Genomic DNA, 288,358 nt, shown 5'->3' with positions numbered 1-288,358 from the left:
CTGATGGCGTAGTGTGTTACTGATGGTAGCCTTTGTTACTTTGGTCCCAGCTCTCTGCAGGTCATTCACTAGGTCCCCCCGTGTGGTTCTGGGATTTTTGCTCACCGTTCTTGTGATCATTTTGACCCCACGGGGTGAGATCTTGCGTGGAGCCCCAGATCGAAGGAGATTATCAGTGGTCTTGTATGTCTTCCATTTTCTAATAATTGCTCCCACAGTTGATTTCTTCACACCAAGCTGCTTACCTATTGCAGATTCAGTCTTCCCAGCCTGGTGCAGGTCTACAATTTTGTTTCTGGTGTCCTTTGACAGCTCTTTGGTCTTGGCCATAGTGGAGTTTGGAGTGTGACTGTTTGAGGTTGTGGCAGGTGCCTTTTATACTGATAACAAGTTCAAACAGGTGCCATTAATACAGGTAACTAGTGGAGCACAGAGGAACCTCTTAACGAAGAAGTTACAGGTCTGTGAGTGCCAGAAATCTTGCTTGTTTGTACGTGACCAAATACTTATTTTACCGAGGAATTTACAACTGAATTAATAAAAAAATCCTACAATGTGATTTTCTGGATTTTGTTCTTCTCATTTTGTTGAAGTGTACCTATGATGGAAATTACAGGCCTCTCATATTTTTATGTGGGAGAACTTGCACAATTGGTGGTTGACTAAATACTTTTGCCCAACTGTAGAGGCAGACCCCTCCACTTGTTCGATTTGGTCTGTTCTTAATGTGTAGATTGTACCCATCGAGGTTAAGTAAATCGGCATATGAAAAATCATTGAGCCAGATTTCACTAACCCAATAACATCAAAATGACAACTTGAGTTAGACAGTAAGGAAGCTAAATCAGAATGATGTTTGTTTAGGCTTCTGATGTTTAGATGTAACAATGAATAATTATCTATATAATTTAATGGTTTTAAGTTATCAGGGTCAAAAACATTACAAGTAATATTGCCACCCATATCAATGCAGTGCTGAGAATCTCCAATGATGTTGAAATAATTAAAACCCATAATATAAACAGTACAGATTGTCAAGTCCTACTCTTGATCACTATTCAAAGGACACAGGGACAACTCAGATTTCCAACTCAATCACTTTTATTTTGCTTTTGGTCAGTTGATTGGTCTGTTCAGTGAATTAGATTGTAAACCTTTAAAGAGAGAGAACAAAAGTTACCATTTTAGTTAAACATTTTAATTAAACATTTTTAATGTAACATTTTTAATCAGTTTAAACATTTAACTAAACATTTCTAATGAACTTAAATTAGTTTAAACATTTAAACATTCTAAATAATCTTTAAATGAATTAACCACTTAAGACTGTACATGAAATAAAGAAAAGATAATTTCATGGACTTCCAAATTCATTAGCAAAGTTTTAACATTTAACAGAATTTTAACTTTGTACTATACTTTTGTATCTTATACTTTTACTTTCTCAAACTGAAACATTATTCTAGCACAAACCCATTTACCACAAAATCAATTAAGTCATTGCTGCAATGTGTTCATTTACCAAATTACATAGCATTAAACATAACTCGAACATATTAAGCAGCATTTTAAACGCGTAAAAGTAAATAATATATTTCATTGACCATTGGCATCTTTGGACTGAACATACGAGTGAACTTGGAACATCTTCTCTTTGAAGTTTGTTTGTCTGAATGACTGAGAAACTCCATGTTTTAACAGGTGCTCCAAATCAGTGATAATTACTGATCAGGTGGCAAGCAGCAGGTTTGCTGCTGCTGGTGCACTCTGGGAAGGGTAGTTCTTTGAGGCTCATTCCTGGGATTCAGCTCAACAACATGTCTGCCGTAACATAAACATCAAACATATATACAAAACACAATAAATACATCAAAAAACAAAATATATGCACACAAAGTAACTGTTTATTAGAATTTTAACCAAATACAAAAATATCTTAAGTAACATTAAGATTGGGGACAATTGTAACACTCTGACTTTTTGCATTCAATGTATTATAGTCCTTATTACTCTAAATGTATTAATTGAATCATTAATTAGAGCGCGTATATATGTTTCTTGTACCAAAAGATGACAAGAGTATTTCAAGTCGTCTGTGAGTTATGAAGGAAAATGTAAAATATGTCACGATTGCTTCGGTCTCCTCTAACAGTTTGACGAGATATCCCAATAAAATAATGAGAACATTGTTTTCCTCCATAATTGTTTTTGTATATCAGTTCTGGAATTAGACTTTTATATTTGATTTCATGTGTGTGAAACATCAACATCGCTATGGTTACCTGCTGTTATATTACCTGCCAATGAGAAACTAGTATTTTCTTTGTGACTGTGATATAAACAGTTAATTCTAACAGTTTTGCCTCAGTTGTTAATGATTAAACTCTGATCCATCATCTGCTGATCTTATATTCTGATCCATCATCTGCTGATCTTATATTCGCCTAACGGCTGTTGGTTGTGGTGGACTTGTTGTGTTTGGTGTCTCAGGTTCATGCTGATCCCTCGCTGCTGTAAAGAGACCAAACACATCTGTTTCATTCATGTGAAGGAAAACATTTCACTAAAAGAGAAGGAAGGGTAAGGATCGTGGATTTCCATAGTACTTCTCAGGTTCTTATTAATCTAAATCATTAGTATTGCGCCCCTAAGGCCTGCTAGGTTCTTCAGCTTTTTATGTGGCTCAGGTTTCAGGATGATCTGTCTTCAATGAATCAAGTGTGTTAAACTGTTGTTGAATTGTCTCTTTACTGAGAGAACCGACCACATTATTATCTGTTAACTTCTGGTCTAATCCACCAACCCTCACACACTAAATCTGTACAACAGGATTCATATCACGACAACACCAACATCAACACATTCACACATTACCTTGTGTGTCTTCAGTCATTTAAGATCCAAACCAGGAGACCAGAGGACAGATGTCCATCTTGTGTCTGTCTTCTCTGCAACAGACAGCCGGTATAGAGTTATTATTGAGGATCAAAACTGGAGTGTGTAGAGTGAGGCTGACTCCGCCTCCCCGCCAATCCGTGGCCAGGAGTGAAGCAGTCCAAGAGGGCTCAGTCCCATGTTCTCAAATTCCACATTGTCACAACAAATCTCTGAGTCAGCTACCGTTTCCTGCTTCTCTCTACCGACCACTATGGGGTTCCGTTCGTGCCAAAATGACTTGAGTTCTGGCTCAAATTGTGCCACTATACAGTTTGACTTTATCCACCCATATTAATACATACTGCCCTTCTGTGAGCTGTCCCTTTTATGGTCTTTTTTATGGACATAAATAGGTTAAACAATGAATGGTCAAAGTGTTTCCACATCATGCTATTTCACTCTTGTACTGTAACTAGTCAGCAGACTCAGAAGCTTCAACAACTGCTGTGTGCTTCAAATGTCCGCCCCCCGCCCAACACCAGGCGTCCTCTGACATTGCTTCCTTCTCAGGAATTTGACACCTAGCCTATCTAATTACATTGAGTTGGCGCAATGCAGCACACAAAATGTTAGGAGAGGTATTAAAAGAACTCGTAAAACCAAACAAACAAACGTCAAGATTATTACAAAACTGATTGATTCATGGGCTTGCTCTCAACGCTGGCCGAGCGTGGTACAAGATGAGTAGATAATATATCTCTTTTGGTTTTTGTTGCCCCTTAGAGGGAAACAACTAGGAGCCACCACATATTTTAATTAATTAGCTAATTTTGTCAGTTAAGACTGGATTATTAAAAGGTCACTTGTTTGAATGCAGTAATTATTTCCATAATCTTAATTTTTGGTGAGCATAAATTATAACGAAAACAAAATAGTAGCTTTGATCATTTTTCTTTCAAAGTAGCATAAGCAACAAACAAAGTCCGGAAAATAATCGTCAAAGAAGCCTCCGAAATGTCAAAAACACACCATCTATTAAAATGTCCCACATGAACCACTTAATGTGATGAAATTAATGCAGCAACAAAGTTTTTTCAGAAGCGTCAACAACTGCCTTGTGCTTCAAATGTCCACCCCCCAAACACCAGGCGTCCTCTGACATCTCTTTCTTCTCAGGACTTTGACACCTAGCCTATCTAATTACATTGAGTTGGCGAAAAGCAGCACACAAAATGTTAGGAGAGGTATTAAAAGAAATTGTAAAAACAAACAAACAAAGCTGATTGATTCATGGGCTTGCTCTCAACGCTGGAGCGTTGTGCAAGATGAGCAGATAATACATCTCCTTTGTTTAGGGAAACAACTAGGAGCCACCACATATTTTAATTAATTAGCAAATTATGTCAGTTAAGACTGGATTATTAAAAGGTCACTTGTTTGAATGCAGTAATTATTTCCATAATCATCATGTTCGGTGATCATTTTTTTTCTTTCAAAGTAGCCTAAATAGCATGGCTCTGACATTTGACCATGTGAGGTAAACTCTGGAAGGGGGAGTGCTCTGCTGTGAGACATCAATCAGCTGTGTGCTCACTGCAACCGCCTTGGAGGGCAAACATCAAATAATCTTAAACATTTGATGAAAAACAGGACTAAGAAGCATTGTAGGAGCCCATACCTGAAACATTTTAATCATTGTTTTGAAAAAGTGTGTGTGTGTGTGTGTGTGTGTGTGTGTGTGTGTGTGTGTGTGTGTGTGTGTGTGTGTGTGTGTGTGTGTATGTGTGTGTGTGTGAGATTTTCTTACACAAAACATTCAGTGAAGATCCTATTCAATGAACTCGTAGAAGATATCCATGATGTATTTTCACTGTACAGTACCTTACACTTGATTTGCCCTAACTATTTCACTACTTTGTTTCTCTCTCGTCTAACATGCAGTACAATGTATATCAATAGTCCACTAAAAGACAATTTGTGACATCCAGGGCAAATCTCAAAGCATGGCCAGATTTTCTGGTAACACTTACTGTACAGTATGTACAGTATGTTTACTAATGTTTAAAGCCATATTACGTTTTGGTCAAAGCATTCTTTTGCTTAATAATATACAATCAACCACTCCAGAGCAGGCTTTGCAACCTCTCACTTTAATGACATGCAAACTTCTCTCATCTTCACACAGCAACTTTTGAAACCACTCAAATTACAAGATGGATCTTGACAGAGGGGCCCCTAAAAAATGTGCCTCACAGAAGATAGCATATGCTCTACATTGCACCCCAAGTTAGCTGACAACTGGCTCACTCTGACTGCTTAATCTGAATCATTCTATAATGTAGACTGAATCTCCTTTAAAAAGACATCTCAGAGCCTGAATGAATTGAAATTACATTTCAGGAGAGATTGACATTTCTGTAAAATCATGTTAAGTTAGTTTAGAAAAGGCAATAATAAATGTACAATCGTAAAAATATAATTAAATTTAATAAAAATGTTCTTTACTTAGTGATTAAAAATATTACAGAGTAAGTCATATCTGGTTATGTTTACATTATGCACACTAAAGATTGCCATAATAATCCCCATAATAATCCAATTCACATGACAAAAAGAGGCAAGTGTAAAAAGTCAGTTTTTGCTCTTTTGTCTTGCATTTTCAATAAAGGTTGCTAATAGCTTGAAAACTAAGCCCGACATCACATCATGTCAGAACAAGTACCAAAACCACTGTTGCTCTAATCTGTATGAAGTCAAGAAATTACCAAACAAGCGCAAGCACGAAATAATTTAAAACCATAATGTCAATGTTCATCTACCTTTGATGGATTTGCTGTCTGTCAGATAACAAACTTTAAATTGCTCGTATAAATTTAAAATCTCACAACATAGTCTCAAATTAAAGAATGTCAATCAATCAATTTAAAAACATTTTAAAGGTAATCTTCATCTTAAAATGTGACAACACCACCAATTCCTATTATAATCTTTAATTCAAAAAACTAATTACTTAAGGTAGGGATTCTCCCAAATATAGAACCAGCTAAAAATGTGGCAAGTCTCAACTGTCACCCTTACCATAATTGGCATGTAAGTCTGTTTCAACCTCTGCTTAGTAAGCACATCAGACTGAATATAAGGGGTCCATGTGGCTGCCTTAGACAGAGTGGTGTGTGAGGTGGTCTACTACTATGCATCGTACCATTTAAATGTATTTCTCATTTTGGAAATTATATGACAATATATTTAGTCAGAATCAGAATCAGCTTTATTGGCCAGGTTTGCGTAAACAAACAAGGAATTTGACACTGGTTAATATTTGCTCTTAAAGTACAACACTCACTTATATAAAAAATAAAAACAGAAAGGACAGTAAGAAATATAAAAAAAATGTAAGTATGCAGTATAACAATATATATATATATATATATATATATATATATATATATATATATATATATATATATATATATATATGTTTTTATTGTTTTAACGCAGTGCCTGCCCTGGCCAAGTCGATCTATGAGAAGAATTTCTTGTGGATGGTCGTCCGTATCAACCAGAGTTTGGACACTAATCAAGCTAGACAGTTCTACATTGGTGTCCTGGATATTGGATATTGCTGGCTTTGAAATCTTTGATGTAAGCGTCATTTCAAACAATTCAGAGGCTGATGCATTTCATGACAGAATCATTCTTATTGCCCTGCAAGAGATTTTACTAATCATTTGTCCCATCACAGTTCAACACCTTGGAACAGCTGTGCATCAACTTCACCAATGAGAAACTGCAACAGTTCTTCAACCACACTATGTTTGTCCTGGAGCAAGAGGAGTACAAGAAGTAGGGTATTATCTGGAAGTTCATTGACTTTGGCATGGACTTGGCTGCTTGCATTGAGCTCATTGAAAAGGTAATCACTTCATTTGGTAATCATATATAATTGTGCTTAATTTGACTTAATGTATCACTTAATGACATACTTCTTCACACTTTTTTCAAGCCCATGGGAATCTTCTCCATCTTCGAAGAGGAGTGCATGTTCCCCAAGGCCACAGACACATTCTTCAAGAACAAGCTGTATGACCAGCATCTTGGCAAAAACAAAGCATTTGAGAAGGGCAAGATTGAGGCCCACTTCTCCCTGGTGCACTACGCCGGTACCGTGGACTACAATATCGCTGGCTGGCTGGACAAGAACAAGGATCCACTGAATGATTCTGTCATTCAGCTGTACCAGAAATCCCCAGTGAAACTGCTGGCTGTTCTGTATCCTCCAGTCGTTGAGGGTATGACAGTAACTACAGTAAACTAAAACATATTTTAAGGTTATACTGTATACTTTTTAACTAACTGTAGCATGTGCTCATGTAAACGATATGTCACATTCTAACATAACATGTATATTTAAAAACATTTACAGAAACTGGTGGTTTAAAGAAGGGTGGCAAGAAGAAGGTTGGTTCTATACAGACTGTGTCTTCACAGTTTAGGGTAAGGTTGCAAACTTATCTCATATACATTATCTCAATTTATACTCAAACTCACAGTTGTTATATGCATGATATAACTTACCATTCTGGATCTACAGGAAAACTTGGGCAAGCTGATGACTAACTTGAGGAGCACCCATCCTCACTTTGTGCGCTGCCTGATTCCCATTGAGTCAAAGACTCCAGGTACATAGAAAACTTAATCTCAAGAGATTCTTTGAAGAGTGATTTGTTTTGTTGGTATGGTTTACTTAATTTTAGAGCCTAACTATTTCCTCAAGGAAGTAATTAAGAAATGTATTTTTTACAGGTCTGATGGAGAACTTCCTGGTCATCCACCAGCTCAGGTGTAATGGTGTGCTGGAGGGTATCAGAATCTGCAGAAAAGGTTTCCCCAGCAGAATTCTCTATGCTGACTTCAAGCAGAGGTATCAATGGATATTTAAAGAATTTTGATAGATTATTAAAAGAAAATCCTCACACTAACCATTAACTCTCATAAAAGATACAAGGTGCTGAATGCCAGTGTCATCCCCAAAGAAGGCTTCAGAGAAGCTGCTTGGATCAATTGATGTTAATCATGATGAGTACAAATTCGGACACAGCAAGGTAAGCCCCTTGATTGCATTTATATACTTTATTGGTACTTTCCAATGATGGTCAGTGCATTTTGTCTGTTAAAAAAAAAGTATATTATAAAAGTCTTACACAATTTTAGTCATTGTAATGGGAAATTCGGCCACTGAACGAGTAAAGGATAGAAATAGAGAATTTGCGCCACCATGTGGCCATTGATGAAGCAGGTTGCACTTTGTCTTGTGCACCAAGTAATAGTAAAAGACTAGTAAGAGTGCCCATACAGGATGGAAGTTTCCTAGAACAAAGCACAGCTGCCATCAGCCATTTAGAATAATTGTGTTTCACTGTCTACGATATTTTGCTACATATCCTGATCCTGATGAAGATAAAAAAAGCTTTCATAATAATATAAGACATTCATATGATTGTGTGGGGTACATGCTATCTGAGTCATTTCTGGTATAATGTTTAGAATAGTGCACAGTGCAGACATGAAGTCAATTTCTATTTTCTCTTTGATCAGGTGTTCTTCAAGGCCGGTCTGCTGGGTGTCCTAGAGGAGATGAGAGATGAAAAACTGGCATCTCTGGTCACCATGACTCAGGCTTTGTGCCGTGGTTACCTCATGAGAAAAGAGTTTGTGAAGATGACAGCGACGAGGCATGTAGAAAACAACAATTTTGAGTACACAGCTATGGAATGAATAATGAGGAATAACTTTGTCCCTAACAGCAACTTCTTTCAAACAGGGATGCTGTATATACCATCCAGAGCAATGTCCGCTCATTCATGAATGTCAAACACTGGCCATGGATGAAGGTGTACTACAAGATCAAGCCTCTGCTGAAGAGTGCTGAAACTGAGAAGGAGCTGGCAGCTATGAAGGAGAACTATGAAAAGATGACCACTGACTTGGCTGCTGCCCTGGCCAAGAAGAAGGAACTGGAGCAGAAGATGGTGTCCCTTCTGCAGGAGAAGAATGATCTGCAGCTCCAAGTAGCATCTGTAAGTACACACCAACGGACAGTTCTGCTTTTTCATGTTTTTTAATGTTAATGTGCTAACATCTATTTTTGGAAAATTAACTAGGAATCAGAGAATCTGAATGATGCTGAAGAGAGATGTGAGGGACTTATCAAGATTAAGATTCAGCTCGAGGCCAAACTCAAAGAGACAACCGAGAGACTGGAGGATGAAGAGGAAATCAATGCTGAGCTCACCGCCAAGAAGAGAAAGCTGGAGGATGAATGCTCTGAGCTCAAGAAGGATATTGATGACCTGGAGCTTACCCTGGCCAAAGTGGAAAAAGAGAAACATGCCACAGAGAACAAGGTTCAGCAGATCAAGTAAGATTATAATGATGACCGTTTAAAGACAAGATTTTACACAAAACATTTCTGCATTGTGTTCCCAATTTTGTGTATTAAAAGTGAAAGTTTACTGAAAGACATCGCATCTATATTCAACAGGCTCGTATTGAGGAACTGGAGGAGGAGATTGAGGCTGAGCGTGCTGCTCGTGCCAAGGTTGAGAAGCAGAGAGCTGACCTCTCCAGGGAACTTGAGGAGATCAGTGAGAGGCTGGAGGAGGCCGGCGGTGCCACTGCTGCTCAGATTGAGATGAACAAGAAGCGTGAAGCCGAGTTCCAGAAGCTCCGTCGTGATCTTGAGGAGTCCACTCTGCAGCATGAAGCCACCGCTGCTGCTCTTCGCAAGAAGCAGGCTGACAGCGTAGCTGAGCTGGGAGAGCAGATCGACAACCTCCAGCGTGTAAAGCAGAAGCTTGAGAAGGAAAAGAGTGAATACAAGATGGAGATTGATGACCTCTCCAGCAACATGGAGGCTGTTGCTAAAGCAAAGGTACACAATGCATTACATGCTATTTTATTAACTAAATCAGCATAGTAAATAATGTAATTAATATTATAAATAAAATCTGATTACTGATCTCATCTCTATTTACTCATTAGGGTAATCTTGAAAAGATGTGCCGTACTCTAGAGGATCAACTCAGCGAACTGAAGACCAAGAATGATGAAAATGTCCGTCAAATCAATGACTCAAATGCACAGAAAGCACGTCTCCTGACAGAAAATGGTATCTAAAACTTTTAAACTGAATGATGTTATGTATATTATTAAGAAATATGTCAAAAACTAATGTATCATGACATCTTTCACACAAGGTGAGTTCAGCCGTCAAATTGAAAAGAAAGAAGCTCTTGTCTCTCAGCTGACCAGAGGCAAACAGGCATTCACACAGCAGATTGAGGAGCTGAAGAGACAGATTGAAGAGGAGGTTAAGGTAAGACACCATTAAGTTAGTGTGTATTGGTATTATTAGCTTGGGATTAAGGAATTTTGTAAATCCAATCATATGTTTTACACCAGGCCAAGAATGCTCTTGCCCATGGACTGCAATCAGCCTGCCATGACTGTGATCTGCTGAGGGAGCAGTTTGAGGAGGAGCAGGAGGCCAAGGCTGAGCTGCAGCGTGGAATGTCCAAGGCCAACGGTGAGGTGGCTCAGTGGAGAACTAAGTATGAAACTGATGCTATCCAGCGCACTGAGGAGCTTGAGGAATCCAAGTGAGTAACATTCAAACTATTCAATGGGCAGTTCAGAAGTGTAGCATTTTAGCATAACTCAAATACAGTACTTGCATTTAAACAAATGTTCTAAAAAGGTTTTTCAATTTTTTGTATTTAGTATCTTATTACGAAAATTACATTTTAGATTAAAGCAGTGCTTTCTTAGCCTAGAAATCTAGATGCACGCTAGTGGCAGCAAATTTATTTTGCAGCCAGGGTCAGTCTAGGCACTCTCCGTTGGCTTGCGAGCTGGAAAAAACAAATTTTGGTCAGGCCAATCACATTGTGTATAGAGTCGGTGGGCGGGCTTATGGCTGCTGCTACTGTTGGGAACAGCGGTCTTCTGGAAGACTTGGAGTTAAGCTTTTCTTTGAGAAAAGAACAAAGAATGGTACAGAAATCATTCATAAAAAAGGAAGATGTGTTCGGAGTTTTGCCGAACGGGTACGGCAAAAGTTTAATCTATCAACTAGCTTCGCTACCTTCTTTGTTGCTCTACCTGGTTGTAGTGCTATCCTATTACATGCAGAGGGAATTTGAAAGGCAGACGTTTATCCGGCCCCTTGGATTGAGCCCTGTCAATGGTGAGTTCCCAGACCCAACATCTTGATGTGGGTCTGGCTTGTCAGGCTAGTGCTTTCTAAGATTCATCTAGGTTCTGAGACTACTGTAATGATTTGTATTTCATTCATGAAAAAATATCTGGAAAATGTTTCAGTGGAAAACTAATTTTACCCTTTTCAAACAGAAAAAAGCTGGCTCAGTGTCTTCAGGAGGCTGAGGAGCAGATTGAGGCAGTGAACTCTAAGTGTGGTTCTCTTGATAAAACCAAACAGAGGCTCCAGAGTGAGGTGGAGGACCTCATGATTGATGTGGAGAGGGCCAATGGGCTGGCTGCCAACCTGGACAAGAAGCAGAGGAACTTTGACAAGGTAACATTGTTTACTTTGTGGGGCCAAGCCATACAAACAATTATAGACACACTGTGCAAGATTTGTACCTCAAAGGTCCCATGACATGGCGCTCTTTGGATGCTTTTATATAGACCTATGTCCCTATTGTATCAGAGTTCTTATAGGCCTTAGTGCCTATATGTATCTGAAGTCACTTTATATAAAGTGCTAATACTGTATCTGAAGCTTTTATATAGACCTTAGTGGTCCCCTAATACTGTATCTGAAGTCTCTTTTATATAGACCTTAGTGATCCCCTAATACTGTATCTGAAGTCACTTTTATATAGACCTTAGTAAAGTCCCAAAATTCAGCTTGTGAGAATTACGCCACTGACCCAGTCCCACAATGACTTTCTTAGGATGTGCCATTTCTGTGTCTGTAGGTATTGAGGAGGAAAGGGGAGGCAAGGTGGAGGGTGGGGGTGTGGCCTTACCATGCGATTTGCTCGCTTGAAGTGATGTCTCTTTCTCATGGGGTGGGCCAAATTCTCTGTGCGGGCAAAACAGAGAAAGGGGAGGTAACCTTGCTCCTTATGACCTCATAAGGAGCAAGTACACTAGCCACTGGGGGACCATAGGCAGGCTAGGGTAACTCATATTATTGTTTAAAAACCTCATAAAGTGAAATTTTCATGCCATGGGACCTTTAATATAACATTTCGATGGTAAACAAACTTGTAGTGGGCAAATCATCCCAATAAAAAAGCAGGGGGTGGGACGCCACTTGCAAAACGAGCAATGCAAGTTTGGGCCCCGCCAAATCTTGCAAGAACGGAGGGAGGGGATCAGGCCGTGAGTACAGAGAAGGCTCTGCATACGACAGTAATGTTAAATACAAGTACTCCACAGCGACTCTAGGGGTCGCTGTTTGACAAAAACAATGGAAAAGGGGGGGGTCACGTGATGCTTGCAACTAGATAGATGCACTTTTTTCGCCTCCCCACTGGATCGACGCAAAATGAGAGCTAAACTGGCACACCCGAACACACATGAACGTTGTGGTTTTGGCGACTGTGACCGAGTAGTAGCTAGCCTCTTGAGCTTGCAAGTCGGAGCAGTGGCGCGTGTAAACGGTCGTTGAAATAGAGCCTAGTTTGTTGATTGTAAAAGACATATATGGTGTTTTAGTGGTTGGATATTGGTAGGCCTATAGGACTGAGTGTTGTGGGGAACAGCTAGTGGGAAGATCGGCCGACGGCCTGTATAGGTCAAGTATTGGTGTTTCTGCTTTGTTCTCTGCAAACTCTGTCAGGATGGCAGGGACGGAGACTGATGGTGGCGAAAGTCGTTTGATGTTGATTGAGGATGAAGAGAGAAGGGAGGGTGATTGGAAAGAGGTAGTGAGTAGAGCAAAGAAGGATTATCGGATAATTTGTCTGTAGATGAGAGAAGAGGCAGAGAAAATACGAAAGCGGACAATATGGAGGCTCCATCAGGAAAGTTAAGTTTGATGGTGATGGTCTGAGTATCCCTTTCAGTATGGGGGAATTGAGGAAGGCACTGGATAAGTCGGGTATGACTGCACCTAGTAAAGATAAGGTTTGTTATAGCATGATAAAGCATTTAAATTCTGATGGCCTGGAGAAATTATTGTTGCTATATAACAAAGTTTGGGAGGAGGGTAAAAATGCCAGAGAGTTGGAAAGAGGCTCTAATTGTCCCAATAAGGAAACCAGGTAAAGATTCAAGCAGGCCTGGGAATTATAGACCAATTGCATTGACATCACACATTTGTAAATTAATGGAGCGTATGATAAATGAGAGGTTAGTACATTGCATAGAAAGTAGAGGCATGATGGCAGCTCATCAAAGTGGTTTTCGGAAAGGTAGGAACACTATGGATCCAGTGGTGTGCTTAGAGGATGAGATAAGGAAAGCCCAAGTAAATAAAGAGACAGTGGTTGCAGTGTTTTTTGATATTGAGAAAGCCTATGATATGTTATGGATTGAGGGGCTTCTAATAAAGTTACATATGATCGGAGTTGGAGGGAATATGTTCAACTGGATAATGGATTTTCTGGATAGAAGGGCCATACAAGTGAAGATAGGTTCTGAGTTATCAAGCATGTTTGTTGTTAAAAATGGGACCCTTCAAGGGAGTGTAGTGAGTCAGACGTTTTTCTCTATTATGATAAATTATGTTTATGTGAATATTCCGATGGACATAGGCAGATCACTGTTCGCTGATGACGGAGCTGTGTGGAAAATAGGGAGAAATATTGACTATTTGATTAAGAAAATGCAGGATGCAGTTACACGAGTTGCAGAATGGGGATTTAAATTTTCAGTGGACAAAACTAAATCTATGTTCTTTACAAGGAAGAAACTCCATGGTTTTAATTTGACACTATATGGAAATAACTTGGAGAGAGTTGATACTTTTCGTTTTTTGGGTGTGTATTTTGATATGAGACTGACGTGGAAAGAACATGTTAGGCATGTTGTTAGTAAATGTAAAAAGGTGATCAATGTTATGAGATAAGTATATCTATCAAGTCTTAATACGATGGAGGTTGGACTATGGCAGTATTGTATATGGCTCAGCAGCTAAATCTGTATTCTCAGAGACCTGGATGTTATTCAGGCCCGTGCTCTGAGGATTTGTTTGGGGTCGATGAAAACTGCACCGGTTTGTGCTCTGCAAGTTGAGACAGGTGAAATGCCGTTGTGGCTCCGTAGAAAACAGCTTATGGCCAATTACTGGATAAATTTAAAAGGCCATGATGAAAGGCATCCTACTAAGAGGGTATTGGAAAATTGTTGGGAAAGGGGTAAAGCGCGAAAGGCAAGTTTTGGATGGATAGGCGAGGAAATAGCAGAGCAGATGAAAGTCCAAGGAATTGAATTCTGTTCAACTGTTCTGTGGCCTGTGAGGCCAGCCTGGATGCTGAATATTGCTTATGTAGATCTGGAGCTGCTGACTATCAAGCGGAGGAATAAGACAGTAAACATAGTTCAAGAATACTACAACTATAGAGATGGACAGTATGGTGATTATGTACAGCTTTTTACTGATGGCTCAAAAGATTTACTGACAGGAGCAACAGGGACAGCAGTGGTGATTCCCAGTTATCAGACTGGAGTCAGTAGGAGAACTTCAGATTATTTAAGTGTGTATGCAGTTGAAATGCTTGGACTTCTATTAGCCGTGCAATGGGTGGAAGAGGTGAGGGTGCGTACCGTACTCATTTGTAGTGACTCAGTGTCAGCGCTATTAAGTCTCAAAGCAGGATCAGCCAGGAATCACCAAGAACTAGTGTATGAAATTTTGTTTATAAATTCAAGGCTCGTTGATCAGGGTGTAACTGTGGTGTTCATGTGGGTCCCTGCACATGCAGGAATACCAGGTAATGAGCGGGTGGATAAATTGGCAAAGGAGGCGGTCAAGAAGGGAAGTGTGGAACTGAATAGTAAACTATCAAAATCAGAGGGGAAAAGCATTGTGTAGGAAGAAATTTCAAACAGTGGCAACGCTATTGGGATGGTGGAAGTAAAGGGAGACACTTGTATACAATACAAAAGAAAGTAGGAGGGGTGAGGTACAGTGGGTCTAACCGGCAAGAACAAGTAATTATCAGCAAATTGAGAATTGGTCACAGTAGGTGGAACAGTACACTTTTTATGTTGGGAAAACATCCGACTGGACATTGCAGTTTGTGTGAGGAAATGGAGACAGTCGAGCGTGTCCTGATGTCATGCAGGAAATATATTCGGGAGAGAGAGGTCATGTTTGCTGGATTACGTAAATTAGGACCAGTGGAACTCAGGTTTACAGATGTTCTTGAAAGTGGAGTTACCATGAATGGAAGGCAGTATTTATTAGCATTTTTGAGAGGCACTGGACTACTTAGGAAGTTATAGTATAATGTATTGACGTGAATAAATAGGTAATGGGTAATTACCAATAGGAGGCAGTAATGCAACGACTTGGATGCCAACTGCCGTTAAAATCTAAAGAAGAAGAAGAAGAAGAAGCAAAATAACTACTTCAAGTAATAATTTAGCCGTGTGACTCACCGCAACAGCTGTAATAAGTGTCAACATGTCCCTGGATAACTTTTTTGCACCGCCCGTATCGAGTAAGAAGAGAGACGGACAAAAGAAAACGACTAGCAAGGCTAATGCTAATAGCATTGCTAACGTCGCGTCTGCTGCTAGCCAAGCCGACACTGAACACAAAGAGGCTGAGCATGATACGGAGCAGGCGGCTACGGAATGTGAAGCGGAGCCGGAGGATGTCAACCCCCAAAGAGACAACATATTAGTTGAGAGAGTGACCACCAACATCGCTGAGATGCTAGACACCAAACTTGCTGCTGTTGTTAAACCAGTTACGGAACTGTCTCAGAAGTTAGACGGCATTTTGGAAAGAGTGACGGCTATGGAAAAGCGCGTATGTGATCTTGAGGACGTGTCAACGGTGACTGAGCCGAGAATCTTTGGAAAATGCTCTCAAAAAAGCACTGGAACGCCTTGATAATTATGAGAATCAAAGTCGTCGCCAAAATATTAAGATCACAGGGCTTAAGGCTGGCTTTGAGGGTAAAGATCCAGTTACGTTCTTTGAGAAATGGATTCCTGAAGTTCTGGATATGCAGCAGGACAGGGTCAAGATTAAGAGAGCCCATCACACGGGACCCGCGCTTGGAGGAGGAGAGAAGTGGTCCTCGGGCGGTCCTAGTGAGATTACACAATTACACGATAAACAGAAGATCCTTAATGCAGCGAGGAACAAAGGCAGGCTGACAGTGGAAGGTCGGGAGGTGTCCTTCTACCAAGATTTCTCGGCTGAAGCGATCAAGAAGAGGCAAGAGTCGGGAAATGCTCGGCGGAGGTTATGGGAAGCGGGCATCAGATACGCTTTAGTATACCCAGTGTTTCGGTTTAACTGGTTTTTGAATTAACTGGTGATAGAGGCAGATGTGGTGTAGGCGTGGCCTTTCAGGACCCATTCCCGACTAACCAGGAAATAAACATTCTTATAGCTTCGCCTCTATTTTACATTCATTTGTCGGAGTCTTGTGAAACTTGACGATAGAAACAAGTTGCTGAGCATTAATTCTGGTCCCGACAGACATTCATCCAAACACTAGCCGTTGTCGTTGCGAAATATCATCCGTTGTCTAGCGACTGTGTCTCTTACTGCAAGCCACGGAGACACCCAGATCGACTTGTGAATTTACATTAGTAAACACTTCACCATTAAAACAACACTGTATCAAAATGTAAGCAAACTGGGATATGATATATTGTAGGAAAAATAAATGTCTTAATGTAAGTAATTAGCTGGGGAAGTTTCATGTTAATCTGTTATTTATTTTTACCCTATCACATAATGCAAGTTGTATGGGAATTTGTAATATTTAAAGGCTGTTTTCTCATACTACTAGAGTCAGAAAACTCAACTGCAGTAGCACTTACACATACATGTCTGTTTAAGCATTATCCACACAAATACGACACATACTGTATGAAAGGAAAAAAAAATAAAATGAAAAAATGCTGGGATTCGAACCTTGGATGTCATGGACAAAAAAATTGACAGACTGACTTACACATCATCTATACCACTACACTATACACCACTGAAATGGTTTTGTGATTTATATCTATATATTGGACTCCAATATTAACACAGGTTAACATATGAGAGAAATATACGCCCATGTTAACTGGTGATATCACAATTTAACATGGGCAAATGCAAACCTAGAAACTGTAAAGTAGGTTCATCTTTGCCTCACATACCGAAAACTAACTGATGTACAACAAACTGGCATGACCCTACTTAAGATTTTATTCCGTTTTGTAAAATGAAACACGTCAGTCATGCGTCAACTGATTATAGTTGTGTTTAATTTATGTCTGTGTCGACCCAGAATCGCGCTTTTTGTGTTATGGTAGCCTATACACTATTGTTATGACCACATGGCCATTGGATGTTTTGAAGCAAAGTGCTGATCCTCGTTTTCTCTCGGGCGACTTAGTGTTATCTTAGTCTCGGTTAAGTTATGAAGTGAGTTGCAGCAAAAGTCTAGTGATCTGAAGTGAAGAACATATGAAGCTTATTTTCTCACAGTTTGACTTTTATTCATCCCACACACAATTTTGCCTACTTTGACGACAAAAAATGGTCATTATGGTATATGATTACAAAACTTTGATGTATGCTACTCGAGAGAGTTTGATAACATTCAGATGTTGCTGTTTCAGATTCCTAATATGGGTCATATGAAATTAAACACAACTATAATCAGTTGACTTGCGGCCCAGGTTGAAGAGACTGTTTGTGCTGAGATGGGCCTACACATTAAAGGGAAATTTCACCGCTGGAAAGCTGAATATATCTTTAAATTGGGTCACTAATGTAGTAGAAATGTGAAAAGAAAATTGAAAATGGTGCCTTCTAGGCCGAGATAAGCCAGAAAATGTGTTTTTGGCTCATATGGATGAAAGACACCAAATCCCAGAATGCACTTGCTTTGCTGCTGTATGAGGCCACTCCCAAGCCATGCCTACCCTTTACAGACAGACAGTGAGACGATCAACTCAACAAGTGTTTTTTATTGTCATTTCAACATATACACGAAAAAACGTTTCACCGTGGCTCAAGTGGTGTTACACATTTAAAACATGCTTTTTTGCCACAGCTGATACATTATCTGGACTTCTTTCAGCGGATTGATTGATAGCTCCAGAGTGAACAGAACTGTGTCCATGGCAACGCTCTGTTATGCATGGCAACGGTGTGTTATCCTTAGCAGTGGTCTGTTATCAAGAAATAACAGACCGCATTCTACATTAGAATTCAACCAAGCCATGTAATAAAAGAAGGCTAACACATAGCTACTAGCATTAGCTCTTGGTGGGCTGTGGTATAAACATCGAGTATAAACACAGCCGTACATTTGCGTGGGATGTAGCTAGAATTGTCGGCATTTTACAGTCACAAACTCCACCAGCAGTTAGCAGTTAGTTGGATACAAATCACCCCATTTCTGCAACAGGCAGTCCGGGGTAACACGGCCCACCTCCACTAGTAGTCTTACCCGGTGACAGCAGGCTGGATTGTCCACAGCAATATTTCCACAACAACAAAAACACAGCACAGCAGTCTCTGAACTCACGTTGGGAGTTTCGTTGAAGTTGGATGTAGTCCAGTTTGTTTAATGAGCAGACACATGCAAGCAGGATTGGTGGAACAGGTGGCCGGCTAGCGTTAGTTTTCCACCGGCACACTCGTTCAACGCTCCCCGCTGATGAGTTCCGTTTACCGGCCACAGGAATCGAGCACCACCGCTGGTCTCCATGCAGGCGAAGCTCGCGTAGTGTGTGGAGTATTGCGTCTGTAATAAAGTGTCCTGCATATTCTCCGATGTGTTCCAATGTATCCCAGTGGTACACGTGTGTGGTAGTTTGAATGCACATAATTGTTGTTCTAAAATTTCCGTCGGGATGAACAGTTTCTGCTCCTGCTGAGAAGCTAAGCGAGGATTCAAGATGGCTGACACTCGTTTTTTCCTCGTCAATCTCCGGAAAAAGCCGACAGTCCAACCCCTTTGGGCTATGCGGAAGTGGCTCCTAATACAGGCTGTAGTCTTTTGCCTCTGGGCAAAAAAGCCTCAGATGACGCAAAAATCGTCATTTTGCGTCATCTGAGGCTTTTTTCCAGACCCACAATACAGAGATCTCCCCTCTCAGGGGGACATGAGGGAGGGAAGCATGGTCATTCAAAAATACTACCGGGTTTCTACTGATACAAAGCTTAATGCTAATCGGTGAAGTTTCCCTTTAATAACAATGATAAATGATCACGTTTGCGCATGACTGACGTGTTTAATTTTTACGCCCAAAATGGAATAAAGTGTTAATGAGTACAGGCATAATGAATATTAAAAAATGTGGTTGTGAAGAGGCTGTAGCTTAACATAACACATCTACGTAGCCTACAGAAATATAATTCAATTCCTATTTTAAATGCCTATGTATCACAAGTTAATCTGAGCGGATCACATTTTGCCACAACTGACAGCTGTCTCCACGCTGCGTTCAGCTGCGTGTAAAAACCTCAAATGTAGTTTATGTTTTACTTACAGGCTGTATTTAAATATTAACAGATCTCAAAACACTTAATCCATGTTGTACTCTTATTGAATTAAGTTGTGATGTCGTTGCAAGAACGAAGACTGACAACGTAGGTGGCTGTGTCGATGCCTGTTCACAATTGGCTACTGCAAACGTTAGTGTGTTTTCCAAAACTTTTCCGTTATCAGTGTTATATTTGTAGCCTATCATTCCGTTAATAATCTGACTTCAAGTTGATTTGAGATGCTTTCATACAGGGATAAGTGAAACATACTTTCTGAGGTGTTTGCACGTAATGTTTGTGGCGATAGCAACGCCAGATTAACTTGTGACACAACTTCTATCCCGTTGATTGTGTTTTATATTGAATTCTACGGACGTGCATCATTCTCATCACTATGGTAGTCTACGCTATTACTCATTCATCACATTTGGACAGGACTGTCAAACTCCCATTTTATAGCGATTTGGATATTAGGCGCAGGTGTGGAAAGGTGAAATATCAGGTTTATGCTGGTGTCTTTGTTGTTAGCTTGTTTGTTATCTATAATAGGCCTAGGCCTACCTATAGTTTGGACACCGTTTTATAACTAACTAAAGCGTGAATGTCACTAGATAATCTAAAAAATCGGTGTGTCCGTGCATGGTTTACAGTCAGAGACCGTGGTAGAGACACACAACGTTACACTCGCCAGACAACGAGTGATATTTTAGTAACAAAAATGGCTCATTTATTCATGTATATTTGTGGGATCCAAAACTACTGTCCCAGCAACCCGTTCCTACTGTAATGTTTTCAAATGAATGTGAAAAAGAGGCGAATTGATCAGAATTGTTTACTGCAGCGGTGCAGCCCCGCCAGCAACACATATCACCAGTTAATTCAAAAACCAGTTAAACCGAAACACCGGCCGTAATACGAATCTTTCAGCAGGACGGGACTACGAAAACACTTTCCAACATGAAAGACGTCAACAATTACATTAAAGGACCGACTGAGAGATTAGACACAGGTAAATAAATTAGACTGTCTTCCGGTAATAGCAACATTTGGCTATTAATAAGCTTCGATGACAAATGACAGAATTTAAAAAGCGTTTAAACGAGTGCTTTGACAAATAATACTGGGCTTCATTCTCTGTTATTTTATGTTATGGGTTAAGACACTCAATCCGTAGCTGTTTAAATGTATGCTTTAATTAGTGTTATCACATGGCTTATTACATTGACCAACGACCCAGCTGGGAAGGTTTTTTTGTTTTCTTTTTTTTTTATTCGCAATCCTTTTTCTGGCTTGCTAAGACCCCAGTCGGATACTCCTTGATAAGAGTATGACGAAGTTTGTTTTTGTTTTTTGTAGCTTCCACCTTTTAATAGGTTTGTGGATAGTTAGGTTATTGTTTGTTACCTCAAGAAGTGTGTTTTGTTTTTGCTTGGAATTGTTTACGTTTTCTTTATCAGCACAGGCAGAGTTAAATGTTGGGATTGGACTAAACGTACTTATTTCTACCTTTTTGAATACAGCATTAAGTACATAATGTATATTATATTTCGTAATGAGTATTATAATTTGTACTTGGAATGTTAAGGGATCCAATAATCCAGTGAAAAGGAAAGCTATCCAAAACAGTCTAAAAAAGGACAAAATCCAAATAGCCTTTTTACAGGAAACACACCTCAGCGACAATGAATATAATAAATATCTCCGGGAGAGGGTTGGTCAGGTTTATTACTCATCTTATTCAACAAGTAAGAGGGGGGTAATAATATTGATACACAAAAACTTGCCGTTTGTTGTTACAGACACATATAAGGATACAGAGGGGAGAATCGTTTTGACCAAAGGAATGCTATATGGGGAAATTATTTTGCTGGGTAGCATCTATAGTCCTAATGTAAACGATGATGATTTTTCTACCTTACTTTTTGACCGGCTTGTTGAAATGGACTCCTCAAACATTTTGATAGGAGGCGATTTTAATTGCTCTCTTTGTCCTTTTTTGGACAGGAGCCCAGCTCAGAACAGTCAGTCTAAAAGTGCAAGATCGCTTAATAACGCATTAGAAGAAATCGGCCTGTTAGATATTTGGAGGCATTTGAACGCTCAACACAAAGCTTTACATTTCACTCCTTACCTCATTCATCAATGTCCCGCATTGACTATATATTTATCTCAAGGCATTTGGCCTGTCTAGTGGAGAAGTCAGATATAGGAGTTATTGCCATTTCTGATCACGCTCCTGTCAGTTTAGAGAAGCAACCGGCCAGACAACTAAAGCAAACTATTTATTGGACGTTAAGCAGGCTATTACTTTTTGATGACAATTTTATTAAACTATTAGAAGAACAGACAGATTTGTATTTAAACATCAATGATAAAGAGGACACTGACCCTAGAATTGTATGGGATGCTTATAAAGCCTACATGAGAGGGGTTATAATCTCATATAAAATCTGTAAAAAGAAGGAACGAATAATACTACAAAATGGCCTTGAAAAAAAAATTAAAAGACTGGAAGAAGAATATTATGCATCAAAATCAGACGAAGTCCGTAAGGAATTAAAGACATCCAGGGAAATGTTAAGTGACTTAATGACAAGGAAAGTTGAGAAGGATATGTTATTTGCACAACAAAGACTATTTGAATTTGGCAATAAGCCAAACAAATTCTTGGCGAGGCTGGCAAACAATGCTTTTCGGCATCCATTGTTTCAATGGACGCCAAAAAAGCTTTCGACCGCGTTGAATTGGACTACATGTTCGAAGTGCTAAGAAGATTTGGTTTTAAATCCACTGTTATAGATTGGGTGAAGATCTTGTACAATATGCCTGTAGCCTCTGTCTTGACAAATGGTCTTTTATCCGCACAATTTAAACTTACACGCGGTACTGCTCAGGTCAGTCCTTTATCACCTTTGCTTTTCTCCCTGGCTATAGAGCCGCTTGCGATAGCTGTCAGACAGAATATAAATATATGGGGGAACTTTAATAGGAACAAAACAGCACAACATTTTATTATATGCCGATATTCTTTTAACTCTGACAGATCCCGATAAATCAATTCCAGCATTGATTGATTGTATTAAAGAATTTGGACAAATATTGGGGTATAAGGTAAATTTTGAAAAGTCAGAAATAATGCCTTTAACAAACAGTGGTCAGGCCGAGCCTGCTTATGTTAAACCTTTCCACTGGGCACCTAAATGATTTAAGTATCTAGGAATAAAAATCACACCCAGAGTTGGTCAGCTGTATGCGGAGAATATCAATCCTTTAATTAGTCACATAAAAGAAAAATTTACAAGTTGGAAAAAGCTTCCTTTATCAATGCTTGGTAGGATTAACCTTACTAAAATGGTACTACTTCCAAAAATGTCTTATCCAGTGTCAATGCTTTTTGTGTTTTTGAATCCAAATGATCTTAAGGACATTAATAAATTGATATCAGACTTTATCTGGGCAGGCGGAAAACCTAAGCTTAAAATGGATACTCTACAACTTCCAAAGCAACAGGGTAGATGGGGCTTACCAAAGATTGATTCATGCTAGAATTGTTTCAGAGTGGGCAATTGAACATGATGTGACACCTTGGCTTGAGATTGAAAAAGTAATTAGCCAACCCTTCTGTCTTATAAACGTATTAGATAAACGTGCAAGAGAACTGCCACCTGCTGTTAAAGACAATTACCTAATTAATAATGTTATCAAGACATGGAGTATTTTGAAGAAATTATTTGGGAAGTCTCAGGCTCTCAATCCTGGTAGATACCCCAGATTTAACAGCAGAGGGCGCTGGTCTCAATCTCAAGTCATGGCAAGAAGCTGGTATCAGGAGAATGTATGATCTGTGGGACAAAGGTAAATTTAAGACATTTGAAGATATAAGATCTCAATATAATATACCTGCCAAAGACTTCTACAAGTATCTCCAGATCAGGCATTATGTAAAATCAAAGACCGGATCCCTGGAGCTACCAACGAACATTTACCTGCTTGAAAAAACTCTACTGGACTGTCGGAAACGTGGACGTTTTGTGTCTAGATTCTACTCTGAGTTACAAACTCTAACGGTAGAAAAACTGAAACACTTACGAACAACTTGGAATATGCTGCTTAAAATGTCAATTGACTTTGAGTCGTGGGAGGAAGTAGTAAGACTGCCTTCTAGAATATCAATCTGTAATAGATACAAAGAAATGCAGTTCAATATTCTACATAATGTTTACATATCACCTTATATATACAGTAAGTACACTCCAGGTGTTTCTCCGAACTGTCCTAAATGTAACTCAGCTAAGGGCACTAGATATCACTGTCTTTGGGAGTGCAAAGTCATCAAGGTATTCTGGCAGGCAATATGCAGTGAAATCATTTTGGTGATAGGACAGGCAGCCCCACTCAGCCCACTCATGTGCCTACTGGGGTTTATACCTGACCCTATGAGAGCTCACAAAGAGACTGTTCAGTTTCTCCTAATGCTGGCTCGAAAGGCTATAATGGTCAAATGGGTTGGTAGCGATGCCCCCTCTATTCAGATGTGGAAATCTCTGATATCTGAAGTTGTAACTCTAGAAAGGTTGAGGTATTGTCTCAATGGTAAATCGCACCTGTTTAAAAAATGGGAGAATATTTTAAAGTGTCTGAAGATTAAAAGGCCATAAACACAAACTTGATAAAATGTAGGTACAACCATATGATGAGATGCTGTATGTAAATTGTCCACATGCCCATAGATATGGTTATTAATATTATTTTCTGTGCTTTTCTCTAGCTTCTGTGTTTCTGCTTTTGTTTTAATATGTTTCTGTTTGAAATAACCAAAATGTTTAATAAAAAGAATATATATATAAAACAACGGAAACTGCATAGTATGCCTCTAAATATATATTTATTTTTCCTCATATTGCGACATAACCAACTGAGCTGTATTAATTATGTTATTCAGGTGCTGGCAGAGTGGAAACAGTGTTGGACTTCTGCAATCTCAGGTGAACAAACCCAATAATGTCTTCAACAATTAAAAAATCTAATGATAATGAAATAATGTGAAAATCAGACATGTAATGACTAAAGTGCCTTTTTTTGCCTTTTAGAACACAAGCCTTCTGAACTCCAAGAAGAAGCTTGAGTCTGACCTGGTCAAGGTCCATAGTGAAGTGGATGACACTGTTCAGGAAGCAAGAAATGCAGAGGAGAAGGCCAAGAAGGCCATCACTGATGTAGGCTTATACTTCATTTGTTCTTATTTTCACTCCAATATGTTCAAGATATTTCTCACTAACATTTTATGCTGTCTCTTGGCTCTAGGCTGCTATGATGGCTGAGGAGCTGAAGAAGGAGCAGGATACCAGCGCTCACCTGGAGAGGATGAAGAAGAACCTGGAGGTCGCTGTGAAGGACCTGCAGCACCGCCTGGATGAGGCTGAGAACCTGGCCATGAAAGGTGGCAAGAAGCAGCTCCAGAAACTCGAGTCCAGGGTATGAAAGTCACGTTAAGAATTTGCACAACTGAAGCAAGACTTTTGGAAAAGAAAGACAGATACTTATTGTCTTGTTATTTGAAGGTGCGTGAACTGGAGGCAGAGGTTGAGGCTGAGCAGAGACGCGGAGCAGATGCCATTAAGGGTGTCCGCAAATATGAGAGGAGGGTGAAGGAGCTCACCTATCAGGTACAGTCACTTTGATAGTTACCATGTACAGTACAAAAATGATCTAATATATTTCCATTAAAAATACACATGCAAATCTATATTGCTTATTACAGACTGAGGAGGACAAGAAAAACGTTGCCAGGCTGCAGGATCTGGTTGACAAACTGCAGCTGAAGGTCAAGGCCTACAAGAGGCAGGCTGAGGAGGCGGTAAGGACAAAATATACATTTTCAACACTGAAAGTTTGACAAGATATCATAGTTATTTTAATGTACAGTAGTACTGTGGAACTTTTTGAAAAGAAATTTCTATGTCTTGTATTTCAGGAGGAGCAGGCCAACACTCATCTGTCCAAGTGCAGGAAGGTTCAGAATGAGCTGGAGGAGGCAGAGGAGCGCGCTGACATCGCAGAGTCCCAGGTCAACAAGCTGAGGGCAAAGAGCCGGGACTCTGGCAAGGTAAATACATCCATCAGTTTAGTGAAAAATAACCAACAAAGCAATTATTCTTTGATGTATATCTGTCAATATGTTAGAGCAGATTCTTTACAGTATTATATTCATCTTATAAAGCATTATATTTAAATACTATAAAATTAACAGATCACAATTATTGTCCCCTATCGCTTATTCAAACACACAAACCATTTCTGTGTTTTTTAACAGGGAAAAGAAGCAGCAGAATAAAACACACAAGAGTTTGGCTGTGTTGAATCACATAATATGAAATAATTCATGCCGAAACAATAAAGATTAAACTGTTGCTATTAAATTCTGTCTGTAATACTTCCATATCTTTGCTTCTCTCAAAGGTAGTTGTGAGATTTGAATAACACTTTTTTGGGGACTTGGGAAAATTAAAAAGATTAAAATCAAAGAGCACTGTTTTGTGTCAGGGTGGTTACTGACACTGAGTGAATATGGCCCAGCCACACCTCGGATATTCCCCCAGCCGTCACTGTAATGAAAACCCAGCCAGTGTCTTAGTGAGCGCTGATATCAGAACATGAACCAAATGGGTGTGATTTCTATAAAAACTAAACGGCCAAGTAATGTAATCGGTGTATGTCCGACCATGGAAAACACGCAGCTTTACGCTTTATACATGTAGCAAATATTCAATAAGAAGATCACACTTACCTGAAAGTCATCCAATCGACTTTTGAAAAGGGCTCAGTAGTAGCATATTCATCTTGCTGTTAAAATCGACGAAAATATTGGCTAAAATTTTTTGTTTTTAGCATGGGAAGGGAGAGAAGCAGAAACTTCTAAAAAAAACACATTTTAGTGAAGTCCCAGTATTACCAGTAGGAACCCTGAAAGGTCTCAGCAGGGGCGTAGAACAAAATGCTGGGCCTTGTAGAAAGACATTTTCTATGGGCCCCTTCCCGTATCCACAGCTATTCATTCTACCATCTTTTTGGGCTCTCCTCTCATGAGGGCCCTGGGTACTCAGTCCCCTTTTTCACACCCAGTCCGACACCCCTGGGTCCCAGACAGTAATAATGGATTCAGACCAGTTCACCATTCAAACCAGTGTTTGGTTAAAGCTCCCAGTCCTCCCAGTAGCCGACCCACACGCTGCAACGCATTATCATCAACGGGTTAGTATGATACTGTCATACACACACACTAAAAAATGTCAAATGTCAAAAAACAACAAAAACACTGGGGGAAAAGAGACAAAAACATCAAAATAATCGTCAAAAAAGCCTCCAAAATGTCAAATTTCTCAATTTGATGAAAAACAGGATTAAGAAGCATTGTAGGAGCCCATACCTGAAACATTTTAATCATTGTTTGAAACTGTGTGTGTGTGTGTGTTTGATTTTATAATACAAAACATTCAGTGAACATCCTATTCAATGAAATCTTAGAAGAGATGCATGATGTATTTTCACTGTACAGTACCTTACACTTGATGTGCCCTAACTATTTCACTACTTTGTTTTTCTCTCGTCTAACATGCAGTACAGTAGCTTGTGTAAATTGTACATTTGCATGAAAATTACATTTTGAAAATTCTTTTTGGACATTTTTATCATTCCCAGAACAGACAAACATATTTTCAATCAATCATATCTGCATATCAATAGTCCACTAAAAGACAATTTGTGACATCCAGGGCAAATCTGAAATCATGGCAAGATTTTCTGGTAACACTTACAGTACAGTATGTACAGTATGTTTCCTAATGTTTAAAGCCATTGGTCTAGGGAGGAACTGGAATCCGCTCCCCGGCTGCTGAAGGCAGGACTAGAGTCTGAGAAACCAGAGTTCCCCCAGTTCCGTTATGGGAAGTGTAGGTGTCAATAATGAGAAGAATAGCGACTAAAACGTGAAAAAAAGCCACAGAGTAATAGAAAAAGCAACTGATATATGTTTAAAAAGCAACAAAAATGTCAAAAAAGACAAGATGAACAAAGTGATGATGAAGAGCTGCAGTTTGGTGAAGTGTCCAGCAGGTGAAGCCAAAGTCTAACAACAAACGTTCCTCTTTATCTGTAAAATAACTGAAGATCAGCAGAGGAGAAGGAGCATAACAACAGGGTTCGAAATGAGGGGGGTCTGGGGGGGTCCCGGACCCCCCATAAGTCATTAGGGACCCCCTATAAGAATTTATTTTTAGATTTTGGGGGGTCCCCGACAGATATTTTTAACATTAAAAATGATTGTGAAAATTATAGGTCTTTAGTGACGTTTTATATTTATAACAATAATTTATTTATTTCCTAGCGCGATTGGGCAGCAATCAGGGCAGCTAATAGCATCACAGATTGTTGTTGTGGTCCTCCGGCGCATACAGTACAGTCTATGGCGCAGACACGTATGTTATTGTTGAACGCGGCAAAAACGAAGCCTCACAAAGAGTGAAATCCCTAATGAAAATCCTGTAAGTGCTTCGATTATGTTTATATCTCCATAATAATTGCTTATTATAGTAAAATATTTGGAGTTGGTGTTCCTATATCAAAAGTTGCATTATCTAACTTAGATACCCAGTGTAACGTAATGATTAGAAGAGTGCGTTTGTCAACGTTTCTTGCTAGCTGTATGTGTATGAAGCATAGGTATGAAGCCAAATAATCTGTCAGCTAACAGCAGACATATAGCAGTTAGACTAGTTATTCAAAGCTAGCATAACAACCTAATTGTCCAGTAGGGTTGGGTACCGAAACTCGGTGCCAATAGGGAACCGGTACCGACGTAAACGGTAGTAACGAGACCGAATAAGAACGAAAGTTTTGGTGCCTCATTTCGGTGCTTGACTTTACACTACACCTGACAGCATGTAACGTTAGCCTACCTTTAGCTAGCAGCTGGATTAAACACCGGTAAAATGCTGACAGCTAACGTTAAACAGTGTAAAGTGTGACTGGATTTCACTGTGGAGGACTTCAACAGCAGGATGTAACAGTCTGCTCTGCAGCGCAGCAGCAGCCGTTGTCGCAATTCATAGATATACAGTATGTTTATATGGTCGGAATTAAACAACACAGATGGTGCGTTCACTTGCAGCTGCCGTTGTCGGAATTAAACAACACAGACGGTGCGTTCACTCGCAGCTGCCGTTGTCGGAATTAAACAACAAAGACGGTGCATTCACTTAAAACAGGTAGCCTCGTGGTGCATTCACAGTATTTGTAAAATACCCTTTTCCCATCTGGGGTTCAACAGCAATTTACTGGTGAAATAAGTTATTGTTATTGTTATAGTTATTACATTATTATTAAATCTTTAATTTTGACCATGGCCTTAGCAATAAACAAGTCACTGACTGTTGTTTACTACCCTTATTTTTTTTCTTCTTCTTTTTATTTTTAACTTTATTGAAAAGTACCGGTTCAGGCACCGTTTAGGCACCGGCACCGTTTTAAAAGTATCGATTTAGCACCGGAATCGAAAAAAAACCAAACGATACCCAACCCTATTGTCCAGTCAGTGATTTTTAATAATGTGGTTACTATTGGATTATTGTCATTTTAATGGCTTTCAGTCATGTTATAATATCTTACTTCTTTTTTTTTTTTAAACGTGTCCCTAAAGATTTTAGTTCAGGTTATAGATTGACTACTTTAAAACAAAGTAAACCATCTAATGTAGGTACAGTCTTTATAGACATAATTATTATTCAATCCAGCGGCTAGTTGTTTTACAAATTCCATTAACATAAGGGATGAGAAATGCCATTTGTATTTGATCAAACCCTTTGAAGGTGCATGGTGCTGCCATAATGAGTACACCTGGTGGATTTAGGTAACTTAGTTAACTTCCTTGCTCAAGGAAAGAATGACCTGTTATCCACTTTGTCATGTCAGGGATTTATATAAGGTGCTGTAACTTTGTTGCTCCAGAATTAGAGGGTTACCTGTTAGATTATAGCCAATCCACTTCTCCAGACACCACTACAATACTGGGACTAGCCCAAACCATGAAAAACATCCCAAGACCATTATCCCACCTTCAAAATATGTCAATATAATTTTGCCTGCAGTATATAGTGTAGCAAGGTAGTCTTCAGTATCTTTTATAATTACATTTTAGGGGACCCCCCAAGAGTCCTAAGTCATTTCGAACCCTGCATAACAATATGTCCAAAAACAACAACAAATAGGCTACGTGTGAAAAAATAAAAAAAATAAATGACAAAACATTGGGGAAAAATTTTCAAATGTCAAAAAGCAACAAAAACATTGGCAGAAGGAACAATGTCCCATTTTTGAGTTTACATGCTAGGGTGGATTCAATTAGAATGAATATCCTCCCTCGTTTCTTGTACCTCTTCCAATGTCTTCCTATCTGGATAACTCAAAAACATTTTGATGAGTGGGATAACATATTGGCAAAATATATTTGGCAAAATAAAAGGGGTGGGATAAAATATCAAACAATGCAATTGATGAAGGAGAGAGGGGGGCTGGGCCTTCCCTGACTCAGGGACTATTATTATGCTGTTCAAGTTAGACCTTTAATCTGTTTATGTTCACCCATTTACTCGGATGGATGATGTTGAAGGGACTACTACGAAAGATATACCCATTATGGCCCTTTTAAATGACAAAAAACTACAAATGAATATCAATATAATTGAAGATGTTATGTATGAGTGTCTTCTGAACTCCTGGAATATCTATCCATCCATCCATCTTCGTCCGCTTATCCAGTGTCGGGTCGCGGGGGGAGCAGCTCCAGCAGGGGACCCCAAACTTCCCTTTCCCGAGCCACATTAACCAGCTCCAACTGGGGGATCCCGAGGCGTTCCCAGGCCAGGTTGGAGATATAATCCCACCACCTAGTCTTGGGTCTTCCCCGAGGCCTCCTCCCAGCTGGACGTGCCTGGAACCCCTCCCTAGGGAGGCGCCCCGGGGGCATCCTTACCAGATGCCCGAACCACCTCAACTGGCTCCTTTCGACGCGAAGGAGCAGCGGCTCTACTCCGAGCTCCTCACGGATGACTGAGCTTCTCACCCTATCTCTAAGGGAGATGCCAGCCACCCTCCTGAGGAAACCCATTTCGGCCGCGTGTACCCTGGATCTCGTTCTTTTGGTCATGACCTCCAGCCTTCATGACCATAGGTGAGGGTAGGAACAAAAACTGACCGGTAGATCGAGAGCTTTGCCTTCTGGTTCAGCTCTCTTTTCGTCACAACGGTGCAATAAATTGAATGTAATATCGCACCCGCTGCGCCGATTATCCAACCAATCTCCCGTTCCATTGTCCCCTCACTCGCGAAAAAACCCCAAGGTACTTGAACTCCTTCACTTGGGGTAAGGACTCATTCCCTACCTGGAGTAGGCACTCCATCGGTTTCCTGCTGAGAACCATGGCCTCAGATTTAGAGGTGCTGATCCTCATCCCAGCCGCTTCACACTTGGCTGCGAACCGATCCAGTGAGTGCTGAAGGTCACAGGCCGATGATGTCATCAGGACCACATCATCTGCAAAGAGCAGTGATGAGATCCCCAGCCCACCGAACTGCAACCCCTCCCCACCCCGACTACGCCTTGATATCCTGTCCATAAATATTACAAACAGGATTGGTGACAGAGCGCAGCCCTGGCGGAGGCCAACCCTCACCTGAAACTAGTCTGATTTACTGCCTAGAACCCGGACACAGCTCTCACTTTGGTCGTACAGAGATTGGATGGCCCTGAGAAGAGACCCCCTCACCCCATACTCCCGCAGCACCTCCCACAGTATCTCCCGGGGGACCCACAAAACACATGTAGACCGGTTGGGCATACTCCCAGGATCCTTGCGAGAGTGAAGAGCTGGTCCGTTGTTCCACGACCAGGACGGAATCCGCATTGTTCCTCTTCAACCCGAGGTTTGACTATCGGCCGAATCCTCCTTTCCAGCACCTTGGAGTAGACTTTACCAGGGAGGCTGAGAAGTGTGATGTAATTGGCACACACCCTCTGGTCCCCCTTTTTAAAAAGGGGAACCACCACCCCAGTCTGCCACTCCTTTGGCACTGTCCCAGACTTCCACGCAATGTTGAAGAGGCGTGTCAACCAGGACAGCCCCTCCACACCCAGAGCCTTAAGCATTTCTGGACGGATCTCATCAATACCAGGGGCTTTGACACTGTGGAGTTGTTTGACTACATCAGTGACGTCCGCCCGGGAAATTGACAATGATCCCCCATCATCCTCCAGCTCTGCCTTTAACATAGATTGCGTATTAGCCGGATTCAGGAGTTCCTCAAAGTGCTCCTTCCACCGCCCTATTACCTCCTCAGTTGAGGTCCCATTCTTACTGTACACAGCTTGGATGGTTCCCCGCTTCCCCCTCCTGAGGTGGCGAACAGTTTTCCAGAAGCACCTTGGTGCCGACCGAAAGTCTTTCTACATGTCTTCTCCAAACTTCTCCCACACCTGCTGCTTTGCCTCTTTCATGGCAGAGGCTGCAGCCCTTCGGGCCCTTCGGTACCCTGCAACTGCCTCCGGAGTCCTCTGGGATAACATATCCTGGAAAGACTCCTTCTTCAGTCGGACGGCTTCCCTGACCACCAGTGTCCACAACAGTGTTCGTGGGTTACCGCCCCTTGAGGCACCTAAGGCCCTCAGACCACAGCTCCTCGCTGCAGCTTCAGCAATGGAAACTTTGAACATTGTACACTCGGGTTCAATGCCCCCAGCCTCCACAGGGATGCACGAAAATCTCCGCCGGAGGTGTGAGTTGAAAGTCTGTCAGACAGGGGCCTCCTCCAGACGTTCCCAATTTACCCACACTACCCGTTTGGGCTTACCAGGTCTGTCCAGAGTCTTCTCCCACCCCCTGACCCAACTCGGTTGACAGCTCCGCCCCTCTCTTCACCTGAGTGTCCAAAACATACGGCCTCAGATCAGATGAAACGATTATAAAATCAATCATTGACCTTTGGCCTAGGGTGCTCTGGTACCAAGTACACTTATGAGCATCCCTATGTTCGAACATGGTGTTTGTTATAGACAATCCATGACTAGCACAGAAGTCCAACAACAAACAACCACTCTGGTTTAGATCAGGGAGGCCATTCCTCCCAATCACACCTCTCCATGTGTCTCCATCATTGCCCATGTGCGTTGAAGTCCCCCAGCAGAACAATGGAGTCCCCCACTGGAGCCCCATGCAGGACTCCACTCAAGGTCTCCAAGAAGGCTGAATACTCTGAACTCCTGTTTGGTGCATATGCACAAACAACAGTCAGAGTTTTCCCCCCCACAACCCTCAGGCGTAGGGAGGCGACCCTCTCGTCCACCGGGGTAAACTCCAACATAGCGGCGCTCAGCTGGGGGCTTGTGAGTATCCCCACAGCTGCCCGGCGCCTCACACCATGGGCAACTCCAGAGAAGAAAAGAGTCCAACCCCTATCCAGGAGTATGGTTCCAGAACCGAGACTGTGCGTAGAGGTAAGCCCCAACAGATCTAACCGGTAGCGCTCCACCTCCCACACCAGTTCCGGCTCCTTCCCCCACAGAGAGGTGACGTTCCACGTCCCCAGAGCCAGCGTCTGCTGCCTGGGTCTGGTCCATCGAGGCCCCTGACCTTCACTGCCACCCATGTGGCAGCGCACCCAACCCCAGCGCTTCCTCCCACAGGTGGTGGGCCTATGGGCGGGAGAGATGGGAGCCACGTAGCTTTTTCGGGCTGTCCCCGGCCGGGCTCCGTGGCAAACCCGGCCACCAGACGCTCGCTGACGAGCCCGCCATCTGAGCCTGGCTCCAGACGGGGGCCTCGGGCTTCCTCCGGGCAGGGTCACTCCATCTCTACTTCGTTCACTCATAGGGTTTTTGAAACATTGAGATCAGTTTGCCTTGGGAGACCCTACCAGGAGCACAAAGCTCCAGACAACACAGCCCTCAGGTTCATAGAGACACACAAACCTCCCCACCACGATAAGGCGATGGTATCCTGGAATAGAATAATGCAAATATGCAACTTAGAAAAATTGTCTAGAATTTTAAGGTGGTGCGCGTACGATTCTGACTTCAGACCAAATGCCCTTTATGGAAGATTTAAAGGTTGGGTCTCAAAAAGTATTACAACCTATCACTCTTTTGTGCACAAGGGAACATTTATGAGTTTCGAATTCTTCTTGTCAGGACGATTTCTACAGATACTTACAGGTTAGGCATTATTTTGATCGAAATATAAAAATAACATTGGAAAAGTGCAACTTGGGGTTCCTACAGACTTTCTTAGCATTAATTACATCATTTTCTCTAAATAAATTAGTTTCTAAGTTATACAAAGCCATTCAGCAAGGCAAAAAAACTAAAACAGAGTACATTAAGAGGAGATGAGAAATGGAAGGTAATTTACAAATATCAAATGAAAGTTGGGTGAATATATGTAGAGTACAATGGAGTACTACTGGCTCGTACACCTGGCCAGAGTTTTGTTGGAAGAATATAATCAGGTTTCTTATCACACCTATTCAAAAGAGACACCAGGGTAGTGGAGACTCATGCTGGAGGCTCTGTGGGTTCTCAGGAGCCAATCATTTCCACATTTTCTGGGACTGACTATTGTTAAGCCAGTCACAAATATGTGAACATATTAATCATACATTTGGTAGTAAAATACCTTGCAATTTTTGTGTATTTGGGCAACGTGGATGTTAATAATTGGAGAAATAAGGACAAGAGGTTGTTTTGGACATTACTGGCAGCGAGTAAGAAAACCATAACCAGGAAATGGTTGAAGCCGTACCTTCCGACCATTGAAGGATGGATCAACATAATCCAAGAAATCTACATTAGTTTACTCTCAGCTCTCAAAGAGACATGTTTTACAAAACTTGGACAAAGTGGTCTGAGTATGTCAAGCCCATAAGGTCAGACTTTGTATGAGTGTTATAGTTTCAAGTGACAGAAAACCATTTCTATACGGTTGCTCTTCCCATGACTGTTCATATTAAAAGATGTTAAAAATAAAAATTAAAATTGGGGGAAAAGTGACAAAAACATCAAAATAAGCGACAAAAACGTCTGGAAAATAATCGTCAAAAATGCCTCCAAAATGTAATAAAAAACAGTAGCTGTTAAAATGTCTGACATGAACCACTTAATGTGATAATATTAATGCAGCAACATGTCAGCAGACTGTTTTTTCAGAAGCTTCAACAACTGCCGTGTGCTTCAAATGTCCACCCCCCCCAAACAGCAGCCGTCCTCTGACCTTTCTTCCTTCTCAGGACTTTGACCCCTATCTAATTACACTGAGTTGGCGCAATGCAGCACACAAAATGTTGGGTGAGGTATTGCTGGCCGATCGTTGTACAAGATGAGCAGATAATAAATCTCCTTTGTTTTTTAGCCCCTTAGAGGGAAACAACTTGGAGCCACCACATATTTTAATTAGCTAATTTTGTTAGTTAAGACTGGGTTATTAAAAGGTCAAAATAGTAGCTTTGATCATTTCTTTTCTTTCAAAGAAGCCTAAATAGCATGGCTCTGACATCTGACCATGTGAGGTAAACTCTGGAAGGGGGAGTGCTTTGCTGTGAGACATCAATCAGCTGTGTGCTCACTGCAACCGCCTTGGTGGGCAAACAGTCATCTGAACATCAAATAATCTTAAACATTTAATGAAAAACAGGACTAAGAAGCATTGCAGGAGCCCATACCTGAAACATTTTAATCATTGTTTGAAACTGTGTGTGTGTGTGTGTGTGTGTGTGTGTGTGTGTGTGTGTGTGTGTGTGTGTGTGTGTGTGTGTGTGTGTGATTTTATAATACAAAACATTCAGTGAAAATCCTATTCAATGAAATCTTAGAAGAGATGCATGATGTATTTTCACTGTACAGTACCTTACACTTGATGTGACCTAACTATTTCACTTCTTTGTTTCTCTCTCGTCTAACATGCAGTACAGTAGCTTGTGTAAATTGTACATTTGCATGAAAATTACATTTTTTAAATTCTTTTTGGACATTTTTATCATTCCCAGAACAGACAAACATATTTTCAATCAATTATACCTGCATATCAATCCACTAAAAGACAATTTGTGACATTCAGGGAAAATCTGAAAGCATGGCAAGATTTTCTGGTAACACTTACAGTACAGTATGTGCTGCAACTTTTGAAACCACTCAAATTACAAGATGGACAAGATGGATCTTGACAGAGGGGCCCCTAACACATATGGCTCACAGAAGATAGCATATGCTCTATATAGCACCCCAAGTTAGCTGACAACTGGCTCACTCTGACTGCTTAATCCTAATCATTCTATAATGTAGACTGAATCTCCTTTAACCCATAGATGCATGACCTACCTATAGACCTTTTTCACAGCAGACATGTTGACATGTCATAGTAGGAAAAGCACAGGTTTATTCAAAACCATTAACTATGGCTGCATTCCACTTAGGAGAGGCCCTGGTATTGTGCATGCTGACTCACTGAAATAGCTTACTGGGATACTTAAGGTGGTAAGGTTATCAATTTCAGCTGTGCTTTTCCTACTATGACAAGTCAAAATGTCTGCTGTGAAAAAGGTCCATACCTACACTCTTCCATGAGTGGGGTCAAAAATGACCTCAATTAGAATGAATGTGTTTTATGCAGTAAAATTAAGAAATTTCTTTCTTAAGTCAAAAAACTACTTACTACTTAACAATATCACACACACACACACACACACACACACACACACACACACACACCTCATGAATGTGCTCAAGAGTATATTTACATAGTGTGCATGTCTAAGGGCAACACAGTCTCACAGCCGTTCGTGAAATGTTCACGTTATTTTTAATTTATTGATTCGTGTACACGGACACAATTATCTTGTTTATTTCGTGTTGCTGAGAACTTCATTTATTTGTGTGGTCAAACGGGACGGTTGGGGTTAGGAAAAGAAGCACGGTGAAAGGACATGCCACACGCCGAGACACGATCCCCGGTCTTTGGGATGCCAATGCACCACAACAACGGGATGGTTGGGGTTTTTACGCTGGGACGCAAAGTCCGGGGCGAAAGTCCTGTGTTGTTTGACCCATCCACCTACCCAACCAACCTCCCTACGTGGATTTTCGTCATTTCATACTACTCGCTACTGTAATCGTGCTGTGATCACGAAATATTCTTCCCATTGAAATTCATTAGTTTAAAAATCGTCCTCATCAACACGAAAAAAATTAGAAAAACATGTCCTTGTACACAAATCCATAGATTAAATAATGTGACCATTTCATGAACTACTGAGAAGTGCCGTAAATGCTAGCAGGTTTAGAGCCACTACTAAAAATAATAAATTATATTGAAATAATTTTTGCTCTACTGAAAACGCATGAAATCTTACAAAACATGCTTGTCTTGATAGCTTGTAACTATTGTTACATTCCATAAACTAAACATTTAATTGATTAAAAATAACCATAATGTTGTGTGTGTAGGGCGGAAGAAAGAGGACCCAAATGCAGAGGGAGGTAGGCAGGCAGGAGATGGTCAAAATCAGGGATTTAATATAACGAGCAGTACAAAGACTGGAAAACTCACGAAATAACAAACTGACGGGCAAAACACAGGCAGGAGCAAACTGATACACGCAGGAACAGACACAAGGCACAGGGAAGCAACAAAAGACGATCGAACAAGAGACAAGGGGAACACAGAGGCTAAATACATGAGGTGATGAGTAAATCAGGAACAGGTGAGACAACAAGTGAAACACATCAGGACGGGGCAGGAAAATCAACAAAGGAGGGAAAAAACAGGAAGTAAATTGGACAAGACAAGACAGAAAGCAGACTATCAAAATAAAACAGGAAGCAGAACATAAACAGGGAAATGCACGATGGAAAAATACACCACTAAAGAAACACAGACCACAATACACAACACAGGATACATTTACAAGACAGGAACAGAAAACTAAAGAAAAAATGTACAACACAGGAAACCAATAATACAGGCAACAGAAATTAACAAACAGGTAACAGAAATGTCCGTAGCCATCACACATAATCACAGCCATAATATTTACAGTCTACGGTTGCACCCCAGCTACTGACAGGAAATGTAAACATGCCAACATTTAGTTTTATCAAAACTGACATTGTGACACATTGTAATTTACTGACAAAATGTTGAGCACTGAAATTAATTTTCAACTGGAAATGTCAAAGTGCCAACAGACCTTTCTGACATGGTGGTTACCAGTTAGAAATTATATAACTAACCACATCACTGCCTCTTGAAAAAACTACTTACTACTTAACAATACTTCCAACTTAAAATAAGTATTTGTATAACTTAACTCATGGTAAGGGAATTAAGGTAAAGTAAAGTAAACATGAAGGGATTTTGCTAAGCACTGTTTCGAATAAGAATACACTAATGCACTAGCAGTGATCAGATCAATGATTGGTAGAGTATTAAAATAATATTAACATTTAGTAAATATAACCTTCAGAGTGGTGAGACTGCTGGCATTAGATGTGTGGATCAACAGTAAATGTATACCTGACAGTCACAGTTGATAAAAATCAAAGGTCTCCTAGGGTTAACCTTTGAATTTCCATAGAAAATGCTTGGGGTCATTTTTGACCCCACGTATGGAAAAGTGTGGTACTGATACAAAACAAAACATTACTTAAAAAATATAACAATTAGATACAAATCCAAATGGCCTCATGTCAAAGAAAACCTATTTGAGGAATACATGGAAGATTAAATGAGAAAAATTTAAAATTACAAAGATATTGCAAAAAAAACAACTGCTTGCATCTAAATGCATCTAAGGGTTAAAAAGACATCTCAGAGCCTGAATGAATGAAATTACATTTCAGGAGATATTGACATTTCTGTAAAATCATGTTAAGTTAGTTTAGAAACGGCAATAATAAATGTGCAATTGTAAAAATATAATTACATGTAATAAAAATGTTCTTTACTTAGTGATTAAAAATATTACATAGTAAGACATATCTGGGTATGTTTACATATGCACACTAAATATTGCCATAATAATCCCCATAATAATGCAATTCAAGAAAAAAAATTCATTGTTTGCTCTTTTGTCTTGCATTTTCTGTAAAGGTTGCCAATAGCTTGGAAAACTAAGCCCAACATCACGTCATGTCAAAACAAGTACCAAAACCACAGTTGCTCTAATCTGTATGGAAACTAATCTCATTTTGTCATCTCTATTCCCCTCAGCACAAGCAGGTTTATTAGGAGTCAAGAAATTACGAAACAAGCGCAAGCATGAAAAAATTTAAGACCATAATGTCAATGTTCATCTACCTTTGATGCATTTGCTGTCTATCAGATAACAAACTTCAAATTCCTCATATTAATTTAAAATCCCACAACATAGTCTGAAATTAAAAAATGTAAATCAAACAATTATCAATTATCAAACACTGTCATCTTAAAATGTGTCAACACCACCATTTCCTATTATAATCTTAAAAAATGTGTGTATATGTGAATGTTTTAACAGAACTCAAAAGCTGCTTACTCAGGGTAAGGATTCTTCCACATATAGAACCAATAAAAAATGCGTCAAGTCTCAACTGTCACCCTTACCATAATTGGCATGTAAGTCTGCTTCAACCTCTGCTTAGTTAGCACATCAGACTGAATATAAGGGGTCCATGTGGGTGCTTTGGACAGCGTGGTGGAAAGCGATTGAAGTTCCAGCTTGTGGTGAGGTGGTCTACTACTATGCATCGTACCATTTAGATGTCTTTCTCATTTTGGAAATTATATGAAGTTATATTTTGTAAACTCAATATAATGTCATCAGAATCAGAATCAGCTTTATTGGCCAGGTTTGCGTAAACAAACAAGGAATTTGACTCTGGTTAATCTTTGCTCTTAAAGTACAACACTCACTTATATAACAAATAAAAACAGAAAGGACAGTAAGAAATATAAAAAACAATACGGTTAAATAACAATACAATAGAATTTACAATTAAAAAAAAATGCAATAACAATTGAAGAGAGGAAAAGAATAGTGCAATATCAGTACAAACGAGATTTAGGATTTAAATATAAATATAGTGCAAGGCAGTTCAGTGCAAGAATGATTGTATGTATTCAATGCACTCTGTGCATCTTTGAAGTTGTTTTCTGCACTGACTAACCCATGATGTTTTCAATAGGATTGTGGAGTGCAACATTCTTTTTACAAGGGGAAAGGATAAGGTATGTACAACTTTTATTTTAAGTATTTGTGTGTTTAATCCGTGACGTTAGGTGTTTTGCATCCAATTAGGACAAAACTCAAATTGACAACTAATGTTAATTGTAACAACAATCAGCCAAGTAAAGTCAAGTCAGTTTTTTTATTTAACCTAATATCACAAATTTGTCTCAAGGGACTTTACAATCTGTACAGCATACAACACTCTCTGTCCTCAGACCTTCAATTTGGACCCCTTTAATGGGGGACGGAAGAAACCTCAGGAAGAGAAACTGAACATGAATCTCTCTCCCTAGATGGAGAGACATGCAACAGATGTGTGTAAATTATAGAGCAACGTAATGAAATTACAGCATAGACAATAAGTCTAATGGTCTGAAAGGCTTTAACTAAAATAACGGTATCTTTTAATGATGTAAAAAATATTTTGGTATTGGCTATATTGTTTAGTACAACACCAGGCATTTAGAAACTGTTCAATGACATGAACAGAAACCATCATTCTAAGATTTCTATTGTTTGACTTACTGACTTGTGATGATGCCCAGAACTCAATTTGATAGGTATATGTTAATTATTTCATTGGTATCTATGATTCTGTGATTTCCAGTCATATGGCTAGAAGACATTAGTTTTAATGTCTAAATATAAAATTATATATATATATAGGTTTACTCTTATTTGTAATTACTTCACAGAAGTAAACCGCCACCATGAGTACGGACGCGGAGATGGCCATTTATGGCAAAGCTGCCATTTACCTACGTAAGCCAGAAAAGGAGAGAATTGAGGCTCAAAGTACACCATTTGATGCCAAGAGTGCCTGCTACGTGTCCGATACCAAGGAGCTGTACTTGAAAGCAAAAATCCTCAAGAAAGATGGTGACAAAGTCACCGTTGAACTCCTGGACACTAAGGAGGTTAGTATCATGAAGTCAGAGTCAACTGGGAATTCAATATGATTAGTTCTCATTGTGTCTAATGTCCTGTTGCAGGAGAGGACAGTAAAAGAAGATCAAGTCTTCCCAATGAACCCTCCCAAGTATGACAAGATTGAGGACATGGCCATGATGACCCATCTCAATGAAGCCTCTGTGCTGTATAACCTCAAAGAGCGTTTTGCAGCATGGATGATCTACGTAAGACAATCTGCCTAATGAGAAAAGAACTATTGCGAATTATATTGCTAAACTTGTAGAAAACTTGTAGAAAACTTAGAGTTAACTGTTGAATCTCTATGATCACTTTCAGACCTACTCTGGGTTGTTCTGTGCCACTGTGAACCCCTACAAGTGGCTCCCAGTGTACGATGCTGAATGTGTAAGTGCCTATAGAGGCAAGAAGCGTATGGAGGCTCCACCCCACATCTTCTCTGTCTCTGACAACGCTTTTCAGTTCATGCTTACTGGTAAGTCATTACCAAAACAATGTAGAATTTATCAGCATAAAAGGGTTTCTGTTGCAGTAAAACTCAATTATTATTACATTATTTTTGTTTTTTATTTACAGATAGGGAGAACCAGTCTGTCTTGATCACGTAAGTTTGTTACATTTACATTTGTTGACTTTGTTTAACATAGTCACATATCTTGATCAAATTCTTAAAAGTCTATGTCTATACCTAGTGGAGAATCTGGTGCTGGAAAGACTGTGAACACCAAACGTGTCATCCAGTACTTTGCAACAATTGCAGTTGGTGGAGCGAAGAGGGACACATCAAAGGTATGTTACTGTATGATTACAATTCAGGCTTCTTCCTCTATAGAATATTTTTCAAGGGGGGAAAAATAAAGTCATTTTCTGACTGTAATTTTAAACCTGGATTATAGGGTTCACTGGAGGATCAGATTATTGCAGCCAATCCCCTGCTGGAGGCCTATGGTAACGCCAAAACTATTAGGAATGACAACTCTTCTCGTTTTGTAAGTATGGAACAATTACTACACATGAAAGAGTTCTTGTTACAGATTGCCAATGTGGAGGGACATTAAAATTCCTTTGTTCCAAACAGGGTAAATTCATCAGAATCCATTTCGGCACAACTGGCAAACTGGCTAGTGCTGATATTGAGACATGTAAGTAATAATACTCATAGTACATACATACAACTGGAATTGAGAATTGGTCAGACTGTAATTTATGAACAATGTTTGCAGATCTGCTGGAGAAGTCAAGAGTGACATACCAGCTTTCTGATGAAAGAGGCTACCACATCTTCTTCCAAATGATGACTGGCCACATCCCTGAGATACTTGGTAAGAAGATTGAGAGGATGCACATTGTGTTTTCATATGAAACAAATGTTCTCATGTGTTCACCCTTTTTTGATCTCCAGATCAGGCACTCATCACAACCAACCCCTACGACTTCCCCATGTGTAGCATGGGTCAGATCACTGTGGCCAGCATTGATGACAAAGTTGAGCTGGAAGCCACTGATGTGAGTGATTTTAACTTTCAAATATTTAAATATATCCACATCAAAACTGCCCTTTTAATTGATTATGTTTGTGTGGACCTCTTTTGAACTCAGAATGCCATCGATATCCTGGGCTTCACTGGTGAAGAGAAGGTGAGCATCTACAGGATGACTGGTGCTGTGCTCCACCATGGTAACATGAAGTTCAAGCAGAAGCAGCGTGAGGAGCAGGCTGAGCCTGATGGCACAGAGGGTGAGTATTTAATGCCAGCTCAGAGTGAATAGCTTGGGGGAAAACAGTAATACAGTCCTTAATCACACTGGTTTCTGTTGATTCTATTCTATTTTCAGAGGCTGACAAGGTTGCTTACTTGCTGGGTCTGAACTCCGCTGACATGCTCAAGGCTCTGTGCTATCCCAGAGTGAAGGTCGGAAATGAGTATGTCACCAAGGGACAGACTGTACCTCAGGTAATTGAGATAAACTGGTATAACTTCTATTTATCTTTTGTGTCATTTATTTCATTAGAAAAATTTAAAATACCAGTATTTCATCATTTTACAAGATGGATGACAGTTGATTTTAAACAATTCACATCCTTGTTTTTATTCAGGTGATGAACGCAGTGCCTGCCCTGGCCAAGTCTATCTATGAGAGGATGTTCTTGTGGATGGTCATCCGTATCAACCAGAGTTTGGACACTAAACAAGCTAGACAGTTCTACATTGGTGTCCTGGATATTGCTGGCTTTGAAATCTTTGACGTAAGCGTCATTTCAAACAATTCAGAGGCTGATGCTTTTCATAACAGAATCATTCTTATTGCCCTGTGAGAGATTATACTAATTATTTGTCCCATCACAGTTCAACACCTTGGAACAGCTGTGCATCAACTTCACCAATGAGAAACTGCAACAGTTCTTCAACCACACTATGTTTGTTTTGGAGCAAGAGGAGTACAAGAAGGAGGGTATTATCTGGGATTTCATTGACTTTGGCATGGACTTGGCTGCTTGCATTGAGCTCATTGAAAAGGTAATCACTACATTTGGTAATTATATATAATTGTTCTTAATTTGACTTAATGTATCACTTAATGACATACTTCTTCACACTTTTTTCAAGCCCATGGGAATCTTCTCCATCCTCGAAGAGGAGTGCATGTTCCCCAAGGCCACAGACACATCCTTCAAGAACAAGCTGTATGACCAGCATCTTGGCAAAAACAAAGCATTTGAGAAGCCTAAGCCCGCTAAGGGCAAGATTGAGGCCCACTTCTCCCTGGTGCACTATGCCGGTACCGTGGACTACAATATCGCTGGCTGGCTGGACAAGAACAAGGATCCACTGAATGACTCTGTCATTCAGCTGTACCAGAAATCCCCAGTGAAACTGCTGGCTGTTCTGTATCCTCCCGTTGTTGAAGGTACGATAGTATCTACAGAAAAACTAAAACACATTCTAAGGTTATACTGTAGCATGTGCTCATGTAAACGATATGTCACATTCTAACATAACACGTCTATTTAAAAACATTTACAGAAACTGGTGGTGCAAAGAAGGGTGGCAAGAAGAAGGGTGGTTCTATGCAGACTGTGTCTTCACAGTTTAGGGTAAGGTTGCAAACTTATCTCATATACAGTATCTCAATGTATGCTCAAACTCACAGTTGTTATATGCATGATATAACTCACCATTTTGGATCTACAGGAGAACTTGGGCAAGCTGATGACTAACTTGAGGAGCACCCATCCTCACTTTGTGCGCTGCCTGATTCCCAATGAGTCAAAGACTCCAGGTACATAGAAAACTTAATCTCAAGAGATTCTTTGAGGAGTGATTTGTTTTGTTGCTATGGTTTACTTAATTTTAGAGCCTAACTATTTATTCAAGGAAGTAAATTAGAAATGCATTTTTTACAGGTCTGATGGAGAACTTCCTGGTCATCCACCAGCTCAGGTGTAACGGTGTGCTGGAGGGTATCAGAATCTGCAGAAAAGGTTTCCCCAGCAGAATTCTCTATGCTGACTTCAAGCAGAGGTATCAATGGATATTTAAAGAATTTTGATAGATTTTCAAAAGAAAATGCTCACACTGACCATTAACTCTCACAAAAAGGTACAAGGTGCTGAATGCCAGTGTCATCCCCGAGGGCCAGTTCATTGACAACAAGAAGGCTTCAGAGAAGCTGCTTGGGTCAATTGATGTTAATCATGATGAGTACAAATTCGGACACACCAAGGTAAGCCCCTTGATTGCACTTATATACTTTAGTGGTACTTTCCAATGATGGTCAGTGCATTTTGTCTGTTAAAAAAAGGCTATCTTAAAAAGTCTTACACAATTGTATGTATTGTAATGGGAAATTAGGCCACTGAACGGGTAAAGGATAGAAACAGAGAATTTGCACCACCATGTGGCCATTAATGGAGCTGGTTACATTTAGTCTTGTGTGGGGTACATGCTCTCTGAGTCATTTCTGGTTTAATGTTTAGTGATGTTTAATACTGCATATTGCAGACATGAAGTCAATTTCTATTTTCTCTTTAATCAGGTGTTCTTCAAGGCCGGTCTGCTGGGTGTCTTAGAGGAGATGAGAGATGAAAAACTGGCATCTCTGGTCACCATGACTCAGGCTTTGTGCCGTGGTTTCCTCATGAGAACAGAGTTTGTGAAGATGACAGCGAGGAGGCATGTTGTAAACAACATTTTTTGAGTGCACAGCCATGGAATGAATTATGAGGAATAACTTTGTCCCTAACAGCAACTTCTTTTCAACAGGGAAGCTGTATATACCATCCAGTACAATGTCCGCTCATTCATGAATGTCAAACACTGGCCATGGATGAAGGTGTACTACAAGATCAAGCCTCTGCTGAAGAGTGCTGAAACTGAGAAGGAGCTGGCATCTATGAAGGAGAACTATGAAAAGATGACCACTGACTTGGCTGCTGCCCTGGCCAAGAAGAAGGAACTGGAGCAGAAGATGGTGTCCCTTCTGCAGGAGAAGAATGATCTGCAGCTCCAAGTAGCATCTGTAAGTAACGCCCAAACGGACGGTTCTGCTTTTTCATGTTTTTTTAATGTTAATGTGCTAACATCTATTTTTGGAAAATTAACTAGGAATCAGAGAATCTGAATGATGCTGAAGAGAGATGTGAGGGACTTATCAAAAGTAAGATTCAGCTCGAGGCCAAACTCAAAGAGACAACCGAGAGACTGGAGGATGAAGAGGAAATCAATGCTGAGCTCACTGCCAAGAAGAGAAAGCTGGAGGATGAATGCTCTGAGCTCAAGAAGGATATTGATGACCTGGAGCTTACCTTGGCCAAAGTGGAAAAAGAGAAACATGCCACAGAGAACAAGGTTTGTAAATCTGTCCAGCAGATCAAATAAGATTATAATGATGACCGTTTAAAGACAAGATTTGTCTTGCACACTTAGGTTAAGAACCTGACTGAGGAGATGGCCTCTCAAGATGAGAGCATTGCTAAGCTGACCAAGGAAAAGAAAGCCCTTCAGGAGGCTCATCAGCAGACTCTTGATGACCTGCAGGCAGAGGAAGACAAAGTCAACACTCTGACCAAGGCCAAAACCAAGCTTGAGCAGCAAGTGGATGATGTAAGTTTACAAAGTCTCTTGGACTGGCAAAGCAAGAGCATTCTTCTTGAATGTGATGCTTAAATTCTCATCTTATTTCTTAGCTTGAGGGTTCTCTGGAGCAAGAGAAGAAGCTCCGTATGGACCTTGAGAGAGCCAAGAGAAAGCTGGAGGGGGATCTGAAACTGGCCCAGGAATCCATCATGGATCTTGAGAATGACAAGCAGCAGTCTGATGAGAAGATCAAAAAGTAATGTCATTTTTTAATTTGTACAACCATTCTTTTAAAATTTGTGGTCAACTGCATGAACTCTATGTACTTTATTTATAATTTTCACAGGAAGGACTTTGAAATCAGTCAGCTCCTTAGCAAGATTGAAGATGAGCAGTCACTGGGTGCTCAGCTTCAGAAGAAGATCAAGGAGCTCCAGGTGATATATCGCATTACACGAAACATTTCTGCATGTGTTCCCAAATTTGTGTATTAAAAGTTAAAGTTTACTGACAGACATCACATTTATATTCAACAGGCTCGTATTGAGGAACTGGAGGAGGAGATTGAGGCTGAGCGTGCTGCTCGTGCCAAGGTTGAGAAGCAGAGAGCTGACCTCGCCAGGGAACTTGAGGAGATCAGTGAGAGGCTGGAGGAGGCCGGCGGTGCCACTGCTGCGCAGATTGAGATGAACAAGAAGCGTGAAGCCGAGTTCCAGAAGCTCCGTCGTGATCTTGAGGAGTCTACTCTGCAGCATGAAGCCACTGCTGCTGCTCTTCGCAAGAAGCAGGCTGACAGCGTTGCTGAGCTGGGAGAGCAGATCGACAACCTCCAGCGTGTAAAGCAGAAGCTTGAGAAGGAAAAGAGTGAATACAAAATGGAGATTGATGACCTCTCCAGCAACATGGAGGCTGTTGCTAAAGCCAAGGTACACAATGCATTACATGCTATTTTATTAACTAAATAAGTATAGTAAATAATGTAATTAATATTATAAATCAAATCTGATCACTGATCTCATCTCTATTTACTCATTAGGGAAATCTTGAAAAGATGTGCCGTACTCTAGAGGACCAACTCAGCGAACTGAAGACCAAGAATGATGAAAATGTCCGTCAAGTCAATGACTCAAATGCACAGAAAGCACGTCTCCTGACAGAAAATGGTATCTAAAAATTTAAACTGAATGATCTGTTCTGTATATTATTGTATATTATATTTACAAAAACTAATGTATCATGACATCTTTCACACAAGGTGAGTTCAGCCGTCAAGTTGAAGAGAAAGAAGCTCTTGTCTCTCAGCTGACCAGAGGCAAACAGGCATTCACACAGCAGATTGAGGAGCTGAAGAGACAGATTGAAGAGGAGGTTAAGGTAAGAAACCGTTTAGTGTGTATTGGTATTTATATTTTGGGATTAAGGAATTTTGTAAATTCAATCATATGTCTTACACCAGGCCAAGAATGCTCTTGCCCATGGACTGCAATCAGCCCGCCATGACTGTGATCTGCTGAGGGAGCAGTTTGAGGAGGAGCAGGAGGCCAAGGCTGAGCTGCAGCGTGGAATGTCCAAGGCCAACGGTGAGGTGGCTCAGTGGAGAACTAAGTATGAAACTGATGCTATCCAGCGCACTGAGGAGCTTGAGGAATCCAAGTGAGTAAGGTTCAAACAATTCAATGGCCAGTTCAGAAGTGTAGCATTTTAGCATAACTCAAATACAGTATTTGCATTTAAACACATGTTCTAAACATGTTTTTCAATTGTTTGTATTTAGTATATTATCATTTTGAAAATAACATTTTAGATTAAAGCAGTGCTTTCTTATATTCATCTAGGTTCTGAGACTATGTAATGATTTGTATTTCATTCATGAATAAAATATCTCGAAAAAATTAGTTTCAGTGGAAAACAAATCGTATCCCTTTCAAACAGGAAAAAGCTGGCTCAGCGTCTTCAGGAGGCTGAGGAGCAGATTGAGGCAGTGAACTCCAAGTGTGCTTCTCTTGAGAAAACCAAACAGAGGCTCCAGAGTGAGGTGGAGGACCTAATGATTGATGTGGAGAGGGCCAATGGGCTGGCTGCCAACCTGGACAAGAAGCAGAGGAACTTTGACAAGGTAGCATTGTTTACTTTGTGTGGCCAAGCCATACAAACAATTAAATATATATATTTATTTTTCCTCATATTGCTACATAACCAAGTGAACTGTATTAATTATGTTATTCAGGTGTTGGCAGAGTGGAAACAGAAGTTCGAGGAGGGTCAGGCAGAGCTCGAGGGAGCACAGAAGGAGGCTCGTTCTCTCAGCACTGAGCTGTTCAAGATGAAGAACTCTTATGAGGAATCTCTGGATCAGCTGGAGACCATGAAGCGGGAAAACAAGAACCTGCAACGTAAGTTCTACATTATGTAACAGTTACATTGTATTCAACACTTGAATTTCTTACATTGTATTCAATTGTGTTAAAATAAAGTGTTTTTTATGTTACATTGTAAGGCTTAACAATATAAAACACATGTATCTCTCTGCAGAGGAGATCTCAGATCTGACTGAACAGATTGGTGAGACTGGCAAGAGCATCCATGAGCTGGAGAAGTCCAAGAAGCAGGTGGAGACCGAGAAGGCTGAGATCCAGACTGCTCTTGAAGAGGCTGAGGTACATTTTTGTCAAGGAAATCTTCTGAAAAAAAAATCGTAATCATAGACAAATTTACAAAAATAGTTTTAAAGGCAAAGATTAATATTTCATTCTTTGATATAATTAGGGAACTCTGGAACACGAAGAGTCTAAGATCCTGCGTGTCCAGCTGGAGCTCAACCAGATTAAGGGTGAAGTGGACAGGAAGCTGGCAGAGAAAGATGAGGAGACGGAGCAGATCAAGAGGAACAGCCAGAGGGTGATTGACTCCATGCAGAGCACTCTGGATTCTGAGGTCAGGAGCAGAAACGATGCCCTGAGAATCAAGAAGAAGATGGAGGGAGACCTGAATGAGATGGAAATTCAGCTGAGCCACGCCAATCGCCAGGCTGCTGAGTCCCAGAAGCAGCTGAGGAATGTGCAGGCGCAGCTGAAGGTATTGTTAGACACAGAGTTGTTGCATGGACTGTGGTCAGTGCAGGTACATTTTGGCATTCATGTGATTATTTTCCTGATGTTTTTTCACTAGGATGCACAACTGCACCTTGATGATGCTGTCAGAGCACAGGAAGACTTCAAGGAACAAGCAGCTATGGTGGATCGCAGGAACGGTCTGATGGTAGCTGAAATCGAGGAACTCAGAGCTGCTCTGGAACAGACAGAGAGAGGTCGCAAAGTTGCTGAGCAGGAGCTGGTGGATGCCAGTGAGCGTGTTGGACTTCTGCACTCTCAGGTGAACAAGCCCAATCAATTTCTTCGATAATTCAAAAATCTAATGACAATCAAAAATGTGAAAATCAGGCATGTAATGACTAAATTGCCTTTTTTTTGCCTTTCAGAACACAAGCCTTCTGAACTCCAAGAAGAAGCTTGAGTCTGACCTTGTCCAGGTCCAGAGTGAAGTGGATGACACTGTTCAGGAAGCAAGAAATGCAGAGGAGAAGGCCAAGAAGGCCATCACTGATGTAGGTTTATATTTCATTTGTTCTTCCTTTCACTCCAATATGTTCAAGATATTTCTCACTAACATGTTATGCTGTCTCTTGGCTCTAGGCTGCTATGATGGCTGAGGAGCTGAAGAAGGAGCAGGATACCAGCGCTCACCTGGAGAGGATGAAGAAGAACCTGGAGGTCGCTGTGAAGGACCTGCAGCACCGCCTGGATGAGGCTGAGAACCTGGCCATGAAGGGTGGCAAGAAGCAGCTCCAGAAACTCGAGTCCAGGGTATGAAAGTCACGTTAAGAATTTGCACAACTGAAGCAAGACTTTTGGAAAAGAAAGACGGATACTTATTGTCTTGTTCTTTGAAGGTGCGTGAACTGGAGGCAGAGGTTGAGGCTGAGCAGAGACGCGGAGCAGATGCCATTAAGGGTGTCCGCAAATATGAGAGGAGGGTGAAGGAGCTCACCTATCAGGTACAGTCACTTTGGTAGCTACCATGTACAGTATAAAAATGTTTAAAAAACAAAAATATTAAAAAACAGATTTAATATATTTACCATTAAAAATACACATGCAAATCTATATTGCCTATTACAGACTGAGGAGGACAAGAAAAACGTTGCCAGGCTGCAGGATCTGGTTGACAAACTGCAGCTGAAGGTCAAGGCCTACAAGAGGCAGGCTGAGGAGGCGGTAAGGACAAAATATACATTTTCAACACTGAAAGTTTGACAATATATCATAGTTATTTTAATGTACGGTAGTACTATGGATCTTTTTGAACATTTGCATTTTTTTTCTGTCTTGTATTTCAGGAGGAGCAGGCCAACACTCATCTGTCCAAGTGCAGGAAGGTTCAGAATGAGCTGGAGGAGGCTGAGGAGCGCGCTGACATCGCAGAGTCCCAGGTCAACAAGCTGAGGGCAAAGAGCCGTGACTCTGGCAAGGTAAATGCAATTATTCTTTGATGTATATCTTCCGATATGTTAAAGCAGATTCTTGACAGTATTATATTCACCTTATAAAGCATTAGGTTTAAATACTATAAAATTAACAGATCACAATTATTGTCCCCTATCGCTTATTCAAACTCACACAAACCATTTCTTTGTTTTTTTTTACAGGGAAAAGAAACAGCAGAGTAAAGCACACAAGAGTTTGGCTGTGTTGAAACATATAATATGAAATCATTCATGCCGAAACAATAAAGGTTAAACTGTTGCTATTAAATTCTGTCTGTAAATTTTCATCTCTTTGCTTCTCTCAAAGGTAGTTGTGAGATTTGAATAACAATTTTTTTGAGACATGGAAAACATTAAAAACATCCTTAACATTTGAGGTGAAGGTGAGCAATATGGGCAGTTAAGAAAACAAGGAGAAAATGTGTTTTCCTAATCTGGAAAATTAATTACCTAATCCAAGATGAGCTCTCACTTGTGCACAATCTTTGGAGGCCACAATTTAGACAGCAGAATAAACTCTGGACTCCTAGAACCACAACTTTGGCGCTGATAGAAAGCAGTCATTAGCTCGCAAAACCAACAAGTGTTACTATACAGGGTTTATGCAGGTTTTACCAATTCAAAAAGACCTTTTTATGACCATTATGAATGAAATTTAAGATCTACGTATATCACAACATTAAAAACAAAAAATGGCAGATGTCAGAGTCGGGAAACAATTCACTGATTTCCTCATTCGCATTATAGGACTGGTGTCTAGTCACCCTGTGGAGGACCCAGAGTAGGGTTGGGTATTATTTGGGTTCGTTTTTGATACAGGTCCTAAAACAATTAAACGTATAAAATGGTGTGAATTGGCGTGGAATGTAGCTAGAATGGTCGGCATTTAAAAGTCACAAACTCCACCAGTGGTTAGCAGTTAGTTTGATACAAGCAACCCATTTCTGCAACAGTCCATGTTAACAAAGCCCACCTCAATGAGTCTTACTGGCCTGGTAGCTGGATAGCAGAGTCCGGTACACTGTTCAGCCATGTTTCCACAAAAACAAAAACACAGCAGTCTCTGAACTCGCGTTGGGAGTTTTGTTGAAGTTGGATATAGTCCAGTTTGTTGTCTAATGAGCAGACACTTGCAAGCAGGATTGATGGAACAGGTGCCCGGCTAGCGTTAGCTTTCCACCGGCACTCATTCAATGTTCCCCGTTGATGATGTCCCTTTACCGGCCAGAGGCATCGAGCAACACTGCTGGTCTCCATAGCATGCGGGCGAAGCTCGCATAGTGTGTCGACTACTCCGTCTGTAATAAAGTGTCCTGCATATTCTCCGATTGGTACCAATGTATCCCGGTGGTACACTTGTGCGGTAATTTGAATGCACATACTTGTTATAAAAGTTTTCTGCTGAGAAGCTTATATATTGTCTATGCTGAGAAGCCAGTAGCGAAGATTCAAGATGGCTGACACTCGTTTTGCTTCGGAAATCTTTGTGTAAAGACGACAACTATGGGCGGGTTGAAAACATGCGGAAGTAGCTCCTACTACTGGCTGTAGTCCATTGCCTCTGGGCAAAAAATCTTCAGATCATGCAAAAATCTTTGTTTTACGTCATCGTAAGATTTTTTCCAGACCCACAATACAGAGATCTCTCATCTCAGGGAGACATGAGGGAGGGAAGCACGGTCATTCAAAAATACTACCATGTTTCTACTGATACAAAGGTTAATGCTAAATCTGTGAAGTATCCCTTTAATGACAGATTATGCCTTTAAGAAAATAATTTTTGTATTACAGACCAGTATTACACTACAGATATATGATCTGTAGTGGGTTCTCATTTTTAATTGTCCTTTATAGTGTTTTTATAGTGAATGTTGTAGTAAAACTCTGGCTTTCATTTGTCACCCTACCACTCCAAATGTGAAACTGACATTTACAAATATGCAATAATGCAATGACAGTCAAACAAGTACTTGGGTGATATTTGGGAAATATCTGGAAATGAGATGGAGACTGAACATCCAACCTATCATTGGGTATGTGTTTTCATTTACTCTATAGTTACCATTCAATATTCTAATCGCTGCTGTCAGTCCCATAAAAGAACATGACAGCGCGGCATGTTTTGGAACTATACAGGCTTACGTGAACCACGTGACCACCCTGCTAGCAAGATCAACGAGTGTCTCAACTCTTCTCTCTCTATGGCTCTGGCTAAGGCCATATGGTCAAATATTTTTTTCTTTTATTAAGAATATAATAAAAATTACTTAAAACAAAACTTATTTTGCTAGTCAATTACAGTTATACAACAAAAAGAAGAACCACTAGATGATAAAAGGGCATTTTACAATAACATTGAATGCACCACTAATTTACCAACTGTAATTGAACATACCATTAAATTATGTTTGTTGAGTCTTTAACTGCAGACTGTTGGGTGTTCCAGAGTTGGAATCAATTCCAGTGAAATACTGCCACATTTTAACGTTACACCGTTTAGTTTCAGCATTTAACTGTATTTAAGTAAGTACTGGCTAACATTACCTGCTGCGAATGGTAATGTTAACTAGCATTACATGCAGCGATGCTTCTGATGCCTCTGATGCCTCTGATGCCTCTGATGTCTGTTTTCAAGCACCAGAGAGCAGCTCCAAACTTATTTTTTAAAAGGTAAGTGCTGTAGTACAACTAGCAGGAGACAAGTTATTATTGAGGTAAGTTTGTAGACACTACCTTATTTAATCATTAAATTAATATATATTTTTGTGCCGGTGTTGTAGTTTATAGACGGTCCCTAAGCACTCGTTTTACTGCCGTCTCACCGCTGGCTGCTCGTAGAGACCAATGTTATTTCTCCAGGTTGGAGGACGGCTCGTTTTGATGAAAATTATTGTTTACCTTACTACGTTAGGAAAGATGCGTAGCTCTTGTTGTTTCCGGCCGCAGCCATTTTATCAGTCAAACGTAACAGGGAGGAGAGTAAAGACGGAAAGCTCCTAAAGCTTAATTCCATATAAATGCACGGATAAGTCGTTGTTTTGTCATTATTAAAAAACAATATTGACCTTGTAGTTGAAAAAAGAGCCTCATATGGAGTTTGTTCATTTGCATTCAGATATCGATTCGTTTTGACTGCCGAGGTGGTAGTGGCTGAAAACAACAAGAGCTACGGTGAGTTGTTCAAAACCTTTTTTAGTAAACTCTGGGTACACAAACAAAGTTGTCAATGCTTTCGTTAAGGTGTAGAGCCCCTGGTGATACTTCGAGCATAGTTTCATGTTGTGTCGAGCCTTCTTAGTGTTTTAAAAATAGCTATTTTGAAGCTAGTATAAAAGTGCCCCTATCACTCCCATTCAAAAGGCCATGTGACCGAAAAACGAAAATACGGTGAATCTTAAAAGTGGCGCTTCCGTCCTAAATATGCTTTTAAACGAGAGTTTGACTCGGGTACATTCAAACACACAAAAAGACCCTATGTTGCATTTTGGCGAGAGTTACGCATTAAGAACAATAAAAAGAGAAAGTATAATCTTCACAGCTTTGCTGACTTTGTAAACATTTATGTAGAATTGCGAACACACACTACACATTTGAAAGTGCAAACTGAGTCTAAAGACCTGCTGGCTGGCTGCGGTTGATGTGTGCCTGAACTGCTTGTAGATGGTTGCTCATTGTCTGTATCTTCCTCTTGGCCACGTGCTCCTCCTTGTACGTATCTCAGCATTGACCCTGAATTAATTTAGAAATCCGAAGAAAAAGGATCAGTATAGAAAGAGACAAAATATTCAAACAAAGAATCTTATACTGAAATTTTTTTTAAACATTTAAAACTGAAAGCATGTCGCCAAGGAGCTCTTCCCCTTTATGACTTATTTATTAACTATTTGATAAATCTAATCAAATCTAATATAAAAGCATGAAAGACAGAATGAGTTGCAATATTGCACACAATAACATTTTATATTTATATCTCACCTACAGGCATAAAAGCAAAATGATACATCTTACACAAGACTACATTTCTGAATCTTAAACATTATCTTACCATTTAATTGAATACAACTTAAATATGGTTACGAGATAATTTTGTCTACTACAAAACGTTTTTCTATGTTGCCGGGAGATGTCGTCCATGCCTTTGCATCCTGACATAAATGCAATCAAAATGCCTGTTCATTTTGTCATGAAGCTTCTGTCACATTCAGATGTAGCTTCAGTTCACATTATCAAGAGCCATTTTCTGTCCCACTGTACATCCGACACCTCACCTAATTTGTGTGAGAGACTGTAGCCTGGTCGTGGGTTTATTATGCATTGCAAATGCCCAAATATGCATTCTCAAATGACACTATGCTAGGTGAACTTTATTTACTAGTTTACTTTATTTTAAATGCCTGGCTAACTGCTAACTGAGAAAGTATTGACCACCGTCACGTCAAAATAAACCATAAACTACTGCTCAATATCTAAAATAAAGTAAGAGCTAGCTGGCATCAGTTACTTGTAAAATGCATAGATAATGTTTAACAGTAAAGTCTCAATTAATCCTGCACCTAAGTTATAACGTATGAGTTTGCTAACATTAGCAATAACGTCAGCTAGTTTGAGGTGTATGCATAGTGTAACCATTACATTAGCAGCACATTTCCCGTATTTAAGAATGATTAAACATGGACTTACCTGCAAGTGATGCACGGGCATCATCTCGCAGTTTCTTCTTCTTTCTTTTCTCTGCTCCTGGCTCCTGCTGTCTTTTCGAGGCCATTTCCAAAAAAGTTGACTACTGTCAAACTTTGTCAGGCGCAATCCAACAGACCACTGAGATAGGGAAGGGCACCCACGGGAGGCATGGGAAGTTCAGTGTGTGTGTTTGGGGGACTGTAGCCTACATTCTGCTGAATTCTACTGAATGACAATCCTGAAGATGGTCATGGTTTATTATGCATTGCAAACGCCAAAATATGCGTTCTCAAATGACATTATGCTAGGTAAACTTTGTTAAATGCCTGGCTAAAGGCTATTAATTGCACGCTACACAGCAGTGATGGCCTGAAGCAAGGGGAATTGTTAGACTACCTTGTGCACTGACTGCTAACTTTTACTGAGAAAGTATCGACCACCGTCACGTCAAAATAAACCATAAACTACTACTCAATATCTAAAATAAAGTAAGAGCTAGCTGGCATCAGTTACTTGTAAAATGCATAGATAATGTTTAAACGTAAAATCTCAATTAAGCTTGCACCTAAGTAATAACGTATGAGTTTGCTAACATTAGCAATAACGTCAGCTAGTTTGAGGTGTATGCATAGGAAAATCATTATATTAGCAGCACATTTCCCATATTTAAGAATGATTAAATATGAACTTACCTGCAAGCAGGCCCGGATTGGATAATCGGGAGCACCGGGAGAATTCCCGGTGGGCCGGTCTGGTTGTTTGGTTGTGAGGGCCGGTGTTCAGGTGTGGCACTGGGTTGAAATCATAGTTGAATATTATGGACAGTGTTTGGAATAACGGTGTTAGGTAACAACGTTATTTTTTCAGTAACGGGGTAATCTAACTAATTACTTTTCCCGTCGTTACAACGCTGTTAATGTTACTGGACGTTAAATGCGGTGCGTTACTATGCATTGATTGAATCAACTGAACGCACCCCTGGCTCGCAGCTAGTGAGGAGGTGGGTTAATAACGAGGTAAGCGATTATGATTGGCTAAGGCAGAGTCATGTTTCATGGTAGCCAATGAGAGCCAGTGTTTTTACTCACAATGCCAGCACACGCGCCACGCACACAACAGCTGAACAGAGATTCGATGAAGCAGCAGAGATGACGAGTCAGGAGCAATCCGATGAAAAGTTGGAGATATAAGCACTACTTCAAATTCATTGTGGTCAAAGGCAAGAACGTGCATGTAATGTGTACATTATGTCCAGGAGGGAAGACTTTGTCGACATCCGTTGTAAGCAACTCTCACAACGGCACACGCATCTTCAAAGCTAGTGACCAAAAACACTGATTCCTTCGCCACAGATGATAGCTCGCCATCCACTAGCAAAGAAGGACTCGGAGCAAAGTCCTCCAAGCAGCAAAAGCTAGATCTTTCTGCCTCACAACAAAAACCTATGACACAGGCTGAAGTCAGCCGTATGATAGGCAGGTATGTTGTTAAAAGTATGTGTCATATAAGTTTATATGGTGTAACTGTTTACTTTTCTTACAAAGATAATACTTGAAGTGCAGGATAAACCTCTTGCTGTCTGTCGACGTGCAATAAATATCGAAAGTTATGTACAAACACCTGCTGTTCTACTCCTTTCAAATGACTTGTGAAAACTGCTCAAAAAAATCCAAATTCTTTGACATATAGCAACTTTTTTTTTAACAATAACGCAAATAGTTACTTTCCCTGGTAAGGAGTTACTTTTATTATAGAGTAATTCAGTTACTAACTCAGTTACTTTTTGGAACAAGTAGTGAGTAACTATAACTAATTACTTTTTTAAAGTAACGTTCCCCACACTGATTATGGATGCTCCCTATGCTGCCTGCACTCGCAGCCCACTTTTTGTATATACAGTATTTATTTTTTCTTGCAGCCCACCGTTCTCTTCATTCATGCAGCCCACTCGCAGAGTGCAGCCTGGTTAATGATGACCTATTTATGTTCAGAGTCCTCCGATGGCAGCAAAAAAAAAAAAGCGTAGTCTACAAAAGTCACTGGTGCTTGTTGGAGGATGCCACCGAGAGCAAAAAGAAGCTGTTTTAAACGGGTAATAGAAAGCGCAAAACGGCACTGAAAAAGCGTCAATTTAAAAAGGAGAGCTCTACAAAGTGACACGGCCAGATAAACTTTTTCTATTTTTAGCAAAACGCCAAATGAAGATGTTGAGACAGGTAAGCTAAGTTAGTTAGAAGTGCCTGCAAACCAGCGTTTATGTTTATGAATCAAACTTGTTCTTGTAGCTCCGCAGCAGCCGCTACTAGTCCAGTTTGCTGCTAACAGTGACAATGAAGAGCCAGTAAGGTTACCAAGCAGCAGCTATATGAGCCCAGAACTCCAGTTTTGGCAGGTAGGGTTGCTCATTGACTGAATATTATAAGAATTAATAAGAGTGTGGTGTTGACCTGCTCTATATGAAAAATGCACTGGGATAATTAATGATGCCAGATGATTCGGCACTACCATAATGACACTGACTTGACTTGATCAGAAAGCTTTGTAAAAAGGAGAGATTTGTGCTGAGAAATATGGCAATTTATAAAATGTGATTTAGTGTCAGAAGCAGAGCCAGTAGTGTGCATTAGGGATAGCTGCTGTCAGTGTGTATGGCACATCTACTGTAAGCTGTTTTATCACAGTGTGTGAACAAGCAAACATGATCAGATTACAATATAATCACTTTTTATGCCCAAATATTACTTGTGACCCATTATGAAAGTTGTATGAAATATTCAAAGGAAAAATAGATTATGTAATCTAATATCTAATGTAGTTTAATCTCTGAAATGATGGTATATCTGGTTAGTACTGTAGTTCTGGTAAAGTCAAATGTGCCACTGTACTGTGAAGGGAATTCTTGGAAAAGTACTGGCCCGAAGGCCAGAGGAAATTCTGAATCCGATTATCTATACACTCTAATTCCCGCGAATTGGTTAATGAGACTAATGGTGCCAGAACTCAGAGATCAAAACTGAGACGATAGATTAAAGTCAAGAAAGTTTACTGAAGTCCAGCAGTTAAGTTATAACACACATGTGGGTACACAAAAGATCCTAAGTTTCCTTGGGCGCAGATAAAAGTACACAGGGTTCAGGTCCACTCAGGCTCTCTCAAATTGTGAACCCCATCTAACCATATCCCTAATCTTTAATCTTCTTCCTTGACGGTGTCATCCTCCTGTCTCGGGACAGATTTCTTCAGTTCTCACACACACACTGACCCAAGAGCCACCCCCGCTGTTCCACCTCTCCGCCTGTTGATAGATGGATATGATTTAATAATAGTTTATTACCTACCCATTTCAAAGTCTGTGTAGGTCTTCTTCTTTGGCTTCCTCTTCTGGAATCATTAGTGCCTCTTCCCCTGAGCAGGCCAATTCAGCAGTGGTCGTCAAATCAGTTTTCAAACTCTTTCCTCTTATCTGAAAGAGATTAATATATAGAGGTAATTAATAATTCAAGTACAATGTAATAGATAGAGAAAGTCTAGGACCCCTTGAACACACAGGGGGTTAAAAAAATAGAGCAACACATAAGAATCATGAGTGGCACTGCGCCTGCCCCAAATACTAGATAGATTCAGATTACAGGTGTGTAATTTGCATCTTGCAACAAACTAATATGACAATAACATACGTGACTCTTTTCACTTGTTGATCAGGCTTATACACACACAACTATTATTATGGTATGATGTCCTTCATCTCTGCATTGCCTTCTCTCCCACCTCCTGCCGACGTTTTCTGATCTTCCACTATACATCATACCAACATAAAAACAGACACACTATGTGAAAGCTACTATCAAAAAATACTGCTCTTTTGTGAGGATGCAGTATTTTTAGTATTGTAACTACTGTTTCGCAATGAACACAGTGTATTCCTGACATTTTGTAGAAGATGGTGATATTCTTAGCAAGAACCCCCTTTTTAATGAGGGATAGCTAGTGAAACAAATAAGCAAACAAACATCAACTAACAGTTTACCAAAGTTACCCTTGCTATGAACATTATAGCACACATACGTAGCCACGATGTATTGGCGATGTAATCCAAATTCATCGGGGATACGTAGTAGATTGCTCATTTGCTCACTGGCACGACGTCCCCGGGACGTCGCTGCTGTACGTTTCAACGACATGTAGCCGCTCTCTCCGCGACGTATACATATATACATCGTTCCAACGTATTTCATACATCTTACAGATGCACACATATAGCTACATCGTTCTAACGGAAAAACGGGAAAAAAAGCAACATACCAATTAAATTATTGTGATTCAATATGTCCATCGAACGTGTTTAGTCCCTGTTAAAGCCGATTATAAACCGCTAATGTCAGTTAGGCTTATGGTCAATTTAGCTTCAACAAAAAGTAAAACTTAAAGTTAAGTGACTGGACAGTAACTACATTAAGCTAACGCTAGCTTGCCAGGTAAATTGTTTTTATTTTAATTAATCAACGTTAGTGATATATCAGCAAGAAAATCATGGTAACAGGTGACCATGCTCATTAGCGTTTTGAAGGCTAACGTTAGCCCACGAAAACGGGCACCATCTAGCTAATAACTGATGTTTTATGACCGTTGGCACTCCCAACCCCATTTTCAAAATCAGTTGTTAAACAGATTTAATGCCGAGTGTACAGAAACGAACCACAGTCTTCGTAGCTAAACTGTCCTAAACTAATTTTACATAGTGTCATTTAGTTAATAAGCAGGGTAAAAATAAAATATTGCAATCACAATGTAATAAGTACGAACGTTAGCCTGCCATTAGACGGCCCCTGAACCTCTTCACCTTTTTTAAATATGATTTAACGTTAGTTGGCAGATTAGCTAGCTAGCTAGCTAACGCTACATGCCGAATTTACCTTTAGCTAGCTAGCTACATTTTGATTATATAACAAGTCTTCAGCTTTAAATGTTCCCTGTTGAGATTTCAGTTCCATTAAAGCCAAAACAAAAATCAAATTAACCGATATGAGCAAAGTATGACTGAGGTGCGGCACTCAGTTACTGTTAGCTAGCTAGCTAAAATTAACGTTAAGGGATATCGGGTAACGTTCAATTAGCTATAGCTAGCAGCCTCACGTTAGCTAACGTTACTGGCATGTACTGCAACTGACATAGCAGCTAACGTTAACTTTACATTTAGATTCAGTCAGATTAGTACATATAGCAAGCTAACTAGCTAGCTAGAGCACAGATATTTTAATTTTAAATGAATGTGAAAAGGGGCGGCTAGTGCAATGTTAGCCTGATCTAACGGCTCTAAAGTTACTTTAAACCATGACATGGCGTAACTTACTAACATATCTTGTTATTAGTCTGATGAACACCAACTTTCACATATGAAAACGTCGAAATATTTGTATTAACGTTGCGTTAAGATGAAATAGTGCTTACCATGGGGTTTGACAGCAGCAAAGAAGCAGTCTCCATCCTAACCCTTCGTAGACTGGCAACTTTTTTTCCCCTTCCTTTATCGACTGTGGTGCGAATATGTTGCTGGGCAGAATTCAGATTCACTGTCCATCACATCAACAGTGTGTGTGTACAGTAAAGACATCCAGACGCTCAATAAACGATGCTTCCAAATGACCCGCGAACAACCGAGGAACCGTTAATACATCTCACCGACATAGTTAATACGTTGCTGCGATGTATAGATTGTGATCATACTAAGACGTCCAGACGCTCAATAAACGATGCTTCATTATGACCCGCGAACAACTGAGGAACTGTTAATACATCTCACTGACATAGTTAATACTTCGCTGCGATGTATAGATTGCGATCATAATAAGACGTCCAGACGCTCAATAAACGATCCTTCATTATGACCCGCGAACAACTGTTAATGCATCTCACCACCATAGTTAATACGTCGCTGCGACGTATAGATTGCGATCATAATAAGACGTCCAGACGCTCAATAAATGATGCTTCATTATTCTTCTTTATGACCCGCGATCAATTGCAGACGAAGCGATCAATTGCATACATCGTACCGACGTATGTGTGCTTACTGGGTTGATACTTATTTTAAGAATAGATTCCCATTGTTTTTTTTAAAGCAATGACATACTTGAGTAAACCTCTGCATTCTCATCTGATGCATCCCACTCCTTTGTTATGGTGTGGTGGTCATTTCAGTAGATTTACTCACTAACGTTGTTGTGGAAACACAATAAGCATGGAAACTAAATGCACACTTCCTGCATTACTGCATTACTTCAAATACGAAGTTACTCCTCTAGTAAACTAGTATTCACATGAAATAAAACAATAAAATATTGAGACCATTCAGCAAGGCACTCTGGGTAACATTTAACACACAAACTGCTATGCTATGGTTGCTATGGACTCATCACTAGGCTTCCTCCACTTTGCTGTTTTATACAAAGTGGAATAAACGTAAGTCCAAATCTACACAAAACCCGCAATCAATTAGTAAGCTGACATCAAATGTGGCATTACTCGCAAACCTTTATTGCAACCTTGGCACGGTAAAATGTCCAGATAGTGCAACAGTCATTTTCGTTTTTGCGTCCTGCTGCTCCCATCGTCAGCCAGGAAATACTTATTTTTACTAAAGCAGTATATGAAATCAGATGTATTACGTACCACCATTTAGTTGTTTTGTGTTATTTAAGATATTTATAAGATATCTGATCATGCCAGATGTAATTATTCCACTCATTTTTTTTTTTTTAAGATTATTTTTTTAGGGGTTTTCCCTTTAATCTACAGTGACAGTGGATAGACAGGGGAGAGAAAGAGGGGATGACACGCAGCAAAGGGCCGCAGGTCGGATTTGAACCCGGGCCACTGCAAAGGACTCAGCCTACATGGGGCGCACGCTCTACTGGGTGTGCTAGAGGTCACCCCATTCCACTCATTTAAAAAAAAATACAATTATCCGTTTCAGCCACCAGGGGGGCTGCTCCCCTTACCCCACAGCAAACTCATGGGTCAAACCCATCTAATAGCGGGGGCCGAGACTAATAGCTACATGGAAAAATATGCACCAAACAAGCCACTTTGAAATTTTGCTGTTTCATGAAAACAAAAGTTGGCTGACCCCCCCGCCCCCTCTGGACTGAAAAATGTTGGATGACCCTCCCCTCAATAAAGAATAAAAAGACATGACCCTCCCCTATTTTCCTCCAGTGGTCCATTCCATAAATACCAAACGGTCCCGAAGGGGAGTTCAAATGTATCTTCCCTGGAAATTGTAACCAGTGTCATGACTACACACAACATATATTATAAACTTTTATACTGAGAATAACCCATCTAGATTATAGAAATATTTCTACAACTGCCATTACGCAGATCTGATTGTGTTTAGACTTTATGGCTGGAGTGAAAGTAGGTCAAGTTGTTATTTACTGTCTCTACCAGCAGGCAGCAGTATATAGCCATGGTAACACTGTCTGTTTACAGAGGGCATTTAATAGTGTGTCTAATTCATTTCTATGTTAACTGTTAGCCCTATCCTATATGCCAATAATTAGCAGGGATATAGATACAGATATAGTGCTGTCCATTTAATTTGGAAATTAATGTTTATGGTTTATTTGTAACTTAGTTAAACAGCATATCTTTACATTATACTTGTATCATTTCAGGGCTGATAGTATTTACCAGATACACAGAGAGACGCCATTGTTGTTTGTTGTAATGTTTGTTCCTACCAAAACTTGGACAAAACGCCAAATCTTTTGCCTGGACAATGAACATTTCTGACCTGCGTAAAATTCACTCCTTCGGTGCCTCAGTGGCGTTTGGATTTATTATTTTTCATTCAATCTGAAGACAAATTGCCATTACACGAATTGTTGCGCATAATGTTTCTTAGAATATCATGCAAACCCGTTCAGAGAATATATTGCTTATTTTAACCCAAACCCCTTTTCTTTTCCTCAACCTAAATAAAAGTAGTTTGGTTTCAATTCCGAACCATTTTACAATGTGCATCTGTTGCTGGTACAAGGAAGTTTGGAAACAAATGCAATTCGTGAGAAAACATGTTTCCCTTGGAACGGAATTGAGACTGCAGTTTAATTGTATGGGAACCTATTTTTTTTTAAGTAGATAGAGCTGGTTCAATATACAAAAAGGAACAACATCGAAACCCAATTTAAACTGCCAACGGTCAGTCTAACAATGAACTCTAAAATGCACACCTTATTTAACAGAGAGCGAGAAATAGTGTAAATTACTGTTTTATGTTTTGCGTGGCATCCAAAAAGATGCTTAAATAAAACCATTCAAACCACATTACATAGTTCTTTAATCATGATTAAGCAGTGAGGCAAAAGTTACATAACAGATTGTATGTGTTGTTTTACAGGAAACCCAAGACATACAGCAACTTCAGTTAATTAAAGAGACAACAACATGTTCAGTTAACAGAGGTAAATCAATGTATTTCTATAGCACATTTAAAACAGCATGATCTGACCAAAGTGCTTTACAAACATAGGCCGAATAAAACGGGTCAACAGCAGTCAACAAAATCATTCATATACTAGGCAAAGATTAAGATAAAATCTATGACTAATAAAAAAAACTAATGAACAACCATCATAATAAAGGGCAATAGTGGCCAGAGGTTGGGCATTGAGCCGTGCTTTGAACGACAGGGGCAGATCTGATGTGTGTGTGTGTGTGTGTGTGTGTGTGTGGGGGGGGGCAGTGCAGTGCAGTTTGAGAAACAATTACACAATCACAATTAGAAACTGCATAAAAAGAAAAAAAAGGCAAAATAAATCCGTTTATAGGTACAGATATATACATATGAATGTAGCAGTGAGTTGGACGAACCAACCCTAACCCCATCAGACCGGCAGTTAGAGACGAGCAGGTGAAGAACGTGGCGCAGCTAAAGAGCCAGATATGTTTCTCAGCAGCAGGTGGAAATCAAACCAGTTTAAATAGGCATTAGATTGCTGGAATCTGGAGTGATTTAATGCAAATCTAATCCTGATCCTCGTTAGGTGTTGTTCTTACGACACGCTAATGTTCCTGCTCTGTGTAGAAACAGCAGAGGTAACACCAGACTGCTGGGGAGATTAAACCAGATTTCAGTTATCATCATACAGTCAACACGTGACACATCAAGAACAGCCCAAACTATACTTGCAAAGCATCTCAACAACAGCACTACGAGTATGGCCATAATGGTGTAGAAAGCCCTCTTCTTTGATTGATCAACTCTTTCCCTGTCCCCGCCCTGTTCCCCTGGCCCTGGACGAATCAGAACGCAGAGAACAAAAAGGCTGCAGAAGGAAATGACGAACAAGGAGACAATCAAGAGGCTGAAATCCACAATCTTTGACACATCATCCAAACTAACCAGAACTGTTGCTCCAAAGCAAAGCAGCCAAACACAGCCAATGCTGATATTTCTGATTCTGATCCCTCTCTCTCGTCTCAGACTCAGGTAGGTGACGGGATGAACGACAGCCAGGTAGGGCTCCACACAGGTCAGCATGTGAAAGAACGTCTCTCCGTACCAATTGACGCTCCAAAGATAGTACCCCACAATAAATACATAAACATGATCCCTGTAGATACCACAGCAGCAGAGGGTGTGTCCAAATACACCAATCAGCTCCATGGCAACCATGTGGTAGGTGAAGCTGTCTGAGTGACTCGTCGTCGTTGCTGCTGCGGAGGTGGTGGAGCGATGTCCCCGCCATCGTTGGAGACCCAGGTAGACGATGAGGATGCAGAGAGGGAGGAGGAGGAGGATCTTCGTTATGCTGAATGCGAAGAAGATGAAGGAGCTTGGTCTGGTCATAAAGCAACGTATGCTGATAGGAAGGTCAGGATAATGGACGGAATCATTGGAAGAGTTTACTGCCATTTCTGGAAGAGAAAAAGACAATCAAATACACACAAAGGAAAAAAAAACACACACAAAACTACAATATCAGTATTTACAGTTATATATATATGTAGTGCCCCTTTGAAGTTTCTGTAGTGAGTCTTTGGGAAAACCATTGAGTTTATAAAAATACAGAATCAACTTTGCAAGTGTCACTAAGATAAAGTTTGTCTTCTATCGGTTTCACAATAATGTGTATATAAGATGATGATATTAAAAAGTAATAAGAACACTGACCTTATCAGTATTTGTTGCTGGTCTTCCTCCCTATGTGGACTCCTGTGTTTGAGTATCCAAATTGTACTGGCTCTATATCACAGCCCCACTTTACCTTTCTGTCTCTCTCTCTATGTCTCTCTCTCTCTCTCTCTATGTCTCTCTCTCTCTCTCTCTCTCTCTCTCTCTCTCTCTCTCTCTCTCTCTCTCTCTCTCTCTAAGTTCAATCCAAATTCAAATGTTCTATTTGAATAAAAAGCAAAGTGGCATTGACAAATGAACCCATTGATAAATGAATAATCACAGTGAGGGATCAAATTGAGTTCAAAGAGGGTGTGTTGGAGGAAGAGGAGGAGGAAGAGGACAAGTTGTAAGTTGTTGGTTTTCTTGTATGTTAGTTGTATTAGTGTTTACAATGTACTTTTCAACCCCTCTCAGCAGTCATTCTACAACATTGTATGGACATGTAGATATAAGCCTATGGAAGAAAAAAGAGCTTTAGATTTAGAGATAACAGTTTGTAAATAGTATATCCCAAAATGTACTATTGTGAAAAAAAGTCTTTGCCGTTTGATGCAAATGCTTAATTGAGATGCGGTTTAAGGCATTTTGAATGCAGCGTTTCATTTTGAAGGAGATACGAGGCATTTAGCATTTTGTGTGTGTAGTTTTGGGAATTGTGTGTACAATTTAAATAATAGGAGATATAGTTTTGAAAACGTGGGAAAACAGTTGTAAAAAAACCCAGTAATAGAACAAATGCGGTGAGCCTCAGTTTACCTCACTTGAAAATATGTTTTATTACAACACAAATCAGAGAAGCTCTTGGTACAACCTGTATGAATGGACACTGTAGGATTCTCGTAGGGTACAGATTTGATCATTGGCAAATTATCAAAGATGTTTTATCAATATTAATAAAGTTATGAATATGGTTATTAATAACTTTATCAAATCGACAAACAATCAAAACGGGGCACCACCCTGCTAGTCAGGGACCAATAATCAAACTGTGGAACAGTCTCATTTCTGTGGTAATCCTTTAAAAAGGAAATAAAGGAAGGGGTGAATCCAAGCATGGACCTGATCGACCAGCGATTATTACAACAAGTACACAAATAATCACAAGCAACTGCTAATTAAGTATAATAAGATTTATTAACGTCACAATTATCAGTAGCTAATCAATAATCCTTCAATAATAAACTTATATATCTTTTACCATATCACAGCCAAAACAAAGCCAAAACAAAGCAGCATGTGTCATGGACACGTCTGTGTGTGTGTGTGTGTGTGTGTGTGTGTGTGTGTGTGTGTGTGTGTGTGTGTGTGTGTGTGTGTGTGTGTGTGTGTGTGTGTGTGAGCAAAGGAGGAGGGGCGGTGTCAAAATGTAGGCCTAACACAAAAACCAAACTGGCTACTCCTGTGAGCTGCACAAAACTATTTAGCCTCAAGAGGGCGGTAGTGGTGCTGGGTGCACGGGCCGGGGCTGAAGAAGCCGGGGGGTTTGCTAGGCAACGCGCACGCTTAGCCTAGTATGCTAGGTCATGTGTTAGCTCTGTACAAGGTGATGCCGACTCCACGTGTGAAGCTAGCCTACCGCGTTAGCTTGGGAGATACGCGGCTAGCCTGTGTGTGTGTGTGTGTGTTAGTAAGAGGAGAAAGGGAAGAAGAGTAAAGAAAAGAGGCACTTTGATCTTAATTATCGATAATGACCTAGTTCCCCTCAGCCACTCTGTCCTACAGACTGAGACTTTTGGTTTTGCTGAGGGAAACGTCACTATAACCACTCCAGTAGCTAACAGCTGATTTTCGCGATTCTATCGCAGACAGTAACTAAATTCCATGAAAGGAATGAATTAGCAGGTAGCGATTACAGTTATACCCAGCTACTTAACACAACCTAAATCAACGGTATAATTGATAATTTATACATTCACAGAACAGATTAATAATCACATATGGACCAGTACATGATTAAATCAGATCACATTAATGGCAACAATGGTAGCGAACCCTTTGCTCATTAGTAAACACACTACTTATCTCTGCCCAGACGTCAGCCTTTTTACGGTGTGTTCAGTTCGTTTGTTTCTGTCCATAGGTTTCCACAGAAATGAAACAGAACAAATCCCGGGCGCTCGTCAGGGCCACGGAGAAACTCCCCTCCAAAAAGGCAGTGAGGGGAAGAGTTTGGTCGACTTTGAGAAGAAAACGTTGTTTCCTTCTCACTGCAGTTATGAAAAACACTGGTGCGTTTTTCATAGGATCCTCCGAAATTAAATCCACTTTCTCCAGAAATACGCTTGCGCGCCTCCTGTCAGCAACGGGAGTTGCAGGTGAAGACGAGGGAGTTTCCTAGGGTCAGGTTATTTATAGGTTCAGACACCCTGCTGTGTTTATGGTCCCGCTGAACAAATAGGAAGACTCAAAACTCTTGAAAGGGTTTAAACTACAATCTTGGAGTCCTTTGACTTCCTGCCAGTTGTGAGGCGTTTCCCTTCTGGCTGGCATTTTCACATAGAGGTGTGAATTAACCAGGCTTTGGGGTTTACATACAGGCCAAGATTCCTTTGTCTTGGCCACATGTCCCCTTGTCTCTGAGCACATGTGTGTCTTGTATCCAGAGGTCAGTTTAATCTGAGGCCTTTTGGTTAAAATCAGGTTTAATCAGACTCTTGGTCCCCAACAACACAGTCATACCAAATCTCTTTACATTTCACTCAGCTTTATATAGTAACTAGGTTATTGTATAATCACACCATCGGACAACTTAATATTAAAATTATAATCATTAAAGTAAAAATCAAACAGTCCTTCATGCCTCATACATTTCTACCACAACATCGATCCAACTGGAGTTTATTTGATCGCTCCATTAGATGGACAGTTGACAGGATTCAAAGTAAGTCAACGCCTGCCGTGTATTCAAATCAAATAGAGTCATTAACTGTTTTGCATGTTCATGTTATTTTAAAAGGAGCTGTACTCGATGTTCAGCACATTAATATAGCAGCAACAAATATTTGCAATGTAAAGATAGTGAAGTAATGGTGTCCTGAAGAGAGAATGTCCCTCTCCCTCTGTGTGTGTCTGTTCTTTGTTTTGATAGCCGGTCTCGCTGTGTGTGCATCTTTTTGCATGTGGCCGTGCAAAAACGTCGGTATTTCACGTAGTGGGGAATGGTGTGTGAGAGCCATATGGAGGCAATCCCAGCCCGCTGTTTTTTCCGAGTAAACAGACCCATTAATCACATCTTTGTGGTTCCTGTATGTAGAGTATGTGTGCTGTAAGTCCAGCCTCTCCACAAGAAGCATCACACTCAACTAAATCTAAAGAAATCTTATCTAAAACAAAATCCTGTAACCCTGAAATACCAAATATTTTACTATACTTATATACCATATACAGTGTAATATACCAATGGATTCTCAAGAATAGACAGAGGTGGGTAGTAACGAGTTACATTTACTCCGTTACATTTACTTGAGTAAGTTTTTGAAAAAATTATACTTCTAGGAGTAGTTTTAAATCTCTATACTTTTTACTTTTACTTGAGTAGATTTGTGAAGAAGAAACTGTACTCTTACTCCGCTACATTAGGCTACAATGAGCTCGTTACTTTTCTTTTTACCTCTTTGGTATTCAACGCGTCATTTTTTTTATCCCCACGCGTACGCCTCATTTTAATGTTTTATTTTGACAAAAATAGACGCTGTAGATGCGCACAACTCTTACTATCAATATCACTTCCCCATCAGTCAGGCACAAGATCTGACCATAATTACACTTGTCCTTTCCATAAACTGCCGTTGCTTTAGCCTTTTATTTCAGTTGCAACCCTGGCAGTGTAAGCGATCGTGAGAGCAAATAAAAAATATAAAAACATAATTCAAACCGCTGTGCGCATTACACACGGCAAATACACCCATCAGGGAATGTTAACGGGGCTGTCGGCCACTAAATGTTTTTTGTATGAGCACACCCCTCTCTTTTTGTCTCTCCCCCTCTCTCTCTCCGCGCACCGAGCTCAACCTGATCTTCTAAGAACGGTGAAGCCGTTATCAGTGGAGTATTGATTGGTCAGTAGGCGTGCTTTTACAGCCTCTGATCTCCAACTTAACCTGCTCCCGACCAGGTTAGGCGTCCAGCATAAGTTACCACGGCGATTGAACCCGATAACAAGTGATCCACCTTTGTGATTGAAAGCATGTTTACCTTAGTAAAAGTGCCAAACAGTAGCTCCATTACCTTGTTCTAGTTCTGCCTGCAGAGCCTGGTAAAAAAAAGTGTAAAAGTTTGGAAATTTGTGTTACTTGTGCTTATTTATTTTTTTATGTATTATTATTTTATTGATTTTACTTTTTAAGTACTTGAATTTACCTGGATTATTTTAATTTAAGCTATTTTGTAATTAATTAATTAATTTAAATTTATTTAATTGATTGGATGAACTATAATTTGCCTAAAGATGATTATTTTGTATTTTTGTCCGTCTGATTGAATGCTTGTGTTAAAAAATAAATCAGACGTTACTCAACAGTTACTCAGTACTTGAGTAGTTTTTTCACCAAGTAGTTTTTTACTCTTACTCAAGTAATTATTTTGATGAGTACTTTTTACTTTTACTTGAGTCATATTATTCTGAAGTAAAAATGATGATGGGATGATGAAGCACATTTTGTTATGAGTCTTGAGTTGTCCTACGCTTGAAGAATGTTATTTAAAAATGGACCAAGTTACACAGTCAAAGCTGTCTCCGTGCTCTTACTCTATCCACGTCCCGAAAGTACTTGTATGTAATAACGACGAGTTAATAGTTAACGCTAACAATAACTAGCATTGCATTTGCGCCGGTTACAGAGCACTGCAGGCTGCCAGTTGTTTAAGCAGGCATTACAGTTAATTTTAGCTGACAAAATGTGAGCATCATGTGGCGCCGACAGTTAAGTTAGGCACAAAACGACTAGGTAAGATTAGAAAAAAGTTAGTGATTTGAATTAAAACACTCCTGGGACACAAACATACGTTTCTTGGGTGAACCCTTGTGTTTGCCCGGGGACGCTAAGTCTGCTCCTCAGGTTGGAAGCGCTGTGTTTTATGACGTAAGCAACCTCCATTCCCCAGTCCAGAGCCCTCTTATACAGCAGCAGTCACTGTTTTGTACGCTGCCAAAACAAAACATGGATGACATACGTATTACAGTGCATGTCTTTTAGTAGATATGTGTACGAATAAGAAAAGTCTGAATATACATGCATGCAGCGTCCGAAATGAACAATCTCCAGTTGCCAAATGCGGGTACATTTTCTGTTTGGCAAGTAAATTCCAGATAGCTACCTGCCACATGACGAGTAAATGTTTGTACCTGTCTTCATTTTGGTGAAGGTGCAGCTACTTTGTGCTCTGCTTTCTGCATGTCGGAGATTTGCTGGGGCGGGCCAACACACACCAGACGCCAGCCACCACGTCACTTCTGTTTACTGATAGCTAGTGTAGCAGTATGAGTTTAACTCCTAACTACCTGGCACTCTTTTGGCCAATCACTGCCGCAGGGCTCCCGTATAAAAACAGCTAGTTGTCCTCCTTCCGCCCTCTCTTTCTCGTTGGTGACGGAAGTACTCTACACTTCTGGGTCGCTCACTCTGTGAGTTGTATTGCTGTGCTACAGGTAGGGTAGCGGCTTGGCTGCCTCCTCACTCACTTTGACTGTTATTTCGTTGCCGTTATTTTATTATGTACTGAACGCTTGTAGATCTTCGGTTGGCGGGTTATCCTCCACCTTGCCAGTTGAACGCCGTGAATGAGAAGTGAGTAACACTGGTAGCTGCTGCGGTTTGCATGATCGGAGATCCTTCTGGGTCTACTAAAACTCTGCTTGAACGGTATGTGGGCTAAATGGGGTCAGATTTATTCTTTAGATTTATTTGGTGTTAATTATTGTTTTCTGTAAACACTAGGAACCGGGCTGGTGCCACCGAAGAAAACCTTATTAGCTGTCTAGCGTTTCACCCACTGGCTGCTGTTTTGCATGGACGGCTTTTTGCCCAAAGTGCTATTGCTGCTCACAGACTGGTTTGCCTATTCGGCGTGTTACAAGTGTTGTACGGAGCAACTATGCCTCGACCACGTGGTCATATGTGTGGACCATGGTCTTAACTGTGTGAATGTAGTAAAAAGAGCATAGCACCCCACATTATAATTTGGTTTGTTTCTTTTCCTTTTTTTTGCTATTTTGTTTTCAATTTAGTTAAAAGTTGCAATAATATTTTGCTTAGTTTTCTTTTCATTAGTGAGTTTTCTACTTAAAAATTTAGTTTCTTTGGTTATGTTATTGTTCTAATTATAATTAGTGTTTTGTTTTGTTTCTTTTGGGTTAATTGCTAAGTCTTTTCTTTTGAATTCATATTCCTTTTTTGTACTGCCTCCTGGAACTACTAGTGGTTCTGGCAGTATATGTTGTGTCTATTTTGTGTTAAATTTCTTTCAGTTTGTTCTTTTCTTTATAACCTCTTATATTGATTTTGATGTTCTTTTTGTGGAGTGAACCCTGCTAATTGTGTGTGTGTGTGTGTGTGTGTGTGTGTGTGTGTGTGTGTCCCATTTTTGTTCCCATTTTAGTTGCTGAGAGCTGAAGGCGGTGGTGCTTGTGTTCGGGTGGTGTTATTCCCTTCCTGTGTGCTGTGTCTCCCCGTTTTCATTTGCTGTGTTCACTGTTGTGTGTTTTTGTGTTCACGGGTGACTTTCCCTGGGATCCCTCGCTGCCCTCGTACCCCCGTCTCCTCCATTGGTAAGCCTCAGCACAATTATCCCCCCACCCCCTTTTTTTTGGTAAGAATGTGTTTTAAACTGTTTTGTTTTTAAATTTATTGAAATAATAATGTGCTTCTTTTAAAAATTGAACCTTGTCTCTGGCTGCGTTGTATACTGACCTGTGTGACCTTAAATATATCAATAATCTTGCAATTGGAAGTAAAATCATTCATTAGTAATTGATATCATTCTCTGGGTGAAATTCTGGGTGGCGTTGTCGGTATTTTTGAGGTAGCCTTCCTCTAGAATACCACCTCCTCTGTTCTGTCAGCTCTCGTGCCGCCACATTAGCGTTTACCTCAGGCTAATTAATTAGCTAGTAAGTGGTGATTTTAGGCAGCCAGCCTTCCAAAAGAAAGAAAGCACAATGAAATTAAATGTTAACCGATCATTAACCGTTGACCGACAAGCAGGAAAAGGAGTCTCAGTTCACGCGTCCGGGAGGCTCTGACACACTTTCCACACTCCGTGTCCACGGACAGCTGTAGGCTTGTACCGGTGTTGATGTTTTGTGCTTGTCGGACACATGCAGCCACTTTCCTGAAACCGCTTGCCATACCTGGGGCGCATTTTCTATAATGTGAAATATACCTTAGTATTTATTATTTACTGTGAATGTATTGTGAAACTGTTTTCATATATATAACCTCTGAACATTTAAATTATAAATTGAACCACTCAGTGGATCAAGTCAACTTTATTGTCAATTCTCCAAAATGTGCCAGACATTCAGGGCTATTAAAAATACACTTCTCTCCGACCCACGGTGCAATAAGGACACGTACAACAAGTACAATATAAAAGATAAGAAATATAAAGATGTTTCTCCCATTCGTGGTTCCAATTCAAAAAATCATCAGAAGTTCAATATGATGTTAGAGCTTCAACATTTTCAGATATCAAAGTCAACAAAGAACACTTAAATTAACTTTATTTAGTTAAAATTATCAAAGGATTCCTTAAGTTGAACGTCTTCATTTGTTAAAGTGATGAATTGAAATACATGAGAAACATTTCAGTGTGTAAAAAATGAATGAATCAGATCATACATCAGATGAAACCAACATTTAGTTCTTTAGCATTTAGATCTTTCTCTTTATCAACACCAGAGTTAACTCCTCACAGCTTTACAATGACAGAGAGACAGGAAGTAACAGACCATAATAATACAGAAGCAGTACATTAAAGAGAACATTACAAAAGAAAAGGTTAAAGCTCTATGTGCTCTAAGTTAAAACTGTATATAAAGTCTGAGCAGAAGGTCAAAGTTTTCATGAAGAAGATGCCTTCACTTCCTGAGTTCCTTCATTACATCCTGCAGTAGTCAACTACATGATAGACAGGATATAAAAACTACTGGATATGATCACATAGAGCTTTACATTGAAAAAGGTTTCAACAATTGCACATATAAGCTACAGCCTGCTTCGTATCGTGGAGGGTATTCAATAAAGGGATTGATTATTGAACTTAAAAGCTGAACTGCTCAACATGCTCTACAAAGTTTTAAGGATGTCCTGCCTCTTAGACTGTAAACCTAGTCTACCTACGGGTACCAATAAAATAACCTGAACCTGATGCTGTCAGTATGAACCTGTTGGTTTATTCTGTGAGCCCAGAGTTAATTTGCTGTCAGCAGCTGATCTTTGTGTCCTTCAGACTTCTAACAAACACTTTTGTAATTTCTGTGTCTCTGTCTTATGAAATCAAATTCTAACTGTCTTTTTGAAGTGTCCACTGATCCACCTGCTGAACTGTAACTTTTTCTCAATCCACCTTTAAACTTTGAGAAGAAATCTTGTTCTCTCAGCAGACAACGACAGAAACAAAAACCCAGCAGAGCTGCTGTCAGTCCACAGTAGAGACCGATCCTTCCCCAAATCTCTGGTTGTGGTGGACTTGTTGTGTTGGGTGTCTCAGGTTCCGGCTGATCCCTTGCTGCTGTAAAGAGACCAAACACATCTGTTTCATTTATGTGAATAAAAAACATTTCAGTAAAACACTTGGAAGTGTAGGGATTGTGGAAGTCCTTCCTTCTTATTTATCTAAAAAGCTGCTGAATTGAACCCGTTAAGAAAGTTCTCCTGAATCAACTTACCAGTGACATTGAGCCGACATTTACCAGAGTTACTCTTATAATTTAAGATCACGTCACACACGTACTGTCCCGAGTCTTCAGTCCTGAGTCTGGACACATGAAGTCTGAGTCGTCCTTCTCTGAGGACGTCTTTGTCCCACTGGACTCGTCCTGCAAACTGTTCATCCTGAGACTCTGGGACCTCAACTCCTTCATGGAGACGAAACAGGACTGAGGATCTGAGATCAGTTATCAGTTCACAGAAGATAAAAAGATAGTTGGAGGAACTGTGAGGGTTGGTTGTGAAGGTCCACTCCAGTGTGATGTGGTGGTTCTCCTCTGCCTGATAGGAGGTCTGGGTCACATTCACTACAAATGTTCCTGTTGAGGAGACAGAGAGGGAAAGTGAGGAGCAGACACACTGACAACTTTAAACTCCATCTCCACATGTTTCTGGGGACACTTTAGTGATTCTTTGTTTAGTGTTAGTGGATAATAAAGTGAAGCTGTAAACTAACCAGAGACACAGGAGGTCAGGATGATGAGCAGCAGGATGCTGCAGATCATCTTCTCCCTGTGAGAGGAGACAGAGGTGAAGAGTCACAAACACATGAGCTCAGAGTTCACTTATTACAGGACAGAGAGAGGACTTATACAGTCTGTTTATACTTCTTCTTCTGTGTTACTTATGTAGCTCAGCGCGATTTCTTTCAGGAAGACTTCTAAACTACTTCAATCACCACTATCTCTCCCTAAACTTTCAGCTGGTTGAAATAACACAGATAGCCAGAGGAATAAAACCCAGATTCAGTAATGTATGTCAGTCACAAGACGGCGGCATTTGTCACTGTTTGTCAGAAGAACGAGGAAGATACTAGTAAGGTTTTTATTCATCAACCTACACCACTTAACACCGGGGCCATGCATTTGTCCGTCGTGTTTAAAGAAAGGAAAATGTAACTGAAAAAAATCGCCAACTATCTGAGTCAAGTAGTAACACATAAAGTGTGGTATTCCTTATAAACAACAGCCTATACAACAGACAATATAGAAACAGTAAACACTCAAACAACCTCATGCTGTCATATTGACTCTTTACTAAATGTTCCAGCTGCTGTTTAAAGTGTCATAGAGCAGCTTTTTATGTGGATCAGGTTTCAGGATGATCTGTCTTCAATGAATCAAATGTGTGTTAAACTGTTGTTGTTGAATTGTCTCTTTACTGAGAGAACCGACCACATTATTATCTGTTAACTTCTGGTCTAATCCACCAACCCTCACACACTAAACCTCTACAACAGGATTCATATCATGACAACACCAACATCAACACATTCACACATTACCTTGTGTGTCTTCAGTCAGTTAAGATCCAAACCAGGAGACCAGAGGACAGAGTTCCAGTTTGTGTTTGAATTCTTCTCTGAATGAAGGCAGCCAGTAAAGAATCCACGAGAAAATCCAGATACCAACCACACCTTGGAGCTTGTCTATGAATTGTCAAGCGGTGGAAAAAAGGGCAAATATATAGGCAGGCCAAAGAGACCGTCTCCTGACGCACCCTGGGTTGGAAGCACAAAGAGTTGCTGGTCCGGTCTGCCCAGACTGCCTTCACAACGCCCAGCCTGAAACAACACACACACACACACACACACACACACACACACACACACACACACACACACACACACACACACACACACACACACACACACAAAACAAAACACACACACATGCATGCACAAGCACACGCACGCCTATACATATAACCTACAGATAAAAAGATAACTTACGATAAAATGATCTGATGCTCAGACTAGTCTAGCTAGTCTTAGACTGCTCATTCCAAATCAAATTACCATGTTTTCAGAACAAATCTCTGAGTCAGAAGTGAAGCAACCCTCAGTGGCAGAGACTGAATGGGTTAGTTAGTTAGTTACTATGAAGCAGGGGTGTTTCATACAGAGAACAGTAAGTATGTCAAAAAGAAAAGAAAAACAGGAATATGTATGTGTATATGTGAATGTGCTGAAACTTGAGTGGGACCATCATGTCTCTTCATGTCCTGCAGCGGTCCCAGTTGTGTCTCCTGCAGTTCAAAGTTCAGACTGAGCTGCAGCCTGCAGGACGAGACAAACACTTTCAATCTAGAAAGGTACAACTTTGTTTTAACGCGACGTTTTACAGTAACGTGTTGAGATCCACAGTTATATTTTAGATGTACAAACCTGCAGGACTCCCAGAGCACTTAAAGTCACCCTTTTTAAGCTTTTATATTGTTATCTCTCTCTCTCTCTCTCTCTCTCTCTCTCTCTCTCTCTCTCTCTCTCTTTCCATCACAGTTTGTCTTCAGTTCTTTTCTCTTTCAGTTCTATAAAATAAACATGTTTTCAGTAACAACTCATGTGTGGTCTCCCTTCCTTTGTTCAGCCTTTTGCCAAATTCTGACAGCCCAGTATGTATTCTGTATTTAAATATGTAAAATAGGGTTAAAGCATAAACCCTTTCATCATTATAATGTTAACAATTTGTTACAAATAACACAATTCAACCAACATTAATTAAAAATAAAATACATATAGGCCTATAAATAAATAATATTTATTTGGATTTGGATCTGATAAATGTTCATGAGTCTTCCTGTATGTCACTATGAGACAAGTCAGTTGTATTCAGCTCAATATCACAGATCACACATTTGCCTCATGAGACACCCTCTCTCTATATTTGACCCTAGATTGAATTAAGGAAAAACTCCCCCAAAAACTTTAACAACAGAGAGCAAAAGAGGAGGATCCCTCTCTCTGGACAAATAGATATGCAATAGATGTGTGTACAGAATAACCTACAAAATCAAATGACACTATGACAGTATAGACAGATGACTTCTTAATCAAGTCTGGATGTTAAAGAGTAACCAGCAGAGGGAGCTTTTTACTGGGAGTCAGGTGGTCTTGTTGAAGGAGTTGATCATCAAGTCTCCACAGTTAACCTGCATGCTATCAGCTCAGCATAATAACACACATGAATGGAAGAGTTGGTGCTCCGGTTGCATTGCAGTTTAAATGTCTCTAGTAAAACACCAAATCATATCTCAGATGCAAGTTTCATTCGTTGATTATTTAAAAGCTGCAAAACCCTCAACGAAAGCATTATTATCACTGACATTAGTCATTTCTGCTGTAATAACTTAATTTAAATTCATAGTAACTAAACATGTACAGAGCTCGTTAATGAACATCAACCTGCTGGAGTTAGTATTAATGATAATTTACTTTTTTTTTGCCTAAATCATCTCCTCATAGTGCTGGCCACCTCTGGTAAAATTGCCTACATCCTCAGTTGAACAGGTCATGTGATTCTACACCTTTAGGATAATGGCCTATGTCAAGCGTGTGATTTAGGCCGTTAAGTTTTTTTTGTGTTTTCTGCAAAACCTGAAAAAATGACTTAGACCATCATTTTAGGAAGGTGATGATATTATGAAATAATATACTGATGCAAGTAATTACACAACTAGAAGAAGACAAAACATGATGTAACATGTCAACTTCATTTAAACTCAAACCGTTAGTAACATGAACATCGCTTAAAATATAAAGATATAACACATTTTATATCACACATAGTTTTCTGACACTATATTAATGTTAGAGAAGAATGAATTTGTTTGGTTGTCATTGCAAGATACTGATGATGTATATAGTTTCTTGTAATATTGTTGAAATGTCTCATTTATATCATTAATTGAGTTTACTAATTTATCTGATGGCTAAAATTATATTTGAGGGACTTGTCTAGCTAATATTTTCCCAGATTTTCCCACCTTCATAAAAAATTGTTTTTAATCTGTATAAGAAGTATTCTACTTTTTTGTTAAAGATTTCATGCAGCTGAAACTTAAGTTGCCTGTGTGTAGTGATTTCTAAAAAAAAAAAAGAGTGTAAATTGTAATTTCCCCACTGGGGATCAATAAACAGTATAAATTATTATTATTATAAAATTAATCATAAATTATATTATTCATTAATTAATTATAAATTATTATCATTATAGTCCTCTTACCCATGTCCAATTCTGTGTTTATACTTAATTCCACCGCTGCATGATCTGTGATAGCAATACACTGTAAAAAAGTACAGACCCATTTAGTTATGTCCACTTATTTCTTATTTTTAACTGAACACGCTTATACAAGTTTTGGATTTTGAACTCAACTTTATGAGTTTTTGAAAGTTAAACTTGCATTTATTCATTGGGTCCACTATTTAAATTTTTTATCAGATATGTATGTGTTGATTGAACTTGGGTATGTAAGTTATCAGTTGAAAAAAAAAGTGTGTGTGTTGCAACAAAAAATGGTTGCCTTTCGATTTTAAAATAACCTGTCTTCACAGCATAGTTAAAGCATGGACAGAATAAATTGATTAACTACATCGAGATAAGTGATGTAGCCTATGCAAATTTCTACTAAAATATAACAAGTGTTGTGGCAAACAACAAAGCACTAGTGGGAGGAGGGAGTACCTGTCAAAGGCTTGTGAATTGTGAATTTGGCATTTCACTCTTCTCATATTGAAATGTACTTGAAAAGTACTTTTCAAAAGTCAAACAGCTCCGCCCACATTTAGCCCAACCCCAATCTACATACTGCAGTCAGGTGCAATTGGTTCATTGGCTGGTCAATTCCCATGATGCAAGGCGGTAAATAGAGTTGTGTTAAAATTTGCTGAAAAGTTTGCAGTTTGTTCGGAATTGTTTGTTTGAATTCCGTTTATTAAACGTGTGCTTGAATGTAGTGTTTTGTTGCCTGGTAATTGTCATTGTTGTGCTGGTTTACATTTGTAACCATGAGTTAAGTGACTGTTATGTTTGATAAGAAGAGCTGGAGTATTGCAGCATTAGACTTTGAGCAGTAATAGGCTTCCTTCAGCTATTAATCTGCAGTGTGTCACTTCATTAGCCCAAGTGACGCAACATCAGAGGCTTTAGAGGGACCCTTATTTTGCATGGGTCCCTGGGACGGCTGCACCCAAGCATCCACACTATCTCCACTATAAATGTGGTTATGTTATTGTAACTTTAAATTGTGCGTTGTAATAAAGCAGAAAAGTATGTCTGTTATACTAGGCAAGGAAGGTTTCTTGCATTATTAAAGAAAGTCATTTATTTGTTTTAACTTAAAGTATGAAGTTAAACTAAGTAATTAAAAGTTAAATCAACTAAAATAACAACTTTAACAAAACTAGAACACTGTAGTTACATCACCCTCATTAACTTTAATTTCTAAGTTGAAACAAAAGCAGTCTTCAAGTTGAGTGAACTTCGATTTTCAAGGCTGAAGGTGAACTTTCATTTCCAAGTTAAACTACCATGAAATTTATTACAGTGTGTGATCTTTTAGTAAAAACATTAGTCTGCTTAAGTTGAAAGTATAAGTTCAATTGCTGCCTTAAAAACATGAGTACACCTAACTTGAAAAGACAATTGGTATGAATACAGTTAGTTGAAATTAAATGTAAAATTCTATGTTTGTTTAACAAAAGGAAGCAAGTTTCCTTGAATATACAATGTAAGATAGATGGTTGTTTTAACTCACAGTATCAAGTTCTAACAATAAATTATTATTAATTAAACATCTTCTCTAACTTACCTTCGTGAGTTGAAATAGCATACAATTGTATTTTTGCTTGACAAGAGGAAGCAAGTTTCCTTGAGTGGACAATGTAGTATTGATAGTTGTTTTAAATCATAGTATCAAGTTCAAACAATAAATGATCATTAATTAAACATATTCTATAATCTAACTTTGTGGGTTGAAACAACACTATTCTTAATGTTGGCTTTACTCACATTTTTAAGGCAGCAATTGAACTTAAATTTTTAAGTAGAACCACCCTGATAATTTTTACAGTGTAGTTCTTATACTGCAACTAACTACACTGTTTACTAAAGGGCTTGCAATTAAGAAAAAGTCAATTATGGAGTGTGACTTTTGACAATGGGAAAAAAACATGTACTCCATCTCCCTAGGGTTGAGGTTTTTCAACATTGATACGAGTTCCCCCAGCCTGCCTATGGTCCCCCAGTGGCTAGAAATGGTGATAAATGTAAACCAAGCTCTGGGTATCCTGTTCTGCCTTTGAGAAAATGAAAGCTCAGATGGGCCAATCTGGAATCTTCCCTTCATGAAATCATAAGGAGCAAGGTTACCTCTCCTTTCTCTGCTTTGCCCGCCCAGAGAATTTGGCTACACCCCCACTCTCCACCTTGCCCCACTCCTCCTCAATAGCTAAAGAGACAGAAATGGGACATACTAAGGAAAGCTCATTGTGTGACTGGCTCTAGTGGCTGTAATTCTGCACCAAGGCTGAATTTCGGGAAAGAGACTTCAGATACAGTATTAGGGGACCACTAAGGTTTATATAAAAGAGACTTCAGATACAGTATTAGGGGACCACTAAGGTCTATATAAAAGAGACTTCAGATACAGTATTAGGGGACCACTAAGGTCTATATAAAAGAGACTTCAGATACAGTATTAGGGGACCACTAAGGTCTATATAAAAGAGACTTTAGATACAGTATTAGGGGACCACTAAGGTATAAAAGAGACTTCAGATACAGTATTAGGGGACCACTAAGGTCTATATAAAAGAGACTTTAGATACAGTATTAGGGGACCACTAAGGTCTATATAAAAGAGACTTCAGATACAGTATTAGGGGACCACTAAGGTCTATATAAAAGAGACTTCAGATACAGTATTACGGGACCACTAAGACCTATATAAAAGCATCCAAAAAGCAGCATGTCATAGGACCTTCAACATTCCTTTATATTGTGGTAGAAATTCTAACACCTAGGTGTCCATCTGACCTCTGACCTCCAAATCTGGGACCAAAATGGGAGGTATAGAAAAGTCAGTCTAAAGTGCAGACTGTAGATAAACAGCAGAATAAAGTTAGGCTATGAAGTCAGGTCCATTCATCAAATAGGGGTAAATAGTTCACACAGCTTAAATCAAAACAAAATAGTCAATAGTAAGATATGTTAAAAGATAAATATGTGATTTTCCATTACAATATATGTATTTATGATCATAACATTCCTCCACATGCTACTGTATATAAAAAAATTGAAAAGTCTCAGAGCTTAACATGCAAAAGGTAAAGGTATGTAACAGTTGAACAGGTTGAAACATCAGGCTGAATTTTGATCATCAAAGCTAGACTGCTCGACATGCTGTCAGCTGTCAGCTCAAAGTTAATTTGCTGTCAGCATCTGATCTTTGTGTCCTTCAGACTTCTAACAAACACTTTCTGTCTCAAGAGATTGTAGACAATTCAGAATTTAATTCTTAAACACAAAATCATCAAGTAGAGGAACACTTAGTTCACTGAAGAAAACATCCTGTAGATAAACTGCCAATAACTCATTAATAAGTAATAAATCTAATGCGTAAGCGTTATATATCTATAGGTTACACATATAAAGGTAGATGTGCACAATTGTGATCTGTCTGATAAGTGGCCGGGTGGCCTAAAGGTTGTAGAAGCGAGCTTGTGATCGGGAGGTCGTCGGTTCAATATAAAAAATCAGGGTGTAGCAGCATAATGCCCTTTTGCCCCCATAGCTCCAAACGCTCCAGTAGTCAGTAGATGGGACTGTGGTTGTACTGGGCAGCTTCCAGGGCTGAATGTGTAACTGTGCCAATGAAATCAGGGCAGTCATAGGAGTGCGCTGCTCCTAAAAATTAACCTGAATACTTGAGTAACAAATGAAGTATGTATAATAATAACTGAAATAAAATGAGAACAACAAAAATGTTATCGGGTCCACCCGGAATAAATACCATGGAATAAGTCAAATAAAAAAATAAACAGCGAACAGTCTTAAAAATATTCCACCAAAAGCCCCATCCAGCTCCATCCTCGACTCTCTGGTTGTGGTGGACTTGCTGTTGGAGAATTTTCTTTCCGACTTCCTGTGTTTGGTGTCTCAGGTACAGGCCGATCCCTCGCTGCTGTAAAGAGACCAAACACATCTGAAGAAAAAACATTTCACTAATTCAAAATGAACCTTTAAGAAAGTTCAATTAAGAAAGTGAGGAGCGACACACTGACAACTTTAAACTCCATCTCCACATGTTTCTGTGGACACTTTAGTGATTCTTTGTTTAGTGTTAGTGGATAATAAAGTGAAGCTGTAAACTAACCAGAGACACAGGAGGTCAGGATGATGAGCAGCAGGATGCTGCACATCATCTTCTCCCTGTGAGAGGAGACAGAGGTGAAGAGTCACAATAAGACCACATGTGACATTTAACTACGTGAATGAACTGTGCAATCATTATCAAAATTAAGTGCAATACGAGGGGGAGGATGTATTCTGTTCTGTGATTGTGAGGAAAGGTACGGGGAATTGGGTGTGGTTATTAGATGTTCATTGAAGCACTGGATGAGATCATGTATGATTATATTTTATGTAGGCTAACTGTATGTTTATTGTGTGTTCATGCGCAATGTGTCGACATTCGTTTATCTCGAATGCCCAAGATGAATTTCTCCTATAGGTGTCAATAAAGGCTTATTCTATTTTATCATTGTTTTTTTTAATCAGGGCGGCAGTTTTCAGATTACATTATGTGCTTACATACTTTTAAAAGGGTTCTCCACTGTTGTAGAAAGAAGTGGCTGATCTTTAATGCAATATCTACTGTACATTGCCCATTATCAGCAACCATTCATCCAATGTTCCAAAGGCACATTCTGTTCACTAATCTGATATCATTTTTAAAAGGCTAACTGAGAAAACATTAGAGAACCCTTTTGCAATTATGTAAGCACATAATGTAATCTGAAAACTGCTGCCCTGGTTAAAAAAAACAATGCAACTGATCTCAGCTGGTATTCTGTCTATAATGGAGTGGAATGGAAATGTCTAAGTGACCCCAAACTTTTGAGCCGTAGTGTGTGTATATATATACAGTAGCACATGGAGGAATGTTATGATCATATATACATATATTTTAATGGAAAATCACATATTTGTCTTTTAACATACTTTACTATTGACATTTTTTTTTCGTTTTAAGCTGTGTGAAATTTTTACCCCTATTAGATGTATGTACCTAAATTTATAGCCTATTTATAATGTACTATTATGAAAAAGTGTTTGGCATTTGCTGCAAGCATCAAGCATCATAGCAAAGAGTCTGAATACTTTTTCTCTTGTTGATTTATGTGCAATGTCATCATCATTATGAGGCATCGTGTGTCGAGTGATGAGAGAAATTTGAATTGAAATGATTTTCAGCATGAGGCTACAACATCACACAATGTAAAAACAGTGAAGGGGTATGAATGCACTGTAAGTTTTATTCAGTTATAAAAACTAAGCTTAGTTCTTCTTTTTCTCTGGTTGAAAATGCCCTAATCAACCAAACTGATACAGAGAAGAAGCTTAAAACAAAGACACTTTGTCCTGTCATTTATCAACTGAAGATCACAACATCAAAATCATGGAGAAAATATTTTAAAAAATAGTTCAGTAAAGAAGCAAAAATAAAACTTTGAGCCGATTTCTTTGCATCAATTTTCTGATCTGTGAGTGATTTCATATGTTCATTAGTCTAAATGTCAACAGTAAACGTCCCACAGTTAATGTACACAATACAAACTGTAAATCATAAAATATGTTTTAGTTACTTACATGTATGAAGAAGATGCAGCAGTGGACTGTTTTGTGTCTCCTGAATTTTTGAGTTATGACCTGGACGGACAAACTGTTTCTATTCTCTCTAACATCAGAATATGTAGTCCTACCTGTCCTGCAGCTCAAGACAATAAGGTGGGGTTGCAGTTGTTTTTGTTATTTTGTTCAAAGTGAAAGTAAAGGTGAAGCAGGTTGTTGTTATGAAGCAGGTTGTTATGAAGCAGGTTGTCCTGCTACGCCCTGCAGTGCTCTGCTACGTCATGTGATGCCCTGCAGTGCCCTGCAGTGCCCTGCTATGCCATGAACTACTACAACTACTATTTCTAGTCACTGATCCATTATCTTTAATGTGACTATTATTGGCAATGTTCATCACACCCCCAACCGGCACAACAAAGAACTGTAGTCATAGAGTTAAGGTAGTTTAAAGCGTAACTCTCGCCAAAATGCAACCTAGGGTCTTTTTGTGAATGTACCCGAGTCAAACTTTAGTTTATAAGCATAATTAGGACGGAAGCGTCACTTTTAAGATTTACCGTATTTTTGTTTTTCGGTCAAATGGCCTTTTGAGTGGGAGTGCTAGGGCCACACAGGAAGTGATGCGTTCCTTCATAAAGACCATAAATGATGTAACAGTGTTGATGTGGATCCATAATGATCTGCTGCTTTATTGTCCAACATCATGACAACATAATGACCTTCTGGCCAGAATTTTACAGCTTTAACTTTTAGCTTTAATGTTTTTAATATGATCCTGTAACTGACCCTGAGTGTGTTTAAAGCTGTCTTTTATTTCCTGTCATCATTTCACTGAATGTGTTTTAAAGGTTAAAGAAAAGCTGTGAAGGTAAAGAGTAACCAGCAGAGGGAGCTTTTTACTGGGAGTCAGGTGGTCTTGTTGAAGGAGTTGATCATCAAGTCTCCACAGTTAACCTGCATGCTATCAGCTCAGCATCATAACACACATGAATGGAAGAGTTGGTGCTCCGGTTGCATTGCGGTTTAAATGTCTCTGGAACTGAATTGCAGGAAGAAGAAGAAGCAGGAAGATGTCTCCTCCTTATTTTATTTTACTTTGAAGGTAAAAAAAAAGTCTGTCTTTGCATTTCGTCTCAATCGACATAGAATTGAAACACTACCTGAATTTATTTTATTGTAAGAAAAGGTCGCCAAGTTTATTTCCTTGATTCCTTAAAAGCTACAACACTTTACTCAATGAAAGCATTATTTACAGACATTAGTCAGTTCTGCCGTCATAACTTATTCATTTAGATTAATGAACATCAAGATGTAACATATCAGAGTTAGCATTAATGCTAATTTACATCTGTAGTAGTAAGACAAGAGGGAACATTACAAGTAACATATGACACAATATATTGATGTAAGTTAATACACAAATAGAAGAGATTATTTTCTCTTTTGAATGACAAATATTTTATATTGAAGCTAAAAAAGAAAAAATCAATCTTTTGCATTTTGTCTGAGAGAAAACACACAAGCTGTGGTAATTTTTCATATTTGTTTAAAGGTCCCATGGCATGAAAATTTCACTTTATGAGGTTTTTTAACATTAATATGAGTTCCCCCCAGACTGCCTATGGTCCCCAAGTGGCTAGAAATGGTGATAGGTGTAAACCGAGCCCTGGATATCTTGCTCTGCCTTTGAGAAAATGAAAGCTCAGATGGGCTGATCTGGAATCTTCTCCTTATGAGGTCATAAGGAGCAAGGTTACCCCCCCTTTCTCTGCTTTGCCCGCCCACCCATGAGAGAGAGACATCATGGCTTTCAAACGAGCAAAGTGGCAGTCGGTCAAAGCCACACCCCCACCCTCCACCTTGCCCCCCCCTCTCCTCCTCAATAGCTACAGACACAGAAATGGCACTGTTACATGTGCCTGTTGTGTGTGTTTCTTGTTTTCTTTCTCTCTCTCTCTCTGTTTCTCATTCTGCTGACTTCAGATACAGTATTAAGGGGACCACTAAGGCCTATATAAAAGAGACTTCAGATACAGTATTAAGGGGACCACTAAGGTCTATATAAAAGAGACTTCAGATACAGTATTAAGGGGACCACTAAGGCCTATATAAAAGAGACTTCAGATACAGTATTAAGGGGACCACTAAGGCCTATATAAAAGAGACTTCAGATACAGTATTAGGGGACCACTAAGGTCTATATAAAAGAGACTTCAGATACAGTATTAGGGGACCACTAAGGCCTATATAAAAGAGACTTCAGATACAGTATTAGAGGACCACTAAGGTCTATATAAAAGAGACTTCAGATACAGTATTAGAGGACCACTAAGGTCTATATAAAAGAGACTTCAGATACAGTATTAGGGGACCACTAAGGCCTATATAAAAGAGACTTCAGATACAGTATTAGAGGACCACTAAGGTCTATATAAAAGAGACTTCAGATACAGTATTAAGGGGACCACTAAGGCCTATATAAAAGAGACTTCAGATACAGTATTAAGGGACCACTAAGGCCTATATAAAAGAGACTTCAGATACAGTATTAGGGGACCACTAAGGCCTATATAAAAGAGACTTCAGATACAGTATTAGGGGACCACTAAGGTCTATATAAAAGAGACTTTAGATACAGTATTAGGGGACCACTAAGGTATATATAAAAGAGACTTCAGATACAGTATTAGGGGACCACTAAGGTCTATATAAAAGAGACTTTAGATACAGTATTAGGGGACCACTAAGGTCTATATAAAAGAGACTTCAGATACAGTATTAGGGGACCACTAAGGTCTATATAAAAGAGACTTCAGATACAGTATTACGGGACCACTAAGACCTATATAAAAGCATCCAAAAAGCAGCATGTCATAGGACCTTCAACATTCCTTTATATTGTGGTAGAAATTCTAACACCTAGGTGTCCATCTGACCTCTGACCTCCAAATCTGGGACCAAAATGGGAGGTATAGAAAAGTCAGTCTAAAGTGCAGACTGTAGATAAACAGCAGAATAAAGTTAGGCTATGAAGTCAGGTCCATTCATCAAATAGGGTAATAGTATTCAGCACAGCTTAAATCAAAACAAAATAGTCAATAGTAAGATATGTTAAAAGATAAATATGTGATTTTCCATTACAATATATGTATTTATGATCATAACATTCCTCCACATGCTACTGTATATAAAAAAATTGAAAAGTCTCAGAGCTTAACATGCAAAAGGTAAAGGTATGTAACAGTTGAACAGGTTGAAACATCAGGCTGAATTTTGATCATCAAAGCTAGACTGCTCGACATGCTGTCAGCTGTCAGCTCAAAGTTAATTTGCTGTCAGCATCTGATCTTTGTGTCCTTCAGACTTCTAACAAACACTTTCTGTCTCAAGAGATTGTAGACAATTCAGAATTTAATTCTTAAACACAAAATCATCAAGTAGAGGAACACTTAGTTCACTGAAGAAAACATCCTGTAGATAAACTGCCAATAACTCATTAATAAGTAATAAATCTAATGCAAGCGTATATTATCTATAGGTTACACATATAAAGGTAGATGTGCACAATTGTGATCTGTCTGATAAGTGGCAGGGGTGGCCTAAAGGTTAGAGAAGCGAGCTTGTGATCGGGAGGTCGTCGGTTCAATATAAAAAATCAGGGTGTAGCAGCATAATGCCTCTTTGCCCCCATAGCTCCAACCGCTCCAGTAGTCAGTAGATGGGACTGTGGTTGTACTGGGCAGCTTCCAGGGCTGAATGTGTAACTGTGCCAATGAAATCAGGGCAGTCATAGGAGTGGCTGCTCCTAAAAATTAACCTGAATACTTGAGTAACAAATGAAGTATGTATAATAATAACTGAAATAAAATGAGAACAACAAAAATGTTATCGGGTCCACCCCGAATAAATACCATGGAATAAGTCAAATAAAAAAAATAAACAGCGAACAGTCTTAAAAATATTCCACCAAAAAGCCCCATCCAGCTCCATCCTCGACTCTCTGGTTGTGGTGGACTTGCTGTTGGAGAATTTCTTTCCCGACTTCCTGTGTTTGGTGTCTCAGGTACAGGCCGATCCCTCGCTGCTGTAAAGAGACCAAACACATCTGAAGAAAAACATTTCACTAATTCAAAATGAACCTTTAAGAAAGTTCAATTAAGAAAGTGAGGAGCAGACACACTGACAACTTTAAACTCCATCTCCACATGTTTCTGTGGACACTTTAGTGATTCTTTGTTTAGTGTTAGTGGATAATAAAGTGAAGCTGTAAACTAACCAGAGACACAGGAGGTCAGGATGATGAGCAGCAGGATGCTGCACATCATCTTCTCCCTGTGAGAGGAGACAGAGGTGAAGAGTCACAATAAGACCACATGTGACATTTAACTACGTGAATGAACTGTGCAATCATTATCAAAATTAAGTGCAATACGAGGGGGAGGATGTATTCTGTTCTGTGATTGTGAGGAAAGGTACAGGGGAATTGGGTGTGGTTATTAGATGTTCATTGAAGCACTGGATGAGATCATGTATGATTATATTTTATGTAGGCTAACTGTATGTTTATTGTGTGTTCATGCGCAATGTGTCGCCATTCGTTTATCTCGAATGCCCAAGATGAATTTCTCCTATAGGTGTCAATAAAGGCTTATTCTATTTTATCATTGTTTTTTTTAATCAGGGCGGCAGTTTTCAGATTACATTATGTGCTTACATACTTTTAAAAGGGTTCTCCACTGTTGTAGAAAGAAGTGGCTGATCTTTAATGCAATATCTACTGTACATTGCCCATTATCAGCAACCATTCATCCAATGTTCCAAAGGCACATTCTGTTCACTAATCTGATATCATTTTTAAAAGGCTAACTGAGAAAACATTAGAGAACCCTTTTGCAATTATGTAAGCACATAATGTAATCTGAAAACTGCTGCCCTGGTTAAAAAAAACAATGCAACTGATCTCAGCTGGTATTCTGTCTATAATGGAGTGGAATGGAAATGTCTAAGTGACCCCAAACTTTTGAGCCGTAGTGTGTGTATATATATACAGTAGCACATGGAGGAATGTTATGATCATATATACATATATTTTAATGGAAAATCACATATTTGTCTTTTAACATACTTTACTATTGACATTTTTTTTTCGTTTTAAGCTGTGTGAAATTTTTACCCCTATTAGATGTATGTACCTAAATTTATAGCCTATTTATAATGTACTATTATGAAAAAGTGTTTGGCATTTGCTGCAAGCATCAAGCATCATAGCAAAGAGTCTGAATACTTTTTCTCTTGTTGATTTATGTGCAATGTCATCATCATTATGAGGCATCGTGTGTCGAGTGATGAGAGAAATTTGAATTGAAATGATTTTCAGCATGAGGCTACAACATCACACAATGTAAAAACAGTGAAGGGGTATGAATGCACTGTAAGTTTTATTCAGTTTTAAAAACTAAGCTTAGTTCTTCTTTTTCTCTGGTTGAAAATTCCCTAATCAACCAAACTGATACAGAGAAGAAGCTTAAAAACAAAGACACTTTGTCCTGTCATTTATCAACTGAAGATCACAACATCAAAATCATGGAGAAAATATTTTAAAAAATAGTTCAGTAAAGAAGCAAAAATAAAACTTTGAGCCGATTTCTTTGCATCAATTTTCTGATCTGTGAGTGATTTCATATGTTCATTAGTCTAAATGTCAACAGTAAACGTCCCACAGTTAATGTACACAATACAAACTGTAAATCATAAAATATGTTTTAGTTACTTACATGTATGAAGAAGATGCAGCAGTGGACTGTTTTGTGTCTCCTGAATTTTTGAGTTATGACCTGGACGGACAAACTGTTTCTATTCTCTCTAACATCAGAATATGTAGTCCTACCTGTCCTGCAGCTGGCACAATAAGGTGGGTTGCAGTTGTTTTTGTTATTTTGTTCAAAGTGAAAGTAAAGGTGAAGCAGGTTGTTGTTATGAAGCAGGTTGTTATGAAGCAGGTTGTCCTGCTACGCCCTGCAGTGCTCTGCTACGTCATGTGATGCCCTGCAGTGCCCTGCAGTGCCCTGCTATGCCATGAACTACTACAACTACTATTTCTAGTCACTGATCCATTATCTTTAATGTGACTATTATTGGCAATGTTCATCACACCCCCAACCGGCACAACAAAGAACTGTAGTCATAGAGTTAAGGTAGTTTAAAGCGTAACTCGCCAAAATGCAACCTAGGGGCTTCTTTGTGAATGTACCCGAGTCAAACTTTAGTTTATAAGCATAATTAGGACGGAAGCGTCACTTTTAAGATTTACCGTATTTTTGTTTTTCGGTCAAATGGCCTTTTGAGTGGGAGTGCCGGGCACACAGGAAGTGATGCGTTCCTTCATAAAGACCATAAATGATGTAACAGTGTTGATGTGGATCCATAATGATCTGCTGCTTTATTATCCAACATCATGACAACATAATGACCTTCTGGCCAGAATTTTACAGCTTTAACTTTTAGCTTTAATGTTTTTAATATGATCCTGTAACTGACCCTGAGTGTGTTTAAAGCTGTCTTTTATTTCCTGTCATCATTTCACTGAATGTGTTTTAAAGGTTAAAGAAAAGCTGTGGAGGTAAAGAGTAACCAGCAGAGGGAGCTTTTTACTGGGAGTCAGGTGGTCTTGTTGAAGGAGTTGATCATCAAGTCTCCACAGTTAACCTGCATGCTATCAGCTCAGCATCATAACACACATGAATGGAAGAGTTGGTGCTCCGGTTGCATTGCGGTTTAAATGTCTCTGGAACTGAATTGCAGGAAGAAGAAGAAGCAGGAAGATGTCTCCTCCTTATTTTATTTTACTTTGAAGGTAAAAAAAAAGTCTGTCTTTGCATTTCGTCTCAATCGACATAGAATTGAAACACTACCTGAATTTATTTTATTGTAAGAAAAGGTCGCCAAGTTTATTTCCTTGATTCCTTAAAAGCTACAACACTTTACTCAATGAAAGCATTATTTACAGACATTAGTCAGTTCTGCCGTCATAACTTATTCATTTAGATTAATGAACATCAAGATGTAACATATCAGAGTTAGCATTAATGCTAATTTACATCTGTAGTAGTAAGACAAGAGGGAACATTACAAGTAACATATGACACAATATATTGATGTAAGTTAATACACAAATAGAAGAGATTATTTTCTCTTTTGAATGACAAATATTTTATATTGAAGCTAAAAAAGAAAAAATCAATCTTTTGCATTTTGTCTGAGAGAAAACACACAAGCTGTGGTAATTTTTCATATTTGTTTAAAGGTCCCATGGCATGAAAATTTCACTTTATGAGGTTTTTTAACATTAATATGAGTTCCCCCCAGACTGCCTATGGTCCCCAAGTGGCTAGAAATGGTGATAGGTGTAAACCGAGCCCTGGATATCTTGCTCTGCCTTTGAGAAAATGAAAGCTCAGATGGGCTGATCTTGGAATCTTCTCCTTATGAGGTCATAAGGAGCAAGGTTACCCCCCTTTTCTGCTTTGCCCGCCCACCCATGAGAGAGAGACATCATGGCTTTAAAACGAGCAAAGTGGCAGTCGGTCAAAGCCACACCCCCACCCTCCACCTTGCCCCCCTTCTCCTCCTCAATAGCTACAGACACAGAAATGGCACTGTTACATGTGCCTGTTGTGTGTGTTTTTTTTTCTTTTTCTTCTTCTCTCTCTGTTTCTCATTCTGCTGACTTCAGATACAGTATTAAGGGGACCACTAAGGCCTATATAAAAGAGACTTCAGATACAGTATTAAGGGGACCACTAAGGTCTAGTAAAAAGAGACTTCAGATACAGTATTAAGGGGACCACTAAGGCCTATATAAAAGAGACTTCAGATACAGTATTAAGGGGACCACTAAGGCCTATATAAAAGAGACTTCAGATACAGTATTAGGGGACCACTACGAAGGTCTATATAAAAGAGACTTCAGATACAGTATTAGGGGACCACTAAGGCCTATATAAAAGAGACTTCAGATACAGTATTAGAGGACCACTAAGGTCTATATAAAAGAGACTTCAGATACAGTATTAAGGGGACCACTAAGGCCTATATAAAAGAGACTTCAGATACAGTATTAAGGGGACCACTAAGGCCTATATAAAAGAGACTTCAGATACAGTATTAAGGGACCACTAAGGTCTATATAAAAGAGACTTCAGATACAGTATTAGGGGACCACTAAGGTCTATATAAAGGAGACTTCAGATACAGTATTAAGGGCCACTAAGGTCTATATAAAGGAGACTTCAGATACAGTATTAAGGGACCACTAAGGTCTATATAAAAGAGACTTCAGATACAGTATTAGGGGACCACTAAGGTCTATATAAAAGAGACTTCGATACAGTATTAGGGGACCACTAAGGCTTTATATAAAAGAGACTTCAGATACAGTATTAGAGGACCACTAAGGTCTATATAAAAGAGACTTCAGATACAGTATTAGGGGACCACTAAGGCCTATATAAAAGAGACTTCAGATACAGTATTAGAGGACCACTAAGGTCTATATAAAAGAGACTTCAGATACAGTATTAAGGGGACCACTAAGGCCTATATAAAAGAGACTTCAGATACAGTATTAAGGGGACCACTAAGGCCTATATAAAAGAGACTTCAGATACAGTATTAAGGGACCACTAAGGCCTATATAAAAGAGACTTCAGATACAGTATTAAGGGGACCACTAAGGTCTATATAAAAGAGACTTCAGATACAGTATTAAGGGGACCACTAAGGCCTATATAAAAGAGACTTCAGATACAGTATTAAGGGACCACTAAGGCCTATATAAAAGAGACTTCAGATACAGTATTAGGGGACCACTAAGGCCTATATAAAAGAGACTTCAGATACAGTATTAGGGGACCACTAAGGTCTATATAAAAGAGACTTCAGATACAGTATTAAGGGACCACTAAGGTCTATATAAAAGCATCCAACGAGCACCATGTCATGGGACCTTAAAGAAATGTCAACAAGTTGTTTCCTTGTTTCTTTAAAAGCTGGCAAACATTTCACTAAATGACAGCATTTTTTACAGACAGTAATTTCTACTGTCACAATTTACAACATGATGTAACATATCAGAGCATTAATGCTACATCCGTAGTCCTTAGAAAGGTAACAAAAGAAGGAACATTACAAAATTGCACATACAGTATTAGTTACAGCCTGCATTGTATAACAGGCAGATAAAGTGAACACAGTGCACATTTCAGATCTGTCTTATAAGTGACAGTTTGACAAAATAATAAAGAGGAACATCTTTTCCTCCATTATTAATCAGTTGTGTAATATAACTCAGGGTCACTTTTTGTGAGTAGCATTTCTTTTAAACAACTTTCAGTTTGTTTGTTAGAAACTAGTATTTTCTGTCTGTGTGGTATAACAGATTTGTCTGATTAAAGTTTCTACTGATGCACTTGGTGAACTGTAACTTTTACAGAGAAGAAATCTTGATTTCTAGACAGAAAAGTGTCTGAAAAAACAGAAACAAAAACCCAGCAGAGCTGCTGTCAGTCCACAGTAGAGACCGATCCTTCCCCGACTATCTGGTCGTGGTGGACTTGCTCTTGGAGAAGAATCTCTTCCCCGACTTGTTGTGTTTGGTGTCTCAGGTTCAGGCCGATCCCTCGTTGCTGTAAAGAGACCAAACACATCTGTTTCATTCATGTGAAGGAAAAACATGTAATTTAAACAGGAGGAAGTGTAAGGATTGTGGAAGTTCAAAGTTTTCTTTTTATTTATCTAAAAGCTGATCAACTGAAACTGAAAGAAAGTTCTGAATCATCGGACCAGTGACGTGATTTAAAACAGCTATTGTGAAGCCTACTATGACTCAGCAGTTTCATTGATGAGAATGAGTATTTTCTGTGTTTCTGCAGGTTGAAATAAAATTTTAACAGTTTTTTCCTTATTAAAGTTGTGGATTACCCTGAATACACAGAAACAAAAACCCAGCAGAGCTGCTGCTGCTGCTGCTGAGGTCAGTCCACAGTAGAAGCCGATGCTTCCCCAACTCCGTGGTTGTGGTGGACTTGTTGTGTTTGGTGTCTCAGGTTCAGGCCGATCCCTCGCTGCTGTAAAGAGACCAAACAAATCTGTTTCATTCATGTGATGAAAAAAAACAAGGATTTTGGATTGGATTCAGGTTCTTATTTATCTAAAAATAAGCTGCTGAATTGAAACTGAAAGAACGTTCTTGTGAATAGACTTACCAGTGATATTGAGCCAACATCTACCAGAGTTACTCCCATAACTTGTGATCACTTGACACTTGTACAGGCCCGTGTCTTCAGTCCTGAGTCTGGACACATGAAGTCTGAGTCGTCCTTCTCTGAGGAGGTCTTTGTCCCACTGGACTCGTCCTGCAAACTGTTTATCCTGAGACTCTGGTACCTCAATTCCTTCATGGATATGAAACAGATGTAAAGGTCTGAGGACAGTTAACAGTTCACAGAAGATATAAAGAGAGTTGGAGGAAGTTTGAGGGTTGGTTGTGAAGGTCCACTCCAGTGTGATGTGGTGGTTCTCCTCTGCCTGATAGGAGGTCTGGGTCACATTCACTACAAATGTTCCTGTTGAGGAGACAGAGAGGGAAAGTGAGGAGCAGACACACTGACAACTTTAAACTCCATCTCCACATGTTTCTGTGGACACTTTAGTGATTCTTTGTTTAGTGTTAGTGGATAATAAAGTGAAGCTGTAAACTAACCAGAGACACAGGAGGCCAGGATGATGAGCAGCAGGATGCTGCAGATCATCTTTTCCTCATGAGAGGAGACAGAGGTGAAGAGTCACAAACACATGAGCTCATCGTTCACTTATTACAGGACAGAGAGAGGACATATACAGTCTGGTTATACTCAGTTGTTACAAAACCTGACTGTTCTGTTGTTTCATTGATGAGAGAAACATGAATTTAAAAGATTTCATCATAACGCTGCAACATCACAAAATGTGAAAAAGTCTGAAAATAGAAACATCCTACCTGTTCATGTGTGTTTGTAGATGTTTACCAGGTGTATAACTACAAACTCCTCTACAAGTGCATGAACGAGGATGAGCAAGTTAGGACGAAGATTTCTGGAAACTTTCTGCTGAACAAGTTTCCCAACATGTTGACACAGACTGAGCTGGGAAATTAAACACAGTTGTTTATATTTATGTCTTTATTAAGCAAAAAAATTGTAACATTGAAAATAATATGTATTTATATGAAGTCTAATGTCCTGGGCCCAGCTGTTCAGAAAAGTTGAATCTGGAAATCCCATGTTTTGCTATCCAGGAACAGATAATAAATGTTACTTTTGTTTCAATTTTTCAAAGAAATTGGATTGAATCACACTTATCCAGATCCAAATGTTTCAATATTACCAAATCCAGATTACCAGGTTCTACAGTAGCCCACATATCACAATGTAAACTATGAACTATGTAAAGAACCAGAGGTAGAATAACCAGCATGAGGTCGCCTTAAGTGTTTTTATTACGAGCTCAGAGTTCACTTAGTACAAGACAGAGAGAGGACATATACAGTCTGTATATAGTTCTTCCTCTGTGTTACTCTTCTTCATTTGCTTTTCAAACACCTTGAGGGAAGTGGGTCCCATGCACAATTTCTTTTTGTTGATTTTTCATACGCTTTTAATACAATTCAACCTCATATTTTAGCCATTCGCATTGTTGAACAATTTTATTGTAGTCCTAATCTTGTTGGTTGGATTTTTTAACAAATAGAACACAGAGAGTAAGGGTAAACAGAGTTCTGTCTGGTCAGCTCTGCTCTTCCACAGGCTCACCACAGGGGTGCGTATTTTCACCCCTCTTGTTCATCCTATATAGGAACATGTGTCAGAGGAAATATGTAAATTGCACCATCATTAAGTATGCGGATGACGCCGTCATAGTGAGCCTGCTCCATAAAATGACAGAGGCCATTGGCCAATAATTGAAGACTTTGTCCAGTGGTGTGAAGAGTTACACCTTCAATTGAACATATCCAAAACAAAGGATATGTACATTGATTTTGGTAAAACTCCAGGATATGAGGCCATAACTATAAATGGTCAATTAGTGGATCAAGTAGAATCCTAAAGATATCTATGGACAATTATTGACTCTAAATAAAATTTCCAGAATTGTGAAGCTGTCTGTAAAAATGGACAACAGTGTCTATACTGCTTGAGAGAATTGTACCATTTTCATATAGACAAAACCACGATGACATTATTTTATCATGTTTTTATGGAATCCATCATATCTTCCTCCTTAGTGTTTATTGTTCGGGTGTGTTTCAGTTAAGCACAAGAATTAAGTTAGCTGGCTGGTGAGTCCCAGCTACACCCCACATCCCTGTATGCTAAACAACTACAGTGGATAGCTATGGCCATCTTAGAAGATAGCCTACACCCCAGAGATGGGGACTCGAGTCTGAGACTCGGGCATGAGTCGCACTTAAGTTGCATAAACAGCTGACTTCAGACTTGACTCGGATTCGACCCAAAAGACTTCAGAGTTGACTCGGACTCGAGCTTCGAGACTCGTCAACAACCTGTTTTCATGCAATTAATGCTTTTTAAATCTAAATGTATTCATGTATTTCTATTTTCTTTTATTGGCGCATATACGTTGGGGAAAAGTATGACAAGCTGTATGTCCCCTGCCCTTTGCTATAATGTGCAACGTAATGTGCTATGCCTTATGGGCGCACACTCACATATAAACAAATGCATTGACAACTCCCGGAGTTGTGCCTTTTGTCATTAGTTTTGCTTTCAATAACTTGGTAAACAGTGGCAGTAAGCCAACAGCTACATGCGAGGTGTGTGGCACCAAGATAAATTATGCTGAATCAACAACATCAAACTTCATCAGGCATCTCAAAATGCACCCAGGCAGATCAATCACTTGCTAATGTGAAAGAGACGTTACATTTAGCATATATCGTCAAAGGTAGCAAGCTAATCATTGCAAAGTGTGCTAATGCTGGGAACAGGCAAATTGTATCTTTATTGTTAGTTGCTCACTGAGGCACAGACATCCATGGCGCACAGGAGGCAAGACGCACGGATCCATCTCCCCAGGATCAAACGCTGTGTCGATTGGGCAAACTCATGTGATGCATAATTGATCCCGTGGATGATTTGTAGGCTATTAAGGGAACAAGGTGTATTCGGTCCAGCAAACACTGGGCCGTCTTGACTGTCTTAATTCTGCACATATTTCTGTTACTGTAGTCCTATTTACTATTTCATTATTTCATCCATGCGTGGCGCAGCGGATCTGTGCGCACTGTCGCCTGCCGTGGAGACGCTGGCCTCACTAACCTCTCCTCCTCTGAGTCTGATCTCCCTTGCGCTGGACTCAGTTTCACTGAGACTACTAACGTGCAACTCACTTAGTAAGTCAATAAGAAGCAAGCCTTTGATAATGTTATTGTTATGACTGTAGTCATATTGTGTGTGTGTTCTGCTGTGTGTGCCCTGTTCTTTGATTTTTTGTTCCAATTGTTTATGCAAATAGAGGTGTGCCATAGCTGTCTGAGGATTGGTGGAGAGGTTCAGGCCCGACCCTGTGATTGGCTGCAGCTGGGGAAGCCACCCAGTTATAAGGAGCCAAGATGGCGGCTGTCTGTGGGCTGCAGACATTTCTCATCTTCCTCAGCTCCCAACTGGCCACACTTTTGCTTTGCCCAATTTTGGTTTAGATCAGTTCGCTGATCATGAGTTCTGTTTGTAAAGTACAATACACTTTAAATGGTAGCAGCACAGTTGTAGCCTATTTTGCCGTCAATACTGCCGACGTTGTCTTTTATCAATGGGAAATGCTAGCAAGGCTTGCAGCAGCAGCGCGCCGTCAAACCTTTCTGGTGTGCAAAGACAAGACACGCACGCCCGCCGCCACACAATTGACACGCAACAGAAATGCCACGGCAAGTCGTGCAGGAGGCCTAATGTCTTTATTCATCAACCTACACCACTTATCACCGGGGCCATGCATTAGTCCGTCTTGTTTAAAGAAAGGAATTGAACTGAAAGAAATCGCCAACTATCTGAGTCAAGTAGTAACACATAAAGTGTGGTATTCCTTATAAACAACAGCCTATACAACAGACAATATAGAAACAGTAAACACTCAAACAACCTCATGCTGTCATATTGAAACGACTCTTTACTAAATGTTCCAGCTGCTGTTTAAAGTGTCATAGAGCAGCTTTTTATGTGGATCAGATTTCAGGATCAATGAATCAAATGTGTGTTAAACTGTTGTTGTTGTTGAATTGTCTCTTTACTGAGAGAACCGACCACATTATTATCTGTTAACTTCTGGTCTAATCCACCAACCCTCACACACTAAATCTGTACAACAGGATTCATATCATGACAACACCAACATCAACACATTCACACATTACCTTGTGTGTCTTCAGTCAGTTAAGATCCAAACCAGGAGACCAGAGGACAGAGGTCCTGTTTGTGAGTCTGATCCCTTTTCTCTAACACCAAGCGAGTATAAAGTCATGAGCAAAACCACAAACCACCCAACTGTGCAGCATGTGTTAGTATAAAGAGATGACAGGAAACACAGCGTAGAACACCGAGCAGGGGTGTTTCTAGGACTTGAGGACATTCGGGGCGCCACCAACCGAGACTCCGCCTCCTCACGAACACCCAGAGCAGCAACTTACTTCTGAGGTCACAGTCACAAGTGAAGCAACAAGTCACTTCTATCTTCTGTAAAAAGTGTCAGAAACAGGAACTGAACATGGCTGCAGCAGTTTAGCAACAGTTTCTCTCCACCAACCACACTGCATGATAAAAAACTCTGGACTCTACTGATCTAAAGTTAAAAGAAACTTTTCACTTATGTTAATTAAAAGGAAAATATTGTTTTGTACATTTTGGAGACACACCATAAAAAACTAAGGCAGCAGAGACTTAATTTAACATTACATGAAGTCCTAAATGGATCATTTTATATTAAATGTCACTTGATCTGAGTAATCTATGGAAGTTTGTTTCTTAGTAAAACTTCAGCAGCTTTTGGAAAATAAGTTTTTCTACAGCGCCACCATCTGGCCAAGCTGTGTAACTTCAGTTATTTGACCGCTGTTAAAACCATCTGATGTGAGACAGATATTTACCATTTTATTTAGTCTGTGTGTACCTCGTACCATTTCATGTGACAAATAACATTGATTGATTGTTAATGTGTTTATTTGCATGACACTCCAACAACACAACACAAAGCAAAGTTATCTTTTATCTGCAGGCTCATATTTGTATGAAGTAATACAGACAGATACTTTTTTGTTTGATTTGAATACACACCAGACACCTTTTTGCTTACATAAAAGTGATTTGAATTCTGTCATTGTCCATCTTAATGGACAAATACAATAAGTTACATTTGCATTGGTGTTATGAAACTGGACACTGGCACGAATATGAGCTCAGATAATAAATAAATCATTACTGGATTTGTTTGATTTTAGGTCTGTAGTATGACTTTAGCAAATGATGAACCATTTTCTAAACAGTGAAGCTCTAGTAATGTCAAAACCAAGTGGATGAAGGAATGTATTTATGTTTCAGTTGTCAGGTTTAAGCAGATGTTAATACTCCCTGGAAAGGGAGGACGAGAACATTTACCTGAGAAATGAACCGTGTAAAAAAGTGTCACAAAGTCTGGATTGGTTTTGCAACATGCAAAAAAACTTAGAAAATAAATAAATTGCATTAGATCAGTGAGTTCAAACTGCTTATTGTGCGTAATTTGGACTGACATTGAGATGCATGTTGTTCTGTAACTGGTGTGGCGCTGCCACTATTCTCTTGATTTTCCACTTTGACATTAGACATTTTTTTGAGTGAAAGAGACATTACATTTAGCATATATCGCCACAGGTAACAAGCTAACCATCGCAAAGCGTTGTGCTAATGCTGGGAACAGGCACATTGTATCTTTATAGTTGTATCCATAAGATGTGACAGACTTAGGTTAATATTTCACCAGGTCCGAGGGCTAGAGGGATGTGTTAAGTAGACTCCATAAAGTTATCCCACAACTGATTTTAATACTCTACTGTCTGGATGGTAGCTACAGGACATGCTTTGAATTCAAAAGATTTATGGGACAATTATTTATGGCCAGAGACTTGAAACTTGACTTGGACTCATGGCAAAAGACTTGAGACTTGACTTGAACTTGCCCATCAAAGACTTGAGACTTGGACTCAAGCTCAAAGACTTGACACTCAACTTTGACTTCCAAAAAATTACTTGGGCATAAGGGGCTTTAGGCTGCCTACACCCAATCAGAAGTTAGAAACGAACACAATTCTAAGATGCATGAGACATAAAGGCTTCTGGGATCAGTTGATAACTCAAACTTGTCGAGAATGTATATACCCGTTTGACTCCTCGTGACAGCTTATCATGCAGCCTGCAACATTCACTTCTCTAACATTTAACTTAACATAACTATCAAGATAACATGACGTATATTTGTATGTGATGTACTTCCCCATCAACAATGTGTGAATTGCGATGAACACAATCATCTGAGATGCAGTAGAAACAAGTTTTGGTTAATAACTCAAACTTGCCGAGAACCAAGACACTGCTTGATTACATTAGACTTGAGTGATTGAATGGTTACATTCAGTCTCGTTCAGTAGCCTGATGCGTGGTCTCCAACCTACAACTCTTCAACAACTCTTTCGGTCCAAACGTGCTGCTTGAGGTAGCCCATTTCCTGATTGATTTTACCACCACTCCAGTAGAGGCGCTAATGAGGTAAAAAACAGGAATGAGTCGGTTCATTTAAGTATGGCACTCAATTTTCCCGGTTCAGTGACAAGACTTGGGTTAATTAACCGGCTCTTCGGTCAATTTGTCAACACTAGGAGAAACATGGTTCCTCAGTCACAGACGGCCGGCTGCACACCGGCTGCGTGGGGTCATCGTGTCAGCTGCGTGGCGTGTCCGTTTTTATTTCGGCTCCCATGTTGACAGGTTAGAGCTTGCACACTGCCTGCGTGACACGCAGGTCTCACACTGAAAACGCGTGCATGCTAGAAATAGGACCGACGCCTATTGTTCACGCGACACGCAAGCGTGTTGGAAGCGTTTCCAGGAAAAATAGAATACGAAAAGATGTTTATATTTCATTTTGACACGAATACATTTAATAAATGACATTTTGATGTTTGAAAGTCTGTACTTTTTGACATAAATGCAGATATAAATGTAATTTTAAAAAACTATACTAAATAATTCTCAATTATTGCACCTATACCTCAATACAGAACGAAATATTATGAGGCTGTTTTGTTAGAAATCACTACACACAGGCCTGAAATACACACAGACATGCTCAGGACCTACTCATGTACAAATGGAGAGATGTCAGAGTGAGTGGGCTGCTGGTGCTGGACCAGCACCCTGAGCAGTTGGGGGGTATGGTGCCCTGCTCAAGAGGTGAACTGGCATCTCTCCAGCTACCAATCCACACTCGGTACTTTGTCTCATGTTTTTGTTGGACTTTGACCATGATCTATGCATGCATGTGTGTGTGCACTCACCACGAGTGAACCTGTTTATCAGTGTTGGGGTTCAAAGGGAATGATAAGGAAAAGAAGGGGTGAGAGGGTAAGGCAAAAAACAGATATTGTTTAACTAGTGGTTAAACATTATATGTGGAGGTTACAATTTTAGCTCACACTAAAGGGACACTTCAGAATTCATGAGGGGGTGCATTTAAAAGTCTCCAAAGTTTTATGATCTTGAATGTTTGTGTATAATGATTAATTAAATTGGAATATTATTTTTGTATATCTGGTAAAAACATAAAATACTCACTTTTGGTCCAAAAGTGACAGAACGAAAACCAGCACCAAAGTAGAGCTATATCTGTCTGAGCATTGCATTAGTTGATCAAGATCAACCTGAAAAATTGACCTGGCTAATCAAAACATGGCATTGGCCATTCCGCTGCCCAACGTGCAACTCACTTAGTAAGTCAATAAGAAGCAAGCCTTTGATAATGTTATTGTTATGACTGTAGTCATATTGTGTGTGTGTTCTGCTGTGTGTGCCCTGTTCTTTGATTTTTTGTTCCAATTGTTTATGCAAATAGAGGTGTGCCATAGCTGTCTGAGGATTGGTGGAGAGGTTCAGGCCCGACCCTGTGATTGGCTGCAGCTGGGGAAGCCACCCAGTTATAAGGAGCCAAGATGGCGGCTGTCTGTGGGCTGCAGACATTTCTCATCTTCCTCAGCTCCCAACTGGCCACACTTTTGCTTTGCCCAATTTTGGTTTAGATCAGTTCGCTGATCATGAGTTCTGTTTGTAAAGTACAATACACTTTAAATGGTAGCAGCACAGTTGTAGCCTATTTTGCCGTCAATACTGCCGACGTTGTCTTTTATCAATGGGAAATGCTAGCAAGGCTTGCAGCAGCAGCGCCGCGTCAGACACGTTTCTGGTGTGCAAAGACATAGAAAACGCCACGCAGCCGCCACACAATTGACACGCAACAGAAATGCCACGCTCGTGCCACGCAGCCAGTGTGCAGGAGGCCTAATGTCTTTATTCATCAACCTACACCACTTATCACCGGGGCCATGCATTAGTCCGTCTTGTTTAAAGAAAGGAATTGAACTGAAAGAAATCGCCAACTATCTGAGTCAAGTAGTAACACATAAAGTGTGGTATTCCTTATAAACAACAGCCTATACAACAGACAATATAGAAACAGTAAACACTCAAACAACCTCATGCTGTCATATTGAAACGACTCTTTACTAAATGTTCCAGCTGCTGTTTAAAGTGTCATAGAGCAGCTTTTTATGTGGATCAGATTTCAGGATCAATGAATCAAATGTGTGTTAAACTGTTGTTGTTGTTGAATTGTCTCTTTACTGAGAGAACCGACCACATTATTATCTGTTAACTTCTGGTCTAATCCACCAACCCTCACACACTAAATCTGTACAACAGGATTCATATCATGACAACACCAACATCAACACATTCACACATTACCTTGTGTGTCTTCAGTCAGTTAAGATCCAAACCAGGAGACCAGAGGACAGAGGTCCTGTTTGTGAGTCTGATCCCTTTTCTCTAACACCAAGCGAGTATAAAGTCATGAAGCAAACAAAACAACCCAACTGCTGCGGCATGTGTTAGTATAAAGAGATGACGACACAGCGTAGAACACCGAGCAGGGTGTTTCTAGGAGTTGAGGACATTCGGGCCACCAGCCGAGGACTCCGCCTCCTCACGAACACCCAGAGCAGCAACTTACTTCTGAGGTCACAGTCACAAGTGAAGCAACAAGTCACTTCTATCTTCTGTAAAAGTGTCAGAAACAGGAACTGAACATGGCTGCAGCAGTTTAGCAACAGTTTCTCTCCACCAACCACACTGCATGATAAAAAACTCTGGACTCTACTGATCTAAAGTTAAAAGAAACTTTTCACTTATGTTAATTAAAAGGAAAATATTGTTTTGTACATTTTGGAGACACACCATAAAAACTAAGGCAGCAGAGACTTAATTTAACATTACATGAAGTCCTAAATGGATCATTTTATATTAAATGTCACTTGATCTGAGTAATCTATGGAAGTTTGTTTCTTAGTAAAACTAGCCGCTGCGCTTTCGGAAAATAAGTTTTCTACAGCGCCACCATCTGGCCAAGCTGTGTAACTTCAGTTATTTGACCGCTGTTAAAACCATCTGATGTGAGACAGATATTTACCATTTTATTTAGTCTGTGTGTACCTCGTACCATTTCATGTGACAAATAACATTGATTGATTGTTAATGTGTTTATTTGCATGACACTCCAACAACACAACACAAAGCAAAGTTATCTTTTATCTGCAGGCTCATATTTGTATGAAGTAATACAGACAGATACTTTTTTGTTTGATTTGAATACACACCAGACACCTTTTTGCTTACATAAAAGTGATTTGAATTCTGTCATTGTCCATCTTAATGGACAAATACAATAAGTTACATTTGCATTGGTGTTATGAAACTGGACACTGGCACGAATATGAGCTCAGATAATAAATAAATCATTACTGGATTTGTTTGATTTTAGGTCTGTAGTAAGACGTTAGCGAATGATGAACCATTTTCTAAACAGTGAAGCTCTAGTAATGTCAAAACTAAGTGGATGAAGGAATGTATTTATGTTTCAGTTGTCAGGTTTAAGCAGATGTTAATACTCCCTGGAAAGGGAGGACGAGAACATTTACCTGAGAAATGAACCGTGTAAAAAAGTGTCACAAAGTCTGGATTGGTTTTGCAACATGCAAAAAAACCATACACCTGCTACACACACACACACACACACAAACACACACACACACAGTTTTAATGCACTGTATATTTGGATCAGATGTCAGTTTTGAGCCGTCTCTGCAGGACGAAGGTCAGAAATAAACAACAAGGTGGGTGTCCTGTAAAAATATCATGTTTTAGTTATTAATGTTTCGCTGTCAACTAATGATTACTTTCATAATCGATTAATATGCCTATCATTGCCTCGAATAATCGATACATTTTTTTATAAAGTACCAAAACTTGTTCAAGCCTGAGTGTTTTGTTGGGTCCAAATAGCAAAACTTGAAGATTTACAAAGTTTACGAAGATATAACACAGAAGAAAGCAGCAACATTCTTTCATTTGTAAGCTGGAACCAGAGGAAGTTTTCACCCAATGTATACTTAAATTTACTTCACGTCTGTTCAAGGTGGAGCTTTCAACTCTAATATAATGCTGGATGGTTATTTTTTTAAGATTTTGTTGTTGGGCTTTTATGGCCTTTAATCGACAGGATAGCTTGAACACGGGAAATCAAGAGAGATAGGGGACGACATGCAGCAAAGGGCATCTGCCGCTGTCATGCACTCAGCCCACATGGGGCACATGCTCCACTGGGTGAGCCAAAGGTCGCCCTGATGCTGAATAGTTTAATGAATTATAATGCATCATATTGTAACCGTTATATTTTGTGAGTAAAATCTGAATCTGCAAAGTAGCCAGTGACATTTCTCTGTCAGGTAAATGTAGTAGGACACTGTTTTCCGGAGAAGTGATCCGCTGAGTGGTTGCTGAGGGTTAGGGTTAACAATTGAATGAGAATCAACTAAACGGCTAACTGCTTCGAATTGGCACAGCCAATAATAATGTAATTTTAAAGCAAATAATCTCTAAATAATAAAGTCTTTCTGTCTGTCTGTCGGTCTGTCTGTGTGTGTGTGTGTGTGTGTGTGTGTGTGTGTGTGTGTGTGTCTGTCTGTCTGTTTGTCTGTCCTTCACATATCTCGAGAACCGTGCATCCGATCTACTTCACATTTGATGGGTGTATTGATGGGGACCAAAGGAAGTGCAGTGTTGAATTTGGTGCAATTTTGATGGTAGCGCTATAACAACGTTTTGGCTTATAACATTTAAACAAAAAGACTCAGAAAGAAAATGTATTTGTAAATGGACTGTTTTTATATAGTGCTTTTCTAGTCTTAACGACTACTCAAAGCACTTTTACATATTACAGGAACCATTCAGCATGCACACACATTCACACACTGTGGCCAAGGCTGCCGTACAAAGTGCCACCTGCTCATCAGATAAACACTTGCACACATTTACACTCCGATGGCGCAGCATCACGCCGATTTGAATTGCGTCCGAATCTTTTTTCTTCCCCTACTCCCACTACAAACTTTGAGTAATCATCATCAAATTTGGAGCAAAATATCTCCGGACGAAACAGAAAAAATAATATAGACTTTCAGAGTTTTGATGTTCTATACAGTTTGGCTATAGCTGGCTATCAAATGCTGTGCGCATGGCACACACACACACACACACACACACACACACACACACACACACACACACACACACACACATATATATACATATATATATATATATATATATATATATATATATATATGTAATGTGATCGCATAACAAAGTGTTCAGGATATATATATATATATATATCCTGAACACTTTGTTATGCGATCACATTTGTTGGACATGTGCAGATGATGTGATGAGTGGCACTGCCAAAAAAATAGATAGATAGAGATGCAATAGATGTATTTATACATTTTCCATTGTATTTTTGTGTATTTTTTTTTTGTGTTTTTTCTCTTTTTTCCTCCAGTTCTCCAATATGGGCAGTGAACTACTCTTCCATCAACAACGTTCGGTCCTTCATTCCAACCTCACTGTCACCAAATCTTGCTTCTTCATCAAACCAAGGTCCTTCATCCTTTTTGCATACTACATCACCAACATCCTCCTCCTCCTCCCTGTCTGCGTCCTCGTCCTCTATCTGGCTCTCCAACGATGGCGGTGACATCGCTCCACCTCCGCAGCAGCAACAACGAGTCACTCAGACAGCTTCACCTACCACATGGTCGCCATGGAGCTGATGGGTGTCTTCGGGTGTGCCCTTGGGTGCTGTAGTATCTACGGGGATCATATTTTATTATCTGTGGGGTTCTTTTCTTTAAAGCGCCCATATTATGCTCATTTTCAGGTTCATAACTGTATTTTAAGGTTGTACCAGAATAGGTTTACATGGTTTAATTTTCAAAAAACACCATATTTTTGTTGTACTGCACAGCTCTCTCTCACTGCTGCAGATCCTCTTTTCACCTGGTTTCTGTTTTAGCTACAGAGTGAGACCTCTTTTCATCTTCTTCTTCTGTACTATCTTTGATTGCACTCGCACATGCTCAGTAGCTCAGATGTAGAGCATGTCAGCTAGCTAACTCTAGAGACAGTAAAAGAAAGCCTGTTTCTCCAACTTTGGTCAGTTACAAGGCAGGATTAGCTGGGAGACTTCTAAATGAGGGAACACATGTAAGTAGTTCTTTTGTAGATTATGGTGAACTTGTGTGTGTTGTAGCAGTGCTTTGCTATTGAGAACGACGTAGCATGCTAGCGCGCATTAGCGTTAGCATGCTAATGCTAACGGTTAGCATGCTAACGAGCTAACGGTTGTGGTTAGCCTAGCTCATTTCGGACTGTGACGTCACAGTCCGAGCCGATTTTGAACAGCTCACTAGGAGACTGAAGGCAGGACACATTCAGAAACTGTATCTCACTCAAAACAGCATGGATGGATTTTTTTCAAAGTTTGTATGTGTGTGGAAGCACCAGAGACACAAAAGAACACCCCAAATCCCAGAAAAAGTGATTTTTTCATAATATGGGCACTTTAAACCTTACCTGGTATGGAGAGACGTTCTTTCACATGCTGACTTGCGTGGAGCCCTTCCTGGGTCTCGTTCATCCCGTCACCTACCTGAGTCTGAGAGGAGAGAGAGGGATCAGAATCAGAAATATCAGCATTGGCTGTGTTTGGCTGCTTTCCTCTGGAGCAAGTCTGATGAATGTTTACATCACAATGTTATACATAGATGTCAGTCTCTTGATTTTGTCTTTGTTCGTCATTTCCTTCTGCAGCCTTTCTGTTCTCTGCGTCCTGATTCGTCCAGGGCCAGGGGAACAGGGCGGGGACAGGGAAAGAGTTGACCAATCAAAGCAGAGGGCTTTCTACACCATCATGGTCATACTGGTAGTGCTGTTGTTGAGATGCTCTGGGAATCTGGCTGTGGTTTTTGTTAATAGGTTGAGCAAAGATGTTGATTGTGTGCTAGCGATGTCTTTATTCTGGTTTAATCTCCCCAGCAGTCTGGTGTTACCTCTGCTGTTTCTACACAGAGCAGGAAAATTAGTTTGTCGTAAGAACAACACCTAAAGAGCATCAGGATTAGATTTGCATTAAGTCACTCCAGATTCAGGCAATCTAATGCCTATTTAAACATCTTCTGGTTTGATCTCCACCTGCTGCTGAGAAACATATCTGGCTCTTTAGCTGATCGATGCTCGAAATTTTTGGAGCCCAGGAAGCAGAAGGACTCCACCATGTTGACTGTGGAGTCACCCAGGGTGATGGGGGTGGGTGGGGCTGCTTCCTTCCACCCACCTGTCAGTATAATCCATCAGTACAACACCAGAGCAAGTGATGCTTTTCTTCATAATGACCATAAATAATGAAACGGTGTTGTTAATGTGTCAGTGGATCCATAATGATCTGCTGCTTTATGGTCCAACATCATGAAAACTTTTTGAACTTCTATCCAAAATTGTACAGCTTTAGCTTTGAGATTTAACGTTTTTTTGTTTTTTTTTAGGTGACCCTCACTGTGTTTAAAGCTGTCTGTTATTTCCTGTCATCGTCTCACTGAATGTGTTTTAAAGGTTAAAGAAAAGCTGTGGAGTTAAAGAGTAACCAGCAGAGGGAGCTTTTTACTGGGAGTCAGGTGGTCTTGGAGTTGATCATCAAGTCTCCACAGTTAACCTGCATGCTATCAGCTCAGCATCATAACACACATGAATGGAAGAGTTGGTGCTCCGGTTGCATTGTGGTTTAAATGTCTCTGGAACTGAAATGCAAGAAGAAGAAGAAGAAGAAGAAGAAGAAGAAGAAGAAGAAGAAGAAGAAGAAAAAGCAGGACGATGTCTCCATATTGTTCTGTGTGCTTATTTATTTGCTGTAATTTACCAAATTGGATTCACTTCATTTCCTTTTTCTGTTGTAGTAAAACATCAAATCATATCTCAGATGCAAGTTTCATTCCTTGATTACTGAAAAGCTGCAAAACCCTTCACTCAATGAAAGCATTATTAACACTGACATTAGTCATTCCTGCTGTAATAACTTAATTTAAATTCATTCAGTAACTGAACATGGACAGAGCTCGTTAATGAACATCAAGATGTAAACATGCTGGAGTTAGCATTAATGATAATTTACATCAGTAGTGTCTAGACAGGTAACAATAGAGAGAACATTAGAAATAACATATCACATAATATATTGATGCAAGTAATTACACAACTAGAAGAAGACAAAACATTATGTAACATGTCAACTTCATACAAACTCAAACCTGTAGTAACATGAACATCAGTTAAACTATTAAGATACAACACAACATTGTATATCACAGACAGAGGAGAGACTCTAGGAGTCTGATTTAGTTTTTATGACTGTGACTTTATGCTCTGATGGTTCATTTAAAGAGGGTCCTCCAGACTGAGTTAGACTGTTAGTCCTGATGGCTCGTTTCTCTGATAAACTCGACATCTGATTATATGTTTCTTTTCTTATTATTACATTTAAAACAAAGACAGATAATCAATAGAACTGCTGCTGTCAGTACTGCCAGTCCAGCGTAGAGGATCCTGATGTTTTCCAGACTCTTGGGTTCTGGTCTCTGAGGTTTTGGCTCATCAGCATCTGCTGTAAAGAACACAAAATATAATGTGGCTGATTGACAGGAAGGAAACCTGTTTTAGTGAAAATGACTATATAATCTGCATCTTTCATTTTTGAAGTACAAACAGAAAAACTCCAGTTCTCCTGAATCAACTTACCAGTGACATTGAGCAGACATCTACCAGAGTTCCTCCCATAACTTGTTAACACATCACACAGGTACAGTCCCGAGTCTTCAGTCCTGAGTCTGGACACATGAAGTCTGAGTCGTCCTTCTCTGAGGACGTCTTTGTCCCACTGGACTCGTCCTGTAAACTGTTTATCCTGCGACTCAACTCCTTCATTGAGACAAAACAGGGTTTGATTCTTGAGATCAGTTATCAGTTCACAGAATATATATGGAGAGTTGGAGGAAGTGTGAGGGTTGGTTGTGAAGGTCCACTCCAGTGTGATGTCGTGGTTCTCCTCTGCCTGATAGGAGGTCTGGGTCACATTCACTACAAATGTTCCTGTTGAGGAGACAGAGAGGGAAAGTGAGGAGCAGACACACTGACAACTTTAAACTCCATCTCCACATGTTTCTGTGGACACTTTAGTGATTCTTTGTTTAGTGTTAGTGGATAATAAATTGAAGCTGTAAACTAACCAGAGACACAGGAGGTCAGGATGATGAGCAGCAGGATGCTGCAGATCATCTTCTGCCTGTGAGAGGAGACAGAGGTGAAGAGTCACAAACACATGAGTTCAGAGTTCACTTATTACAGGACAGAGAGAGGACATATACAGTCTGTTTATACTGCTTCCTCTGTGTTACTTATAACACATGACTAGCCAGAGGACTGAAAGCCAGATACAGTAATATCTGTATGTCACAAGATGGTGCCATTTGTCGCTGTTTGTCAGAAGAACGAGGAGGATACTACTAACTAACGTATTAATTCATCAATCACCGGGGCCATGCATTAGTACGTCATGTTTAAAGAAAGTAAAATTTAACTGAAAAAAAATGTCTGAGTCAAATAAACTTAGTAAGGAAATTTGTGTTTGGTAGATTATTTCTCTGTGGTAACAATGCTTTTTGGCAATACATCTTATACCGTTGGAAAGCCTGTTTAGTTCCCTTTCAAATGGTGCCCCATTTGTAAAGAACATGCATTTGTGGGATGAGCAGTATCGCTGAGTATGAAGGTTTCGCCCATGAAAAATTTGACCAAATCTTCTCTGCCATTGCCAAACAGGTTATTTTGCTGTTGCCACTGACACTTATTTTAAGCTTCTGGTACCCCCAGGTGCTGCCAATTAGGTGCCTGATTCAGAGATGAGATTCTGCAACCAGTGGCAATCCCATATCTTCACAGTCTGGGACTGAACTCTATCCTCCAAGATGACAATGCTCGCCCCCACAGGGCGGGGTTTATTAGAGACTACCTTCTACAGTCCTGACCTCAACCCTATTGAACACTTGTGAGTTCAGCTTGGGTGTGCTGCACTTTAATAAATTTCATGTTAGTTTAACTTGGAAATGCAAGTTCCCCTGTTGCCTTGAAAATCGAAGTTCACTCAACTTGAAGACTGCCTTTGTTTCAACTTAGAAATTAAAGTTAATGAGGTTGATGTAACTACAGTGTTCTAGTTTTGTTAAAGTTGTTCTTTTAGTTGATTTAACTTTGTATTACTTGGCTTAACTTCATACTTTAAGTTAAAACAAATAATTTATTTTCTTTAATAATGAAAGAAACCTTCCTTGCCTAGTATAACAGACATACTTTTCTGCTTTATTTCAACTCACAGTTTCAAGTTAAAACAACATAACCACATAGCATGGATGCTTGGGTGGGGCCACCCCTGGGCCCCATGCAATATAGGGGCCTCTCTGCTGATCTTGTGTCACTTGGCATGAAGTGGCCAGTAGCAAAGTGACACACCGCAGATTTATGGCTGAAGATAGCCTGTTACTGCTCAATGACCGACACCACAATACTCCAGCTCTTCTTATCAAACGTAACAGTCACTTAACTCATGGTTACAAATGTAAACCATCAATAACAATGACAATTACCAGGCAACAAAACACTACATTCTAAACACATGTTTAATAAACAGAATTCATAAAGTTACATTTGTATTTCGAACAAACTGCAAACTTTTCAGCAAATTTTAACACAACTCTATTTACCGCCCTGCATCATGGGAATTGGCCAGCCAATGAACCAATTGCAGTCCTGACTGCAGTACGCAGATCGGGGTTGGGCTAAATATGGGCGGAGCTAAAAGTTTGACTTTTGAAAAGAACTTTCCATTTCAGTTTGAGAAGAGTGAAATCATAAGTTGTTGACAGGTACTCCCTCCGCCGGGCACCAGTGCTTTCTTTTTTGCCACAACGTGTTATATTTTCGTAGAAATTTGAATAGGCTACATCACTTATCGGCGGTGTATAATTAATTTATTGTGTCCATGCTTTAACTTTGCCATGGAAGAAGACAGGTTAGTTTAAACTCAAAAGGCAGCTCTTTTTTGTTGCAACACACACACATGCTTTTTTTTCAGCTGATAACTTAACTTACATACCCAAGTTCAATCAACACATACATTTTTTTAAATAGTCAACCCAATGAATAAATGCAAGTTTAACTTTCAAAAACTCATAAAGTTGAGTTCAAAATCCACAACTTGTATAAGCTCGTTCAGTTAAAAATAAGAAATAAGTGGACATAACTAAATGGGTCTGTAATATTTTACAGTGTGTTTGTACCAGAGTGACCAACACAACCACGTTGGCTGACTTGCGACAAAGGCTGGTTGAAGAATGGGATGCCATCCCACAGCAGTGTGTGTCAGGCTGGTGACCAGCATGAGGAGGAGGTACCAGGCTGTTGTGGCTGTGTATGGTTCTTCCACACGCTACTGAGGCTGCTGTTTGTGAAATGAATACATTGTTAAATTGCCATTATGTATTGTTTCTTCAAACTCCAATCATCCAATCCACGAGTCAATGGCAGAATAACCTGTTTGGCATTGGCAGAGAACATTATGCAAATTTTTCAAGGGCGCAACCCACATACTCAGCGCTGCTACTCATCCCACAAATGCATGTTCCTTACAAATGGGGCACCATTTGAAAGGGAACTAAACAGGCTTTCCAACGGTATAAGATTTATTGCCAAAAAGCATTGTTACCACAGAGAAAATATCTACCAAACATAAATTTCCTTACTTTTTGTGCTAAGTTTAGTAACACAAGTATGGTATTCCTTATAACCAATAGCCTACAACAGACAATATAAAAACAGTAAACACTCAAACAACCTCATGCTGTCATATTGAAAGGACTCTTTACTAAATGTTCCAGCTGCTGTTTAAAGTCCCATAGAGCAGCTTTTTATGTGGATCAGGTTTCAGGATGATCTGTCTTCAATGAATCAAATGTGTGTTAAACTGTTGTTGAATTGTCTCTTTACTGAGAGAACCGACCACATTATTATCTGTTAACTTCTGGTCTAATCCACCAACCCTCACACACTAAATCTGTACAACAGGATTCATATCACGACAACACCAACATCAACACATTCACACATTACCTTGTGTGTCTCCAGTCATTTAAGATCCAAACGAGGAGACCAGAGGACAGAGTTCTAGTTTGTGTTTGATTTCTTCTCTGCATGAAGGCAGCCAGTAAAGAGTCATCGAGAAAATCCAGACACCAACCACACCTTGGAGCTTGTCTATGAAGTGTCAAGTGGGCAAATATATAGGCAGGCCAAAGAGACCACCTCCTGACACAGCCTGGGTTGGAAGCACAAAGAGTTGCTGGTCCGGTCTGCCCAGAACTGCCTGCACAACGCCCAGCCTTCACACACGCACACACACACACGCACGGCTCTATATAGCCTACAGATAAAAATATAATTCAAGATAAAATTATCTGATGCTCAGACTAGTCCAGCTAGTCTTAGACTGCTCATTCCAAGTCTAATTACCATATATTCATAACAAATCTCTGAGTCAGAAGAGATTGCATGGGTTAGTCTTAATGTGCTCATTCCCCGTCAACTGAAGACAGCTACCGTTTCCAGCTTCTCTCCACCGACCACAGTGCATGATGGGAAACTCTGGACTCTCCACTAGTCTAATGAAGTTAATAGAAACTTTTCTTTATGTTTTAATGTATAGACTAGTAGACCACCCCTCATGTTAAACCTCCTGACAGTCTATCTATTTTACCTGCAAATCAGAAGTTTGTCTCTCCTTGTTTCTGTCTCTAACTGGGAGGACATTTGGACTGTTGATTGGATTTCTTTCAGTTTGAGATGGACAGGGTCTTTACCTGAAACTCCTGTGATCAATAATAGGATAAATATGAGGGTAAATTAATAAGCTCATTGTTCTTAATGCACGCCAATAAATCATTTCTATTGTTTCACTTTAAAGTGAAACCAGATCCCTGTTTGCATGGGCCACACCTTATTCTTTCTGTCAGACTTAATTTTGGCACTGTGTGTTATCTTTGTTGTTGATTATCTCTCTCTAATTAAAACTTTTTTTTGTGATCCAATTTTTTTTTCTTTTAATAAAAAAAACAAACAAAAAAACATCACCCTCCCCTCCCCGGACCGTTAGTACACACTTCATAGCATTCACCTAGTGCTAAAGGCCCTGAACACCCACACAGGTGTTTATAGTTGTTGTGGCTTAGTGGACCTTTTCCAGGACTGTGTGGGTGTGGTTACAATGAGTGATTGACATCTTCTTGAGTCCACGGTTAGTGTTGTTGCACCTGTTAGAGCGGGACAAATGACACCTTTCTCATCCTTGTTGGTATAAAGAATTTGTGACCTAATAAGTTCCCATGAAAGCTCTGGCCCACCTTCAACCTGAACAGAGTCTAATCAGCCAGAATAACAGAAAACACCTGTGTGGGTGTTCAGAGGCTTTAACTCCATATCACACACAACATGTTAGATGCCAGACAAAAAAAAAAAAACTCACACAAAATTAGGCCCTTAATCTGCTCTCTAATACCATTTAACAACTTAACATTATCTGGTTTTGCGCCATTTATATTGGCCATGGAACTCTCCAAACTCAAAATGTCAATACCTTGGTATACCATTGTGGTATACCAAGTGAGCGTGGATGCTTCCACCGCGTTGCCACCAATTTCTTTGCAGCTGTCATACCAGCCGAGATAATACGACGGAAAGGAATGGGAAAGAAGCATCCTGTGTCATCATTCAGTAAAAGAAATGCAGGGGAAGAAGGTACATTCTTTCCAACAACTGTTGATAGTGCTGAGGACACAGAGCACCAGAATCTATTGACTGCTGTACATTCCCACATCATATGAAACTATGTGTGCCAAGAGTACCCTGGGGCAGAATGAACAGTTGGGGGAGTGACTTCATGAGAATTTGGCAAGCTTTTGTGGGGTGAAGTGAGTCCTCGTGACTAAATTTTAATGGACCATTTGATGATCGGGGTTTCATTCTCCCAGAGAGAGAGAGAGAGAGAGAGAGAGAGAGAGAGAGAGAGAGAGAGAGAGAGAGAGAGAGAGATAGGCTAAACGTAACACCTCCAGCATGAGTTAAATCCTCCTTCAGGAGGACAGGAACTTCAGAGAGTTGGGACGACACAATAACACATGGTGGTTAAACTGTACTGCTGGTTCATTAATCTCTTCTGTGTAATTCATCAAAGTGTCCCGAACCTTCTTCCCATATGTGATGAGTTGTGCTGCTCCTGAATGTTTCCTTAACAATACAGATGTCTCTCCATCAGAGCTGCTGTAGTGGGCCAACATGGGGCTGCTGCTATCATTTGTGGTCCTGCAGGCAGAGACAGACGGCCTCATTATATACCCACCGGGTATGTTGCTCAGAGATAGAACACTTCACTGGTAGCCTGTTACATAATGAGCTACTGGGATTTACAATCATAATAATAACTCAGTTTATCAATAAACAACTTGACTAAACTCACATTCAGAAGGCTGCAGAACAAAGGCCAGACACAACATGGACCAACCAGGACCAGGTCTGGTATATGTGCTGACAGGGTGATTGGGAAATGAGACCCAGGTGATCAGGATGAGGAGAGTCTGAGGACACCTGGTGGACAGGTGGAGAAGAACAAGTCTTCACAGAGCTGCAGAGGGGAGTGGGAGTGTGTCTGAGAAGAGGGACAGAGAGGCAGATACTTACTCTAAATATGAAGCAGTAGTAGTATGTATTTTTCATATTGAAAACATTAATTAGGCCTATGTAAAAAATTAAATAAAAAGAAAACAGTAATATACCTAAATGTGTTGAAACTTGAGTGGGACCATCATGTCTCTTCATGTCCTGCAGCGAGTATAGAGAGAGAGTTGATCACAATAGAATAATCTCTCTCTATACTCCCTACTTTAAAAGCTTCATTATTGATATTGTTTTCTATAATGTGAAAATATACCTTGCTATTTTTTGTCCTTTTTGACATCTTCAGCCGTTTGTGTGCAGCTTTATTTTCATATCAATGACCTCTGATGACATTTTCAGATATCACAGTTAAAAAAAGAACATGTAAACTAACTTTATTTATTCCAAATCTTCCAGTTATTGCGTACTCCTCAAGTTGAACATCTACAGTTTTTAAAGTGAGGTATTGAAATACAAAGGAAACATTTCGGTGTGAAAAATGAATCATATTATACGTCAGATGAAGTTAACATTTGACACCTGTCAGAGCAGAAGATCTCTCTGTTTAAAGATCCTGATCGTCTCAATGATCACAGCTGGAACACGCAGACAGACACGGAGCATTTATTCTTAGTGAAGAGCTCCCTCTGCTGCTCTTCTTCATCAACACCAGAGTTAACTCCTCACAGCTTCACAATGACAGAGAGACAGGAAGTACCAGACAATCCTAAAACAGAACCGGTACATTTCAGTTAACTGAAGACCTTTCAGATCTGCAGAACACACTCAGGAAGTGTTTCATGAAATCTCTCTGACCTTCTGTTCACAATGTATATACAGCTTTTACTTTAACACATCAAGCTTTTTTTTTCGCAAAGTGCACTTTAAACTGAAGGCTTCATCACATATAATCCAGTCCATTTACATCCTGCAGGAGCAACTACAGGATAGACAGGATTTAGAATAATATGAAAGGTCTCAGAGCTTAACAAAAGGTATATGTTATAAATATAGATTAGATTATATAGATAAAAAGGTGCACATTTCAGATCTGTCTAATAAGTGACAGTTTGACAAAATAATGAACAAAAGAAAGGAAAGATATGTTTTTATCAACTTTTACAGTTTGCGATCATTTTGCTGATGTCATGTGTGGGAAGCATCAAAGTTGTTGCTATTGTTACCTGCTGGTATGTTTTGATATGTCCTGATAAACAGTTTTATTACCTTCCAGCCAATGAGAAATGAGTATTTTCTGTGGCTCCGTGGTATAAACATGTAGCCTGACGTGGTCATACTCTTCTAGTCAGAATATGACCCGACCTCGAATTTTGTGGGCGGGGCTAAGTTCGGCTGGCATCCAGGCTAATAAACATGAACTCTGTACAGAAAAATTGTAGCAACCCTTGGAACCGAAATTAAGAGAAGTCTCGAAAACGGGTGCAATAACGTTTATTGCCGCTCTTCCAGCACTGTGAAACTTAAAGGATATGATACAAATAAGTAAAGTAAATAAATTACAAATAAAGTGCATGGGTTTATGCAAAATATTAACTAGATGCTCAAATGATATATACAATAGGCTACAATAAAGCCAATGTTCACATTAAATTCACAAGTTGCTGACCCGTGTTAACGAACTCATAACCCAAGAAATATTGCAAATATAATTTAACAGTGTGGGGGAGTTTCTTTGCTATAAACATGATCTCTAACAGTATGGGATTAGTTTTGTGACTTTAATTCCAAGCAAAACTTCTCAAGTATCAAACAAAAAACACTAACTCAAGCAAAAAAATTGTCACCTCAAAGGTAAAACTTAAAACTTGCAAACAAAACATCTCGCGTGGGCGGGTCTTACAGGGTTCGTCCCCATTGGCTAATGAGAGTTAAGGGGAAAGTTTGAGTGACAGCTCAGCCTCAGTGCAGGTAAACTAACGTTAGAGACTCGGAGTCTGGTCTGGAGGACACACAAGCCACTCCACAGGGGATTCCTACAAGATTAATAAAGTGTAAGTATTATTAATATATATATTATCTGTGATCTACGTTGCAAGCATGGTTACTAGACATTTGTTGTTTCGTTGTGTTAAGTGACTAGCTAGCTAGCTAGTAAAGCTTTTTTAAGTTAGCATCTAACATTAGCTATAGGCTACTGCTAACGTAAAACTTGTAGCCACCGGCTACCTTACTGAGCTAATAATTTACCATGGGAATCATGTATTCTTCGTGAGGCCTTACTCAATGGAGCTGTATTAATTATCGTCTTCTCTCTGTAGAGACCTGCAGGACCTGAGCAGAGCTATGATGCTCTCCCAGGTAACCTTAGGTTAGTAACGTAGCTATATTATGGTCTATTAGGAAAAATTATTATCCAGCTAACTACTAATTGTTGTGGTTGCTATTGGCCTGATAATACACAATGCTAGGGTATTGGTTAAGTTGTACAATGTAGAAGCTGTGAATATAATGTATTATATCTAGAGGTCGACACATACTGTACAGTACAAATGCAGTGTTAGCACTGCTTAACTGGTTCATCTTTATAGTTTTGTGCTCATCTGTACTTTCCTAGTTATGACAAAGACTGGCTATTCTAACTCTAATTACATGTCTTCTGTTGCATTTGCAAGCAGGTCAGCATAAGGAAAATGTTCATAGTGTTTTTAAAGCCTACACATTTGCTAATGGCTACTTAAAAGCAAGTTATTTTAATTGTAAATCACACAACCTTGGAAGCCTCAGTTATTAGTAAGAACTTTGTTACCATTTGATTTGTGTAAGAAACTTTGTTATAATTTTCTATCACAGCTCACATCTGGCAGCAGGCCGACCAACCAGGAGCACGTGGGAGCAGCAGAGGGAGAGGAGCCATCGATCTCTCTGTGGAGGAAACACTGTTTGCAAAGGCTTCAAACAGCCAGGGTATAGACCAATAGTGTATGTATTGATCATATTTTGCTCAGATACTCAATTAACACTTACAATAACCTTTTTCTTAAGTTTTCATTGGTGTACTTGTAGTTTCTTAGTCCATTGTATGTCAATATATCCTACTACAGTATACTGTCCTGTAATTTAATTTATGTTTACATTGTCTTACTGTAATTATATTTTAAAATGTACATAATATATTACAAAAAAATTTACATTCACCCTTGTCTGTTTGGTTCATTATATAAAACAGGAAATAAGGTTGAGACTATTATAATGCTTTATTTTTAGTCCAATATAAAACTTCACATACATAATGGATATTTGAACATATTTAGCTGGGGCTCCGGTGGTAGAAGAAGCTGGAACTCAGTGTCAGTCATTATTTGCAGTACATCACAGGTCAGGGTCAGTTTTTCATCACCAAAAATACACAACACATACTGAGTAATTGGGTTATGTATATATTTCACATATTCAGTTTCACCTAAGGCAAGCTGTATTTCTCTGCTGTCTTGTGTCTGCAACAACACTTCTGAGGGTGGTGCAGGAATATCACACAACTCCTGGACGCCTGGGATCGTCTGGTCTCCTGAGCTCACTGATGGCCCACCGCTCCAGTCTGGACGACAGCCTTTTCTGCAGGACAGTTCTCTGAAGGGCTGGGATGTGGCTGTAGTCCTTCACTTCCTTGACTTCTTATTGTAAAGCTTGAAGTACCTTATTGGATGATAAAAAAGTGTTTGAAATTAGCTCAATAATAAATAATTGTAATAAAGCCTGCACTCTAGAAACATTTTTCTAGCTTTCTGAACACTACTGGAACACTTATTTCTGGAATATTATTGATCACACTTTCTAGATTCCTACCTCCACGTTGACTACATGTGTAAAGTAAGATATGGCCAGCCACCAGGACACATGCACATCACATCAAACCATAAGGATCACTAAGCAAAGTATTTGTCAAGGGCCTGGTGTGTTAGTTAAAGTACATAGTTTGGACAGTAGTAACACTATGCATTAATTCTAAATATTGTTGACATTTACAGCGCTAAAAAATACAAAAAATACGTCCGTTATCTGCCATCTTAAGGTAGTGCAAAGAAAAAACAGTGTACAGATGGAACATTATCTAATGTATGTGTCGAACCCTATATATATTACATTCACAGCTTCTACATTGTACAACTTAACCAATACCCTAGCATTGTGTATTATCAGGCCAATAGCAACCACAACAATTAGTAGTTAGCTGGATAATAATTTTTCCTAATAGACCATAATATAGCTACGTTACTAACCTAAGGTTACCTGGGAGAGCATCGTAGCTCTGCCTGGGTCCTGCAGGTCTCTACAGAGAGAAGACGATAATTAATACAGCTCCATTGAGTAAGGCCTCACGAAGTATACATGATTCCCATGGTAAATTATTAGCTCAGTAAGGTAGCCGGGTGCTACAAGTTTTAGATAACGTTTGCAGTATAGCTAACGTTAAAAGCTAACTTAAAAAAGCTTTACTAGCTAGCTAGCTAGTAACTTAACACAACAAAACAACAAATGTCTAGTAACCATGCTTGCAATGTAGATCACAGATAATATATATATTAATAATACTTACACTTTATTAATCTTGTAGGAATCCCCTGTGGAGTGGCTTGTGTGTCCTTCAGACCAGACTCTGAGTCTCTAACGTTAGTTTACCTGCACTGAGGCTGAGCTGTCACTCAAACTTTCCCCTTAACTCTCATTAGCCAATGGGGACGCACCCCTGTAAGACCCGCCCACGCGAGATGTTTGTGTCAGAATCGCAAGCAAAAACTCAGGGAGCGCAAACGAGAAAGCTGGGAGCATGACTGCAAACGTGATGGAGAGAGCAAAAGACTGATCATTGAGAAAGAAGCAGAGGGAACTGTAAACAAAAGGACATAATATCAAACAAATAAAAGACCAATAGTTTACAACTACACAAATGTTTTATTTGCAAGTTTTAAGTTTTACCTTTGAGGTGACAATTTTTTTGCTTGAGTTAGTGTTTTTTGTTTGATACTTGAGAAGTTTTGCTTGGAATTAAAGTCACAAAACTAATCCCATATAACAGTTTTGTCTCATTACAGTTGATAACTGTATCCACTGATTCACCTGCTGAAATTGTTTTTAATCTTATGTAACAGCTAGAAACAAAATCCACCAGGGGAGATACAGACAGAGTACAAACACTACAAGCCCGATTATTAAATAGCAGAATAGGAACATATCCCAACTCTCTGGTTGTGATGGACTTGCTGTGTTTGGTGTCTCAGGTTCAGGCCGATCCCTCGCTGCTGTAAAGAGACCAAACACATTTGTTTCATTCATGTGAAGGAAAAAATATTTTCCTATAAGACAAAGAAGTGTAAGGATTGTGGATGTTCAACGTTTTCCTGTTATATATCTAAAAAGCTGCTGAATTGAAACTGAAAGAAAGTTCTGCATCAACTTACCAGTAACATGGAGCCAACATTTACCAGAGCTCCTCTCATTACTTGTGTGCACTTTACATTCATACAGTCCCGAGTCTTCAGTCCTGAGTCTGGACACATGAAGTCTGAGTCGTCCTTCTCTGAGGACGTCTTTGTCCCACTGGACTCGTCCTGCAAACTTTTCATGCTGAAACTCTGGGGCCTCAACTCCTTCATGGAGATAAAACAGGACTGAGGGCCTGAGATCAGTTAACAGTACACAGTAGATATAAAGAGAGTTGGAGGAAGTGTGAGGGTTGGTTGTGAAGGTCCACTCCAGTGTGATGTGGTGGTTCTCCTCTGCCTGATAGGAGGTCTGGGTCACATTCACTACTAATGTTCCTGTTGAGGAGACAGAGAGGGGAAGCACGGGCGTCACTTTGGTTTGAAATGTACTGGGGACAGGGACGCATTAGGAAGTGCATTTTCAGAAGTGCATTAGACATACTGTATGACCCACTATGTTCTGCTTCATGTATCCATGTACCATGTTGACAATGTGACATGACGTGTTATTAGACTCAGAGATTGGAGCTACGGAAGGAAAATAGGCCTGGCCTATGTGTTGATGTTCAGTGTCCAAATGTGTGGCTATGCCTTTTGCTGATATTTTAATTTAATTCCCAGTACAATTGACCATATCTACACACAATACAACTGCTCAGCTGACGTGCCGCAAGTGATATGATGACATCACCCAATCATGTGCAATTCCCACTGACAACTTTAAACTCCATCTCCACATGTTTCTGTGGACACTTTAGTGATTCTTTGTTTAGTGTTAGTGGATAATAAAGTGGAGCTGTAAACTAACCAGAGACACAGGTGGTCAGGATGATGAGCAGCAGGATGCTGCAGATCATCTTCTCCCTGTGAGAGGAGACGGAGGTGAAGAGTCACAAACACATGAGCTCAGAGTTCACTTATTACAGGACAGAGAGAGGACATATACAGTCTGTTTATACTCAGTTGTTACAACACCTGACTGTTCTGTTGTTTCATTGATGAGAGATCATAACGCTACAACATCACAAAATGGGAAAAAGTTTGAAAATAACAACATCCTACCTGTTCATGTGTGTTAGTAGGTGTTTACCAGGTGTATAACTACAAACTCCTCCACAAGTGCATGAACGAGGACGAGCAAGTTAGGACGAAGGTTTCTGGAAACTTCTTTCTGCTGAACATCTTTCTGTGTGCATCTCAGTCAGCAACACATTCCCAACATACTGACACAGACTGAGCTGGGAAATTAAACACAGTTGTTTATATGTACTGTATGTCTTTACGAGGCAACAACATTATAACATTTAAAATAATATGTATTTATAGGAAGTCTAATGTCCTGGACCCAGCTGTTCAGAAAAGTTGAATCTGGAAATCCCATGTTTTGCTATCCAGGAACAGATAATAAATGTTACTTTTGTTTCAATTTTTCAAAGAAAATTGGATTGAATCACACTTATCCAGATACAAATGTTTCAATATTACCAAATCCAGATTACCAGGTTCTACAGTAGCCCACATATCACAATGTAAACTATTGTACTATGTAAAGAACCAGAGGTAGAATAGCCAGCATGGGGTCACCTTAAGTGTTTTTATTTAAAGAGATACCAACCAATACCAACATCTCCTTCCATTTTCTATTTCTTTTCTTCTTTTAAACAGTCTGATCCACAACAAACTAATGGAAACACATACAGGTGTGGCTTTTACAGTTGCATTCACTTTGTTTGCAAAGGGTTACATGTTGGACATGTGTTTTCCTTTGCCTCAGAGGTCACATGCTCTGAGATCCTTTAAAAGATAGTGGTTAACCACACTGCTCGGTAGGGCTGCACGATATGAGGAAAATGTCATATTACGACTATTTTGACTGATGTTGTGATTGCGATATGATTCATGATATTGGAGGGAATGATGAATTTTTTAGATCATTATTCTCATTTTCATTGAAACACAAATAAAAATGTGCTATTGTCATAGTGTGATTTTTGCAAGAATTTGTACCAAACAAAGATGTTTTCCTTTAGTCTGTAGGATGGGATTTGTAGGCCAGGACGTCTCTGCAGCCCCACAATACTTCATTCAGAATGGTTAGACACATATTCTGCCTTTAACAAATATTGCGCCCCTTCCATTTTCTATTTCTTTTTTTCTTACAGTCTGTCCCAAAACAAACTAATGGAAACAAAATAAATGTACATTAATACAAATACAGTGTCATATATTTAGCACATCTGTTTCAAATCATAACAGACCAAATGTCCAATAAAAACCACCGGGAGTGTCCAACATAATACTGGCCTGTATTGTCCCCACAACATGTCCACCACTGGCTCTCTGTCAGACTGACTGGCCGTGCAACACAGGATGTAATAGTTAGAAACTACTTTAGATGGTTCATCTCTGATGGTAGGGTCATTGGAGCTTTAAAGACTTAAAGGGAAACAAGTCATCCTGTTGTATGAACTTGACACTAAATAAAATGTAACCGATCATCCAAACTAAGATCAAGAAAAAGCCTAAAACAAAGTATAAAACAACAGGTTGTCCTGTCATTTATCAACTGAAGATCACAATATGTCTGATGATCAAATCCTGGAGGAACTTTTATAATAATAGTTCAGTAAAGAACCAAATTTAAAACTTGGGACAATTTGTTTGAATCATTTTCTAATCTGAGAGTAAATTAACATGTTTGTCAGTGTAAACATCAGTAAATGTCCCACAGTTGATGTACACAATAAAAACAAACCGTGAATCATGAAATTTGTTTTATACTTACTTGTTTTGAAGAAGAGCGAGCAGCGAGCCGTTTTATGTCTCCTGAGTTATGAGATAGAAGGATGAACTGCTTCTCTTCTCTGAAAATATTTGACTCAGAATATGTAGTCCTACCTGTTCTGCTGCTCAGCTCAGGACACTAAGGAGGAGCGGCTGCAGCTGATTAAATTATTTTTGTTCAAAGTGAAAGTAAACAGTGGCCATTAAGGCATGCATAACATGTTTCAATGAACCTTAAGTCCATAGCAATACAAAATGTCCAAACATAAACTGTAGTGTGTGTTACCTCTGCCTTCGTGTCCGTGGATCAGCCTCCGTCACACCTCTGAGGAACGAGACGATGCTAACGTTAGCAGCTCTGCGCCTCCAAAGTGAAGCATGTTTATGCGATAATTAGCAAGTTTGCTAACGTCATTTTCCCCGGCCGCAAAATTACGAATCCCACTATGGCCACGTCAAGTACCAGACATATCCTCCAGTCTGGACATATCACAGAAACTGTGAAACACCCATTTGAGTCATATGATATCACGATGAAATCAGGAGATTAGCGGGAAAACTTACTAATGGGGAGCAGAGGGACAGGAGAAACAGGAGACACCTGCGTAAATCTGGAGTGTTGACAGCTATGACATATATAGGCCTACTGTAACCTGAAGGTCAGGAAGATCCAAACGTGTCAATAAATATTTCAGTATTCCAGATGTCAAAACTGTTTTAGTTTTTTTTTATTTCTATACTGACACACTGTGACAGAGAGAAAGAAAGAAATACACATCAATCAAATAATTATAAATAATAATTAATTTAAAACATATAAAATGCATCTACACATATAAACAATGGCATCATTAAGTCAATATAACTTAGTCAGAGGTTACACAAAATAAAGTGAGGAGTTGTTCACAAGACTAACTACTTTAATTAGGAAAATAGAGTTTGTACATCTTTAGTAACATTTAAAACAGTTTAATTTATTAAATACAGTAGGTGTCACTGCGCATTGGATAGATAGTGCAACTCTGCAGAGGTGCTGTGCTGCCCTAGCGTGCAAACAGCTAAAAGGGTCACATACCTTTTCTGCCCTTGCTAGTGCTCTCAACGATATACATGTGGAGTACAACATCCGCGATAAAATTGTTTGCACAACAACTGACAATGGTTCAAATTTTATAAAGGCCTTTAGAGTCTTTGGTGAGCTGGATGAAAATAACAATCCAGATACTGCACTTCAGGGTGCGAGGGCAAGTACGGGAGAAGGAGAGAGGAAGAAGAAGAAGAGGGGGGAGATATCACAGGTGTTGAGTTTGTTGAAGCCAAGAAAATATTGGATGAAGATAATGGCTTGGAATACCAGCTGCCAAAGCACCAACGTTGTGCATAACACCTTCTCAACCTGATCTCCACTGCTGATGCCTTGAAAGCAAATGGAAATCCAGTGTACAAGCGGCTGTCTCGTTCAGCATTCTCCAAGTGTTCAAGTCTGTGGAGCAAAAGCTCAAGATCTACCACAGCTGCTGAAATCATAGAGGATAACTGCAAACTTCAGCTCCTGAGGCCCAATGAGACACGGTGGAACTCCCTCTTCTTTGCCGTTGAGAGGATTGTGAGAATCCTAAAGGAACAAGGAGAAGGAGCAATTACAGCTATCTGCAGCGCGCTAAAGATTCCTATGTATGTACTTTTTGTGCCTTTTTATTTTGTAGATTTATTGACTGCAATATGAGGTAGCTTCAAATAATTTAGTTAATGTTACAGTTAAGGATGGGTTTAAATTGGCTTAATGAATACTATATGCTATATTCATTAATCACTTTTTGTGTTTTTTGTTGTCAGGTTCACTCCTGTTGAGCTTGCTTTTTTGGCAGAGTATACCAAGACCATGAGCCCATTTGCAAAAGCGCTTGATGTTCTCCAGGGAGAGGCCAATGTGCAGATGGGATGGTTGGTACCTACAATAACACTACTCCAGGCGAAGCTCCAGCACCTCTGCATTTCCTCCAAGTCCTGTAGGCCTTTGATTGAAGCAGTTCTAGCAGGCCTTGAAAAACGTTTTGGACAGATGCTCACAGATCCAGAGCTAATTGCCGCTGCCATTCTCGTCCCCAAATTCAAGACCTGCTGGACAAGTGATGAATGTGTCCTAAAACTGGGTAAGTCTTGCACTGTTTGCTTTACGCTTATAATAGTGAAAAGTCCAGCATTTGAAGTATCCCTAACCTAGTGCAAACAAAATTACAATATTTATGTAATCCTTTTTTATATATATATATATATATATATATATATATATATATATATATATATATATATATATATATGTATATGTATGTATGTGTATATATGTATGTGTATATGTGTTTTTAAATTATGTCATAAACCATCTTAGAGATAGTTGACATCTTATTTGGTTTTGTGTTCCATAGGCCTTGACTACATCAAAAGTCACCTGAAGGAACAAGTTGTGGTGAATGAAGGAGGTGATATCTACCATTCTTCGGAGGAGGAGGACTTTTTTTCAGCAATCAAGCAGTCCAGTTCCCAAGAAAATACCAAACAGCTGGAGACCTACCTGGGGTGCCCAGGTGATACAACGGATGTACTGAAGTCTTTCCCGGCAGTATGCCGCCTGTCATTGAGGCTTAACACGGCACTACCTGCCTCCGCTGCCTGCGAGAGACTGTTCAGCACTGCAGGGCTGATTTTTACACCAAAAAGGGCACGTGTTGATTCCAAGAACTTTGAAAATCAGCTTCTTTTGAAGCTAAACAAAGGTTTTTGGTAGTATTGGATTCTCTCTCTGTATCATGCGAACACGCATTCACACTGATATTCATGTGTACATACACACACACACACACACACACACACACACACACACACACACACACACACACACACACACACACACACAGTACATTGATGCTAAAAAGGTTCTGGTTGTTATGTTAATTATGCCTTGGAAGTTATTACACAGGTTTTGAAGGGTCTTAGGGTTTCACCCAACATCAAGCACACACAGACTTTGAGGTATACATGTGATCACTTGCGGTCTCTCTCTCCCTGTCCCTGAGATTTGCCTTAATCGCTGAGCTCCTGCTCTCCATGGGAAAGCCTTTTTGCTCAAGACTTTTCACCAGTGTGACTTTATGTGATTTTATAAAGAAAAGTGTATCATATTTGTGTGTAAATATACTGTATCTAAAAACAAGTTTTTTCACTCACTCGCTGTCCTACACACAATAATGTTATGACACGTTAAGCATTACAGATGGTGTGTATATCTGTTCTGTACACAATTATGTTATAACACGTTACACTATACAGAAGGTCTGTATACCCTAGTTGCTCCCAAGTTCTTTAAGGGATTCAGGAAAAATCCATGCACATCTACAGATTTGAAGGCATACATCACTTGCCATTTTTCTTTTGCTGGATGTCTATTTGGATATCAATAAAAAAATTTAATAGAATGCACATTGAATTTGTATTTTCTCCAACTTGTATAGCACTTCAATTGTAAAAATTGTGAGCCTGACATATTACATTTATTATTATTAGCACTCCATGTTCAAAGATTTATTAGCTGTCAGTTTATATCTAATACACTGCTGCCATCCGTTAGTTGTACTCTAAAAGTATGCGGAACTTACATGTAGAGTCCTTTTAAATGTTAATGGGAAGATTAAAAAAGGAACTGGATTTGTGAATTATCACAGAATCACAATTGAATTCATATCTTGCTACTCAGTCAGAATCTTATTAACCTGGAGTCCCAGTCTCTGTCACAATAATCATATATGTGATGTTTTAGGCCTATTGGCAGACATTCATTTAAAATGTAGACAATGGCATATATATGAAGAGCCTTTTCTACATGTCTACTGAAGTTTCTCAGCTTACACTCTAGTAACATCTTTGGTCCAGGTAGCTTTGCATAAAAAATGGTTGTCATTCGCAAGGCTACTTTTACTTTTATACTTTAAGTACATTTCCAAGCCTGTACTTTGTTACTTTTCCTTGAGTAAAGAAGTTAAATCAGTACTTCTACTTTTACCAGAGTATTTTTTAACTCAAGTATCTGTACTTCTACTTAAGTATGAGAAGTGAGTACTTTTGCCATCTCTGCCACAATCCATGTGTGTTATGATGCTGAGCTGATAGCATGCAGGTTAACTGTGGAGACTTGATGATCAACTCCTTCAACAAGACCACCTGACTCCCAGTACAAAGCTCCCTCTGCTGGTTACTCTTTAACTCCACAGCTTTTCTTTAACCTTTAAAACACATTCAGTGAGACAATGACAGGAAATAACAGACAGCCTTAAACACACTGAGGGTCAATTACAGGACGTTTAGAAATCATATTTAAAGCTGTATATACATTTGGACAGAAGGTCAGAACTCACAGCTGCAGTTTTCATCATGTTAGATAATAAAGAAGATAGACGACACTCTTAATTCACATCTATGTATCATCCAGACTTGATTAAGAAGTCATCTGTCTATACTGTCATTTGATTTTATTGGTTATTCTGTACACACATCTATTGCATATCTATTCATCCAGAGAGAGGGATCCTCCTCTGTTGTTCTTTGTTGTTTAAGTTTTTGGGGGAGTTTTTCCTCAATTCAATATAGAGAGAGGGTGTCTCTTGAGGTAAATGTGTGATCTCTGATATTGAGCTGAATATAATGGACTTGTCTATAGTAACATACAGGGAGACTCATGAACATTTATCAGATCCAATTAAATTAATTTTTCTATTCATGGGCCTATATGTATTTTATTTTTAATTAATGGTGGTTGAACCAACATTATAATGATGAAAGAGTTTATTCTTTAACCCTATTTTACATATTTAAATATAGAATACATACTGGGCTGTCAGAATTTGGCAAAAGGCTGAACAAAGGAAGGGAGACCACACATGAGTTGATGAAAACATGTTCATTTTACAGAACTGAAAGAGAAAAGAACTGAAGACAAACTGTGATGGAAAGAGAGCGAGAGAGACAGAGAGAGAGAGAGAGAGAGAGAGAGAGAGAGCGAGAGAGAGAGAGCGAGAGCGATAACAATATAAAAGCTTAAAAAGGATGAGTTTAAGTGTTCTGGGGTTGAGTCCTGCAGGTTTGTACATCTAAAATATAACTGTGGATCTCAACACGTTACTGTAAAACGTCCCGTTAAAACAAAGTTGTACCTTTCTAGATTGAAAGTGTTTGTCTCGTCCTGCAGGCTGCAGCTCAGTCTGAACTTTGAACTGCAGGAGACACAACTGGGACCGCTGCAGGACATGAAGAGACATGATGGTCCCATTCAAGTTTCAACACATTCCCATATACACATACATATTACTGTTTTTCTTTTCTTTTTTACATACTGTTCTCAGTATGAAATATACACACCCCTGCTTCATAGTTAAGAGTATCTGCCTCTCTGTCCCTCTCTCAGACACACCCCCACTCCCCTCTGGCCTCAGCAGCTCTATGAAGACTTATTGTTATTGTCCACCTGTCCACCAGGTGTCCTCAAACTCTCCTCATCCTGATCACCTGTGCCTCATTCCCCAATCACCCTGTCAGCACATATACCAGACCTGGTCCTGGTTGGTCCATGTTGTGTCGGGCCTTTGCGCTGCAGCCTTCTGCAGCAGCTCTGCTAGAGAGACGTTGGCCTCATTAAAATTACAAATCTGGCTCAAAATGAACCTAGGGGTTAATAATGTATGTGTACCGATATTACTGTTATCTGTGATTAGTTTTCATGCTAATCGAATGTGACCAGTTTTGGCACAAAGCGCTAATTAGCTCATTACGCTAGTCGTCGGGGGAAAGGGTAAAGTATAAATGAATCACTATTTCTACACCGCTAACAAGGCTCAAAATAGCACCACACTTCCACGGTATCATAATGAGGGTCCATACATGTAAAATTAAGCATTGAGATTTTTGTAAGTATACAGACAGTTTATTAAAAAGATAGTTTAGAAAGACAGTAGCATTCACGTATAGAGGCGGGCGCGATCTTGGGAAAACAGTCACGACCAATCGAAACCTAACCCTTGTAGTTAGTCACATTTCACAAACATTTCACAAACGTAATTTCTATTGACCCACTGGGAAACCACGGACCATGGGAGATTTCAAGTGACCGTTCAGCTCACGTTGCTCGGCGTTTGTCATTCGACTGATCGTGACTGTTTTCCCAAGATGGCGCCTGACTGTATATGTGAACACAATACCACACTGTGAAAACCCACAACTACAATTCAAAGTCCTGCATTCTTACTTAAGTAAAAGTAAGTATGTATCAGCAAAACATACTTAGAGTACTTAAAATAAGTATATCTTGATCAGTAGAGATGGTAACTGATGTTATGTTTCTTCCTTCAAACAGTTTGGACCCAGAACGTAAGAAGTGAAGCTGCCAAATGTCTCCTCACATCTGGACCAGTTCTGGATCTGACTTGTTCTGCTGGAGGAGACATGAGACTAAAGGAAGAGCAAACAAAGCAACGACACAAACAGAACGTAATATAAGAACATTGCTGCTGGACATCTTACAGCTGCATCTACTAGAAATATCACAGCAGAGACTATGAGAACTTTGCAGCTCTGAGAGAAGTTTTAACTTTGTTCCAATGATGTGATCTGACTTTTGGGCCTCCTGGTGTGTGTTCTGCAGCTGCATGAAGACAGAAAACCAGTGTTTGTATCTGATATCAGGTGCATCAACTCAGTAGTGTTGGACCAGCTCATAAAACACATTTATACCAATTCAGCAAATGTAGAACTGAGACTAAATAAAGCGGTAAATATCTGTCTCACATCAGATGGTTTTAACAGCAGTCATATAACAGAAGTTACACAGCTTGGCCATCTGGTGGTGCTGTAGAACAACTTATTTTCCAAAAGCTGCTGAAGTTTTACTAAGAAACAAACTTCCATAGATTACTCAGATCAAGTGACATTCAATATAAAATGATCCATTTAGGGCTTCATGTAATGTTAAATTAAGTCTATGCTGCCTTAGTTTTTTGTGATGTCTCCAAAATGTACAAAACAATATTTTCCTCTGAATGAACATAAGTGAACTTTTTGACCTGGCTTGTTTGTACAGTGTGCGCAGCATGTCTCTTCTCTCATTTCCCTTTGCAGAATTTGAACACAAATATAAAGTTCACAACTAAATCTCTTTCCAACTTTACCAAAGTTCATAACTTTGTAACCTGACACAGTTTTGCCACCAGACTTGTGACTCTTGTGACTGGAGGAATAAGGTGTAAATGAATGTAAAATGAAGTGAAGTGTGACAGGAGGAATAAGGTGTGGCCCATGCTAACAGGGCTCTCACTTTAAAGTGAAACAATAGAAACCATTTATCAACGTGCATTAACCATGAGTCATGAGCTTATTAATTTACCCTCATATTTATCCAATTATTTATCCCAGAAGTTTCAGGTAAAGACCCTGTCCTTCTCAAACTGAGAGAAATCCAATCAACAGTCCAAATGTCCTTCCAGTTAGAGACAGAGATAAGGAGACTCCTGAATGTAGAATAGAATAGAATGCCTTTCATTATCATTATACACATATGTACAACGAGATTAAAAGCAACTCCTTTCATATATAAAAATATAAAGATACATATGGCTTAATGGCGGTTTTCCGGTTATAACAGTGATGTTAACTACCTAGCGTTAGGAGCAACGGAGCATTATAAAGTTTCCTCAATTACTAGTATTAGTACCCAGCTAATCAAGCTGACCTGCTAAACTGTCTACTACTAACCTTACGTTACTTAGCAAGTTAACGCTACTAAGTTAACTGCCACCTGTCTTTGTAAGGTCCGTGTTTGCACGAGGAAATAGGAACTTAAGTTAAACATGGAACGTTGATGTTACTAAATTAACGTTAGCGTTAGTCAACTGACAAATATAATGTAGCTAGCTAGTTAACTGTTATATATTTAGCTAGCTAGCTAATATTATGATAAATGCATGGTTCACATTCAAGGCTAAAATTACATAAGGATAGTCTTATGTAGGCACATAAACGGCAAATGCTAACGTTATCCCTGCTGATATTTTAAAATTGTGAAACTTGCAAGTGTTATCTTAACTCGTGTCCAGTTGATATCTCGGAAACTGCATGTAAATAAAAAGAAAAGTATTACTTTACCTTAAGTGAAAGCTGAATGTGAATCACCGTGGAAAAGTCCTGACTCCTGCAATACGTTATTATCCACACTGTCTCTGCGTCGAGACGAGTTTGACTTTAGCACAGCCCCCCCATGAAGTCAAACAATATCATTGGTCAAGATCGTCTCTGCCCGGTAGGATTCATCCAATGATTGTGCAACATTCAATTATTTGAATCTGCACGCACTTTCTTGACATCTGAAGCACATAGACACATAGACATAGACAATTTCTGTTTACATTTCTGTTTAATCAACCATTTTAAGGTCATCGCTTCACGTCCAGATTATCAATGTTCACGTTGATGCTAGAAGCCTTGGTTAAACTGTTGAGCACTAGCATCCCTTCCCAGTCTTTCACACAATGCATATTGCTAAATTAAAATACATATATATATATATATATATATATTTTTTTTTTTTTAAATATACCACACCAATGTAAAGCTTTATGTCCTCCCTGTCTTTATTCACCATATATTACCTCAGCCCATGAAAAACTCTTTGTTCCCTTTGACCTGTAGAAATTGGGGAGAGGCAAAATGATTTGAGGGAGCAGTAGACTGCACAATGACCTTGCATTTTGTTGAACACGGTGACTCACTTTGGGTCTTAATATTAAGAGAAAATTGTTTTAACAACAATTTTAACCTCATAAGGAAAAGAACATGTATGCTACATATTCTATTTGAAGTACACCAAATACATAAAAAGAGGTCTGCATATTAGTTTCTGACTGTGGGGAATTGGGAAAAACAGTAAAAACTTCCCAAATTTTTGAATTGCTTATTTTCATGACATTCATAACAGCCTTATGAAAAGCCTACTCCTTCAGTTTTGAAATTAAATCACAGATAATTTCTCAAATAAGCATAATGTTGCAGATGTCCATACGGTTTGTCGGTAGGCATGACTTTCATAAGAGGGGACACACTTTAAATGGGCAGCCGCACACAATTCAAGATTCCTTTATTGTTACATTAAATTACAGGTATTACACGAATGGCTCTGTTGTGTCTGTTGTGGCGTATCAACACAGGGTTGAATTAAACTGTATGAGGGTTGGAACTAGCGGAACAAGTTAGGTTAGGTGGTGTGCAAGTTAGGCAAGCAGGTACATATTTGAGGTATTGGTGTGCATTAATATTGATTTATCACCCCTTATAAAAGTGTAGCATAGCTGTGGCACAGGCAATCCATTTGTTACAAATGAAACACATTGCCCTATATGTGCATCAATGCCTGTTTAACCATTGCAATTCAAGGGAGATTGTAGTGTAATTTCAGAGGCAGGGGTGGTCAGATCACCAAGGTCTTGGTGAGGCATTTAAGGTACCGGACATGCATGAATATTCATTCTACCTGACATAAGAGGGAAGCTCATGCTCTGAGCTGTTTGCATGACATAGACAGGAACAAACATCAAAAGCCAGAGTGGACACAGTATAAGACATCCCCACAGACATCAGTAAGCAGTCAATGGAAAAAGATGTTGGGCCATGAATCTGAAATAGGCCCATGGCCTCCACGGAAGTGAAATGAGGCAAGAACATCAGATGCCCCCTAAAATATTAGGATGGTGAAGATGTAGGCTTACCCAGGCTGAAGGCTGCCTGGCTCTCTGTGTACTGTATCGTCATCCTGTAGGCCTATAGGGTTGTGGGCCTATAGGGTTGTGGGCCTATGTGATGTGAACTGTGGCTGCACGATTCTTTTGTCAACTAATTCGCCAGACCAAAACATGATTATATAGTGATGAGCATACACCGACTTGGACTTAAATAGACATCATGTACATCCAAAGCTTGTAGTTTAGGTTGACTCTTAGCTCTTATGCATTCCCATAACTGAAGCTATGGCTTTGTTTCCACAAATATTTCGATGAAAGAATGTTTATTTTTACAAAGACAGATCTAAATACAGCATCTTTGTCCGCATTGGCCCCACTGGTGATTTGGTGCAGTACGGCTTTTTAATCTTGTGTGCTGCCAAGTTGTTTTAGTGTATTACCATAAATATGCTTGCAAAATATTACAGTAGTATAGTTTCTAATATAATTACATTGGTCCAACTATAATTGAGAACAATTGCTTGTAGGTTTTTGCTGTGGAGTTGTTGAGGCCATGCAGTGAGGGTTCATGTCAGCCTCATTCAATGCATTAAACGGGTATGGCTGGTCCTACCTGTCTCAGTACCTCATTTAACCCCTCTTCAAATAACTGCAAAGCTAAATACGAGTCCTACTCTATGGCTAGAATTTAGTAGACTTGCATTAAGAGATACTGGACATGATGATGTTTGACAGCGATTAAAACACTAACACACAGTATGTATGAGACCACATTGCATAAGCTAAAATGGACCCTACATTATACCAATATTTACCCTCTGAAGAGTTTACTGAAAGTAAACCTAATATATTAATGATTAAAGTACAGTATATTAGATAGTTTCTTTTTAACACTATACAATATTGTTTATAAAATAAACCCTTATACATTTACGGGGAAAAGCCTGTAGACATATTGAAGAGTTGATTGTAATTGCTGATAAATAATTTATATAAAGTAATGACTATAAAATAATGGTTCTGCAAGTTATTATCATACATTGTTTTTTGTACAGTAGAAAACCAGTATTAAACAGGAATTTACTGTAAATTGATTGGATAATCATGTAAAATAAATGCCTAAAGCTTTTAAGATACTATTAATGGGCTGTCAAATAGGGTAATTTTACATTAATTTGACATGATTTTTGTGTGTTTTACATCCAGAAATCTGTACTTTAACAGGGAGTTCTTGTGGATGGATTGGATAATCTTGTGAATTTACCAAAGAAAACTGTATGAAAACAGCAGTTTTCATTTAAATTATGTAAATTTAAGGTATTTTGCAATATTTTTCAGTGTTTGTACAGATTTATACATTTGTTTGACATTCTAAATATGTTTTTTGATTAAAATTCTTTTTAATTCTACAGTAGTTGGACTGTGAAAATACAGAAAATGTACAGTAAATATCTGCATTTTAAAAAGAAATTCTTTGTAGAATAACATAAGGTTTTTTACTGTCATTTCACAGTAAGTGTTTGGCAACTCTTGCTGCCAGACTTTTTACCGTTTTGTAACGATTGTTTTTTACATTAAATTTAAGGTTTAACTGTAAAAAAACAGAAAGATGCCTAAATTTTACACACCATAAAATTATTTTTACATAAAATTCAATGTAATTTAACTTTCAAGACCATAAAGCAATGGAATTATCCTGTTAAACAACTATATTATCTCATTATATCAATTTACAGACTAAAACCGTAATTTAATGGTTTTTTTTTTAAATATAAGTATTTTTCTGTATTTTTATGGCATTAAAACTTAATGTGGAAAAAATGGAAAAAATTCGTTTTTTTTTACAGTGCACCCTCACTCCCCTCTGCAGCTCTATGACGAAGTATTGTTCTTCTCCAGTTGTCCACCAGGTGTCCTTTCACATTATAGAAAACAATAGTTACTTTTTATTTTTAAGAACAAATTCCTTCAGAAGTGTTTGACATTTCGGAGGATTTTTTGATGTTCTGTTGTTTTATTTTCCCGGCATAGCCTATTTGTTGTTGTTTTTGGACATATTTTGATGCTCCTTTTCCTCTGCTGATCATGAGTTATTTTACAGATACAGAGGAATTTTTGTTGTTTTTCTTTCCAGGAAGTTAAAGAAGAACTTTGGCTTCACCTGCTGGACAGTTCACCAAACTGCAGCTCTTCATCATCACTTTGTTCATCATGTCTTTTTTTTTTATGTTATTTTTTTTTTAAACGTATATAAGTCGCTTTTTCTATGCCTCTGTGGCTTTTTCTCACATTTTAGTAGCTATTCTTCTCATTATTGACCCCTACAATTCCCACTCGGGTTTCTCAGACTCAAGTCCTGCCTTCAGCAGCCAGGTCAGCCGGGTCAGCCAATCAGATTCTAGTCCCTCCCTCAGTGTGTGTTTGGCGGTTTTTCATGAAAATATTCTAGTCTATTCTTACAGCATGGTGAATATGCTACTACTGAGCCGTTTTCAAAGTCGATTGGATGAGTTTCAGGTAGGCCTAAGTGTGATCTTCTTAGTGAATATTTGATACATGTAGAAAGTGTAAAGCTGCACAGAGGCGTTGCACGTGTTTCCTGGCTTGCTGTGTCTGTCAGCGTTTCCATTGTCGGACACACACTGATTACTTGACACTGGGTGGGTTTTCATTACAGTGACAGATTCTTGTAAAAGCCTATCGTCACTTAATTTTATTCAAAGTCCCCCAAATCTCAGAGAACACAGATGGGATGAGATATATTTTGAATGTGCACAAAGTTTTGAACATGAGCAGAAATCTTGCTCCAACACATCTGTTATGTTATTCTGTTCTAGTCTTTCCTGTTTCATTGTGTTAATTTATTCCCTGTTTCTTTGATGGTTACTGTCTCCTGTGTTCTCTGTTGCGTTTTACCCTGTTTCCATCCTTGTGTGTTTTATGGTTCAGTTTCCTGTATTTTGTAGTCTCAGTTTCTCCCATGTCATGTTTAGTTTTACTTCCTGCCTCGTGTTTTCGCGCCTTTTTGATTTTCAAAATACACAAAGAGGAGTTAAGAGTAAGACATGCCTAGGCAACGTTATAGATTGAACAGTTAAAGTACAGCTTTTAAGTCACCACCAAGTCACTCTGCTTTATCTCACAGTTCATCTCAGATCATTTTAGACTCGTACTTCCTCGGTTGAAAAACTCTACTAACTGGCGCCATCTTGTGACAGAAATACATCACTGTAGCTGCTTATTGTCAGTCCTCTGGTCAGTCATGTGTAATAAGTAACACAGAGGAAGAAGTATAAACAGACTGTATATGTCCTCTCTCTGTCCTGTAATAAGTGAACTCTGAGCTCATGTATTTGTGACTCTTCCCCTCTGTCTCCTCTCACAGGGAGAAGATGATCTGCAGCATCCTGCTGCTCATCATCCTGACCTCCTGTGTCTCTGGTTAGTTTACAGCTTCACTTTATTATCCACTAACACTAAACAAAGAATCACTAAAGTGTCCACAGAAACATGTGGAGATGGAGTTTAAAGTTGTCAGTGTGTCTGCTCCTCACTTTCCCTCTCTGTCTCCTCAACAGGAACATTTGTAGTGAATGTGACCCAGACCTCCTATCAGGCAGAGGAGAACCACCACATCACACTGGAGTGGACCTTCACAACCAACCCTCACACTTCCTCCAACTCTCTGAATATCTTCTGTGAACTGATAACTGTCAATAATCCAGTCCTGTTTCATCTCCATGAAGGAGTTGAGGTCCCAGAGTCTCAGGATGAACAGTTTGCAGGACGAGTCCAGTGGGACAAAGACGTCCTCAGAGAAGGACGACTCAGACTTCATGTGTCCAGACTCAGGACTGAAGACTCGGGACTGTACCTGTGTGATGTGCTCACAAGTTATGGGAGTAACTCTGGTAGATGTCGGCTCAACGTCACTAGTAAGTTCATTCATTCTAAAAAGGTTGCTCAAATCAAGCAATCTGATTGGTTCATAGCCGTGATATAATAACCACATACAACGGCTATAACCAAACTCCTTTTCACATTAAGCATCACTCCGCCTCTGAGAAAAACGTTGACTGATGGCTGGTGCCTCAGAGGGAAGAACTACCAGGACACAGAGCTGGTTTCAAATCAAACTCCTTCAGAGCTTTACCTCGCTGTCAGACAGCACTTCACGACGGGGAATTGAAGCCGTTATCTCTGCTCTCTTCAAAGCTGTGTTAGAATTATATTATATTTCTAAATGTGGTTTTAGTACTTTGTGTGTTGTGTTGTCAAGTGGAACCTGTCAGACACCCGACTGCGGTGCATGAAGATAGAAACACACATTCTGCCTAATGACAGAGATGACAGAACCCGCGGAGGAGAGGATAAGTAGGGAGGGTGAGTTAGAATCAGGGCTCACAACTTGGGTGACTTTGTAGACCTGAGCCCTGTATTGCTTTGTCTGATTGCTAGGGATACATAGTCTCTGATTTGAGCCTGCATGTGTTTTGTAATACTTGAAACACTGTTCAGTACAAGTACTTGACTTTATTCTATTGTCTCAGTGATTCTTAAAGGTTTCTGGTAATATAGGTTACCGACGAATATGCCGGGAATTAGAGTTCAGAGAGATAATTGGAGATCTTCTCTGGCCTCCGGGCCTTTCACCTTCACCCAGAAAACAGTAGTTGCTGCGCTACTGCTGCCTCAGCAGTTAGTTTGTTATTGTTTGCCTTTATTTAGCATTAAGCAAAAGAAAGCTTGTGCTAGCTGCTAGTGAAGGCTAACGTTACCTGTGCTATGTTCCATAGCAACAGCCTCGGTATGTGTGAGGCGGACAGTCATCCCAGGAGAGCTTAGATTTTATTGTGAACATGATTTTTTATGAATAAAAATCTATTTAAATTGAAATGTGACTAACTTTCATAATGCCATACTTGATGACTGTTTTATAAAAGCTTAGCTCACTTCAGGCTCTGATATGTTGTGATTATATAACAGCTAAGAGGGGTTGTTGTCGGGCCAACAACGCCCCAATTCAGCAGCTTTTTAGATAAATAAGGACCCGAGAATAGAAGTACTGTGGAAATCCACAATCCTTACACTTCCTTCTCTTTTAGTGAAATGTTTTTTCTTCACATGAATGAAACAGATGTGTTTGGTCTCTTTACAGCAGCGAGGGAACGGCCTGAACCTGAGACACCAAACACAACAAGTCCACCAAACACAACAAGTCCACCACAACCAGAGAGTCGGGGAAGGATCGTCCTCTACTGTGGACTGGGACTGACAGCAGCAACTCTGCTGGGTTTTTATTTCTGTTATTATAGATTATTTCTGTCTAGAAATCAAGATTTCTACTGCTGGTTACTCTTTACCTCCACAGCTTTTCTTTAACCTTTAAAACACATTCAGTGAGACGATGACAGTCCCTGTCCTCTCCTGTAGACTGGATCCTGAATAAAGGAGTTCCCATTGTTGTCAGCTTTTTCTCCACTAGGTGACACTAACGGCTTGTTAAAATACAGCCGCATGTTTGAACCAGTTCAACTGTTTAAATGTTACTAAAGATGTACAAACTCTAGTTTCCTGTACTAGTGAAGATATCAGGACAGAGACAACTTAATAAAACATTGTGCTGTTATTAATGTTAGAATACACTAAATGACGTGTTCTTAGATTTCTGGGGACGAAGGAGAGGCTAGGTTCGGATTGAAAGTTAAGCAAGAGGTTTAATAAAAACAACATGAAAACGACAGTCAAGACACAATTAAACATAAAACATGAAAACACAAATCTTACACTGCAGCTGACAGCGGACTGCTCTCATGCTTCTCTTGTGGAGTCACAGAAGAACAGTCCTGAGATCGTCTCAGGAGCCCCCATTTATCCTGTCCCTCAGGATAAGGACACACCTGAATTTAGGTTTACTCCAGGTCACAGACTAAGGTTGATTATCATGGAAGTGTTGATTGTATTCAAGTTTACAGAGTTTGCATTTCCTTTGTTCTAATCACGTCTAGCAGTTACCTTTCCTGTGGGGACAATGAGTCTCCTACAGTATGCTAAATAACAGCCATGACCTAATTAATTCTTTAGAAGCTAGCTTTTGGGTGAGGCAGTCAAATGCTGATTAGTGTGGTGTGATGAAATCGGTTGATTCAGTGCTTCCTCCAGCTACAGTGTTCATTCAACCAAAAGTACATTTTTATCAGACATCACCAATGCTTTAACTTATTTTTAAACCTAACAGTCCACCCCTTCACACCTTAAAAAAGGTGTGAATATCTATAAAAGTTTCTGAAAAAAAATTTAGACATTAGCAAAATTGTAAGAACTAAATCATAATTTATAAAAGAAATTCATGTCCTCTGACCTCATCATCTGACTCCTCATCTTGTATCAAGAAGGTTATTTTCTCTTAACAAAATATGTTTAGTTGGTTTTATTCACAGTGATTAGTGACTAGCATTCCATTTGAAACAAAAACAAATACACTTAATTAAATCAGAAGATATTAAAGCTGTTGACCAGGTAAAAACAATGGAAAGGAAAACATCTTAGAAGTCTCTGGGGACGAAATCTCAGATTGATGAAATTTCTCGCATCAGCAATGCCTTTCCTAGCTGGATGGAAGGTGACAGATCAGAGGAGAGCCCAACGTCTCCAACTGGATTGACCGCTGGCCCAATTCTCCTCGCTCCCCTTGTTGGCGCTGGTGTTCTCATAGCTGTGCTTTAAATGTCTCTGGAACTGAAATGCAGGAAGAAGAAGAAGCAGGAAGATGTCTCCATATGCTTCTGTGTGATTTCTTTATTTGCTGTAATTTACCAAATTTGATTCACTTTATTTCCTTTTTCTGTTGTATTAAAACACCAAATCATATCTCAGATGCAAGTTTGATTTCTTGATTATTTAAAAGCTGCTAAACCCTTCACTCAATGAAAGCATTAACACTGACATTAATAATTTCTGCTGTAATAACTTCATTTAAATTCATAGTAACTGAAGATGGACAGAGCTCGTTAATGAACATCAAGATGTCAACATGCTGGAGTTAGCATTAATGCGATTTTACATCAGTAGTCCCTAGACAGGTAACACAAGACAGAACATTATAACATATGACATAATATATTAACGCAACTAATTGGACAACTGTAAGAAGACAAAACATTATGTAACATGTCAACTTCATACAAACTCAAACCTGTAGTAACATGCACATCATTTAAAATAAAAAAATATAACAAAACATTTTATATCACAAGTAGAACAGAGGGAGGAAAGACTCTATGCTCTGATGATTCATTTAAAGAGGGTCCTCCAGACTGAGTGCTGCTAGTCCTGATGGCTCCTTTCTATTAAACACTCACAGCTGCAAACTGAAGGGGTTTTCTTTTATTATCAGTAGATTTAGTAAAACAAGGATTTAAGACAAAGAGGCGTTTGACGACGCAAGCCAATAGAGCTGCTGCCACTGCTGTTGTCACTGGTGCTGCTGCTGCCCCTGCTGCTAATGTCAGTACAGTGTAGGGAAGCCAGAGGTCTCCCCGACTCTCTGGTTCTGGTCTTACTGTTTGTTTCTGAGGTTTGGGCTCATCAGCAGCTGCTGTAAAGAACATAATATGGCTGATTGACAGGAAGGAAACCTGTTTTAGTGAAAATGACTATATAATCTGCATCTTTTATTTTTTAAGTACAAACAGAAAAACTCCAGTTCTCCTGAATCAACTTACCAGTGACATTGAGTAAACATCTACCAGAGTTACTCCTATAACTTGTGAGCACATCACACAGGAAAAGTCCAGAGTCTTCAGTCCTGAGTCTGGACACATGAAGTCTGAGTCGTCCTTCTCGGAGGACATCTTTGTCCCACTGGACTCGTCCTGCAAACTGTTCATCCTGAGACTCTGGGACCTCAACTCCTTCATGGAGATGAAACAGGAATGAGGGTCTGAGATCAGTTATCAGTTCACAGAAGATATTAAGAGAGTTGGAGGAACTGTGAGGGTTGGTTGTGAAGGTCCACTCCAGTGTGGTGTGGTGGTTCTCCTCTGCCTGATAGGAGGTCTGGGTCACATTCACTACTAATGTTCCTGTTGAGGAGACAGAGAGGGAAAGTGAGGAGCAGACACACTGACAACTTTAAACTCCATCTCCACATGTTTCTGTGGACACTTTAGTGATTCTTTGTTTAGTGTTAGTGGATAATAAAGTGAAGCTGTAAACTAACCAGAGACACAGGAGGTCAGGATGATGAGCAGCAGGATGCTGCAGATCATCTTCTCCCTGTGAGAGGTGAAGAGATTATCCAGCTTATTATCTACACACAACTGCTAAAAACGATGTAAACCACAAGAAATTGAAGAAAATTAACAATTAGAGAATTAGTCTAAATAAAAATAAAAAAAACGTTCTGAGTGGCAGTAATATGTTTCTGTCACAAGATGGCGCCAGTGGTTCAACTTTCCAATAAGCAAGGAAGGAGGAAGTCAGAACTGACAGTTATAACCATGGGACATTACCAAGAGTACAAAGTACAAAATTACTGAGCCAGTTAGGAGGTTATATTGCTTAATTAAAGTGTTGTCAGTTAGGCTGCACAACTGAGTAACCGTAATGTATTTCTTTAAACCCAAAGAGCTGGAGACCTCCTAAACATCATAAATGAGGTAGACATTGTCTACCATGGACCTGCTGGGCACACAGTAGGTCTGGTCCCGATGGATGACCACCAGTTTCTGATGTCCTGCAGGTTTCCCTTTATTGGCAGTACCGCTATCACCGTTCTGCGGGAGGATGTGGGCATTGAACCAGAGGCCAGACATACAAAAAGAAATCTCTAAAATTGCACCCCTAAATATGTCCCAGAAGGCATTGTAAAATTCTACGGTGAGGACATCGATGCCGGGAGCCTGCCATCTCTGTATGCATGCCCTGTAAAGCAGCCTTCAGGTCCTGCACATTAGCCGGCCCACTGAGCTGTGTAGTGACCTGAGGTAGTTCCTCAAAGAACCCTTCCATCAGGGTGACATCCTCCTCATACTCGCCGGAGTAGAGACAGGAATAAAACTCGTTGAGGGTTTTCTGCTGAAAAGGTCTAGAAACACTGGAAAACAAACACTGGGGAATAACGCTGGAGAGAGTGACATAAGTTCAACTACAATCTGGCACTGGGAAGTGGGACTGGTGAGTATTTATGAATGGGGACTGAAAACAAAAAGGTGAAACACATTAGGGGCGGGGACGGTAATCAAATAGGCGGGAAAGCAAACAACGGTGACCTGGGATAAGAGTGACTGATGATTTCAAAATAAAACAGGAAATGCAAATGAACTAACAACACACAATAAAAGCAGGAACATGACAGTCAAACTGTGAAGAGGAAGCTCTTAGACTTAGATGAGTTCTGGCTTAAAATTACTTCCCCTTCCCACCCTTCTCCAGTCTGCTTCATTGGTCATTGTCATGCACCTGTATACCCAAAGAATACATTGTCAGGAGTGGGACGTGTTGCTCCCAGTTATCTGTGTTCTGGATGTGTCCGGTGATATACCTCGGACACAAAGCTGTGTCACCACGTCAGATGATATCACCCTCTAATCAACAGGGCTGTGAGACATGAGCAAATACCAACTATTGTTTTTATTCAGAATCTTTTCTGAGCCTGTCAGAAGCACAAAAATCAAGACTGCACAATTGCCCCATAAGGTTACATTGCACCTCGGTTCGCGCAGATTTTTGGTCACATATGTCTATTTAACAAAAAAGCATGAAGAAATGGGGTCCAGTTTGAAAATAAAATGTTCAGAACAGTTGGAAATCTGAACGTTTTAGCTCACGGGGATTTGTCTAAAATATATTTAACTCATTCTTTGAAAATCCAACATTATAACATTATAGATATGACAGAAAATACGGAAAAGCATAATAACTTTAAACTGTTGTTGTTGAATTGTCTCTTTACTGAGAGAACCGACCACATTATTATCTGTTAACTTCTGGTCTAATCCACCAACCCTCACAGACTAAATCTGTACAACAGGATTCATATCATCTCTATCAAATCAATCAAATCTCTGAGTTATCAAAACTGAAGACAGCTACTGTTTCCAACTTCTCTCTCTACAGAGCGGAGGGACTTTGTCTGTATAATTTAAGGAACTGGAACTCCAGAGGACAAAGTTCCTGTTTGTGTCTTTCTTCTCAGCAACAGAGCCACCAATCCACACACTGCAGCTTCCTTTATATAACTGCTGAGGGTTCTCCAGGAATATGATTTTGCTGACCTCGCCATTGTTTATGTATTTGTGACTTTGAGAAATAAGAAGTAATACTGGGGATATATCTTGAGAAGTCAGACGAGAGAGATATGAAAAAGTGACAGAAGACAAAGACACTTTATCTGCAACAATGAAAGGATGTAAAACAAATTTGTTTTAAGAGACTTATTGGCCTAAACTATCAGAAAATTAGCTTACTCAGCCGTTCTGCAAGTTAAAGGTGCTCTAATTGATGTGACGCGTTTTTTAAGCTAAATTTTTTGTCACATACAACAAACATCTCCTCACTATCCGCTAGCTGCCTGTCCCCTGAACACACTGTAAACAAATGCGGTCTCTGAAGACAGCTCAGGCTCCAGCAACAAAAACAAACTGCGCCAACCTGCACCACAAACAATAACAAACAGTGTTCCAGCCAATAACCGACAAGAAGCGTTAGCACATGCAGCAGCGTTAGCACGTAGGCTACTTCCACAATGCGCATTCATGACTCTGAAGAATCTGAAAACTGAAGACTCCAAAACAACTAGTTAAGTTTAGGTTTGGATTAAAACGCTCCCGAGGAACAAACATGCATTTCCTTGGTGAAAGTCTTTTGTTTTCTCCAGAAAATCAAACTATGCTTTTTTTTATCTGCCAGTCAGTGAAAAGTAGAATTTTTCATGTATATCATACAAGTTTAGGAAGTAATTTTAAGTTTTCTTAGAAATGGTTTTTATTGTTACCTTGAATATCAAGACACAATAAAACACAAGAGCCATCAGGAGAAATAACATCATCGAAAAGAAAACTGAAACTAGTAGGCCTACACTGTAGGTCTACACTCCCGACTCTCTGGTTGTATTTTTATTCTGGTTGTGTCTTTATTCAGTTATACAATTCGAAGTGAATAAAGTTGTGTGTGGTTGTTGACTTCCTGTCGACCACAACTCTGCTGTTGTTGTGTTTGGTGTCTCAGGTTCAGGCCGATCCCTCGCTGCTGTAAAGAGAACAAACACATCTGTTTCCTTCATTACACCTGTACAGTCCCGAGTCTTCAGTCTTGAGTCTGGACACATGAAGTCTGAGTCGTCCTTCTCTGAGGACGTCTTTGTCCCACTGGACTCGGACTGAACGGCCTGTTTGGTTTGATTGGTCGTAGTTTTTACAGAATTAGGCTACAGCAGTTAATGTGACAGATGATATATCTTTTTTTATACTGCTTTTCAGAGACAATAAGTTATTATTAGCTGTCGGGGTATCGCATTGACAGACCTACAGTATCATGTTTACTGTAACTTAATTGGATGAGAGAAGCGGAACCTTCACCGTGAAACTGGGCTTCAAGAAAAGACAGGATTCATATCATGACAACACCAACATCAACACATTCACACTTTACCTTGTGTGTCTTCAGTCAGTTAAGATCCAAACCAGGAGAACAGAGGACAGAGGTCCAGTTTGTGAGTCTGATCCCTTTTCTTTAACAGGAAGATAGTATAAAGTCATGAGCAAAATCACAACCCACCCAACTGTACAGCATGTTTTCTGTTAAGAGATGACAGGAAACACAGAGTAGAACACCGAGCAAATTGAGTGAAGAGTCACAAACACATGAGCTCAGAGTTCACTTATTACAGGTGTCACGCCATAACCACAAACCTGGGAAACTTCATGCTATCATGATTAATATTCGTCTATGGTTGCAAGGTTTGGGCGCCCATGGTTCTACAGAGCTGAACATTTGGCTACCAGGCCAAAGGCAAAATGAGTAGGCCTACCTGTCGTCACAGCATGGCACCGCTTCGATCCGTTACTCCATCAGCTCACTCTGTGGTCCGGCACTGGTTAGCCTCAGTGCTCCAATGACTTTTTAGACATTTAAAGACGTGGACAAATAACTTTAACCCAACATCGTGGGGGAAAAGGGGATTTCAATGTCCTTCATGCAGCACTCCTCCAAAACTCTCCTCTCAGAGGCTGTCCTCCATCCCCCTCAATCACTTCCAGTGCTCTTTGAAACAGTGCTGTGACACAGATGAGAAAGAGAAAACATACCGTCAGTCTTTAGTCCTCACAACACCTGATCCTATTCTTTCTGCTTTTAACACATGACTGACATCAGATCACTGCAGATAAATCCATATCAGTGTAAATGTTGGCTGATAACTTGTAGTACAGAAACATCAGAGAGTGTTCAGTCATCATTTGAACAAGTTTGTGCAAGATTTGACATGAATTATGGGATGCTGTTAACTATTAATCCACAGATATCCCAAAGGAAAGAAAAACAGAAGCAGAAGCATGCAGAGCCATTACCTCTTTAAATATCAGTGAAGCTGGAAAACAAAAGTAAATCTGAGAAAAGTACCAAAGGGATCATCTTTTCTGTTGGAAGCCACACATCAGGCAAACTCAATGCCAATGTAATTCAATCTTTCACTTTTACTCAACACCTTTACAATAAAAGTTTTTTTTTATTAAATTGTATTTCAAGTTGAAAATGCTCCTAAATTTGGATTCAGAAATCTCCTAAATTGGTTAAAAGTAGCTCCTACTGTAGATCAGCCGCATTACATAAACAGAACACACTGTTTTATGAAAGAAAAACAGCATTGGTCATTCTAAGTTAATCTGTAATGCTTATTGGAAAAGGATTTCACTATAACCCAACAAGATCCATGATATTAAAGTGATGGTTCGGAGTAATTTCACCCTAGGGTCCTTTGCACCATGACCTCGAGCCAAACACTCACCCAGAAGCATTTTTCAGCTGGGTCGAACATTGGGAGAGTTAGCGTAGAGTAGCGTTATCATAAACTTCTGGTGTACTTACAAACTTTACAATCCATTGTTTTATGAGAGCATAACCTATTTGTACTACTGTAGACGTTTGGTATCATTTCGGGCATTATTAGTGGGGTAATGTTAAGAGACACTTCGGATCCATTAGCCCCTGCGCTAAGCTATTCAGCTGATAACGCTACTCTACGCTAACTCTCCCAATGTTCGACCCAGGTGAAAAAAGCTTCTGGGGGGGTGTTTGGCTCGAGGTCATGGTGCAAAGGACCCTAGGGTGAAATTACTCCGAACCATCACTTTAAGTTTATTTTGATGAATTAGTCAATTCCTAACAGATTATGTCACAACAAATAGAACAAGATGTTTCCATCACTACTTACTTGCAGCAGTGAATTACTTCCACAACGTCACCACAAGTGTAGAATTAGGAAGTAGAATATAACATTGAATTCTGTTTGAAACGTTTTTGCGCTTTATTTCAGGGTTGCCAAAAATGTCATTTGTAGGATCAAGTCAAGACTAGATGTCAAAAAGGATCAAATAATCATCAGGGAAGCTTTTATGATATGTTGAGACGTACATGCCCACTGTATCAGCCGACAGGATGCCAAGTTGCAGTCAATTTCTTAGAATGGTGGTGTAAACAGTCAAGTCATGTGATGCCCAGAGCTCTAGTTCTTAGAATCCCTGGGCTCACCGTCGGTGGTTTTGTTTTGAGGATGTCTTTTTCTGTTTTTTTTCTTCTTTTTTTTTTTACTTCAGGACAATGCACATTTAATGAACATGTACAGCAGTACATGTAAAAGTGCCAGATTGTAGCCCAAAGGCTAATTTCCATCTGTAGTCCATTTGGCAGATATAAATTACAATAACAGGAAAAAAGATATACACTATTAACATTTGCTATATAAAACAGGGTAAAACAAAAGAAAAGAAAGAAAAGAAAAACAAGACAAATCATTAGTAAATGTTAAACAGAGACACAACATACATATGCTCCACTGAGCTAATACGGTACAGCACACAAGTAGGGGTGACCCACGCTTGGTTAGTTCTAAGACAAAATATATACAGTAATCACATTTGTTATATAAAGCAGGGAAAAACAAAATGAAAGAAAAACAAACAAGACAATTTATTAGTAAGTTTTAAGACGAAAGCTGTTGAAAGCCCTTTTTAAATTTAAAAACACTGCACCAACACATCCATTTTTGTCTAACTTACATTTGATCTTTTCCATGAATAGAGCCAATGCAATCTTGGTTGAATGGTGTGGCCGAAACCCAAACTGCATGGGATCTAAAGATGTTTGGCTATTGCTAAGAAATTCAATAATTTGTTTAACAACCCATTTTTCAATTATTTTAGAAATTATAGGTAAAATACTAATTGGTCTATAGTTATTTTTGTCAGATTTATCCCCAGCCTTAAATCCTGGAGTTACTGAGGCCAATTTCCAAGCCTCGGGGACACTTTAGTTTTTTATAAATAAATTAACTAAGTGCATGATTGGGGGCGCTAAAGCCTCCTTATTTGATTTTATAAAGCTAGTATCGAGCCCATAAATATCCTTGGTTTTGGAATTGTTCAAAGCCGTAATGATATCAATAACTTCTGGTTCTGTTATTTCTTGGATGTGAAATTTTGACTGAGTATTGTCAGATAGAATAGCAACCTGCTGATCAAAACCCTCAAAAAATGTGAAATGTTTCACCAAATCTTCTATTGATTTAATAAAGAAGAAATTAAGCTCTTGTGCCAGAACAACCGGGTCTCTGACCAGCTGATTGTTAATTTTATATTCCAAGCCTTTAGTTTCTCACTTGGGTTGTTTCCCTGTCAATTTATTAATGTTGTGCCATATTTTTTTACTGTTACTTCTAGCGTTTTCAATAATTTGAATAAAAAAGTTTGCTTTGGCCTTGCGTAACTCAGACGTCACTTTATTTCTGGCTCCTGTAAAATTAAGTCTGTCTATATTAAGGCCAGAATTAATAGATTTTCTGAGTAGCTGATCCCTGTGCTTCATTAGCTTTAAACAGGCAGAGTTAAGCCAGGGGAGAGAGTTGGACTTCTTTCTCCCATGGCGCCCCCTCCTGGAGAAAGAGAGGATAACCTCTTTGACTTTCGAGAGAAATATGTCACTGCCAGCATCAGCATCCCTGCAATCCATGAGGCCAATCCAGTCAATATCTTTCAAAGCTCTATCCACATTTTCTTATTGATTCTTGGGAATTGTCATATTAATCGTACGTTTGTTGAAGTATGACATATATCTTCTAAACATTTAATCTTTCTAGAGAAAAATTATGGTCTGAGAGACCTGTTAACAACCTATGGGTATTTGTGATTCTTTCCGGTTTATTGGTGAAAACTAAATCAATTCGAGAGTGAGAACAATGTGTAATTCTGGTAGGTTGTTCTATTAACTGAGTGAGGTTAAAATAATCTGTTAAATACTTGAGGTTTTGTCTGTCTTTTTTATTATCCCAGTTGACATTAAAATCCCCAAAAAGAAGGATTTCTTTTTTATGATTACATATGTTGTGTGTTACCGTCTGGCTCAAGGCTAGCAACAAAAGGGAGGTCACACACAGATAGACTATTCAAAAGATAGTTTATTTAACTATATAGACTAATAACACAACTTAACTCAACATTATTGTAATGATGGGGTGTGTAAGTCTAGAAGACATCAGTCGTGTTTGCCATGTGTGCATGAATTAATGAATAGTGTGATGTGTGTTGTAAGGTGCAGCAAACCGAACAATGAACAAAACGGTGGATGGTTGCAGGAGGACCAGCTGAGAGAGAGTGAGACTCCCAGGAGGGCCATCTTTTATGCCTTCTGTAAGCCACACCCAGATGGCAAGGTACAGATGACCCTCCCAGCTCCAACTACCCGCCCTCTCCTAGTACCTGCAGACAAAGAAGCAGAACAGAAACTTTCTTCTGACTTTCGGTACCGCCATGATGCCAGGTGAGGGCACAGACATGTTGTGTTCAATTTGACATGGAATGGAATTTCTGGGTTCCCAGTCAGAAACTATACATGTCTACGGGAAATGTCATGGTCGGCAAGATATAACGTTATTTGGTCTATGAAAAACTAAGGACATTTACTCGATAATTTTATTTTATTTTAGTTAGTTTTGCAAGCAGACATTACAGTTTTAGTTTAGTTATCGGTTTTTTGTAATGCCTCGTTTTTATTTTTTATTTAAGTTAACGGCAATGTTTTTTCCCCATCTAGTTTTCGTTATTTTATATATAACCTTGGATGGGAGTCCTCACTACTTCTATACTTTTACAAGTACATAAAAAAAAACATGCCAAAAAAGTGAGTCAAAACTCAAACTCAGGATGTTCAACATTATCTTCAACACCGGGTACTCATTGACCCTTACCCAAACAGTAATTACAGACACGATTTGGGTCCAGCTTTCCCTGGAAACCCCTGTCTTCTTCAACTGAAAACCTGTCTGTCCCTTCTGACAAACTCTTGTTAGAGGGAGCCATATCTCCACGACCACGGTTCTCCCCCAAAAATACCTTATGGGTCAAGACAAACTCATCTGCCAATTTAGCAGCATCTGTAACCATATTTACTTTCTGTTCATTTATGTAAGTTACAACACAGTCAGGCTGTGTATTTTTAAACTGTTCAAGCAAAATTAGTTCCTGCAAATCCTCCAAGGTTTTTACCTGAGACACAGCACACCATCAATTAAAATGAGTAGTTAAATCACGAGCAAATACAGACTGCTGTATTTGCTGCTTCTCTTTTTTGTCTGATCTGAACCGCTGACGATATACTTCCAGCACCAATTCATAGGCCCTTTAGTACAGCAGCTTTAACCAATGGGTAGCTACCACTGTCAGCAACACTCAATGCTAAGAGTGCCTCCTGGGCTTTGCCAGTGAGCACACACTGAAGCAGTACTGTGGGTGCTGTCAGTGTCAGACCAACTTCGGGCCCCTGCTAAACGTTTAAACGTTACAAAGAAAATGTCAGGGTCCCTTTCATTAAATATTGTAACTACAAATTTACAGAAACGTCAAATGATGGAGTATGAGGAGCCAGCCATAATGACTCTTCAGCCTAAGGCTGAAGCTTTCCCTTACTTATAAGGTCCAACCTATAGCGCTCCAACTCTACCTGTTGACTTGCCTGAACATGGGCTAGTTCAGCTTTCCGAAGACGAACATCTTGTCGTGCCTTTTCTAATTCTATAGCGTTCTTGTGTCCATGCTACAACTGTAGCAAGAGTAGCTGTTTGTGATCCTCAAATGACAAAACCAGCCAGAACAGGAGCCATGTTAGACACTTTAACTTCCCCATTTACATCAGACAAATTAGTCACTACAACAGGCACATTAGCAGTCTCCACAAGGACAGGCAAAACCTCCTGCTCCAGTGATTTGGCCTTTAAAGTGTCCAACAACTCATTTTTGTTTAACTTTTTGGAGAGCTCTACGCTGTAATGGTCAGACACTCTAAAGAGCTGTTCTTTTTTGTACGATTTAAGTAAATCTTCACTTGGCCAGAAAACAAAGTCCACAATTGAAGCCATTTTTCCAGACAGAAAACCTCTCAGCAACAAATATTGTACCAACACACTACAGGTAGGCAAGAAGACCAATTCAATTCACTTCAATTCAATTTTATTTATAGTATCAAATCATAACAAGAGTTATCTCGAGACACTTTACAGATAGAGTAGGTCTAGACCACAGTATAATTTATAAAGTCCCAACAATTATATAATAGGATGATAGTAATTCCCCCAAGAGCAAGCATAGTGCGACAGTGGCGAGGAAAAACTCCCTTTTAGGAAGAAACCTCGGCCAGACCCAAGCTCTTGGTAGGCAGTGTCTGACGGTGCCGGTTGGACCACCGGAAACAAGTTTTCACCACCACCAGACAAGGATGACATGCTGCTTTAATTATGGAACCTTATTCCTCTGGCTAACTGCCTAACCAATACTACACATGCTTTTTCTCAAAGAGAGAGGTGAAATAGAGCATTTTGTGCCTACTTTGCCCATATAACCCATATTTGCCCATATTGAAGTATAGCTTCAAATCAGTCTGTGACCTCTTTCCTGGCTCAACCAAACCATAGAAAATCCAGAAATCCTTGTGAATGGAACAGTCCCCTGTGCGCCTTCCCAGTTTCTTCATTTCTGTCTTGTATCCTCCAGGCATGGCCGTCCACCAGCAGCCAGCCCATGTGTGGTGTCAGGGATGACCACTATTACCCAAGGCCCTGGGACATGGAGCACCGGCCTCTGCGATTGCTACAGTGATATGGGCACCTGTAAGTTAACCCAACAAACCCTTAGTTATGTTGATCACCAATTTCTGTCATTCATCACCACAGATGTTGTTTCCGGCCTACTCTATGCACTTAAATGTTCCATTACAAACATTAGTGGGAGAGGTAATATCGTTATTGCTTTGATTATATATGCATAATTGTCAAAATGTAAACATTTTGACAATTATGCATATATAATCAGGTAAAACAACTTCCACCACCAACAGAAACTCTATCCTCTCCTTGGACAAACTATTTCAACTCTGTGGTAGGAAAACAATCTCACAATCTCACCTTCAAATTTCTATTTTTTCTGAGCACTTTAAGGACTCCATGTCTATTTTGGCATAAAAGCTGAGGCTCAGAGTTCGTACTTGATCTTGGAAACATAAAACAACAAAGTTAAATATGGTGGAAAATCATAAGTTCTAATAAATTAATTAATGGTAAACACATTAACTACAACATTGCAAACCCACAATCATAATTTGGCACAATATCAAACACAGTCTCTGTGAACATTTTCCTCTGACTGTCCAGCCTTCATAGTACAGATGAGAGAAGATCTGAGTCGGTAAAAATATGTATGCACTCATCTTCAGATATACTGTAACAGTTCTCTCTTATTGACTGTTAATATTATTCTAAAAAGAAGCTAAAATGAAACATCAGTCAAAGACAAGAGAGCAAGCACAGTGGTCTTTATGGAAAGATGCAAATGCAGCATTATCTGTCAAAGTATCAGGTCTCAGGAAACTCACGCCACAAATGTTTTCCAGAGATGAATAGTAGCCTACTCTGAATACCCAGTACATCAACATTTTACATAATGCAAAACTGGTAAAGTTCATCTTTAAGTTGGGTTAAAGAAAGGTAAGTCAGGTTCAGTGGGTTGGTCGCAGTATTCTTGGAAATATCAATATGAAACTTATGTGTATTTCAAGATTTCAACACAATATTCAGCACAACTGTGCTCTAAGAGGACACCCAAATTAAGTGTGAGATATATCCGTATTGTTATGTCTAATATTCTTTTTTTCTCTTCTGCCCTCAAGTTTGCTGTGGTCTTTGGTGCTTCCCCTGCATGCAGTGTCAGACAGCCAGTGTCCATGGCTGGTGCTGCTGCATGCAACTACTAGACGTCTGTTGTGTGGGGTCATGCCTACTCCGCTCGTCCATTAGAGAGCGCCACTGCATCCCTGTAAGGTTGGCTTAAAGCTGTTTCATGCTTCTTGCATTCAGCGCGGTCGGCGCGGTGCGGATGGCGATATGATGTAAACGCACAACAGGATGGTTGTGACTCAGGATGGCTAGCTGGCTTTGGTGAGAGAGATATATCGAAAAATGACTCTTGAGTTTGTGTTTGTTCATGAGTTCTTGAGGTTTAGGTATAGGTTTATCCATCCTTTCTGCCTCTACATATATACATTAAATACATGGAGAGATTGAGTGTTGTTACTCTAAGAAACATGGCAACGAGTATGGTAGATTAAAAGCTGTAGTTGATTTACAATGCAACATAACGTACATAAACGCAAGTAAGAAACTTCCTAAGGACATCCAGTAAAAGAAGCTGAATTTGTGGTTTCCTTTGCACATTGTGTGAATGCAACTGTGATATGCAACACTTCCTCTATTTGGTTGTGGGTTACACACCGGTGTGGGGCCCAGAGGCTCATTGCTGATGCCAGCACACAGAAAAATAGGAATAATATTATCCCTTACATGTTATGCCTTTAATCCAAGGTCTGGGAATAAACCTGAGAGACTTTGAGTAACAATATCTTCTCAACAATTTAGAAATGTTCTCAGGGTCATGGTCGTCACCATGTAGTACATGATAGATAATACAGTAGCCTAAATAACTAAGATTTTGCACTGAATTCTAAATGTGAAGGAGAGAGAAATAACTAAAGTACCATTCCCTGAATTATCATTTTGATACTAATGATCATTCATCAGTATCAAAGATATTTTACATGTTGGACAGACACAGACTTGCTTTTGTTGTGGAGGACGATATTTGCAGTTTTTAAGGGCCACTCTTTTTTATGAGCAATTTACATTATATGCACAATAGATGTTGTGCATTCAGGGCATTTAAACATTGGTAAAGCTACGCAAACAATGAAGTAGTCATGGTTTAATAAAAAAAAAGCCTTGCCCTGCAGCCCTCTGAACTTTCATCCATTATGAGAGCTTGGTTAGCAGCAGATTGTTTGTGATGTGATATCATTGTCACAACAGCTAGATGTGCAATGATGCAATAAGCTCACAATTTGGTTTGATCAAAGCTCTTGATTCAATACATTTAACAAAGTTGGACTGAATTGATTATGTGAATAGAATTGCTAATGTATTCTGTTCTAGGCAGAAAATGGTTTTAAAAAAAATGGTGTTTTCATTTTCAAATTTAAAAAAAAATTTTCCCCCTCTCTCAAAAATTTTAAAAAAAAAAAAAAAAACACAAAAAAAAAAAAAAAAAAAAAAATCCCTTAAAAAAAAAAAAAAAAAAAAAAAAAAAAAAAAATTTCATTTTTTTTTTTTATTGGAACAAAGTTAAAACTTCTCTCAGAGCTGCAAAGTTCTCCTAGTCTCTGCTGTGATAATTCTAGTAGATGCAGCTGTAAGATGTCCAGCAGCAATCTTTCTATATCACGTTCTGTTTGTGTCTTTGTTTTGTTTGCTCTTCCTTTAGTCTCATGTCTCCTCCAGCAGAACAAGTCAGATCCAGAACTGGTCCAGATGTGAGGAGACATTTGGCAGCTTCACTTCTTACGTTCTGGGTCCAAACTGTTTGAAGGAAGAAACAGAACATCAGTTACACATCGCCACTGATATACTTATTGTATTTTGTATATGTACTGTATACTTATTTTACGTACTCTAAGTACGTTTAGCTGATACATACTTACTGTTACTTAAGTAAGAATCTCAACTGAATCCACCCTTCTGATGGGATCAGGATAATCCTGTTTTCTTGGATTGAATAGATCGCAAACCGAGTTCTAAGTTTTGAAAAACCCAAAGGGCAAATTTGATCCAGATCAAATGTAAAATCGGATTACATGGTCTGATCTCAGTTCGGAATCCCACTTTTGCTTTTGAAAAACCCATTTCCAAGATTTGATCCAATCTGTGATCCGAAATCCCACTGGATTACTTTTGAAAAACTGGGCCCAGGGTGATCAGGATGAGGAGAGTCTGAGGACACCTGGTGGACAGCTGGACAATCTTCTTATTCTTCTGCTAAACACTTTGGACTCTCTGAAGCACTTTCCTTTCTTTAACACGTTAAAAATGTAACTATTGTTTTCTATAATGTGGAAATAAACCTCGATAGTCATCATTCACTGTTATGAGACTGTTTTCATATATATGACCTGTGAACGTTTGAATTATTAGTTGAATGACTTGTGAATGTGAATCTGTATGAATAGAAATAAAAACTATATTTATAAAAGACACATCATCAGAAGTTTAATACGATCAGTTAGAGCTGCAACATATTCAGATATCACATTATCATTAAATGAATTAGTTAAAAACATAACATACTAATCTTCCAGAAATTGTGGACTCTTCAAGTTTAACATCTTCTTGAAATGAAGTATTGAAATATAACGGAAACATTTCAGTTTGTGACAAATGAATGAATGAGATCAAACATTAGATCAAACATTTAAAATCTGTCAGATAAAATCAGAGCAGAAGATCTTTGTGATCATCAGTTCATTTAAATATCCTGATGGTCTCAATGATCACAGCTGGAACCTGCAACAGACAGACAGACAGACAGACAGACAGCTGGAACCTGCAGACAGACAGACAGACAGCTGGAACCTGCAGACAGACAGACAGACAGACAGACAGACAGACAGACAGACAGACAGACAGCTGGAACCTGCAGACAGACAGACAGCTGGAACCTGTATACAGACAGCTGGAACCTGCAGACAGACAGACATACAGACAGACAGCTGGAACCTACAGACAGACAGACAGACAGACAGCTGGAACCTGTATACAGACAGCTGGAACCTGCAGACAGACAGACATACAGACAGCTGGAACCTGCAGACAGACAGACATACAGACAGCTGGAACCTACAGACAGACAGCTGGAACCTGGACAGACAGACAGACAGACAGACAGACAGACAGACAGACAGACAGACAGACAGACAGCTGGAACCTGCAGACAGACAGCTCTCCCAGCATGCATTGCCATTTACAGCATGATCCTGCAAGCACCTTTTTTAATAAATTGATTAGCTATTGACAGAAAGTGGAAATATATAGCCACGTCTACAAGTTCCCTTCTTGACCTGATCAATGTTTTTGAGAACAATATACTTTTAACTCAATTCAAATAATAAATAACTAGTTAACACTACAATAGCTGCGCCTCTGCAAAAATAGAAATAGACTTTATGCTTTGAATGCATATGAATCAGAATCAGATACAGGTTTTGTCTTTGCCTTGGTGAAAGGTGCATACATAAACAAACATATTAAACATTAATACCAAACACAATAAATATATAAAAAACAAAATACATACATATGAAGTAACGGTTGCATGAGAAAAAAAAAAACTTAAGTAACATTAAGATTGGGGGCAATTGTAACACTGACTTTTTCCATTCAATGTATTATAGTCATGTCCTTATTACTCTAAATGATGCCATGTTGCTAAATGTATTAATTGTATCCTAATTATATAATGTATTAAAAGATACAACATTATATCAACATTGTTTCTATTCATTTTCATTTATTTGTAAAACACAACATTTAATATGTTACCTGCTGTTTATATTGGGTAGAAACTAGTATTTTCTTTGTGTCTGTGATATAAACAGTTCATTCTAACAGTTTTGTCTCATTTGTTAATGATTAAACTCTAAACCATCATCTGCTGATCTGTAACTTATATTCGGCGGATGGGAATCTGGTTCTCTCTGCAGAACGTTTCTGAACAAACAGAAACAACCAATCAGCAGAACTGCTGCTGTCGTCAGTCCTACTACACAGTAGAGACCGATCCATCCCCGACTCTCTGGTTGTGGTGGACTTGTTGTGTTTGGTGGACTTGTTGTGTTTGGTGTCTCAGGTTCAGGCCGATCCCTCGCTGCTGGAAAGAGAACAAACACATCTGTTTCATTCATGTGAAGGAAAACATTTCACTAAAAGAGAAGGATCGTGGATTTCCACAGTACTTTTCTTCTCAGGTTCTTATTTATCTAAAAAGCTGCTGAATTGGGGCGTTGTTGGCAGTTATATAAATCACAACATATCAGAGCCTGAAGTGACCTATTGCTTTTATAAAACAGTCATCAAGTATGGCATTACGAAAGTTAGTCACATTTAAATTTAAATGATTTTATTCATAACAAAAACACATTCACAATAAAATCTAAGCTCTCCTGGGCTGGCTGCCCGCCTTACACATACTGAGGCGTTGGGGGTGGAAGGCAGGGCAGGTAACGTTAGCCTTCACTAGCAGCTAGCACAGACTTTCTTTTGCTTAACGCAAAGAAAGGAAAACAATAACACAAACAAACTAACTGCTCAAGGCAGTGGTAGTGCAGCAACTACCGTGTTCTGTGCGGTAAAATGACTGTTTTTGTGAAAGGAGTCTGGCAGCTTTGAAGAGAGCAGAGATAACGGCTTCAGTTCCGTTTTAAAGTGCTGTTTGACAGCAAGGTAAAGCTCTGAAATAAATAAATATAGATATAGATATAAATATAGAGTTTGATTTGAAACCAGCTCTGTGTCCTGGCAGTGCTTCCCTCCGAGGCACCAGCCATCAGTCAACGTTTTTCTCAGACATGGAGTGATACTTAATGTGCAAAGGAGTCCGATTATAGTCGTTGTATGTGGTTATTATATCACGGCTATGAACCAATCAGATTGCTTGATTCAAGCCTTTTTTTAAATTTTATAATGAATCAACTTACCAATGTCTGTTCTTGCCTGACTATAAAATGACTATATAATCTGCATCTTTCATTACAAACAGAAAAACTCCAGTTCTCCTGAATCAACTTACCAGTGACATTGAGCCAACATCTACCAGAGTTACTCCCATAACTTGTGAGCACATCACACAGGTACAGTCCTGAATCATTAGTCCTGAGTCTGGACAGATGAAGTCTGAGTCGTCCTTCTCTGAGGAGGTCTTTGTCCCACTGGACTCGTCCTGCAAACTGTTCATCCTGAGACTCTGGGACCTCAACTCCTTCATGGAGATGAAACAGGACTGGATTCTTGAGATCAGTTAACAGTTCACAGAAGATATTCAGAGAGTTGGAGGAACTGTGAGGGTTGGTTGTGAAGGTCCACTCCAGTGTGATGTGGTGGTTCTCCTCTGCCTGATAGGAGGTCTGGGTCACATTCACTACAAATGTTCCTGTTGAGGAGACAGAGAGGGAAAGTGAGGAGCAGACACACTGACAACTTTAAACTCCATCTCCACATGTTTCTGTGGACACTTTAGTGATTCTGTGTTTAGTGTTAGTGGATAATAAAGTGAAGCTGTAAACTAACCAGAGACACAGGAGGTCAGGATGATGAGCAGCAGGATGCTGCAGATCATCTTCTCCCTGTGAGAGGAGACAGAGGTGAAGAGTCACAAACACATGAGCTCAGAGTTCACTTATTACAGGACAGAGAGAGGCCATATACAGGCTGTTTATTTGTGCTCGTTCTCCAATGATTGTTGTTTTAATTAGGCCTTTGTTAATCTGTGACAGTGTAGCCAAATGATGTATAGGCTTTATATCTGATCATCATAACATTCAAATGAATATAGTCTATATATATATTAATGTTTGATCATCAAACAGTAATATAGGCTATATTAAAAAAACATGCATCAATAAAAAAGGCACTTTCTATTGAGGAAGAAAAAGGGCAGGTGCTCAAGCCGCTTTTGATGTCTATGTGTGCACGTGCCTGACTATAGCAGCCTATAGGTCTAAATATCTAATATATAGGCCTTCCCCCCGAAACTTCTGAATTTCTGGTGAATTGTTATGCCCCTATTCTACTTTTTTCTGAAGCAATTTGTGCTGGAAATATCTTTATGTAAAGGTGAACGTGGATTACAATACAAACATAAAAACATAATGGAATATTTAGCAGTAAGGCTCTCAGACATTATTTATTGCTTTCAACTATTTATTCTCCTGTAGATCACCTTTTCTAATTCTATCTGAGTCAGTACACATGTAGTATAGGCATGACTACTCTTCCCTCCTCTTTTGCATATTTTGTTGGGGACGTAACCTCCTTAAATGTGCATATGAAAATTATTCACCTCAAGATACATTCATTAATTTCAAGTAATCAATAAACCCCTGGACATTAATAGCTCAGATGTTGTCAGCATTGTGAGGCTCGGACCCAAAAATGCAGACTAAAGGATTTTATTAACAAAAGACTTACAAATGAAGGTGTCCTGAGGTAGGCAGGGAGGCAGTCCAAACCAAGACAAACCAAACTCAAAAAGCACAAACCACTAGAAAACCAGAAGACATGAAAGAATAAACCAGCAGGAATGAGAGACGCAGGGAATGAATGACACGGAGGGAGGGGAGACACAGCACAAAGAAAAATACACGAGGTAACGACTTTCCAACAGGGGGACATCATGGCAGGGCAACGAGGGGGGGGGGTGCAGATAATCACAAAGGTGGGAAAACACAAAGCAGAAAGTAAAACAAGACATGTTGGAGCAATATTTCTGCTCATGTTCTACATTTTGTGCACATTCAATATATAACTCATCCCATCTGAGATCTGAGATTTAAGACGGAGCATTAGGGCCACATCAAGGGGAAAAGAAATTAGGATTTTTTTATGTATTTTGCATTTCGAGAATAAATTCGAAATGTCGGGAATAAAGTTGAAATACCTTTTTGAGAATGAAGTCGAAATGTCGAGAATGAAGTCAACATGTCAAGAAAAAAACTTGATATTTCAAGAATCAAGTCGGACCTTTGAGAATAGACCAAACTACTAGCTTTACCTATAGTCTTCTATAAAAAAGCATTGTGAAGGCCTATATGAACTCGTGAAATTATACTTCAGAATCGGTTTTAATAACAAGGAAATTCACAGTATGGTGATGAGTCTGTTCAGAAGGGGAAACCACACAAATTGGAAGAGGTGGCTGTATTCTTGCAAACTGAAATAGCTTGGAATGGACAGATACAAGGGTATTGATGGTTATATGTTGTATCACAAGACACAATAAGACAATTGATCAAATTGTTTGATCTTGAAAGAGTGGAGCTCAGGCGAGCGCGGCACTCCAAGGATGTAACCCATATCTATGATGTTGCCTACATGGCAGCTGGCATGGCAGACAGTCGCTCTAAGGGGATTAAGTGATAACAGAGTTGAATTTATTCTCGAAATTTCGACATTATTTTCAAAAAAGTATTTCAACTTTATTCTCTTCATGATGAATTTATTCTCGACATGCTGACTTTATTCTCGACATTTCGACTTTATTCTCGAAATGCAAAATAAATAAAAAATCTTCCTCCTTAATTTTTTCCCCCCTGATGTGCTATAGTGCTCCGTCGTAGTTTTTAGTATGGGAAGTGAGAGAAGCAGAAACTTCTAAAAACCGTTTTAATGAAGTCCCAGTAAGAATCCTGAAAGGTCCCAGACAGTAATAATGGATTCAGACTCAGATTCTCTCTCATAGTGTTTGGTTAAAGCTCCCAGTCCTCCCAGTAGGACTAACAGATTCAAGAACAGTTTTTTACCAAAAGCCATAACCACTTTAAACTCACACATGCACTGACTTCACAGTCCTACCCCCAACCCCCGGACTCTCTTCTACCCACCTATGGTGGAATATTTAATATTAAATACTTTTGATGATATTGATAATGATAATACTGTGCCATTTCATTACTGTGAAATATCCGTATACTGTGCAATATCATTACTCCACACTACATATCACACTGTATATAAACCATATTCATTTAAAAAAAAAATTATATATGTACATAGCGTCTCAGAACTGTGCACCTTACCCCCCTTTATTGCACTACTTATTTTATTCCATGTTGTTACATGTCTTCTAACTACATGTTGGCACTGGAAAAGGAGTTGCTTTTAATCTTGTGTGTATAGACCAGCCTGAAGATCTAGCCACAGGCGCTCCTCTTCCTCTGCGGTTCTTCAGCACCGTCTCTGTGTGTGCTGCTGGCATACTGTTAATATTTACAGTCAACGGCTGCTGAACAACGGCTGTTACAACATCAAATCACAAGAGGGGGGAGGAGGAGCAAAGTGCACCTGCTCCGCATGTTGACAGAAGCGGCCGTTAAACGGACAGCGCACTTTTTTCAAGAACTTAACCATGATGGCAACACTATAAGAGACATTAAAAATAAGAAGGCAATCAAGCCTTAATATGTACTACACTTTTCTTTTTTACTTTTTTATTTATTTTCTACATGTAGGCCTATCTTTGTCTGCACCTCTGGTATTGACTTTTTCTATATGCACATACTAGCGATGAACCTATGTTCTTTACTAATAAAAAACATACAGCCAGGTCGCCTCTCTGATGAAACCGCAGCAGTGCACGAGACACAGGCATACGCAGTATACCCACTAAGAAAGCTCCAGGATGTCCATATACCCGCTTAAAAATGCCCAGTGACACACAACAACATACTTTCCATTATATTTTTGATATATTTTGAATTGTCATCTGTGGTCTTCTTCTTCTACACTAAATAAAGGTATTTCCACCGTAAATTGGTTCATAAATGTGTAGCTGAATACAGGAAATGAAGTCGTTGATGCTCAAAACATTCCTGGGGAGGACACCCAGACCCCCACTTTGATATGCCTTTGAGATTCGGGATATACGGTACAGTATACCCACTACAATACATTAGACTACACCACTGAGAGAAACTGAAACTATCAAAAATATGAAAGTATCGATCTCTTTACACTGGTATTGATCAATACCAACGTTGGTATCAATATTATCGATATTTGGATCGATCCGCCCACACCACTAGTTGGCAGAATCTACTTGACGTTCCTCCGGGTAAGTTGATATTATTAGGACTTTGTCGTCAAATTAATTACATTTGCAATTTACTTGTGTTGTTATGGTGTATAGTGACAGTTAGCTACTTTTTGGAGCGTGCTAACTTTCAAATTTTTGTACAGCTTGAACAGCGATGCTAGCTTGTTAAAGTCAGCCCTGTAACATGGGCTTTGCCTGGTCTTTGTATGGAATTGGTCTGAAATATTATTAAGCGCTGCTTAAACCGGCGATCTCGGCCCATATTACCGTCTTTTAGTGGGCCAAGTTGTGAAGCTAGTGATATCCATATATCCATTTGCGGATACAAATCACTGTGCATTAATTTGTGCATTGTGTTTTACAAGTTGCAAATATTTATGGGACTGTTTTAGCACCATGCACCTCCTCCGCTAATCCGTGGCCAGAAGTGAAGCAACACATTCATGACCATATTCTCATAACAAATCTCTGGGTCATCAAAACTGGTGACAGCTACCGTTTCCAGCTTCTCTCCAACGACCACAGTGCATGATGGGAAACTATGGACTCTCCACTTATCTAATGAAGTTTAATTGAAACTTTTCTCTATGTTTTAATGTACATAGCAGTAGACTACCTCTCATCTTAAACGTCCTCACAGTCTATTTTCAGCTGACATTCAGAGAACAACCTGGCTCTGAACACCAAGAAAACAAAGGAGATCATTGTAAATCACAGGGCTTTGTAAATTATAGAGTGTGGTCTTGACCTACTCTATTTGTAAAGTGTCTCGAGATAACTCTTGTTATGAATTGATACTATAAATAAAATTGAATTGAATTGAAATTGAATTGTCTACTTCAGGAAGAACAGCACCGACCTAGCCCCCCCTGTACATCAATCAATGGAGAGGGTCCACACCTTCCGGTTTCTCGGCGTCCTTATCTCCGCTGACATCTCCTGGACAGACAACGTTACAGCGGTCATTAGGAAGGCTCAACAGCGGCTACACTTCCTGAGGGTCATCAAGAAGCACAACCTGGACCCCAGCCTGCTGCTGACCTTCTACCGTGCTTCCATCGAGAGCCTGTTGACGTACTGTATCACAGTATGGTACGGCAGCTGCACCGTGGCAGACAGGGAGAGGCTAACTATCTTTATATTTGTATATATGTATATAGCTCTCAGAACTGTGCACCTTAATCTCTGATTAAAACGTTTACACACAGAAGAGTCACAAGCTTGGTGGCAAAACTGTGTCAGGTTACAAAGTTATGAACTTTGGTGAAGTTGGAAAGTGATTTAGTTTTGAACTTTATATTTGTGTTCAAATTCTGCAAAGGGAAATGAGAGAAGACATGCTGCAGACACTGTACAAACAAGCCAGGTCAAAAAGTTCACTTATGTTTATTTAGAGGATAATATTGTTTTGCGCATTTTGGAAACATCACAAAAGACTAAGGCAGCAGAGACTTAATTTAACATTACATGAAGTCCTAAATGGATCATTTTATATTAAATGTCACTTGATCTGAGTAATTTATGGAAGTTTGTTTCTTAATACAACTTCAGCAGCTTTTGGAAAATAAGTTGTTCTACAGCGCCACCATCTGGCCAAGCTTCTGTTATATGACTGCTGTTAAAAAGCAGTATAAAGCAAATAAAAAGTTCCTCTTTATCTGTAAAATAACTGATGATCAGTAGAGGAAAGGGAGCATCACAATATGTCCAAAAACAAAATAGACTACATCTGAAAAAAAAAAAAAAAAAACGACATTGGGGGTAAAATGTCAAATGTCAAAAAACAACAAAAAACATTGGGGGAAAAGCAACAAAAACATCAAATTAAGCAATCAAAAAGGTTTAAAAAAAGAGTCAAATATGTCAAAAACCTGAAAATAATCATTAAAAAAAGCCTCCGAAATGTCAAAAAGCAGTAGCTATTAAAATGTCCCACATGAACCACTTAATGTGATGATATTAATGCAGCAACATGAGTCAACATGTTCAGAAACTATTCTGCATATTTACTGAGATTAATTCACTTTTTCAAGCTATTTTTTAAATCTCTACAAACTGACTTTAACACTGTATCAACATGAACTGAAAGACAAACGATGAGTGGAAAGACTTAGTTTAACATTTCATGAAGCCCTAAATGGATCATTTTATATTAAATGTCACTTGATCGGAGTAATCTATGGAAGTTTGTTTCTTAGTAAATCTTCAGCAGCTTTTGGAAAATAAGTTGTTCTACAGCGCCACCATCTGGCTAAGCTGTGTAACTTCTGTTATATGACTGCCTTAAAAAACATCTGATTTGAGACAGATATGGGTGAGGCTATTTGCACCCCTGGTACAATTAGCAGTGTATGCTATTTGTACCCTGGTGCAATTAGAAGTGCTATTCGTACCCTGGTGCAATTAGAAATGAATGCTATTCGTACCCCACCGGTGCACACAGCAATGTGTTCTATTAATACCCTGTCTGGTACAAATATCAATGTATGCTATTTGCACCCCTGTGCATTTACAGTACCTTGGCATATATTTACACACAGTTATCCATACTACTCATGTATTACACCTTTTTGGAATATTATCGCCTTGACATTCTTACCCTAACCATAACCAATCCCACTCCTCTTGCCTAACCAACCCAACCAGAGCAGGCATAATCATGAGTCTTCCTCTACCACCCTGGAAAAGATATGTCTCGGCCCTGACTTGCGCAATTGCAGGCAAATTATCCAATCCAAAATGAAAAAAACAAGATTGCCTCACCGGGGAATCAAACTTCAGACTCCCATAAAAAAGATAAATGTTCTAACCCATAGCTGCCAACACTCCCCGGGTTTCCACTTTCCCGGGTTTCTCCCGTTTTTTAGCCCTATCTTCCGGACCCCTCCCGGTTTGTTATTTCTCCCGGGAAACTCCCGTAATGTGCGTGGCCCAAAGTCCTTTATAAATAATCAGACCAATATGTTTGTTTAATGTTGACCAGTTGCCAGATCTTGTATGAAACGTATCCTATTCACACAATCCACACACTCCACACACCATATACAATTTTCAACCCGTTTGTCACCTCAACCTGGCAACCTATAACCCTGAACCTGGCAACCTGTAACCCAGTTGCGCAGTTGATCTCTGCGCAAGCTTCGCGGAAAGTTCAGACCCGAAAGCAAGTCGATATCATGAAAGAACAGACAGAGGCAGAAAACGTGAAGCAAGCTGAACTAAGATGGAAATGTTGGTAGCACAGAATTACAGTACACTTATCACTAAACCCCCCCTCCCCCCCACAATGGATAGCAGTCCATCACCTTAACCACTCTGCCACCTCGTCTGAATTTTTATTGTGTATACCATGACTTTTTTTTAATCACTTTTATGACATATTAATAATAATAATAATATTATGGATTTTTTAAATATTTTTTTCAACATAGTATAGGCCTACTATGACTTTTGTGACATGCTATACTATAACTCTTTTCGACATATAACATTTTTATCACTTTTTTTGACATACTATATTATAGCGTTTTATCACTTTTTTCGACATACTATACTATGACTTTTTTCGACATATACTGTCTTTTATTGACGTACTATATTGTGACATTTTATCACTTTTTTCGATATATTATATTACTTTTTTATCACTTTTTTTGATATACTATATTATTGCTTCTTTACACTTTTTTTGACATACTATACTATGACTTTTCCGACATACTATATTAGGATCTTTATATCACTGCATTCAACATACCAGAGTTTGTTAAACCTCCTTCCTGGAACAGACCACAGTTCTTACAGAATGTTGTACAACTGTTTACCACTTGGTGTCTTCAAGCCTCGGTTGCTAGGTAACCATACTGTATACAAAAAATAGATACTAACTAACAAACTAACGGTTGTATGGTTGTATTTCACTGAAGACAGAAAGCGCAACTGTTATATCCATTTTCCGCTAGATATCCAATTGTTATAAACTTTACAGACAAAACTTTCCTGATATGCCAGTTTCTGCTGTCATGGAAGATGAACGTCCCGCCATGATTTCGGTGCACGCAAGCAACGTGTTTTTGTTGTTACGTATTAGGGTGTGAATAGCTCAGCTGCGTGGCCGAGGCTATTCGTACCTGGGGTGCAAATAGACACTCCGTAAAAATAAACATTGCCCTGATGTACACACAGCGTTGTTTAGTTTTTTTTTAGTCAGAGAAGCTAGGCAGTGTAATTATTATTTTTTTGTTCCGTTACCTCCAACCCCCGTTTTGAGTCGCCGGATCCACCCCCCCTCTGCGATCCAGGACCTACCACTTTTCACATTAAGCACTGTAGGTAGGCTACTATTTTTCCGTACTATTCGCCTCGGAAAAATAAACTGGACAAAGTTACGGTTCAACCATGAGTTCTACTGTGAGTGCCTTGGAAAATACTTAATACTTAATTTGTCTGCCATCCTGGGGCTTTTTATTCTATTATAGCCCTAATTACTTTTGTAAAAATAAATAAAAAGAGAGAGAGAGAGAGAGAGAGAGAGAGAGAGAGAGAGAGAGAGAGAGAGAGGCAGGCCTAATTTTATTCACACATTACCTTGTGTGTCTTCAGTCATTTGGAGATCAGAGGACAGAGGTCCATCTTTTGTCCGTCTTCTCTGCCAACCAACCACACCCTGCAGCAGCTGTGAGAGGGTATCAAAGCTTGAGCGTGTAATGTGAGGCTGAGTTGGATGACTCTGCCTCCCTGCCAATCCGTGGCCAGGAGTGAAGCTGTCCCAGGTGCTCAAATTTCCATATTATCAGAACAAATCTCTGAGTCATCTAAACTGAAGTCAGCTACCGTTTCCAGCTTCTCCCCACCGACCACAGTGCATGATGGGAAACTCTGGACTCTCTACTAATCTAATGAAGTTTAAAAGAAATTTGTCTTTATGTTTTAATGTACAGAGCAGTAGACTACCTCTCATATTAAGACTGTTAGTACTGGTAGGATTTCAGCACCCTGTGAAGCTCTAATAACATATATTATCTTTGTTGTTGATTAACTCTCTCTAAGTTTGTGTAAAAGGTTTTACACAAAGAAGAGTCATAACAACTTCTCTAATATAAATATGGATTTATTTACAATATTAAATAAATCATCAGTAACATTATGAAGTGAACATTAGGAAAGAACAGAAACAACATCAGTTAGCAGAGGACAGGATGTAAATGGACTGTATTTATAGCGCACTTTTCTAGTCTTAACGACTACTCAAAGCGCTTTAACATAGTACAGGAACCATTTACCATTCACACACTGTGCCGTACAAGGTGTCATCTGCTCATCAGATAAACACTCACACACATTTACACTCCAATGCACTCAGTGTCCGATGGTTCAGTGTCTTGCCCAAGGACACTTCAGCAACACTTCAGCATGGGACTGTAGGGCCAGGGATCGAAGCCCCAACCTTCCGATTGGCATGCGACCACTCTACCACTGAGCCACAGCCACCACAGGTCTTGGATCAGAGATCTGATGACTCATTCAAGCCCCGAACGCTCGTTCCTCTGAGAAACTACTCGTCCCATCTCACCAACGTTTGTGAATGGTTGAATTATAAGTTGAATCACTACTTAAAAATGACCTATAACAATCAGCAAACTTTAGTTAGAAAGTTCCCAAATGGTTCCTCAAGTTAAACCTCTTCATTTGTTAAAGTAAAATATTGAGATACAGTTACCAAGACCAACTGAGTTCCAGTGAAGAGCTCCTCTGCTCCTCTTCATCATCAACACCAGAGTTAACTACCCAACTAAAAACACAGCAGGCCGGAAATCAGTAACATCAGTAGGCAATAATCCATTATGGTCTGTTTCATCTAACAGTTGAGGGGGGCGGGGGGGTCAACAAACTCTCAAGAGCATTTTGTGAAGGGGACACAAATAAAGTCAAAATTGTACAGTTGTAGAGGATCTGTGTAGTTGTGTGGCGAGGCTATTTTATTCACTTTAAAGATGGGATGAAGTAATTCTTTTCTCTAATACAGATGACCTGAGAACTGAACCCATGAACCCCCCTGTGCATGTGATTTTTTTTAGGCCTCTTGTGGTACATAGCCATGCAATTAAAAATAAATTAAAAGAAACTTGAACGGTGTATAAAATGGCATATTTTCACATCTGTAAACATAACGATAGTTACGTTATTGTAACTCCAGATTCTATGAGTATAGGCGTAGCCCTCTAAGCCACGCTATGGGTTTATCCCTTCGCGCATGCGCAGTCGTGAAGATTTTCTTTCCCGCCCTTGCGTGCCGCACAGGCTTCAACTACGTCCGCAAATACTGTATAAAAACAGGGCGGACCCGTTGCTCTGCTCCCAACATCAGCTTTTTCTTCAGCTAATGCAATAGGAGCAGGTGGCCCGAATCTTAGAGGGCTACGCCTATACTCATAGAATCTGGAGTTACAATAACATAACTATCGTTCTATTTCGTATAGGCTTCGCCCTCTAAGCCACGCTATGGGTTAGGGCGAAGCTGATGTAGTCAATGCCACCTGCGACAGATCCCACAAGTGGAACATAGACTATAGACTATTTTCCCTTACTGTCACTTATCTCTCATGTGCCGCCATGGCAACGACCTGTTAGCTGGCTGAAAGCCCAAGCCGAGAATGCAGGCGTGCATGATTGATGAGGAAAATACATGATTGATAATTATGGGACGCCCGAATTCCTCCCAGACACCCAGGGTGGGGGGGGAGGGGAGGGGGCATAAGAAAACATAAGGCGGCACATGTCGTGATTGTATAATAGTGACAAAAACATATACATATGTACATAATATATACAATTATACATACGACGGGGCCTCAATCGTCGTTGTGAGAAGAGAGGACCGAGTGAGTCAGGGAGGGCTCAGACACATCCCGCAAATAGAAGCGGATGAAAGGGCATGGAGATGCCCAAGAGGCCGCAGCACAGATTTCAGCCACTGACATGCCTCTGAACAGGGCTGTCGATGCAGACAGAGCCCGTGTAGAGTGTGCCCGAATGCCCTGGGGGGGCACCGCCCCCTCCGTGTTATAGGCCTGGGTGATAGCCTCGCACAGCCAGTGGGACAGGCGTTGTTTCGACAGGGCCGCCCCTTGGTGAGGGTGAGGATGGCGGTCATAGCCTTGCCGAGCTCCGTAGCTAGCTCCGGAGGAAGCGCCTCCGGGTTGGTGGCCATGGCGGAGACGGCGGAGGCTAGCAAGGCTATGTTGTTTTGCGTCGCTAAGCCCTGGGCTGCACACTGGTGAGACCGGTCAGTGACTTGGGCGCAAACCTGGTCCTGGGGGGACGGGGGGGTCGGCTTCCGGTGGCCGAAGAAGGTAGCCTTCGGAAGCAGGATCGACGCCAGGCTCTGCTCCAGAGGGGGGACCGAAGGAAAACCTGCCTCTGTGTCGCCATGAACCCGTGTGAACGGGGCATAGCGCGAGACTGGCGCCCTCAGTTTCCCTGGCTGAGAGAGAGCCTCCTCCACGAACGGCCGAAGCTCCGTGAAGCGCGGCCAGAGTGGGGCCCGTTTGGACGGCGGCTCCTGAGAATAGATGTCACCGCTCAGGAGGCCGCGAGAGGGGGCTGGAGGCTCCGCTGGAAGTGCTATGCCCCTCTGGTCCGCCGCCCTTTTTATGATCTCCGGCAGGTCCATAAAAAGAGCCTTGGTGGTGGAGGGTGGAGCCACCTGCGGCAGAGGGGAAGACCGCTGAGGTGGTGCCCCTGGCCGTTCTGGGGACTGGGAGAGCCGTAGCGGAAAGGCGTCGATCCCAGTCTCCAGATCCAGTCCTCCCAGTGGGGAGGAAGGAAACCCGGTGAGAGAGTCGTCGTTCGGGGGAGACGAGTCTTCAGACTCATGCCCGTCGAAGACGCCCTCTTCCAGCGGTTCCAGGGCGTCGACGGTGTCGCGTCGGTCCGCCCAGCTGCCGTCCCCCTCTCCGTCGACCTCAATGGCCAGAAAAGCGTCCGCCCGCCGTTGAAGCTCTTTAGAAGGCAGCGGGGCGCAGACCGGGCAGGAGCGCGTCGGAGGTGAGAGCCTTGCCGGGCGGGGGCGCCGAGGCAGGTCTCGCAGCGGGGGTGGAGGTCCGGCGAGAAGATGTAGCCGGTCCGGCAGGTGGGGCAGAGGCGGACGCCGCTGGAGCTGGTAGTCTTCATTACCTTCTTCATAACTGCTCTTGCTTGAAGAAAAAGTGGGAGCAGAGCAACGGGTCCGCCCTGTTTTTATACAGTATTTGCGGACGTAGTTGAAGCCCGTGCGGCACGCAAGGGCGGGAAAGAAAATCTTCACGACTGCGCATGCGCGAAGGGATAAACCCATAGCGTGGCTTAGAGGGCGAAGCCTATACGAAATAGAACGTAAAGTGCAATCATGGATTAATGGTGTTAATAATTTGACTTGTTCAGTCAGAATCAGGTTCATTAAAATAGTTAATATTTACTAGTGACAGCACAGTTTTGTGCTCAATATCCACAAGAGGGGCTGGGCTCTACCGGTGTAAATAAATAAGTCTTTGTTCATATTCAATTTCAAATGGGAAGTTTTTACAATACATTGCTTGTGTTTTTTGTGTAAGAATGCCTAAACCTTTTAATATCAGCATTAAATAATGACTGACTATTTCACAGAACACTGGTTGGTGTTAACTTGGGTCAGGGAGGTTACTGACACTGAGTGAATATGGTCCAGCCACACCTACAATATTTCCCCCAGACGTCACTGTAATGAAAACCCAGCCAGTGTCTTAGTGAGCGCTGATATCAGAACATGAACCAAATGGCTTTGGTTTCTATAAAAACTGCCAACTAATGTAATCGGTGTATGTCCGACCATGGAAACACTGACAGACACAACAAGCCAGTTTGTAAAACTAGTTCTCAACATGTAGCCTGCAGCCATGCAACACCGATCAGAGCTCCGGGCTGCAGCAGCAGAGTAGAGGAGTGACGGAAGTCTAAACACGCAGCTTTACGCTTTCTACATGTAGCAAATATTCACTAAGAAGATCACACTTACCTGAAACTCATCCAGTCGACTTTTGAAAACGGCTCAGTAGTATCATATTCATCTTGCTGTTAGAATTGACTAGAAGATTTGCAAAAAGTTTGATTTGTTTGTTTTTAGTATGGGAAGTGAGAGAAGCAGAAACTTCTAAAAACCATTTTAATGAAGTCCCAGTATTCCCAGTAAGAATCCTGAAAGGTCCCAGACAGTAATAATGGATTCAGACTCAGATTCTCTCTCGTAGTGTTTGGTTAAAGCTCCCAGTCCTCCCAGTAGCCGACCCACACGCTGCCATGCATTATCATCAACGGGTTATTATGATACTGCCATACACACAGAGGGAGGAACTGGGATCTGATCCCTGGCTGGCAGCCAGAGAGGCAAATAGCTGTTGGGACAGGTGGAGAAGAACAATGACTCGTCACAGAGCTGCAGAGGGAAGTGGGGGTGTGTCTGAGAGAGGGACAGAGAGGCAGATACTTACTCAAACTCTGCAGCAGTAAGTAGGCCTATGAAAAAAAGAAAAAGAAAACAGTAATATCCCTGAATGTGTTGAAACTTGAGTGGGACCATCATGTCTCTTCATGTCCTGCAGCGATCCCAGCTGTGTCTCCTGCCAACACATTCTCACTCCCATCTGGTAAAATATGGCCGCTTGGTCAGGTGCTTTTGTCGTTATTGACGCTAAAAGTCTCCTTTAGCAGAATGCACTAATCAGCATTTAAATCTGAAATCTGATAACATGGGGAGTTGTCTTGTTGATTAGAGTCATACATACAAAAATTATTTTATTATGTCTCCACATTAAATTAGGATTCACTACAAATGTGTTATTGTTCACGGAAAATCAACAGGTGGAAAATCTCCAACAAATCAAATAGACATGGTTTACAAAGAACATTAACATGAAAACACAACAAAAACACGTAATAATCTGCTGCCATAACCCTATAGTTTATAAACATTGTGCCCATATATGATGTTTACAACAACAGGGCAGATATTAATGCAACACAGCCGCATGCTTCTGACGGGAATGTCAGTCAAGGTGCTTTTCTACGTCAGCAGACGATGCAACACGAGGGAATCAACTTTCAGTTATCACAACTAAACGGTCTCCAGCTGGAACAGGAGATGGATCGAACTGGAAATTGGCAAAGAAAGCAAGAAAAACATACAGTATGCAGAAAAAAATACAGAACATAATTGATAAATAGTTAAAAGAATAGGAAAATAAGATACAAAATGTTGGCAATAAACAGCTTGTAACAGAGCATACAGTATGAATGAAATTAAAAGGACAGTCTTTCTAGAACTGCATTAAAACAGAACAAGAGCATTATATTTTCTCACTCTCACTAATTAAAAAGCAGCTTCAAATGAAATGAACAAAAATCTGGATTTCTGTTCTGGTATGAAGAGAACTTCTCTTGTGTATTTTACTCCTGTGTTTCTGCGTCCCCCCCCCCAGCCTCGTGAGACCGTCCTGATCTCGCGAGCTCCAGTGTTTTACTCGCAGACCAGTCTGGCATCTTGAGGTAGAGAAAATTTGGAGCCGTTCGCCAAACGACCGACCAATCAGCGTTGGTTTTGAGGCGGGTTTAGGTGTGACGCAATGAGACAGCAGGCAGCGCTAATCTGTATTGTTACCCAAGAAATGAAAACCGGCAGCTGATTGGACAAACGCGTCACATGGGTTTGTTTTCCCCGGAAATTCAAAGCCAGACTGTCATGGCAGCCGTTCAGAATACGATCTCATATTGTACTAAAACAGTTCACTGAAACATGTTTCTGAGAACCTTTTAAGCGAGAAATAGGCCGTGCAGTTGCTGAATCTGTCTTCCTTTCAGCTCAACAAAGGTCAGTTTAAAAGATTTTCGTCAGATTATGAGAGACTCTAGTCACGCTCATTCCGCTCGCATTTCCGGGTGAGTCCCGACTGCCCTGCCGGCCACTGAACATGTCAGGTCGGCCAAAATGAACGCCGACAGCCCCCCAGACTGACGACTGCGCAGGACACACCGAACAGATTCACGTCACTGACCTCGCCAGACTGTCCCACGGCCGATAATGAGCTAAATGTGTTCCCGGCTATAAACAACATGGCAGCTTCCACGGATGAGATGAGCGTAGCTATCGCGCAAGTTTTATCCAAATTAGAAAGTATTCCTTCGTTGAAAGAAGAGCAAAAAACGGCACTGGAGGCTTTTCTCAGAGGAAAAGATGTTTTTGCTCTTCTCCCAACTGGTTTCGGCAAGAGTTTGATCTGATTGGTTGATGTGTCTATCACCAACTACAGGTGGTGATAGACAGATGGTTTATCCCATCAGCTAACCAGGATTTTCGCCCCTTTCCCAAAAGTTCTCCAACAGAAAGTTCCCAGATTGATTTGCCGAGCAAATGCAAAGCAATCCATCTGGTGGAGTCAGGTTAGGAAAGTGGATGTTTAACCAAAAATACCACAAAAAAGTTTCTGATCCTTTTTGTTTTACTGAATGTTGATTTTAGTCTGGAGGATTTATCCTTTGGAGCCATTAGGATTATTATCATGCTCAAAAGCTTCATTGATCTTTTCTATAATGTGAAAATATACCTTGCTATTTTGTCCTTTTGACATCGTCTGCTGTTTTTGTGCAGCTTTATTTTCATATCAATGACCTCTTAGTGTTAAATTATTAGTTGCATTACTACGTGAATGGGAGTCTTGAAGTGGAATAAAAAGTACATGTAAAAAAAAAAAAAAAAGACCCGATTTCTTTCTCCCATTCATGGTTCCAATTCAACAAATCATTCAGATGCTCAATATGATCAATTAGAGCTGCAACATTATCAGATATCCAAAAAAAAAAAAAAAAAACTAACTTTTTTTAAACTTTATTTAGTCCAAATCTTCCAGTTATTGCGGACTCTTCAAGTTGAACATCTACAGTTTTTAAAGCGAGGTATTGAAATACAAAATGTGGCAAGGGAGGTGGCGCTAGGGGAGGAGCCGCCACCAGAGTCCAACTAACCGACAACGCCACCTGGGGACTTCCACCCCAAGATATGTTTATTTCTACTTCAAGCACCCCAGTTACACAAAAGGCTAAACTTGTTCACTAACTGAAGTAAGACAGAGACGTGGTTACAAAAGAAATATTAATTTATTAATGGATAATTTATGACTGGAAGTGCCTGTAAAAGAGATGGTTAGAGAGAGAGAGAGAAAGAGAGAGAAAGAGAGAGAGAAAGAGAGAGAGAAAGAGAGAGAGAGAGATTTAACAATCCGGTTTCTTTTTAAAACAGATACACTCCCAGTTATGGCTTAAATTATCAAAGGAAGGGGTAAAAAGTGGGCAGAGGCCAGCTGTGGAGAGACAGTTTACTAAGGGTGTGTGCCGGGGGTAGACCAACTTACCCACCGCATGTGCCCACTGCAATAGATAGTCACTGCGAACCGGTTCACTGCAAATCGTGTCACCACAAATCGTGTCAACGTGCAGTTATCACTACAATCTGTGAAGGCAACCACACTAATGTGCCTAGTCTCCACCACAAGCTGGCTACTAGCTCCACTGCAAAGCAAAATAACAAAATAAAGAAAACAAACCACTTGATAAGCTAAAATACAAGCAAACCAAACAGGGGTGTCCTGGGGGAACTAACAAAGCTGTGCTAAAACGATTAAAATCCAAAAACAACTACAGTAAGGCAAAACAGCAGCTGACTACCTACAATTCAGACAGAAGATTACATTAATGACAAGTTTAAAAACAATGGTCAACAGGTGATAACATTTAGCTCAGGTAGTGATCATACCAGACTTACTACTTTAAGTTACATACCTTCACTCAAATGTACTCAGTAGGCTAAGAGGGAATTCATCACACCACTCCAGAATCCCTTCCAGGCCCAAACGGACAACAGTCAGGCAGGTAGCAGACTGCTGCAAAACATACATCTCAGTATTTAAAAACACCTTAAAAAGCATAAACTAACTTAACACAATCACCTACCTACCTAAAAGTCACAGAGATGGTCCCATGTGGCAACCAACAGGCAGAGACAAAGCCAAAAGGCAGCCATGATGATACAGGTGCTTTATTATTTTTATAGCTAATGAGGGGGTTTGGTCTGGGTGGAGCTAATTTGGTCTAATTAAGGTGTGTTCAAGAACCAACAGGGTGCAAAGCTTACTGCGCACACCACTACACAAAGGAAACATTTGGGTGTGAAAAATGAATCATATTATACGTCAGATGAAGCAAACATTTGAAACCTGTCAGATAACATCAGAGCAGAAGATCTCTCTGTTTAAAGATCCTGATCGTCTCAATGATCACAGCTGGAACCTGCAGACAGACACGGAGCATTTATTCTTAGTGAAGAGCTCCCTCTGCTGCTCTTCTTCATCAACACCAGAGTTAACTCCTCACAGCTTCACAATGACAGAGAGACAGGAAGTACCAGACAATCCTAAAACAGAACCGGTACATTTCAGGTAACTGAAGACCCTTCAGATCTGCAGAACACTTCAGTCACACTCAGGAAGTGTGTCATGAAATCTCTCTGACCTTCTGTTCACAATGTATACAGCTTTTACTTTAACACATCAAGCTTTAACCTTTTTCTGTTTGTAAAGTGCACTTTAAACTGAAGGCTTCATCACATATAATCCAGTCCATTTACATCCTGCAGGAGCAACTACATGATAGACAGGATTTAGAATAATATGAAAGGTCTCAGAGCTTAACAAAAGGTATATTTATCAAATATATATATATATATATATATATATACGCACATTTCAGATCTGTCTAATAAGTGACAGTTTCATAAAATAATGAACAAAAGAAAGGAAAGATGTGTTTTTTTATCAACTTTTACAGTTTGTGTGGGAGTTTCTTTACTATAAACATGAACTCTAACAGTTTTGTCTCATTACAGATGTTAACTCTATCCACTGATTCAACTGCTGAACTTTTTTTTTTATCTTATGTAACAGCTGGAAACAAAATCCACCAGGGGAGATACAGACAGAGTACAAACATTACAAGCCCGATTATTAAATAGCAGAATAGGAACATATCCCAACTCTCTGGTTGTGATGGACTTGTTGTGTTTGGTGTCTCAGGTTCAGGCCGATCCCTCGCTGCTGTAAAGAGACCAAACACATCTGGTTCATTCATGTGAAGGAAAACATTTTCCTAAAAGACAAAGAAGTGTAAGGATTGTGGAAGTTCAAAGTTTTCCTGTTATATATCTAAAAAGCTGCTGAATTGAAACTGAAAGAAAGTTCTGCATCAACTTACCAGTAACATGGAGCCAACATTTACCAGAGCTCCTCTCATTACTTGTGTGCACTTTACACTCATACAGTCCCGAGTCTTCAGTCCTGAGTCTGGACACATGAAGTCTGAGTCGTCCTTCTCTGAGGACGTCTTTGTCCCACTGGACTCGTCCTGCAAACTGTTCATCCTGAAACTCTGGGGCCTCAACTCCTTCATGGAGATAAAACAGGACTGAGGGTCTGAGATCAGTTAACAGTACACAGTAGATATAAAGAGAGTTGGAGGAAGTGTGAGGGTTGGTTGTGAAGGTCCACTCCAGTGTGATGTGGTGGTTCTCCTCTGCCTGATAGGAGGTCTGGGTCACATTCACTACTAATGTTCCTGTTGAGGAGACAGAGAGGGAAAGCACGGGCATCACTTTGATTTGAAATGTGCTGGGGACAGGGACGCATTAGGAAGTGCATTTTCAGAAGTGCTGGGTACAATGACGTAGCCTGGGTAAACCCTGACGAACTTCTGGCAAATTTGAGATTTGCTCTGCAAGTCACCGTGCGTTCATGGACATCGGAAAAACATTTTTCCGAGTGAAAACGTCACCATTCATGTCACTTCCTGTGGGAATCAGAGGTGGGAAACTCAGACTAGATTTTGATAACCGAGATTCCCAGTTGGTGACACGTTGTTGACAACTGACGTTTGATGGAGGCGACTTTGGTTCACTGAACATATTTCAATGACAATAAACGGTTTATTGTGGACAAATGCCTCTGCCAAGAAACATACACAGACATAATATGTTTAAAATTATTCATAAATAGGCCTATGTATAAAAAAAAACACATTATCCGTGTCTTTTCCCGTTCGTTGTCCTGCAGATAACACAAACACACACCTGTCCATGTGCTGTTTGGATGCTCGCATAAGAAAACAGCAGAAATCTTTTGTTATTGTGGCCTCCATGTTTTCACACACCTGATGCTCTCGGCTACGGCCAACTGATGGTGGCAGTCATGCAACAAGTTGTTATGCCAAACGCCGAATATAACAGAAGAAGAACACGCATCCCGACCATGTGAACGCTGCCAGTCGGAAAAACAACGTAACCAGGGGGGCGGTGCCTGTTATTCCGAGGTGGCATGAACGCAGCATCAGTCTGGCGAAGAGCCCATTCAAACCCATTTCCAATGTCCTCAAAATTGAGGCACCAACCGTTGAGGCGGGCTTTACACGACGAGGATAGCACAGCGAAGGCGAGCAGCTTTTTGTTTACATTCAACATGACGGCTACCAAAGCCGTGCTTCACGTGCTCGGCCATGAACAGCAGCCGGCAGGTCAGTCTGCCAAATGCCGATTTCATTCAGGTCAATACTACAATTAACTGACAACAGAAGTTATACGAGTTACAGTTCTCAAGGACGCCACACACACACCGACAGCACAGTCTCTTTTTCCTTTCTCTCAACTTCTCCGCCGTGTGTGGCCCATACCCGCTCGCGGTGTGAAGCGCGTGTCCGCGCTATGCTCGCACATGTAGGAAACCTCTAACCTGACTCCGCCAGATGGATTGCTTCGCATTTGCTCGGCATATCGATCTGGGAACTTTCCGTTGGAGAACTTTTTGGAAGGGGCGAAAATACTGGTTAGCTGATTGGATGAACCATCTGTCTATCACCTATGTTGGTGATAGACGGGCCAAATCAACCAATCAGATCCACGAAGCGTATGAAAATACAACCACAAGCCCGCCCCTGCTGCTGCAGGCAAAGCATAGCTCGTTAGCTCCTGCAAGCAAGCAACATGTCGGTAAAGGAGATTTGCCGTTTGTGTAACAAGAATTTAGGAATAAAAGGCCCCATTTCAGGTTTCTGGACCATATTCCAAAAGAAGGATCCAAGAGAAAAAAAGCATTAGCGAGTGGCTAACAGAATTGGGGCTACCGCTGTCTTAAAATACTGGTTAGCTGATTGGATAAACCATCTGTCTAAAACCAACGCTGATTGGCCCGGTCGTTTGGCTAACGGCTCCAAATTTTCTCTATCTGAAGATGCCAGACTGATCTGCGAGTGGAAAACTGGAGCTCGCGAGATCAGGACGGTCTCACGAGGCTAGGGAACCTCGTGAATTAACCTGCAACATGTCAGCTGTTTGGAAATTCTTCAGCGTGTGTGCAGAAGATAACAAGTTTGCAATATGCAACACCTGCAAGGAAAAAGTAGGGCGTGGAGAAATGACACCAAAAACCAAAATCACATTTTTTTAGTTGGATATTGGATGTGAAAAGCGTCACCCAGATCGTTGGTCTGATTGGTTGAAGGACTATCCAATTGCGCCCAGAGGCATTTGAGTGGCGTCCGTTGGTGACGCCCCTTTGGAAATGAACTGTCAATGAAGCTTTACCAGACCCACTCTCAGTTACAACTGAGAAGGGTCTGGTGTGAGCCAGGCTAACAATGACGCATTTGTTTTTTTTTTCCTCTTTCGCACGTCATGTTTTGAAAGACGCTGTGCTGTAGCTTACTACTGTAAATGAATAAAAATGTATATGAAAATGTGATGATGTCAGACATGTTTTATGAAGAAGAAGTTCTCAAAAAGCATTAGACATACTGTATGACCCACTATGTTCTGCTTCATGTATCCATGTAGCATGTTGACAATGTGACATGACTTGTCATCAGACTCAGAGATTGGAGCTACGAAAGGAAAATAGGCCTGGCCTACCATAGGCTACATGTTGAAGTTCAGTGTTCAAATGTGTGGCTATGCCTTTTGCTAATATTTTGATTTAATTCCCAGTACAGTTGACCATATCTACACACAACACAACTGCTCAGCTGACGTGCCGCACGTGACATGATGACATCACCCAATCATGTGCAATTCCCACTGACAACTTTAAACTCCATCTCCACATGTTTCTGTGGACACTTTAGTGATTCTTTGTTTAGTGTTAGTGGATAATAAAGTGAAGCTGTAAACTAACTAGAGACACAGGAGGTCAGGATGATGAGCAGCAGGATGCTGCAGATCATCTTCATCATCATCTTCATCATCTTCTCCCTGTGAGAGGAGACAGAGGTGAAGAGTCACAAACACATGAGCTCAGAGTTCACTTATTACAGGACAGAGAGAGGACATATACAGTCTGTTTACTCAGCTAATCCTGTTCATCATCCTGGTCACACACACAGCTAACATCAGTTTTATTGCAGTCAAATCAACATCAGTGAATCTGTTGGCTGATAAGTAGTAAGCGCTGCGCTGACAGGTTGATTATTTAGCTGTCAAGTGTGCTGCTCGGTTATCATCATGGCCACTCAAAAAAATAAGAAAGAATTCTAGGAAGGCATGTCAGTGTACACACTGTCGCAGTTTCAAGATTTCCCATAACCCATAGTAACCCTTCTATTTTATTTCTCTGGTGAAACTAAAATCATTTTTCTGAAATTCAGGTTGAATTTGACCCAGAACAACAGAACGTGCAGAAATGTGTTCCAACTGTAACCTACAAAAAAATCTAAATCTAGAAAATATTTTACATATTTAAACATGTTGTGCCACTTTAAGAAAAGGCATCACATTTCATATTAAAATAAAGTCTATCAACTAGACAGAAAAACACTTCTTCATCTCTGAGCTGTGGCGGAACTAGAAACACATAGACTCAGTAAACATTCCACCCTGTTCAGTTTCTCTTCTCTTATTTTCTCTTTCAGTTATGTTAACTAAACATGTGGAATATAATACACAATAACATCAAATGAACATAAGGGTTACAGAATAATCACTTCTAATTAACCAACTATCTTTTACACAAAACATAATTTTAACACTAATTGAAAATTAAATATATTAGACCAATAAATAACATTTGAGTGTGAAAAAGGGTAATGAGACTTCCTATATATAAAGCCTACTAAGCAGGTAGTACAGCTCATAAAGTTCTGTAATTACCGGGGGAGGTTTGAAAACAGACACATCCTGAGAAGAAGGCAGAAACACTGTTATTTTATGAATCAAACTAAAATAAGAACCCAAGATTAAAACCATAGACTGGAGCCAATATAAAGAACATTTTTTTATATTGGCTACAGTCTACGGTTTGTTACATCAAGTTAGGGTTAGTTTATCTGTGTTTTTTATACGTGTTGACATGTTAAACTCATGTTTGAGCTGCAGTAACGGAGCAGTGACTTCCATTTCAGACACTGATTAGAAAACTGATTCAAATTAGCTCCAAAATTTGCCTGAACTAGTGTTTTCATTCTTGAAACCAACTATGATGTACAAAAGAAAATATAAAAAAATCACACAAACAACCTTATATTCAGAACAACTCTTTACTAAATGTTTAAAGTCTCATAGAGAAGCTTTTTATGTGGATCAGGTTTCAGGATGATCTGTCTTCAATGAATCAAAACTGTTGTTGTTGAATTGTCTCTTTACTGAGAGAACCGACCACATTATTATCTGTTAACTTCTGGTCTAATCAACCAACCCTCACACACTAAATCTGTACAACAGGATTCATATCATGACAACACCAACATCAACAGATTCACACATTACCTTGTGTGTCTTCAGTCCTTTAAGATCCAAACCAGGAGACCAGAGTTGGTGAGTCTGATGCCTTTTCTCTAACACCAAGCTAGTATAAAGTCATGAGCAAAACCACAAACCACCCAACTGTGCAGCATGTCTTCGTATGAAGAGATGTCAGCAAACACGGACAGTAGAACATCGAGCAGTGGTGTTTATTTAGGACTTGAGCACCTACAGGGCGTCAACGAGACTCTGCCTCCTCAAGAGCAAACGTAGAGCAGCTACTTACTTCTCTTTACATTACATTACATGTCTATATATGTCAGAGGTAGCATGCCTCTGGAGCAACTAGGGTTTAAGTGTCTTGCTCAGGGACACATTTGTTGATGTATCGCTGTGGGAAATGAACCCAGGTCTCCCACACCAAAGGTATGTTTCATATCCACTGCGCCATCACCACCCACTCTCTCTTTTGGATTGTTCCACAGACGTAAAATAGATTTTATTGTTTAGCGTTGAGGGAAGTGCAAGTTTAGCGATACTTGGCTTGAAAAAAACTGAATTTAGGGCTCAGTTGATGTTGTGATAAAAGGTCTTAAATGTCATTCATAATGGTCTTAAAAAATGATAAAGTCTTAGATTGGACTTGGTGAAACCTGCAGAAACTCTGGGAGGGGCCCATAGAGAATACATTTCTACAGAATGTTGTGCTACGTCCCAGCTGACAGAATAAAGTGGCCTTTAATTTTGTTTTCATTTTTTTGATAAAGAAATTAAATGATGAAAATATTGAAAATGTAGTGAACATATTGCAAATGGAAACAAACAAAGCTAAATACTTATCTACTTTAGTAATTTATATTTTAAGTCTTTTTAGTTCCTGATCAGCTACACAACAGCCTGTACCCTGCCCACAAATTATGAGACTGAAAGAATAACATAGAAATATAACTGAAGAAATGGACATGATTAAAGACTAAGTTCAGAATCAGGAAAGGCTTTATTGCGAGGTAAGTAACATAAGATAATTGTCTTGGGGGACAGTTCATACATAAACATATAAAATGACCAATACATGTAAAAGAAACAATAACAGAACCAAACAATATTGGAGTTAACAATAAGAAAAGAAGGCTGAATGGTTTAGTGCAGGATGTGAACAGATGTTGAGGGAATGTGCAATAGTTCAGGAGAGATAGTTAATGCAATGGACAGGTTATAGTCCAGGATGTACGTTAATGTAACGTGTAACATCTAGGAGGGGTCTCAGCAGAGACGGTACGCTGCTGCCACCTCCAAGGACAAGGGCAGAGTGCAGCGTACCGTCTTTCATTTATACAACACAAGACTCTTAACCAGAGTCTCAGGTGATGAAGGTCAATAAAAAGCTGCAGGCAGACATGGAGCATTTCTTCTTCTAGTGAAGAGCTCCCTCTGCTGGAAGTAGCAGACAATAATAAAACAGTACCAGTACATTTCATTTTAAGGTTCAAATTACAAAAAGAAAAAGGTTAAAGCTCTATGTGTTACAGTAAACGCTGTATACAAAGTCTGTTAGAAGTTTAAATGAAAAAGGTTTTAAAAATTGCACATATGAGCCGTAGCCTGTGTGGAATACGAGGAGAGTATTTCAATATTCAGATCTGTCTAACAAGTTACAGACACAAATGATGGAGGAAACAATGGTCACTCAGTCACTTACTGAGGAATATAAAAGGAAAGATGTGTTTCCATCCACTTTTCAGTTGGTTTGTGTTTATTTTGCTGATGTGTGTGTGAAGCATCAGAGTTGTAACCTGACAGACAATGGGGAACTGGTATTTTCTGGGGCTCTGTGGTATGTAACTCGATTCTACCAGTTTAGTCTCATTATAGTTGTTGATTAAACTGTTTCCACTGATCCACCTGCTGAACTGTAACTTTTCTCTGAGTAGAAATCTTGATTTTTAAACAAAGACTGAAAAAACAGAAACAAAAACCGAGCAGAGCTGCTGTCAGTCCAGAGTAGAGACCGATCCTTCCCCGACTCTCTGGCTGTGGTGGACTTGTTGTGTTTGGTGTCTCAGGTTCAGGCCGATCCCTCGCTGCTGTAAAGAGACCAAACACATCTGTTTCATTCATGTGAAGAAAAAACATTTCACTAAAAGAAAAGGAAGTGTAAGGATCGTGGATTTTTTTTACTTTTAAATTCTCAGGTTTTTATTCATCCAAAACAAAAAGTTGCTGAATTGAACCTGTTATGGAAGTTCTTGTGAATCAACTTACCAGTGACATTGAGCCGACATTTACCAGAGCTACTCCCATAACTTGTGTGCACTCTACACACATACAGTCCTGAGTCTTCAGTCCTGAGTCTGGACACATGAAGTCTGAGTCGTCCTTCTCTGAGGACGTCTTTGTCCCACTGGACTCGTCCTGTAAACTGTTTATCCTGAAACTCTGGGGCCTCAACTCCTTCATGGAGATGAAACAGGACTGAGGGCCTGAAATGAGTGAACTTATTACAGTCGATAGAAAGAGAGTTGGAGGAACTGTGAGGTGTTGGTTGTGAAGGTCCACTCCAGTGTGATGTGTGGTTCTCCTCTGCCTGATAGGAGGTCTGGGTCACATTCACTACAAATGTTCCTGTTGAGGAGACAGAGAGGGAAAGTGAGGAGCAGACACACTGACAACTTTAAACTCCATCTCCACATGTTTCTGTGGACACTTTAGTGATTCTTTGTTTAGTGTTAGTGGATAATAAAGTGAAGCTGTAAACTAACCAGAGACACAGGAGGTCAGGATGATGAGCAGCAGGATGCTGCAGATCATCTTCTCCCTGTGAGAGGAGACAGAGGTGAAGAGTCACAAACACATGAGCTCAGAGTTCACAATCTCCAAATCAGAAGCAGCTTCTCTCCTCAGTAGTCTCATGTTAGATAAACACAAAAAATCAAAGCAGTAACACACAACCTCATGTTCATGTCAATCAGCATCTCTCCAGAACAATGCGTCATATGAAGTGAAACTGTAGCCCTATAGTATGTAAATGTACAGCAGGCTACATGTAAGGACGATCGTTAAGTTGCACTGTGCAAAGACTTCTGATATCGGGCATATTTATACAGCCATCCGTTCGAAGGCGGAGCTGGACCAGCGACCAAACGGCTCCCAGAATCAAAAAAGGAGATAGGCGTGTCGCGGTCTAGAGCGCGAGGGGGTAGCCATAGACAGTACTATATAGGGTGGAGCTCGGTCGCGAGTGACTGATTTGGTTCCAGTTTATATGCTATCGCCACTTCTACCGTCAGTAAGAAATCTACGAGCAGGAAGTTAGGACTGTATGATCTCGTTGTGGAACAGTCTTCATCCAGTCTCACCACCACTGCTGCTGCTGCTGGAGTCCAGCCGCTGTCTACCGGTCAGAGGCTCTGCCAGGATTGGATGTCTATCACGTTTTTATCCACTTTTGGGGGTTTTTAGTCATTGGAAGTGAACTTTAAGTTGTTTTTAAGGACTTGTCGTCTGCTGGTGTAGCACTCTTACCGATCAGGATTACTTTGATCTTATGATTTTAATGCTATCTGTTACTGTTTTTTAATATATTATATATATTATTATATATTTTGATATGCGCTGCTGTGTGTAGGACAGAAGAGACTCAGGGTGGGTGTTCCGCTGATGCTGTCCTCGTGATCATTTGATAAACTCTGCTTTCTAAACTCTTTCAGATATCCCAAACAGAAGCTGCAGGAACAAACTGATTGATTTGTTCAAACGACGTTCAAAGTTTATTAATTATACTCGATGACCTATTGGATTCTGATATAAAAGTTTAAGAAAATTTGTTCTGTTATTGCAACATTATTCCATTATAAATAAACAATAATAGTTATTAATAGTTAGTATTTATATGAAGTATATTGTCCAGGTGAATAAATGTGAATAATGTGTGCTTCAGTGTTGTCTCAAGACAACAGTTGAAACCCTTAAGTAGTGTGAGCTGATCCAGATAATAACTGATGGATTTATGACCCGGATTCATCTGCTGCTGTTAGAACTCTGAATATGTTTGTTATTGAAAACTCTGAAGACTTAAAAGGAAACAAGTCAGACTGGTGAAGCGTGTTTCTGTGTTGCGCACTTTATAAAAACTCACTTCCGCCTTTTCTCCTGATATCATACCGAACTAATATCCAGAAGAAGATAAAAACACTTTGTTCTGTCATTAATCAACTATAGGCTACTGGAAAATCAGAACAAGTCTGAAAATAAAAAAATAAAAATCCATAGCCCACCTGCACTTCGTTAGTGCTTTCTGATCAGCCGTGGGTTTTCCTCTCCGTGGGTGCTCACCGGTATACCTTTAACCCTTGTGTTGTCCTTCGGTCCCAGTGACCCGAAGGACAACACTAGAAGATACTTCCGTTTACTTTGTTGAGAATTGCTCTCTAAACAAGGGTTAATACAGCACCTTAGTTCTTGTTTGTACAGCATTTTGGTCAGCTTAAACTGTGTTTAAATGTGTTCTAGAAATAAACTTTACTTACTTACTTTACAAGAAACAGGGTTTAGAGAGCAATTCTCAACAAAGTAAAGGGAAGTACATAATCGTAGTGTGGTCCTTCGGTCACTGGGACCCGAAGGACCACACTAGGGGTAAAAAATAAAATAAAAAGTAGTCAAAAAAATGCATTTCAGAACCTTAGGAAGTGGACAGCGGCCGACACGAACACACACGCCTATTAACTGGATAATAAAGCCGTAAAGTAGGCTATCTTTCATCTCAGGACAGCGCCACTTCTCTCACACACAGATAGGATTGGAGATGAGAAGTTGAACTGACAGTAACCGTGATCAGCTTCGTGGGTGCTCGAGCTCCGGAGTACCGGCCCGGTACTATCGGAGGCTATCAGCCTGTTTGGGTTGAAATCAGAGGCTACTGCGGCCCGCCGTCCGGGCTGAGCAGAGGGAGGCTGCTCAGTCTGACCACACCAGGCCGCCGGATGGGGTTGATAACAACTTCCAATGTCTAACTATTATCAGACCACCGGCCCTCGCGGCCTCCAAACACTACCGGCCCACCGGGAAAAGTCCCGACTCTCCCGATTGCCACTCCGCTACTGAATGCAACAAACTGTTGGAGCTGCACTTCTTTGTTGCGCTCTTCTTGTTTCTCTATGAGGAAACCAGTGCTGTAGTCTACGTGATACGCAGTATACCCACTAAGAAAGCTCCAGGATGTCCATACCCACTTAAAATGCCCAATGACACGCAACAACATAGGCTACTTTCCATTATATTTTGGATACATTTTGAATTGTCATCTGTGTTTTTCTTCTTCATATAGGCTAAATAAAGGTATTTCTACCGTAAATTGGTGCATAAAAGTGTATCCGAATGCAGGAAATGGAGTCTTTGACGCTCAAAATATCCCTGGGGGAGGACACCCAGACCCCCCACTATGATATTTGAAGTATTTGATCTTAAAACTTCTTATGATTTTCCAGGAGATAATAAATAACAGGACAACGTGTTTTAATCCTGGATTTATTCTCTCGGGCAATATTTTTGTTTTCAGGACAAAGTGTAAAAGTATAATTTTGAGGTATTTACTTGACTTCCTGTCTCAGAGGGAAATCTACTTTACTTTCCTGTTTTTACTTTTTATGTGCAGTTTATTCTGAATATAAAAACGTATACAAAACATAAGAGTTGTTTTGTTATTAAACCACCTAACAGTAAACTGTCTAAATGTTTCTAAATGAGAGCATTTCTGTGATGCCAGTTTGTTACTGATCAGCCAACAGATACACTGATATTATATATATATATATATATATATATATATATATATATATATATATATATATATATATATATATATATGCAACAATATGTTTTCCCTTCTCTCAGAGTAACACCATGTGACAGAAACCCTGAAGACTGAAATGTTCCATATGTCCAGAGAATAAAAACTACAAGTCCAGATGTTCTGATTGGTGTCATTGCAGAGGTGCATTTGTAATAACTTGGGCTGAGTATTGATTCTTATTCTCGATGTTCTGATCTGATATTGATTCGATCAGGAGTATTTCAGTTATAAACCAATTTTATTTGATATGAAAGACTTTCAGAGACCAATCACTGTAGATTGCACAAGGAACCCTCTAATCTGCTGCAATATTAATCATTAAGAAGAACAAAGCAGTTACATAGAGACAGAAACATTGGACAACTTTCTTTAGTGCAGAGAGAGACATATACCTAAAGACATACATCTGTTTTTTTGCCTATCTTTTGAGCTTTATTTAGCCTGACATGGATTCCTTAAATCTTCTAGTTTCATTAGATACAAATATCTTCAGTCTAGGTTTCAAAAGGAGCCTCTTAAAAGATCCATCTCTGGATTTATGAATCAATATCGGATCATTCATAAAAGATTGATTTGAATCAGAAAATCGATGTGTTAACCCGATGAAGGACAGGATCAGCTGTTGTAATGACTGAATGAAGACAGACTACAGATGTTCTCTCTGATAATAGGACTCTTGTCCTCTGTCTCCTCTCACAGGGACCTCTGCTGACAGACGGCTCCTCTCCTTCTCTGGCGAGTAACGAAGACGCTTGGGGGAAATGTAATCAAGTAAAAGTGAAAGTTTCCAGAAATATAAATAATGAAGTACAGATACGTAAAAGTCTACTTAAGTACGGTAACAAAGTATTTGTACTTTGTTACATTACAACCCTGCTTAGTGGAGAAAGTTGCCCTACATTTGTTAAACTTGCCTATACAGCTGGGGATGCAAAACATGGATTTATTTTTTATTACGACCTGCTTGTAAAGGCTGGTAGCAATAACATCACCACTCATTTCAAATCTTTGTATTGTTAACCTGGAGGTCGGAGGGCCAGCTACACTTTAACATACTTCCAGAGAGAGAGAGAGAGAGAGAGAGAGAGAGACTGAACTAGTCTTTAGCATCTGTGTTTTAGACGCCAGCATTATTTTAGTTTGCCTTAAAGGTTCAGCTAAATGTAACACCTCCAGCATAAGTTTAAATCCTCCTTCAGGAGGACAGGAACTTCAGAGAGTTGGGATGACACAATAACACATGGTGGTTAAACTGTACTGCTGGTTCATTAAACTCTTCTGTGTAATTCATCAAAGTCTCCCGAACCTTCTTCACATATGTGATGAGTTGTCTCCTGAGTGTTTCCTTAACAAGATGGACGTCTCTCCATCAGAGCTGCTGTAGTGGGCCAACATGGGGCTGCTGCTATCATTTGGGTTCCTGCAGGCAGAGACAGACGGCCTCATTATATACCATCTGGGTATGTTGCTCAGAGATAGAACACTTCACTGTTAGCCTGTTACATAATGAGCTACTGGGATTTACAATCATAATAATAACTCAGTTTATCAATAAACAACTTGACTAAACTCACATTCAGAAGGCTGCAGAACAAAGGCCAGACACAACATGGACCAACCAGGACCAGGTCTGGTATATGTGCTGACAGGGTGATTGGGAAATGAGACCCAGGTGATCAGGATGAGGAGAGTCTGAGGACACCTGGTGGACAGGTGGACAATCTTCTTATTCTTCTGCTAAACACCTTTGACTCACCAAAGCACTTCTAACTTTATTGTTAACCACAAAAAATGAATATTGTTTTCTATAATGCAAAATATCCCTTGCTAGTATTTCCTGTGAATGTATTGTGTGACTGTTTTCATATATATAAACCTCTGAATGTTTAAATAAGTGGAATCAGTCAGTGAATGTGAGTCTATAAAAAAGGAAAAGTAGATTTTAAAAATGACATGTTTACTTTCTCCCATTCGTGGTTCCAATTCAACAAATCCTCAGAAGTTCAATATGATAATTTAGAGCTGCAACATTTTCAGATATCACAGCCAGCAAAATTTAAATTAACTTTATTTAGTTATTTATCAAAATTATCAAAAGATTCCTTAGGTTGAACGTCTTCATTTGTTAAAGTGATGAAATGAAATACATGAGAAACATTTCAGTGTGAGAGACAGGAAGTAACAGACCATAATACATAATACAATACAGTACCAGTACATTAAAGTGCACATTATAAAACAAAAAATGGTTAAAGCTCTATGAAGGCTTCATGACATCCTGCAGGAGTCAACTACATGACATAAAAACAAATGGATGTATTTTTTATGAAATTTTAAAGCTTTAAATGAAAAGATTGCACATATTAGCTACATCCTGCATCATATCGCACGTATTTCAATAAAGTGAACACAGCACATTTCAGATCTGTCTGATAAGTGATAGTTTGACCAAATAATAAACAGGAACATATTTCCTCCATTATTAATCAGTTGTGTAATATGATTCATGTCCACTCACTGAAGAATATAAAGGGAAGATTTGTTTGAATCAACTTTCAGTTTGTGAGAAACTAGTATTTTCTGTCTCTGTGGCATAACATTGAATTGTAACAGTTTTGTCTGATTAAAGTTTCTACTGATCTACTGATCCACCAGCTAACCTGTAACTACTACTAGGAGTCAACGACATGATAGACAGGATATAAAAACAAGTGGATATGTTTTGTTATGAAAACTTTAAAAGCTTTAAATGAAGAAATTGCACATATAAGCTGCAGCCTGTGTTGTATACTAGGTATTTCAATAAAGTGAACACAGCACATTTCAGATCTGTCTCTAACAGTTTTTTCTGATTAAAGTTTCCTCCGATGATGATCTGTAACTTTTCTCTGAGTAGAAATCTTGATTTGTAGACAAAAGGCTGAAAAAACAGAAACAACCAGCCAGCAAAGCTGATGTATGCATGTATTATAGTCTTATCCTTATTACTCTATATGTAATAATATTATCATTAATTAGAGAACATATAGTATTTCAAGTCGTCTGTGAGTCATGAAGGAAAATGTAAAATATGTTACTATTGCTCCGGTCTCCCCTAACAGTTTGACCAGACATCCCTTAAAAATAATGAGAGCATTGTTTTCCTCCATAATTATTTTTGTATATCAGTTCTGTAATTAGACTTTTATATCATGAATGTGTTTCAGTCATCACCTTTTACAGGTTGTTTGTGTTCATTTTGCTGATTTTCATGTGTGTGAAACATCAACATCGCTATGGTTACCTGCTGTTATATTACCTGCCAATGAGAAACTAGTATTTTCTTTGTGTCTGTGATATAAACAGTTCATTCTAACAGTTTTGTCTCATTTGTTAATGATTAAACTCTGATTCAACAGCTGCTGATCTGTAACTGATATTCGCCAGATGGGAATCTTGTTCTCTCTGCATTCTTCTCTTTCTGAACAAACAGAAACAACCAGCCAGCAGAGCTGCTGCTGTCAGTCCCAGTCCACAGTAGAGACCGATCCTTCCCCGACTCTCTGGTTGTGGTGGACTTGTTGTGTTTGGTGGACTTGTTGTGTTTGATGTCTCAGGTTCAGGTCGATCCTCGCTGCTGTAAAGAGACCAAACACATCTGGTTCAATCATGTGAAGGAAAACATTTCACTAAAAGAGAAAGAAGTGTAAGGATCGTTGAGTTACACAGTACTTTTTCTCAGGTTCTTATTTATGTAAAAGCTGCTGAATTGGGGTGTTGTTGGCCCGACAACAACCCCTCTTAACTGTTATATAATCACAACATCTCAGAGCCTGAAGTGAGCTATTGCTTTTATAAAACAGTCATCAAGTACGGCATTATGAAAGTTAGTCACATTTCAATTTAAATACATTTTTATTTATAAAAAATCATGTTCACAATGAAATCTAAGCTCTCCTGGGCTGGCTGCCTGCCTCAGACATACTGAGAGTGCTATAGAGCATACATGCACCCTGTACTTTTACGTCCAGAAGGTCGGCTAAAGCTAGCGTTTTCAACTTGAGGATTTCAACATATCCTCGATCTCCTGTGGACTCACGTTGAGGGTGTGCTGCTGACATAAAGCTTGATTTCTGTCTTACCATGGTCCCACCACTGCTAAAACCAACCTTCCTCTTTATAAAACCATGCCAGAAATAAATAAGGACCTCTCTAAATGTTTTATCAAATGTTAAGACTTGAATTAATACCAATATGCGCTTTTGGGTTTCACATTTCTAATAAAAACATTACAAAAAAGCAAAGAATGATCAGTTAAACCAGCAGGAAAGACATTAAACACTTTTAAAAAAATAAAATGATGCTTAAAACAATAAATACGATCTAATCTGGCTGATAGATCCTACTGCGCTCTGAGGTGGGACCATGTGTACTGTCTGCAGTTTGTGTATGCATCCTCCTCCATACATCCACCAGGCCATGGGCGGAGGATAGCTGCTTCAGGGCATGCTGGGAAGCTGGATGCGGCTCTGCATGGTTGTGATCTAAAGATGCATTTTCAGTACAGTTAAAATCCATTTAAAACATCACTAACTTTTGGGAAAAAAAACAGCTTCTTCTCTGTGCCGATTGTTGGAGCATACACATTGAAACTTGAACTGTGAAGAGAAAGCTCCTAGACCAGATATCTGTGGTCTGGATGTCATCGGTGACCTCTGACCCAAAGATGTGTCACCACGTCAGATGGGGGATATCATTTTGGAAAATCTTAACATTTTAGCTCACGGGGATTTCAGAGGTCCAGTTTGTGTCTTCTCTGCAACAGAAAGCCAGTATAGAGTTAATGAGCACATCCAAACACCAAACACATCAGGCAGCAGCTGTGGGAGGGAAAGGCTTGAGCGTGTAGTGTAAGGCTGAGTTAGATGACTCCTCCCCAATCCGTGGCCAGGAGCGAAGCAGTCCCATGTACTCAAATTTCCATAATGTCACAGGACAAAAAGTGACAGGACAAAGTTCCTGTTTTTGTCTGTTTTCTCAGCAACAGAGCCACAGAGCCACACCGCAGCTTCTTTTTATAGCTGCTGAGGGTTCATTGAGGATTGTTTATGTATGTGTGACTTTGAGAAAGAAGAAGTAATACTGGGGATATATCTTTAGAAGTCAGATGAGAGACATATGAAAAAGTGACAGAAGACACTTTATCTGCAACACTGAAAGAAGTAAAACAAATTTGTTTTAAGAGACTTATTGGCCTAAACTACCAGAAAATTAGCTTATTCAGCCATTCTGCAATAGTTAAAATCTGTTGGAATCAGTTAGAAAAAGACTTATTGTCTTCCAGAAACGAGCCAGATGTCAGGGAAACCTAAACAGGTTCTTACTGGTCTCACATTGTGAGAAGGTCAAGTGAGACAACTATTTTGTACATTATTTTGTGTTTGCATCTCTTTAACAGTTTTGCAGTGTCCATATGTGTTTACTTTCTTGTCTTGTTTAGTGGTTATCTGTTTAGCATGGTTTGTTTTATTGGGTTGCATAAGCGGCAAAATGGGTAGCTACAAGTATTTAGTTTTAAAGGTTTATTTCACCCAAATACTACTTTTGTCCAAATTCTTAGAGTTTTAAAGGTTAATAGAACCAAAAACTACTTTATGTCAAACTACTTAATTTGAAAAGGGGTTTTCCAACCAGACACTTGTTTTTTGTCACACAACTCAACTTGGTTGCTAAGAGCTGCATTTTGGGCAGTTTGTAATTAGCTGATTAGTTCATTAACAGGTCAAATAAAGATTTATTAATTTAATTAATTAAGAAACAATAATACCAATAACAATAGATTAAACAGATTCCACAACCAAACCTCTACATGTATTATGATGTTGGTCTCGCTACAGATTCAGGGAATCTCTACAGCTGTATGATAAGAGGCTGTTTAGTTTAACATTGTATCAACATTAACTGAAGGACACACACTGAGTTGAAAGCATTTCATTCATCAGTTTGATTAGTTTTGCACATTTTGGAGACACATCATGAAAAACTAAGAAGAAAGAAACTTGATTTAACATTACATGAAGCCCTAAATGGATCATTTTATGTTAAATGTCACTTGATCAGAGCTCCGTGAGCGGTCGGTCGTATCAGCAGCTGGAAGTCAGCTGGTAGTTGAGTTTAGCCAACAATAGGTTCCTGGTAGCCGGCTGCAGGGGCGTGGCTGTTGAATTTAGTGAACGTCACGTGGCGACAAAACAAAACAACTAGTTAAGTTAAGGTTTGGATTAAAACACTCCAGAGGAACAAACATGCATTTTGCGGGTGAAAGTTCTTTTGTTTTCTCCAGAAATCAAACTATGTTTTTATTTTCTCCAGAAATCAAACTATGTTTTTATTTTCTGCCAGTCAATGAGAATGTACAATTTTTCATGTATATCATACCGGTTTAGTAAGTAATTGTAAGAGTTTGTCTATTTCATGATGTAATTCACGCACCTGCTCACCTCTAAGTTTTCTCCTTCTAATGTTTAACGAAATGTTTTTATTGTTACTTTGAATATCAAGACACAGAGCGCAGAGAGCTACCAGGAGAAATAACAATAATCATCTAAAAGAAAACTGAAACTAGTAGGCCTGCACTGTAAGCTATTCGTCCATTCCCCGACTCTCTGGTTGTGTGGTAACTTTATTCAGTTATAAAATTCAAACTGAATAAAGTTTTGTGTGGTTGTCGACTTCCTGTCAACCACAACTCTTCTGTTGACTTCCTGTGTTTGGTGTCAGGTTCAGGCCGATCCCTCACTGCTGTAAAGAGACCAAACGCATCTGTTTCCTCCATGACACCTGTACCGTCCCGAGTCTTCAGTCCTGAGTCTGGCCACATGAAGTCTGAGTCGTCCTTCTCTGAGGACGTCTTTGTCCCACTGGACTTGGACTGAATGGCCTGTACGGTTTGATTGGTCGTAGTTTTTACAGAATTAGGCTACAGCAGTTAATGTGACAGATGATGCATAATTTTTTATACTCCTTTTTCAGAGACCATAAGTTATTATTAGCTGTCGGGGTATCAATTTGACAGACCTACAGTATCATGTTTACTGTAACTTAATTGGATGAGAGAAGCGAAACCTTCACGAAAAGAAAACGTTTGTTGACAACCACACGTTTGACAGAGAAGTCACAGTTTCGTTCAGTGAACACAAAACAGGAAATGAGACAAATGTCATACATGCAGAGTCAAAACCAAAAATGCTGCACACCCAACACCACTTAGTCAAGCCAGCCTCCACTCCGAAAACAACGTTAAAACAAGCCCCTGCTTTGTTTTACTCATTACGGTAACAGCGTGTCAGTACAGATCTCAAAATAAAAGGGTGCTTCTGGTAAACATGCTAACATTCAATCATGTGACAGTGAATTGATTTTAACAAAAAAAAAAATGTCATTCTAATATTTTTATTATAAACAAACAATTTATTTATTTGTGTTCAATGACAAGCTATACCTTTCCCAGAGACCCATTTCACCCCAGAGTGACACTGAAAAGAATTTACAGCAATTTGATGTAGGATTTTAAAATCTCTATTATATCATTATTTTTTGTCTGATTCAGGTTGATCTAAAAAGGAAACCTCCTGTTTATACTCATTTCACTTCAGAGTGACAGCAGACGACCTCAGACTGTTACTCAGTCAATATCAGACACATGATGTAGGATTTCAGAAGAAAACCCCTTCAAAAATGTCTAATTAAGGCTACATTTGAACTCTGACTCAGGCCGATCTGAACATAAACCTCCTGTTTACACCGACTTATTTCACTTCAAAGTTGCTCTGATCTCTTTAGACAGAAAACTTTTTTCCATTTTCACAGAGTTAAATATTTTTACTTTTACATTTTTAACTTCAGCCTCGACCATCACAAAATAATCATTCATTTTCAGATTTGTACATATCTCAGATGTTTCAGCAGCAACATTATTTTTCTCTGACTTTTCTGGATTACAGATATTTTACACTGAAGCTGAAGATGAAGCAAGAACTGAAACACTACCTAAAATAAAACAAGAAAACACACAAGCTGTGGTCATTTTATTTTATTTTTTTTTTAAAAAGGTCACCAAATTTTATTTTTTGATTATTTAAAAGCTGCCAAATGAAAGCATTATTTACACTGGTATTAGTCATTTCTGCTTTAATAACTGAATTTAGACGTTAACATGTAGTTACATGAACAATATGATAAACAAGGATTGAAGACAAAGAGACGTTTGAGGTAGAGAATCAGTAGAACTGCTGCTACTGCTGCTGCTGCCAGTCCAGCGTAGAGGATCCAGATGTTTCCCAGACTCTCTGGTTCTGGTCTCACTGTTGGTCTCTGAGGTTTGGGCTCGTCAGCAGCTGCTGTAAAGAACAGAAAATATAATGTGGTTGATTGACAGGAAGGAAACCTTTTTTAGTGAAAATGACTATATAATCTGCATCTTTCATTTTTGAGTAAAAACCGAAAAACTCCAGTTCTCTTGAATCAACTTACCAGTAACATTGAGCCAACATTTACCAGAGTTCCTCCCATAACTTGTGATTACTTGACACTTGTACAGGCCCGTGTCTTCAGTCCTGAGTCTGGACACATGAAGTCTGAGTCGTCCTTCTCTGAGGACGTCTTTGTCCCACTGGACTCGTCCTGCAAACTGTTCATCCTGAGACTCTGGGACCTCAACTCCTTCATGCAGATGAAACAGGACTGAGGGTCTGAGATCAGTGAACAGTTCACAGAAGATATTCAGAGAGTTGGAGGAAGTGTGAGGGTTGGTTGTGAAGGTCCACTCCAGTGTGATGTGGTGGTTCTCCTCTGCCTGATAGGAGGTCTGGGTCACATTCACTACAAATGTTCCTGTTGAGGAGACAGAGAGGGAAAGTGAGGAGCAGACACACTGACAACTTTAAACTCCATCTCCACATGTTTCTGTGGACACTTTAGTGATTCTTTGTTTAGTGTTAGTGGATAATAAAGTGAAGCTGTAAACTAACCAGAGACACAGGAGGTCAGGATGATGAGCAGCAGGATGCTGCAGATCATCTTCTCCCTGTGAGAGGAGACAGAGGTGAAGAGTCACAAACACATGAGCTTAGAGTTCACTTATTACAGGACAGAGAGAGGACATATACAGTCAACACAGTATCACTCCCTACTCGTCAAATTTATGACGCATGGTCAAGGAACCCTGGAGTCAAGTTTCAACGAAATAGGGGTACCCTTGACGTTTTTCGACGTGGGGGTCCGTCAGATAGACATTCATGTTAATCCCTCACCGTCGGATATCGACGAAAGAAAAAACACACCCCCTCTTAACTCGAAATCTGTGACAGTTTTATTATTGGTATTTTAGCCCAATAACTGCTGTTTTAATCAACATTATTCAAAAGATATTATCCCGGTTTATATGTATTTCTTTTATTGTTATTATTTCAGTCTATTTCGGCCATGGAAGCTGGATTGCTTTTTTGTTTATTTATATTTTTTAAACTATAACGCTACATCTATCAACATTTATTTAGATGTTATCATGGTATTCATTTCTTTATTTTAATAATATTATTTCGGTCTTATTGCCGGTGAAATATTACAGTATATGCTGTAATACAGAACATTACGATATGATCAGAGCAGGACGCAGTCAAAGCCGATATCCCCCAATGCAATGCGGCCGTTCATTTCAAAGAATCAGGCAGCGATCAGCGGGTCTTTAACACCAGGTTCGCTTCAATATACATATATGCAGTCAGTGATTGTGTCACCAGCAACAACACGTTGCTCAGTTTTGTTCCAGTAAGTTATGTACCATAATAACGTTTAAACTAATCCGCAGAAGTGACGTAGTAATTACCCCTCTTCGTCTGTGAAAGAATGTTGCACGTTGTACGTGATAATTTACACAATAAAATACTAATAATTAATAAATAGTGTTTTATGCTAAGCATTTTGATTTGCTTTATATATACTATATAAAAAACCTACAGTTGAGTGTTTAGAAATACAGCCTAATGGCTTGTTTGACTAATTTGCATTTGTTTTGACTTGTACTGTTGTGAAAAACAATAAACTATATACCACGAGAAGCATTTTTTATTTTATTTTCCATGCATAGTCATTTAAAAACGCAATTTTCTAATTTTGCAGTTGATGAATATTAATAGCAAAGACTAAAGGGGAAAAACATGAGTGTGGGACTTAGTTTGATATAAAATCACACTGCATTATTAGTTGTTTTAAATAAATGACTTTTTTGAAATATCAATGTATGGTAGGCCTAACATATTAATTATAATATTCAGAAGATGATCCTCATATCAATCACCGTGGTTACAGCTTGTAGCCATCCTAACCTTTGTAGCCTTTACTGAGACTACCTTTTCAAAAGTAGGAAGGGACTAGTTTTAGGAAGCATTTTCAGGAAATTAAAAGGATTGTTGCTAAGGTTTTTGTTCACAGAGTAAGATGTATATAGTTTTGTTTGGGTATGTGTACATATACAACATGTGTTTTGGCATTTTTGGCACACTTCTACCTCAGCCTATATACTGCACACAGACAAAACACATCTCATTCAACCATAGCACAAGCTGAGGAAAGGGTCGTGATATGGGTCAGAGGGTATCAGAGGTCATAAATGATGAACCAATCCATCAGCTCTGCTCCTATAGGTACCTTGATGTGTATATAGACAACACCTTTGGCTGGAAGGCCCGTGTTGAAAGTGTGTGTTATCATTTAGAGCAGACACCCACAGTGAATCAGAGGGTTTATGTTATACAAGGCTGTATTACAGAGAATTTTAATATGACTGTCATGAAGGTTGTGGAGAGGAGTAGAAACCAGTCTCTCCAGGCAAGCACACAGAATATGGTCTGATCTATCTTTATTCTCCATGCCAAGTATGAGCTCTTATCCTCTGGAAGAAGATATGGGTAAACTTAACATTTCTAAACTATAGGCCTAATTTGGACCTACCTCTATTAAAACTTTAAATAATGTTGCTTGAGGTTGCGGGTGTTGTGCAATAGCTTCATGATATGATGCATATAGGGTTGTGTGTTGCTCTTGTCACTGTTTGTGAAATATGAGCAATAGATTGTTGCTGTGTGATGTGCTTCAGTCTGACTACATATCACTTTGTTCATGTTTTTTTTATTGTAAGTATATGTCAGCTGTATGATAAAACAATATGTCAAGTGTTATGTGTGAAGCATTTGAACTCAAGGCAGATATCACTCTGGGGACATTAAAGTGTCATCTGCAAAGTGGTCTCCATGATGTCTAAAAATTAAAACCTTGTCTTAGGACTATAGCAAACACATCGTTGGAAAGGTCTAAACCTGCAGAGTAACATATGTCAGTCTGAAGAGGATACATTACTCCTGCTTTGAAATATTGACCTCTGAACCTTGAACCCAGTCCATGTTTGAAGGCTTGTCATTTAGCAACAGTAGGTGCTACACACATAAGACCAGCTGTTATAGAAAGCTCTGGACCTCAGCTCTCATGTAGATATGGTCACCAAAGGTCACCAAAGTTTACCCTGTTACATGCTCCCTGCCCTGCTCTCTTTCCTTTGTTTATCTCAGGTGTGCCTGATTGCTGATTGAGGGTGGCCCCACCCCTGGATATAAGAGGATGGGAGACAGAGATCCCGGACAGAGACTGAAGCACTGATCACCGTTGTTTTTTGGTTACCTTCTTTTGTGTTTCATTGCTTTCAGGATGGAGGTCTGGTAGTCTAGTTTTCGCGGCTTTGTTTTGTTATTAGTTAGTTTACTCTTTGGTTAGGGGGTGAAGTTTTGGGTCCGACGGCCCTTGATGGGTTGGCCTAGGCTACTTCTCTTTTTTTGTTCATTTTGGCCAGATCTCCAGACTCCCATAGTTTTGGTTTAATTAATTGTAGTTAATTTTTGAATAAACTTTGATTTACTTTTACTACCCTCGGATTTGGTATTATTAGATGTTGATGGTCACCTTTTAAATAGTGTTTGTTTGTTGTGGCCGTAACAACCCACTGTAAGCACTGTCAAATATGGTAATAAGCTATTTTCGCCTATTTAACGATTCAATTTTTAAAAGCTGATGACACCAGTGTGTTCCCCATCCCAAAAAAAACCCAGGGTGTATCCAATATTATACACTGCCAACTTCTAATTATGAGAAATATACCAATATACTTTAAAACTACAACTCCCATAAGAGACGCCACAGAAGCTGTTACAAAGCTGGTTCACTTGTAGTTCTTCCGGGGCGGGGGGAGGACGTGTTCTGCTCCTGTTTCTGCTGTCGGCCGTGAGTGGGCTTCATCAAAGAACTTCTAATATATCAAGAAGTGTCACTCCCTCGTTACTTCCGGCTTCTGAACTGGTTGCAGTTCCACCAGAGTTCCATATAGGGGGCGCTCACAGGCCAGTGCAGAATGAATGGGGCTCTATGGAGCTATACCCCTCAAAACCCTTTTCTCAGGATATAATTTTTTGTCTAGTAATTTGAATGTTTCGAAAGGGGAGGCTAAAAAAATACACACTGCTGTGTGTTAGATTTTTTTAAAGTCACTTTTTTGTTCTAAAAAGCCTTTTAAAATGTCAATGACGTCATACACATATACGGCCAGAGATACTGCTTTACGGCAAGCTCTGGGTCGCTTCCTTTGTTCTCTCGAGGCATCGACAACACAACTGACAGGTTAGTCTCTCCCTGTTAATACATGTGCTAGAAAGAGGTTTGCTAATGTTTTAAAGACCACACCGAAATATTCACTCTGACATTCAGGCTCTGCTTCGGATGCCGTCAAGCGGGATCTCCGATCGTAATCACTCCTTCACTGACCAATCAGCATTCATTAGCAGAATGCTAGCGTGTTATGGGCTACAACAACTCACCCTGTAAGAAATCAAAAGGACATAAGTACTCGTTCATTCAACTTTCTCGACCTATAACCCATGTTGAACTTGCAAAAACTACAATCAAATCTGAGGTTTCTCAACGACAATCAGGCGAAGAGACAAATTTAGCCGTCTAGCTCCATAGAGTCCCATTCATTTTGCACTGGACCGCGACACCCCCCAGTGGAACTCTGGTGGAACTGCAACCAAAATCTGGTACAATGGGGCTGAATAGGGAGTGGAATGGCTTTCCGTAGACCGGCTTTGGTATATGTGATGACAGGGTGCAGACAGCGATCGCGCGAGCAGCGTGATGATTTAGAACGTCAACTTTTGTTGAATTTAGGAGAAATCTACCGGACGCAACAGACAAAGTGTAGTAAAATAAAGACCTAAATGTGTATTTCGGACTTTTTTCACCACAAGTCTGAAAGAAGACATGTTATTGAACACAAATAGCCAAAAATCTCAAAATTGACCAGTGAAAAAACCCGATGTTTTTGCCTGCCGTGTCTCGCCTTAAATAAGTGTTCCACTAGCCTGACAAGCCAGACCCACATCAAGATGTAGGGTCTGGGAACTTTCCATTGACAGGGCTCAATCCGAATGGCGGGATAAACGGGTCGTCTTTCAAATTCCTCTGCACGTAATAGGATAGCGCTACAACCAACCAGAGCAACGAAGAAGGTGACGTAGCTAGTTGATAGATTAAACTTTTGCCTTATCCGGTCGGCAAAACTCCGAAAACATTTTCCTTTTTTAAGAATGACTTCAGTGTCGTTCTTTGTTCTTCTCTCAAAGAAAAGCTTAACTCCAAGTCTTCCAGAGTTGCAGCCAAAGCCGATTCGAAAGACCGCTGTTCGCCAGCATAGACAGTATATAATGGACCAACAGACCCCGTTGCTCTGGACGGAGACCAGTGAAGGCTATTAGAAGCACTTTTCCGGTGATGGCCAGCTTTACTGCGCAGCCTCCAACTGAGAGAATGTAACATGAGCAACGTGTCTGAAAGTTGTAAGTCTTCTGGTAGCTGCCCAAGAGAAATCTCAATCATTCCCAATCTTACAGAGACGGAGAGTGTAGGTATATGTAAGGAGATAACATGGGCACAGGCTAATTATTGCTAACTAAAATGCTAGTTAACATTAGTAATTAATCCTAAACAGCTCATGTAAGCCAAACTGCCTGCAAGTTTATCCTGTACTATACGGTAATTCCTCTACTATGTGACACAATCGTTAGCCTATTTTTACAAAAGCGTCTGCTACGGAGCCATAACGTGAGGTACAAGGTAATGGAGCCTTTTATACATTGTTGTTTCTTTAGAAATAAACAACGGACAAATAGAGTCTTTAAACGCCTCAGATGTAAAGTTATTCGCAGTCAAGTGGCACGTAAAAAATGGCGGTAAGCGGAATGCTAACAGGAGGTGATGGGCAGGTAGCAACAAAATGGCCATAGATGGCTCGAGTTCTGAAGCCGAGCTTACCCCTTGTCGCCAGCAGGAGCAGCCATGTTCGTTGTTTTCAAGTAGCAGGAAGAGAAGGAACCGCCGCAACTCTGCCGTCATTACGTTAAGTCCCGCCAACCGACTCTATACACGATGTGATTGGCCTGACCAAAATTTGGTTTTTGCAGCTCAAAAGTCAACGGAGAGTGCCTAGACCCGCTCTGGCTGCCTAATAAATTTGCTGCCACTAGGGGAGTCTAGATTTCTAGGCTAGTGTTACCACTGCACTTGATCTAAATAAACACCACTTTCCTGTTTTGTCATTTAGGCAACATAAAATATTTCAAGCACCCTTTGAAATTTTTTTTTTGAAGCTCTAGTATTGTCTTTGTTGATGAATTGAGGTAACCCTTTTCAGTTGGAGGCGGCACAGCCGGCAAAACTACAGTGGGGAGAACAAGTATTTGATACACTGTCGATTTTACAGGTTTTCCTACTTACAAAGCATGTAGAGGTCTGTAATTTTGATCATAGGTACACTTCAACTGTGAGACGGAATCTAAAACTAAAATCCAGAAAATCACATTGTATGATTTTTAAATAATTAATTTGCATTTTATTGCATGACATAAGTATGTGATCACCTACCAACCAGTAGGAATTCTGGCTCTCACAGACCTGTTAGTTTTTCTTTAAGAAGCCCTCCTGTTCTCCACTCATTACCTGTATTAAAGTGTAAATTGCAGGTTAAATTTTTCATGAAGTTAAGCAATGTGCTTATTAAACATAAAGATTAGAGGCCGCCCACCATTGTTTTGTATGGCTTTTTATAACAAAATGCTGAATATAATATGAAAAGTTGGTACTTTTTACAGTGGTTTTAAGCACTCCCCTCCCTTTCACTATGCGGGGGTGACGTCATAAGAGGGACTCCAGACTAGAGTTATCGTTAGTCTAACGGCTTGTAGGCTAGAAGTTACATTGGAGACATAGCTAGCAAAAATGGTAAACTATTGTGTTTGTGCAGGATGTGCGAGTACATCAGAAACAGGGCTGAGGGTCCACCAGGACAAACGGCTGATTCGTGCCTGGCTGAGGTTTGTGGCTATGAAGTGGGCTGATTTTACTGCTGCCTCTGTGACCCACTCTCTCCTCTGCCTGCTGTGCTGTGTGTGTATGTGTGTGTATGTGTGTGTGTGTTTGTGTGTGTGTGTGTGTGTGTGGCCGTGTGTGGCCGTGTGTGGCTGTGTTTGTGTGAGAGACGGCCGGCCAGAGAGGTTGTCAGGTGCTTGTTGAGTTTAACTCCCGAAAAGACAGTTAACCCCAGGTTCCCATTAATCTTATGATGGACATGTGTTGTGATATTTAAACAAACGATCCGTCAACGGCGAATAAAAAGCTTCTTATTTACGAGAGCGGTCTGAAAGACCCCTTCCCGCGCGTGGTGACCGCGCATGACTGTCCGAAGCGAGGAGCCACCTGCCGGTGCAGGTGCTGCTGTTTGTCGCGTTACTGTATGGAGCTTCTCAACTCCGAAAACTTTGAAGCAAATTGTCAATTCGGCGAACGATTTTCGCAAGACTGCCTATATTTGAAATCTAAACAGTTCATTTCCGCCTAAAACGTTCTCAGAAGTGAATTTAGTGATGAATAAGATGGCGAAAATGGATAAAATTGCCCCGTTGTTGGCCTGTCTATGTACCTGCTATGGGTTGCTACTCCCTCTTATGACGTCATCACCCAGTTACTGTAAAAAACATGCTACCTTTGAAGAAACCCCAATAAATGTTATTTTAATGCATTTTAAGACAGAAATGTTTAAATATATACATATTGAGCACTTTATTTACATATTAATTTGTTGTGGTGCACTTTACACTTTAACTGCACCTATTTGAACTCCGTTACCTGTATAAAAGACACCTCTCTCCAAACACTCAAACAACTCCAACTGCTCCACAATGGCCAAGACCAGAGAGCTGTGTAAGGACATCAGGGATAAAACTGTAGACCTGCACAAGGCTGGGATGGGCTACAGGACAATAGGCAAGCAGCTTGGTAAGAAGGCAGCAACTGTTGGGCGCAATTGTTAGAAAAAGAAGTTCAAGATGACAGTCAATCTCCCTCAGCCTGGGGCACCATGCAAGATCTCACCTCGTGGGGCATCAATGATCATGAGGAAGGTGAGGGATCAGGCCTTAAGGCATTTTAAAGGCCTTAAGACATTTCTTTTAGCAAAGCTTTTGGTCCCCTTTAGATGTTTTTTTTTTGTATTTTAAACTGCTTATCTTTTTTGTTTCTAACCTGTAGCACTTTGAGATCATTTGATGAAAAGTGCATTATAAATAAAATGTATTATTATTATTATTATCAGCCCAGAACTACACGGCAGGACCTGGTCAATGACCTGAAGAGAGCTGGGACCACAGTCTCAAAGAAAACCATTAGTAACACACTAAGCCGTCATGGATTAAAATCCTGCAGCACACGCAAGGGCCCCCTGGCTCAAGCCAGCGCATGTCCAGGCCCGTCTGAAGTTTGCCAATGACCATCTGGATGATCCAGAGGAGGAATGGGAGAAGGTCCTATGGTCTAATGAGATAAAAATAGAGCTTTTTGGTCTAAAATCCACTCACTGTGTTTGGAGGAAGAAGAAGAATGAGTACAACCCCAAGAACACCATCCCAACCGTGAAGCATGGAGGTGGAAACATCATTCTTTGGGGATGCTTTTCTGCAAAGGAGACAGGACGACTGCACCGTATTGGGGGAGGATTGATGGGGCCATGTAAGATCTTGGCCAAGAACCTCCTTCCCTCAGTAAGAGCATTGAAGATGGGTCGTTGTTGGGTCTTCCAGGATGACAACGACCGAAACACACAGCCAGTGCAACTAAGGAGTGGCTCTATAAGAAGCATCTCAAGGTCCTGGAGTGGCCTAACCAGTCTCCAGACCTGAACCCAATAGAAAATCTTTGGAGGGAGCTGAAAGTCCGTATTGCCCAGCGACAGCCCCGAAACCTGAAGGATCTGGAGAAGGTCTGTACATGCTGAAGTGATGGAGGAGTGAGCCAAAATCCCTGCTGCAATGTGTGCAAACCTGGTCAAGAACTGCATGAAGCGTATGATCTCTGTAATTGCAAACAAAGGTTTCTGTACCAAATGAAGTCCTGCTTTCCTGTTGTATCAAATACTTATGTCATGCAATAAAATGGCATATTAATTACTTAAAAATGATACAATGTGATTTTCTGGATTTTTGTTTTAGATTCCGTCACTCACAGTTGAAGAGTACCTATGATAAAAATTACAGACTTCTACATGCTTTGTAAGTGGAAAAACCTGCAAAATCGGCAGTGTATCAAATACGTGTTCTCCCCACTGTATGCCTTTTACTCCCAAACTCCCGTGGGGCATGGGGAGGGGAAAGGTAAGTGACCTACACCACTTATCACTGGCGTCATGCAATAGTCCTAGATGTTTAAAGAAAGGAAAATTTAACTGAAAAGATCGTGAACTATCTGAGTCAAGTAGTAACACATACAACACAAGTGTGGTATTCCTTATAAACTACAGCCTATACAACAGACAATATAGAAACAGTAAACACTCAAACAACCTCATGCTGTCATATTGAAACAACTCTTTAACTTACCAACTTATTAGCTGTCTGGCCTCTGTTTGTCTGTTTTTGGACATTTTGGATGTTGTTTCATGTGACCAATTTGCATTTCGAAGTCATGAAATTAGCATTAGGGTTTTGTTTTATCTTAAAAGATAAGACAGAAGGAACAGAGCAGAAATGGAAGAAGAGGATATGTCTCACTTTTGACTTGTTAACATATTTGTTTCTTGACTGGTGGTTGACATAAGTGTAGCTCTAATACAGTAACGAAAGATGTGAGTGCAAAGATTTTGCAAACGCAAGTTACAAATACCCTGGGGGCTAAACCCCCTGTCTTTCAATCCTAGTGACGTCCGCTGCTTTTAAACAGCAGCTGTAACCTTTATTAAACAAACATGACAAATAGCAGTACAAGAAAAAGAAAAAATAGGCATCACTGCATACATTTATCATGTAAGATATTAATACGGATCCTATTTAAAGTGGCTACTGTTTAAATACAATAACCTGATGGCGGATTGCTTTCATTTTATTTTCACATGTGTATCTGTGGGCATATGCTCATCTTTTGCCTAGCTTACATTTAGGCAACATTTACATTTACATTTATTTAATTTATCACAGCCAATGAATGTAGAAAGTTAAATTGGTTAGAATATAGTGTCAGGACGGGGGGAGGACACAAAAGCAGAACACAGGGCGAGATCAATAGTACTACAGTTTATTTTAAGAAAAATGAAGAATATAGATGGTGTTCCGTCGTGGAGGTTATGGGAATGAGTAAGGGTAGGTTGTGGCTCAGCAGGAAAAATGGCAGGCGAGAACAGTCGGGAACAGGCTGGGCAATCCAACACGGAGAGCAAGGCAGCGGTCGGCACGGGGAGTCCAAACAGATGATCCAGTTGAGGAGGGAAAAAGACGCAGAGGGAAGGGGAGACAGCTCAGGGGAGGTCGGGCCCGACATATAGCTAACATATAAAATAAATATAATTAAATAATTTAGTTTAGGCTATGCATAGTACCTAGACCTGCCAACAAATGCTTATTGTTAAAAGAGAAACCAAACAATCCTTAGACCTATAGACCAGAGGCCTGTACTCGAAGCAAGATTTCGGCGTTAACGAGGTAACTTCAGGCTCAACCCAGGGTTTTGTGGATCACTTGTTACCGGATAAAATCGCTGTGGTAAGTTATGCTGAACACCTAACCTGGTCGGGAGCAGGTTAAGTTGGAGATCAGAGATCTACCTGTGTAAAAGCACCGCCTACTGACCAATCAATACTCAATTGATAACGGCGTCACCGTTCTAAGAAGATCAGAGAGAGAGAGAGACAGAGAGAGAGAGGTGCTCATAAAAGTTAAAACATTTAGAGACCGACTACCCTGTTAACATTCTCTGATGGGTATTATGGGTATTTTTATGAAATATATAGATTTTAAGAGGAGGGAATTACATTGTCGGCTTCTTGAGCCATGTGTTGCCAATGCGACATCGGTTTGAATTATGTTTTTATATTTTTTATTTGCTCTCACGATCGCTTCCACTGCCAAATAATAGGCTAAAGCAACGACAGTTTATGGAAAGCACAAGCGTAAATATGGTCAGATCTTGGTCCTGACTGATGAGGAAGTGATATTGATGAGCTTTGTGATTTACGCATCTACATCTGTTATTGTTTTTGCCAGCTTTCCTCCAGTTTTAGGAAGCAGCAACTGTATTATGTTTTGCCTGTAAAACCGTGTTCTGTGTTCTTCTTATATTAAATATGCGTCTCTGGTAGATGTTTGCAATTGGTCGTGCTGTGCACACACTGCCTCTTTATGTGAACTTGCGCGCCCCTCGGATTGGGAAACCCTGGGTTGACTGAACTAGTTGTTAACCAACCGTCGTGATACAGCTTATGCAGAACCGCAGTTGTTAGGGTTAGTGAAGCTGGGTAACTGAAAGAAATCCAGGACATGTTGATCTGGATTTGTAGTATAGGCCTCAGTACTGACCTCAATCACAACAGCTCCCTCACAATCAACTGCTCTGCCAATCTCCTGCTTCTCTTTCTCTCTGCTGAAATATCTTCCAATATCCATCTCATCTGCTCAATGAATTGAAGGATACAACGGTATAATAGCTTTAACAGGGACCCTATTGCATTTACTTTTCAGTGACAACAACATTGTATGGGGATTGATATTGTTGTTTTAGAATATGCCTACTATAGAGATAGGCTATATTATTGGCAATGGATAAAGAGTTGTGATTAGCTTTTGTATTTCACTCGTTCACTCTAGCTAGACTATAGTTTTCCATAGCAAACCAAAATATCCGGTCTCCAATGCTCTGAAAGCTGCCAGTTCACATCACTGCAACGAGACGGTGTGGTGCATTATCTTGATAGCACAACAAATTTCTGTACTTCTGTCTAACTTCCAACTTTTCGGCTATTTCTTTTAGCTATATATGTCATTTGTTGCGTCCTAAATATCAATGAGGATAAATTGAATTGTTATTGTTGTTGTTCTTATTATTATTTAGGGGGCTTAGGAACATTTTGGGGTAGCTTCAGCCCCCTAAAATAGGCCTAACAACGTCCCTGGTTTAAAGTCTCATAGAGCAACTTTTTACGTGGATCAGGTTTCAGGATGATGATTCTTCAATGAATTAAATGTGTGTTAAACTGTTGTTGTTGAATTGTCTCTTTACTGAGAGAACCGACCACATTATTATCTGTTAACTTCTGGTCTAATCCACCAACCCTCACACACTAATCTGTACAACAGGATTCATACCAACACCAACATCAACACATTCACACATTACCTTGTGTGTCTTCAGTCAGTTAAGATCCAAACCAGGAGACCAGAGGACAGAGTTCCTGTTTGTGTCTGAATTCCTCTCTGCGCAGGTAAAAGCGTTAACAAGAAAATCCCTCCTCATAATACTTTTCACATCTTCTCCCTGTGAGAGGAGACAGAGGTGAAGAGTCACAAACACATGAGCTAAAAGTTCACTTATTACAGGTCATAAAAATGTCTTCATTGATAGATCAAATGAAAACCAAGCACACTAATGGCTAAATGATGTTGCCTCTAACACAGGCCACAGTGTAAGCTTTGGCTAAGGTGAGGAGGATGGAGAAGGATTTGAAGAGTAAACTAAACCATTGGCAAATCTATAAAAGATATTTTGATTGATTTCCAAAAAGGTAAAAATAACATGTTCTACTTTTCTTTGAAGTGAGAAGGAAGACCTGCTCATGGCTATGACAAATCACACGGAGAGACGTGGACTTCTACGTTGAATCTCAATTAGCAAAGGCCATGCTGTGGCAATAAAATAAAAAACAGTTGCCCTGCTCTTAAAAGCATTACAAATGTGAAACTGTGTTTTTAAGAATCGTTAGCCTCTCTGACATAATTTGGTCCAGATTTGACAAGTCTACATATAGTGGTTTTGGATCTGGACCTTGTCCAATGTGGTCTACATATGAAAAAGAACAGGGAAATCCCCTGTATTGCATTTTCACAAGTAGAATAAAGTTTTCACAAATCTGAAACTGTGTTTTTAAGAATCTTTAGCCTCTCTGGGATCATTTAGTCCAGATTTGACAAGTCTACTTATAGTGGTTTTGGATCTGGACCAGGTCTTATATAAAAAAAACTGAAATCTCCCTTTATTGCATTCTCATGAAGACAATAAAGCTTTCCCAAATCTAAAAGTGTGTTTTAGACATAATTAATAATTTACCTTAATGACTAACACAAAAAAACCCGGAGGATCAGTCACTCAGCAATGTAAATTATGTTTCCCTGCTGAACGGAAACTAGACTACTGAATCGGAAACCAACTTCAAGGTCAGGGTAACTTCTGCCTGATTATCTGGCCACAGGCTCCTCTTCCTCTCTGCAGTTCTTCTCTGTCTCTGTGCACCTGTGTCAGTGCACCCGTCTCTGTACCCCGTCCCCATGTGTGCTCTGGCTCTGTGTGTGTGCTGCTGGCGGGACAACATCAAATCACAAGAGGGGGGAGGAGGAGCAAAGCTCTTTGGTGTGAACTCTGGAAAGAAAGTGGAAATATTATATAGCCATGTCTACAAGTTCCTTTATTGACCTGATCAGTGTGTTTGAGTACAATATACGTTTAACTTTATTCAAATAATAAATAACTAGCTAACATTACAATAGCTGCCTCTGCAAAAATAGAAATTAGTTTTTGCTTTGAATACATATGAATCAGAATCAAGTTTTGTCGTTGCCTTGGTGAAAGGTGCATACATAAACATCAAACATATTAATACAAAACACAATAAATATATAAAAAAAAATGCATGCATATGAAGTAACTGTTGCATAAGAAAAAACTATTTGAACCAAATACAAAAACATCTTAAGTAACATTAAGACTGGGGGCAATTGTAACACTCTGACTTTTTCCATTTAATGTATTATAGTCTTGTCCTTATTACTCTAAATGTAATAATTGTATCATTAATTAGAGCACATAAATATGTTTATTGTATCAAAAAATGTCGAGAAAATGTAAAATATGTTACGATTGCCCCAGTCTCCCCTAACAGTTTGATAACAGAGTTTGATGACATCCCATAAAAATAATGAGAACATTGTTTTCCTCCATAATTATTTTTGTATATCAGTTCTGTAATTAGAGATTTATATCATGAATGTGTATCAGTCATCACCTTTTACAGGTTGTTAGTGTTCATTTTGCTAGTTTTCATGTGTGGGAAACATCAACATCACTATGGTTACCAGCTGCCAATGAGAAACTAGTATTTTCTTTGTGTCTGTAATATAAACAGTTCATTCCGACAGTTTTGCCTCAGTTGTTAATGATTAAACTCTGATTCAACAGCTGCTGATCTGTAACTGGTACTTTCCCGGATGGGAGTCTGGTTCTCTCTGCATTCTTCTCTTTCTGAAAAAAGAAACAACCAGCCAGCAGAGCTGCTGCTGTCAGTCCCAGTACACAGTAGAGACCGATCCATCCCCGACTCTCTGGTTGTGGTGGACTTGTTGTGTTTGGTGGACTTGTTGTGTTTGATGTCTCAGGTTCAGGCCGATCCCTCGCTGCTGTAAAGAGACCAAACACATCTGTTTCATTCATGTGAAGGAAAACATTTCACTAAAAGAGAAGGAATTGTAAGGATCGTGGATTTCCACAGTATTTTTTTCTCAGGTTCTTATTAATCTAAAAAGCTGCTGAATTAGGGCGTTGTTGGCCCACAACAACCCCTCTTAGCTGTTATATAATCACAACATATCAGAGTCTGAAGTGAGCTATTGCTTTAATAAAACAGTCATCAAGTATATGAAAGTTTGTCACATTTCAATTTAAATAGATTTTGATTAAAAAAAAATCATGTTCACAATAAAATCTAAGCTCTCCTGGGCTGGCTGCCCGCCTCACACATACTGAGGCTGTTGCTATGGAACAGTAATGCTAGCCTTCACTAGCAGCTAGCACCGACTTTCTTTTGCTTAACACTAAAGAAAGGCAAACAATAACACAAACAAACTAACTGCTCGAGGCAGCGGTAGCGCAGCAACTACCGTGTTCTGGGCGGTAAAATGACTGTTTTTGTGAAAGGAGTCTGGCAGCTTTGAAGAGAGCAGAGATAACGGTTTCAGTTCCCTGTTTTAAAGTGCTGTCTGACAGCGAGGTAAAGCTCTGAAAATATTCTAAATATAGTGTTTGATTTTAAACCAGCTCTGTGTCCTGGCAGTGCTTCCCTCCGAGGCACCAGCCATCAGTCAACGTTTTTCTCAGACGCGGAGTGATGCTTAATGTGCAAAGGAGTCTGATTATAGTCGTTGTATGTGGATATTATATCACGGCTATGAACCAATCACATTGCTTGATTTGGGCAACCTTTTATAATAAATCAACATACCAGTGACATTAAGTAGACATCTACCAGAGTTCCTCCCATAATCTGTGTCCACATAACACTTGTACATTCCTGAGTCTTCAGTCCTGAGTCTGGACACATGAAGTCTGAGTCGTCCTTCTCTGAGGACGTCTTTGTCCCACGGACTCGTCCTGCAAACTGTTCATCCTGAGACTCTGGGACCTCAACTCCTTCATGGAGATGAAACAGGATTGAGGGTCTGAGATCAGTAAAGAGTTCACAGAAGATAAAATGATAGTTGTAGGAAGTGTGAGGGTTGGTTGTGAAGGTCCACTCCAGTGTGATGTGGTGGTTCTCCTCTGCCTGATAGGAGGTCTGGGTCACATTCACTACAAATGTTCCTGTTGAGGAGACAGAGAGGGAAAGTGAGGAGCAGACACACTGACAACTTTAAACTCCATCTCCACATGTTTCTGTGGAGACTTTAGTGATTCTTTGTTTAGTGTTAGTGGATAATAAAGTGAAGCTGTAAACTAACCAGAGACACAGGAGGTCAGGATGATGAGCAGCAGGATCTTCATCATCTTCTCCCCTGTGAGAGGAGACAGAGGTGAAGAGTCACAAACACATGAGCTCAGAGTTCACTTCTTACAGGACCGAGAGAGAACATATACAGTCTGTTTATACTTCTTCCTCTGTGTTACTTATAACACTTAACTGATCAGGGCCAAGTTTTTCAAAAGTAATCCAGTGGGATTTCGTATGACGAATTGGATCAAATCTTGGAAATGGGTTTTTCAAAAGCAAAAGAGGGATTCCGAACTACAGTGTTTCCTTTAGGATTTTTTTGCCCGTGGGGGCAGATCTGTCGGAACCCGGCCCCACCCTCGCCCGGCCCCAACCGCCAAATGTTTTAACGTTAAACGGAACTGACACTTCGCTGCAACACAAACAAATATATTTATTCACCTCTATTCAAACACAATGAGGCATATTTTCATTGAACTGTATTTTTGAGGAACTGTAGGTCTACAAAATGAATTTTTCAAGAAATTTTCATAGGGAAACCAAAACCCAAAGTAGGCTATAGTATGAAACCATTCATAATGAAACTAATTGCATATTTGCCTAAGGGGCAGGGTGTGAACTGCAGGGAGCTTAGGGGAGCTCAGCTCCCCTTAAAAAGACATGGGTTCCCCTGAAAACGTTGTGAAATTTTGGGGGTCTCTAAAAATATTGACAATGTATCATTTGGACGTGCAATTTCAGTTTTGTGTAATGTGATCATTGTGGATTATTATGTGTAAAACTGCAAAAATATCATTCATGCATGTCGGCGATTTGAACCTAATTCACTTCAATAAAGATAACTATACTATAGTATACATACTATATACTATACTATACATGCTATTCTTGTTATGTCATCAAGGCGTGCGGCACGGCGGCGCAAATTCAACTCATGTTAGTGCATGTTAACTCAAAGATTCATAGAAAAAATATAAACGTTGGAGGCCATTAATCGGCGCGCGCAAAGTCCTTGAAATCCATTCTGCAGTAAGCATCGTATAGCCATGGCAAAAAAGAAACAAGGCAGTTTAATTAATTTTGGTTTTACAAAGAAATTGTGTAGCGATGATGTTAATAGCACGACTAATTCACCTGTTGCAAGCCCTGTTAGCACATCTCCCACCGGGATGACAACGCAAGGAGAAGCTGAAGAAATAATGTCCTCTCTGGCTGAAGATGATCCTAACCCTTCTTGCTCCCCTCTCTCCCGTTAAATTGGAACAGCCAGCAGTGTAGAGACTGGAAGAGCCCATATACATGGCTGTTTGTTAAGGAATGGAAGCTGGGGGGCGTCGCTACAATTGCTAAGGTCTAATTGAACGGAGGAATTATGGTATTCTTCGGTAGCCTGAGTAACTTTAACCGTTGTTCATGTGAAATCTCTAAGACAGCCCGATGCTTTGTTTATAGACTATTTGTGGCTGTTTGCAGTTTGACCTATCTATTCCTGTCGATAAAGTATAATCGTAAATCCTGTAGTGCATACACTTGTAGCTGTTATGTATCTTTGTAAGTCGCAGTTTACCGCACGCCCCCACGTGGAAAAAAGGGGCTCCCGAAGGCCACGGTATAGTTCGAACACTGCTCATGGGCAAAGTTATCAGCCTTGCTGTGTGCATTAGATTTTTCTTGGCTTTTGCAAAAATAACTCCAAGGCTAGGTTATATAATTCAGAAAGAGATGGCCCATTAATGCTGAGTAGCATACATGCTGCTAGATGGTCCCCTGTGGCCTGTTCCTTAACAATAGAACGGCAAGGACGGTCATTTTGACCATTTTGAAATTTATATGTGTAATAACTTTGCTAAATGAAAAAATACAATCCTGCTGGTACCTGACTTTTTAAAAGAGTCTGTATTTTCATTTAAAATTGTTTTTATATACATTACACAAAAAGGCAAAGAAAATACAATCACTTTTACCTATTTTGGCCATACACAGTCATACTGACCGCCGGATTTTCGCGGTTTTGTTTTTAATCTTTTGCGTGGTTGAAGATGCATCTTGGTTGCTTAGTAATAATCATAGTCTCTTTCAGAGAAACGTAACTAGTGGTCTCGAGTAACAAGTGTGGGCATCACCGATGGGCCGAAGGCAGAATCTGTAACGTAGGCTACGGCGTGGATGGACTCTGTTCTGAATCAGAAGAAAAGCACCGGCCGCTTCTGTGAAAGGCGCTGTACACGTAGATGGACGGTAGCTGTCTGCGTGTTCATATAACATGCTACAACTGGCTGGAATCATCGCACACATCCTCTCCAAGGAGTGCACCAGCTGTAAAATGTCCAAGAGGAAGTTCATGCAGCAACTGGCAGAGGAGCTGAGAGCGGAGTTTATAGAGGAAAAAGGGGAAGCGGCGCACGGTCCGAACAGCGCCGCGCACCACAGAAGACACCAAAATGGAGGCAGTGCCAGGTTAGGTTAGGTTAAACATGTTCAAATAACATACTTTTAATTGTTGTTTGGCTGTGAATTATGTTGAATGAATTCCCCAATATGTTCAGGGACATGTATGAAATAATCATGGTTTAGCCTACTGTAAAGGCCAACAGGGTAGTTAAGCACTTTTTGACTATAGCTACGCTACAATGTTTTATTATTATGCTATCAAGCTTTTATTTTGGTAACCACAGAAACCGGAAGCATGGTAACGAAAATCAGCTCGACAAAATCGGTGAAGAAGACGAAAGAGTAGTCGTGAAAAGGTTCATGGTCAAAAACAGTAAAAGGCCACGGAAAAACAGTTAAAACTACAAGGTTTAGCTTCAGTCAGTTGGGGAACAAGGTTTGTAGAGTTAATGAGAAATATATTTGAGCTACTTGAAATGTTTATCTTGAAATGTATAATTTGATAATGCTAACGTATTGAAACTAATGTAAGGAGCTGTGTAACGGTTGAAATGTGATGGTAATGCGTGGTTTATATGTTTTACCCAGCTCTTACGTTGGTTGATGACACGGACGGCAATAAAAGTCATTTAACCATCAGTTCTGGCCTTCTCAATATTGACTGGATGCTACACCTACTATGCCATGATATGAATTATTGAAACACGTATTAGGCTAGGCTACTACTCAAAAGTATAATTAAAATCGTAAAATGTACATGTCAGTATTATTACGTTGTTCTAAAGATATCCTAAGACAATACATGCATTAATATCGCAATTGGGTATTTATCATGAGAGATTATAGAGTTTGGAATCTGGCGGTCAAAATGACTGCTCATGGCAGTTCTAGTAGGCTAGTTATGGAATTCGCACCTTCCAGTATCTTAATGCAGGAGCAAACCTGCCCTTTGGGTTTTCAAAAACTAAGGCCCCGGTTGGGGATCTATTTGATCCAAAAGAACAGGATTATCTTGATCCCATTAGAAGGGTGGATTCAGTTGTGATTTTTCGAATTGAACTGGCTAAAGAACAAATCTTTAAGATTCAAGATTCATACTTTATTGTCATACAACTCTGTGCAAGTTGCTAGGGATTTGCTTCAGTGTGCTGATGACAGGACATCAACAAAGACACAAAAAAAACATAAAGCATATATATACACACATACCGGTATCCCACACAAGATCACACTTGACACAGGCAGATAAAAAGAGGGCACACTGCTCACCACATACCTGGATGACAGTTCAGGAGGCTAGAGTGACAGATGTCTGGTTAAAGTTACATGGTGCATACGGATTCAGAGTGCAAATCCACAAACTTTACAATAAATAGATAAAATAAAGCTAGTATGGGTGGCGTAAAACATATAGAAGAGTTTTGTAAAAACAGTGTAAAGAGATGTGCAAATTATACTGGCTCAAACCTTTTTTCATGAGGTACTGGTTCAGGGATGGAGAGCTGTTTAGAGATTTTATGGCTCTGCAGTATGTGCTGTTGAGAAAGCGCGGTCTTTGTCTTAATAGCTCTCAACCTTCTCCCTGATGGGAGGATGGTGAAACAGGAGTTAGCAGTGTGAGTCTCATCTTGTAGGATCTTTAGGCCTTTCCAGTGGATACGGCCCTCGTAGATCTCACAAATGGGGGAGAGTTTGCAGCCAGTGATTGTCGAGGCTGTATTGACTATCCTGTCCAGCTGCAACCTCTGCTGAACAGTACAGTTGCCATACCAGACAGTAAGAGAAAAAGTGACACTCTCGATGGCGCCCGGGTAGAATTGCAACATTCCCTCACAGGCTACCCCAAATTTCCTCAACTGGCAAAGGAAAAAAAGCTTCTGGTGGGCTTTTTTGGTAATGTTGGTTGTGTTATCCTCCCATTTTAAAGAGGACGATATTGTTGTGCCTAAAAACCTAAAACTGTCCACCTGCTCCACCATCTCTCCATTGATGTAGCAAGGGCTGGGACGCATCCCACTTCTGTGGAAGTCGACCATTAGCTCCTTAGTTTTGGAGACATTTAACTCTAAGTTGTGGATCGAACACCATTCAATAAGTGAGAGGACCTCAATTCTATAGGCAACATCATCATCCTCAGAAATCAGCCCCACCACTGTTGTATCATCTGCAAATGTAAACCTTTTAACAGAATCAGTGTGATGTGCAGTCATTTGTGTACAGCGAATACAGAAGAGGTGATAAAACACACCCCTGGGGGTAGTGGCGCGTTTTGGCACGGGGCGAACCGGGCAACATGGGGGGCAGCATGAGAATAAAAAAAAATAAAAAATGTCTCTACTTTCGCGCGTCGTTTTCTTTTGTTTTCTATAATTTCACTGTGTGGGGAATTGGCAGATCAGCCCCCAGCAGCTGCAGGCGCTCTGCTTGCTGAGAGAGATCAACAACACCCCCTACTTTCACAATGAAATGGACTAGTCCGTAACAGTGCTCCGGGGCCGGCGTGAAAGATAAACACAAAGTGAAAGGCGAAATGGGAAGTACACAGAGACGGAGCAAGACCAAGACAAGTCTAAAGCTTTTTTATGTCAATGGTCTAAACCCCAAAATGAAACAAAGTTATTACCGCGCGGCTCAATAAAAGAAAAAGCTTGTTTTATGATTCATTAGGAGTATACAGTTTTAGTGTATTAATAAATGGCACTTTGTTGAAGTATTTAAAATGTCAACTCTCACTGATTCTTGCTTACTCATTACATGGCATTAGTAGTTTTAGGAGTAGGAGTTGGTATACATATTCAGGGGAGCGCAAAGACAGGTACAGCTTTATCAATACTAGTTAAACAGTTGTACAGTTTTATTTCCAACTTGTATATATATTGTTCTTATATTCTATCCCATTATTATTTCATGTATATTGTATCCTATTATTTCATTTATATTCTGTGTGGGCTGTGTGTCTGATATTGTGCTGCTGCAACACTGGTATTTCCCATTTTCAAAATGGTCAGGTTTTTTAGTTTGAGTTGGGGTTTTCTGTTCTTAGTGCCATAGTGTAATAATTACATTCTCTTTAGTGTGTTTTAAAATTTGTGTGATGAAGGATTTGTGCTATTTTTAATATTTATTCTATATTGTGTCTTTTGGCAATGTTGGAGGTAGAGATTGTGCACCTTAAAAAAAAAAAGGAGGGGGTCTCGCCGGGGCATCAATCAATGTAGAACCGCCTGCCGGGGGCAACAGTGTTAATTTGCTTGACAATAGAGATCTTGTTACTTAAAGTTTGCTGGGTAAAATTGTATTAAAAGCAGAGCTGTAATCTATAAAGAGGACATTTGCATAGTTGCCTGGGGCCTCCAAGTGCTGTAGAATGGAGTGGAAACATAGGGATGCAGCATCCTCAACGGACCTATTTGCCCTATATGCAAACTGGAAGGGGTCTAGCCTGACCACACTGGACAGATGATTACATACTATTCTCTCAAAGATTTTCATTATAACAGATGTTAATGGTACAGGTCTGTAATAATTCAGGCAACTAATACTGGATTTTTGGGGCACAGGAATTATGACAGCGGATTTAAAACATTGAGGGGCTCCTGCATTCCCTCACAGACCAGTTAAATATGTCTGTGAGGACTGACGCCAGTTCATCTGCACAATGCTTAATAGTAGCGCAGGATACGGGTCAGTACCTGCAGCTTTCCTGCAGTTCTGCTTTTGTAGTAGGAGCCTAACCTCATCCTCCTCTTGCTTACCCAACTGCAGCAGAAAAAAAGTACAGATGGAGATACATCCCCTAAAGGCAGAGATGGAAAGAGCTGGTGTCTGTCCTGTAAATGATTTTTGACTATTGGATAGTATTGTTTTTGTTTTGTTATTTAATATTATAACAAAATAAGGGATGTAAAATATTTCTGTTTATTACAATGTTTCTGTTTCTTAAAAATTAAAACAAACAATGGCTATTTGTGGCCACCGGTATTTTGCCTACCTGTTGTTCTTTGCTCGCCAGTAGGCTACACTGTTTGTTCCATTTAAGGCTCTGGTAAACAGGATTTGGTAATCCTGAAATTTGTGATTTGGATCACAGTGTTATCCAATGTTACTTTCAAAACTGGCATAAAAGTAAGATGGATCAGGTGATCGTGGATAGCAAAACATGGGATTTCCAAATCTGGATCAATTTGTTTTTTCACATTTTTTTAAACAAACACCGGGCCCAGAGAACTGACAATAAGCAGCTTCAGTGATGTATTTCTGTCACAAGATGGCACCAGTTAGTAGAGTTTTTCAACTGAGGAAGAACAAGGAAGGAAGAGTGTACTATGATCTGAGATAGACTGTTAAGACAAAGCAGAGGGCGGGGACTAAAAACTGTAGTTAAACAGTTTCTAACGATCTTCAACAGGATCCTTATCATTCCAAACTATAACGTTTGTGCTTTGTTTTTCCAATGATTGTTGTTTTAATTAGGCGTTTGTTAATCTACGCCCTATTAAAATAATGTATAGGCTATATATCTGTGATAAATCTTTCAGTCATCGTCTGAAAACTATTATACTAGTATAGGTCTAAATATATAATATATAGGCTATAATAGCAGCAGATGAATCAGTGTCATAAATACATCAATTATTATCTGGATCAACAAACACTAATAAAGGGTTCAAACTGTCTGAGACAACACTGAAACATTTCTACAATATTCACATTTAATAACCTGGGGGGTGTTTTCTAGGACTTGAGGGGGGTTCGGGGCTTAGCCCGGACCCATTTAAATAAACTGGCTTGTCCAGCTTGTTAATAGCCAGTGTATGTTAATTTAGCTGGCCAGTTTGTAGATGTTAGTTAGATAGCACCAACATTTGGCCTTATCACAACTGGCCTGGCAACGCAAAGGCCAAGGTTTTCTTCCCTGATTTGGTGGGTGACTTATGATGTGCGCGGTGGGGAATTCTGGTGAATTTTTACGCCCCTATTTCTACATCTTTCTGAAGCAATTTGTGGTGAAAATATCTTTATGTAAAGGGAAACATAGATTACAATACAAAAATAAAAACATAATGGAATATTTAGCAGTAAGGCTCTCAGGCATTCTGTATTGCTTTCAACTATTTCTTCTCCTGTAGATCAACTTTTCTAATTATATCTGAGTCAGCACACATGTAGCCTAGGCAGGACTTACTCTTCCCTCCTCTTTTGCGTATTTTGTTGGGGAAGTAACCTCCTTAAATATGCACATGACAATTATTCAACTTAAGGATACATTAATTCATTTTAAAATGAATTAATAAATCCCTTGACTTCAATAGCTCAGATCTGGTGGAGCAATATTTCTGCTCATGTTCAGAACGTGCACATTTAAAATATAACTCATCCCATCTGTGTTCTCTGAGATTTGGAGGAGTTGTGATATTTTGAGAAAAATTAAGTTACAAGAATAACATCACTATATTTCAGAAAATGGTCTACTTGCACCATAGTCTGCTGTGCATTATAGCTTTGCTGATATGGTAGATCTCAGACCTTCTGACAGACACAGAGCCCTGTTTGAGACTCTGGTCTCTGAATGAGAGAAAGTTTAGGGAAGTGGTTGTATGCTTCTCCACACCGGGGGTGGAAAACCGAAATAATCATACACACGGAACACAAAGGCGACACATCTGCCGCAGCATGCCCACAGCAGAGCGTCTATTATGATGACCTGAAGCGGAACAGACCAGGAAGGAGTGCTGCTCATCTCTGTTTTACAGCGAGAGTAGACACTAAGAGACGCACAGGTCTGCTTCAGAGTCTGAACTTCAAACTAAATCATTAGTATTGCGCCCGTAAACTTAGTGTTGATGGCATCAATGTATTAGACTGATTGGGCTATGAATCCTCAAATTCAAATTTACACCTTCTACAGCAACAAATAAGTAGGCTAATGATGGTCAGTCCCCACACGTAGGTAGGGCGACTATTTTTCTGTACTATTCGCCTCCAGAAAAATAAACTTGACGGGTTACAGCGTTCTAACATGAGATCTACAAAAAATGTAAGAACTGTGAGTGCCTTGGAAAATACTTCTTCGAAATTGGATGTGCCATCCTGGGGCTTTTATTCTATTAAAGGCCTACTTTTGTGTAAAAATAAATTAAAAAAGAGCAGAGAGAGAGAGAGAGGTGGGGGAGAAAGAGAGAGAGAGAGAGAGAGAGAGAGAGACCTAGGCCTAATGAGCCTCTGAGTCCTGAACCATAGACTTCCTACAGCACAAATAACATTAAAATGTTGTTGTCATATTGAAAACAACTCTTTACTAAATGTTTATATTATAGGTTGTTGTTGAATTGTCTCTTTACTGAGAGAACCGACCACATTATTATCTGTTAACTTCTGGTCTAATCCACCAACCCTCACACACTAAATCTGTACAACAGGATTCATATCATGACAACACCAACATCAACACATTCACACATTACCTTGTGTGTCTTCAGTCATTTAAGATCCAAACCAGGAGACCAGAGGACAGAGGTCCATCTTGTGTCTGTCTTCTCTGCAACATCTGTGAAGCTTTAATAACATATAATATCTTTGTTGTTGATTAGCTCTCTCTGAGTAAGTTAGTGTAAACAGTTTTACACAGCGAAGAGTCATAACAACTTCTCTAATATAAATAGGGACTTATTTACAATATGAACTGATTGTAACATTATGAAGTGAACATTAGGAAAGAACAGAAACAACATCCATCAGTCAGCAGAGGACAGGAGGTCTTGGATCAGAGATCTGATGACTCATTCAAGACCTGAACGCTCGTTCCTCTGAGAAACTCTACACATCAGAGATATGATCAGTAGATTTAGTTAAAGCATGACTGAAGCAGATTGTTGGCAGGCTACATAGACGATAAGGGATATAGGCTCACATATGCCCATATATGTCACAATCTTTAAAGTAAAACCTGCCAGGACAGGACTATCTCGTCCCATCTTGCCAGTGTCTGTGAACGTTTAAATTATAAGTTGAATCACACTTTGAATGTGAGTCTTTACAAAGAAAAAGAAAAAGTAGATTAAAAAAATACCTTTAACAATCAGCAAAAACCATTTAAATGAGAAGACAACAGACATGAAATTTCTCAAAGAGCAATTTTTGAAGAGGACACAAATAATAAAGCCAAAATTGTCCAGTTGTAGAGGATCTGTGTAGTTGTGGGACTCCAGTAAGTAGGCTGGCGAGGCTATTTTATTCACTATATACATGGGATGAAGTGATTCTTTTTCTCTAATACATATGACCTGAGAACTGAACTTAAGTAAACGTAACGTAAAGTGCAATCATGGATTAATGGTGTTAAAAACGTCACTTGTTCAGTCAGAATCAGGTTCATTAAAATAGTTAATATAGTTAATTAAAATAATATTTACTAGTGACAGCACAGTTTTGTGCTCAACATGCACCACAAGAGGGGCTGGGCTCTCCTGGTGTAGACTTTGGGCGAATTCAATTTCAAATACAAATGGGAAGTTTGTGCAATAGGCTACATCACTTGTGTGTTTTGAGTGTAAAAACCAAAACCTAAACCTTTTAATATCGGCATTAAATAATGACTGACTATTTCACAGAGCATTGGTTGGTGTTAACTTGTATCAGGGATGTTACTGACACTGACTGAATATGGCCCAGACACACCTCGGATATTTCCCCGCCGTCACTGTAATGAAAACCCAGCCAGCCAGGGTCTTAGTGAGCGCTGATATCAGAACATGAACCAGATGGGTTTGATTTCTATAAAAACTAAACGACCAAGTAATGTAATCTGTGTATGTCCGCCACCGGAAACACTGACAGACACTGCAAGCCAGTTTGTAAAACTAGTTCTCAACATGTAGCCTGCAGCCATGCAACACCGATCAGAGCTCCGGGCAGCAGCAGAGTAGAGGAGTGATGCAGGTCTAAACACGCAGCTTTACGCTTTCTACATGTAACAAATATTCACTAAGATCACACTTACCTGAAACTCATCCAATCGACTTTTGAAAACGGCTCAGTAGTAGCATATTCATCTTGCTGTTAGAATCGACTACAATGTTTGCAAAAAGTTTGCTTTGTTGTTTTTAGTATGGGAAGTGGGAGAAACAGATGCTTCTTAAAACCCGTTTTAATGAAGTCCCAGTATTCCCAGTAAGAATCCTGAAAGGTCCCAGACAGTAATAATTCAGATTTCAGATTCAGATTCTCTCTCGTAGTGTTTGGTTAAAGCTCCCAGTCCTCCCAGTAGCCGCATTATGTGTGCTATAATACTAATGATTTAGTTAGAAGTTCAGACTCTGAAGCAGACCTGCGCGTCTCTTAGTGTTCACTCTCTCTGTAAAACAGAGATGAGCAGCGCTCCTTCCTGGTCTGTTCCGTTTCAGGTAGTAATTATAATGGACGCTCTGCTGTGGGCATGCTGCGGCAGATGTGTTGCCTTTGTGTTCCGTGTTTATGTTTATTTTGGTTTTCCACTGCCGCGTAGAGCAGCCGTACAACCACTTCCTGGATTACTGGATTACTGCTCTGAGTCTGTCAGAAGGTCTGAGATCTACCATATCAGCAGAGCTATAATGCACAGCAGACTATGGTGCAGGTAGATTATTTTTGAAATATAGTGATGTTATTCTTGTAACTTAATTTTTCTCAAAATATCACAACTCCTCCAAATCTCAGAGAACACAGATGGGATGAGTTATATTTTAAATGTGCACGTTCTGAACATGAGCAGAAATATTGCTCCACCAGATCTGAGCTATTGAAGTCCAGGGATTTAGTAATTCATTCTAAAATGAATTAATGTATCCTTAAGTTGAATAATTGTTATATGTGTTGTACCCTTAAAAGGGGAATAGTAATGCGAGAAGGATGAGAAAACACACACCAGCTCTTTCCTTCACTCGTCTGTATTGAATACATTCCAAACAACACACACAAAACAACAGACAAATGTATATATAATGTATATATGCGCACACTCAGCTCCAGGACCACAGGCACAATGAATGCATCCCCAACATGCTCCAAATCATCAAAACTACTGCTTCAACCAAACAAACATGACATGCAAATTACATCTCCAACAAGCCAAACCATCATGGAAACCTTCCTTGAATAAGGAGATGCATTCAATTTTTGTCATTATGACGTGAAGCAGACACAAATATACACATATACAAAAGAAACGGCAACGCTCCCAAACATCAACGTCAACACTCAGACTCCGCAGTGTACGAGGTATCCGGCTACTAGCTTACTAGCTTGAGTTAGCAAGAAATTCAATAACAAATAAGTCCCACAAAACGTATTTTCCATGCATTTAAAACCACAGTAACATAAAGAAACAATCAACATGTGTTCATAAGTATACAGTGCTATGCAAACGCTAATTACCTTAAAAGGGGAATAGTAACGGGAGAAGGATGAGAAAACACACACGCAGCTCTTTCCTTCACTCGTCTGTATTGAATGAGGAAGAGGAGCGCGATCCCCCTACTGGAGCCCCTAGGCATTACCAACACATCGACGTATCACACAGATAAGGATCTGAATTAGCTATCTGCATACAAATGAAACCACACATTTTGAAAACACATACTATGTTCAACTCAAAACAAATTGTATGTCTGAATAGTTGTCATATACAACCTGTCACATACTCCCCCTCAAAACAGATGTTGTCCCCAACATCCTAACCTTTGACCTTTAGTGCAGACAAGGCGTTAAACCGTACATTAATAGATACACAATGCACCACTATTTCAGACCAACAATTCAGCTGCATTTTCTCTTATATAGTGCAATATTACAGACTGGAACTCTTTTCAAACATTCTTTCATATTCGGATAAACATCCAGTGTCCCTCAGTGTCCTAGTTCTCTGTTTCCGTACTTGTTCTGACCTACAGTGTCCACGTAGTTACACAGAGTTCATTACCGTCTTGTTGGACGGTTCTTATAGTATGTCCAAGTTAAGTGCACTTGCCTTTAATACAGGTCCATGAATGTGCTGTGACTGACAGCAACAATGTCATATAAATGTGTATGTTGAGTGTAACCACAGTCCATCTCATGTGCAACAGTCCATTTAAATGTGGATTCTGTGCTGAACAGTCCATTTTGAGTGTAATGCGTATGTACTAACTCAATTCAGTGGCGTGTAATGTTTCTGTCTTCCACATCTTTAATGTCGGAAGTGCTGGAAGTGGTATGGCTGCACAGTGTATGTCCAAGGCACCATACAGTCTTGCCGCTGTAGTGTCCTAAGGTTGTAACAGGCTGGTGAGCCAAGCCGGTCATATGTGAAGATCTTGGGCTGTCTGTGTTGAGCGTCTAGGCCGCTGACGCTCCTCATCACTGAGATCACTTGACACAGGCGAAGGAGCGCGTCCTCCAGTTGCAGGCCCTCAACATAACTGTCCTCTCTCTCCTGTGAGTTTTCCATTTCATCCAATGCTTGTTCTTTCTCAGTCGGCATGTTTTCTTCAGATTGTATGCGTTCAAGCTTGGGAGGTATACTAGTACGCATAAGGATTGATTGTCTCAGAAAGGCACGGTTCAGATTGGTGCTGAAGTGGAACTGGATAATACTTCGTCATCGTCCTCTTCCTCTGACTGCTCTGTTTCCTTGATTTCCTCCACATTTCTCTGCCTCGCGTTCTTGGCTGTACTGAGGTTTCCAGTGGCAGGTGGTCACATGGGAGGAGAAGATTGCGGCGCAAGATCCTTGATCTCCCTTTTCCTTTCCTACTTGCCTCAGTTCATAAACAGGGATGTCCTTACTCACTTGGCGCACAACTGTGTGGATAGTATCCTCCCAGTGGCTCCTCAGTTTTCCTGGACCACCACGAGGTGTCATGTTCCTGATTAAGACACACGTACACCAGGCTGTAGTACTGAGCTTTTCACTGTACTGTCATAATGTCTCTTACTCCTTACAGCAGCTTTATGAGCATTTTCTCTTGTGATCTCATAGGCTTCTTCATGCCTTGCTTCCACTTCTCCATGTAGTTACTGTTATTACAGTTTCCTTGTTCCGAGGTCAAGTTGAACAACATGTCAACTGGCAGTCGTGGGACGCCCCGTTACGAAAAAGGTAAGAGAAACCCGTCACTTCACTGCAGGTACAATTGTACTCGTACATCAGTTTGTTTAGTGAGTCTTTCCAGTGAGTCTTTTGTCTCTCTGTGAGGGTCTTCAACATCTGGAGTAATGTTCGGTTAAACGGGCTCTACCTGTCCGTTCCCTTGAGGGTGGTAGGGAGTAGTCCTCGACCCAGCAACTCCACAGTACTTTTTCAGTTGTGTAAACAGTTGATTTTCAAATTCACCACCCTGATTGTGATGTATCCTTGTTGGGAAGCCAAATTTCAATGCATAGTCATTAAATATTTCTGTCTGCCACTGTTTTGCCTGATTTGGAAGTGTGGCGTAAGCTTGTGCAAACGTGTAAAATGGTCAATGATTACAAGAATATATTCATAACCACCTTTACATTTATCAAGGTGCAAGAAATCCACTGAGACAAGCTCAAACGGTTGAGTGGTGACAATGCTCGTCAGCGGTGCTCTTGTCTCATGACTTGGCTTCTTGTGTTTGAGGCACACACATCTTCTTGCAACATAATCCTCTATCTCTCGCTGCATGTAGGGCCAGTAAAATCGGTCTCGTATCAGTGATGTTGTCCTGTTTACACCTTGGTGGCCCATTTCATCGTGAAGTTCCTTTAACACTGTACTTTTATGTTTTTCAGGAAGAACCAACTGTTTTCTGTTTGCAGTTTTCCTGTACAACACTCCACTTTCATTAATTTCCAGTTTGTCCCACTCTCTGAGAAGACATGTGATCTGTGGACTGAGTTGTTTTAGTTCTTGACCTGATGGCTTTTTGTCAGCCAGTTTGAACTGAACCACCGATCCAATAGTGGAATCATTCCTCTGGTCGTGTTTAATTTGTCCTGTTGTTAGTGGAATGAGAGGTGTGCCTGTAGCAACTGCCGCGCATTCAACTGAAATGCCCATGGACCAAGACACGTTGGATTCATCCTGATTTTCCACTGCCTGTGTAGCTGCACCAATCACATCATATGCCATTTCCTCTGAACACTCTTTCATGAATGTCTCCACATCCAAAGGCATTCTGGACAGACTGTCTGCGTCAATATTTTCTTTACCAGGGCGGTATTTGATTGTGAAATTGAAATCTGCTAGTTCTGCTACCCACCGGCACCCTGTTGCATTCAGCTTAGCAGTGGACAGCACATAGGTAAGTGGATTATTGTCACTGTAGACGGTGAAGAATGGTGCATAGTATAGATAATCACGGAATTTCTCTGTGATTGCCCACTTGAGAGCTAAAAACTCTAATTTGCCTGAATGTAGATGGTAATTCTTTCCGGCTGCAGTTAAAAGTTCGGGAGCCATAGGCAATTACACGAAGCTTCCCATTCTGTCTTTGGTACAAAACTGCACCTAGTCCTTGGTTGGAAGCGTCAGTATGGAGGATAAAGGGCTGTGAAAACTCTGGGAAGCCTAGAACGGGAGGCTGAATGAGACAGTCTATCAACTGTTCCAGTATTGACTGGTGTGCATCAGTCCACTCAATGGGTGTGTTGGATGGCATTCCTTTGCTATTTCGTTTAGTTTGCCACTTCCTCTTTTTGTTTTGCAGGGTCTCAGTCTCTGCAGGTTTTTTAAACAGTTCATACAAGGGACAGGCAATACGTGAGAAATCCTTGATGTACTGCCGGTAATAACTCAACAGTCCTAATATTGCTCTTAGTTCACCGACAGTACCTGGCTGCTTGTCTTTCAGGGCCCTTACTGCAGCAGTATCAGCAGAGTCCATCCTGTTTCCCTCAGCAGACACAATCCTCCCAAGGTACCGTACTTCCGCTTTAAACAGGTCACATTTCCTGGGTTTCAGTTTTATCCCATGTTCCCTCAGTCGTCGCAGCACCCTTCTGACATCACTGACATGATCCTCAAAGGTTTTGCTAAACACAAGAACATCATCGAGATAAGGCACACATATTTCATCCCTTAAGCCCTCTAAGCAATGTTCCATGCAGCGCTGGAATGCTGAAGGTGCGTTCATGAGCAAGGCGGAATTCGGACCCACTCATACAGGCCCAAGGGGGTCACAAAAGCTGTTAAGTGTCTACTGTCCTTTGACATGAACCCCTGGTGATATGCCTTACCCTGGTCCAGCAGTGAAAGAGGGTGTTTCCCCAGAGTGTCCATAATGTCCTGTACTCTGGGGATGGGGTGGCGATCTGGGTGAGTTTTCTTATTGAGCTCCCTGTAGTCAATACATAAGCGCAGAGTCCCGGTCTTTTTTCTTACACAGACAACTGGGGGGAGTAGGAAGAGGTAGACCACCCTTGCGCTATCAAGTCCTGTAAGTAGTCTTTCATCTCCTTGTACAAAGGCTTTGGAACAGAGAGATATGCTTTTGACACCGGTTCAACATCTTTTAGTGAAATGTCCATTTGTAGGTTTCCGACACAGCCTATGTCATCATCAGACCTGGAAAATGACTCTGATTCTTCTCTTAACATCTGACTGACTATTTGTCTCTGATGTTCCTCAAGGTGAGTCAGATCAACAGGAGGATCCCACAGTTCATGTGCAGAGAGGCTTTCACTGGAACTCTGGGCCTGGACGTGGTGAATGGATGTGGTTGGTAGATGATCTGTTTTGAATATGTTGGCAGGATACACTGACCTCACTGACTGTACAGTTCCAATAACAGACCTTCCTGGCAGTGTAATGTCATGACCTGTAGGGTTTTGCACACTAACAATGATTTTTGGAGCCACGCCTGCCTTCACTGACACAAGGGTATCACAAAAGTCCAGTCCTTCAGGCCACTGTGGATTCTCATGAGGTTCGAAAATCAGAGTCTTGTCCTCTTTGAAAGGCGGGGCCTGTACTCGACACTCAATTTGGATGGAGCTCTGTTTAGGCACACTGATTCTCTCATTTGCTGTCCTTACATTATGATCGCATACCTGCCCTACACTCACTGCATTAATAAAGGTTTTTGCTTTGTTCTTCCTGAGATGAGGAAAAGCCATTTTTACAGCCTTCACAAGTTTCTCTTTGTCTCCTTGCTTTGTCTGATCTTGCAGGCTATCTAGGACAAGGTGTTCAATTACATTAAAGCCAATAATAGGACACTGTTGTTGGTTGCCTTTCAGCACTAGCATAGGTATTAGCAACTCATGATCACTAGCGGTAAGCTTAAAGGACACTTCAAGCCAGCCAACGTATGGCATTTCTGTCCCATTGGCTGCTTCAATTTGTAACGGATCAAGTGGGTTGACTAGCTCTGCTACATCTCTGAGTGGCACATCAGGTAAATGGCTTCTTTTCCATTGTTCGTCTATAGCACAAACCTGTGAGCCTGTGTCCCAAAGCGCTGAATCTTTTGTTTGTGCAGGAAACACCTGATTAAACACTTCTTCCCTACTAGCTCTCTTACAGTAGGTGTTTTCTCCAGAGCACTATTTTCTTTGCATTTAATTTTCTCGCATAACTGTGTTGTCTTTTTCTTAACATTTGAACATGCATAGGGCTTACAGTGTCTTTTGTGTGCTGGCCAATGGGTTTCCTGGCACTCTTTTGAGCAGTACAGTGTGGTTTTACAAACTGAACAACATTTTAGTTCCTCATTTCCTTTTTCTTTTTCACAACTTGTGCAAGCTTGGGACTTATCTATGTTACTGGTCGCTCCATGTCCCGTGGGAGCAACCCCTCTTAGTTTAAAGGACTCTTCCTAACTGGCTCTACTGGTCTCTGTGCTTTACAACCCGCTCGGAAGTGTTCACTGCTTCCACACTTAAAGCAATGCTGACAGTACTCTTCACCTGCTTGCATACAAGAGAAACACCTTGGGCGAGAGCGTGGTGCTGGGTAGAACCGCTGAGGTGCAAACCTTTGCTGAAACTGAGTTGTCTCCCTCATTCGCCCAGGACCGAATGCTGGACGGTACTCCTGTACCACTGTTGGTGACTGCTGTCTGTAAAAGGGCATGGGATCTGATTCATTGTTACGATGTGGGGGCTGTGGGGGCGAGAAAACTGGATATGGGGCAGGCATATTTGCTGGTTCTCTGCTTGGTTGGGGATATTGTGGGGGTGCAGGTGTGGATCTTTGGATGGTTTCCCTGATCTGGGAGACCTCAGTTCTCAAGTCCTTCAACAGGACCATGTCAGAGCGCATTTCTTTTATCTCAGAAAGCAGATCCGGAGGGAGTGTAGCTGTGCGTTGTGGGATGGTGCTTTTCTTTTCCACTGGAAGTTCATTTGACTGAACTGTATTCACATTAGTTACACGTGATGGAGCAGCATGTTTCTTTTTGTCCTGCCTCTCTTTTTCGTTGCCACATGCAATGTTTAATTTCTCCAGCAGCAGCTCATCTGAAGTGTTCGTTTGCAGGAGGTAAGGCTGCAGGTCACTCTTAATGTTGTCACTCTGAAGGCCAGTTAGGACAGTGTGCATGAATAGACTCTGGACTACGCTGCGGTTACATTTTTAGACTTGAATCAGCTTCCTGAGAAGCAAACAGGATCTTCTGTCTCAGGTCCATTGTTCTTATCAGGAAATTCTGAGGGGTCTCCTTACCGTTTTGGACCTCAGAGGTGAGTTGTTTATATAACTCTGTGGCACCTTTCTCCTGGTAATGGGATCTGAGGATCCTGCGAAGGGCAGGCAGGGTAAGTTTGTCTTTCCCTTCAAGGTAACTTCGCAACTGCAGACCTGGTGTGATGGCGTGGATTACAGCATCAATAATCTCTGACTCTGGATAGTCCTTGTTGAGCCCACTTTCAATTTGTCGGGCTAAACTAGAAAAGGTTAGCCTATCTTTTTGCCCTGGCTCACCTATCTGGCCAGAAATCTTAAAATCTTTGCGCCACATGGAACCATTAGAGGGTGCTGGGGCCATATTCTTTGCTGTTTTGCTGGGACTGGCAGGGTTCTTCGTACTTGATTTCATTAGGCCATGCATTGCATCCTCTTTTTCTTTCAGTGACAGCCTCAACGCCTCTACCTCTTTCTGGAGGTTTTCCTGTTCATCAATTTGACTTAGGATTTCACATTCACTTAGGTTTGTTGCCATATGGATTTTGTCTATTATGTCCTGAACATTAAGGAGGTCTGACATGCCCTCATCCTCCAGGTCGGCCAGTTCTTCCCGCTCAAGATACTCTATTACATGAGAAATTAACTGACTGCGAGTTTTACCAGCCACATGTTCTGTTCCTGATCCCAAAATCTGAAGTGTGTTGCATAATTTAATCAGCTGTTTGACAGTCAGTTGGTACAATTTTCCTTTAATCTCCAGTTGCAGCTTCTCCAATTCAGACTCCATTTTAGCAGAAGAGTTGGCACAAGCAGTAAAGTAAGTGTTTATCTGACTTAATTGGTTTTTTCTTTTCCCTAGTGGTCACTTTTGCTCACTTCAGGATACAAGTTGCCAGTATATGTCCGAAGACCACCTTGACCGCCTTGTCAGACTCTTCTCTCTGATGCCTGGGTTGTTTTATGGGATGATGGACCGCGAGGATTCCACTTAGAGCTCAGGGATGGTCCTCAAGCCAAACATCCCAGCGGTGCCTCCAAATGTTGTACCCTTAAAAAGGGGGAATATAACGGGAGAAGGATGAGAAAAACACACACGCAGCTCTTTCCTTCACTTCGTCTTTATCAAACATGACATGCAAATTACATCTCCAACAAGCCAAACCATCATGGAACCTTCTTGAATAAGGAGATGCATTCAATTTTTGTCATTATGACGTGAAGCAGACACAAATATACACATATACAAATGAAACGGCAACGCTCCCCAAACATCAACGTGGCCACGGGTATCCGACTTAGCTTACTAGCTTGAGTTAGCAAGAAATTCAATAACAAATAAGTCCCACAAAACGTATTTTCCATGCATTTAAAACCACAGTAACATAAAGAAAAATACTATCAACATGTGTTCATAAGTATACAGTGCTTTGCAAACGCTAATTACCTTAAAGAGGGAATAGTAACGGAGAAGGATGAGAGAAAAACACACACGCAGCTCTTTCCTTCACTCGTCTGTATTGAATGAGGAAGAGGAGCGCGATCCCCCTACTGGAGCCCCTAGGCATTACCAACACATCGACGTATCACACAGATAAGGATCTGAATTAGCTATCTGCATACAAATGAAACCACACATTTTGAAAACACATACTATGTTCAACTCAAAACAAATTGTATGTCTGAATACGTTGTCATATACAACCTGTCACATATGCACATTTAAGGAGGTTACTTCACCAACAAAATATGCAAAAGAGGAAGGAAGAGTAAGTCCTGCCTAGGCTACATGTGTGCTGACTCAGATATAATTAGAAAAGTTGATCTACAGATGAAGAAATAGTTGAAAGCAATACAGAAATCCTGAGAGCTTTATTGCAATGTATTCCATTATGTTTTTATTTTTGTATTGTAATCTATGTTTCCCTTTACATAAAGATATTATACATCACAAATTGCTTCAGAAAGATGTAGAAATAGGGGCGTAAAAATTCACCAGAATTCCCCACCGCACACATCATAAGTCACCCACCAAATCAGGGAAGAAAACCTTGGCCTTTGCGTTGCCAGGCCAGTTATGATAAGGCCAAATGTTGGTGCTATCTAACTAACATCTACAAACTGGCCAGCTAAATTAACATACACTGGCTATTAACAAGCTGGACAAGCCAGTTTATTAAAATGGGTCCAAGCCCTGAACCTCCTCAAGAAAACACCCCTCCAGGTTATTAAATGTGAATATTGTAGAAATGTTTCAGTGTTGTCTTGGACAGTTTGAACACTTTATTAGTGTTTGTTGATCCAGATAATAACTGATGTATTTATGACCCTGATTCATCTGCTGCTGTTATAGCCTGTATATTATATATTTAGACCTATACTAGTATAATAGTTTTCAGAAGACAACTGAAAGATTTATCACAGATATATATCCTATACATCATTTTAATAGGCTGCACTGTCACAGATTAACAAAGGCCTAATTAAAACAACAATCATTGGAGAACGAGCACAAAGTTATAGTTTGAATAATAACAAGGATCTTGTTGAAGACCGTTAGAAACCGTTTTAACTACAGTTTTTAGTCCCCCCTCTGCTTTGTCTTAACAGTCTATCTCAGATCATAGTACACTCTTACTTCCTTGTTCTTCCTCAGTTGAAAAACTCTACTAACTAGTGCCATCTTGTGACAGAAATACATCACTGAAGCTGCTTATTGTCAGTTCTCTGGGCCCAGTGTTTCAAAAATGTGAAAAACAAATTGATCCAGATTTGGAAATCCCATGTTTTGCTATCCACGATCACCTGATCCATCTTACTTTTATGCCAGTTTTGAAAGTAACATTGGATAACACTGTGATCCAAATAACAAATTTCAGGATTACCAAATCCTGTTTACCAGAGCCTTAAATGGAACAAACAGTGTAGCCTACTGGCTTAGCAAAGAACAACAGGTAGGCAAAATACCGGTGGCCACAAATAGCCATTGTTTGTTTTAATTTTAAGAAACAGAAACATTGTAATAAACAGAAATATTTTACATCCCTTATTTTGTTATAATGTTAAATAACAAAACAAAAACAATACTATCCAATAGTCAAAAATCATTTACAGGACAGACACCAGCTCTTTCCATCTCTGCCTTTAGGGGATGTATCTCCATCTGTACTTTTTTCTGCTGCAGTTGGGTAAGCAAGAGGAGGATGAGGTTAGGCTCCTACTACAAAAGCAGAACTGCAGGAAAGCTGCAGGTACTGACCTCGTATCCTCCTCGCTACTATTAAGCATTGTGCAGATGAACTGGCGTCAGTCCTCACAGACATATTTAACTGGTCTGTGGGGGAATGCAGAGTCCCTCAATGTTTTAAATCCGCTGTCATAATTCCTGTGCCCAAAAATCCAGTATTAGTTGCCTGAATTATTACAGACCTGTACCATTAACATCTGTTATAATGAAAATCTTTGAGAGAATAGTATGTAATCATCTGTCCAGTGTGGTCAGGCTAGACCCCTTCCAGTTTGCATATAGGGCAAATAGGTCCGTTGAGGATGCTGCATCCCTATGTCTCCACTCCATTCTACAGCACTTGGAGGCCCCAGGCAACTATGCAAATGTCCTCTTTATAGATTACAGCTCTGCTTTTAATACAATTTTACCCAGCAAACTTTAAGTAACAAGATCTCTATTGTCAAGCAAATTAACACTGTTGCCCCCAGGCAGAGGCGGTTCTACATTGATTGATGCCCCGGCGAGACCCCCTCCTTTTTTTTTTAAGGTGCACAATCTCTACCTCCAACATTGCCAAAAGACACAATATAGAATAAATATTAAAAATAGCACAAATCCTTCATCACACAAATTTTAAAAACACACTAAAGAGAATGTAATTATTACACTATGGCACTAAGAACAGAAAACCCCAACTCAAACTAAAACCTGACCATTTTGAAAAATGGGAAATACCAGTGTTGCAGCAGCACAATATCAGACACACAGCCCACACAGAATATAAATGAAATAATAGGATACAATATACATGAAATAATAATGGGATAGAATATAAGAACAATATATATACAAGTTGGAAATAAAACTGTACAACTGTTTAACTAGTATTGATAAAGCTGTACCTGTCTTTGCGCTCCCCTGAATATGTATACCAACTCCTACTCCTAAAACTACTAATGCCATGTAATGAGTAAGCAAGAATCAGTGAGAGTTGACATTTTAAATACTTCAACAAAGTGCCATTTATTAATACACTAAAACTGTATACTCCTAATGAATCATAAAACAAGCTTTTTTCTTTTGTGAGCCGCTTAGGTAACTTTGTTTCATTTTGGCGTTTAGACCATTGACATAAAAAAGCTTTAGACTTGTCTTGGTCTTGCTCCGTCTCTGTGTACCTCCCATTTCGCCTTTCACTTTGTGTTTATCTTTCACGCCGCCGCCGAGCACTGTTACGGACTAGTCCATTTCATTGTGAAAGTAGGGGGTGTTGATCTCTCTCCGCAAACAAAGCGCCTGCAGCGCTGCTGGGCGCTGATCTGCCAATTCCCAACACAGTGAAATTATAGAAAACAGAAAAAACGGCGGGGTAGAGACATTTTTATTTTTTTTTATTCTCATGCTGCCCCCATGTTGCCCGGTTCGCCCGTGCCAAAAACGCCACTACCCCCAGGGGTGTGTTTTATCACCTCTTCTGTATTCGCTGTACACAAATGACTGCACATCACACTGATTCTGTTAAAAGGTTTACATTTGCAGATGATACAACAGTGGTGGGGCTGATTTCTGAGGATGATGATGTTGCCTATAGAAATGAGGTCCTCTCACTTATTGAATGGTGTTCGATCCACAACTTAGAGTTAAATGTCTCCAAAACTAAGGAGCTAATGGTCGACTTCCACAGAAGTGGGAATGCGTCCCAGCCCTTGTACATCAATGGAGAGATGGTGGAGCAGGTGGACAGTTTTAGGTTTTTAGGCACAACAATATCGTCCTCTTTAAAATGGGAGGATAACATAACCAACATTACCAAAAAGCCCACCAGAAGCTTTTTTCCTTTGCCAGTTGAGGAAATTTGGGGTAGCCTGTGGGGAATGTTGCAATTCTACCGAGCTGCCATCGAGAGTGTCACTTTTTCTCTTACTGTCTGGTATCGGCAACTGTACTGTTCAGCAGAGGTTGCAGCTGGACAGGATAGTCAATACAGCCTCGACAATCACTGGCTGCAAACTCTCCCCCATTTGTGAGATCTACGAGGCCCAGTATCCACTGGAAAGGCCTAAAGATCCTACAAGATGAGACTCACACTGCTAACTCCTGTTTCACCATCCTCCCATCAGGGAGAAGGTTGAGAGCTATTAGGACAAAGACCTCCCGCTTTCTCAACAGCAGATGGACCGGCGTCAGTCCTCACAGACATATTTAACTGGTCTGTGAGGGAATGCAGAGTCCCTCAATGTTTTAAATCCGCTGTCATAATTCCTGTGCCCAAAAATCCAGTATTAGTTGCCTGAATTATTACAGACCTGTACCATTAACATCTGTTATAATGAAAATCTTTGAGAGAATAGTATGTAATCATCTGTCCAGTGTGGTCAGGCTAGACCCCTTCCAGTTTGCATATAGGGCAAATAGGTCCGTTGAGGATGCCGCATCCCTATGTGTCCACTCCATTCTACAGCACTTGGAGGCCCCAGGCAACTATGCAAATGTCCTCTTTATAGATTACAGCTCTGCTTTTAATACAATTTTACCCAGCAAACTTTAAGTAACAAGATCTCTATTGTCAAGCAAATTAACACTGTTGCCCCCAGGCAGGGCGGTTCTACATTGATTGATGCCCGGGCGAGACCCCCTCCTTTTTTTTTAAGGTGCACAATCTCTACCTTCAACATTGCCAAAAGACACAATATAGAATAAATATTAAAAATAGCACAAATCCTTCATCACACAAATTTTAAAAACACACTAAAGAGAATGTAATTATTACACTATGGCACTAAGAACAGAAAACCCCAACTCAAACTAAAACCTGACCATTTTGAAAAATGGGAAATACCAGTGTTGCAGCAGCACAATATCAGACACACAGCCCACACAGAATATAAATGAAATAATAGGATACAATATACATGAAATAATAATGGGATAGAATATAAGAACAATATATATACAAGTTGGAAATAAAACTGTACAACTGTTTAACTAGTATTGATAAAGCTGTACCTGTCTTTGCGCTCCCCTGAATATGTATACCAACTCCTACTCCTAAAACTACTAATGCCATGTAATGAGTAAGCAAGAATCAGTGAGAGTTGACATTTTAAATACTTCAACAAAGTGCCATTTATTAATACACTAAAACTGTATACTCCTAATGAATCATAAAACAAGCTTTTTCTTTTATTGAGCCGCTTAGGTAACTTTGTTTCATTTTGGCGTTTAGACCATTGACATAAAAAAGCTTTAGACTTGTCTTGGTCTTGCTCCGTCTCTGTGTACTTCCCATTTCGCCTTTCACTTTGTGTTTATCTTTCACGCCGCCGCCGGAGCACTGTTACGGACTAGTCCATTTCATTGTTGAAAGTGGGGGTGTTGATCTCTCTCAGCAAGCAGAGCGCCTGCAGCGGCGGGGCGCGCTGATCTGCCAATTCCCACACCGTGAAATTATAGAAAACAGAAAAACCACGGCGGCGCAGAGACATTTTTATTTTTTTTTATTCTCATGTTGCTGCCGCCCCATGTTTCCCGGTTGCCCCGTGCCAAAAACGCCACTACCCCCAGGGTGTGTTTTATCACCTCTTCTGTATTCGCTGTACACAAATGACTGCACATCACACTGATTCTGTTAAAAGGTTTACATTTGCAGATGATACAACAGTGGTGGGGCTGATTTCTGAGGATGATGATGTTGCCTATAGAAATAAGGTCCTCTCACTTATTGAATGGTGTTCGATCCACAACTTAGAGTTAAATGTCTCTCCAAAACTAAGGAGCTAATGGTCGACTTCCACAGAAGTGGGAATGCGTCCCAGCCCTTGTACATCAATGGAGAGATGGTGGAGCAGGTGGACAGTTTTAGGTTTTTAGGCACAACAATATCGTCCTCTTTAAAATGGGAGGATAACATAACCAACATTACCAAAAAGCCCACCAGAAGCTTTTTTCCTTTGCCAGTTGAGGGAAATTTGGGGTAGCCTGTGAGGGAATGTTGCAATTCTACCGAGCCGCCATCGAGGTGTCACTTTTCTCTTACTGTCTGGTATGGCAACTGTACTGTTCAGCAGAGGTTGCAGCTGGACAGGATAGTCAATACAGCCTCGACAATCACTGGCTGGCAAACTCTCCCCATTTGTAAGATCTACGAGGCCCGTATCCACTGGAAAGGCCTAAAGATCCTACAAGATGAGACTCACACTGCTAACTCCTGTTTCACCATCCTCCCATCAGGGAGAAGGTTGAGAGCTATTAAGACAAAGACCTCGGCTTTTCTGCAGCACATACTGCAGAGCCATAAAATCTCTAAACAGCTCTCCATCCCTGAACCAGTACCTCATGAAAAAAGGTTTGAGCCAGTATAATTTGCACATCTCTTTACACTGTTTTTACAAAACTCTTCTATATGTTTTTATGCCACCCATACTAGCTTTATTTTATCTATTTATTGTAAAGTTTGTGGATTTGCACTCTGAATCCCGTATGCACCATGCTAACTATAACCAGACATCTGTCACTCTAGCCTCCTGAACTGTCATCCAGGTATGTGGTGAGCAGTGTGCCCTCTTTTATCTGCCTGTGTCAAGTGTGATCTTGTGTGGGATACCTGTGTGTATATATATGCTTTATGTTTTTTTGTGTCTTTGTTGATGTCCTGTCATCAGCACACTGAAGCAAATCCCTAGCAACTTGCACAGAGTTGTATGACAATAAAGTATGAATCTTGAATCTTAAAGATTTGTTCTTTAGCCAGTTCAATTCGAAAAATCACAACTGAATCCACCCTTCTAATGGGATCAAGATAATCCTGTTCTTTTGGATCAAATAGATCCCCAACCGAGGTCTTAGTTTTGAAAAACCCAAAGGGCAAGTTTGCTCCTGCATTAAGATACTGGAAGTGCCGGAATTCCATAACTAGCCTACTAGAACTGCCATGAGCAGTCATTTTGACCGCCAGATTCCAAACTCTATAATCTCTCATGATAAATACCCAATTGCGATATTAATGCATGTATTGTCTTAGGATATCTTTAGAACAACGTAATAATACTGACATGTACATTTTACGATTTTAATTATACTTTTGAGTAGTAGCCTAGCCTAATACGTGTTTCAATAATTCATATCATGGCATAGTAGGTGTAGCATCCAGTCAATATTGAGAAGGCCAGAACTGATGGTTAAATGACTTTTATTGCCGTCCGTGTCATCAACCAACGTAAGAGCTGGGTAAAACATATAAACCACGCATTACCATCACATTTCAACCGTTACACAGCTCCTTACATTAGTTTCAATACGTTAGCATTATCAAATTATACATTTCAAGATAAACATTTCAAGTAGCTCAAATATATTTCTCATTAACTCTACAAACCTTGTTCCCCAAGTGACTGAAGCTAAACCTTGTAGTTTTAACTGTTTTTCCGTGGCCTTTTACTGTTTTTGACCATGAACCTTTTCAGACTACTCTTTCGTCTTCTTCACCGATTTTGTCGAGCGGATTTTCGTTACCATGCTTCCGGTTTCTGTGGTTACCAAAATAAAAGCGATAGCATAACAATAAAACATTGTAGCGTAGCTATAGTCAAAAAGTGCTTAACTACCCTGTTGGCCTTTACAGTAGGCTAAACCATGATTATTTCATACATGTCCCTGAACATATTGGGGGAATTCATTCAACATAATTCACAGCCAAACAACAATTAAAAGTATGTTATTTGAACATGTTTAACTTAACCTAACCTGGCACTGCCTCCATTTTGGTGTCTTCTGTGGTAGTGCGCGCTGTTCGGACCGTGCGCCGCTTCCCCTTTTTCCTCTATAAACTCCGGCTCTCAGCTCCTCTGCCAGTTGCTGCATGAACTTCCTCTTGGACATTTTACAGCTGGTGCACTCCTTGAAGAGGATGTGTGCGATGATTCCAGCCAGTTGTTATGCATGTTATATGAACCACGAAGACAGCTACCGTCCACTCTACGTTGTACGCGCCTTTCAAGAGGCGACCCGGTGCTTTTCTTCTGATTTAGAACAGAGTCCATCCACGCCGTAGCCTACGTTACAGACTCTGCCGCCTACGGTGGTGAATCCCACACGTGTTTCCGCCGACTTTTTTTTACGCTTTCTTTATTTTTTTTTTAAAAAACAAAAAATAAAATGCATCTTCAACCACGCAAAGATTAAAAACAAAACCGCGCGAAAATCCGAGCGGTCAGTATGACTGTGTATGGCCAAAATAGGTAAAAGTGATTGTATTTTCTTTGCCTTTTTGTGTAATGTATATAAAAACAATTTTAAATGAAAATACAGACTCTTTTAAAAGTCAGGTACCAGCAGGATTGTATTTTTTCATTTAGCAAAGTTATTACACATATAAATTTCAAAATGGTCAAAATGACCGTCCTTGCCGTTCTATTGTTAAGGAACAGGCCACAGGGGACCATCTAGCAGCATGTATGCTACTCAGCATTAATGGGCCATCTCTTTCTGAATTATATAACCTAGCCTTGGAGTTATTTTTGCAAAAGCCAAGAAAAATCTAATGCACACAGCAAGGCTGATAACTTTGCCCATGAGCAGTGTTCGAACTATACCGTGGCCTTGCGGGGGCCCCTTTTTTCCCACGTGGGGGCGTGCGTCTTGCGACTTACAAAGATACATAACAGCTACAAGTGTATGCACTACAGGATTTACGATTATACTTTATCGACAGGAATAGATAGGTCAAACTGCAAACAGCCACAAATAGTCTATAAACAAAGCATCGGGCTGTCTTAGAGATTTCACATGAACAACGGTTAAAGTTACTCAGGCTACCGAAGAATACCATAATTCCTCCGTTCAATTAGACCTTAGCAATTGTAGCGACGCACCCCAGCTTCCAATTCCTTAACAAACAGCCATGTATATGGGCTCTTCCAGTCTCTCCACTGCTGGCTGTTCCAATTTAACGGGAGAGAGGAGCAAGAAGGGTTAGGATCATCTTCAGCCAGAGAGGACATTATTTCTTCAGCTTCTCCTTGCGTTGTCACCCCGGTGGGAGATGTGCTAACAGGGCTTGCAACAGGTGAATTAGTCGTGCTTTTAACATCATCGCTACACAATTTCTTTGTAAAACCAAAATTAATTAAACTGCCTTGTTTTTTTTTTGCCATGGCTATACGATGCTTACTGCAGAATGGATTTCAAGGACTTCTTGGCGCCGATTAATGGCCTCCAACGTTTATATTTTTTCTATGAATCTTTGAGTTAACATGCACTAACATGAGTTGAATTTGCACCGCCGTGCCACCCGCGCCTTGATGACATAACAAGAATAGCATGTATAGTATAGTATATAGTATGTATACTATAGTATAGTTATCTTTATTGAAGTGAATTAGGTTCAAATCGCCGACATGCATGAATGATATTTTTGCAGTTTTACACATAATAATCCACAATGATCACATTACACAAAACTGAAATTGCACGTCCAAATGATACATTGTCAATATTTTTAGAGACCCCCCAAAATTTCACAACGTTTTCAGGGGAACCCATGTCTTTTTAAGGGGAGCTGAGCTCCCCTAGCTCCTACAGATTCCCCACCCCCTTAGGCAAATATGCACATTAGTTTCATTATGAATGGTTTCATACTATAGCCTACTTTGGGTTTTGGTTTCCCTATGAAAATTTCTTGAAAAATTCATTTTGTAGACCTACAGTTCCTCAAAAATACAGTTCAATGAAAATATGCCTCATTGTGTTTGAATAGAGGTGAATAAATATATTTGTTTGTGTTGCGCGAAGTGTCAGTTCCGTTTAATACGTAAAACATTTGGCGGTGGGACGGAGACCGAGGGGGGGGCGGGTTCCGACAGATCTGCCCCACGGCTGAAAAAATCCTAAAGGAAACACTGTAGTTCCGGAATCCCTCTTTTGCTTTTGAAAAACCCATTTCCAAGATTTGATCCAATTCGTCATAGAAATCCCACTGGATTACTTTTGAAAAACTTGGCCCTGATCAGTTAAGTGTTATAAGTAACACAGAGGAAGAAGTATAAACAGACTGTATATGTTCTCTCGGTCCTGTAAGAAGTGAACTCTGAGCTCATGTGTTTGTGACTCTTCACCTCTGTCTCCTCTCACAGGGGAAGATGATGAAGATCCTGCTGCTCATCATCCTGACCTCCTGTGTCTCTGGTTAGTTTACAGCTTCACTTTATTATCCACTAACACTAAACAAAGAATCACTAAAGTCTCCACAGAAACATGTGGAGATGGAGTTTAAAGTTGTCAGTGTGTCTGCTCCTCACTTTCCCTCTCTGTCTCCTCAACAGGAACATTAGTAGTGAATGTGACCCAGACCTCCTATCAGGCAGAGGAGAACCACCACATCACACTGGAGTGGACCTTCACAACCAACCATCACACTTCCTACAACTATCATTTTATCTTCTGTGAACTCTTTACTGATCTCAGACCCTCAAACCTGTTTCATCTCCATGAAGGAGTTGAGGTCCCAGAGTCTCAGGATGAACAGTTTGCGGGACGAGTCCAGTGGGACAAAGACGTCCTCAGAGAAGGACGACTCAGACTTCATGTGTCCAGACTCAGGACTGAAGACTCAGGAATGTACAAGTGTTATGTGGACACAGATTATGGGAGGAACTCTGGTAGATGTCTACTTAATGTCACTGGTATGTTGATTTATTATAAAAGGTTGCCCAAATCAAGCAATCTGATTGGTTCATAGCCATGATATAATAACCACTTACAATGGCTATAATCGGACACCTTTGCACATTAAGCATCACTCCGTCTGAGAAAAACATTGACTGATGGCTGGTGCCTCGGAGGGAAGCACTGCCAGGACACAGAGCTGGTTTCAAATCAAACTCTATATTTAGAATATTTTCCAGAGCTTTACCTCGCTGTCAGACAGCACTTCCGACGGGGAACTGGAAGCTGTTATCTCTGCTCTCTTCAAAGCTGCCAGACTCCTTTCACAAAAACAGTCATTTTACCGCCCAGAACACGGTAGTTGCTGCGCTACCGCTGCCTCGAGCAGTTAGTTTGTTTGTGTTATTGTTTGCCTTTTTTAGCGTTACGCAAAAGAAAGTCTGTGCTATCTGCTAATGAGGCTGCTATGCCTCGCTGCTGCCTTCCATAACGCAGCCCTCGGTATGTGTGAGGTGGGCAGCCAGCCCAGGAGAGCTTAGATTTTATTGTGAACATGATTTTTTTTTAATCAAAATCTATTTAAATTGAAATGTGACAAACTTTCATATACTTGATGACTGTTTTATTAAAGCAATAGCTCACTTCAGACTCTGATATGTTGTGATTATATAACAGCTAAGAGGGGTTGTTGTGGGCCAACAACGCCCAATTCAGCAGCTTTTAGATTAATAAGAACCTGAGAAAAAAATACTGTGTGAAATCAACGATCCTTACAATTCCTTTTCTTTTTAGTGAAATGTTTTCCTTCACATGAATGAAACAGATGTGTTTGGTCTCTTTACAGCAGCGGGGATCGGCCTGAACCTGAGACATCAAACACAACAAGTCCACCAAACACAACAAGTCCACCACAACCAGAGAGTTGGGGAAGGATCGGTCTCTACTGTGGACTGGGACTGACAGCAGCAGCTCTGCTCGCTGGTTGTTTCTTTTTTTCAGAAAGAGAAGAATGCAGAGAGAACCAGACTCCCATCCGGCGAATACCAGTTACAGATCAGCAGCTGTTGAATCAGAGTTTAATCATTAACAACTGAGGCAAAACTGTCGGAATGAACTGTTTATATTACAGACACAAAGAAAATACTAGTTTCTCATTGGCAGCTGGTAACCATAGTGATGTTGATGTTTCCCACACATGAAAACTAGCAAAATGAACACTAACAACCTGTAAAAGGTGATGACTGATACACATTCATGATATAAATCTCTAATTACAGAACTGATATACAAAAATAATTATGGAGGAAAACAATGTTCTCATTATTTTTATGGGATGTCATCAAACTCTGTTATCAAACTGTTAGGGGAGACTGGGGCAATCGTAACATATTTTACATTTTCTCGACATTTTTTGATACAATAAACATATTTATGTGCTCTAATTAATGATACAATTAATACATTTAGAGTAATAAGGATAAGACTATAATACATGGAATGCAAAAGTCAGTGTTACAATTGCCCCCTAATCTTAAAGTTACTTAAGATTTTTTGTATTTGGTTCAAATTACTTTTTCTTATGCAGCAGTTACTTCACATGCATGCATTTTTTTTTGTTTTTATTTTTTGTTTTGTATTAATGTTTAATATGTTTGTTTGTCTATGTATGCACCTTTCACCAAGGCAACGCAAAACCCTTTTCTGAATCTGATTCATATGCATTCAAAGCAAAAATGTATTTCTATTTTTGCAGAGGCAGCTATTGTAGTGTTAGCTAGATATTTATTATTTGAATAAAGTTAAACGTATATTGTATCAAACACACTGATCAGGTCAATAAAGGAACTTGTAGACATGGCTATATAATATTTCCACTTTCTTTCCAGAGTTCACACCAAAGAGCTTTGCTCCTCCTCCCCCCTCTTGTGATTTGATGTTGTCCCGCCAGCAGCGCACACACAGAGCCAGAGCACACATGGGGACGGCGCACAGAGACGGGTGCACTTGACACAGGTGCACAGGAGACAGAAAAGAACTGCAGAGAGGAAGAGGAGCGCCTCGTGGCCAGATAATCAGGCAGAAGTTACCCTGACCTTGAAGTTGGCTTCGATTCAGTAGTCTAGTTTCCGATTCAGCAGGGAAACATAATTTACATTGCTGAGTGACTGATCCTCCGGTTTTTTTGTGTTAGTCATTAAGGTAAATTATTAATTATGTCTAAAACACACTTTTAGATTTGTGAAAGCTTTATTGTCTTCATGAGAATGCAATAAAGGGAGATTTCATTTTTTTATATAAGACCTGGTCCAGATCAAAAACCTATATCGTAGACTTGTCAAATCTGGACTAAATGATCCCAGAGAGGCTAAAGATTCTTAAAAACACAGTTTCAGATTTGTGAAAACTTTATTCTACTTGTGAAAATGCAATACAGGGGGATTTCCTGTTCTTTTCATATGTAGACCACATTGGACAAGGTCCAGATCCAAAACCACTATATGTAGACTTGTCAAATCTGGACCAAATTATGTCAGAGAGGCTAACGATTCTTAAAAACACAGTTTCACATTTGTAATGCTTTTAGAGCAGGGCAACTGTTTTTATTTTATTGCCACAGCATGGCCTTTGCTAATTGAGATTCAACGTAGAAGTCCACGTTCTCCGTGCGTGATTTGTCATAGCCATGAGCAGGTCTACCTTCTCACTTCAAAAGAAAAGTAGAACATGTTATTTTTACCTTTTGGAAATCAATCAAAATATCTTTTATAGATTTGCCAATGGTTTAGTTTACTCTTCAAATCCTTCTCCATCCTCCTCACCTTAGCCAAAGCTTACACTGTGGCCTGTGTTAGAGGCAACATCATTTAGCCATTAGTGTGCTTGGTTTTCATTTGATCTATCAATGAAGACATTTTTTTGGACCTGTAATAAGTGAACTTTTAGCTCATGTGTTTGTGACTCTTCACCTCTGTCTCCTCTCACAGGGAGAAGATGTGTAAAGTATTATGAGGAGGGATTTTCTTGTTAACGCTTACCTGCTGCAGAGAGGAATTCAGACACAAACAGGAACTCTGTCCTCTGGTCTCCTGGTTTGGATCTTAACTGACTGAAGACACACAAGGTAATGTGTGAATGTGTTGATGTTGGTGTTGGTATGAATCCTGTTGTACAGATTAGTGTGTGAGGGTTGGTGGATTAGACCAGAAGTTAACAGATAATAATGTGGTCGGTTCTCTCAGTAAAGAGACAATTCAACAACAACAGTTTAACACACATTTAATTCATTGAAGAATCATCATCCTGAAACCTGATCCACGTAAAAGTTGCTCTATGAGACTTTAAACCAGGGACGGTTGTTAGGCCCTATTTTAGGGGGGCTGAAGCTACCCCAAAATGTTCCTAAGCCCCCTAAATAATAATAAGAACAACAACAATAACAATTCAATTTATCCTCATTGATATTTAGACGCAAACAAATGACATATATACAAGCAAGAAATAGCCGAAAAGTTGGAAGTTAGACAGAAGTACAGAAATTTGTTGTGCTATCAAGATAATGCACCACACCGTCTCGTTGCAGTGATGTGAACTGGCAGCTTTCAGAGCATTGGAGACCGGATATTTTGGTTTGCTATGGAAAACTATAGTCTAGCTAGAGTGAACGAGTGAAATACAAAAGCTAATCACAACTCTTTATCCATTGCCAATAATATAGCCTATCTCTATAGTAGGCATATTCTAAAACAACAATATCAATCCCCATACAATGTTGTTGTCACTGAAAAGTAAATGCAATAGGGTCCCTGTTAAAGCTATTATAACCGTTGTATCCTTCAATTCATTGAGCAGATGAGATGGATATTGGAAGATATTTCAGCAGAGAGAAAGAGAAGCAGGAGATTGGCAGAGCAGTTGATTGTGAGGGGCGCTGTTGTGATTGAGGTCAGTACTGAGGCCTATACTACAAATCCAGATCAACATGTCCTGGATTTCTTTCAGTTACCCAGCTTCACTAACCCTAACAACTGCGGTTCTGCATAAGCTGTATCACGACGGTGGTTAACAACTAGTTCAGTCAACCCAGGGTTTCCCAATCCAGGCGTGCGTTAGTTACATAAAGAGGCAGTAGTGTGTACAGCACCGACCAATTGCAACATCTACCAGAGACGCATATTTAATATAAGAAGAACACAGACACGGTTTTACAGGCAAAACATAATACAGTTGCTGCTTCCTAAAACTGGAGGAAAGCTGGCAAAAACAATAACAGATGTAGATGCGTAAATCACAAAGCTCATCAATATCACTTCCTCATCAGTCAGGAGATCTGACCATATTTACGCTTGTGCTTTCCATAAACTGTCGTTGCTTTAGCCTATTATTTTGGCAGTGGGCGATCGAGAGCAAATAAAAAATATAAAAACATAATTCAAACCCGATGCGCATTGGCACCACAGCCCAAGAAGCCGACAATGTAATTCCCTCCTCTTAAAATCTATATATTTCATAAAAATACCCATAATACCCATCAGAGAATGTTAACAGGGTAGTTGGTCTCTAAATGTTTTAACTTTCATGGGCACTCTCTCTCTCTGTCTCTCTCTCTCTCTGATCTTCTTAGAACGGTGACGCCGTTATCAATTGAGTATTGATTGGTCAGTAGGCGGTGCTTTTACACAGGTAGATCTCTGATCTCCAACTTAACCTGCTCTCCCGACCAGGTTAGGTGTTCAGCATAACTTACCACAGCCATTCGTTATCCGGTAACAAGTGATCCACAAAACCCTGGGTTGAGCCTGAAGTTACCTCGTTAACGCGCAAATCTTGCTTCAGTGTACAGGCCTCTGGTCTATAGGTCTAAGGATTGTTTGGTTTTTCTTAACAATAAGCATTTGTTGGCAGGTCTAGGTACTATGCATAGCCTAAACTAAATTATTTAATTATATTTATTTTATATGTTAGCTATATGTCAGGCCCGACCTCCCCTGAGCTGTCTCCCCTTCCCTCTGCCTTTTTCCCCCCCTCAACTGGATCATCTGTTTGGACTCCCCGTGTCGACCGCTGCCTTGCTCTCCGTGTCTCTGGATTCCCCAGCCTGTTCCCGACTGTTCTCGCCTGCCATTTTTCCTGCTGAGCCACAACCTACCCTTACTCATTCCCATAACCTCACGACGGAACACCATCTATATTCTCTTCATTTTTCTTAAAATAAACTGTAGTACTATTGATCTCGCCCTGTGTTCTGCTTTTGTGTCCTCCCCGCCCCGCCATCAGGTTATTGTATTTAAACAGTAGCCACTTTAAATAGGATCCGTATTAATATCTTACATGATAAATGTATGCAGTGATGCCTATTTATTTTTTTCTTTTATTGTACTGCTATTTGTCATGTTTGTTTAACTTACCAACTTATTAGCTGTCTGGCCTCTGTTTGTCTGTTTTTGGACATTTTGGATGTTGTTTCATGTGACCAATTTGCATTTCGAAGTCATGAAATTAGCATTAGGGTTTTGTTTTATCTTAAAAGATAAGACAGAAGGAACAGAGCAGAAAGGCAGAGCATATGTCTCACTTTTGACTTGTTAACATATTTGTTTCTTGACTGGTGGTTGACATAAGTGTAGCTCTAATACAGTAACGAAGATGTGAGTGCAAAGTGTTCGCAAGCGCCAAATTTACAAATACCCTGGGGCTAAACCCCCTGTCTTTCAATCCTAGTGACGTCCCTGCTTTAAACAGCAGCTGTAACCTTTATTAAAGAGTTGTTTCAATATGACAGCATGAGGTTGTTTGAGTGTTTACTGTTTCTATATTGTCTGTTGTATAGGCTGTAGTTTATAAGGAATACCACACTTGTGTTGTATGTGTTACTACTTGACTCAGATAGTTCACGATCTTTTCAGTTAAATTTTCCTTTCTTTAAACATCTAGGACTATTGCATGACGCCAGTGATAAGTGGTGTAGGTCACTTACCTTTCCCCCTCCCATGCCCCACGGGAGTTTGGGAGTAAAAGGCATACAGTGGGGGAGAAGAACGTATTTGATACACTGCCGATTTTGCAGGTTTTTCCACTTACAAAGCATGTAGAAGTCTGTAATTTTTATCATAGGTACTCTTCAACTGTGAGTGACGGAATCTAAAACAAAAATCCAGAAAATCACATTGTATCATTTTTAAGTAATTAATATGCATTTTATTGCATGACATAAGTATTTGATACAACAGGAAAGCAGGACTTCATTTGGTACAGAAACCTTTGTTTGCAATTACAGAGATCATCCGCTTCATGCAGTTCTTGACCAGGTTTGCACACATTGCAGCAGGGATTTTGGCTCACTCCTCCATCACTTCAGCATGTACAGACCTTCTCCAGATCCTTCAGGTTTCGGGGCTGTCGCTGGGCAATACGGACTTTCAGCTCCCTCCAAAGATTTTCTATTGGGTTCAGGTCTGGAGACTGGTTAGGCCACTCCAGGACCTTGGGATGCTTCTTATAGAGCCACTCCTTAGTTGCACTGGCTGTGTGTGTTTTGGTCGTTGTCATCCTGGAAGACCCAACATGACCCATCTTCAATGCTCTTACTGAGGGAAGGAGGTTCTTGGCCAAGATCTTACATGGCCCCATCAATCCTCCCCCAATACGGTGCAGTCGTCCTGTCTCCTTTGCAGAAAAGCATCCCCCAAAGAATGATGTTTCCACCTCCATGCTTCACGGTTGGGATGGTGTTCTTGGGGTTGTACTCATTCTTCTTCTTCCTCCAAACACAGTGAGTGGATTTTAGACCAAAAAGCTCTATTTTTATCTCATTAGACCATAGGACCTTCTCCCATTCCTCCTCTGGATCATCCAGATGGTCATTGGCAAACTTCAGACCGGGCCTGGACATGCGCTGGCTTGAGCCAGGGGGCCCTTGCGTGTGCTGCAGGATTTTTAATCCATGACGGCTTAGTGTGTTACTAATGGTTTTCTTTGAGACTGTGGTCCCAGCTCTCTTCAGGTCATTGACCAGGTCCTGCCGTGTAGTTCTGGGCTGATAATAATAATAATAATACATTTTATTTATAATGCACTTTTCATCAAATGATCTCAAAGTGCTACAGGTTAGAAACAAAAAGATAAGCAGTTTAAAATACAAAAAAAAAAAAAACATCTAAAGGGGACCAAAGGCTTTGCTAAAAGAAATGTCTTAAGGCCTTTAAAATGCCTAAGGCCTGATCCCTCACCTTCCTCATGATCATTGATGCCCCACGAGGTGAGATCTTGCATGGTGCCCCAGGCTGAGGGAGATTGACTGTCATCTTGAACTTCTTTTTTCTAATAATTGCGCCAACAGTTGCTGCCTTCTTACCAAGCTGCTTGCCTATTGTCCTGTAGCCCATCCCAGCCTTGTGCAGGTCTACAGTTTTATCCCTGATGTCCTTACACAGCTCTCTGGTCTTGGCCATTGTGGAGCAGTTGGAGTTGTTTGAGTGTTTGGAGAGGTGTCTTTTATACAGGTAACAAGTTCAAATAGGTGCAGTTAAAGTGTAAAGTGCACCACAACAAATTAATATGTAAATAAAGTGCTCAATATGTATATATTTAAACATTTCTGTCTTAAAATGCATTAAAATAACATTTATTGGGGTTTCTTCAAAGGTAGCATGTTTTTACAGTAACTGGGTGATGACGTCATAAGAGGGAGTAGCAACCCATAGCAGGTACATAGACAGGCCAACAACGGGGCAATTTTATCCATTTTCGCCATCTTATTCATCACTAAATTCACTTCTGAGAACGTTTTAGGCGCGAAATGAACTGTTTAGATTTCAAATATAGGCAGTCTTGCGAAAATCGTTGCCGAATTGACAATTTGCTTCAAAGTTTTCGGAGTTGAGAAGCTCCATACATAATGCGCGACAAACAGCAGCACCTGCACCGGCAGGTGGCTCCTTCCGGACAGTCATGCGCGGTCACCACGCTGTAAGCCGGAGGTCTCTCAGACCGCCTCGTAAATAAGAAGCTTTTTATTCGCCGTTGACGGATCGTTTGTTTAAATATCACAACACATGTCCATCATAAGATTAATGGGAACCTGGGGTTAACTGTCTTTTCGGGTTAAACTCAACAAGCACCTGACAACCTCTCTGGCCGGCCGTCTCTCACACAAACACAGCACACACGGCCACACACGGCCACACACACACACACACAAACACACACACACATACACACACATACACACACAGCACAGCAGGCAGAGGAGAGGTGGGTCACAGAGGCAGCAGTAAAATCAGCCCACTTCATAGCCACAAACCTCAGCCAGGCACGAATCAGCCGTTTGTCCTGGTGGACCCTCAGCCCTGTTTCTGATGTACTCGCACATCCTGCACAAACACAATAGTTTACCATTTTTGCTAGCTATGTCTCCAATGTAACTTCTAGCCTACTAGCCGTTAGACTAACGATAACTCTAGTCTGGAGTCCCTCTTATGACGTCACACCCCGCATAGTGAAAAAGGGGAGTGCTTAAAACCACTGTAAAAAGTACCAACTTTTCATATTATATTCAGCATTTTGTTATAAAAGCCATACAAAACAATGGTGGGCGGCTCTAATCTTTATGTTTAATAAGCACATTGCTTAACTTCATGAAAAATTTAACCTGCAATTTACACTTTAATACAGGTAATGAGTGGAGAACAGGAGGGCTTCTTAAAGAAAAACTAACAGGTCTGTGAGAGCCAGAATTCCTACTGGTTGGTAGGTGATCACATACTTATGTCATGCAATAAAATGCAAATTAATTATTTAAAAATCATACAATGTGATTTTCTGGATTTTAGTTTTAGATTCCGTCTCACAGTTGAAGTGTACCTATGATCAAAATTACAGACCTCTACATGCTTTGTAAGTAGGAAAACCTGTAAAATCGACAGTGTATCAAATACTTGTTCTCCCCACTGTAGTTTTGCCGGCTGTGCCGCTTCCAACTGAAAAGGGTTACCTCACTAGATCGTCAACAAAGACAATACTAGAGCTTCATAGGGTGCCGAAATATTTGATGTTGCCTGAATGACAAAACAGGGAAGTGGTGTTTATTTAGATCAAGTGCAGTTGTAACACTAGCCTAGAAATCTAGACTCCCCTAGTGGCAGCAAATTTATTAGGCAGCCAGAGCGGGTCTAGGCACTCTCCGTTGACTTTTGAGCTGCAAAACCAAATTTTGGTCAGGCCAATCACATCGTGTATAGAGTCGTGGGCGGGACTTAACGTAATGACGGCAGAGTTGCGACGGTTCCTTCTCTTCCTGCTACTTGAAAACAACGAACATGGCTGCTCCTGCTGGCGAACAAGGGGGTAAGCTTCGGCTTCCGAACTCGAGCCATCTATGGCGCCATTTTGTTGCTACCTGGCCATCACCTCCTGTTAGCATTCCGCTTACCGCCATTTTTTTTTACGTCACTTGACTGCGAATAACTTTACATCTGAAGCGTTTAAAGACTCTATTTGTCCGTTGTTTATTTCTAAAGAAACAACAATGTATAAAAGGCTCCATTACCTTGTACCTCACGTTATGGCTCCATAGCAGGCGGCGCTTTTGTAAAAATAGGCTAACGATTGTGTCACATAGTAGAGGAATTACCGTATAGTACAGGATAAGCTTGCAGGCAGTTTGGCTTACATGAGCTGTTTAGGATTAATTACTAATGTTAACTAGCATTTTAGTTAGCAATAATTAGCCTGTGCCCATGTTATCTCCTTACATATACCTACACTCTCCGTCTCTGTAAGATTGGGAATGATTGAGATTTCTCTTGGCGCAGCTACCAGAAGACTTACAACTTTCAGACACGTTGCTCATGTTACATTCTCTCAGTTGGAGGCTGCGCGGTAAAGCTGGCCATCACCCGGAAAAGTGCTTCTAATAGCCTTCACTGGTCTCCGTCCAGAGCAACGGGGTCTGTTGGTCCATTATATACTGTCTATGCTGGCGAACAGCGGTCTTCGAATCGGCTTTGGCTGCAACTCTGGAAGAGGTAGTTAAGCTTTTCTTTGAGAGAAGAACAAAGAAACGCACTGAAGTCATTCTTAAAAAGGAAGATGTTTTGGAGTTTTGCCGACCGGATCGACAAAAGTTTAATCTATCAACTAGCTACGTCACCTTCTTCGTTGCTCTGGTTGGTTGTGGCGCTATCCTATTACGTGCAGAGGAATTTGAAAGACGACCGTTTATCCCGCCATTCGGATTGAGCCCTGTCAATGGAGAGTTCCCAGACCCTACATCTTGATGTGGGTCTGGCTTGTCAGGCTAGTGGAACACTTATTTAAGGGCGAGACACGGCAGGCAAAAACATCGGGTTTTTTTCACTGGTCAATTTTGAGATTTTTGGCTATTTGTGTTCAATAACATGTCTTCTTTCAGACTTGTGGTGAAAAAAGTCCGAAATACACATTTAGGTCTTTATTTTACTACACTTTGTCTGTTCGTCCGGTAGATTTCTCCTAAATTCAACAAAAGTTGGCGTTCTAAATCATCACGCTGCTCACGATCGCTGTCTGCACCCTGTCATCACATATACCAAAGCCGGTCTCGGAAAGCCATTCCACTCCTATTCAGCCCCATTGTACTGGATTTTGGTTGCAGTTCCACCAGAGTTCCACTGGGGTGATCGCGGTCCAGTGCAAAATGAATGGGACTCTATGGAGCTAGAGCGGCTAAATTTGTCTCTTCGCCTGATTGTCGTTGAGAAACCTCAGATTTGATTGTAGTTTTTGCAAGTTCAACATGGGTTATAGGTCGAAAGTTGAATGAACGAGTACTTATGTCCTTTTGATTTCTTACAGGGTGAGTTGTTGTAGCCCATAACACGCTAGCATTCTGCTAATGAATGCTGATTGGTCAGTGAAGGTCTGATTACGATCGGAGATCCAGCTTGAGCGGCATCCGAAGCAGAGCCTGAATATCAGAGTGAATATTTTGGTGTGGTCTTTAAAACATCAGCAAACCTCTTTCTAGCACATGTATTAACAAGGAGAGCCTTACCTGTTAGCTGTGTTGTCGATGCCTCGAGAGAACAAAGGAAGCGACTCAGAGCTTGCCGTAAAGCAGTATCTCTGGCCGTATATGTGTATAACGTCATTGACATTTTAAAAGGCTTTTTAGAACAAAAAGTGACTTTAAAAAATCTAACACACAGCAGTGTGTATTTTTTAGCCTCCCCTTTCCGAATGCAACATTCAAATTACTAGACAAAAAATTATATCCCGAGAAAAGTGGGTTTTGAGAGGTATAGCTCCATAGAGCCCCATTCATTCTGCACTGGCCTGTGAGCGCCCTATACGGAACTCTGGTGGAACTGCAACCAGTTCAGAACCCGGAAGTAACGAGGGAGTGGCACTTCTTGATATATTAGAAGTTCTTTGACATACACCGTTGGAAACATAGACAGTATATAATGGACCAATAGACCCCGTTGCTCTGGGACGGAGACCAGTGAAGGCTATTAGAAGCACTTTTTCCGGTGATGGCCAGCTCTACTGCGCAGCCTCCAACGAGAGAGACAACGTAAATGTGACGTGAGCAACGTGTCTGAAAGTTGTAAGTCTTCTAGTAGCTGTGCCAAGAGAAATCTCAGTCATTACGAATCTCGCAGAGACCGTGATGATGACGACTAGAAGCAACTTTTGGTAAGTATTATGATTCATTATTTGGTCATTTTGCATAGTATTTATTTAATTTAAAATATAACGCCAGTACGCAGATTAAGTTAATGCATATATCATTTAAGATAGCTGAGGCATTGGTAAAGATAACATGCTTGCTTGCACATGTTATAACGTTAATTTTAGACAAGCAACTTATTTGGTCGTTTTGCATAGTATTTATTTATTTTAAAATATAACGCCAGTACGCAGATTAAGTTAATGCATATATCATTTAAGATAGCTGAGGCATTGGTAAAGATAACATACGGGTGGCCGGGAAGTGCAATGCAACATTACAAAGAATGAAACACTTTTACATTTTGGAAAACAAATTTACATTTTGGAAAACAAATTTACATTTTGGAAAACAAAATAACATTTTAGAAAACAAATTTACATTTTGGAAAACAAAATAACATTTTAGAAAACAAATTTACATTTTAGAAAACAAATTTACATTTTGGAAAACAAATTTACATTTTGGAAAACAAAATAACATTTTAGAAAACAAATTTACATTTTGGAAAACAAAATAACATTTTAGAAAACAAATTTACATTTTCGAAAACAAATTAACAAGATGCAAAACACTTTTACCAGTCCCGAAACAAATTTACAAATGACAGATTCTTCACGGAAAGGAATGTACCACACATACCCGGAAGTGATGAGGTTTTGTATACATGTCGCCTTGACTACGGCAGTTATGGATCGAATGCGTCAATAGAGCGCCATCTTGGAACAGGGGAGGCACTGCCTTATATACTGTCTATGGGCCGTCCTTAATGCATCAGCGTCAATGTAGGCAAAGGTCTAACGGAAATAAAATCACTATAAATCGTCAAAATCTCATGCGATGTTCTAGTTTTTTTAAACAAAAAGACAAAGAGACTAATTAATGTGTTAATACAAAGAATATTTATTATAATCAGTTCACAGATATGAGTACAAACGGAAACTTCACCCTTCTGAACTAAGAGGTTCTGCTTCAAAGTGAAGTTTAAACAGACTGAAATGTCCAGGCTCACTCCCCCACTAATGATTCATTTATTTCTGCATGTATTTATTTATTTACGAGACTTTAAGTCATGTTTCGTCGTCCACAGTCCGAGTCCCGCCAGACTCCCTTTAGGAAACCTGTGATTTAAACTTCAGCAGGCTGTGACAGTCCGCTCCGCTGAGTCCTGGATCTGATTCTCCGGGCTTCCCTTCCCTCCAGCGGGCCCAGCAATACGGCCGGGTCTCCAGCTGCGTGGTGTCGGTTTTGGCTCCCAGGAATGGGCAGTGAGCTCCAGGTCCTGCAGCTGCAGACGGACTCAGCTGCCCCCCGCTGTAACTCGATCCGGCCGCGGCTGTCGATACGTTCCCTGTTTTTCCAATGTTTCCCGTGTCGCCGTACATAATAAAAATCCAAACACCGACCACAACGTAAAGTCACCATAAACTTCATTCACGCCATATACTCACTCACAACAACACAAATTGACTGCGCTCACCAACAACACCTCATCACTTCCGGTATGTGGTACATTCCCTTTCCGTGAAGAATCTGTCATTTGTAAATTTGTTTCGGGACTGGTAAAAGTGTTTTGCATCTTGTTAATTTGTTTTCTAAAATGTAAATTTGTTTTCGAAAATGTAAATTTGTTTTCGAAAATGTTATTTTGTTTTCCAAAATGTAAATTTGTTTTCTAAAACGTAAATTTGTTTTCGAAAATGTTATTTTGTTTTCCAAAATGTAAATTTGTTTTCTAAAACGTAAATTTGTTTTCGAAAATGTTATTTTGTTTTCCAAAATGTAAATTTGTTTTCTAAAATGTTATTTTGTATTCCAAAATGTAAATTTGTTTTCTAAAATGTTATTTTGTTTTCCAAAATGTAAATTTGTTTTCCAAAATGTAAATTTGTTTTCCAAAATGTAAATTTGTCTCGAGCTTTGTAAAAGTGTTTCATTCTTTGTAATGTTGCATTGCACTTCCCGGCCACCGTGAAATCTGAGAGTAAATTAACATGTTTGTCAGTCTAAACATCAGTAAATGTCCCACAGTTGATGTACACAATAAAAACAAACCGTGAATCATGAAATTTGTTTTATACTTACTTGTTTTGAAGAAGAGCGAGCAGCGAGCCGTTTTATGTCTCCTGAGTTATGAGATAGAAGGATGAACTGCTTCTCTTCTCTGAAAATATTTGACTCAGAATATGTAGTCCTACCTGTTCTGCTGCTCAGCTCAGGACACTAAGGAGGAGCGGCTGCAGCTGATTAAATTATTTTTGTTCAAAGTGAAAGTAAACAGTGGCCATTAAGGCATGCATAACATGTTTCAATGAACCTTAAGTCCATAGCAATACAAAATGTCCAAACATAAACTGTAGTGTGTGTTACCTCTGCCTTCGTGTCCGTGGATCAGCCTCCGTCACACCTCTCAGGAACGAGCCGATGCTAACGTTAGCAGCTCTGCGCCTCCAAAGTGAAGCATGTTTATGCTATAATTAGCAAGTTTGCTAACGTCATTTTCCCCGGCCGCAAAATTACGAATCCCACTATGGCCACGCCAAGTACCAGACATATCCTCCAGTCTGGACATATCACAGAAACTGTGAAACACCCATTTGAGTCATATGATATCACGATGAAATCAGGAGATTAGCGGGAAAACTTACTAATGGGGAGCAGAGGGACAGGAGAAACAGGAGACACCTGCGTAAATCTGGAGTGTTGACAGCTATGACATATATAGGCCTACTGTAACCTGAAGGTCAGGAAGATCCAAACGTGTCAATAAATATTTCAGTATTCCAGATGTCAAAACTGTTTTAGTTTTTTTTTAATTTCTATACTGACACACTGTGACAGAGAGAAAGAAAGAAATACACATCAATCAAATAATATGTGAAAAATGTAATTAAATATAAAACATAATGCATCTACACATATAAACAATGGCATCATTAAGTCAATATAACTTAGTCAGAGGTTACACAAAATAAAGTGAGGAGTTGTTCACAAGACTAACTACTTTAATTAGGAAAATAGAGTTTGTACATCTTTAGTAACATTTAAAACAGTTTAATTTATTAAATATACTGTTATGTATTTTAACAAGCCGTTAGTGTCACCTAGTGGAGAAAAAGCTAACAACAATGAGAACTCCTTTATTCCGGATCCAGTCTACAGGAGAGGGTAGGGACTGTCATCATCTCACTGAATGGGTTTTAAAGGTTAAAGAAAAGCTGTGGAGTTAAAGAGTAACCAGCAGAGGGAGCTTTTTACTGGGAGTCAGGTGGTCTTGTTGAAGGAGTTGATCATCAAGTCTCCACAGTTAACCTGCATGCTATCAGCTCAGCATCATAACACACATGAATGGAAGAGTTGGTGCTCCGGTTGCATTGTGGTTTAAATGTCTCTGGAACTGAAATGCAAGAAGAAGAAGAAGCAGGAAGATGTCTCCATATTGTTCTTTGTGCTTTCTTTATTTGCTGTAATTCACCAAATTTGATTCACTTCATTTCCTTTTTCTGTTGTAGTAAAACACCAAATCATTTCTCAGATGTTTCAGCAGCAACATTATTTTTCTCTGACTCTTCTGAATTACAAATATTTTACATTGAAGGTAATGATCAAACAAGAACTGAAACACTACCTAAAAGAAAACAGGAAAACACACAAGCTGTGGTCATTTGTATTTTTTATTTATTTAAGAAAGGTCACCAAGTTTGATTTCTTGATTATTTAAAAGCTGCAAAACCCTTCACTCAGTGAAAGCATTATTAACATAATTGATATCAGTTATTTCTGCTGTTATAACTGAATTTAGACTGAAACAGGTAGTTATATGAACAATATTTAAAACATAATAATATACATTTTATATCAAATAGTTTTCTGACACTAAGAACAGACGGAGGAGAGACTCTCGGAGTCTGATTTAGTTTCTATAACTTTATGCTCTGATGATTCATTTAAAGAGGATCCTCCAGGCTGGGTGCTGTTAGTCCTGATGGCTCCTTTCTCTGATAAACTCAATTTTTCTACGGCTGAATATATGTATCTTTTCTTATTAATACATTTAAAACAAAGACAGAGAATCAGTAGAACTGCTGCTGCTGCCAGTCCAGCGTAGAGGATCCAGATGTTTCCCAGACTCTCTGGTTCTGGTCTCACTGTTGGTCTCTGAGGTTTGGGCTCATCAGCAGCTGCTGTAAAGAACAGAAAATATAATGTGGCTGATTGACAGGAAGGAAACCAGTTTTAGTGAAAATGACTATATAATCTGCATCTTTCTTTTTTTAAGAACAAACAGAAAAACTCCAGTTCTCCTGAATCAACTTACCAGTGACATTGAGCCAACATCTACCAGAGTTACTTCCATAACTTGTGTCCACATCACACAGGTACAGTCCCGAGTCTTCAGTCCTGAGTCTGGACACATGAAGTCTGAGTCGTCCTTCTCTGAGGACGTCTTTGTCCCACTGGACTCGTCCTGCAAACTGTTCATCCTGAGACTCTGGGACCTCAACTCCTTCATGGAGATGAAACAGGACTGGATTCTTGAGATCATTTAACAGTTCACAGAAGATATTTAGAGAGTTGGAGGAAGTTTGAGGGTTGGTTGTGAAGGTCCACTCCAGTGTGATGTGGTGGTTCTCCTCTGCCTGATAGGAGGTCTGGGTCACATTCACTACAAATGTTCCTGTTGAGGAGACAGAGAGGGAAAGTGAGGAGCAGACACACTGACAACTTTAAACTCCATCTCCACATGTTTCTGTGGACACTTTAGTGATTCTTTGTTTAGTGTTAGTGGATAATAAAGTGAAGCTGTAAACTAACCAGAGACACAGGAGGTCAGGATGATGAGCAGCAGGATGCTGCAGATCATCTTCTCCCTGTGAGAGGAGACAGAGGTGAAGAGTCACAAACACATGAGCTCAGGGTTCACTTATTACAGGACAGAGAGAGGACATATACAGTCTGTTTACTCAGCTGATCCTGTTCCTCATCCTGGTCACACACACAACTAACATCAGTTTATTGCAGTTAAATCAACATCAGTGAATCTGTTGGCTGATAGTAAGCGCTGCGCTGACAGGTTGATTTTTTAACTCTCAAATGTGCTGCCGTTTATCACAATGGACACAAAAAAAAAAGAATTCTAAGAAGGCATGTCAGTGTACACTTTTCACAGTTTCAAGATTTCCCATAACCCATAATAACCTTCTATTTGATTTCTCTGGTGAAACTGAAATAATTTTTCCAAAATACAGGTCGAATTTGACCCAGAACAAAAGAACGTGCAGAAATGGTTTCCAACTGTAACCTACAAAAAAATCTAAATCTAGAAAATATTTTACATGTTTAAACATTTTGTTCCACTTTAGGAATAGGCATCACATTTCATACTAAAATAAAGTCTATCAACTAGACAGAAAATCACTTCTTCACCTCTGAGCTGTGGCGGAACTAGAAACACATAGACTCAGTAAACATTCCACCCTGTTCAGTTTCTCTTCACTTATTTTCTCTTTCAGTTATGTTAACTAAACATGTGGAATATAATACACAATAACATCAAATTAACATAAGGGTTACAGAATAATCACTTCTAATTAACCAACTATCTTTTACACAAAACATAATTTTAACACTAATTGAAAATTAAATATATTAGGCCAATAAATAACATTTGATTGTGAAAAAGGGTAATGAGACTTCCTATATATAAAGCCTACTAAGCAGGTAGTACAGCTCATAAAGTTCTGTAATTACCGGGGGAGGTTTGAAAACAGACACATCCTGAAAAGAAGGCAAAAACACTCTTAGAGTCCTTTTCTTTAAAACATTTTATGGAGCAAATATAAAGAACAATTATTTATACTGACTAAAGTCTACGGTTTGTTACATCAAGTTAGGGTGAGTTTATCAGTGTTTTTTATATGTGTTTTTTTGTATTTTATTAGTTTATTTGTCAGGGATCATGCACAGTTCAAGCCCTGTACCAGAGTTAGCTATACAGCTAATTTACATCTGTGGTCCCTGGGCAAGGGAGATAAAAAGACAATATAGACAATACAGACAATACTATCAAAAACAGATAAAAACTCAACAACAACATGTGACAAGCATTACTCATACATAAACCAAAATACAAATATACATTCCATGTTATAAAAAGGTCAATGATCACATTGATTTGCCTTCAGCCAAGTCTTTAAGGACATTTTAAAACTGCTGAGACTTGCACAATTTCTAATATGAAGTGGAATTAAGTTCCACTTTTCTGCTACAGTAAATGAAAAAGCTGATTGACCAAATTTAGTCTTCCTAAATTGAGTGTAACAGTCACCTCTTACAGAAGCCCTGGTGACCCTTACATTATCTCTGCAAAATGACACACATTGCTTGAGTGGGGGTGGTGCAAGATCATGGGTCAATTTATACATCAGAAACATGTCTGCAAAACAGACAAAACTGTCAAAGGTTAATAGGTTGTATTTTTTATGATGGTACAGTGGTGGTAGTTTCTTGGTTTTTTGTCAAGAACTTTCAGAGCTTGTTTGTAAAGGGTACACAAAGGTTTTAGCATAGTCCCACCGGCCTGGGACCAGCTTGTAGAACAGTAAGATAAATGTGAGAAGATCATTGAATGCAAAAACAGTTTAGCTGCGGCTATTGGTAACTGGTGTCTTATATGTCTAAAATTTGCTAAACTAGCTCTGACACAATTGGAAATCTTTTTTATGTTTTTTAAAACTTAAGTTAGAATCAATAATTATGCCCAGATACTTGAAATGATCAACAATATGTATCACCTCTCCCATAATACAGATATTGGGCTGATGTTGTGTAACATTCCTCTTGATAGAGAAATACATGCCCACTATTTTGCTTACATTAAGAGTGAGACAACTAAGAGTTAACCAATCTGATACTTTGGTTAGAGCTGCAGTAAGTTTTGCTGCAGCTTGTTCTCTGGTTTTTTGCATGGGTATAGATAACTGTATCGTCTGTGTACACTTGGATGTGGACTTCTGGGCAAATCAATGGTAGGTCATTAATATATAAGCTAAATAAAATTGGTCCTAAAATAGATCCCTGAGGGACTCCAGTAGTGCAGTTAGCAAAGGAGGAGCATCTATCATTAATCCTGGTGCACTGCTTTCTAGAATCTAAATAAGACTCCATCCATGTCAGAGCACTGGGAGAGAAATTAATCTTTGACAGTTTGGATAACAAAACATTATGATTCACTGTATCAAATGCCTTCTTAAAATCGAGAAAAACAGCACCAACAACCCCTCCATTGTCAAGGCTGGATTTTATTTGCTCAATAACATAACAATTAGCTGTTTCTGTGGCATGATGTTTCCTGAATCCAAACTGCGGGGGGAAAAACTAGCAACTGGTCACAGACTATCCTTTCCGTTACTTTGGAAACAACAGGGAGGATACTAATAGGTCTATAGTTTGTTATATTAGTTGCATCTCCAGCCTTAAAAATAGGGGTTTAATTACAGCTTGAATTTACCAGATGAGCAATTGGAGTACAAAGGATACTTTTATACTTCTTCAGGAATGCAATCACAAGAAAAAACATCTTTAGCCTTAGAGTTCTTAAACTTGCCTAAGAGTTTAATTATGGAAGAATCTGGCACTTCAGAGATGCTAAACAGTGGAAGATTATCATTTGTTGGTGTAATGACCTTCCCTGACATGTTAAACTCATGTTTGAGCTGCAGTAACGGAGCAGTGACTTCCACTTAAGAAAAATATCAGAAAACTGATTCAAATTAGCTCCAAAACTTGCTTGAACTAGTGTTTTCATTCTTGAAACCAACTAAGATGTACAAAAGAAAATATAAAAAGTCACACAAACAACCTTATATTCAAAATAACTCTTTACTAAATGTTTAAAGTCTCATAGAGCAGCTTTTTATGTGGATCAAGTTTCAGGATGATCTGTCTTCAATGAATCAAAACTGTTGTTGTTGAATTGTCTCTTTACTGAGAGAACCGACCACATTATTATCTGTTAACTTCTTGTTTAATCCACCAACCCTCACACACTAAATCTGTACAACAGGATTCATATCATGACAACACCAACATCAACACATTCCCACATTACCTTGTGTGTCTTCAGTCCTTTAAGATCCAAACCTGGAGACCAGAGTTGGTGAGTCTGATCCCTTTTCTCTAACACCAAGCTAGTATAAAGTCATGAACTAAACCACCCAACTGTGCAGCATGTGTTCGTATGAAGAGATGTCAGCAAACACGGACAGTAGAACATCGAGCAGTGGTGTTTATTTAGGACTTGAGCAACTACAGGGCGTCAACGAGACTCTGCCTCCTCAAGAGCAAACGTAGAGCAGCTACTTACTTCTCTTTACATTACATTACATGTCTATATATGTCAGAGGTAGCATGCCTCTGGAGCAACTAGGGTTTAAGTGTCTTGCTCAGGGACACATTTGTTGATGTATCGCTGTGGGAAATGAACCCAGGTCTCCCACACCAAAGGTATGTTTCATATCCATTGCACCATCACCACCCACTCTCTCTTTTGGATTGTTCCACAGACGTAAAATAGATTTTATTGTTTAGCGTTGAGGGAAGTGCAAGTTTAGCGATACTTGGCTTGAAAAAACTGAATTTAGGGCTCAGTTGATGTTGTGATAAAAGGTCTTAAATGTAATTCATAATGGTCTTAAAAAATGATAAAGTCTTAGATTGGACTTGGTGAAACCTGCAGAAACTCTGGGAGGGGCCCATAGAGAATACATTTCTACAAAATGTTGTGCTACGTCCCAGCTGACAGAATAAAGTGGCCTTTTATTTTGTTTTCATTTTTTTGATAAAGAAATTAAATGATGAAAATATTGAAAATGTAGTGAATATATTGCAAATGGAAACAAACAAAGCTAGATACTTATCTACTTTAGTAATTTATATTTTAAGACTTTGTAGTTCCTGATCAGCTACACAACAGCCTGTACCCTGCCCAACATATTTAATATTTACAAATTATGAGACTGAAAGATTAACATATATAACTGAAGAAATGGACATGATTAAAAACGTAAAGACTAATTTCAGAATCAGGAAAGGCTTTATTGCGAGGTAAGTAACATAAGATTATTGTCTTGGGGGACAGTTCATTCATAAACATATAAAATGACCAATACATGTAAAAGAAACAATAACAGAACCAAAAAATATTACAGTTAACAATAAGAAAAGAAGGCTGAATGGTTTAGTGCAGGATGTGAACAGATGTTGAGGGAATGTGCAATAGTTCAGGAGAGATAGTTAATGCAATGGACAGGTTATAGTCCAGGATGTACGTTAATGTAACGTAAACATCTAGGAGGGGGGGGGGGGTCTCAGCAGAGACGGTACGCTGCTGCCACCTCCAAGGACAAGGGCAGAGTGCAGCGTACCGTCTCTAGACGCTGATGGAGGAGGTGAAGATGGCCTCGATGATGGCAGTGGAGAAGTTAACTCTCTTTGTCTTTGGCAGGTGAAGTTACAGTTTCAGTTACACAACACAAGACTCTTAACCAGAGTCTCAGGTGATAAAGGTCAATAAAAAGCTGCAGGCAGACATGGAGCATTTCTTCTTCTGGTGAAGAGCTCCCTTTGCTGGAAGTAACAGACAATAATACAACAGTACCAGTACATTTCATTTTAAGGTTCAAATTCCAAAAAGAAAAGGTTAAAGCTCTATGTGTTACAGTAAATGCTGTATACAAAGTCTGGTAGAAGTTTAAATGAAAAAGGTTTTAAAAATTGCACATATGAGCTGTAGCCTGTGTGGAATACGAGGAGAGTATTTCAATATTCAGATCTGTCTAACAAATGATGGAGGAAACAATGGTCACTCAGTCACTTACTGAGGAATATAAAAGGAAAGATGTGTTTCAATCCACTTTTCAGTTGGTTTGTGTTTATTTTGCTGATGTGTGTGTGAAGCATCAGAGTTGTAACCTGACAGACAATGGGGAACTGGTATTTTCTGGGGCTCTGTGGTATGTAACTGGATTCTACCAGTTTAGTGTCATTATAGTTGTTGATTAAACTGTTTCCACTGATCCACCTGCTGAACTTTTCTCTGAGTAGAAATCTTGATTTTTAAACAAAGCCTGAAAAAACAGAAACAAAAACCCAGCAGAGCTGCTGTCAGTCCACAGTAGAGACCGATCCTTCCCCGACTCTCTGGCTGTGGTGGACTTGTTGTGTTTGGTGTCTCAGGTTCAGGCCGATCCCTCGCTGCTGTAAAGAGACCAAACACATCCGTTTCATTCATGTGAAGAAAAAACATTTCACTAAAAGAAAAGGAAGTGTAAGGATCGTGGATTGTTTTTACTTTTAAATTCTCAGGTTTTTATTCATCCAAAACAAAAAGTTGCTGAATTGAACCTGTTATGGAAGTTCTTGTGAATCAACTTACCAGTGACATTGAGCCGACATTTACCAGAGCTACTCCCATAACTTGTGTGCACTCTACACACATACAGTCCCGAGTCTTCAGTCCTGAGTCTGGACACATGAAGTCTGAGTCGTCCTTCTCTGAGGACGTCTTTGTCCCACTGGACTCGTCCTGCAAACTGTTCATCCTGAAACTCTGGGGCCTCAACTCCTTCATGGAGATGAAACAGGACTGAGGGTCTGAGATCAGAGAACTTATTACAGTCGATAGAAAGAGAGTTGGAGGAAGTGTGAGGGTTGGTTGTGAAGGTCCACTCCAGTGTGATGTGGTGGTTCTCCTCTGCCTGATAGGAGGTCTGGGTCACATTCACTACAAATGTTCCTGTTGAGGAGACAGAGAGGGAAAGTGAGGAGCAGACACACTGACAACTTTAAACTCCATCTCCACATGTTTCTGTGGACACTTTAGTGATTCTTTGTTTAGTGTTAGTGGATAATAAAGTGATGCTGTAAACTAACCAGAGACACAGGAGGTCAGGATGATGAGCAGCAGGATGCTGCAGATCATCTTCTCCCTGTGAGAGGAGACAGAGGTGAAGAGTCACAAACACATGAGCTCAGAGTTCACAATCTCCAAATCAGAAGCAGCTTCTCTCCTCAGTAGTCTCATGTTAGATAAACACAAAAATATCAAAGCAGTAACACAAACAACCTCATGTTCATGTCAATCAGCATCTCTCCAGAACAATGCGTCATAGGAAGTGAAACTGTAGCCCTATAGTATGTACATGTACAGCAAGCTACATGTAAGAACGATCGTTAAGTTGCACTGTGCCAAGGCTTCTGACATCGGGCATATTTATACTGCCATCCGTGTGCAACGGGCGGAGCGAGAGTGGGATGTGTCCTGACAAGGACACATCCCACTCTCCAGCTCCGCCGCGTCACAGATACCTATCTCGGTGGGCGGAGCTCGTGATGTTTTTGCACATAGACTATCGCCACTTCTACCGTCATGATCTAGTTGTACAGTCCTGATCCAGTCTCACCACCACCACTGCTGCTGCTGCTGGAGTCCAGCCGCTGTTTAACGCTCAGAGGTTCTGCCAGGACTGGAAGTCTATCCCGTTTTTATCCACTTTGGGGGATTTTAGTTATCGGACGTGGACTTTAAGTTGTTTTTAAGGACTTGTCGTCCGCTGGTGTAGCACTCTTACCGATCAGGATTACTTTGATCTTATGATTTTAATGATCGTATTGTTATTAGGAGTTCTTACCTTTTCAGCTGTAGGCTGTGTGGCAGAACATGTGCCGTTCCCTAAAAGAAGAAAGTCAGCTTTAGTCTTCACCTTCCAGCTGTGTATATATTATATATATTATTATATATTTTGATATGCTGCTGCTGTATGTGGGACAGAAGAGACTCAGGGTGAGGTGTTAAACACAGCTGATGCTGTCCTCGTGATCATTTGATAAACTCTGCTTTCTAAACTCTTTCAGATATCCCAAACAGAAGCTGCAGGAACAAACTGATTGATTTGTTCAAACGGCGTTCAAAGTTTATTAATTATACTCGATGACCTATTGGATTCTGGTATAAAAGGCAGATTTGTTCTTTTATTGCAACATTATTACATTATAAATAACAATAATAGTTATTAATAGTTATTATTTATATGAAGTATATTGTCCAGGTGAATAAATGGGAATAATGTGTTTCAGTGTTGTCTCGAGACAGTTTAAACCCTTTAGTAGTGTGTGCTGATCCAGATAATAACTGATGGATTTATGACCCGGATTCATCTTCTGCTGTTAGAACTCTGAATATGTTTGTTATTGAAAACTCTGAAGACTTAAAAAGGAAACAAGTCAGACTGGTGAAGCTGTTTCTGTGTTGCGCACTTTATAAAAACTCACTTCCGCCTTTTCTGCTGATATCATCCGAACTAATATCCAGAAGAAGATAAACACAGTGAACACTTTGTTCTGTCATTAATCAACTATAGGCTACTGGGAAATCAGAACAAGTCTGAAAATATATAAAAAAAATCATACATAAAAATAGGTCAATAAAGAAAAAAACGTATTCAACTGATTTGACTCGGTTTTCTTATCTAATCAATAAATGGCAACAATGTCTGCTAAATGATTAAATTATCATTTAAACGGAGAATCAGCTGCTTCTCTGAAGAAGTAGGTTATTTATTAAATCTTCATCAGCTCAGCTGGTGACTCATGAGGAAGACCTGCAGCCATGTTGTTACTTTGTCCAGATGTGAGGTGGAGTAACATCAGGGTGTGGTGATAAAATGGGGCCGCTGTAAAGCAGCATTATCCCGGCAGGCAGGGAGGAGAGAAGTCGCCCACTTACCTTATTATTATTATTATTATTATTATTATTATTATTATTATTATTATTATTATTATTATTATTATTATTATTATTATAACGGATGGTCCGGTGAATGAAAGAACAACACACAGCACAGCAACACGATCCCTTGTTTCCTTTTGAGTCTGACTTTCTCAGCGACACTTTTCCCTTTTTATTTTTTGGCTTTTCTTCATTAGACGCTCACTGATCCCCCCATATTTCTGAAAATCCTTGACATGGTTATGACCTGCACTTCGTTAGTGCTTTCTGATCAGCCTGGAATGTGTTTCAGTCATCACCTTTACAGGTTGTTTCTGTTCATTTTGCTGATTTTCATGTGTGTGAAACATCAACATTAATATGGTTACCTGCTGTTATATTACCTGCCAGTGAGAAACTAGTATTTTCTTTGTGTCTGTGATATAAACAGTTAATTTTAACAGTTTTGTCTCAGTTGTTAATGATTAAACTCTAAACCATCAACTGCTGATTTGTAACTTATATTCTCAAAATGGGAATCTGGTTCTCTCTGCAGAACTTTTCTGAACAAACAGAAACAACCAGCCAGCAGAGCTGCTGCTGCTGTCAGTCCCACTACACAGTAGAGACCGATCCATCCCCGACTCTCTGGTTGTGGTGGACTTGTTGTGTTTGGTGTCTCAGGTTCAGGCCGATCCCTCGCTGCTGTAAAGAGACCAAAACACATCTGTTTCATTCATGTGAAGGAAAACATTTCACTAAAAGAGAAGGAAGTGTAAGGATTGTGGATTTCCACACTACTTTTTTTCTCAGGTTCTTATTGATCTAAAAAGCTGCTGAATGGGGGCATTGTTGGCCTGACAACAACCCTTCTTAGCTGTTAAATAATCACAACATATCAGAGCCTGAGGTGAGCTATTGCTTTTATAAAACAGTCATCAAGTATGGCATTATGAAAGTTAGTCACATTTCAATTTAAATGATTTTTATTCATAAAAAAAATAAATAAATCACATTCACAATAAAATCTAAGCTCTCCTGGGCTGGCTGCCCGCCTCACACATACTGAGGCTGTTGATATGGAACAGTAATGCTAGCCTTCACTAGCAGCTAGCACACTTTCTTTTGCTTAACACTAAAGAAAGGAAAACAATAACACTAACTAACTAACCGCTCAAGGCAGTGGTAGTGCAGCAACTACCGTGTTCTGGGCGGTAAAATGACTGTTTTTGTGAAAGGAGTCTGGCAGCTTTGAAGAGAGCAGAGAAAACGGCTTCAGTTCCCTGTTTTAAAGTGCTGTCTAACAGCAAGATAAAGCTCTGAAATAAATAAATATAGATATAGATATAAATATAGAGTTTGATTTGAAGGCAGCTCTGTGTCCTGGCAGTGCTTCCCTCCGAGGCACCAGCCATCAGTCAACGTTTTTCTCAGACGTGGAGTGATACTTAATGTGCAAAGGAGTCCGATTATAGTCGTTGTATGTGGTTATTATATCACAGCTATGAACCAATCAGATTGCTTGATTCAAGCCTTTTTTATAATGAGCAATTTTATAATGAATCAACTTACCAGTGACATTGAGCCAACATCTACCAGAGTTACTCCCATAACTTGTGAGCACATCACACAGGTACAGTCCTGAGTCTGGACACATGAAGTCTGAGTCGTCCTTCTCTGAGGACGTCTTTGTCCCACTGGACTCGTCCTGCAAACTGTTCATCCTGAGACTCTGGGACCTCAACTCCTTCATGGAGATGAAACAGGACTGGATTCTTGAGATCAGTTAACAGTTCACAGAAGATATTATGAGAGTTGAGTGGATGTTTGGTTAGGGTTGTGAAGGTCCACTCCAGTGTGATGTGGTGGTTCTCCTCTGCCTGATAGGAGGTCTGGGTCACATTCACTACAAATGTTCCTGTTGAGGAGACAGAGAGGGAAAGTGAGGAGCAGACACACTGACAACTTTAAACTCCATCTCCACATGTTTCTGTGGACACTTTAGTGATTCTTTGTTTAGTGTTAGTGGATAATAAAGTGAAGCTGTAAACTAACCAGAGACACAGGAGGTCAGGATGATGAGCAGCAGGATGCTGCAGATCATCTTCTCCCTGTGAGAGGAGACAGAGGTGAAGAGTCACAAACACATGAGCTCAGAGTTCACTTATTACAGGACAGAGAGAGGACATATACAGTCTGTTTATTTGTGCTCGTTCTCCAATGATTGTTGTTTTAATTAGGCCTTTGTTAATCTGTGACAGTGTAGCGAAATGATGTATAGGCTATATATCTGATCATCATAACGTTCATATGAATATAACATATATATATATATATATATATATATATATATATATATATATACAGTACAGGCCAAACGTTTGGACACACCTTCTCATTCAATTCCTCAAAGTAGCCACCCTTTGCTTTTTTATTAATAAGGGAAAAAATTCCACTAATTAACCCTGACAAAGCACACCTGTGAAGGTAAAACCATTTCAGGTGACTACCTCATGAAGCTCATTGAGAGAACACCAAGGGTTTGCAGAGTTATCAAAAAAAGCAAAGGGTGGCTACTTTGAAGAATCTAAAATATAAGATATGTTTTCAGTTATTTCACACTTTTTTGTTAAGTACATAATTCCATATGTGTTCATTCATAGTTTTGATGCCTTCAGTGAGAATCTACAATGTAAATAGTCATGAAAATAAAAAAACACATTGAATGAGAAGGTGTGTCCAAACTTTTGGCCTGTATATATATATATATATATATATATATATATATATATATATATATATATATATATATATATATATATATATATGTTTGATCATCAAACAGTAATATAGGCTATATTAAAAAACATGCATCCATAAAAAGGGCACTTTCTATTGAGGAAGAAAAAGGGCAGGTGCTCAAGCTTTTGATGTCTATGTGTGCTGTGCCTGACAATAGCAGCCTAAAGGTCTAAATATCTAATATATAGGCCTTCCCCCCAAAACGTCTGAATTTCTGGTGAACTGTTATGCCCCTATTCTACCTTTTTCTGAAGCAATTTGTGCTGGAAATATCTTTATGTAAAGGTGAATGTGGATTACAATACAAACATAATGGAATATTTAGCAGTAAGGCTCTCAGACATTATGTATTGCTTTCAACTATTTCTTCTCCTGTAAATCAACTTTTCTAATTCTATCTGAGTCAGTACACATGTAGTATAGGCATGACTACTCTTCCCTCCTCTTTTGCATATTTTGTTGGGGACGTAAGCGCCTTAAATGTGCATATGAAAATTATTCACCTCAAGATACATTCATTCATTTCAAGTAATCAATAAACCCCTGGACATTAATATTTCAGATGTTGTCAGCATTGTGAGGCTCGGACCCAAAAATGCAGACTAAAGGATTTTATTAACAGATAATCACAATGGTGGGAAAACACAAAGCAGGAAGTAAAACAAGACATGTTGGAGCAAGATTTCTGCTCATGTTCTAAATTGTGTGCACATTCAAAATATAACTCATCCCATCAGTGTTCTGCGATTTAAGACGGAGCATTAAGGGGGAAAAAAATGAGGATTTTTATTATGTATTTTGCATTTCGAGAATAAATTCGAAATGTCGAGAATAAAGTCAACATGACGAGAATAAAGTTGAAAATACCATTTCGAGAAAAAAACTTGATATTTCAAGAATCAAGTCGGACTACTAGCTTTACCTATAATCTTCTATAAAAAAGCATTGTGAAGGCCTATATGAACTCGTGAAATTATACTTCAGAATCGGTTTTAATAACAAGGAAATTCTTTCTCTTTTAGCGCATAAACACAGTATGGTGATGAGTCAGAAGGGGAAACCACACAAATTGGAAGAGGTGGCTGTATTCTTACAAACTGAAATAGCTTGGAATGGACAGATGCAAGGGTATTGATGGTTATATGTTGTATCACAAGACCCAATAAGACAATTGATCAAATTGTTTGATCTTGAAAGAGTGGAGCTCAGGCGAGCGCGGCACTCCAACGATGTAACCCATATCTATGATGTTGCCTATGGCAGCTGGCATGACGGTCGCTCTAAGGGGATTAAGTGATAAAGGAGTTGAATTTATTCTCAAATTTCAACTTTATTCTCGTCATGTTGAATTTATTCTCGACATGCTGACTTTATTCTCGAAATGCAAAATAAATTAAAAATCTTCCTCCTTAATTTTTTCCCCCCTGATGTGCTATAGTGCTCCGTCGTAGTTTTTAGTATGGGAAGTGAGAGAAGCAGAAACTTCTAAAAACCTGTTTTAATGAAGTCCCAGTATTCCCAGTAAGAATCGTGAAAGGTCCCAGACAGTAATAATGGATTCTGACTCAGATTCTCTCTCGTAGTGTTTGGTTAAAGCTCCCAGTAGCCGACCCACACGCTGCAACGCATCATCATCAGCAGAGGTGGGTAGTAACGAGTTACATTTACTCTGTTACATTTACTTGAGTAAGTTTTTGAAAAAATTATACTTCTAGGAGTAGTTTTAAATCACTATACTTTTTACTTTTACTTGAGTAGATTTGTGAAGAAGAAACTGTACTCTTACTCCGCTACATTAGGCTACAATGAGCTCGTTACTTTTCTTTTTACCTCTTTGGTATTCTACGCGTCATTGTTTTTATCCCCCCGCGTACGCCTCATTTTAATGTTTTATTTTGAAAGAGAGAGAGAGAGAGAGAGAGAGAGAGAGAGAGAGAGAGAGAGAGAGAGAGAGAGAGAGAGAGAGACTTCCGCCAAAGGCTCTACCACGTACGTGACTGTTCACCAATCAAACGTAGTTGTGCAGTCTCGTCAGCTGGCAACAAAAAATAGGCGACGCTGATGCGTAAATCAACACTTATCAATATCACTTCCCCATCAGCCAGGACCAAGATCTGACTATAATTACACTTGTGCTTTCCATAAACTGCTGTAATTAGCCTATTATTTCAGTTGCAATCCTGCCAGTGGAAGCGATCGTGAGAGCAAATAAAAAATATAAAAAACATAATTCAAACCACTGTGCGCATTGGCTCAAGAAGCAGAGAAATAGCCGATATGTAAATCCCTCCCATTCAAATCTATATATTTCATAAATATACCCATCAGGGAATGTTTACGGCGTTGTCGGTCTCAAAATGTTTTAACTTGTATGAGCGCACTCTTCCCTCGTTTTTCTCTTTTTTCTTCTCTCTCTCTCTCTCTCTCTCTCTCTCTCTCTCTCCGCACCGAGCTCCGCCTGATCTTCTATAAGAACGGTGATGCCGTTATCAATCGAGTATTGATTGGTCTGTAGCCGGTTGATCTCTGATCTCCAACATAACCTGCTCCCGACCAGGTTAGGCGTCCAGCATAAGTTACCACGGCGATTGAACCCGGTATCAAGTGATCCACCTTCGTGATAAAGAAAACGCTGGGTTGAACCTGAAGTTAGCTGTTAACCCCAAATCTTGCTTCATAGTCCAGGCCTCTGGCCTCATAAAGAAATCATGTTTACCTTAGTAAAAGTGCCAAACAGCAGCTCCATTACCTTGTTCTAGTTCTAGAGCCTGGTAAAAAAAAGTAGGTTTGGAAATTTGTGTTACTTGTGCTTATTTATTTTTATGTATTATTATTTTATGTATTTTATTTTTTAAGTACTTGAATTTACCTGGATTATTTTAATGTAAGCTATTTTGTAATTAATTAATTTTTATTAATTTTATTGATTGGATGAACTATAATTTGCCTAAAGATGATTATTTAGTATTTTTGTCCGTCTGATTGAATGCTTATGTTAAAAAATAAATCAGACGTTACTCAACAGTTACTCAGTACTTGAGTAGATTTTTCACCAAGTACTTTTTTACTCTTACTCAAGTAATTATTTGGATGGCTACTTTTTACTTTTACTTGAGTCATATTATTCTGAAGTAACAGTACTTTTACTTGAGTACAATTTTTGGCTACTCTACCCACCTCTGATCATCAGTTGGTATGATACTGTAAACACACACCGAGGGAGGAACTGGAATCTGATCCCCGGCTGCTGAAGGCAGGAATAGACACATACAAAGCAGAACAGAAAACATCACCAAGGACAGCCCCCCCGCCTCTGATCTGTTTGAGCTGCTGCCCTCAGGGAGTGGCCCCAGGTGCATCACAACAAGGACTAACAGATTCAAGAACCGTTTTTTACCAAAAGCCATAACCACTTTGAAATCATACATGCACTGACTTCACAGTCTTACCCCCAACCCCCGGACTCTCTTCTACCCACCTATGGTAGAATATTTAATATTAAATACTTTTGATGATAATGATAATACTGTGCCATTTCATTACTGTACAATATATGTATACTGTGCAATATCATTACTCCACACTACATATCACACTGTATATAAAACCATATTTATTTATTTTTAATTTGTTTTTATATATGTACATAGCGTCTCAAAACTGTGCACCTTACCCCCCTTTATTGCTCTACTTATTTTATTCCATGTTGTTACATTTTTTTCTAACTACATGTTGGCACTGGAAAAGGAGTTGCTTTTAATCTCGTCGCCACAGGCACTTGATCTCTTCCTCTGCGGTTCTTCAGCACCATCTCTGTGTGTGCTGCTGGCATAGACTGTTAAAATGTACAGTCAACGGCTGCTGAACAACGGCTGTTACAACATCAAATCACAAGAGGGGGGAGGAGGAGCAAAGTGCACCTGCTCTGCATGTTGACAGGAGCAGCAGTTACACAGACAGCGCACTTTTTTCAAGAACTTAACCATGATGGCAACACTATAAGAGACATTAAAAATAAGAAGGCAATCAAGACTAGAATTGTGTTTGATACATTTCTCACGTACCAATGATACATTTGACTTAATATGTACTACACTTTTCTTTTTTACTTTTTAAATTATTTTCTACATGTAGGCCTACCTTTTTCTGCACCTCTGGTATTGACTTTTTCTATATGCACATACTAGCGATGAACCTATGTTCTTTACTAATAAAAAACATAAAAATAAAATATATATACAGCCAGGTCGCCTCTCTGATGAAACCGCAGCAGTGCATGAGACACAGGTATACGCAGTATACCCACTAAGAAAGCTCCAAGATGTCCATATACCCACGCAACAACTTTTCATTATATTTTTGATATATTTTGAATTGTCATCTGTGGTCTTCTTCTTCTACACTAAATAAAGGTATTTCCACCGTAAATTGGTTCATAAATGTGTAGCTGAATACAGGAAATGAAGTCGTTGATGCTCAAAACTTCCCTAGGGAGGACACCCAGACCCCCCACTTTGATATGCCCCCCTCCCCACCAAAGGCAGATTCCAGTCAATATATATATATATATATATATATATATATATATATATATATATAGTACACCCCTCACATTTTAGTAAATATTTCATTATATCTTTTAATGGGACAACACTGAAGAAACATTGCTACAATGTAAAGTATAAAGTTTACAGCTTGTATAACAGTTTAAATGTGCTGTCCCCTCAAAATAACTCTACACACAGCCATTAATGTCTAAACCGCTGGCAACAAAAAGTTTCTGGAAAATCAGAGAGGAAGGAGGGATTTGGTTTAGGTGGCCGGTAAATGAGGATGACTGTCATGGAGGAAAGAGTTTTGAAGGCGAGATATTCAAACGATGATACTGAGGGGAGGGTGAGTTCTGTGATCCGGAAGTTCTGATTGAAAATGACGGCGAGGCCACCTCCACGGTGGGAGGGGCGGGGTTTGCAGATGTAGTTGTAGCCAGGGGGGGATGCTTGGTTGAGGGAGAAGAAGTCGTTGGGTTGTTGCCAGGTTTCGGTGAGCAGAAGGAAGTCAAGAGTGTTGTCGAGGATTAGTTCATGGAGGGCAGGGGCTTTATTGTTGAGCGATCGGGTGTTGAGGAGGGCAAAGTTGGCATGGTGAGAGGGTGGTGGGATGGGGGCAGGCTGGAGAGATCTGAGGTTGTCCCGGTTAGCAGTGCGTGTGGTCGTTGGGGTGTGGGGGTATTGCAGTTGAGGGGGGACAGTGAGCCGATTAGCAAATGATTGGAGAGTATGATTGAGTGTATGTGAAGTGGGGAAAGCACTGTAGTCCGGTCCGGGTTTTCTGTGTAGCCTGATGATGCGTTCAGCCCTATGTGAACCAGTGGGTGAAGCATTCAGATGACGTGGGACAGGTGCAACAGAGCGTGCAGGTGACCAGATGGATGGAATGGATTGTCCGTGGTGGAAGAAAACAAACTTGCGGCGAGAGCTTCTGTGGATGTAACGGCGTCGACGTAGAAGTCCGAGCTGTTTGATGACTGGGATGCAGGATGGAATGGAGTAGTTGACGAATTGGACCAGTTGCAGAGTTGAATATTTGATCATGATGCCGAGCGGAGGGACGGAGAGCTCCGTGATAGTGGTTAGCCGTGGGCTAGGAGCACAGAGGTGGAGGTGGAGATGGATGAATGAGGTGATTGCCAAAATGATCCACAGCATGGACCAAGGAGAGGAATGTCTAGTCTTGGTCGCTCGCATCTGGTGGAGGTTGCCTATGAGGAGGAGGTCAGCGGTCAATCGGTTAGCCGCCGAAGCAGCTAGGATTTGCCGCCACGCGTTTGGTGAACGGGGGCAGCTAGCTAGCGGCTAACCGACGAGGCAAGAGTCCGGTCAAGGAGCCCCAGGCGGCTTCGGGAACCAGCAGAGAGACTGTCCAGAGGTACAGAGGCTGTCCAGAGGTAGGGGGTACAGCGAACACAAACACAAGAGAATAGCAGATGAATAGCAGACGGAGAAGCGGCGAATAACCAGCGCCAGCGTCCTCTCACGTCGGTGTCAAGAGAAAGAAAAGGCGCACAGAGGATCATCGGCTGTCCTCTCCCCTCCCTGATGGACCTTTACACCTCTTGCTGCGTCAGCAGAACAGAGAACATCACCAAGGACAGCTCCCACCCCGCCTCTGATCTGGTTGACCTGCTGCCCTCAGGGAGGGGCTACAGGTGCATCAGAATAAGGACTAACAGATTCAAGAACAGTTTCTTCCCGAAAGCCATAACCACTTTAAACTCACACATGTACTGACTTCACAGTCTTACCACCCAACCCCCGGACTCTCTTCTACACACCTACTGTGCAAAATTTAGTATTTAATATTAAATACTTTTCATAAAATTCTGTGCAATTTCATTACTATGCAATATCATTAATTCACACTACATTTCACACTGTACATAAAACCATATCTATCATTATATTTTTATATATGTATATAGCTCTCAGAACTGTGAACCTTACCCCCCCCTTTTTCTTTTGCGCTACTTATTTCATGTTGACACAGGAAAGGAGTTGCTTTTAATCTTGTTGTACATATGTGTATAATGACAATAAAAGGCATTCTATTATATTCTACATTCAGGAGTCTCCTTGTTTCTGTCTCTAACTGGGAGGACATTCGGGGTCTTTACCTGAAACTTCTGGGATAAATAATTGGATAAATATGAGGGTAAATTAATAAGCTCATGACTCATGGTTGTTTCACGTCGATAAATAATTTCTATTGTTTCACTTTAAAGTGAGATCCCTGTTAGCATGGGCCACACCTTATTCCTCCTGTCACACTTCACTTCAGTTTGGCACCGTGTGTTATCTTTGTTGTGTTTAACTCTCTAATTAAAACTTTTACACACAAAAGAACCACAAGTCTGGTGGCAAAACTGTGTCAGGTTACAAAGTTATGAACTTTGGTAAACTTGGAAAGATATTTAGTTTTGAACTTTATATTTGTGTTCAAATTCTGCAAAGGGAAATGAGAGAAGACATGCTCCACACACTGTACAAACAAGCCAGGTCAAAAAGTTCACTTATGTTTATTTAGAGGGAAATATTTTGTACATTTTAGAGACACACAATGAAAAAACTAAGGCAGCAGAGACTTAATTTAACATTACATGAAGCCCTAAATGGATTATTTTTCATTAAATGTCAAAGGGCAGGCTTGATCCAGATCAAATGTAAAATCGGATTACATGCTCTGATCTCAGTTCAGAATCCCTCTTTTGGTTTTGAAAAACCCATTTCCAAGATTTGATCCAAGATTTGATCCAATCCGTGATCCGAAATCCCACTGGATTACTTTTGAAAAACTGGGCCCAGGGTGATCAGGATGAGGAGAGTCTGAGGACACCTGGTGGACAGCTGGACAATCTTCTTATTCTGCTGCTAAACACTTTGGACTCTCTGAAGCACTTTCTTTTCTTTTACACATTGAAAATGTAACTCGTTTTCTATAATGTGGAAATAAACCTCGATAGTCATCATTCACTGTGTGAATGTATTATGAGACTGTTTTCATATATATGATCTGTGAACATTTGAATTATTAGTTGAATGACTTGGTGAATGTGAATCTGTATAAATAGAAATAAAAACTTAAAAAAAAAAAAAAATCAGAAGTTTAATATGATCAGTTAGAGTGCAATATTTTCAGATATAACAGCCAGCAAAGAGTTTTAAATAAATTAGTTAAAACATAACATACTGATCTTCCAGAAATTGGTCAAATTAATGAATGAGATCAAACATCAGATCAAACATTTTAATCCTGTCAGATAAAATCAGAGCAGAAGATCTTTGTGATCATCAGTTCATTTAAATATCCTGATGGTCTCACATATCACAGCTGGAACCTGCAGACAGTGGAACCTGCAGACAGACAGCTCTCCCAGAATGCATTAGCATTTACAGCATGATCCTGTAATCACTTTTTTTAAATAAATTGATTAGATATTGACAGAGAGTGGAAATATATATTTATAAATATACAGTATTTAAGTACCTTTCTTGACCTGATCACTGTTTTTGAGTACAATATACTTTTAACTCAATTGAAATAATAAATAACTAGTTTGTTGGCCCCAATATTGCTTTGCTGTACCTCTAGCTTTACCATCCAGGACAGGTAGGAGTGGGATTTTCCAGCAGACACACAAAGTTTCCAGGGTGCTTTGCAGTTGAGGTTTGTAGTTTGTGTAATAAATTATACAAGACAGATGAACATACCAATTTGATTTAAGTTCTTATCCAAAGTGAGGTGCTCTGTGGTTTTGTGCTCTGTGCTCTGTAGTCTAGTGAGGAACTTCGAACATGCTCCTCACCTGTACACCTCACTTCCTGTGGCCTATGCCCCTAAATGCAACCAGGGTATGCCGCATTTAATCCTGTAACCCAATATCCAAACAAAATAAAAATAAAACCAACAATAAACATGAATAAATATACAGGAGTTAATTACAATGGCTGCCTCTGCAAAAATAGAAATTAGTTTTGCTTTGAATACATATGAATCAGAATCAAGTTTTATTAGTTACTTGTTTAGAAAGGTGCATACATAAACATCAAACATATTAATACAAAACACAATAAATATATAAAAAACAAAATACATGCATATGAAGTAACTGTTGCATAAGAAAAAACGAATTTGAACCAAATACAAAAACATCTTAAGTAACATTAAGATTGGGGGCTATTGTAACACTGACTTTTTGCATTCAATGTATTATAGTCTTGTCCTTGTTTCTCTAAATGTATTAATTGCATCATTAATTAGAGCACATATATATGTTTCTTGTATCAAAAGATGACGAGAGTATTTCAAGTTGTCTGTGAGTTATGAAGGAAAATGTAAAATATGTTATGATTGCTCCGGTCTCCCCTAACAGTGTGACGAGGCATTGTTTTCCTCCATAATTATTTTTGTATATCAGTTCTGTAATTAGACTTTTATATCATGAATGTGTTTCAGTCATCACCTTTTACAGGTTGTTTGTGTTCATTTAGCTGATTTTCATGTGTGGGAAACATCAACGTTGCTATGGTTACCTGCTGTTATATTAGCTGCCAATGAGAAACTAGTATTTTCTTTGTGTCTGTGATATAAACAGTTCATTGTAACAGTTTTGCCTCAGTTGTTAATGATTAAACTCTAAACCATCATCTGCTGATCTGTAACTTATATTCACCGGATGGGAATCTGGTTCTCTCTGCAGAACGTTTTGAATGAATAGAAACAACCAACCAGCAGAACTGCTGCTGTCAGTCCACAGTAGAGACCGATCCATCCCCGACTCTCTGGTTGTGGTGGACTTGTTGTGTTTGGTGGACTTGTTGTGTTTGGTGTCTCAGGTTCAGGCCGATCCCTCGCTGCTGTAAAGAGACCAAACACATCTGTTTCATTCATGTGAAGGAAAACATTTCACAAGTCGAAGGTTCTGTGGGATTTGTTTTAATGCTAATCGAATGTGACCAGTTTTAGTGCAAAACGCTAATTAGTGACCAGTTGAACGACGAACGCGGTGCTTGAGCTATGTTACTGATTACTGGTTGCACAGCGTTCGTCGTTCGACTGGTCGTAACTGTTTTCCCAAGATGGCGCCTGCCTGTTTACATGAACGGTACATTCTTTCTAAACTATCTTTTTAATAAACTGTTTGTACACTTACAAAGTTCTCACTGCTTCAGTTTACATGTAGGGACCCTCATTATGCTACCGTGGAAGTGTGGTGCTATTTTGAGCCTTGTTAGTGGTGTAGAAATAGTGATTTCTTTTTACTTTACCAGTACCCTGACAACTAGCATCATAAGCTAATTAGCCGTTTGCACTAAAACTGGTCACATTCAATCAGCATGAAAACTAAACGCAGAGAACGGTCGACTCGGTACACATGTGTTATTAACCCCTAGGTTCATTTTTTGCTGGAATTGCCCTTTAATGTGCAAAGGAGTTTTATTATAGCCATTGTATGTGGTTATTAAAATCACAGCTATGAACCAATCAGATTGCTTGATTTAAGCTACCCTTTTTTTATAATGAATCAACTTACCAGTGACATTGAGCCGACATCTACCAGAGTTACTCCCATAACTTGTGAGCACATCACACAGGTACAGTCCTGAGTCTTCAGTCCTGAGTCTGGACACATGAAGTCTGAGTCGTCCTTCTCTGAGGACGTCTTTGTCCCACTGGACTCGTCCTGCAAACTGTTCATCCTGAGACTCTGGGACCTCAACTCCTTCATGGAGATGAAACAGGACTGGATTCCTGAGATCAATTAACAGTTCACAGAAGATATTAAGAGAGTTGGAGGAAGTGTGAGGGTTGGTTGTGAAGGTCCACTCCAGTGTGATGTGGTGGTTCTCCTCTGCCTGATAGGAGGTCTGGGTCACATTCACTACAAATGTTCCTGTTGAGGAGACAGAGAGGGAAAGTGAGGAGCAGACACACTGACAACTTTAAACTCCATCTCCACATGTTTCTGTGGACACTTTAGTGATTCTTTGTTTAGTGTTAGTGGATAATAAAGTGAAGCTGTAAACTAACCAGAGACACAGGAGGTCAGGATGATGAGCAGCAGGATGCTGCAGATCATCTTCTCCCTGTGAGAGGAGACAGAGGTGAAGAGTCACAAACACATGAGCTCAGAGTTCACTTATTACAGGACAGAGAGAGGACATATACAGGCTGTTTATTTGTGCTCATTCTCCAATGATTGTTGTTTTAATTAGGCCTTTGTTAATCTGTGACAATGTAGTCATATGAATTTATAATAATAATAATAACTGTTTGATCATCAAACAGTAATGAAGCTTAGCGCAAATTCTTTCAGGAAGACGTCATTAACCCAAGCACTACTCATTCTCAAATCTAACAGCTGATTAGAAGTGACGCTTTCAGTTGAACCATCAGACTTGGCCACGAAATTCATGGGCCTATCAAAGCCTTACAACTCTGCTTTAAATCTGTTCTCTCCCTGTGCTGTCAGCTGTCGTTTCAGGCAAAGCGCTCAACCCTCTTCCTCCCCTGCTGCCTCCGGTCTTCGTGCCTCTCCCGGCTACCCACTCCGTTGCCCGTTCGGTCCGTTCTCTGGTCTCTTTGTCCGCCGCCACCAGTGTCTGGACTCCATCGGGGGTTATGTTCCTGTTCTCTACCCCCTTGAACTATATTATTGATTCGATGGAGTCAAATCTCCAAAAGACTTTGTACATTTCATATTATACAGTCATACAATAAATAATTTTGCATATCTGCAAACGAAGTCTCTCCTGATTGAAATATATATGGGCTATATTAAAAAAAACATGCGTCCACAAAAAGGGCACTTTCTATTGAGGAAGAAAAAGGGCAGGTGCTCAAGCCCCTTTTGATGTAGTGTTCACGTGCCTGACTATAGCAGCCTAAAGGTCTAAATATATAATATATAGGCCTCCCCCGAAACTTTAATTTCTGGTGAACTGTTATGCCCCTATTTTACCTTTTTCTGAAGCAATTTGTGTTGGAAATATCTTTATGTGAAGGTGAACATAGATTACAATACAAACAATGGAATATTTAGCAGTAAGGCTCTCAGGCATTCTGTATTGCTTTTATCTATTTCTTCTCCTGTAGATCACCTTTTCTAATTCTATCTGAGTCAGCACACATGTAGTCTAGGCATGACTTACTCTTCCCTCCTCTTTTGCATATTTTGTTGGGGAAGTAACCTCCTTAAATATGCATATGACAATTATTCACCTCAATTATCCGTTAATTAATTTTAATTAATTAATAAACCGCTGGACTTTAATAGCTCAGATGTTGTCAGGATTGTGAGGCTCGGACCCAAAAATGCAGAGTACAGGATTTTATTAACAAAAGACAAATGAAGAACAAATGAAGGTGTCCTGAGGTAGGCAGGGAGGCAGTCCAAACCAAGACAAACCAAACTCAAAAAGCCCAAACCACTAGAAAACCAGAAGACATGAAAGAATAAACCAGCAGGAATGAGAGACGCAGGGAATGATATGGAATGCCGTTTTATTCACAATTAAATAAATAAATGAATAAATACATAAATACATGAATAAATAAATAAATATGCCTTTGAAATACATCATGAAATAAATAAATGAGGCAATAAATACATAAATAATTAAATAAATTGAATTATTTCATGGTACTTTTATTTCATAAGTCCATATTTATTTATTTCAAGAGACTTATTTCATAAGTCCACACATATTTATTTGAAGAGACTTATTTCCTAATGCCACATTTATTTATTTCAAGATACTTTTATTTTCCTAATGCCACATTTATGTATTTATTTCAAGAGACTTTTATTTCCTAATGCCACATTTATTTATTTCAAGAGACTTCTATTTTCCTAATGCCACATTTATTTATTTCACTCTCTATTTATTTCAAGTTCTTATATGCAAATCAGGGGGCGTGGCTATCTCTCACATTCAGAACAAGATGAATGGGACTTCTTTGGCAGACCAACAACAGGACAATTTTAACAATTTTCGCCATCTTATTCATCACTTAATTCACTTCTGAGAATGTTTTAGGTGAGAAATTAACTGTTTAGATTTCGAATATAGGCAGTCTTGCGAAAATCATTGCCGAATTGAGAATTTGCTTCAAAGTTTTCGGAGTTGAGAAGCTCCATAAAGTTACGCGACAACAAGCAGCGCCTGCCCCGGCCGCTGGCTCGTCGCTCGGACAGTCTCGCTCGGACGAAAATTGTTAAAATTGTCCTGTTGTTGGTCTGCCAAAGAAGTCCCATTCACCTTGTTCTGAATGTGAGAGATAGCCACGCCCACTGATTTGCATATAAGAACTTGAAATAAATAGAGAGTGAAATAAATAAATGTGGCATTAGGAAAATAAAAGTCTCTTGAAATAAATAAATGTGGCATTAGGAAATAAAAGTCTCTTGAAATAAATAAATGTGGACTTATGAAATAAAAGTCTCTTGAAATAAATAAATATGGACTTATTAAAGTACTATGAAATAATTAAATGTATTTAATTATTTATGTATTTATTGCCTCATTTATTTATTTCATGATGTATTTCAAAGACATATTTATTTATTCATGTATTCATTCATTTATTTAATTGTGAATAAAACGGCATTCCATAGGAATGAATGACAAGGAGGGAAGACAATGAACTGACAAAAGACAAAGATAGCACAGAGACCACACACGTGGTATAGGCCTACACGTGGTACGCGTACGCTGGAAAACCGAAATAAATAATCATAATGTGATCGAGACACAGCAAGTCAGTTTGTAAAACTAGTCAACATGTAGCCTGCAGAGTAGAGGAGTGATGGAGGTCTAAACACGCAGCTAACTCTTTCTACATGTAGCAAATATTCACTAAGAAGATCACACTTACTTGAAACTCATCCAATCGACTTTTGAAAAAGGCTCGCATATTGCTGTTAGAATAGGGTGACCAGACGTCCCGGTTTAACCGGGACAGTCCTGATTTTGAAGTTAATGTCCAGAGTCCCGACAAAAGCCTGTCGGGACGCTAACATGTCCCGGTTTACACCAGGAGTGGCGTGAGCCGATTTTGCCGGGGCTTCATCCCCGAATGTTTTGATTTTAGCCCCGAATGTAACTTTGTCTAGTTTATTCTTCCGAGGCGAATAGAACGGGCAGCTACGGGGTCCGACCATGCTGTGAGGAAAGCTGTGAAAGGTGAAGTTTTCGTATGAGTCATAGCCAAATCAGTGTCAGCATCAACATTGATGCTAACACAAAGTTTAGGAGCGCAATAGCCTGCTACTGATTTAGTTTGAAGTTCCTGTGACGTGATGTTTCCAGTCTATGGTTCAGACTCAGACACACGGAGCTCTGAAGCAGACCTGTGTGTCGCTTAGTGTCCACTCTCTGTAAAATGCAGCGCAGCTTCAGGTTTATGGACGCGCTCAGCTGTAGACATGCTGCGGCAGATGTGTTGCGTTTGTGCTCCGTGTATTTCTGCAGTAAATTCGGGTTTCCACCTCCGATGTATAGCAGCATACAGCCACTTCTCTAGTTAAACTATTTGTCTCATTCAGACACCCAAACGGGGTCTGTGTCTGTCAGAAGGTCTGAGATCTACCTTATAGGCAGAGCAAGCACGTAATGCACAGCAGACTATGGTGCAGGTATATTTCTGAAATATAGTGATTTTATTCTTGTAATAACCTATTATAACTTTATGCCTGAGAGCCTTACTTCAATATATTCCATTATGTTTTTATATTTGGATTGTAATCTATGTTTCTCTTCACATAAAGATATTTGCAGCATACATTGATTCAGAAAAAGGTAGAAATAGGTGCATAAAAAATCACCAGAATGCAGGAAATTAAGTGTTTAAAGTTCAATAAATCATTTTAATTCTTTTGGTGTTATTGAAATAAATAACACTTCAAAAAATGTTTTTTTAGAAAAGTCTCAACATAAATCTCACACTGAACTGAAAAGGGCTGTTGCTGCAATTTTGTTAATTTTACCGGAAAAAACACTTTTTTCTTATTAGATGAGGAGCCTATGATCAAAATAATGAAGTCACTGTCTATGTCTATATGGGAAGTGAGAGAAGCAGCAACTTCTAAAAACCCGTTTTAATGAAGTGCCAGTATTCCCAGTAAGAATCCTGAAAGGTCCCAGACAGTAATAATGGATTCAGACTCAGATTCTCTCTTGTAGTGTTTGGTTAAAGCTCCCAGTCCTCCCAGTAGCCGACCCACACGCTGCAACGCATTATCATCAACTGGTTGGTATGACACACACACACACACACACACACACAGAACTTCACATGGGGAACAACAAAAACCTCAGAAAATGAACATCAAAAAAGCTTTTGAAATCTCCAAAAAACAGTAGCTATTAAAATGTCCCACATGAACAACTTAATGTGATGATATTAATGCAGCAACATGAGTCAACATGTTCAGAAAATATTCTGCATATTTACTGAGATTAATTCCCTTTTTCAAGCTATTTTTTAAATCTCTACAGACTGACTTTAACACTGTATCGACATGAACTGAAAGACAAACAATGAGTGGAAAGCATTTCATTCATCAGGTCAAAAAGTTCACTTATGTTTATTGAAAGGAAAATATTGTTTTGTACATTTTGGGACACACCATAAAAAACTAAGGCAGCAGAGACTTAATTTAACATTACATCAAGCCCTAAATGGCTCATTTTATATTAAATGTCACTTGATCTGAGTAATCTATGGAAGTTTGTTTCTTAGTAAAACTTCAGCAGCTTTTGGAAAATAAGTTGTTCTACAGCGCCACCATCTGGCCAAGCTGTGTAACTTCTGTTATATGACCATCTGATGTGAGACAGATATTTACCGGTTTATTTAATCTCAGTTCTACATTTCCTGAATTGGTATAAATGTGTTTTATGAGCTGGTCCAACACTACTGAGTTGATGCACCTGATATCAGATACAAACACTGGTTTTCTGTCTTCATGCAGCTGCAGAACACACACCAGGAGGCCCAAAAGTCAGATCACATCATTGGAACAAAGTTAAAACTTCTCTCAGAGCTGCAAAGTTCTCCTAGTCTCTGCTGTGATATTTCTAGTAGATGCAGCTGTAAGCAGAACAGAGAACATCACCAAGGACAGCTCCCACCCCGCCTCTGATCTGTTTGAGCTGCTTCCCTCAGGGAGGAGCACGAGGTCCATCACAACAAGTACTAACAGATTCTAGAACAGTTTTTTTTACCAAAAGCCATAACCACTTTAAACTCACATATGCACTGACTTCACAGTCTTACCCCCCAAACCCTGGACTGTCTTATACACACCTACTGTTCAATATTTAATATTAAATACTTTTGATGATATTGATAATACTGTGCAATTTCATTACTGTGCAATATCTGTATACTGTGCAATATGATTACTCCACACTACATATCACACTGTATATAAAACCATATTAATTTTTAAATTTTTTAGAACTGTGCACCTTTTTTTGCACTACTTATAAACATAAACAATATAACCTTTAAAACAGAAAATATAAATGTTACAGCAGCTGTTTAAAGTCTCATAGAGCAGCTTTTTATGTGGATCAGGTTTCAGGATGATCTGTCTTCAATGAATCAAATGTGTGTTAAACTGTTGTTGTTGAATTGTCTCTTTACTGAGAGAACCGACCACATTATTATCTGTTAACTTCTGGTCTAATCCACCAATCCTCACATACATTTGAGACCAGAGGACAGAGTTCCAGTTTGTGTCTGAACCTCTGCAACAGTCAGCCAGTAAAAAGTCAATGTGCAAATACACACACCAACCACACCGTGCAGCTTGTGTTTGTACTGTGTATAAGTGTCAGTCAGGCGTAGGAGAGATAAGAGAGCAAAACACAGCTCTGGTTGGCACTCCAACATCCATCAGAGGACTGAGAGTCTGCTTCCTCAACAACTCAGAGCAAAAACAAACTTCTCAAGTCAAAGTGACATTCAGAAGTCTTTGTCTCTCCTTGTTTCTGTCTCTAACTGGGAGGACATTTGGACTGTTGAATGTATTTCTTTCAGTTTGAGAAGGACAGGGTCTTTACCTGAAACTTCTGCGTAATATGATAGATATGAGGGTTAAATAGCATTTCTAAGCTTTCACTTTACAAAGTCAAGGCAGATCCCTGTTAGCATGGACAGCAACTTGATCCAAATAAACACGTTGTCTTCCTCCTGTCACACTCCGCTGTTTTGTCATTCAGGCAACATGAAATATTTCAGCACCCTGTGAAGCTCTTAATAAAATTTAATGTTATATGTCATTGATTAACTCTCTCTGAGCTAGTGGATACTTAAAGTCTTACACTCAGAAGAGCCATAATGCCTCTCATATAAATAGGGACTTATTTACAATATGAACACTTTATAAAGTGAACATTAGGAAAGTGCATAATTGTGTATAGAAACAATATTATCAGTAGACAGAGGACATGATGGTCTTGAATCAGAGATCTGATGACTCATTTAAAGAGTCAGAGTCCTGTTAGTGCTGCATGCTCGTTCCTCTGAGAAACTTCAGAGATATTTTTAGTAGATTTAGTGAAGCATGACTGAAGACAAAGCAGAGTTGGCCCGGGTGATGATATGAGATTTTGTAGATATTATGCACGGCCACAATGATGTGTTTAGTTTCCCCTTTCGCCATGATCAACGGCTACAGGATGACTACATGCACCAGCAGCCTACCAGCCTACTACTGGAGAAAGTGAAAGTAAAAATTTGAAATGTAGTGAAGAAATGTTAATGGCAGTGTCCCCAAACAGCACTGATGTCACCATCCCTTAAACAGCAAAACAAAACATCACTATAGTTGTAGAGTTTTAGTTTCTCTAAAAACAGACTGCCAGTAATAAGTCACCAAACCACAGACCGCAGCTTGTTAGTATTGCTTCTGGCAAGGGGGAAGTACCGGGGAAAGTAAAGAGCAAACAGGAGGGCTGCAAGAGTACAGGAAAGGTAACTCCGCCTCCTCTAAACATCCACTGTGGCACCAGAGCAGTAGCTCTACCTCTCATGTTAATCCTCCTGAAAGCTAGCCACCATGTCCTCTGTTTTGAGACTGAGTGGAGAAAAAGGAGAGGGGGAGCCAAAAAAGGTCCAGAATACAAATTGATTTATGGTGATTTTATTTTTGAACTTCAAAACCATTTGAGTCATATGATATCACGATTAAATCGGGAGATTAGCAGGACAAATTAAAAATGGGGAGCAGAGGGACAGGATAAATGGTTAAAAGTAGAGAGACTCCCGCGTAAATCTGGAGTGTTGACAGCTATGGCATATATAGGCCTACTGTAACCTGAAGGTCAGAAAGACCCAAACGTGTCAATCATATTTCAGCATTAACCACCAAATGTAACCAGATGTTGCATTATCAAAACATCTACACACTAAATACCTCTTTATTGTTTAAAATCACAATAGTGCTTCACTGCCAAATATAGCAAGGAACCAAATGTGTTTAGACTCAGCAGAGTAAGATATCACTGAGATGCCGTCCAGATGGCAACACAGTTTTAGTTTTTTTATAATTCTGTATTGACACATTGGGACAGAAAGAAAGAAATACATATCAATCAGATGATATAAAAAAGTTAATTAAATATAACACATAATGCATCTACACATATAAACAATGAGACAATTAAGTCAACTTACTCAGAGGTTACAGAAAATCATTTTAGGAGTTGTTCACGAGACTAATTATAATTATAGTTTTAAGGTAAATTAATGTTAGGTTTAAAAATAAGTTAAAGCATTGGTGATGTCTGATAAAAATGTACTTTTGGTTGAATGAACACTGTAGCTGGAGGAAGCACTGAATCAACCGATTTCATCACACCACACTAATCAGCATTTGACTGCCTCACCCAAAAGCTAGCTTCTAAAGAATTAATTAGGTCATGGCTGTTATTTAGCATACTGTAGGAGACTCATTGTCCCCACAGGAAAGGTAACTGCTAGACGTGATTAGAACAAAGGAAATGCAAACTCTGTAAACTTGAATACAATCAACACTTCCATGATAATCAACCTTAGTCTGTGACCTGGAGTAAACCTAAATTCAGGTGTGTCCTTATCCTGAGGGACAGGATAAATGGGGGCTCCTAAGACGATCTCAGGACTGTTCTTCTGTGACTCCACAAGAGAAGCATGAGAGCAGTCCGCTGTCAGCTGCAGTGTAACATTTGTGTTTTCATGTTTTATGTTTAATTGTGTCTTGATCGTTTTTCATGTTGTTTTTATTAAACCTCTTGCTTAACTTTCAATCCCAAACCCTAACCTCCTTCGCCCTCGCAGCCCAAAAAAACACGTCATTTAGTGTATTCTAACATTAATAACAGCACAATGTTTTATTAAGTTGTCTCTGTCCTGATATCTTCACTAGTACAGGAAACTAGAGTTTGGACATCTTTGTAACATCTTTAGAAACATGTTAAACAGTTGAACTGGTTCAAACATGCGGGCTTTTTTTTAACAAGCCGTTAGTGTCACCTAGTGGAGAAAAAGCTAACAACAATGGGAACTCCTTTATTCAGGATCCAGTTTACAGGAGAACGGAAGGCTGTCATCGTCTCACTGAATGGGTTTTAAAGGTTAAAGAAAAGCTGTGGAGGTAAAGAGTAACCAGCAGTAGAAATCTTGATTTCTAGACAGAAATAATCTATAATAACAGAAATAAAACCCCGCAGAGTTGCTGCTGTCAGTCCCAGTCCACAGTAGAGACCGATCCATCCCGGACTCTCTGGTTGTGGTGGACTTGTTGTGTTTGGGGACTTGTTGTGTTTGATGTCTCAGGTTCCAGCCGTTACTACTTTCTAAGCTGCTGTAAAGAGACCAAACATTGCAAACATTTTCATTCATATGAAGAAAACATTAACAGAGAGAAGGATTGTGGATTTCCACAGTACTTCTTTTCTCAGGTTCTTATTTATTAAAAGCTGCTGAATTGGGGCGTTGTTGGCCCGACAACAACCCCTCTTAGCTGTTATATAATCACAACATATCAGAGCCTGAAGTGAGCTATTGCTTTTATAAAACAGTCATCAAGTATGGCATTATGAAAGTTAGTCACATTTCAATTTAAATAGATTTTTATTCATAAAAAATCATGTTCACAATAAAATCTAAGCTCTCCTGGGATGACTGTCCGTCTCACATACGAGGCTGTTGCTATGGAACATAGCACAGGTAATTAGCTTCCCTAGCAGCTAGCACAAAGCTTTCTTTTGCTTAATGCTAAATAAAGGCAAACAATAACAAACTAACTGCTGAGGCAGCAGTAGCGCAGCAACTACTGTTTTCTGGGTGAAGGTGAAAGGCCCGGAGGCCAGAGAAGATCTCCAATTATCTCTCTGAACTCTAATTCCCGGCATATTCGTCGGTAACCTATATTACCAGAAACCTTTAAGAATCACTGAGACAATAGAATAAAGTCAAGTACTTGTACTGAACAGTGTTTCAAGTATTACAAAACACATGCAGGCTCAAATCAGAGACTATGTATCCCTAGCAATCAGACAAAGCAATACAGGGCTCAGGTCTACAAAGTCACCCAAGTTGTGAGCCCTGATTCTAACTCACCCTCCCTACTTATCCTCTCCTCCGCGGGTTCTGTCATCTCTGTCATTAGGCAGAATGTGTGTTTCTATCTTCATGCACCGCAGTCGGGTGTCTGACAGGTTCCACTTCCTCTTCTTGCTTTCCG

The 288,358-nt window shown here is 39.8% G+C and overlaps 10 protein-coding genes and 2 pseudogenes across 37 annotated transcripts; 5 read left to right on the top strand and 7 right to left on the bottom strand.

The window, feature by feature from the left end:
* Positions 1-3,579: 3,579 nt before the first annotated feature.
* Positions 3,580-12,766, top strand: LOC120572541 (annotated as a pseudogene).
* Positions 12,767-24,713: 11,947 nt separating this feature from the next.
* LOC120573123 (myosin-7-like) lies at positions 24,714-25,931 on the top strand. Its single transcript, XM_039822608.1, has 6 exons — positions 24,714-24,798; positions 24,887-25,057; positions 25,144-25,248; positions 25,344-25,439; positions 25,557-25,688; positions 25,896-25,931. The coding sequence occupies exons 2-6, from the start codon at positions 24,893-24,895 to the stop codon at positions 25,914-25,916; spliced, it is 519 nt and encodes a 172-aa protein (XP_039678542.1). The 5' UTR covers positions 24,714-24,798; positions 24,887-24,892; the 3' UTR covers positions 25,917-25,931.
* A 14,650-nt stretch (positions 25,932-40,581) lies between these two features.
* Positions 40,582-50,724, top strand: LOC120573091 (annotated as a pseudogene).
* Positions 50,725-73,000: 22,276 nt separating this feature from the next.
* LOC120573108 lies at positions 73,001-83,929 on the bottom strand. 2 transcript variants are annotated; one of them, XM_039822577.1, is made up of 4 exons: positions 83,878-83,929; positions 82,299-82,437; positions 74,185-74,566; positions 73,001-74,027 (listed from the first exon to the last, which is right to left on the bottom strand). In XM_039822577.1, exons 2-4 carry the CDS (start codon positions 82,302-82,304, stop codon positions 73,750-73,752), a joined length of 666 nt encoding a protein of 221 aa, XP_039678511.1. In that variant the 5' UTR covers positions 82,305-82,437; positions 83,878-83,929; the 3' UTR covers positions 73,001-73,749. The 2 variants fall into 2 exon arrangements, with proteins under 2 accessions (XP_039678511.1, XP_039678510.1); XM_039822576.1 differs by lacking the exons at positions 82,299-82,437; positions 83,878-83,929 and adding exons at positions 74,682-74,737; positions 75,510-75,682 and having other exon boundaries at positions 74,185-74,544.
* Positions 83,930-92,783: 8,854 nt separating this feature from the next.
* LOC120573105 lies at positions 92,784-179,282 on the bottom strand. 17 transcript variants are annotated; one of them, XM_039822560.1, is made up of 6 exons: positions 123,636-123,716; positions 121,913-122,088; positions 121,659-121,714; positions 120,827-121,186; positions 93,838-93,983; positions 92,784-93,542 (listed from the first exon to the last, which is right to left on the bottom strand). In XM_039822560.1, exons 2-6 carry the CDS (start codon positions 121,918-121,920, stop codon positions 93,420-93,422), a joined length of 693 nt encoding a protein of 230 aa, XP_039678494.1. In that variant the 5' UTR covers positions 121,921-122,088; positions 123,636-123,716; the 3' UTR covers positions 92,784-93,419. The 17 variants fall into 17 exon arrangements, with proteins under 17 accessions (XP_039678494.1, XP_039678503.1, XP_039678501.1 ...); XM_039822569.1 differs by lacking the exons at positions 120,827-121,186; positions 121,659-121,714; positions 121,913-122,088; positions 123,636-123,716 and adding exons at positions 94,122-94,481; positions 94,619-94,726; positions 94,895-95,039; positions 98,321-99,672 and having other exon boundaries at positions 93,838-93,980; XM_039822567.1 differs by lacking the exons at positions 120,827-121,186; positions 121,659-121,714; positions 121,913-122,088; positions 123,636-123,716 and adding exons at positions 94,122-94,481; positions 94,619-94,673; positions 94,895-95,039; positions 98,321-99,669.
* On the bottom strand, positions 108,480-114,966 carry LOC120573118. Of its 4 annotated transcripts, none has more exons than XM_039822598.1 (4): positions 114,941-114,966; positions 109,880-109,935; positions 109,392-109,742; positions 108,480-109,257 (listed from the first exon to the last, which is right to left on the bottom strand). In XM_039822598.1, the coding sequence occupies exons 1-4, from the start codon at positions 114,949-114,951 to the stop codon at positions 109,106-109,108; spliced, it is 570 nt and encodes a 189-aa protein (XP_039678532.1). In that variant the 5' UTR covers positions 114,952-114,966; the 3' UTR covers positions 108,480-109,105. The 4 variants fall into 4 exon arrangements, with proteins under 4 accessions (XP_039678532.1, XP_039678530.1, XP_039678531.1 ...); XM_039822596.1 differs by lacking the exon at positions 114,941-114,966 and adding an exon at positions 112,815-113,018; XM_039822597.1 differs by lacking the exon at positions 114,941-114,966 and adding an exon at positions 112,815-113,018 and having other exon boundaries at positions 108,480-109,254.
* Positions 124,638-127,037, top strand: LOC120573112. Its single transcript, XM_039822588.1, has 3 exons — positions 124,638-125,308; positions 125,471-125,787; positions 126,061-127,037. Coding segments are annotated over exons 1-3 (678 nt in total). The 5' UTR covers positions 124,638-125,306; the 3' UTR covers positions 126,420-127,037.
* Positions 135,878-139,412, top strand: LOC120573117. 2 transcript variants are annotated; one of them, XM_039822593.1, is made up of 4 exons: positions 135,878-135,924; positions 136,793-136,848; positions 136,986-137,342; positions 138,566-139,401. In XM_039822593.1, exons 1-4 carry the CDS (start codon positions 135,914-135,916, stop codon positions 138,787-138,789), a joined length of 648 nt encoding a protein of 215 aa, XP_039678527.1. In that variant the 5' UTR covers positions 135,878-135,913; the 3' UTR covers positions 138,790-139,401. The 2 variants fall into 2 exon arrangements, with proteins under 2 accessions (XP_039678527.1, XP_039678528.1); XM_039822594.1 differs by lacking the exons at positions 135,878-135,924; positions 136,793-136,848 and adding an exon at positions 136,883-136,931 and having other exon boundaries at positions 136,964-137,342; positions 138,566-139,412.
* A 2,386-nt stretch (positions 179,283-181,668) lies between the features above and the next one.
* Positions 181,669-257,406, bottom strand: LOC120573104. 3 transcript variants are annotated; one of them, XM_039822555.1, is made up of 3 exons: positions 257,313-257,406; positions 256,816-257,175; positions 181,669-182,774 (listed from the first exon to the last, which is right to left on the bottom strand). In XM_039822555.1, the coding sequence occupies exons 1-3, from the start codon at positions 257,359-257,361 to the stop codon at positions 182,557-182,559; spliced, it is 627 nt and encodes a 208-aa protein (XP_039678489.1). In that variant the 5' UTR covers positions 257,362-257,406; the 3' UTR covers positions 181,669-182,556. The 3 variants fall into 3 exon arrangements, with proteins under 3 accessions (XP_039678489.1, XP_039678488.1, XP_039678487.1); XM_039822554.1 differs by lacking the exons at positions 181,669-182,774; positions 257,313-257,406 and adding exons at positions 256,301-256,681; positions 257,230-257,291 and having other exon boundaries at positions 256,816-257,197; XM_039822553.1 differs by lacking the exon at positions 181,669-182,774 and adding an exon at positions 256,359-256,681.
* Positions 194,696-221,610, bottom strand: LOC120573119. 3 transcript variants are annotated; one of them, XM_039822601.1, is made up of 5 exons: positions 221,299-221,608; positions 219,764-219,854; positions 195,550-195,605; positions 195,053-195,412; positions 194,696-194,919 (listed from the first exon to the last, which is right to left on the bottom strand). In XM_039822601.1, the coding sequence occupies exons 3-5, from the start codon at positions 195,596-195,598 to the stop codon at positions 194,711-194,713; spliced, it is 618 nt and encodes a 205-aa protein (XP_039678535.1). In that variant the 5' UTR covers positions 195,599-195,605; positions 219,764-219,854; positions 221,299-221,608; the 3' UTR covers positions 194,696-194,710. The 3 variants fall into 3 exon arrangements, with proteins under 3 accessions (XP_039678535.1, XP_039678534.1, XP_039678536.1); XM_039822600.1 differs by lacking the exon at positions 219,764-219,854 and having other exon boundaries at positions 221,299-221,610; XM_039822602.1 differs by lacking the exons at positions 219,764-219,854; positions 221,299-221,608 and adding an exon at positions 207,332-207,393.
* A 4,521-nt stretch (positions 257,407-261,927) lies between the features above and the next one.
* LOC120572540 lies at positions 261,928-263,537 on the bottom strand. The gene is made up of 4 exons (XM_039821871.1): positions 263,430-263,537; positions 262,933-263,292; positions 262,579-262,754; positions 261,928-261,993 (listed from the first exon to the last, which is right to left on the bottom strand). The coding sequence occupies exons 1-4, from the start codon at positions 263,476-263,478 to the stop codon at positions 261,928-261,930; spliced, it is 651 nt and encodes a 216-aa protein (XP_039677805.1). The 5' UTR covers positions 263,479-263,537.
* A 13,169-nt stretch (positions 263,538-276,706) lies between these two features.
* On the bottom strand, positions 276,707-281,636 carry LOC120573121. 3 transcript variants are annotated; one of them, XM_039822605.1, is made up of 4 exons: positions 281,500-281,636; positions 278,653-278,708; positions 278,156-278,515; positions 276,707-277,475 (listed from the first exon to the last, which is right to left on the bottom strand). In XM_039822605.1, the coding sequence occupies exons 1-4, from the start codon at positions 281,508-281,510 to the stop codon at positions 277,291-277,293; spliced, it is 612 nt and encodes a 203-aa protein (XP_039678539.1). In that variant the 5' UTR covers positions 281,511-281,636; the 3' UTR covers positions 276,707-277,290. The 3 variants fall into 3 exon arrangements, with proteins under 3 accessions (XP_039678539.1, XP_039678538.1, XP_039678540.1); XM_039822604.1 differs by having other exon boundaries at positions 276,710-277,478; positions 281,500-281,631; XM_039822606.1 differs by lacking the exon at positions 281,500-281,636 and adding an exon at positions 279,980-280,046 and having other exon boundaries at positions 276,711-277,478.
* Between the last annotated feature and the right edge of the window lie 6,722 nt (positions 281,637-288,358).

The sequence above is a fragment of the Perca fluviatilis genome, chromosome 14 (genome assembly GCF_010015445.1).
Source record: "Perca fluviatilis chromosome 14, GENO_Pfluv_1.0, whole genome shotgun sequence".
NCBI classification, from domain to species: domain Eukaryota; kingdom Metazoa; phylum Chordata; class Actinopteri; order Perciformes; family Percidae; genus Perca; species Perca fluviatilis.
The sequence above is the reverse complement of the archived record's forward strand: the minus strand, read 5'-3'. Positions and strand labels throughout refer to the sequence as shown.

Bases quoted from the DNA above. Each gene is read 5' to 3' on its own strand.
- LOC120573123 (XM_039822608.1), top strand. From the start codon at position 24,893: ATGATGGCTGAGGAGCTGAAGAAGGAGCAGGATACCAGCGCTCACCTG. The intron at 25,058-25,143 runs GTATGAAAGTCA...TGTTATTTGAAG, and splicing joins TCCAGAAACTCGAGTCCAGG to GTGCGTGAACTGGAGGCAGA. The intron at 25,689-25,895 runs GTAAATACATCC...GTTTTTTAACAG, and splicing joins AGAGCCGGGACTCTGGCAAG to GGAAAAGAAGCAGCAGAATA.
- LOC120573112 (XM_039822588.1), top strand. The intron at 125,788-126,060 runs GTAAGTCTTGCA...TGTGTTCCATAG, and splicing joins TGAATGTGTCCTAAAACTGG to GCCTTGACTACATCAAAAGT.
- LOC120573105 (XM_039822556.1), bottom strand. From the start codon at position 179,198: ATGATGAAGATGATGATGAAGATGATCTGCAGCATCCTGCTGCTCATC. The intron at 93,984-157,835 runs GTAAGTTGATTC...GTCTCTTTACAG, and splicing joins ATGTTGGCTCAATGTCACTG to CAGCGAGGGATCGGCCTGAA. The intron at 93,543-93,837 runs GTAATCCACAAC...GTCTCTTTACAG, and splicing joins TTTGTTTCTGTGTATTCAGG to CAACGAGGGATCGGCCTGAA.
- LOC120573117 (XM_039822593.1), top strand. The intron at 136,849-136,985 runs GTTAGTTTACAG...TCTCCTCAACAG, and splicing joins CCTGACCTCCTGTGTCTCTG to GAACATTTGTAGTGAATGTG. The intron at 137,343-138,565 runs GTAAGTTCATTC...GTCTCTTTACAG, and splicing joins ATGTCGGCTCAACGTCACTA to CAGCGAGGGAACGGCCTGAA.
- LOC120573104 (XM_039822553.1), bottom strand. From the start codon at position 257,361: ATGATCTGCAGCATCCTGCTGCTCATCATCCTGACCTCCTGTGTCTCT. The intron at 257,176-257,312 runs GTTAGTTTACAG...TCTCCTCAACAG, and splicing joins CCTGACCTCCTGTGTCTCTG to GAACATTTGTAGTGAATGTG. The intron at 256,682-256,815 runs GTAAGTTGATTC...TGTTCTTTACAG, and splicing joins ATGTTGGCTCAATGTCACTG to CAGCTGCTGATGAGCCCAAA.
- LOC120573108 (XM_039822576.1), bottom strand. From the start codon at position 74,730: ATGATCTGCAGCATCCTGCTGCTCATCATCCTGACCTCCTGTGTCTCT. The intron at 74,545-74,681 runs GTTAGTTTACAG...TCTCCTCAACAG, and splicing joins CCTGACCTCCTGTGTCTCTG to GAACATTTGTAGTGAATGTG. The intron at 74,028-74,184 runs GTAAGTTGATTC...GTCTCTTTACAG, and splicing joins ATGTCGGCTCAATGTCACTG to CAGCAAGGGATCAGCCGGAA.
- LOC120572540 (XM_039821871.1), bottom strand. From the start codon at position 263,478: ATGATCTGCAGCATCCTGCTGCTCATCATCCTGACCTCCTGTGTCTCT. The intron at 263,293-263,429 runs GTTAGTTTACAG...TCTCCTCAACAG, and splicing joins CCTGACCTCCTGTGTCTCTG to GAACATTTGTAGTGAATGTG. The intron at 262,755-262,932 runs GTAAGTTGATTC...GTCTCTTTACAG, and splicing joins ATGTCGGCTCAATGTCACTG to CAGCGAGGGATCGGCCTGAA.
- LOC120573119 (XM_039822600.1), bottom strand. The intron at 195,413-195,549 runs GTTAGTTTACAG...TCTCCTCAACAG, and splicing joins CCTGACCTCCTGTGTCTCTG to GAACATTTGTAGTGAATGTG. The intron at 194,920-195,052 runs GTAAGTTGATTC...TGTTCTTTACAG, and splicing joins ATGTTGGCTCAATGTTACTG to CAGCTGCTGACGAGCCCAAA.
- LOC120573118 (XM_039822596.1), bottom strand. From the start codon at position 112,897: ATGCAGAGAAGAAATCAAACACAAACTAGAACTCTGTCCTCTGGTCTC. The intron at 109,936-112,814 runs GTAATGTGTGAA...CTCCTCTCACAG, and splicing joins AATGACTGGAGACACACAAG to GCAGAAGATGATCTGCAGCA. The intron at 109,258-109,391 runs GTAAGTTGATTC...TGTTCTTTACAG, and splicing joins ATGTCTGCTCAATGTCACTG to CAGATGCTGATGAGCCAAAA.
- LOC120573121 (XM_039822604.1), bottom strand. The intron at 278,516-278,652 runs GTTAGTTTACAG...TCTCCTCAACAG, and splicing joins CCTGACCTCCTGTGTCTCTG to GAACATTTGTAGTGAATGTG. The intron at 277,479-278,155 runs GTAAGTTGATTC...GTCTCTTTACAG, and splicing joins ATGTCGGCTCAATGTCACTG to CAGCGAGGGATCGGCCTGAA.